General features: G+C 36.0%; 1 protein-coding gene across 1 annotated transcript; it reads left to right on the top strand.

The window, feature by feature from the left end:
- The first annotated feature begins 78,101 nt into the window (after positions 1-78,101).
- On the top strand, positions 78,102-262,167 carry CCDC102B (coiled-coil domain containing 102B). Its single transcript, XM_032603340.1, has 7 exons — positions 78,102-78,707; positions 88,371-88,591; positions 96,969-97,077; positions 121,533-121,649; positions 149,503-149,712; positions 235,642-235,812; positions 262,060-262,167. Exons 1-7 carry the CDS (start codon positions 78,102-78,104, stop codon positions 262,165-262,167), a joined length of 1,542 nt encoding a protein of 513 aa, XP_032459231.1.
- Positions 262,168-288,358: the final 26,191 nt, after the last annotated feature.

Raw genomic sequence — 288,358 nt, 5'->3', positions numbered from 1 at the left:
CTGTTCGATTCTTGCTTCTGTGCGTTTGACTATTTTAGATACCTCGTATAGGTAGAAATACGGAGTATCTGTCTTTCTATAACTGGCTTATTTTCCTTAGCATAATGTCCTTCTGGTTCATCCATGTCATTTTGAACATTTTACTTAAATTTTGTGTATTATTATATTCTAAAAAATTCTTCTTGAATTGTATTGTCTTTCATAAGGAAGGCTAGATTTCCCCCCAATCACAGTCAGTTCTGCACTGTGACATTATTGTTACCTGTCAAGAGCCAGCAGGTAATTTGACAAGAGTTTAAAGGGAATATTTGCAAAGGTTTTGGTAAGGCATAATGAACCTAACAAGAGCTAACACATGATCCTGGAACTAGACACAGTGGAGTGGCTTTACCATTCGTACTTCAGATGTGGGGGGCAGGCTGGGGGGGAAAGGAGGGGTATACAGAACCCAAAATAATAGCTGAATGGAGAGGAGTTCGTGAAGGGAGCTGTGGTCTTTGGTGGAAGGTCACATAGCTGACACGTGCTGACTCCACCAGGAGAAAACTGGGGAAGTCAACACCCTCCTGCTTCACATCCGTGACTCATGCTTCTCGCTGACCAAACCCAACAGGAAGCCAGAGAGCAGTGAGCTTGATGTCAGCCTCCTGGGCACAGAGCAGGTAGGGCAGAGAGTGCTTGTGGGAGCGGAGCAGGGAGAGGGGAAATACCCAAATGCCCTGATAGATAAATTCATTTTTCAACATTCCAGATTTTTACTTTATTCAGCCTTTTATTCAGCAAACATATATCGAGCGCCTAATACTCCATAAGATCGGGGGTGGGGCTGTAAGTCAGGAGAACAACTATATCATATGCTTTCAGGGATTCTGTAGTTTAGTGAGAGAGCTAGAAAAATTAAAATAGGAAGTTATAATACAGGGAAATAAACATCTCTGAAGAAGTAGGTATGAGGTGCCCAAGAGTAATTTGTAGGAGTAGAGGGAGTGTCAAGAAAGGCCTTCTGAAGGATGTACCTGTGATGGGTCTGGGAGGTAAAAGGGGGAATTATCCATGTGAAGAATGTGGAGAATGATATTCCAGGTGATTGAGAAACATATACAGATGCTCAGAAACCTTAAGTAGCATGGAGCTTCCCAGGAACACTGCAGCAGAGACAATTTTCTTCTACTTACTCACTAATGGAATTCCTTTTTGTTTTGAGTTGGCAGGGGAGACTAAAACTGGGGTCCTTGATATAAGTCAAGAGAATTAAAAAGAGCTTGCCTCCGAAAAATTGAGATAAGTCATGTATTCAGCAGTAACAAGAAAAAACAGATTTAACCATGCAGGAACTCTAGGTGTTGGAACTGTCAAATACAGAACGTGAGAAAAATGAGTGTAAAATATTTAAAGTAATAAAGGATACAGCTAAAATGTAGTTATACAGTAAGGAATTTGAACACATAAGTTTGAAAAAGAACACAAATGGAACTTTTAGAAATGAAAATTAAATCACTATTGAGATAAAAACTCAACGAACAGGTTGAAAAAAGAATTAGTGAACTCAGAGCTCAGAACCATGTATACATAATCCAAAGTGCAGCAAAGAGAATAAAAAGAGACACCTGAAGAGAGGGGAGGTGATATGGAGCATAGAATGTGAGTAACTGGAGTTCTAGAAGAGAAGAAGCGAGAAGAAAGAATTATTGAAAGAAACGATAATAACAATATTTACAGAAGAACTAACAAACATTAATCTACCATCCAAGGATCACAATATAATTTTTTATTGTGAGAAAATAAACATATCATTAAATTCACCAGTTTAGCCATTTTAAAGAATATAATTCAGTAGCATTGAGTACACTCACGATGTTGTATTAAAAGTTCATGGTAATGTTCTTAAAAGCTCATTCTTATCATTAGATATGATTTACAAAGAATAGTGTAATAATAATAGTTGTTTACAGTCATTTAAAATTTTTAACAAAAAAAGGCAAAATTAATGTTAAATATATTAAAGTTGATTCTTCCACAGAACACATTTTAGTAAGAGAAATTAAAATCATTTATGATAAAATATGTACAAGCAATTTAAAAATGTTTTTAGTCTCTAGTATATTGAATGAAGAATTAAATTTGAGGTTTCAAGTTATCATTATTGTACTTGTCTATACTTAAAGAATACACCAAAATAAAAATGGTGGTACTTAAATAAGCACTTATTTTTGGAGACTGACCTTTTTTCTGAATCTTTTTGTGGTTTACAGTCATCAATATGCAAGTTAAACTCTCAGGCTAATTTATTACAACTGGCAATCACCTTGATAGCATTACAAATCTAAATATATCTTAATGGGAGTCTACAAGGATTTATAATCCAAGTAGAAAGACTTTAAGGAGTGAAGTTATTGATCTTGCATTACATGATAGGGCAATGGATCCAATTTCCTGCTTCTAAAGACTATTCTTAAACCAGCAATGATGGGTTTTATTATCACAGGGACAGTAGTTGCTCCGCGGTGACAGCTTTTTCCAGGGTTTAATCACATATTCACTTAGACAATTCTCTTTTGATCTCATCAAATTCATGCTCTCCTTTTCAGATAGGAAAAGCAGCTAGTGAATATTACCCAAGATAACCTTTCTATGCCTAAACATATAGAGTCACATTATTCTTTGTCTCTTACCCAGAGTCAAGAAGCTGAGTGCCTCCTTGGCCTTATATCCTCTTATTTTGTGTTACTGACGACTTTCCTTTGGAATATTGCACATTTTTATAAATTATTTAGCATGTGATTACTAAATGGGAAGTGAAAGAACTTAGGTAACAAAAACCAAAAGCATGAAAGTTCAGAGGGGTCATTCAGTGTTTTTGTTAAATGCAAGGTAAATATATACAAACAATCTATTTTTCCTGCCTCAAAATTTCATGTAGTCTCTACTTCTAGATTCAATAAATAGAATTAGATATATTAACATTTTTGATTCATTTAATTAATGTTTATTGTATTAATATCTAATGAACATATGAGATAGAGTCTTATCCCCCTCAAGTAGTTTTCAAGCTAAAGAGAAAACACGCATAAAGAATTCAGTATGACACCATAGCATGCAGTAGGAGATATTGCAGAGGCATAATTTTAACTGAGATAAAGAGAAATAAGGTAACATGTAAAGATGGACTTTATAGATAAGTATGGTTTTTATAAGCACAGAAGAGGATGAAAACCATCACAAGGTAAGGGGAGAATAACCAAAGACAAAGGGTGTACAAGGTTTGATGTGTATTAATCCTGAAGTGGAGGATAACATATGTGAGACAAACTCTAAGTTAGAAATGAAGATGAGTCAAGGGTATGTTCACTGAGAAAAGGGTGTATTTGGAAAATTAGGTAATTAAGTGTCCACAGAGTGTAAGAAATAGGAAGAGTACAGTGGGAGCTGTTACTTTAATCAACTTTATGTTAAATACCAAGGAACTTAGACTTGATTTGATAAGTAATAGGGAATCATTGCAGGTTTTTAAGTATGAGAACAACCTGGTAGTCTTACAACTAGTTAACTAGTATGGAGTGGTATGTAAATGAATTTGTCAGGAGTAATACCAGAGTGAATTGAATACTCGTATGGGGAACAAAATGAAATTGGACTCCTACTTCACCTCTTTAGGAAATTTTGGGTAGATTACACACATGCATATAAAAAGCCAAACTAAAACACTTTTAGATCTAGATAGATAACATATCAGTATGGCAGGGTAGGATTTCTTAAACAAGACATGAAAATCTCCAACAAGAAAGAGAATATTTATAAATGTATTAGTATTAAAAACACCAAATTTTCAATAATTAAAAATTATCAGTCAGCTTAGGCTGCCATAACAAAATAGTACAGACTGGATGACTTAAGCAGCAAGAATTTATTTTTTCACAGTTCTGGAGGCTGGAAAGTCCAAAATGGAGGTGGCTGGCTGGTTCAATTCCCCAGTGAGTGCCCTCTTTCTGGCTTACAGGTGGCCCTTTTCTTGGCCGGCCGCATCCTCACTATGGTGGAGAGAGAAAGGAAGCAAGTTCCTTGGTATCTCTCCTTATAAGGTCACTAATCCCATCGTAAGGGCCCCCTGTCTTCTTGACCTCATCAGAATCTAATTACCTCCCAAAGACTCCATCTCCAGATACCATCATACTGGTGGTTAGGGCTTCAACACATGAATTTTGAAAGGGACACAACTGGCTCATAGCACACCCTATTTTCCATTTTCCACTTCTCGCTCTCTCTACTCCTACTCTTGCTGCTGGAATCATGCCCAGATAAACTAACTGCTTTCAAACTTTTGTCTCAAGTTCTGTTTTTGACAGGAATCCGGACTAAGGAGTTGACGCTGGAATTGAGGAACTCACTGGCCAACTGGCAAGAAGATTGTGGCTAGTGGTAAGTGAAGGCTGTGAGTCAAAAAGAGGCAAGTTCTGTTCAAGGAACTGACAGTAATTGTCCTGGCTGGACTGCACAGAGCACGGCTGAGCTCAAGAACCAAGGCTGGGCCGATTATGCTGATCCTTGTAGGACATGTTTCAGTTTGGTCTTTCTCCTAAAGCAAACAGGAAAGCATAGAAGGACCTTAAGCTGTGGAGCAACATGGTCATATTTGCATTGAACGTATTAGCATGAGGAACAGACTAGAAAGGGGTGGGTGGTGACAAGAGAGGACCCTGGGAGGTGGGTTTAGAGGCTATTGCATTAGTCCAGGGGAGAAAGGGTGGTAGCTTGGACCAGGAGGTCGGCGGGAAGCAGAGGCCATAGGGACCTTGCCTGGAATTTGAAAAAGAACAAACATTTCTGCATTTAATAGAAGATTTGACCAGTTGGCTGTAGTGGCTCCTCTGAATACCCTTTGAGAATGTCTGATTATTTCACTAAAAGGCAAGAAACCACTTAATAAAAATCCCGATTTCCTCAGTCTTCTTTTGCTTTTAAATCACTACTAGTTGATACAACACAAGGAAAACAACATCCATATTTCTCCATTCCAAACAGTATCGTTCAGCCGGCTTAACCAGCACCCCAGCATCTCCATAGCATACAACAGTAAGTGTTTATTGCTTGAGCATCTGTGGGTCAGCTGTGGGTCAGCTGATCTAGGAGAGGCACCGCTGTGGTTTCTCCTTCAAGGTGTGCGTCTGGCTGGGCTTGGAACCTGCTGGGGGTTGGGCTCAGGTGTGAGCCGTGAGTAACCAGCATCCTGAGGCCGGGGCTGCAGTCGCAGCAGCCACAGACACACAAGGAGGAGCTCATGCTTCCGAGGCCTACAAGTGGCAGAGTGCTGCTGCTTCCACTTTCCACCAGACAAAGCAAGTCGCAAGGTGAAGACCACTATCAGTGAGTTGGGGACATGTCCTCTGCCTCCAAGAGGCCGAGGCAGGCCTGTGGATGCAGATACCATTGTGGGGAGGATTGTGGCTGATACTCAGCCTATCACAGAAAAGAACACCAGGGCCTCCTCTGCCCCACAAAACCTGAAAGAATTTTGACAGTTCCTTTTACCTCAATTCTTTCCTAACGAGCCCAAAGTGGTTCTTTTCTGTGTACATTTTTCTTAAAAGGATGGTTGATAAATTCTTTCGCAGAGAAGTCTATGTAATTTTGTAAGGTGTTTCTCAAATTCGAAGTTGCAACGACATTTGTAAAGACAAATATATTTATTCATAAGAGCCAGGCTTTGTAGAAGTCAGAAAGGATTTTCTGTGATTTTCAAAAGCTAAGTTTTAAAAACTGAGAGCTAAGTCCAGAGTACCGAGCATAGGCTTTTACACACAATAGGAGTTGTTCTACCTTGAAAGAAAGAACAGTTGTCAGTAGGTTAGAAGAGACGGTTCCGAGGGTACCTAGACCGGTCTCAATGCTTGTAGGTTAAGAAGGTCTCTGAGCGAGACGGTGTCTGATTTGGGGGACTCATAGATGAGAGGTTTTGTGCCTGGCCTTCCAGACTGCAAGGAGAAAAATATAAAATCTGTTTAAATTATCAGCAGCTGAGGGACGGTGTTGAGGCAAAGGGACCTGGAGATGGCCTTGTAGAATGTGGCATAGCCCGGGGTGGTGTGGCTGAAGTAGCCAGGGAGTTCCCGAGCCCCATAAAGGGGAGAAGAAATCCTTAGAAGAGACCTTGCCTCCAAATGAGAAAGTGTAGAATTTATGACAAGTCAAGACGAGCAGCCTTAAGGGAGGAGTGACGCCCATGGTACCACTTCTAAATACCTAAAATCATCAGGGATATAGTATGTCAGGGCACAAGATAGCAATGACTAAAGGTGCTCTCCTCCATTCAGGAGAAAGGCAAATCACACCTCCTTTACTGGAGTGCCTCTCCTTACCTCTTGCTCCCTGGATTTCCGTAACTCCTAGAAAAAAGCATAGGAGAAGGACATTTGGAGAAACCTTGAATACATTGTTTTTAATGCTTGTGTTACACGGGGCCAGCTTGTAAAACGGGGCGATAGGACCACTGGCTCTGCAGAATGAGGAGGAGTGGTGTCAGGGGAGCGTGAGCCTTGGAGTCATGCAGACATGTGGCCGTGAATACATTTGGATATCTAGCAGCAGAATCTAAAGTTTCAACCTGGAAGTTACTGAGTTACCTTGAATTGGGAAAAATAAGAGCTTTCTGCCATTAGTGGAATTAGAGGTCAAAATTGAGGTCACCTGGAAACTGAGTTTATTCATACGAGGGAAAGTTAGATTTCTGCACATATGAGTTGTTACTATGAAATATAAACACACACATATCATTTGGAAATAAGAATTCCCAAGATGCTTAGTTCTTAAACGTCTGGTCAGAGTCTCTTAAGGTAAATAAGTCCCTCCTGTTTTGTAATACTTTAGGATTATTGTTTCACCATGCAGTTGTTTTGATTTTTATTGTTTCAGTTATACGCATTTCCAAGGTTAGAGATTAATGTAACAAAGTACATAGTCCAGTGTAACGAGGAGCAGAATCAAATTCTTCTCCCATGATATCAGCCAAAGATCCAAGAGTTCGCAACCCCAAATCTGAACACGCTGGCTCGGCTATCAAAGTAACAGCCATGTACACAATCTAGTACCATTCAACAGAATGAAGATTTGTTCACTCAAATGGATTTATTTTAGTAAAATCTTTTTTTTGTTGTTGCCAGCACAAGGTGAAATGGAACGTTGGAAATAAGCCTGAAAAGCTGGTCAGCATAAGTAGCCGAACCAGATAATTAGCACAAAGCCACACTCAGCACCATATTCTTAGAACCTGTAGAGTACAAATTATCTGCAGCTGTGAATAACTTCTAATAGTTAAGCATTGGGTAAACATTTTGCTTTTGACCCGAACTGTATAGCTTGGCTCTCTCCACAAGCATTATGGCCAACTTTCCATTTTGTTTTGTACTTTCTGGACTTGGGCAAAATCTGGACTGCTAAGAAACTGGATAATTTTGTTCTTAATTTTGTAAAATAAAGCTGAACTATTTAACAAGTCATTTATTATTCATTGAGATATACTGTCTCTTGATAAATGATTGAAATAATCCAAACATTAATTTTATGTTTATTTAGAAATTGAGATTTGGAAATAATTTGTCTAGTCCAAGGAAAGAAGGAATGTTAACACTGGAGCCAGATTTGTCTTGATCACTCTAAACAGACCAATTAAAAGGATAGGCTTAATATTTTCTTTGGGAGAGCTAGCTAGTACGTATTGCCAGAGCACTCAATAGTTTAACAGAAAAAAATTCTGGAAGAAAGAATATAAAAGAGATGAAAAATATATTTAAAAGAGAGAGAGAGAGAGAGAAAAAAAAGAAACACTGGCATGAGTCTGGAAAAGGGAGTTAAAACTCTCTGGTAAGCAGAAAAAGGGCAAATGAATGTTACAGAATTTTGATTCCTGGGACATAGACCGTGAAAGGTGGACCTTAAAAGAGAATTACCAAGTGAAGAAAAGGAATGAATCAGTATCAACATGCGCTCAAAGATGTATCATTAGCTATAAGAGCTTCTTCCAGAGTAATATAGTATGTTTTCATTCTTGGAAATAATCTCTTCATAACTAGAAAAAAAATGCCAAGACAATGGAATTGGATTGAGTATCTCCCTTAAATGTTAAACCTGGTCATTGTTTTCAGTGTAAGAGGATATCTACAGGATGTAAATAATTTGTAGGAAAGTGCTAAGAACAAGGCAGCGTGGAGGGGAGCCAGAGAGGAAGGGAAGGTTAATTGGATAGGTCCTGCAGCATCCAGGAAATTAGTTTACTGCATATGCAGTAAAAGCAGATCCAAATCTACCCAAAATAAATATCTTTAAAGTTAATCTTCTAGATCTTAATTTTTTCCCATAAAGTTTTAATTTAAATGGACCTATTGGAATTTGTAAAAACTTAAATGACTAAAACCCTTTGTTGCATAGCATCCTAATAATAAATTAATACTAAATTGTGATTGTTTTTAAGCAGCTTTCCTTAGAATAATTTTATTTCTTAAAATTGAATACAATTTCTCTAATAAAAATGTACTTTTCAAGTATATAAAAATATAAAGCATATTCTTTATTGGCTATCATTAAGGTGAAGATTTTGAGGGGTGTAAAACCACTCTTTCATTTTAAAGATAGTTGTCTGAAATATAAGCAGGTTTGATGTGACTGGTATAAAAATATTTGAGTGAAAAAACACTAAGATGTCCTAACTGATTTTCACATTAGCATATACTTAGTTTTGACTAAATATTCTCTTCTTCAAACATCCATTCCTTTCTTTGAACAATAAAAACAATAATAATACCACAGTCAGTGTAGTCAAATATTAAATTAATTCAGTACGAATTTTGCCCATGACTGAAATTTTGTTTGCGCTTAAGAGAGAAAACATGTTTGCAAAAATGTACACCTTTTCTTTAAATGGTACTTATTATTTGTTAAGGGGTAAAGTGACCATAATACTATTAGTTTTAAAATCTGATAAAAAAGGAAACACTAGAACACAACAAAATTTAAAATCAGGCAGGTGGTTCACTAGCGTTCTTCAATAGGCAACACTGAAGTTGTTATTTTTATTGATACTTAAATTGTTCTGGCTCCCTTGGATGGGAAATTGTATTTGAAGACCAATTTTTGCTGTTGGAGTAATCTTTGCTACCAGGGTTGCCATTATTCCTAGGCCTTTTTATTTAACAAAGCTAGGATAAAGCTATATAGTTTTATATGTATTTTTATATGTGTAGATAATAATTATATGTATTTATATAAAATACAGAATGGGGCTTCCCTGGTGGCACAGTGGTTGAGAGTCCGCCTGCCGATGCAGGGGACACGGGTTCGTGCCCCGGCCCGGGAAGATCCCACATGCCGCGGAGCGGCTGGGCCCGTGAGTCATGGCCGCTGAGCCTGCACGTCCGGAGCCTGTGCTCCGCTACGGGAGAGGCCACAACAGTGAGAGGCCCGCGTACCGCAAAAAAAAAAACACAGAATGAATTCTCACAAATACATCCATTAACAATCAGGACTTGGATTTATACTAACCCCTTTCATCTTCCATCTGTATCTCTCTTCTCCCATGTTACAAATCCTGGCATGATAACAAGCATATCACAGATAACATAATTTTTCATTGACTTTCTGCACAATATACACATAACAGTCTCCGAATAACAATACCAACACTACCACCAAAAATTTGACCACTGAAAACAGTTTAAAATGTTTGCAGTTTTTTGGGGGTCCAATTATCATGATTTAAATAACTTGGAATCATTCATCACTGTGTGGCTATGACACTAACTGGATATACATACTAATTCATTTATTTCATTTTAGTTTGGAGTTTTAGAGATTGATTACTTTTTCATTTATTTTTACGTGGTCCCAATGTTGAATCTACTAAGGAATATGCAAACAAGTTTAACGTCTGTTCTCATTATCCAAGAACTCCAATAATTGTCATTTAAAAAATATTATAGTTTACCATTTATTTTTAAATAATCGTATATAATATGTATTATCTATTAAAATTATATGTATATATTCATATCTTGTCTTTCCTAGGTAATTTAGAGCATACAATATTTTCTTTTCTAGTTTTTGTTTTGTTTTTTAAGCCCTATATTCTAGATATCACTTTATAGTCATGTGTGGAAATATCCCTCATTCCTTTTTATAGCTGGATAATTTGTTGTGTTAATATGCTACTACTTATTCATCCATTCTAATGTTGACACATATTTGTGCTATTTCCTATCTATACTTTTAAAATTATTCTTGCAATTAATGGTATTGTGTATATGTCTTTTTGTATTTTAACCAGTTTATCTTTGGTATATATTTGTAAAAGGGACATTGTTACTGCATGAAAAGATAAAAGGTATATTTAATTTATAGTGCCAAGTTCCTTTCATTAGATGTGATCTCATTTTTTTGTTGTTTCTCTAGAATTAGATCTAGATAAGATCGATATATTACATTGAGTTGATATATATTTTTTCTCTTTTAATCTGTATATCTCTTTCTTTTTCTCTTGAAATTTATTTATTGATGTAACCGTATGTAGAGCTTCATTTTCTTCTCTTTCCTGTGTTTCTTATAAACTCAGTCATTGATTTAAAGGTTTGATTTGATTTAGGTTATTTTTTTTGGCATGAAGTGCCAAAAACTTCTATACAAGAGGTGTTGGGTATTTCCACAAGGAGACATGTAACAACTGGACGGCTCTCTTTGTGTGATGTTGTGATGTTGATAGTCATTGATAACAATCTCCTGGATTCATTGTTAATTAGTGATTCACAGAATGATACTCTAATTCTATTGTAATGTATCTTTGATTATTTATATCCCCTGTTCTCTTTGTGTTCTCCTTCTGGAATTATGATTAGATGTATGTCCTATATCTCTTCATCATCCTACATGTTTTGTAACCTCTATTTCATATTTTCCATATCTTTTATTTCTGGGGTACGTCCTAGATTTTTTTTTTGATTCTATTTTCAAGTTCACTAATTGTCACCTTAGCTGAGTCTAATCTGCTGGTTAACCCTTCCAATGAATTTTTAAATATTCAATTATTTAGTTTTTACGTGTAGAATGTCTCTTTATTTTAAAACTACTTGGACAACTTTCATAGCTCTTGATTTTGCTTATATTTTTAAGACATTGTTACACTTCAGGCATACTTGTTTTGTATCTGTCTCAATAATTCTACTACAGAAGTCTTTATAATTTTTGTTACACTTCATTTTTTCTTCCTGGTTTTACTCATCACATCACATACACTCATGTGCTGCGCTCTCTATATGTGTGGTGTGTGTGTGTGTGTGTATATGTGTGTGTGTGTGTGTGTGTGTGTGTGTGGGCAGATCATTTTCCTTGGAACTTTGTCTGTGAGAGTTGTTTGAGGTCCTGGGAATATTTTCAAGTCAGAATCATTTTAAAATAAATTTGCTGAGAAATTTTGGACTAAGCAGGTCCACAGGAAGTCGAGCGGCACACTCATACAGGTCTGGCTCTGCTTCCAGATGTTCAGGGGATATTTCCACCTCTAATATTCAACACAAGTTCAAGACAGGCAGATGTTAATTGAACACTTACATGCTGCATAGCAGGCTAATTGATCGTTTACTTTTGTGCTGAAGTGGTAGCTGTTTGGAGTTCCAGTTCAATGTGAGGGTCTCTGCTATTAGATCCCCACCTTGACAGGTTCTAGGCTCAAGTTTACTGATCTTTGGAAAATAACCTCACAATGAAAACTGACTAGCATTCTATTCCTTGATTTCTAACTTTCACTTCACATTTGGCCTAATATTTCTTACTTTCTTTACATTTAGCAAAACATTGTTTCTTTTTATACCAGCTATTTAAAATTGTATCATTAGTAGAATCTTAAGGAGATATTTAGATCTCTGTGCTGCCAGAGAGAACTATTTCATGGCATACAGAATTTTAAAGTTGGTATATATGATAAGCTATTAAAACAAAGGACTCAGCATCCCATGCCTCAAATGAAGCAGATTAAAAAGTAACTCTATGAGTTTCTTGCCTGGAAGTAAAAAACCCACAAAAATTAAGAAGAGTTTCCTAAATACATCAAACACGGTTATTACGATTGTTGGATTCCCTAGGGACAGAAACAAGATTCAGGGTTGGCAAGCATATTGCAATAAATTCAATGGAAATTTTTCTTTACCGTTTTAAAGGAAAATTCTTATTACTAAGTTGTCATTTGCTAGCGTGTTAAAGGGACTAGATTAGAAACTAGTTTAGAAACGATAGGGCTTGTGTGAGGGTCTTAATTAAACCACTGATCCACAAGTTTAACAAGGGAGGCAGTGCTTTCTGGCAAGAAAGTGAGAGATATAACTCGAGATATTTGCACCTATAGTCTAAGAGTAGGAAACAACTTCATGATGGTTTGCTGTACTTGGGAATCTTGAGATAATCAACATGTTTCTTTCCCATATGTGTGACTGTCCTTTAATTAATGACAAAAGTTACTGGTTACTGGGTCCAAAATCTTTATTTGCCAGCAAAGTAATTTTCTTGATTAATATTCCAAATATAACATCATTTAGTTTTATCTAAGTTTTCTCATTTCCTTTTCATCAACTGATTTACTCTTTTTGAGTTCATATTGATTATCTACCATTTTTGTATGAATCAGAGGTCCAAGAATGCCTTCTTTTACCTCTGACAATCTTGTATTTGTAATTGAGTAGTTGCCACCATTTTGGGTGAGATGTACTCAGTTTTAGTTTGCTACCTCACCAAATGTCAGAGATAAACAGGATTTGGGGTATCAGCAAGCCAAATCCTTTTTTAAAAAGTAAGTACAAAAAAACAAACAAAAAATACAAAGTCACAGTGATTTGAGGAACTATTCCCATAGTCATTTAATTAATTAAATATCTTTATATTAAAAAAACTATCCAAATCCCTGATGCATAACTGATTGAGTAACTCATATGCATATTCAAAGTGTATTTATTGAAAATCTAGTACTTATCAAGCCAGTGTACTGGAAATTGGGTATAAAAGGTGAACAAGGCATGGGCACTGCTCTGAAGGAGCTCACAGATCAGAGGAGTATAACTATAAAGAAATAATTTTGACTCCCGGTCAAAATAATGTCTAGTTATAGCCTTCAAAGCCTCCTTTCCAAATTTATCATTACAAGGAAGAAAAAGGAGAAAACTCAAGGAAACACCAGAACAAAACAAAAACTGAGAAAACCTACTGCTGGAATTTTGAAGAATTGAAGATAATTATAAGGTAGATAAGGTGCGTATGTGAAAAACTAGACCTCAACATCTGACCCATCCTAAATTTTGATAGAGGTTATTCTGAATAAAAATATGGAGATGCTTTTCGTGTTCCTGTTTAAAGATGTATACCACCCCGAGAAATTGGCAGCCAGCCACTCTCAAGTATTTTTTTATGAGGGTGGCAGATGTTGTTTCCAAATACTTTGCTCTCACCCCCCAGTACCTTGGTAAATAAAGAATGCAAATGCCAACAGTTTACTCTGGTAGGAAATCTTTGTGCACAAACGTGTGTTTGTGTCTTTATAGAGATGTGTGAGCTGGCAGTGTAGCAAGAAATTATGAAAAGTATAGTCTTCATCACAAAATAATTATAAGGGGGTATGACAGCAGGAAACCTACCAGCAGTGCATCCTGGAAATTATATCTTTTCCACTTACTATGTGGGTGGATTGCTTAAGGCAACTGGAAAGTAGAAAGAGAGTAATAAACAGTTACTTACATTTCAAAATTTTATTTTTCTTAAATTTGTATTTTCATAGTAGTCATAATATACATCACATACTGGCACAGTGGTATAAATGCTGTATTTTATACATGAATTCATGTACTTGTATTATGGATTCACATTGAATATGACTTGCTGGTGACTGCATAATCAAAATGCTTGCAGATGACTAATGTAGACAAGCAGAAAATCATGCAGTGAGGGAAGGAAAAAAGCAGTAAAAAATATAGCTGACTATAGAGAAGAGTTATATCAGTAATTCTACGGAGCCTTGCTATTGATTATAAGGAGCTCTGATAATTTAGGCAGACATGCTGCCTTACACATGGGTTGATTTTTTTAAAATAAAACAGCTTTGTTGAGATATTATTCTATGCCATACATTTCACCCATTTAAAATGTATAATTTGATGGCTTTAGTAGATTCACAGAGTTGTGCAATCATTATCACAATCAGTTTTAGAACATTTTTATCACCCAAGATGAAAGAAAAGGAGGAAAGAAATCTGTGACCTTTAGCAGTTATCCTCCATTTCCCACCAACCACAACTATATGCAAACAATAGTCTACTTTGTTTCTATATATTTCCCAGTTCTGGACATTTCATATAAAGGAAATCACACAACATGTTGTCTTTTTCCGACTTCTTTAACTTGGTATAATATTTTCAGTTTTCCTCAATGTTATAGCATGTACCAGGACTTCATTCTTTTTTCACTGCTAAATAATATTCCACTGAATGTGTATACAACATTTTGTTTATATATTTATTAGTCATTGAGCTTTTTTTTCCTATTTTTTGGCTATTATAAACAATGCTGCTATAAACATTTGAGTACAAGTTTTTGTGTGGATGTAGGATTTTATTTCAATTGCATATATGCCTAATAGTAGAATCACTGGATCATATGGAAATTCTATGTTCAAAATTCTGAGGAACTGCCAGACTATTTTCCAAAGCAACTGGACCATTTTACATTTCTACCAGCAGCAGATGAGGATCCCATTTCTTCCACATCCTTGCCAATACTCGTTATATGTCTTTTTGATTATAGTTATCCCAGTGGATATAATATAGTGTCTCATTGTGGCTTTGATTTCCATTTCCTAATGACGAAGATGCTGAGCATCTTTCCATGTGCTTTTTATCTGTCTGTGTATCTTTTTTGAAGATATGTCTATTCAAGTTCTTTGAACACTTATTAATTGGGTTGTTTATCTCTTTGTTGTTGAGTTGTAAGAGTTATTTATATATCCTGGATGCTAGGCCATTATCACATATGTGATTTGCAAATATTTTCTCTCATACTCTGGGTTGTTTTTTTTCTTTTTCTACATAGTGTTCTTTCATGAACACAAAATTTTAAATTCTGATTAAGTTCAATTTATCTAATTTTTGTTGTTGCTATGTTTGGTGTCACATTAAAGACGCCACTGACAAAATCCATGGTAATGAAGATTTGACCTTATGCTTATTTCTAAGAGTTTTATAGTTTTAACTCTTAAATTTAGGTCTTTGATACATTAAAAAAATTTTTTTTATACAGCAGGTTCTTATTAGTTATCGAGCTTATGCATATTAGTGTATATATGTCAATCCTAATCTCCTAATTCAGCACACCACCACCACCACCCCCTGCCCTCACTTTGCCCCCTTTGTGTCCATACGTTTGTTCTCTACATCTGTGTCTCTATTTCTGCCTTGCAAACCAGTTCATGTGTACCATTTTTCTAGATTCCACATATATGCATTAATATATGATATTTGTTTTTCTCTTTCTGACTTACTTCACTCTGTATGACAGTCTCTAGATCCATCCATGTCTCAACAAATGACCCAATTTCATTCCTTTTTATGGCTGAGTAATATTCCATTGTATATATGTAACACATCTTCTTTATCCATTCATGTGTCGATGGGCATTTAGGTTGCTTCAATGACCTGGCTATTGTAAATAGTGCTGCAGTGAACATTGGGGTCCATGTGTCTTTCCGAATTACTGTTTTCTCTGGGAATATGCCCAGTAGTGGGATTGCTGGATCATATGGTAATTCCATTTTTTAGTTTTGTAAGGAACCTCCGTACTGTTCTCCATAGTGGCTGTATCAATTTACATTCCCACCAACAGTGCAAGAGGGTTCCCTTTTCTCCACACCCTCTCCAGCATTGGTTGTTTGTAGATTTTCTGATGAAGCTCATTCTAACTGGTGTGAGGTGATACCTCATTGTAGTTTTGATTTGCATTTCTCTAATAATTAGTGATGTTGAGCAGCTTTTCCTGTGCTTTTTGGCCATCTGTATGTCTTCTTTGGAGAAAAATCTATTTAGGTCTTCTGCCCATTTTTGGATTAGGTTGTTTGTTTTTTTAATATTGAGCTGCATGAGTTGTTTATATATTTTGGAGATTAGTCCTTTGTCCGTTGATTCATTTGAAAATATTTTCTCCCATTCTGAGGGGTGTCTTTTCATCTTGTTTATGGTTTCCTTTGCTGTGCAAAAGCTTTTAAGTTTCATTAGGTCCCATTCATTTATTTTTGTTTTTATTTCCATTACTCTAGGAGGTGGATCAAAAAATATCTTGCTGTTATTTATGTCAAAGAGTGTGCGTCCTATATTTTCCTCTAAGAGTTTTATAGTGTCTGGTCTTAAGTTTAGGTCTCTAATCCATTTTGAGTTTATTTTTGTGTATGGTGTTAGAGAATGTTCTAATTTCATTCTTTTACATGTAGCTGTCCAGTTTTCCAAGCACCACTTATTAAAGAGACTGTCTTTTCTCCATTGTATATCCTTGCCTCCTTTGTCATAGATTAGTTGACCATAGGTGTATGGGTTTATCTCTGGGCTTTCTGTCTTTTTCCACTGATCTATGTTTCTGTTTTTGTGCCAGTACCATATTGTCTTGATTACTGTAGCTTTATAGTATAGTCTGAAGTCAGGGAGTCTGATTCCTCCAGCTCGGTTTTTTTCCCTCAAGACTGCTTTGGCTCTTTGGGGTCTTTTGTGTCTCCATACAAATTTTAAGATTTTTTGTTCTAGTTCCATAAAAAATGCCATTGGTAATCTGGTAGGGATTGCACTGAATCTGTAGATTGCTTTGGGTAGTATAGTCATTTTCACAATCTTGATTCTTCCAATCCAAGAACATGGTTTATCTCTCCATCTGTTGGTATCATCTTTAATTTCTTTCATCAGTGTCTTATAGTTTTCTGCATACAGGTCTTTTGTCTCCCTAGGTAGGTTTATTCCTAGGTATTTTATTGTTTTTGCTGCAGTGGTAAATAGGAGTGTTTCCTTAATTTCTCTTTCAGATTTTTCATCATTAGTGTATAGGAATGCAAGAGATTTCTGTGCATTAATTTTGAATCGTGCAACTTTACCAAATTCATTGATTAGCTCTAGTAGTTTCCTCGTGGCATCTTTAGGATTCTCTATGTATAGTATCATGTCATCTGCAAACAGTGACAGTTTTACTTCTTCTTTACCAATTTGTATTCCTTTTATTTCTTTTTCTTCTCTGATTGCTGTGGCTAGGACTTCCGAAACTATGTTGAATAATAGTGGTGAGAGTGGACATCCTTGTCTTGTTCCTGATCTTAGAGGAAATTGCTTTCAGTTTTTCTCCATTGAGAATGATGTTTGCTGTGGGTTTGTCGTATATGGCCTTTATTATGTTGAGGTAGGTTCCCTCTATGCCCACTTTCTGGAGAGTATTTTTTTTTTATCATAAATGGGTGTTGAAATTTGTCAAAAGTTTTTTCTGCATCTATTGAGATGATCATATGGTTTTTATTCTTCAATTTGTTAGTATGGTGTATCACATTGATTGATTTGCATATATTGAAGAATCCTTTCATCCCTGGGATAAATCCCACTTGATCATGGTGTATGACCCTTTTAATGTGTTGTTGGATTCTGTTTGCTAGTATTTTGTTGAGGATGTTGCATCTGTATTCATCAGTGATATTGGTCTGTAATTTTCTTTTTTTTGTAGTATATTTGTCTGGTTTTGGTATCAGGGTGATGGTGGCCTCATAGAATGAGTTTGGGAGTGTTCCTTCCTCTGCAATTTTTTGGAAGAGTTTGAGAAGGATGGGTGATAGCTCTTCTCTAGACGTTTGATAGAATTCACCTGTGAAGCCATCTGGTCCTCGACTTTTGTTTGTTGGAAGATTTTTAATCTCAGTTTCAATTTCATTACTTGTGATTGGTCTGTTCATATTTTCTACTTCTTTCTGGTTCAGTCTTGGAAGGTTGTACCTTTCTAAGAATTTGTCCATTTCTTCCAGGTTGTCCATTTTATTGGTATAGAGTTGCTTGTAGTAGTCTCTTAGGATGCTTTGTATTTCTGCAGTGTCTGTTGTAACTTCTCCTTTCTTATTTCTAATTTTATTGATTTGAGTAATCTCCCTCTTTTTCTTGATGAGTGTGGCTAATGGTTTATCAATTTTGTTTTTTTTCTCAAAGAACCAGCTTTTAATTTTATTGATCTTTGCTATTGTTTCCTTTGTTTCTATTTCATTTATTTCTGCTCTGATCTTTATGATTTCTTTCCTTCTGCTAATTTTTGGTTTTGTTCTTCTTGCTCTAGTTCCTTTAGTTGTAAGGTTAGATTGTTTATTTGAGATTTTTCTTGTTTCTTGAGGTAGGCTTGTATAGCTATAAACTTCCTGCTTATAACTGCTTTGCTACATACCATAGGTTTTGGATTGTCGTGATTTCATTGTCATTTGTCTCTAGGTATTTTTTGATTTCCTCAGTGATCTCTTGGTTATTTAGTAACCTAGTGTTTAGCCTTCATGTGTTTTGTGTTTTTTACGTTTTTTCCCCCTGTAATTGATTTCTAATCTCATAGCATAGTTGTCAGAAAAGATGCTTGATATGATTTTAGTTTTCTTAAATTTACCAAGGCTTGATTTGTGATGCAACATGTGATGTATCCTGGAGAATGTTCCGTGTGCACTTGAGAAGAAATTGTAATCTGCTATTTTCGGGTGGAATGTCCTATGAATATCAATTAAGTCTATCTGGTCTTTTGTGTCATTTAAAGCTTGTGTTTTCTTATTAATTTTCTGTCTGAATGATCTGTCCATTGGTGTAAGTGAGGTGTTAAAAGTCCCCCACTATTATTGTGTTACTGTCGATTTCCTCTTTTATTGCTGTTAGCATTTGCCTTATGTATTGTGGTGCTCCCATGTTGGGTGCATATATATTTATAATTGTTATATCTTCTTCTTGGATTGATCCCTTTATCATTAGTTAGTGTCCTTTCTTGTCTCTTGTAACATTCTTTATTTTAAAGTCATTTTGTCTGATATGAGAACTGCTACTCCAACTTTCTTTTGATTTCCATTTGCATGAAGTATCTTTTTCCATCCCCTCACTTTCAGTCTATATGTGTCCCTAGGTCTGAAGTGGGTCTCTTGTAGACAGCATATATATGGGTCTTGTTTCTGTACCCATTCAGTGAGCCTGTGTCTGTGGTTGGAGCATTTAATCCATTCACATTTAAGGCAACTATCGATATGTATGTTCCTATCACCATTTTCTTAATTGTTTTGGGTTTGTTTTTGTAGGTCCTTTCCTTCTTTTGTGTTTCCCACTTAGAGAAGTTCCTTTTGCATTTGTTGTAGAGCTGGTTTGGTGGTGGTGAATTCTCTTAGCTTTTGCTTGTCTGCAAAGGGTTTAATTTCTCTGTCAAATTTGAATGAGATCCTTGCTGGTAGAGTAATCTTGGTTGTAGGTTTTTCCCTTTCATCACTTTAAATATATTGTCCACTCCCTTCTGGCTTGTAGAGTTCCTGCTGAGAAATCAGCTGTTAACCTTATGGGAGTTCCCTTGTATGTTATTTGTCATTTTTCCCTCATTGCTCTTAATAATTTTTCTTTGTCTTTAATTCTTTTCAGTTTGATTACTATGTGTCTTGGTGTGTTTCTCCTCGGTTTTATTCTGCCTGGGATTCTCTGCACTTCCTGGACTTTGATGGCTATTTCCTTTCCCTGTTAGGGAAGTTTTTGACTGTAATCTCTTCAGATATTTTCTTCGGTCCTCTCTCTCTCTCTTCTCCTTCTGGGACCCCTATAATGCGAATGTTGTCCCACAGGTTTGTTAGGCTGTCTTCATTTCTTTTCATTCTTCTTTCTTTATTCTGTTCCCCTGCAGTGAATTCCACCATTCTGTCTTCCAGCTCACTTATCCGTTCTTCTGCCTCAGTTATTCTGCTATTGATTCTGTATAGTGTATTTTTCATTTCAGTTATTGTATTGTTCATCTCTGCTTGGTTGTTCTTTAATTCTTCTAGGTGTTTTTCCTTTAATTCTTCTAGGTCTTTGTTAAACATTTCTTGCATCTTCTCGATCTTCGCCTCTGTTCTTTTTCCAAGGTCCTGGATCATCTTCACTATCATTATTCTGAATTCTTTTTCTGTAAGGTTGCCTATCTCCCTTTCATTTAATTGTTTTTTCTGGGGTTTTATCTTTTTCCTTCATCTGGTACATAGTCCTCTGCCTTTTCATTTTGTCTATCTTTCTGTGAATGTGGTTTTCATTCCACAGGCTGCAGGATTATAGTTCTTCTTGCTTCTGCTGTCTTCCCTTGGGTGAATGAAGCTATCTAAGAGGCTTGTGCAAGCTTCCTGCAGGGAGGGCCTGGTGATGGGTAGAGCTGGGTGTTGCTCTGGTAGGCAGAGCTCAGTAAAACTTTAATCCACTTGTCTGCTGAAGGGTGGGGCTGAGTTCCCTTCCTGTTGCTTGTTTGACCTGAGGTGACCCAGCAGTGGAGGATGCAGGCTCTTTGGTGGGGCTAATGGCAGACTCTGGGAGGGCTCACGCCAAGGAGTACTTCTGAGAACTTCTGCTGCCAATGTCCTTGTCCCCGCAGTGAGCCACAGCCACCCCCCACCTCTGCAGGAAACCCTCCAACACTAGCAGGTCGGTCTGGTCCAGCCTCCTATGGGGTCACTGCTCCTTCCACTGGGTCCCGAAGCGCACACTGCTTTGTGTGTGCCCTCCAAGAGTGGAGTCTCTGTTTCCCCCAGTCCTGTCGAAGTCCTGCAACCAAATCCCGCTAGCCTTCAAAGTCTGATTCTCTGGGAATTCCTCCTCCTGTTGCCGGACCCCCAGGTTAGGAAGCCTGAGATGGGGCTCAGAACCTTCACTCCGGTGGGTGGACTCCTATGGTATAATTGTTCTCCAGTTTGTGAGTCACCCATCCAGCTCTTATGGGATTTGATTTTATTGTGATTACGCCCCTCCTACCATCTCATTGCAGCTTCTCCTTTGTCTTTGTATGTGGGGTGTGTTTTTTGGTGAGTTCCAGTGTCTTCCTATTGATGATTGTTCAGCGGTTAGTTGGGATTCTGGTGCTCTCACAAGAGGGAGTGAGTGCACGTCCTTCTACTCCGCCATCTTGAACTAATCTCCTTTGATACATTTTGTTTTTTTTTAAATATGTTTGGTATGAGATAAAGGTACAGTTTCATTTCTTTGCATGTGGATACCCAGTCATCCCAGGCCTATTGGTTGAACAGATTACCCTTTTTCCATGAAATGATCTTACCACTCTTGATGAAAATCATTGGCCATAGATGTATAGCTTTATTTCTGGACTCTCAGTTCTATTTCATTGATCTATATGTTTATCTTTATAACAGCACCACACTGTTTTGATAAGGATAGCTTTGCAGTGAATTTTAAAATTGAGAAGTGTAAGTCTCCCAACTTTGTTTTTCTTTTTAAGATTATTTGGCTGTTTGGATACCTTGTAATTACATACGAATTTTAGGATTGTACTTTCCACTTGTGCAGAAAAAAGTCTGTTGTGATTTTGATAGTAACTGCTTTAAATCTTTAGATCACTTTGAGAAGTATTGCCACTTAACAATATTAAGTCTTCTCATTTTTGAGCATGAGATATCTTTCCATTTATTTATATATATTTTAATATCCGTCATCAGTGTTTCACAGTTTTTAGCTTACTATACTCGCACCTTCTTGTTTAAATTTATTATTAGGTATTTTATTCTTTTGGATGCTATTGTAAGTGGAATTGTTTTCTTAATATCCTTTCAGGTTGTTTGTTGCTATTGTATAGAAAAACAAGTGATCTTTGTGTTGATCTTGTAACCTGAAACTTTTCAGAATTTGTTTATGTGCTCTAACAGTTTTAATATGGGTTCTTTAGGATTTTCTGCATATGAGGTCATTTCAACTGTGAATAGGTATAGTTTATATACAATTTTGATACTTTTGAATTTATTTTTCTTGCCTAATTACTCTGGCTAGGACTTCCAGTACAATATTGAATAGAAGTGGTGAAAGTGGGCATCCTTTCTCATTATATTAGAGAAATAGTAGAGATAAAACTTTCAGTGTTTTTAAATTGAGTTTTATGTGAGGTATGTGTTTTTCATATATGCTTTCTTATCATGTTGAGGACAGTTCTTTCTATTCCAATTTTACTGAGTATTTCTCTCATAAAAGGCTGTTGGATTTTGCAAATTGCTTTTCTGGCATCTATTAACTTGATCATATGTGTTTTTTCCCTTCCTTCTATTATAGTGATGTATTACATTGATTGATTTCTGTATGTTGAAATACCCTTTTATTCCTAGGATATATCCCACTTGCTCATGGTGTACAATGCTTTTAATATGCATTAAATTCTATTTTTCAGAATTTTGTTCAAGAATTTTTTGCTCACGTTTATAAGGGACATTGTTCTGTATTTTACTGTGCTGTCATTGTTTGGCTTTGTTATTAGGGTAATGCTGGCTTCCTTGAATCAGTTAGGAAGTGTTACCTCTTCTATTTTTGGAAGCGTTTGAGAAGTGTTGGTATTAATTCTTCTTTCAGTGTTTTTTAGAATTCACCAATGAAGCCATCTTCTGGTCCTGGGCTTTACTCTGTTGGGATGTTTTTGATTATTCATTTTTCTTTACTTATTAAAGGTCTGTGAGACTTTCTGTTGCTTCCTGAGTCAGTTTTGGCAGTTTGTGAATTTATAGGAACCTGTCCATTTCATTTAAGTTATCTAATTTATTGGTGTATAATTCTTCATAGTGTTTTCTTACAGTCCTTTTTAAAATTTGTGTAAGGTTGGTAGAAATGTCCCCACTTTTATTTCTGTTCCATTACTATGATTCTTCTCTCTCTCTCTCTCTCTCTCTCATTAATCTAACTAAAGGTTTGTCAGTTATGTTGACCTTTTAAAGAACAAACTTTGGTTTTGTTTATGCTCTGTATGGTTTTTTATTCTCTATACTGTTTATCGCTGATCTAATCTTTCTTATTTTCTTTCTGCTAGCTTTAGGTTTAGTTTTCTTTTCTTTATATATGTCCTTAAGGAGTAAAGTTAGTTTACTGATTGGAGCTCCAAAGATCTCCTACTCTGTTTCAGTGAACTTTCTCCTGGTTAATTATTTGTTTGGTTGCTGTAATCCTTTGCCTATCTTCCAGTTTCAATAGGTGGATTCTGACAGTTGTAACAAGTTTTCAGTGTTTTTGAACTCCAGAGTTGCCTACTCTGCCATTTTTGCTGATGTTTTTAGGGTCAGAAAAATTTTGTATTCACTTGGAATGGACAGCCTTGTCACAGATCTCTGTTAACTCTTCTAATCTCTGTCATAATATGTTCTGAAGTGACCTGGACCAGTGTCAGAAAAATGACTTTATGCTAATCACACCAGATGAGGGATAAGTAGCTAGTTCATTGATGGTCTTGCTAAGACACCTGCCCTACCAAGAGTGGAGGAAGAAACCATACCACATCAGTAAGAGTTTTAGGTATACAGAACAACACATTCAGATTAGTATATCTTGTACCTCCCACCATGTTAAAGGAAGCACAAATTATCTGTTGGTCATCTGTAGTAATTAACTAACAATATCATGAATGGTACGTGACAAGATGTCTTCATTACTTATTTGATCATGGGAGTCATGGATAATAGTCTTATTCAGGCTTATTACTATTTTCTGATCTCCGTAAAAAGAAATATCCCTTAATTATGTAATAAATATTTTTGACAAAAACATATTTAAGTTCTCAAGAAATTAAGAGAAGAATGAGTGGGTGGACAAAAAATTTGGATGTGTAATTTTTCTTTGCTGAAGTCAAGATTCTTTATCTGTAAAATAATGACTTTATTATATTAGTTGTTTTCCAAAGTGCTCCTTAGAGTCTGGGGAGTCTATGGATGACCTCCAAAGACCATTGTCGGAGGAAATTAGATATGAGGAGAGTTTCCAAGTGGGCAGTTGTCCAAGCCTTTCTCCAAGCATTAATGGGAGAAGTTCCACTTTTGACATATAAGACTTCTGTGTAATATATACTGTATTTTTTCTTCTTAAAAGAAAGGGTGCCACTATGTTAAAAACTTTTTGAAAGCCAATGTGAAAAATAATTTCTTAGGTTAATTCTGATGATAAACTGTCAAAATATAATTGTTATTTTTTTTAATTACCTACAATGTCATCTGAGTTTGGCCTGTATAATGATTTGTGGAATAAATAGAAGACAAAAGTATTGGGTATGGGCATTTAAAAAATTTTTATAACAACACTTATTGCCGAGCCTTGTAAATTATTTCAGGTAAAGTGATAATATACATTAATTTTACTTTTTGACATCTAAGACATATTATAAATAGAATAGTCCTTGAGGTATTTTTGAGGGTTTCTAAAAATCAACAGATAAAAGAGACTGTAAATACACAAACTTCCATTATTATAGTTCTCTTTTGTTAATTTTCTATTGTTTAACTAGAACGGTAAATTTTCACCAGTCTGAACCACTAACAATGCATTTCCTGCCTGAAGAAACAATTATAGTCCTGTTCTTATACTATCCTACCAAATACGTTATCATCATTGAATTCTCTTGGAAAGATGTTTAATAATGTTTATAGGCCCAATTTTAGCATATTTTTCATTTTGAACTTCCAGGATTTGGATGAAACTATACATTTTCATTTGACTCATCACCAAATTGTTTCTATTTTTATTGATTTGGGACATTTTAACATTCATGAAAAAAATGAACATATACATCTCTATGTCATTATTGTATAGGAATATACTAAAATAAAATCGCCTTTCAAAAATATCAAAAAAATATGAACCTTGATTCCTTGTTTGTTTTCTCCCATAGTTTTTCAAACTTAGTAGAAGTTATGCCTGGGTAATGGAGATATGTATTGAAAATATTTGTGCCTTTTTAAAATTATCTAATGGTACTATATAGTTCATTTTTACTTAAGTTAAAACAATGTTTTTGTTTCTCTTTTGCTTTTGTGTTAGAGTTTGATATTCTCAGTCATGCTCGATCTTTATCAGAGGCGTATTGCCCTCTCACAGTTCAGAGATGCCACTGTAGTGCTCCAACTTACAATAGCTGGAAATAAAGATTTGAATTCTTTAATATTGATTCACCAGAATTAAATAAAATTCTGAGGAACATTTATTCCTTTTAAGTGCTTAGAATAAAAAGAATATCATTCACTTTTTTCATGTTTGCTATATAATTGAATCTATATGATGATGATGATGTTACTATTATTTTTATACCTACCGTTTGAGTGCATATGCTATATGCCAGACTCTGGTTGCTGTTCTGCAGGTTCAAAAGAATCCTTACAACAATGTGTTGCAGGTGAGGTGTCTGGTGCCAGTGGAGGTTGGTGTAGTGGGTATATTTGTTTACCCAGCTGATCTGGCCCCTGAAAGGACCCCCTGATGAGGGCTTTGTGAGCCTGTTTCCAGGAGGATTTTCCACTGTGGTGTGTGGGTGGAGAGCAGGAAAGCAAGCTCTAGATACCACAGTCATTTTTTTTTGTCTTTTATTTTTAAGTGGATTGCTTCAGTGTATTTCACTACCAGTGGGGTCTCTTTTCTTTATTCTTAAGGGTTTTGGATTTACATGAAGCTTTGTTGCACTTTGTTACACTTCCTCGCTGAATGTTGAGTTGTGCTCTTTCAAGAAAAAATGATAATTGGTATTATCAATTTAGATGTATCAATGAGAAGCTTTTTAGTTTTTGAATATGTGGTCATTCTGGAGTTGAAGTTACCAAGAAAAATTAATCATGATACTGTAAGACTGAATTAGAAGTGGCTTCCCTGTATTAGAAATGGGTTCTGTAATATTTTTGTTTACATTTCTTATGCATTTGATACCCTGACATACACAGACTGTGTGAGCGAGTCTGAAAGCTTTGAGTAGAGTGGTAGTGTGTGTGTGGGTGTGTGCATGTGTGTGTCTGTATGTACGTGTGTGTCTCTGTGTGTGCCTGTGTCTGTGTGCGGGGGGGGTACATATGTGTTGTGTCTGTGTGTGGGGTGTGTGTGGGGTGTGTGTATGGAGTGTGTGCATGTGTGTCTGCGTGTGTGCGTGTTTGTCTCTGTGTGTCTGTGTGTGTGCATCTGTGTCTGTGTGTGGAGGGGGTGTGCGTGTGTGTCTGTGTGTGTGTCTGTGAATCTGTGTGTGGCGGGTGTGCATATGTTTGTGTGTGTGTTTCTGTGTGTGTCTGAGTGTGTGTCTGTGCGTGTGTGTCTGAGTGTGTGTGTGTCTGTGTGTGAGAGAGAGGGAGAGGGAGAAGAGAGGCTAAGGTGCTTAATGTTTTGGTAAAACAAGCTTTTGAGAGTATCTAGTCTGATTTCCTGGGTGTATATGTGGGGAAGATAAGGCGTGGAATGATAGAGTCACTTTATGTACCACTGACAGCAGATTATTAGCAAAGCAAAGCCATGTCTTAGTCTCACCTTCCCACCACTCCATCACTCTAAACAATAAATCTCCACTGATAGAAATTTTGTGCCTCAGAGGACATTTGGCAATGTCTGGAAACATTTTTGGTTGTCACAGCTTGGGTGTTCTGCTGATAACTAGTGGGTAGAAGCCAGGGATGCTGCTGAACACGCTACAATGCACAAGACAGCCCCGCATAGAGTTATTTGGTCCAAATGTCAACAGTGCCGAGTCTGAGAAATCCTTTCAAAATGTGAAGTACATCACATCATGATTAACCAAGGAAAGAAGGCTTAACCATTAACCTCTGCTATGAATTTGATCAAAATCCAATGACTAAATATTTAATTCTAATTATGTAAAATATATCTGATTACTTAAAAAGAAAGTTTTTGCCTCTGGGCCATTGTCTCATTAGTAGGTGTTCCTAAGGACTGTTCAAAGTCTCACAAAGATAAACCTATTATAATTTCACAGAGTCTCACTAAGACAGGTTCATCATATGCTTACTACAAGCCCGACTAATACATCTAATTGTTTTCAGCAGGCCTAAGCGTTGGGAGCCAGAGCAAGCTTACAACCATGAAGCTACCACATAGAGACACAGCAAAATAAGTCCATCAAACTGGGCTGTGATTACACCTGCTTCATGTTAATATTTAGAATATAAAACTTTGCTTTAAAATATTTTGTAGACCTTGTACTTAAGTCAACATACTACTTTTTAAAATAATTAACACTAATGATAGCTTCAATTTATTTAATGTTGGGTCTGTTTTAAGCAGTTTATATCCATTATCTCTAAACCCTCAGCATGTGTCTGTTGGTCATAACATTCGTTTTATAAATGAAGGGACTGACAGGCTCTGAGATGTGACTCTGAGGTCTGCCTGAGATCAGGGCCTCTTCTTTTTAAAATATGTTCTACAGTATGTTTAAAATATGAATCAGATTTGTTTTTCTTACAGGTCTTTTTCTTAACTTTTCCCTCAACTGACAAAATAGAAATCAAGTTGGCTTTGTAGTACAACTTAGACATTTTCACAGAAAATATGCATTGTTCCTGTAAAGAAATTCTGGACATTGTGAAACAATAATTCCTATTTCTAAAATGGTGAGAGAAAAATGATATTTTCTCTAACACTGCAGTAAGACTCACACATTGACATTCAGATTTATGTGGCTGGCGTATGTGGGTAGGCATAAGTCAGTTTAATAAAAGATGTGGCTTCCCAGCTGGTCTCTTGATTGATGAAGGATATATTTGTAAAATCACAGTGTACTCCGTGATTTTGTACATACATGTTTCTAATCTGTGATTTCAAATCACCTAGTGCGTTTCAATCAAAACCAAAACTGGCTTCCTTGCAAAAATTTTTTAGTTACTGAGACAATTATATGTTGCTTTAGAATAACCTACAAATATTGTTAATGCCATTGAAATTGTAGCAATTAAAAGTTAACAGCTGAATTCAAATAGGTACTGAGGTCCACAGAAAAATCTTTTCCATTTATCTTGCTTTGTCTATATTTCTATTTTTCTTACTTTGTCAGTGAGAGGCATATACATGTAATGTTTGGCACTACTCTTTCAACTTATAAAAGTAGGAAAAAAACCAATATTAGAAGAAATTTTAAAATCACCAAACACTTATTCAATGTTTTAAAGTATATCTTTCTAATTTATTTTCTCTACAAGTCACCCAATCTTGAAATACTCTCATTCTTTTTGTTTTCTTCATTACTTTCATAGAACATCCATATATTTATTCATTTATCCATTTATACCTTCATTCATTTATTCATTAATTTATTTGCCTATTTGCAGAAGATTTGAAGACAAACACAACATTATCTCCTTAAGAAATTTACAGTTCTCTGAGGAAACAGACATGTAAATAAGTCATGAATATCGCCTTTGGCTGTAGCATTAACTCTTTCTGAGGGGACCAGGAGAGGTGGTTTCTCACAGAGATGGTGAGAAATAGCTTTAAAATTGGGTAAATATTGCTGCGGGAGTTTTCAATTTCATGGTTTTTTCAGGGCTCCTCAATTAAGTGATAAGGATCCAGAGTAAAATCAGTTCTGATTAGTATTTATTCCCAATGGTTTCTGCAGTTAGATGCTGTTACAATTTTTTATTGGCCTGTAGCTCCCACTGTAATAAATAAGGCCACAGGAGAAACCTGATGACAGTGGTTTAACCAGATAAGTTCTCTTTTCCTCCCATCACCCAAGTCTGCATGAGCCAGTCATAGTCCCAACTCCTTCTGCCCTTCTTAGTGTGGCTTCCATCTGAGTCTTGACCTCATGGCCTCACAATTAGTTAAAGAATGCTTCTCCATCTCAGGCCTCCTATCCTTGTTCAAGGAAGGAAGAAGAGGAAAGAAGTGAAATGGAGAGTCATCCACATCAGGAAGATGAAACTTTCCAAAAATGTTCTTCAGGCTTTCACTTATGTTTCACCAGCCAAACTGTACCATGTGGCTAAGTGTACTTGTACTGGGAGTCTTGGTAACATAAGGTGGGGTTTTTTTGTTTTGTTTTGTTTTGTTTTTTTAAACTGACCACTTTGTTGCCCCAAACAAAAATAAAAATTCTTTTTGTAAGGAGGGAGTAGAGAAATAATACTGGTGAGCAAATATCAGAATTCACAGGGAAGACCTAATATATAAAGTGAAATTGGAATAAACACACAAAAATTAACTTTCATTGATGTGTGCTGAGTACCTTAAGCTATTGTGAACTGGCCAACAAATTATGAAAACTCCAAGGCTGAATTTTCTCCTCTTTTTTTTTTACACGCCTCTTTTTTGCTTCTCACTGTTGTGGCCTCTCCGATTGCGGAGCACAGGCTCCGGACGCGCAGGCTCAGCGGCCATGGCTCACGGGCCCAGCCGCTCCGTGGCATGTGGGATCTTCCTGGACCGGGGCATGAACCCGTGTCCGCTGCATCGGCAGGCGGACTCTCAACCACTGCGCCACCAGGGAAGCCCACGGGACTTTCTTTTTATGGGATATGGAGTGTTAACATAAAGGTGTATGTAAGTCGTAGTGGCAATGTACCCTTTCAACTAAGGTGGAGATGAGGGATAGCTCTGTTTCTACGATTCTAGTAGGTACCACACTATCAATCTACAAAGCATTTGTGAGCCAGATTTTGTAATAAGGACAAAGCAGGATACCTACTCCACTTTCTGACCCCAAGGGAAGTGAAGTTGTGTGGAACAAAGGAGCCTTCACTTGACAAACTTCCAAGAGAGACAGTGCCCTCCATATATAGCCAGATTTTACTGATCAGTAATTTATAAACTTGCCAGTAAAAAACTGATGTGTTAAAACAAAATTCTGATTGGTATGGGTTCAAAAGAGCTGAGGGAGATGGAACTGGAGACAGACAAATAGTCAATTCTTTCAGCTTTTACTATAAAAGTGAGTTATTTGAAGGGTGAAGAGAAGTGAGGACTCAGGAATAGTAAAAATTTTCTGTCTCAAGAGACTGGATGATGGCTTCTCTATTTAAGAGTGATAATACAGGGAACAGTAGAGGTTTTGGAAGAAATATAACAGATTTGGTGTCTGGAGATTATCGAGGGATTTAAATGGTTCCTAGTGCCTATTTTTATTAGACTGTTAGAAGTGCAGATCTGAAACTGATAGACTGTTTTGGGCTGGCTATATATATTTGATAATTATTTGTATATTAGTATACCTGCTAGGGCTGTTTAACAAATCACCACAAACTTGGTGGCTTAAAACAATAGATATTTATTGTCTCACAGTTCTGGAGGCTAGAAGTCCAAAATCAAGATGTCAGCAAGGCCATACTCTCTCTCCAAAGGCTTTAGGGGAGGATCCTTTCTTGCCTCTTCCTAGATTCTTGTGGGTACCAAAAGTCCTTGGCTTGTAGATGTATCACTCCAATCTCTGCATCTGTCTTCTCATGGTGTTCTCCTCTGTGTTTCTGTATCTAAATTTCCTTCTTCTTAAAAGGACACTAGTCATTGGATTAGGACCCAGCCTAACATGATATAACCCCATCTTAACTTGATTACATCTGCAAAGACCCTATTTACAAATAAGGGCACATTCACAGGTACCGAGGGTTAAGTATTTAACATATCTTTCTGGAGGACATCATTCAGCCCACTGTAATATAGATGGTGAAAGAATCCACAAAAATGGATATGATTACTCTGACAGAGGATGTGGGGTGAGAATAGGACCAGTGACAGTCCCTTGGAGGGATTCCTCCTTGAAAGAGAACAAAGTAATAAAGGGGAGGATAAGGACATGCCATGGCTTACAAGACATAAAAAATAATCCAGAAAAGTTGCATGCTGGCAAATGCATTTTGAAGAATAGATGTGATAAGAGGGTTAAAAATCTTCAGAGCCTTCAAGAAGCATGAGTACTGGCAATAGGCCATTGTAACGCTTACTAAGGATTGCCTACTAAACAATTGTTACTAAACAAGCTTGGAGGCAGATAGATCATTTAGGAAGACACTGCAGTGACCTAGACAGATTATGACAGTTGCCTGAACCAGGATTGTTGCAGTGGGAAGAGAGAGGACTGGGCAGCTTATTGAAGTAAAATCAAAAGGAGGTGATGCTGCATTGAATATAGGAAAGAATTCAGGGATGACTTCCAGGATTTTTTTTGGCGAAGTGTAAGACTGGTTGGCATTATTTATTTATTTATTTATTTTGCAGTACTCAGGCCTCTCACCATTGTGGCCTCTCACGTTGCTGAGAACAGGCTCCGGACGTGCAGGCTCAGTGGCCATGGCTCACGGGCCCAGCCGCTCCACGGCATGTGGGATCTTCCCGGACTGGGGCACGAACCCGCATCCCCTGCATCGGCAGGCAGACTCTCAACCACTGCGCCACCAGGGAAGCCCATGGTTGGCATTATTGAGGTAAATAACACAGCAAGTCCATGGAGGAATGATGATTTCAGTTGTAAATATCTTGATGACATATTGTCGTATTTTCTAGAAGCAGAGTACAGTGTGCTGATGTATATAAGTGTTGGAGACTCAGAAAAGGATTGGATCTGAATATAAGTATTTGGTAAAGAAAGGTGATAATTGAAACTGTTAGAATGGGTGAAATTATCCAGCGTGGTAATAGATTTACATGAGGACATACCTGCAGTATATGTAGGGATGGGAGGGAAAAGAGGTGCCTCCAGAGGGCGGGGGGGAGGATGGTGAGTGCTCATGAGGAAGACCAGGAGGGTGTAGTGCTGAGATCTGAGAAGTCTTCATGTAGGTGGGGCTGTGAACAGTATCAAAGGCTGCATAGAGGACAAGTAGCACATGGGCTGAGAGGAATCTACAAACTTAAAAACACACAAAACGTGCATGTGTGTGAATGCACATGCATGTGTGTGTGGGAAAGTGTGTGTTTTCAGAGCGTCACTTTGGTGTACCAAAGGGAGTAGATGGTAGATTAAATGGGGTTCCTGGCTGGAAAGAGCGCTTTCAATCATCTGACCATGAAGCAGAAGACAATAGTACCTACAAGTGAAAATAACCAAACTGAAAGCGAGATTCATCGGCATAACTGAAACTGACTGAAGAGCTGGTGGTGTTTTAAATGTCATGAGGAAAAACCAGATGAAAGGGAGAGTTCAGGGAGAGAGAAGAGAGTATGGCGACTGAGCACATTTTCTGAAAAGACAGAACGAAAGGAAACCTCGGAGGGTTAGTTCACTTTTTATGCGAGAAAGGTCACCCCCTCCATTGCATCAGGAAGTAAGGAGGAAAGGATGCTGTTCAGTAGAAATAGATGACAAACAGGTTATTCAGCTAAGAATATTCTTCCAAATTAAGAGGGGAGGAAGAATAAAATAATTTGGAGACCTTAGCTTCCTAACTTTCAAATGCTGTTTTCATGCTATTTATAAGGATATAGTGATTGTGTTTCTTCTGCCCTCTCCTCTGAAAAGAAACTTTGGGCATTCTATGCTGTTAGTTCAACCAGAGAAGCTCTCTTTCATGTGGTCTGCCATCACCCATTTGTCAGAACACTTCCTGACAGCTGCATCATGCCACCAGAAAGTCACTCCTTTCTTTTCCCCAGAGAAAGGGGCTGGAGAGCTCTCACTGGGGGCCCTGGAGAGGGCAGCTCACAATTCCTGCCAACATGACTGAAATCAAAGGTTTTGACATACAGTTTTGTATCTTGATTTCTATACCCAAATAGTTTATTAAATTTTTTTTTCTTTTCTGGGGCAATCTAATAAAGATCAGCTTGGACCAGTGATGTTTCCTATTGTTCCCGTAATCTGCACTATAATCTTTCTTTAAGTCTTCTGCAGATAGACACGGTATTAGTTCTTGCTTTGCCATTTTATTTTTTCTATTACTATTGCAAGTTATACAGATTGTTATTAAACATTAAACACACTGGTGGACGAAGGGGTGGATGTTTCTCCCTTTTTCACTTACAGTACAGTTCAAATAGGTCGTGTAGAAAGTATTGGATAACGATACTGAGTTAGAGAACATTAAAATGATTTCATTTTGGATAGCTCACTTGTGATCCACAGAGAGTGTTGTGGTATTGGTTTTGATAAAACTTCACAACCAATGGGAATCTTTTTTGAGTTAGTGTGGAGTGGCCTTAATGCTGGAAATAATCCTGTTGGCCAAGACCCCAGAGCTATACAGATGAGAAAAAGATGCCGGAAATTCTGTTGTTTACATATGTGTCTGTAACACTGAGCCGCTAGAGCAGCCCAGCAAGCCCAGAGGGTAAGATGCTTAATAACCTTGTGGTTTTCTATTTAATTTTTATATTTTCCTGCTGGGGCAGAGCATGTGTTATTCTCAGAGCAAAGAAAAGACAGTTGCTTATAAGATGCAGAACTACTGTAGGTCTGGGAAACAGAGGGATTCGGTGTTTCTTCTTAAAGTGGACTTGATTTCTTCCCTCTCTCTTCCATTTTCCACATTGGTATTCTTTATCCTGACAGCTTGTTATACATTTCCTGTTTTGTAAAAAATAACGGTGTACTAACAAAACTCAGGTAAGATTTTCAACTCTAAATTTAGACAGTAATATATTATGTTGATAATAAAACCTTGTTTTGTAGTTCCAAATGAATATGAGTTAGTCAATGTGTTTGAAGTAATCTATATTCTTAGAGTAAAAATAAAGTAGAATTATTATGCAAATCCTCCTATTTATGCCTCATCCATCTAGAGTTATTTTCATTTTGCTGGTCCTCATGATAAATTCCTGTCACTGTTAGCAGAAAAGTATACTTCAAACTTAGCATTCATATTGATTTCTTTATATAAACTACCTGGGTAGTGTGGAGGAGAAGAGACATAGAATATAATAATAAAATCCTGACATAATAAAAGGAAATGGGTGTTTAGAGAAAGTAATTACAGAACTAAGGAAAAAGGATCTCTGAAAACTGTTGGGAAGTATTTGCTTATGTTTCCTGCAAAGATAAATTATAAAATAAATGTTAAATGGGTAAATCTGTTAAATAGAAATATAAAGGAGATATTCTTTTAAAAATACAATTATAAACATGTAAGTAATGTGGCACTGAAATACACAATTTCAGTGTATTTGAAATACACAATGAAGTTTCTTGATATTCTCATTTAAACTAGTTTTCCTTTTTTCTAAAATCATCTGAATACACTTTTGCTAATATTTTTGTGGGATAGGGTATTGTTACAACTTTTGATTAAATATTTTGTTAATCATTTTACTGTCATATATCCTATTGTCATATCCTTTAAAATATCCTTTAAATATTGTTAAATATCCTTTAAATATTGTCAAATATTTAAAGACATAAATGAGTCTTTAATTCGGACTTTTCTCCATATTTTTACATAAGCATTAGATTAGAAAGGAATCTTGACAAGTTAGTGATACAATATTTGTATGTTTTGTGTGATTTTGCAATATTGATTTAAAATATCAATGTCTATTTGAATATTTAGAAAAATGTTTAATATGAATTGTATTTTTTCCTAAAACTTTAAAAAAGTTTTCTTGTGAAATAACATCATTTAGTGGTCTCTCTTGCACTGTTCATATGTTTTCATTGGATTCAGTATTTGCTTGATCATTGGGACCTAGCTTCTTGGTGCCTCACTATGGGTGTAGCCTTGAAATTTATGAGGGTTTCATCTAATTATTAGAGCCACACATATAATGGCAGTAATTCTTTACAACTGAAAATGATCTCAGGCCACTTCTATTTGAAGAAGCATCATATCTCCTGCACTTGTATTGCAAGGTCAATTGAATTCTGCCATTATGTCAAAACCTTCAAAATTCCCTTTTTAGCAAGATTTTAGAGAAGCCTTGAAAGAAAAGTCTGGCTGCCTGAGCTGAGACTTAAAAAATCAGTGGAACTTGGATAGTTGTTGAAAAGCAAAAAGACTCTTCTGTTCAGAAGTAGTTGGAGCAAAGGGTTTTGAGGCATAAATTAATATAAAGCCAGGTAGGATAGGGATGAGTGATTCCCCTCACTGGAGGAGAAAAAAATACACCTTGTGAGTAGTAGACATTGTGCTCAATAGCTAGAGCAGGATGGAGTTGTGGAGCATCTTAAAATTCACACAGATTAATTTTGCCCGTATATATTATACAGTGGGGACAATTGCAAATTTCTGAAGACATGGAGTATTTCTTCTTCTCATCCTCTGCTTCCTCCTTCTTCTTCATCATCTTATTCTTCTTAACCATTATCTTCTTCGTTTTTATCATTGGCATACTTTCAACACATGATTGTGCTTCTGTGTTCAAGGTAACTTACATACCTATCTACAATTTTGATAGCTGTGCAATCAAATGAACTTTATTTTACATATTATCTTTATTTTACATGTGAAAAAATCTGATGTTCAAAAATGTTAAATGATTTTTTTAAAGCCACAACTATAGTAAGTGGAGCCAGGATTCCAGACAATGTCTTTCTGGCTCCAGAGCTATTCCACTGTGCTGCACTGGTATTTTAGGGATGTGAATCTGGCTGGAGTTATTAGCAGGATGGTTTGGAATGGGCATTGGGGTAACAGAACTCAGGGAGGAGCGGTGAGACAACAGGCAGATCAATTTCAGCATGTGTAAACCCAGCCAATCACAGTCCTGTCAGGTGGTCCACTCTTGGCATTGGGAATAGAAAGAAGAAATTGATCCTGAAAATAAGCAGGTTTTACATTTAAATTCTGTAATATGCTGTTCTCATATTCATCTCTTATGCTTTCCTCTCTCTTTTATTTTCTTGAATGTTGTAGTCATATTCAGAGAAGATATATTTTGATTTCTCAAAGGAAATTTCATCTCTGATTTTCATCTAATATTACTGATTCACAAATGAAATATGTGAAATGACTGGAAATGATACTGGGATTACGCTGACATTCCTTTGTTTCTTTTTGATTCATGATATGAATGAATGCCTAGTGACTACACCTTTGTAAAATTATGGAGAGATGCAATTATTACCAAAAAGAATTATCCTATAAGTTTTATTTCAATGGGTGAAGAGTAAATATAAAATTTATGTCGCTAATAGATAATTTTGAGAACAGTGTATGTATAGTAAAAAGAATAGAACCTATTTATCAACACTTTCCTGTTCAAATATCCAAACCTTAAATGTATTATTTTGCTTTTCCTTTAAATAGAATAAGACTAATCTCTGCAATAACATTCATTTTCTTCTCTTCTATTTTTCAATGTTTTTAACGAAATAAAATTAGAAAAGTACCTTATGTTATAATAATGAGTTTTGAATAATATATATAATTTCTATGATATCATTTTATTTATTTATTTTTTAAAATCTTTATTGGAGTATAATTGCTTTACAATGTTGTGTTAGTTTCTGCTTTATAACAAACTGAATCAGCTATACATATACATATATCCCCATATCTCTTCCCTCTTGCATCTCCCTCCCTCCCACCCTCCCTCTCCCACCCCTCTAGGTAGTCAAAAAGCACCAAGCTGAGCTGATCTCCCTGTGCTATGCGGCTGCTTCCCACTAGCTATCTATTTGACATTTGGTAGTGTATATATGTCCATGCCACTCTCTCACTTTGTCCCAGCTTACCCTTCCCCCTCCCCATATCCTCAATTCCATTCTCTAGTAGGTCTGTAACTTTATTCCCATCTTGCCCCTAGGTTCTTCATAACCATTTTTTTTTTTTAGATTCCATATATATGTGTTAGCATACGGTATTTGTTTTTCTCTTTCTGACTTACTTCATTCTGTATGACAGACTCTAAGTCCATCCACCTCACTACAAACAACTCAATTTCGTTTCTTTTTATGGCTGAGTAATATTTCATTGTATATATGTGCCACATCTTCTTTATCCATCCATCTGTTGATGAACACTTAGGTTGCTTCCATGTCCTGGCTATTATAAATAGAGCTGCAGTGAACATTCTGGTACATGCCTCTTTTTCAGTTATGGTTTTCTCAGGGTATATGCCCAGTAGTGGGATTGCTGGATCGTATGGTAGTTCTATTTGTAGTTTTTCAAGGAACCTCCATACTGTTCTCTATAGTGGCTGTATCAATTTACATTCCCACCGTCAGTGCAAGATTGTTCCCTTTTCTCCACACCCTCTCCAGCTTTTATTGTTTGTAGATTTTTTGATGACTGCCATTCTGACTGGTGTGAGATGATATCTCATTGTAGTTTTGATTTGCATTTCTTTCTTTTTTTTTTTTTTTAATAAATTTATTTATTCATTTATTTATTTTTGGCTGTGTTGGGTCTTCGTTTCTGTGCGAGGGCTTTCTCTAGTTGTGGCAAGCGGGGGCCACTCTTCATCGCGGTGCGCGGGCCTCTCACTGTCACGGCCTCTCTTGCTGCGGAGCACAGGCTCCAGACGCGCAGAGCTCAGTATTTGTAGCTCACGGGCCCAGCTGCTCCGTGGCACGCGGGATCCTCCCAGACCAGGGCTTGAACCCGTGTCCCCTGCATTGGCAGGCAGACTCTCAACCACTGCGCCACCAGGGAAGCCCTGATTTGCATTTCTTTAATGATTAATGATGTTGAGCATTCTTTCATGTGTTTGTTGGCAATCTGTATATCTTCTTTGGAGAAATGTCTGTTTAGGTCTTCTGTCCATTTTTGGATTGGGTTGTTTGTTTTTTTGTCATTGAGCTGCATGAGCTGCTTGTAAATTTTGGAGATTAATCCTTTGTCAGTTGCTTCATTTGCAAATATTTTCTCCCATTCTGAGGGTTGTCTTTTGGTCTTTTTTACTGTTTCCTTTGCTGTGCAGAATCTTTTAAGTTTCATTAGGTCCCATTTGTTTATTTTTGTTTTTATTTCCATTTCTCTAGGAGGTGGGTCAAAAGGATCTTGCTGTGATTTATGTCATAGAGCGTTCTGCCTATGTTTTCCTCTAAGAGTTTGATAGTGTGTGCCCTTACATTTAGGTCTTTAATCCATTTTGAGTTTATTTTTGTGTATGGTGTTAGTGAGTGTCCTAATCTCATACTTTTACATGTACCTGTCCAGTTTTCCCAGCACCACTTATTGAAGAGGCTGTCCTTTCTCCACTGTACATTCCTGCTTCCTTTATCAAAGATAAGGTGACCATAGGTGTGTGGGTTTATCTCTGGGCTTTCTATCCTGTTCCATTGATCTATATTTCTGTTTTTGCACCAGTACCATACTGTCTTGATTACTGTAGCTTCGTAGTATAGTCTGAAGTCAGGGAGCCTGATTCCTCCAGCTCCATTTTTCTTTCTCAAGATTGCTTTGGCTATTTGGGGTCTTTTGTGTTTCCATACAAGTTGTGAAATTTTTTGTTCTAGTTCTGTGAAAAATGCCAGTGGTAGTTTGATAGGGATTGCATTGAATCTGTAGGTTGCTTTGTGTAGTAGAGTCATTTTCACAATGTTGATTCTTCCAATCCAAGGACATGGTATATCTCTCCATCTATTTGAATGATCTTTAATTTCTTTCATCAGTGTCTTATAATTTTCTCTATACAGGTCTTTTGTCTCCTTAGGTAGGTTTATTCCTAGATATTTTATTTTTTTTGTTGCAGTGGTAAATGGGAGTATTTTCTTAATTTCACTTTCAGATTTTTCATCATTAGTTTATAAGAATGCCAGAGATTTCTGTGCATTAATTTTGTATCTTGCTACTTTACCAAATTCATTGATTAGCTCTAGTAGTTTTCTGGTAACATCTTTAGGAATCTCTATGTATAGTATATGCTATCATTTTTGAAATGTACTATGTACTATTTTAGGAGCTTGCTGTCACTTAAGTAGGTGGTATTGGAACAATACCTTTTGCCCGGCATCCAAACAGATAAAGATAGTTGAAATGTAAAGATTCATCTTTTAAATATTATCATTACTAAAAGAATAAGTACATTTGTTGTTTCAAATGCTTTGGTCACTGACTCTATGACATTTTATTTTAATTAAATAGGTCTAGGCTGAATTCCAAGATGGTTTTCCAAATAGGGAATTTTGTATACCCCAGTCCTCAGTGCCGTCACCAATTATAGATGTTCCGCTGTGATCAAGTGTGAATTGAGACTTTGGTTATAAGAAGGAAAACTGGATAGGTATTTTATTGGAGAAAATCAGCCCATCAAAGGGAAGATGGGTTGGGCTCACGGCCATTTCATTGAAATCAATAGCTTTGCAGAGGATTATTAATCTTATTATATGTTTAAATATTATCTTGGTGATTTATAGTCAATGGTATTTGCCAAGAATTGCTGTTACGTGTAACAAAGATATAAAGATATTTGATGTTAAAATTCTGATAGAAGCATCATTTTTGGTAGCTCAAGACAGAGATATCCTTAGTATTGGGTGGGAAACATGCTCGTTGCAGAACTTACAAATCATATTTTAACCCAATGCTTTCTTTTAGTTTGTGGAATTTAAGGTTAAAAAAAATAGAAGTGAGTCTTTCAGTCACTGACTCATGAACGTATGTTTCTAAGTTGTAGGAACTGTTTAGAAATGTAACATGAGGTAAAGTGACAATATTTAAATGAAGAAGAGCCTGAAGCAACTTTAGACTAGTTTTTACGGGAAGAGTTCTGAGGGTTTTTCATAGAGTCTTTCATTTCCTCCCTTAGTGAATTTAGGATTCTGAAGGCATTATGTCAAAAGTTGAATTTATGATGGATGCCAAAGATCAAATGGCTTTATTATTCAGCATATATTCATAGATTCCTTTCTTCTGTTTACTCATCATCTGAATGAGGTGAAAACATTACTCACAAATTATAAGTGCTCAGTGGAACGGTAACACTTTATAGCAAAGGAGGGAGGGGGAGGTGGAAGTGCCAGGCAATCCCTGGAGTTTAATGTAGTTCTGGAAACTTCTATTTGTAAGCCTTTCCTAGGTAGGAGCTCGAGTAATTGCAGGGGTTGTGTAAGGACTCAGGTGTTCCTCATTCCATGTTTAGTTCAGAATCTCCTGTAGGTTTACCTATGGCAGGACTGAGTCGGACCAAAGCCAGACAACTTAGAGTAGCTCTCATCCCATTCTCTGATGCTGCCCAGGTTTCTCTGTTCTTCTTATCATGACAGAGCTTAAGTTATAAAACTTATGACTGTGTGGATCAAAAACATTGATTGTGACAATTATGATAATAAATGGACTCTAAAAATGTTGATGCTGTATGAATCTACATGCTGGTTTCTGAACCTTGGATGTGGGACTGCAATAAGTTTGACCTACTAGTGCAGATTGATGGGAAAGACTCCAGTACTCACCGAGCCATAAGCAGGTCTGCTCTCTTAGAAGTGGGCTTCTCACAGAAGTCAGGGTCTAAGCTTAGCTGACACCAAAGCTTGACTCCTAGGTCTTATATTAATATATTCACTTGTCTATATCTACTCTGTGGCTGTAAGTGGTTATTGAGTATTTTGTCTATATAAATTAATGAAAATGACACATTCTAGTAACCTAGATGTTTATCAGAAACAATATCAGAAGTATAAATAATGCAAGAGGCAAACTCCCCCTCCCAACTTATTTTTTGGAAAGGGTACACATGCCTTTTTCTCTCAAGTCCCTCATCTACTTCCCACACTATTTCAAAAGTATTTGTGGCTGACTATGTATAAACATTTGTCTTTTGTAGACAAAGATATTCACTGTAATATATATATATATATATGTATATATATATATATATATATATATATATATATATATTTCAGATAATTCAAAGAATTAAGGTCCTGGTCATGATTAAAATGGAAGTTAACCTCACTGAAAACTTTTTCTATATTAATTATAAAAGTCTATCAGCATCCAGTTTTCCAAGGTCACCTTCTTTAGGGAGTCTGATTTATTTAGTAAAACTTGTAATACTTGTCTTTTGGGGGAAAAAAGAATAGTTTTAAGTCATTCTGTTTTCTTGCAGGTTTATTCACTTAGTGGTGAATATCTACTGTGTCTCCGACCTTGTTCTAGCAATAGAAATAGAAATGCAAACTAAACTAAAAATCCCCTGCTTTCATCAAGTGTAAATTTTAGCTAGTGAAGCAATAGAATCCACAAATTCTATAATTATATATTAAGTAATGATAAGTTCTTGATGAAAGAAGGGGCAGGCTAAGAGGGAATGGAGAATGTGTGTCCTTTTGACATAATCTGAGAACTGCCCTCCGTCAGGGTGAATGAAAGAAATCTACCATGAGGAATCTTAGGAGGAAAAGTTATAGGCAGATTAAAAAACACTAAAGTCTCTAGTCAGGAGAGTATTGTCTTTTGAAGGAATGGCCGGAAGGCCAGCAGCTGCAGAAAGTAAGCACAGCAGAGGCAAGTGTACCGTGAAACTAATCCAGCTAAATTTCAAGATAATCTTTTACATAAAAAAAAGGCCTCCTCACCCCATAATGGTATGAATCTCAGGTCCAGAAATCTCAGATCCTGGAGAATAGTTTGGAGAAGTAGCCTGTACCCAGATCATGAGACCCTCACAGGCCGCAGCAATAACTTCTTTTTTTATTGTGAGCCTGATGAGAAGTGATTTAAGTGTTTTGATCCTAAGTTAAGTTTTAAAAGGATCACTCCCGCTGTTGTGGAGAATACACTGGAGTAGGGAAAAGTTAGAGAGACTGGGTAAAATACAACAGTCCAGGCAAGAGGTAAGGCAGTTTGAAACAGATACTAGAAACAAAGTTGTTGAGATTATGGAAATACAGAATTTTCCAACTACGATGATGTGCAGTGTGAAAAAGGGAGGAATCAAAGATGATCTCTAAAAAAAAAAAAAAAACAGATGATCTCTTGGCTTGATCTGAGAAACTGGAATAATAAAATATCTGTTTGTTGACAGAAGGAGGCCAGTGGGAGTAGTTTAGATTGGGTGCTGGCGTTTAAGAATTTGGTTTTGGACATGTGAAATTTGAGATACCAGTTAAATATTGAAGTGGAGATGTCAGCTGGATTCATGAGTCGAGAACTAAAAGAAGATCTCAGATTACTCAAAATTACTCAAAAGATCTCAGAATACTCAAAAATTACTCAATTTTGGTAAACATCAGGAAATAAGTGGTTTTGAACGCAAAGGACTGGATGCATTCAGCTAGACATATTACCACTGGGGAAGAGAAAAGGTGCGAAGACTCAGCCCAGGAGCACTTCCACCTCAGAGGTGTGCGGTGAGACAGACCCACTGAAGCAGAATAAGAAGCAGCCACCAGCAAGGTAGAGAAGAACCATGAGAGAGGGGTCTTCTAGAAGCCAAGTAAATGAGTGATCTGGAAAGATGGAATGGCCAGTTATATAAATACTACTAATTGGTCAAGTAAGACAGGAATTTCAAGCCTGGAATTAAACATTAATTAGATTTAGCAATGTAGAAGTCATTGATTGTTTTTGTAGCGATCTAGGCTTGAATATTAACACAGTGGGTTCAGGAGAGAATTGGATGAGTGAAAATGTCTTTTAAAGATTTTTGTTTCAAAAAATTCCAGAGAAATAGGATGGCCCCTGGATGGGGATCAAGATGATTTTTTTTGTAAGGTTGACGGCATTACAGCCTCTGCCTATTGCCTGATGGGAGTGATCTAGAAGAGAAGCACAAACTGATTTAGTAGGAGAGAGGGGACTGTTTTCGGGGGACCCACATCCTTGAGTGTGTTAGAAGTGATTAGATGGAGCATACAATTGGGGAGTTTGGCCTTAAGGACCTGAATGATCCCTCCATAGAAACAAGCAGAGTATAATGGTATTAATGAGACTGATAGCTGTGGTAGAACCAGGGTATAGTGGTTGTCTTTGATAACTTTTCTTTTCTTAGTGAAATAGAAAAAACAAATTCATCAAGAGAGATGGAAGAGTTGAGAAAGACATGGGAAGTTTGAAGACAGAAAATGTGTGGCGTTGTTCAAGGGAATGGGAGAGTGAATTGATCGAGTTGTCTTGGTAGCACTAAGGGCTGGCTTGATGTTCAAGTCAAGAAGTTGAAGTGAGACCAGATGACAAGGGATGTGTTTTCTCCAAGTATGATCAGGTGCTGAGGTGCATCTATGGACCAGGCAGGTAGTTGGAATTAACCAGAATTAGAGTTTTCTTGGCAAGTAAGGTGGAGAGAATGCCATTCTAGCCAAAGGTAATTTGCTAATAATGGAGCACAGAATAGGGAGGGCAACGTTGATGTGAAGTAGATGAGAAATAGAAGGCAATAGAATCAATTTATAGGACGTCCAAGTTGGGTCAAAGAAGAGAGTTATGGGGTCAATAGGAGAAGGAAATCAGAAAGGTGCTTGACATTGAAATGGGAAAGAAATGCTAACTTGGTAATGGCATCTAGGGTATATAACCAGCCAGTGGGTGGGTGAGGTAAAATTATTGGAATTAATAGGAACTGAGAGATGAGAATATTGTAAGGATAACGTATATGAAAATACTTTGGATATTAAATGAAGTTTTTGTCCCTGAAAATATATTTCATCCCTCTACTACCTAATCAATTAACACAATTGGTTTTACTAGATAAGCTTTATTTTTTATTAATAAATATTTTTAAATTTACTTAAATGTAGAATACTTACCTCATAAAAATATATGGAAAAGCATAATGATATATATTTATATGTATATGTGTGTGTGTGTGTATATATATATATATATATGTATATATAGATAGTTAGATTTTATTATGGTAGAAACATAAATATTCACAGGTAGACAGTAATTTTAATACCCATCCCATACTGAGACACTAATTTTTTGTTTGTGAATTTATCCATTTACCTTCTTGCTATTTTTTATGATGTATTGATTGGTCTTACAGACTGTATTAGAGAACAATCTTCAGGCAGGGATAAGATCTAGACAGAATTTTCCACATCTAACAAATTGTAAGCCCATAATCTTTCTAGAGGTTTATTATTTTGCCAATGATTTAGATAAAAATAAAAATAATGTTTATTAATAATGTTATTTAGTGTTCTTGGGCTTAAGTTTATAACACAACCAATATTTTTAAAATTACATGTATTTTTTTTTTTTTTTCTTTTTTTTGCGGTAAGCGGCCCTCTCACTGTTGTGGCCTCTCCCGTTGCGGAGCACAGGCTCCGGACACGCAGGCCCAGCGGCCATGGCTCACGGGCCCAGCCGCTCCGCGGCATGTGGGATCTTCCCGGACCGGGGCACGAACCTGTGTCCACTGCATCGGCAGGTGGACTCTCAACCACTGTGCCACCAGGGAAGCCCAATTACATGTATTTTTAAATATAAGAAACATTTTTGTATTGTTATGAAGAAATGCTGTTACATTAAAAAATGTTTTACGATCAATTAAAAACAAAGAATCATTTCTGTCTAAAAACCCAAGCTGTCTAAACAGCTTCGAATACATTTTAATGGGCTTTCTTAAAGCCTAGATGAGAATGCTGACCAGACATATATCCGTTGTTTTGAATGATGTCAGTTGTACTCTGGTGCAACTAGTGCAGCATTACCTCTTCTGCATTATGTGACCATGTGGCAGAGAATGAAAATGTCCTGTTTATTTGCATTTAAATAACAGGCATTACTTTTGTCTGTATTTCCACTATCAACAGAATGCAGTTTCCAAGCATATATTTGTAAATACTGTTATTAGTAACCATGTTAACTTGAAGTATCGATTGAAAGCCTCTGTAAGATAGAGACAAAAATATTGCCAAAATGCATGGAACATATTTTTTAAAAATCAAAGCGTAATTTTCTATTTCTGTACAATCCTCTATGAAAAATAAACCCCCTTAGTTTTGTTTAGATAGTCTAGAGTAGAGATGTCCAATAGGAATATTGTTCAAACAACATACACAATTTAAAGTTACATTAAAAAGTTAAAATATTGCATAGCACAGGGAGATCAGCTTGGCGCTCTGTGACCACCTAGAGGGGTGGGATAAGGAGGGTGGGAGGGAGGTAGATGCAAGAGGGAGGAGATTTGAGGATATATGTATATGTATAACTGATTCACTGTGTTATACAGCAGAAACTAACACAACATTGTAAAGCAATTGTACTCCAATAAAGATGTTAAAAAAAAAGTTAAAACATAAGCATGAAATTAATTTTAGTAGTATATTTTACTTAACTCAATATATTAAAAATATCATTCTAAAATATAATCAATATAAAATTATGAATGAGATATTTTACATTTTTGTTTTCTATACTGTGCCTAATTTACATATACAGTACATCTCAGATCAGACTACCCTCATTTCCAGCTCCATCTGGCTAATGACTGCCATGTAGGACAGGCCCCAGAATATAAACAATTACAAAGTATTCTCACAGCAACCATAGATCATGGTTAGGAATTATATTTATCTCTGTGTTGTAAATGAAGATACGTGTTTGAGTGACCTTCTCAAGAAACAGATTTATCCCGGGTTTTCTGATTCTGAACCCAGTATTCTCTGGGTTTCAGTATACCATTCCGATGCTGTTATATTGATATATTTTTGTTATACTGATACTGAGAAGTATGTGACATATCATGACCCGTGGAAATAACTGGTGTTAGTATGTTTTTTCCTTGCTATGATTTAAGAAAACCTAATTGGTGTGAAAAGCAGGCAATGATGAAAACAACGAAACCCAGTTTCTAGGAATCCACACATTTCTTAGTTTTTTTTCCTTCTTCTTCTTTTTATGAATTAAATGAAAGATACTAATCTGGGAGAGCAGAGAGAGAAAAAAAGTAAAAATAGAGTTTTTGAGGAAGATTTAAAATTGTGGCATTATTGGGATTACTTGGGAAAGAGTTGAAAAATATTTATATGATTGAGAGGGTGAATATAAACAAAGCAAGTTTAAAAAAATGTCTGAGTTTAATCTGGTTTCAGCTCTTTCCTTGCACATGTCTTACATTTTCTATGTTAGAGACTGGAAAGCCAGATCTGTTGAGAAATATAAACACTGGCTATTAACTTCCTGTTATTTTGACATTTTTAATGCAATTCCTTACTTGTCTTTAGTAAAGAAATAAAAAAAAACAACTATGCCTACAATAAAAATAAATGCATGAAAACTGGTTCCAGATCAATTAACAATTGTGTTAAGAACTCTGTTTTATAGTTAAATTGCTTTTTTCTTTAGTGTTGTCTACTTTTATGCCAAAGGACAAAAACCAGAAACATCAGCTCTTAGAAAGATGATTGGAGAAGTTGAGAGACTCTATGTCTAAACAAATTACTAATACATTTTGGCTAAAAGGGAGAAAGTAAAGCCAGGGAAGAAGTTTTGCTAGCACATAAAGTAACTGATTTTCAAGTCAAAATCTAACATTTACATCTTTAAATATTTCATGTCTTCTCTTTCAAATGAAATTTTCCCAGTGAAATCAAGATTTTGGATATATTATTATAAGACGTAGCTTAAGTATTGCACAATCACCATATTTGTTTTTCTGAAAATGGATTACTTGTTTTATATTAATTAAAATGTAAAGAATTAGAACAAAACATTTGATTGATATTATTTTTATCTCAAAAGAGTCCATAAATCAATAGGCTATAAATCTAGTGCCAGTGACTGAGATAAGAAGTCAATGTTTCGTCTAAACATCAACATCTTATTAGCTGCTGTTCTGATAATTTGTAATGAAATATATGTATATATTAATATTTCTCCTTTTGTTACATAATATAAGAATGTCCAGTTTTGAATAATTTCATTGTTCTCCTTTGCTTTTTCTATATTATTTTATTTCAGTTTTTCTGAGAGTTAAAATGTTCCTTAGCAAGAAAAAACAATTGGTTTAACATCCTTGTACTACTATAAATAAATATAGTACTATAAATGCATAGTTTTAATTATATACAAAATCAATTTCACATGTTCCTTTTATATTTTTTCCATTCATTCGTAAGAGGAACAATATACCCTCTGAAACTTATGCTATTTCTATTCAGAGGTAGGTAGCCTTGTGATTTCAAAATAGATTAATCACGTGTTTTAAGGAAAAAACATAATTGTGAAACTTGGGTAGGTCCATATTCACTAATAATTTTATTTTCTCAGCGTCCTCTGTAATCATATCCACACGGGCATATAATTCAAGAACTAAATCTGACTTGTAGTAATTTGGAGTTGCCAAGGGCTTCACTGAACTCCTGCAGTTCTGCACCTTGAACATATTGCCGTGGGTGGGTATTGCGGCTGGTTTCCTGTTTAAAATATTTCGAGAACTTTTGAAAGTTCAGTTCGTTCTCTGCCCAGAGTTTCTTCATTTTCCATAAAGAAAGAAGAACTGAACATCTGTAAATATTTATATTTGGGAGATTAATCAGTAATATGTGATTAAACCCCGAAAATTGGGTTACTCTGTGTTGTAGTTTATGCAATTCTATTATTTACAGTTCTTTCAACATGTTCAAAGTAATTGGCTTTGTTTGGTTCATAACCTCATTTTTGTTATATTTAAAAATATGAACACATCTAGATCAGATGCTATGAGTGAATCTTTGGAAAAAAAAATATCCTTGAATTTGACTTGAATATCTGTGAGTCGTATTTCACAAGTAATCAGAATGTAAGCTCCATCAGGATGGACATTTAAATCTATTTATTTACTGATGCACCTTCAACCCCTGGAACAACGTGCCTGGCAGTTGGCAAAAATTAAACAATATTAGTTGAATGAATGCATATGAATATTCAAGGCTGAAAAGCTAAAAAATATTTACCCTTATTCTACACTAGCAACGTGCAGAAATAAGTAGACATTATTGTATAGGCATGTGTATGTTTTTAGTAAAACGATCATCAAAATGTATTGTTTTACATGCATTTACTTGTTTGTGTGTCTCATTTTGCCTTTGCTTCACATGAGTTGCAGAAATCATTTCAAAACCCTAAACTGAATGAAGATAAAAGTAAAGACAAATGGAAATAAGTATAGGTACTTTAAAAATCTTAAAAGTACTATTGTTAAATTAATTAAACAGGGAGCCTGTTAGATGGAGGGGTTCTAATGTCATGGTGGCCTGTGGAAGCAAAACAAAATCTAAGTCCATTAACACCTCAAGTTACTAAATTGAAACCTAAGGACAGCTAATCGCAAACAGCCAACTTGGGATTAAGTTATAGCTAATCAATAATTTCCTTCCTTTGTTTCCACCTTTTCTTTATAGAAGTCTCTCCTCAGCCCCTGTCAGTGGACTCTTCTGCTTTAGCACTATCTGATTGGAGTCGATTTTTGCTGAAATAACATTTTTAATATGCCTCAATTTATCTTTTAACACTATATACTTACCACTACTTGTTTTTAATTATGTGTATTTTAGTTTGTGTATGAATTTTCCAGTCTAATTTAGAGCCATGGGAAAGTGTTCATCTTGGAACAGGGCACATCATGTACAAGAGATGTTGGCTTGAAATAAGGCAAACAAACAAACAAAACCCTAATAGGACAAAAATTTGGAAACAGGTAGTGATCAGTGTTTTTCAGATGGTTTAGATTCTTATCTATCTGCCTTCTGCCTACCTTTTTTTTTAAACCAAGGAACTTATTTGTAAACTTCAGTGAAGGACTTTCATAAATGAACAGTCACTTGCATCAACGTACTCAGCAGGAGGTGAAGCCCTGTCCAGACATGGTTATGCATCACACGTATGGCTTCTATCTAACTAAAATGAAAATGTGACAGCAAAAAAGCCCATAGTTTTTTGTTTGTTTTTGCAATTCTACAATGTCATTAGGAGCAAAATTAAGGAGGAATTTACCCCAATCTGCCTTAATCTAGAAAATAAAATCTCTAGTGTTAGCGTGTTTTAGTCTGTATTAATTTTGGGTGCTTTCTGAGTGCAGGTTACTCTATGGGTGTTTATAAATTTAGTGATTTTTAGGGAGACGTTTTTTGAAGAATTTTCCTAACTAGGAAGACTAAGTATAAAACCATATAGCGCCCCACGGAAACATTCAAGGAAACAGTTTTCTTTTTGTGTCGATACAGTGCAAACTTTAAGAAAGGGGGAATTTTGAAAAAGATAGCCTAGGTGATTAAGTGATTGAAAGGTAGAAGGCTTTTGGGAGAGATGACAGGTGATGATCTTGGGATTTCATGAAGCATGAAGGACAGCAATCTGACTTTCACAGGTAGGGAGAGAAGCTGAATTAGATAATGAATATCTGAATCTGGAAGAGACAAATATTAGACTGAGTTTGACTTTGATGAACTGAGCATATTCACGTAAATGGGTAAATGATTTAGTCACCAAATGAAGGTACCTTTTAAATTGTCCACTTTGGAAATAAATATGATTCTCCTACTGACACTGAATGAAGTGAAACTCTCATGAGGGATAGGCAAAAATATACTTACAGTGTTAGATTTTCATCTTCACATGATGAGTGCTTCATCTTTTATTGTTAAACACTCTAGCGTTGAAAATAAAGGAGATTGCAAAAGCTTAAGTCATGGCAGATGTTTACGAAAAGGAAAATAAGCTTTTCATATTTCCATTAGGAATTTTCAGTATTTTAATGGGACAATATATTTGAATAATTTCATTTAAAATAGATTCAAAATCCACATTACGTTAACATGTCAAATAGTCTTTGTTCTACTTTATGAAAAGCATTATATTTTTAAATGTATGCTGTGACAAAAATTTAAATGTTAACCAAAGCATTTATTTCAGAAAAATTTTTCCTTTTAAGTTCACTGAGCTTTATAATCATTTAGAAATTATAGCTATATGTGATCACTGAACTATAGAAGTTGTAAAGCATCAGAAAACAACTTTCATGTGGTGGTTAAGATAATAGAAAAGCTTTTTAAAGAACATAATAGGGAATTGAAATAGTTTCTCTATAGGTTAGCATTACATATCTGTAGAATCTAACTTATGTCTTTCAGATCTTGAGTATTAATTGAATAGATTGATGTTTTGAATAAATCAGAAGGAGTAAAATACAAAAAGGAAGAAAAAATTAAGAGTGTAATGAAAATTCAAGCATTTTCTATTTTTTTGTTTGTTGCAGAATATTTGGGAAATGCATAAAAGCAAAAATAAAGCAAAAATTATGCATAATCCATGCATAATTTTCTGTTTTTTTCTATATAAAAATATGAAACATGCATATTTTAGTTCAAACTAGAACTTCTGCATTTCTCATAGAAAAAATATTCTTCCTGAAGAATTAACATATAGGGATAGAGTATTGACACCAGAGGAAGTTATTTTGATAATCCAAGACTAAAAGCTTGGCTAGAATGAGAAGTGAAATATCTAGGTATCCAAGCAGAGGAAATGCTGAAAAGGCAAGGAATAGAAAGGAGGCCAGTGGGTAAGACTGGTGCAGCTGTAATAAGGATTTTGAACTTAATCCTAAAGATAATGGGAAAGCAGTAACACAACATTGCAGATCAACTATACTTCAATAAAAAAAAATAATGGGAAAAGCAATTGAAAGAATTTCAGCAAAGATGAAATAATCAAATGAAAAATAGAAAAATCTCTCTCCAGTTATCGAGTGGTGAAGACTGGTGAAAGGGAGAACAGTTGGAAATCAGTTTCAGTAATCTAAGAGTGAGACAGCTGTACTTGGATTAAGTACATCTTCTCTGGGATGGAGAAAAGTGAACACAGATTACAAACTTCTTAGGAAGTAAAATGAGCAGGATTTGGTAATTGATTGGATACAGGGGATGATGAAGAATGAAGAGTAAGGAAAGTCTAAATTTGGGATTTACACAGCTCAAAGGATATTGGTGACTTTTATTAATATGAAAAATAATGGAGGAAAGCCAGAGTTAATCTTCTACAGAATAAGGAAAATAAAGAGTTTTCTCTAACCTCCTTGAAACAGCAAAATTCACACTTTCCATTTCCACATAAATACACACACACACACCAAATACACTTTTCATTTCCAACAAGCCTGAGGATTCCAGATTAATGAAATAAGATTAATTTGTTATGGCACAATGGACATACATAAACAATATTGCATGCATACGCATTTTGGCAGTTGTAAACTCTTTTCTAATTGAATGGTAGTTTTTGTCCCCTCTGGATTAATTAATTGAGTGTGTTCTGTGTTCTAGTCACTGCAGGACAAGAATAAATAAGATGCAAGCTCATAGACGATAGTAGAAACAGATATATTGAAATTATTCTGTGGTATCATAAATCCAGAATAAAGTAATTAACCAGAGCATGGGGCCATGGAAAAAGGAGGAATTGACTGACAAGGAAACATAGTGTAGATCTATCATTCTCATTATTAGCCAGCCTTCACCACAATTACACACACAAGAACAAATTGAACTCTGTCTTCTAAAACTCTGTTTTCTAACAGTTTCTGCTCTGACATCTTTTTATAGGCACAAGACCTGTCTTTTTATCTAGACTGCGTACCTCTTATAGTATAAGTATAAGCTAAGAGCTGATGACAGGGCTAGGGTAGACTCTTCTCTGTTTCTACGGTCTCTGTGAAATGTGCATCCTATTTGGGCAGGAACCAAGGAAAAAATCAGCTTGAGTTATTTACTTCCATTTATCATTTCATTGTTCCCATAGCTTTAGATAAGTTGGAAGTGGGATTGTTTACATGCCATATCTTGTTCCTTATTTGATCTTTAAGTGCTTTGCTTTCTAAATTTTAAAAATCTCATTTCCCTTGATTTCATTTTAGCAGATATTTTATTGCCCAAAGGAGGAATAGACAAGAGAGAGTTGAAACAGCTGATTCTCAGGATAATATCCCCTGGCTTCACTGAAGTTTTGGTACTAGTGGTTAGAAACGTGTGAACTTCGATTTTACATCATGTATTTTAATTTCAGCCACAAATTCATGATGTACAGAAAGGAAATTTTATGTAGTAAAAAAGAATCATAAAATAATAGCTACCACTTATTGAATGTCTACACTGTGCCTAGGTTTTTTTTTTTTTTTTTTTTTTTTTGCGGTACGTGGGCCTCTCACTGTTGTGGCCTCTCCCGTTGTGGAGCACAGGCTCCGGACTCGCAGACTCAGCGGCCATGGCTCACGGGCCCAGCTGCTCCGCGGCATGTGGGATCTTCTCAGACCGGGGCACGAACCCGTATCCCCTGCATTGGCAGGCGGACTCTCAACCACTGCGCCACCAGGGGAGCCTAGGACTTGTATGTATTTGATAGCATTACCTTCTCACAGCAAACTGATAAGGTATTATCACTCCAGGTTTATTGTTAAAACTGAATCTGAGAAAAATTAACTTCTCCAAAATTTTAACACCTGGTTGGAAGTTAAATCAAGTCCCTTTTCACTATACCTTTCTATTTTCTTCTCACTTTTTAGAGTAACAAAAGAAATTGCAGAAATTTTCTTTGAGAGCCAATAGTTATTTTAGAATCAGGAATAATGGCTAAAAGCAGTAGGAAATAGGAAAAAGAGGGTTTGTCTGACTTTAACGTATTACAAAATGAAAAGAAAATGTTTTTGTAGTCATGTTAACTTCTGTTATGATTAAAAGATGTGCTTGACTCCTCTGTTGTTTTACATCGTGGAAGGAGAAAAGCTGAGTTGTATTCAAGCCAGAACAGTTCCCAGGGTAATCAGAACACTTGCGGCTTTGCTGTTTACCAAAAAAAAAAAAAAAAAATCTGTTACCTTCAATTCAATTTATTTTACTAGTAGGGACAATCTGCTGTTATAAAATGTTACATGTGTTTTTCTATTTTCTGTTTCAATTTATTATTACTTTTATGAAATGCTTAATTGGCTTATATTTGTCTGAAAATTCTTTTGACTTGTAATAGTACAGATAATCTTAAAGTATAAAAGAAATTTGAATATGGGTTTGTTTTCTAGATTTTATGCAACAGAGCTCTGGGAGACATGGGACTCTGAGGTCAGATTTTTTATGCTGCCAAAGATTGTTAGAAATTTAAAAGTAGATCTGGCTGTCATAAACAAGATGAGTAAGTGGAACTTGAAGTTTGAATTTAGTCTTCTTCCAAAATATCAGTTACTTTCTTTTTCACATTTTCCACTTTGATTTTAGCATTTGAATAGCAAAATAATGATCTTGATTCTGTTTTTATGTGTCCCAAATGTTTGAAAATGGAAATATGTTCAAAGAAGTTGGAAGAAGTGGTTGAGTTTGTTTTTTTCTTTTTCCCTCAAGTCCAATTATCTTTGTGTTCTTAATTCTCATTATTTTGAAGCAGGCACAGAGAATTCTGTTGGTTTTCAATTTAAACATTTTGAAAATGCAAGAAAGATAACTGGGGAGATGTTATAAAGCAAATGATCATAGGGGCTCATGCGTGCATGTGTGTGTGTGTGTGTGTGTGTAGGGGCAAACAGGCCAATTGACTATTTTGTTATGAGACTTGTTAAGGGCTTTCCAGACCATGTGTTTGCTGAGAATCATGGCTTTATTTCCATTAAGTGAAGTATATTTGATAATGAAATTCTGATAATCTGAACATGATTGTTTTAATGAGACTTAGTTTCATAAGACAAGGAAACATCTGGAGGCCTTAATCTGAGTAGTTAGATAACTAAACCATGAATCAACTAGTGCATTATGGTCTGTTCCCTTGTATTAAAGAGACATGATTAGAGAAACAAAACAAGCTTTCATCTTAATTATATTCTGTAGGTACAAATTTCATCAAGCATTTTATTGGAACTAAACACAGTGACTTTACTGGACATTTTTGTATTTTATGCCCATTTAAATCTCCACACTAAATCGCTCTATTTCACTACAGCTAATTGGGAACCACTGAGCTCAAGCAAGATGTTGTGTTGTCTTTTCATGGAACACAATCTTCTTTCAAACAGAGCTGATTGAGCTACAGTTTGCCAAGGACTGTGAGCCACATGGACTGGTCCATGTTATCAGGTCCCCCCGTGGGACTGAAAATTTCTTACTCACACCATAATACTTCTTCCTCAGCCACCAAGCAGAGTGACATTTGCCCTCTCCTATGCTGTCCCTGTGCTCGGTACTCCCTTTAGAGCTCACGTTACTATGTTGTGATGTTAATATTCTCTTTATCATGTCTCTTCTGCTGCCTAGTCTGAAAGCTGCTTCTTGACAGCTAGAACTCTGGGTAGATGTAGTAAAGACAGCACCTGGCTACTGGCTTCTTTCTGATTATCTAAATGGTGGGGTTCAACCTTGATGGCTTCATGTGAAGTGAGCAAACTGTAAGCATAAGCCCCTCGATGAATTTTTAAAAAGGACACACCTGTGTAGCCACCATCCAGCTCAAATAAATAGTGAAACTTGTATGCGTTCTAGAAGCTTCCCTCATGCCTGCTCCCTGTCATTCCCACTCTATCCAAAAGTAAACACTATTTTGACCTCTGTCATGGTAGTAGCTTTGCCTCTTTTTGAATTTATTATAAATGGGATCATTCAGAATGTATCATTTTGTACCAGCTTCTTTCAGTTACCATTTGTGATATGCCTCTCTTTCTAGCACCGGTGTATCCATTTTTATTGCTATATAGCATTCTATCACATGACTATAGCAAAATTTATGTATGCATTTTTAGTTTACGGACAACAGACAAGTTCACTTTTGAGCTATTAGGAATAATGTATGATAATTTTTATGGATAGTGGTTTTACATTGTGGCTTTAAGTTGCATTTCCTTGATAACTAATGATGTAAGAACATTCCACATGTTTACTATGTGAATATCATCTTTCTTGAAGTACATTTTAAAATTTCTAGCATGTTTAAATAAAAATCATGTTGAGGGCTTCCCTGGTGGCGCAGTGGTTGAGAGTCCGCCTGCCGATGCAGGGGACACGGGTTCGTGCCCCGGTCTGGGAGGATCCCGCATGCCGCGGAGCGGCAGGGCCCGTGAGCCATGGCCGCTGGGCCTGCGCGTCCGGAGCCTGTGCTCCGCAACGGGAGAGGCCACAACAGTGAGAGGCCCGCGTAACGCATAAAAAAAAAAAAAAAAAAAAAAAAAAAAAAAAAAAAAAAAAAAAAAAAATCATGTTGAGTTCCCTGGTGGCCTAGTGGTTAGGATTCCAGGCTTTCACTGCTGTGGCCCAGGTTCAGTCCCTGGTCAGGGAACTGAGATCCTGCAAGCTGCATGGCATGGCTAAAAAATAAATTAATGAAATTTAAATTTAATTAAAATAAAAATTTTAAAAATCATGTAACTTTTTTCTTGGAATTTGTAAAATTCTTTATACAGTCTAGATATAAATCCTCAAGGGAGAATACATACAGCTAATACCTTCTCCAAAGCAATTGTTTGCATTTTCATTCTGTTGGCAATATCCTTGTTTGAATAGAAATTCTTAGTTTTAATAAAGTTCTATTTATAAATATTTACTTTACGGTCAATGTTTCCTGTCCTGATTGGAAATCTTTGCTTACTATAAGGTAGTGAGAGATTTTTCTTAGGTAACTTCTAGAGCTTTATTGTTTTCTCTTAAACTTATAGGTCAGTGCTCTATTGGAAGTGGTCTTTTATTTGGTGTGATGTAGCAATTAGTTCCAGGTGGCTATATGGTTGAGTTGGCACCTTTTTTTTTGAAAAAAAGGAGAAAAAGTTTCCATACTGAACTGTTATAAATCAGGCACCACAGGGATTTGGGTCTGTTTTTGGACTCTCTTCTCTTCCATTAGTCTGTCTTTCCTCCTGCTAATACCTTGTTGTCTTAATTACTGTAGCTTTATATTATTTTAATATCCAGTCATATAATTCCTCTAAGTTTGTTCTCCTTTAACATTTTCTTGGCTATTTTTGACTCTTGGTATTTCCAAATGAATGTTAGAATCAACTTTTCAATTTCCACAAAATAAACCTTCTGAGGTTTTTGACTGGAATTACACAGAATCTACAGGTCAATTTGTATAAATGTGCCAACTTTACAATTTTGAGCCTTCCAATTCACAAACATGATATATTCCTCCATTTATTTAGTCTTTAGTTTCTCCCAGTTACATATTGTAGTTTATAGAACACAAGTTTTCCCATCTTCTGTTATATCCCTAACTATTTTGATGTATTTCATGCTATTACAAAATAGTACTGGTTTTTAACATTTGTTATTTGATATGTAAGTATTAGTTTCTAGAACAGAGAAATACACATGATTGTGTATGTTGACTTTACATCCAGTAACCTTACTAACTTCACTTATTAGTTCTTATAGTTTGTGGATTGATTTGAATTTTCTACTTACACAATCATACTGTAGGAAAATGACAGTTTCATTTCTTCCTTTCTATTCCTATTTAATTTCCTTTTCACTTGTTAAGACCTCTCCTCTTGTATAATACTGACCAGTGTTAGTTTTAGAAGGTACCCCTTTCTTATTTATGACTTGTGGGGGAAAGCTTTCAATAATTCACCACTAAGGATTATTGCTTTAGGTTTTCTGCAGATAGCTGTTACCGTATCACATGTTTTTCCTTTTATTTTTAGTTTGTCAATTTTTTAAAAATGGTAAACTCATGCTCAATTTTTTCAAATTCACCTTATTTATCTATTGAGATTTTTCTTGTTTATTTTGTTAATATGGTTTATTATGTAAATTGCAATGATTGATAATCAAATGCTAAATCAGTTTCATATTCCTGGAATATATTCAACTCCTTTGTTTTATATTAATCTTTTTTTAATCAGATTTTTCTTGCTAACATTTCTGTTCACATTTCTGTTAGTGGGAGATATTTGTCATAAAGTTCTTATCAGGTCTTAGTATCTAGGCTGTTTTGACCTCATAAAATGAATTGGGATGTGTTCACTTATTTTCTTTTATCTGGAAAAGTTTGTGAAAAATTAGTACCATTTCCTGGTGTGAAAATATTTTCTTTATAAATTCTTCATAAATAATCGTTGCTGGATTTCAGAGACTCTTTTCTTTTAAATATCTCTCATTCATTCATTCATATAGTACATATTTACTTAATGTCCATTCTAACTCAGGCATTATGCTAGCCCCTGGGGATAGAATGGTGAGCAAAAACAAACATGGTCCTTACCCACGCTGAACTCACAGCTTAGTCAGTGGGGGAGATAGAGAGTGGTCAAATATTTTTAAAACGTGGACCACAGCTCTGTTGAGCACTGAAGAGTATCAGTGTTCAGACATCATGGCAGGGGGACCTGATCTGAGTCATGATTACGGAAGTTTCCTGAGGAAGCCAATAGTCAGAAATAGATCAATTAATTTCATTTGTCTCATTTGAACTGACATCTAATTCATATGGCTAGAATTCTGTAAATGAGAATAACTGACTATCCAATGTGGCTCATTTTCTGTGTTCTGTAGAGAATTTCCCAACCTAAAGGAGTTTCCATGATCAAATTCATGGCTTTCGCACTAAATGAGAATCTGGCACAAAAACTACATGTTTAAGTCAAAAAAGAAAGACTACAGGCAATAAACAAGCCTCATTGGGCCTTTAATAGCAACGATTAAAATAAATACTTGCTGCTTGTCTTAAATTCAGTATAGTAGTTTTTCTTATTTTCACTTGTTCACAAATATATTTAAGTCTGCATTTTCCAGGATGTTGTATTTTATAAAATTTTTTATTCATTAGTTTTATAAATATAAGATTTATATTTTATGTTAACTGTTGTTGGAATACACTATTATAATCACTTTCCTAACTCTTCTACTGAACTCAAATACAACACTTGAATACCCTAGAGAGAAAACAAACCTTGCTTCCTCAAAATTCTTCTCAATAATGACAAATGCTAAGTGTTGTTCTGTGTGGGAAGTGTAATATGAAACCATGCCAAATACAGGCAGCAGGATAATGTACACAATATGTTTCAAAGTCCTTTTGTATTTTCTAGGGAAAAAATCAGTAGTATTTAATTAATAAATTTAAAAAGCTATTTTAAATTTAAAAACATATACCATTTTGAGTAAGAATATAGACACTAATGTAGTTACAGGTAAAAATAAAAGAAGGTATCCAAAAATAATTTCAAAATTCCCTTAGGAGACAACTGTCAAAGAGTTTTAAACTTAAATTCTTCTTTTGGGACATAGTGAGTGTAGAGGTTTTACTAAATATGTTACGTCAAATATCACTTTAACTGAGAAACTTGTAAAACTATGAAATTGGAGGCCATTCTAAATATCGCAAAAACTGCTGTGAAGTTTTCCAATGATGGAATTTTTTTATTGTTTAAAACAGATTTTACAGATGCAAATGGATAAATGTTTAACATGTCAAATTGGTACTTTAGTTTGAAATAGCAAATTTTTAGCAAATGATTTTTGATCACATTCCTAAAGTCGATATTATTGGAAAAAATATACTCAGAGAAATGAAAATATTGAAATGTGTACAAGTCATCATTTGAATAATACAGAATAGCCAGACTAAGGTAGAATTATAAATATTTTAAAGTCTTTTCTGTTAGGCCAGAGGCTCTGTGAAATTACACCTTGTAAAAACAATTTACAATAATGAGAATGTGGGATATACTTTTGCTGAATTGAAGAATCTATTTGTCTATCATACATACATATACTCTCACACACTCACACATAGACTCAGAACAAATAGAAAACAGAGAGGCATAAAGACAGAAATACAATCAGATATGCCTCTTGGTTATGGTGAGAAGTAAAAAGGTTAATATATGTGAAATGCTTAGGAAGTTGCTTGACAGTTTCTCTTGCTTTTTCTCTCTTTTTCTCTGTCTCTAAATTTCAATTTAAGATGGCATACAGTTCAGTTTATCTATAATTTGATTTGCAGAAATTATTCTTATCTAAAGATAAATGTTATAAAATATGTTAGTTGATAAGCATTTAAAAAACGAATTATCCTCAAATCAAACTGGATTGATGAAATTACAAAACTTCATGATTTTAATGCCACCTTATGTGTTCAAAATTATCACTACTGAAATTTTAAAAAATGCTGTTTCAATAGAAGGCTTTTCTCGTATGGTTGTATTTCACATTCAAAAATGGGAAAGAAAAATTCTAAACAACTAGTAGGCATTCTTCATTTTTCCAAAAGCAAATCAATATCTTACTGTCAATTGTAAAAAATACTTTTCAATAAATTAATTTATCAGAATATTAAAATGTAAAAATGAGCATGCCCATTTTCACTTATCTCTAGAGAGGAAAATCATATGCATTGAATTAAATGTGCTAGAGCAACTTCAAGTCTTCTGTAATTGTAGACTGTCATGTGCTCTTGAGAAACATTTTAGGAAAGTGAATTGTACGCTGTCCTCATTTTCTAATTTTAAGTTGTTAAAGGCATTGTTGAATGTCAGTTTATATTTCCTCTTATTATTACCTCTTCAAAGAGCCAAAATATACTAATTAAAATCCAAAATATTTTTCCCTTATGGTTTTTGATTTACCAGATATCAACAGAGACTAAAAATGGATTTTTTGGACAATTCAATTTTTGCGTGTGTGGCGACTGCAGTCTTTTAGCTATTTCACAGTAATCTGTAAAGAAACTTTTCTGTGCTATCAAACTAACATCAAAACTTTAGAACAGTGATTAATAAACTGAAGCTGTTCAAATACTCTAAAGTATTTGAATTGCAATATAAGTACAATAGTCAAAGCAATAAGAGGTAATTTTGTTGATTTGTTGTGGTCGCTCTGATGACATATGTCATTTGCTTGGTTTGTGATGGTTTTCTTCATTTTTTGAATTGGTTTCATGATGTTTTTCCTGTAAATTAATTACATGGGTAGCTGTCTCTTATTGTGATGGCTCTCAAAAAGACCAGCCAGTTTTGCCTAATGTCAAGATATCTAATTTAAATAAGGTAATATTTATTACATTTATTCCCTTGAATACAATATATCCGTAGCGTCATGAACCCTTTACATTTTAACATTATCTGAAGGAACACCATAAAATTTATTTTCTCTTAATCCTGTGATTGGCATTTGGATTGATTTTTACTGCTTCCTTTTCCCTCATTTTATATCATTTAACTTTTGTATTGATACTGACTTTAATTGGTAATTGTTAAAATTTTATTTCTTAAGTACTTTCACTTTTGTGTGAGCTTAGACTAAATTGTGATGGATGGCCATGGTAAATGATAATTTGAGGAAGGGATTTAATGGTCATGGATTGTCTTTCTGTATTGCTGTATAACAAATTATACCACAATGTAGTGACTTAAAACAGCATTTATTGTCTCATAGTTTCTGTGGGTTAGGAATCAGGTATGGCTCAGTTGGGTCCTGTCTCTGAGTCCCTCAAAGGGCTTTAGTTAAAGTGTCTGCCTCGGCTACAGGGGTCTTTAGCTCTTCTTGGGGTGGATCTGCTTCCAAGCTCCCTCAAATTGTTGTAGGCAGGATTTAATTTCTCATAAACTGTTGACCAGGGTCGGCCCTCAGTTCCTTACCATGTGAGCCTCTCCACAGGAAAGCTTATGACATGGCTCTTGGCTTCATCAGAATGACCAAGAGAGGGGGTGATAGGCAGAGTGCTCGTAAGACAGAGGTGGTGTCCTTTCATAACCTAATTTCAGAAGTGACATCTCATCACTTTTGCAATATTATATTAATTAGAATCATGTCATTAGAACTAGCCCCCAGTGAGTGGGAGGGAATTACACAAGGTTATGACTATCAAACGGTGGGAATAACTGGGGGGACCTTTTAGAAATGTGCTTACTACACTTTCTTTTCATAATGATAATAATAAAGATATTATTCATGTGCATTGAAAGAAAAAATTTTGATCTGACTGTTTAAAAATCATTTTATCCAATTATCCTTAGGTTAAGGAAACATTTGAAACCATAGAACAAAACACAGGTTTGTGGCTTGAAGTCATAGCCAGTCTTGCTTTTTATTGGCATTTACTAACACCTGATTAATCACATTAATTGTTATATAACTACTATCTATATTTGATATTTTTAAATGAGTTAAAATGAAAGATTTTTATATGCCATAACATTTATGTTGCTAAATAACCAGTGCTGAATTCTTAATACAAAATGTCAACACTTGGAACACCAATTCGATTGTATTTTTTACCTGAAGTCATGGAAGCTACAAGTTGAAAGAAAATCAGTAACAAGCACAAATTTTACCTAGTGAAATTTCCTTTAGGAATGAAAGGGAAATAAATCAGACAAGAGAAAACTAAAAGATGTTGTCATTAGCAGACTTACCCTTAAAGATTGGCTATGGAAGTTCTTCAAGCAAAACAGAAATGATAAAAGAAGGAATCTTGGAGCATTGGAAAACAAGAAAGAAATCAAACAGCAAAAATAGGATTACATATAAAAGGATGTCTTTCTCCTCATAGGTTTTGTAAATCACATTTGATGATTGAAATGATAATTACAACACCATCTTATACTCAAGAAAGTGATGTTTAAGAACAGGGGAGGTAAAAGGACCAAACAGAAGTTTTCCTCACTTCACTTAACGTGGTGAAACATTAATTCCAGTAGACTATGATATCACATCTGTCTATTTTTATTCCCAGAGCAACCAGTATGAAAACTGTATGAAGTGAGTGTATGAACAGTCAAAAATTCTACAGATACATCAAGTAGATGGAATCCTAAGGAATGTTCAAATGGCCTATAGGAAAACAAAAAAGAGAAAGGAATGAAACAGAGGAAACAAACAGAAAACATAATAAAATTCCTTAGACTTAAGGTCCAACATATCAATAATTACCTCAAATGTAAATGGCTTAAATACAGCAATTAGACAGAGATTGGCAGGGTGGATAAGACAAGCAAACAAAACAAAGCAAAAAAACATGAGCACACTATATACTATAGTGTTTAACAAGAAATTTAACTAATTTAACAAAAAATTCATTTCAAATTCAGTGACATAAATAGCTTGAAAAATGAATGGAAAAAATACACCATCCAAACATTTTTTTTTTAAAGCTAGGGTAGTACATTAATGTCAGAGAAGGTATTTCATAGCAGAACAAAAGAAAACAAACAAACAAAAAACACCATAGACCTAGGCAAAGAGGGAAATTTATCAGTCCATTAGGAATACATCACAAGCCTAAATGAATGTACATCAAAACAACACAGTCTCCAAATATGTGAAGCAAAGCCTGATAGAGCTGAAAGGAGAAAGAGATAGATCAAAAATTGGGGACTTCTACAACCCCTCTAAGCAACTGATGAGTTAACTGATGGGTCTAGCAGATTACTAGATGGAGAACCAACAAAGATATAGAAGATCTAGATAATCAACCAAAATGATCTAATTATCATATGTAGAACATTCCACCCCCCAAATGCAGAATATACGTATTTTCAAGTGCCATGGAATGTTAACCAAGATAGACCAAATCCTAAGCCAAAAAAAAAAAATCTTCAACAAATTCAAAAAATTGAAATCATGCAGGTATGTTCTCTTACCATAGTGAAATCAACAATAGAAATATTTCTAAAGAAGTAGAAATTAAATAGTACATGTCTAAATAATCCATGGGTCAATGAGGATTTCTCAAAGGAAATAAAAATTATACAGAAGTGAATTAAATGAAGATATAACATCAAATATTTGTGGGGCAACTAAAGCAGTGCAGAGAAGGAAATTTGTAGAACTAAATTCTTACATTAGAAACAAGGAAGGGTCTCAAAACAGTAATGTAAGTTTCTACCTCAAGAAACTAGAAAAAGCAGAGCAAAATATACCCAAAAAAGAAGAAAGAAGGAAATAATAAAGGTATAAGCAGATATCAATGAAATTAAAAACAGGAAATTCTCAATGAAATTGATTTCATTGAAATCAGTCAATGAAATTAAAAAGAGGAAGTTCTGTATTTCTCAATAGAGAAAATCAATGAACTCAAAGCTGGTTCTTCAAAAAAATCAAGAGTGGGGCTTCCCTGGTGGTGCAGTGGTTGAGAGTCCGCCTGCCAATGCAGGGGACATGGGTTCGTGCCCTGGTCCGGGAGGATCCCACATGCTGCGGAGCGGCTGGGCGCGTGAGCCATGGCCGCTGAGCCTGCGCGTCCGGAGCCTGTGCTCCGCAACGGGAGAGGCCACAGCGGTGAGAGGTCCTCGTACAGCAAAAAGAAAAAAAAAAAGAATCAAGAGTATTTGATAAACATTTACCAATACTGACAAAAAGGAAAAGAGAGTAGACATAAATCACGAACATCAAGATTAAAATAGGGGACATCACTACACATCCTGCAGTCATTATGAGGAAAATAAGGGAATATTATTAAGCACCTTTATGTTCATAAATTGACAACCTAGAAGGTGTGGATCAATTCCTTAAAACCATAAAATATCAAAAGTCAACCAAGATGAAAGACAATAGTTGAAGTCTAACAAACATTAAAGAAATTTGAATTTATGACTAAAAATTTTCCAAAAATGAAATTGCCATGTCTAAATAGCTTCACTGGAGAATTCTTTTGTTCAGGCTACCATAACAAAATACCACAGAATGTGTAGCTTATAAACAACATAGACATTTATTTCTTACCGTTCTAGACTCTGGGAAGTCCAAGATCAAGGTGCCATAATGGTTGCATTTTGGTGAGGTCGTTTTCTGATTCATAGCTGGTGCTTTTTCACTGTGTCCTCACTTGTGGAAGGGCTAAGCAAGCTCTTGGGGTCTTTTTTATAAAGGTACTAATCCTATTCAGGAGGGCTCCTGACCTAAGTACCTTGCAAAGGCCCCTGCTCCTAATACCATCACACGGAGCACTAGGATTTTAACATAATTTTGGGGAGGACACAAACATTTGGACCATAGCACTACCAAATATTTAAAGTATCAATACCAATTTTACACATTTTCTTCCTAAATATAAAAGAGGGAATATTTTCCAACCTAATTTTTTAAAGCCATTATTACCCTAATCCTGAAACCAGACAAAGGCAGTACAAAAAAAGAAAACTGTAGTCTGATATCTTGCATGAACTTATGTAAAAATCTTCAACAACATCATACCATGACAAATTCAAAAATGTTACAAATAATTATACACAATGACCAAAAGGAATTTATTCCAGATATGCAAGACTTCCAACATTTGAAAATAAATCAGTGTAATTTCCTATACCAACAGGCTAAAGAATAAACATCATATAATTATATCAACTGATCCAGAAAAGCATTTGATACAATTCGACATTCATTTATGGTAGAACAAAGTCTCAGCGATCTAAGAATGGAGAGGAATGCCTCAACTTGGTAAAAAGCACCTGGAAAAAAACTTTACAACTATTATCACGCTTAACGCTGAAAGATTGAATGCTTTTCCCCTAAGATTGGGAACATGGAAAGAATGTCTGCTCTTTTATTTAACATAGCACTGGAAGTTCTAGCCACTGCAACAATGCAAGAAAAAGAAATAAAGGGCATTTAGATCAAAAAGGAAGTTATAAAACTGTTCCCATTTACAGATGGCATGACTGTCTATATAGAAAAATGCCAAGAAATTTGCAAAACCCAAAGCAAAACTGTTAGAATTGGTGAGTTCAGCAAGTTTGCAGTATACAAGAGCACCACACCAAAAATCAATTGCATTTCTATATACTAATATAAATGCATGAAAAAATAAACGAAAAACACAATATCATTTATAATCACTCCAAAGAAAATGCAACCTAAAACATATATAGGCCCTGTATATTGATAATTGCAAACTTCTGCTGAAAGAATCCAAAGATCTAAATAAATGGAGAGGCATGCTGTGTCCATAGGTTTGAAGACTCAGTGTAATAAAGATTTTACTTCTCCCCAAACTGATGTATTGGTTTAATGCAATTTTCATCAAAACCCAGTAAGTTTTTTTTGTATACATAGATGAGATTGTTTTAAAGTTTATAAAGAAATGCACAAGCTCTAGAATAGTATAGTATGTAAACACATAAAAATACATTTTTAGCTATCAGGGAAATGCAAATTAAAACCACACAGAGATATGCCTATCAGAATGGCTAAAATGAAAAAAATAGTGACAACGCTTATGCTGGAGAGGATGAAAATGTAAAATGGTATAGTCACTCTGGAAAACAGTTTGCCAGTTTCTTATAACACTAAACATGCAATTACTTTATTTCCCAACAGTTGAACTCATGGACATTTATACTACAGAAATGAAAATTTATGTTCATGCAAAACCATTATATCAATGTTTATAGCTGTTTTATTTCTAATAGCCAAAAACTGAAAACAGATCAGATGTCTTTCAATAGGTTAGCAGGTTAAACAAACTGTGGCATATACCTACCATGGGATACTCCTCAGCAATGAACACAAAAACTCCAAAGCAGAATATGTATACTTGCAACAACTTGGATGATTTCCAGAGTACTATGCAGAGTGAATGAGTGAAACAGCCAATCTGTAAAGATTGCATGATGCCTTATTAAACTTCCATAAGATTTTTGTGATGAGAAAATTTTAGAAATGAGAAAATTTAGAAATGGAGATAATTTAGTAGCTTCCAGGGATTAGTGACAGGGTGAGGGAACATGAAGACTGTGGGTTCTGTCTTGACTGGAGTGGTGGATACACAAACCCATACGTATGATAAAATTGTATAGAAAAAATATATAGACAAACCAAATGGATACAAGTTAAACTGAGAAAATCTGAATAAGTTCAGTGAACTGTATTCATCTCAATATCCTGACTGGGACATTGTACATAGTTTTGGAAGATGTCATCACTGGGAGAAACTGGCTAACATGTTCATGGATTTCTTGGTATTATTCCTACAACTGCATGTGAATTTACAGTTATCTCAATAAAAATTCAATGATAAAGTATGTACCTTTCTTATTTTGCATTTTCTCTTCATCTCTTAGTATTTCTGGCTCCAGAATGTAAAAACAAATAATAAATAAAAACCTCTCAACTAATATATATATTCATTAATATTTATTACAAGGCTACATAATAAGGATTGACATTTTAATTGTAGAGTACAGACATTTCAAAATAGTAGGAGAGAAGGTTCAGTTTACTCAATATTAGAGTAGAAATCTCTTCTGTCTTTGGAGTAGTTGAATCCCCTAACTTTTCAAGTGTTTTGTGTTATGGAAACCTCAAATATGTTTTTTTTTTAAATTCTTTACCCTTAAGGTTTAGACTCAAGAGTAGTTTAAAGGAAATTCCATCCATATGTTTATAATTTAATATGTTAGGCTGCTTTTTTTTTCTTTTTTATATTTGATGTCTGAGAACTCTCTTGAACTACTTCTTTCAGGGATCTTTTGGCAAGATTAGACTACGTCACAAACCAAAAATTTCAGTTTGGATTTCAGCATACAACAATAATGTGTAGATTCTGTACAATGCCAAGAAGTTTTCTCATTTTGAATCTAAATGCCATAAATACAGAGTTGAAGGTTAATCAGTGGCATTGAAAATAATTCTGGTTAATGTTAACTCAGAGTCAATAAATTATTTTATTCTTAAGGTGTACTTGATTTTGGAAATTTGTTAGTTTTCTTACTAATTCTTAAAAATATTTTTTTATCTTACCACTTACTATCTAACAGAAATGAATGTTCAGTGAACTATTTCAACTGCACATCTGCCTCTACTTGACCAGACCTATCAAATAATTTTTAAAAAGTCTAGTCTTTTAAAATAGGCCCTGCTCTTTTCTGTCATAGCATAAACCATGCTTAGTAAGCATGTATGATTTGGATGTAAAAATATAATCTTAGTGTATGTTAGTGATTATTAATTCATGGTCTACAATGAAATAAACATTTACTGAGAATGTGATAGTCTATGCAGATGATTTATATTTTTTGAATCTGAAAAAGACTTTATAAGTATGTTGCATGAACCTTGGAAACAATAATGAAACAGAAATTTATATCCAAAATACATTGAAAGTAACTATAATTTTCCCTTAAGTCTTTGCTGCTGTGTAATTGTAGCAAAAACAGAAGAGTATTTTGCCATGAAGGAATTATTTTTACCAAGTACTGTTGACATTCCTAAATACACACAAAAGTGTAGTTCAATCTGCTAAATAATACTATTAAAATCATACACAACCCAGTTAAAATGTGTATTTTCTATTTGTATAGATATGTATATGTACATTGTGTATATACACACATACACACACATGTATATACATACACACTCATGTATGTGGTATACATTTTTTGAGGTGGCTTGGGAAAGCACCTTCAGGGTACTGAGACCTAAATTCCTTAATTTTCTTCTTTTGAACAGGCAATTTAATGCTACGTTGATGCGGGAAAGCTGGGCTCCAAAAGAAAATCTTGCTCTGAGACTAAGGTTGTGAGAACAGGGCATGAAGTGTTCGTGCCACAACCTTCTTCTTCACCCAGTCTTCCTAGCATTTATTTTTTTATTTTTATTTAAAAAATTTTTTTTTTGCTGTACGCGGGCCTCTCATTGTTGTGGCCTCTCGCGTTGTGGAGCACAGGCTCCGGACGCGCAGGCTCAGCAGCCATGGCTCACGGGCCCGGCCGAGCCGCGGCATGTGGGATCTTCCCGGACAGGGACACGAACCCGTGTCCCCTGCGTGGACAGGCGGACTCTCAACCACTGCGCCACCAGGGACGCCCCTTCCCAGCATTTAGATCTTTCTTTTATAAGAAACAATTGGCTGATAAATTCTGTAGCCTTCTGGATGCTTTGATGGGTTGAAACTAAATTCTTCCCCCAAGCCCTCGCTTTCCTTAAATTAAGAGGCAATGAGACAACACGCTTTGCTGTGGTGTTTGGGTCAGGATGCTGATATTTATCCTGAACATTTGTGAAAGAAACAATTCGGTATAGTGACAATAGTGCTAAACTTTGAGATGAAAGATCTAAATTAAGTCCTGTCTCTGCCACTTCTCAGGTTTCTTGACATTGGTCCAGGCACCCATACCTACCAAACAGAACTTCCATAAGCATCATGTAAGATGTACATTAAAAGTGTTTCAAAAATTGTTTTATTATACACATTTTATTATACATTGGAAGGTTGATGCTTGAAATTCTACTGTTAGCATTTTACCCTCTTAGTTTGAACCTTCATTGCCTTTAAAATTTTAAATACTTAGAGCAGAACATATTGAAATCCAAGCATTGAGGGAAGAGCATTCAACTCACAGGTCCCAAGGCAGGAATGAGCACGGCCTCTTCAAAGAATAGGAAGAAAGTCAGCTTGACTGGAGCAAACAGGAAAGGTAGAGAAGCGCTGGCATGGTAGGAATTGAGGTCTGGAGGGAGGCTGGTGCTAGATCATTTGAAACTGAGACTGTGGTTAAAAGTTTTCATTTTATTCTGATTGTTATAGGGAGGCATTGGTAAGTTTTAATTAGAGAGTTATATATTTTTATTTAATTTTTTTAAAGGATTCTTTGGCTGATGCATACCAAATAGATAGAGAGAAGTGTTAATAGACATTTCAGTAGCAGTAATGTTGAGATGGGTGAGGATTGTTTCCACAAGACAGAGACAACGAAGGTGGATGGAAGTACATGGATCTAGCAAGTAACTTGAAGAAATGAGGCAATAGAACTTGCTGACTAAATGTGGGTCAGAGAGAAACTAGGTTTTTGACTTGAGCTGTTGGATGGATGGTGTTGCCATTTACTGTGATGTTAACAATGGGAAAAAACAAATTTGCAGAGGGCTGAGGATCAAGATTTCAATTTGGTCAATGTTAAGGTCGAGGTAGAGATTCCTATTAGACACCCAAGTGGAGATATAGAGAAAATACTACATTAATCTAGAACTCAGGAGCAATTGAGGGACTGGAGATATGAATTTGACAGTCAATGGCAAAGACATTCTCATTAGTGTCATCAAGCTTTGGACTCTCTAATATTTAGGGAGGAACAGTAGGGAGAAACAAAGGAGACCAAGAAGGAGGAGGTGATGGAATAATCAGAAGGGTGTGGTGATAAGGAAAACAAAAGACACATGTGTTTAAAAAGCAAGGAATTTTCAGCGGTTTTGAATATTACTGAAGTCAAGTGAGGCAAGGGAAAAAGATGAATATCTGATTTGAGGTCATTTGTGACCTTGACAAGTGGAATTTCTGTGGAATGGAGTGTGCAGATTTCCAGTTGAAATGGGTTGATGAGAAAATGGGATGTGAGGGGATGAAAGCAGAGGAACTAACACATTAGTTACATTGTCTCTTTTGTTATGGGTGCAGGGAAATGGGACATTTACTTGGTGAGGAAGGTGGTAATGATGCAATTGGTGTGCTAAAGAGAATGATCCAGTATTGAGGGAAAATTCATGTGACACTCTTGAAACAACTTATTACAAAACTATTAATGTCCCCATTTGATAGATGAAGAAGCTTTATCACAAAGGTTAATTAAGTTGCTAAGGTCACAAGGTGGTAAATGACAAAGCAAGAATTTGAACTCATATCTTTGTAGTTTCAAAGTTCAATCTCTTTTCACTATGTCACCTGTTGTTGGCTGACTAATGCCCCCCAGCCCAGGTGCCCACGTCCTAACCCCTAATGTCCAGAGAACCTGCAGTAAGTTACCTTATACAGTATGGTAAAAGAGACTCTGCAGGTGTGATTAACTTAAGCATTTTGAGATGGGGAGATTATTGTGGATTATCCAAGCAGGGCCAATATAATCACAAGGGTCCTTATAAAAGGAGAGAGGATCAGTGTTAGTAATAGATGTGATGATGGTAACAAAGGATTGGGGTGATGTGAGGAAGGGGCCACGAGCCAAGGGATGCAGTTGCCTTTAGATATGGATTCTCTCTTCAGATCCTCTAGAAGAAACCAACCCTACCAACACCTTGATTTTAGTCCAGAGAGATTCATTTGGGGTTTCTGAACTTCAGAAATGTAACATAATAAGTCTGTGTTGTTTTAAGCCATTAAGTTTGTGGTAATTTGCTACAGGGGAAAGAAGAAACTAATATACCACCTTTACTGTGTTGATTATTTGCAGAATTGTCTACTGCCCCTGAGCTCAACTTAAATGCGTTTTATCATGACACTGTCTAATGATTATACTGAATAAATAAATACTAACTTCTGTATTTAAAATGTTGCTTTACTTGACCATCAAGGCAAAGATGACAGTCTTACACAACTTCTTGTTGGGGGGTAGTAATTTTGAAACTTCTGAAGATTACTGTGGCAAATATTTTGGGTATGAGGCCCTCATTAGCTCTTACAAAGAGTAGCTGCAAACCCAAGGGCTGCCAAGTTACCTCTTGAACTCTGGGGGGTGTTGGTTCCTTAAATCTGGTCTTTCTCTTGTCCGGAATAAAACCTGTCTTGCCCCATCTTTTCTGTATGCTCTCTATAGCATATGATGAACCAATACTCTTGTGATTTGGGGTAACTGGGCTTTTTAAAGACTTTTTCTTTGATCTGATCATTCAAAAGGGTGAATTTTTATCTCTTCCACCAATTTTAAGCTCTTTACACTGATAATTAAATTCCAGGTCATGCATAAGAAGTAAAGCTTCACAAACAATATCATACATGCCTTTATGTGAATATTGCTTTGCTTTATTAAGAAGTAGTGTGAATGAAACAAAGTATTTGGAAATATTATTCATAGGTATAGCTCACAGATATCTAAATACATTAGAACGTTTCTACTTCTGATATCAATTTTTTTTCTCTTAGCTTTTTGATGTGGAATACATTTCAGTCAAATTTGTATTATTAATGTAAAGAATGTACTGTCAGGAAAATTGAACAGACTTTAAGAATAAATATTTTAATTAAAATCTTTTATAACTGCATTTCAAAAGTAAATATGACAGTCATTTGGGTTATATTCTCCAAACTTCATTATCAAGCCTGTGAAAACTTGCCAGTCAGCTGACGTAGAATAGCTTGGCAGCTACATACGTATTCCATCAAATGGGTGTGAGAAAACATTACTGAAACATACTGACATGAAAAGAACTTTCTCTTGTTCAGGACAAAGTGTAACCAGATCTATGAAGAATTTCTGACTTAGCTGCACACATTCTTTAAGAGCACGTGTGAATGGGGTGGATGGCTTAGGAATTTTGCTTAGGAAATGCATAGAAAAATTGGGATGGTTTGTGGTTTTGTTCACTGCAACCCTAAAATGGACATAAATATTGGAAAGTGTTGATGAATTCAATATTAAAGAAAATTTATAATGTTAACGAATACCTTTTCAACAAAGAACAAACAGAAAAAAGAATGGAAAGCATAGGTCCTCTCAGCACCATGTGGTTTGTCGTGAAACTGTGATAGGAGTTATTTCATAGGGTCATTCGTCTCACATTATGACTTAATAATTATAATTTTGAGTTGTTGGCTGTGTGCTCTTCTGGATTTTTATTTTCTAATATTTATGGACACAGTTTTGTCTTCTACATTATTTAATCTCTGTGAAATTACACAAAATGGTGTAAACACAGCAACGTAAATTCCAGCTTCAGGGCCACCTGCCCAGCTTTGGAAAGTGGTAGGGTCTTTGACATGACAATGTTTTTGCTGTTCTTTCTAATAAAATGTGCACCCTGACTGTTAGCCACCCGGAAATTGTAGCAAGATTATTCTTACATGAAAATAAGATTCGACTGGGCTTTATAGTTCTACCACATCTAATACTAATGTCAACTTTTGGCTTAAGGTCTCAATGGATATTTTGGCAAGATTAAGTTGGATTAGATTGCATGAGAAAACTGGGATAGTTTGTGGTTTTCTTCACTGAAACCTTGAAATTAACATAAATATTAAAAAATGCTAAGGAATTCAACAGGTGTCAGGCTCCCATACAAATAGGTAGTAAGTAGCACAGATTTTATATGAACTGTTAGAAGAAATATACTTAAGCTGTAAATGCAAATCTTAGATGAAATATCTTTCTGTCTTAAGATCTGTTCACTGGTGAAACACGTCAGGAATATTTTAAAACAGAACTTTCTTGAACCTGATTGACACCCCAAGTACCACACAAGACTAGTTAAATTATGTTATATCCTCCAAGAAATTCTAAATTATCTGAACCTAAGTTTGTGCTTGGCAGGCAAAGCACTATAAAAGCTTCAAGGTGATCAGCCTGCCAAAAAACAGAAATTTTATTTTTCCAAGGCTCATTACAAATGATACATTGGTACTTTATAACATGGATTGTGGATTTTGGATCTTTCTTTACTCCTTCGTTCATATTCTTGAAGAAGTAAGACTGATCACTTTTAACTATGACCTAGAAGGTTATTATTATTATTATTTTTTTGCGGTACGCGGGCCTCTCACTGCCGTGGCCTCACCCGCCGCGGAGCACAGGCTCTGGACGCGCAGGCCCAGCGGCCATTGCCCACAGGCCCAGCCGCTCCGCGAAACGCGGGATCCTCCCGGACCGGGGCACGAACCCGCGTCCCCTGCACTGGCAGGCGGACTCCCAACTACTGCGCCACCAGGGAAGCCCAAAAGGTTATTATTTTAATGTAGCAATTCGTTTCTTAGCCTCTAAAAGCATAGAAAACATTGCTATTGTCTGGAAATGTAGCGATAACATCAAGATGCTATGTGGAGAGATTATTCTGAAATAGTTTATTTTATAAGAAATGAGGTTAATTTTTTATTATTAAGCATTATCTAAGGAACATTATTTTTCCCAAATAATTTTCCTGGAAACCTAGACTAAAGAAAAGATATCGCATTAATTTAAAACAGTGATACATGGCTTCAATAATTCTAGGTAATGGTAAGAAGTTAAAAAGATAGGAAGCAATGAAGAGTCGGCTAAAAAAAGCCAGGGCTTATCACATGAATTCCAGTTCTTTAAAATGAAGATAATTTCTATCTGATCAGATAATGCAATTTAAATTCAATAATGACTCTTGGAAAACATAAATATACACGTTTTATTGACAAAACGTTTGCATTTGTGCTTATTTTATACTTTTAGAAAATAAAGTATCTAAACTTTAAATAAATGGCAACTTGCACAAGTTTTATATTGTTTAGTTGCCTTTTTTGTGCAAGTATTTCCTGCCTCTGCATGATTCCAGAATCTCACATTCACATCAGCAAATGTAGACTATAACTGTCTGTATAATTTGCCACCATGTGTGGATTTTTAAAATATAATATTTTTAAAATACTGTGGGCAAAGCTTGACCTATATCGATATGATGTCATATGGCCATTCATTGTAATTATTTCACTTACTATCACTGCTGCAGTCTTCACGTTTAATATTTAGTGTTCTCTTGCAAAACATTCCTAAAATATATTGTATTTTTCTGCATTGACCCATACAAAATGCATATGTTTTTATACTAATCACTTGTGCATGTTTGACAGGCCACATTTTAAAATACAATATGATGTTTTACTTTCCTGAATATTAAAAACTGATCCTTCTTTTTCTCTTTCTATCACAGTGTATGGTGTCATATCTATAGTAACTATTCCTTAGCATTATGTTTTTTAACTGTATTAATCTATTTTCTCCTTGCTATGGCTTTTATTAACATTATTGCATATGTATTAGAGGTCCTGTGTGTCTTAGAAAAAAACACTAAGAAGGGTTTCATATAAAATTCATTTCCTATAGGTTAATGGAAAGCAATACATAAAAACAATAAAACAAAAATCCCTTTGGACCCTATTTTGTTCTGCCCTGATATTGTAACTTATGCCAAAAATGCTTTTATTTCTGGTCCACCTCATGCTTCTGATAACACTTCAGAGAGACTTCTCTCAGTATATAGGTATGTGTTAAATCACAACACACTGGTTATTTCTTTCAAAGACAGTTAAAATTTGTGTTAGCTTGATTTATTGCTATTGGTAGTTAACAAGGTCCCAGGATGGCAGAAGCCATGTCTATTTTGTTCACTATCCAGAGGAGGCCAGAGGGAGGGCCTCAGATGTAGGGCCTCCAGGGGATGGAGGAGAGTCAAGCATAGGTCCCAGCAGCTGCTACCTGAAGGATGGGAAGCCAGGAGGAGCTGGGTGTGTGGAGAGAGGGGAGAGTGCACCTGCATAGCAATCAGATTGCACAAAGGAGATCACTGAGGTGAGGTTTGTACGAGGTACAGACACACCAGGGTGGCGGAAGCATGGAGGAATGGACAAGCCTAGACCTTGCAGGTCCTGTAAGCAATGAGGAGGAGATTGAATTGACTCAAAACGCAATGTCAGGATCAGTTGACTACTTGTAGTTTGATTTAATGGGAGATATCTGAACGTAAAAATATCCAGCATTAGACTCTGTCAAATGTATTTATGAAATAATCTAAAAGGTGATCTCACTATAGTGGAAATAGGTATTTTGAAGCTGGAGATTTTTGATATGGAGAGGCATTGGCCCTGGGTTCAAATTTCCTCAATTCCCAAACTGGATTGACCCCTTCTTTTTTCTTTATCCTTTCTTTTATTTAAAAAATTTTTTCTTAATAAAGTATAGTTGATTTACAATATTGAGTTAGTTTTAGGTATACAGAAAAGTATTCAGTTATATATATATAATTTTTTCAGATTATTTTCCATTATAAGTTATCATAAGGTATTTTATACAGTAAATCTTTGTTGCTTATCTGTGTTATGTATAGTGGTTTGTATCTGTTAATCCCATACTCCTAATATCCCTCCCCCACCTCCCTTTCCCCTTTGGTAACCATAAATTTGTTTTCTGTGGGTTGACCCCTTCTTAGTGTCTGACTTGGGCTGGCTACATTAGAACCCTAAGCCCTAGTTTCTTCGTATCTGGGATGGAGATAATAATAGTACTGAATAATATTAATATGATATAAAAATTGAGATTTTACCCTTATTACATGAAATTCAGAGCTTTCTTTTTTAGAAATCACATTTATCTGTTGCTATCCCTATTTTTTAAGCACAGCATTTCTCTTTCAAAAGAGAGGAATGATACTGAAAAAAATTAAATAGTACAATAGTCCAAGGTGACATACTAGTGACTTGTATAGCACTGAGAAGAATTGGCTAGCCGGTCTGTAGGCATTTTCCCACTTAATCGTCACAAGAACTCAGTGAGTTACATGATGATTCTGTTTTCCTTCACAAATAAGGATATGAGTCAAAGGCAATTTATGTGGTTTGTTTACTTTCAGCTACCTAGAAAGTGGCAGAGTCAGAACTTGGACCAATAGACTCTGGAGCCCAATGTCTCACACACTAAGCTCCTCTTTGGCAAGAAATAATACATTTAGTAATATAGTCTACATATTGTAGACCCATCAAATTTTATTAATATGGCTATATACTACATTCAAAAATACTTGCAGTAATCGTGGTAGCCTGGTTGTATGAACTTTTTAAAAACAGCTTTATTGAGGTGTAATTGGTATAAAATACTGCATGTATTTAATATATACAATTTGATGAGCTTGGACATATGTGTGCACCCATGAAACCATCACCATGCTCAAGATAATAAACATGTCCATCACCTCCAAGAGTTTCCTTGTGCTCCCCACTCCTTTTTTTTTGTGGTAAAAACAATCCAAAAATTAATGTAAGAAACCAGAGTCAATAACATTAAAATATTTTCCTATAACAAAGGCTTTGTGCTACAACCACTGAAAAATACTTTCATAGTCATCTGAAACAAAACGTGAAGATTAGGTACATATGTATAGAGAAAATGAATGCTTTAATAAATACACATGAGGATTAAATATCCCCATTACACTTGCTTGAGAAACACTTTAGAACAGGAAATACTATTGAAATTCAAGGACTGAATAATTAAACCCAACTCAATTTTGTTTAGTCAGATGTGAAAAAATACATAGTTAATTGGTAGGCAAGATCTCAATGTACCAGAGTCTAATTATAGAGTCTTCAAAACACTAGTGAAATAAAAGTTAGACATTTTAAAAGACATTACAATTTTATGATACTGATTTATTTTGAAAAATGTCAAGGTTAAATTTAAGTTTAATATGCTGAAATAAATTTTCTGTCTTCATTTTGGAATGTCTACCAAAAAATATTTCATTAAATAGTGAAATATATATAAATAAAAAAATATATACATATAAATATATATATACATATAATACTTGGTATGCTTCTAATTAAGAGTTCCTTTTGTTCTTTTTTTTTTTTCATATTGGTCTTGGTTTACTAATGGTCCAAGAAGTTTGGTCAGTTATATTATCATTGCTCTCTGAGTTACGGTAAATGAAAAGAACAGTTGCTCCAAGTCAGCACTAATTCAAATATGATTGGGCATATACTAATGCTAACAAAAATAATTACAACCACAAATCTATATTATTATAATAAGTGTTATAATAAGGAGTGAATTGGTTTGCCATCTCTACAGAACACTTTTTAAAATGTGTTTTTTTCTACAACTGCAAGTGATATGCATTTAATATTATATAGCCTTGTTTTCAGTGAATAGAAGTTTATTTTGTAACTTAATTGATATCATGAAACCCCTTCAGTTGATTAAATAGATCGTTCATAAAAAGACAGTTTATGATCTGTAACTATATAAGAGGAAATGAAAAAAAGGGAGTAGTTAATGTCATGAATACAAAATGTTATCTAAGCTTATTTACACCAGAAAATCTTATACAACCACAGAACTTTATTAATTTTATTTTATTTTATTATTATTATTTTTTTGCGGTACGTGGGCCTCTCACTGTTGTGGCCTCTCCCGTGCGGAGCACAGGCTCCGAACGCATAGGCTCAGCGGCCATGGCTCACGGGCCCAGCCGCTCCGCGGCATGTGGGATCCTCCCGGACCAGGGCACGAACCCGTGTCCCCTGCATCGGAAGGCGGACTCTCAACCACTGCGCCACCAGGGAAGCCCAGAACTTTATTAATTTCAGATTAACCTGCATGATTTGAGCATTTATTTTAAAGAAAATGTTCCACTTGCTAAATCCTCAATGTGGTTATGTTGCCATATTGAATAAAGTAATGGGTGTACACACTGATAACAAAGGTTTGCATTTACCAATTAATTTGTCTTTGCTACTTATATGGAAAGCTGTTTTTAATTCCTTTTTAAAGCTTTGAAATTACTGAGACTTTGTTCAGTGTTGTCTGTGAAGCCTCTTAATTTCTAGGAAACAGCTCATCACTTCTTTAGCAGTTCTCCCCAGAGTACCATGTACATATCCTAGGAAGCTAACATTGATTTGACACATAATACAATGCTAAAAAAATTTGATTAAATAAATGTATTTTTATAGGCATATTATGTATTTTAAATTTTATGTGCTTGTCTCATCTACTGGACTATAAAATCTTTAAGGATAAAGACCATGTCTTATTCATATTTTATTTTTTGAATTTATCATAATATTAACCATAGTAGGAAATTAATTCATGTATCAGTTAGATGTCATTTTGACTCCAAGTAACAGAAAACTCAACAATCATAGCTTAAATAAATATAACTAATCATTCTCACATAGCAAGGAAACCAGAGGTATGGATTCTTTGTTTCATGCTGCAGCTCCATTGTTACATCAAGCTCTTTTCATCCATCTGTTGCACCATTTTTAATGTTACAGGGTGGCTGTTAACACTTACCTTCTTCCAGAATCATGTCTTTGTTCAAGCAGGAAGAAAGCAGAGGAAAAAGGGTTTCTCATTTTGATGTTTTCACATTTTTCTAGATGGGAAACTTTTCTAGCAGACTTCCCCTCACATCTCATCAGCCAGAACCAGGTCATATGCTGCTTTAAAACCAGTGAATGGTGAATTAAATGGGGGTTATCATGGAAGATTTAGACCGCTCAGGATTTAGCCCCTGGGATTGGAATAGGGGCTTATCCTTCCAGAGATCAACAGCTCTGCCTTCCACCTGAACAAATTGTGCTTTAGTTAGCAGGGGAAAAGGGGACCATTGAACAGTTAATGGACAATATGTGTTACAATAAATATTACGTGAAAAGAATTGGATTTGTTAAAATCATGTCCTGTGCTATCCCCAGTTGCATCTTTATATATTTATTTGTATTCGTTTGGCAAAATTAAATGTGAATGATTTCTGTTTCTTTGAGGATAATTACAAACGCATAAAATCCTCTCTATTTTTACAGTGGGACGAAAAATATACAATGTTGAGAAGATGCATTGTTTTTATCACTTTCTGTTTTAAATGTCGGTCTTGCTCTTATAATTGCAGAGGAAATTCAAATGCAATTATGTTCTCTGTCTTTTTTTAGGCCTGAAAAGATAAATATGAATTTAGATTCCATTCATCGGTTAATTGAAGAAACACAAATCTTCCAGATGCAGCAGTCATCAGTTAAACCACCGTGTGACCTGGGGGCACCTGCCTCATCCCGCAGGGACACCTGTAGCTCCTGTTTGCCCCTTCATGCGCTGCAATCTCATGCCGCTCACAACTCCCATGCTCATTCCTGCAACATCAACGACTGGGGCATTTGTGAAGAACTTCGCCTGCGGGAACTGGAGGAGGTCAAGGCCAGAGCTGCTCAGATGGAGAAGACCATGCGATGGTGGTCAGACTGCACGGCCAACTGGAGAGAAAAGTGGAGTAAAGTTCGAGCTGAAAGGAACAGCGCCAGGGAGGAAGGAAGACAACTCAGAATAAAATTAGAGATGACCATGAAGGAATTGAGTGCCTTGAAAAAAAAGCAAAGTTTGTCACATCAAAAAGAGGCCTTGGAAGCTAGAGTCACCCAGGACCGGAAGCTTCCTAGTTTCATAGAAGTGTCCTATGCACAGAGAGACCCCTTTCAAATTGGTTCCAAAACGTGTGAGTCCATCAGAGAGTGCTTGGGAAAGAGAGAATATCCTACCAAGGAGAACATAAATAGGAAGGTCAGAAAAAAATCCAGAGGAATCTAGAGGTTATGTGCATATTTGAATGCTGTATATAGTAATGGGGAGGGAAGAGAAAATAGCAAAACCAGTGGTGACTGTATTTGTTTGTTTAGTCTGCCAGAACTAAGTACCCCAGACTGAGCGGCTTTAGTGACAGAAATTTATTTTCTCACCGTTCTGGAGGCTACAAGTCTGAGATCTAGGTGTCAGCAGGGCTGGTTTCTGCTGAGGCCTTCCTCCTTGGCTTATAGATGGCGGTCTTCTCCCTGTGTCTTCACATCACCTTTTCTCTGTGTGTGTCTGTGTCCAAATTTCCTCTTCTTCTTTTTTTTTAAAATTTATTTTATTGAGATATAGTTGATTTACAATGTTGTGTTAATTTCTACTGTATTGCAAAGTGATTCAGTTATACATATAAATATATTGTTTTTCATATTATTTTCTTTTTTTTTTTTTTTTTTTTTAAACATCTTTATTGGGGTATAATTGCTTTACAATGGTGTGTTAGTTTCTGCTTTATAACAAAGTGAATCAGCTATACATATACATATGTTCCCATATGTCTTCCCTCTTGCGTCTCCCTCCCTCCCACTCTCCCCATCCCACCCTTCCAGGCTGTCACAAAGCACCGAGCTAATATCCCTGTGCCTTGCGGCTGCTTCCCCCCAGCTATCTACCTTACTACGTTTGTTAGTGTGTATATGTCCATGACTCTCTCTCGCCCTGTCAAAACTCACCCCTCCCCCTCCCCATACCCTCAAGTCCGTTCTCCAGTAGGTCTGCGTCTTTATTCCTATCTTACCCCTAGGTTCTTCATGACATTTTTTTCCCTTAAATTCCATATATATGTGTTAGCATACGGTATTTGTCTTTTTCTTTCTGACTTACTTCACTCTGTATGACAGACTCTAGGTCTATCCATCTCATTACAAATAGCTCAATTTCATTTCTTTTTAAGGCTGAGTAATATTCCATTGTGTATATGTGCCACATCTTCTTTATCCATTCATCTGATGATGGGCGCTTAGGTTGTTTCCATGTCCTGGCTATTGTAAATAGAGCTGCAATGAACATTTTGGTACATGACTCTTCTTGAATTTTGGTTTTCTCAGGGTATATGCCAAGTAGTGGGATTGCTGGGTCATATGGTAATTCTATTTGTAGTTTTTTAAGGAACCTCCATACTGTTCTCCACAGTGGCTGAACCAATTCACATTCCCACCAGCAGTGCAAGAGTGTCCCCTTTTCTCCACACCCTCTCCAGCATTTATTGTTTCTAGATTTTTTGATGATGGCCATTCTGACTGGTGTGAGATGATATCTCATTGTAGTTTTGATTTGCATTTCTCTAATGATTAATGATGTTGAGCATTCTTTCATGTGTTTGTTGGCATTCTGTATATCTTCTTTGGAGAAATGTCTATTTAGGTCTTCTGCCCATTTTTGGATGGGGTTGTTTGTTTTTTTGTTATTGAGCTGCATGAGCTGCTTGTAAATTTTGGAGATTAATCCTTTGTCAGTTGCTTCATTTGCAAATGTTTTCTCCCATTCTGAGGGTTGTCTTTTGGTCTTGGTTATGGTTTCCTTTGCTGTGCAAAAGCTTTGAAGTTTCATTAGGTCCCATTTGTTTATTTTTGTTTTTATTTCCATTACTCTAGGAGGTGGGTCAGAAAGGATCTTGCTGTGATTTATGTCATAGAGTGTTCTTCCTATGTTTTCTTCTAAGAGTTTGATAGTTTCTGGCCTTACATTTAGGTCTTTAATCCATTTTGAGCTTATTTTTGTGTATGGTGTTAGGGAGTGATCTAATCTCATACTTTTACATGTACCTGTCCAGTTTTCCCAGCACCATTTATTGAAGAGGCTGTCCTTTCTCCACTGTACATTCCTGCCTCCTTTATCAAAGATAAGGTGTCCATATGTGCGTGGGTTTATCTCTGGGCTTTCTATCCTGTTCCACTGATCTATCTTTCTGTTTTTGTGCCAGTACCATACTGTCTTGATTACTGTTGCTTTGTAATATAGTCTGAAGTCAGGGAGCCTTATTCCTCCAGCTCCTTTTTTCGTTCTAAAGATTGCTTTGGCTATTCGGGGTCTTTTGTGTTTCCATACAAATTGCGAAATTTTTTGTTCTAGTTCTGTGAAAAATGCCAGTGGTAGTTTGATAGGGATTGCATTGAATCTGTAGATTGCTTTGGGTAGTAGAGTCATTTTCACAATGTTGATTCTTCCCATCCAAGAACATGGTATATCTCTCCATCTATTTGTATCATCTTTAATTTCTTTCATCAGTGTCTTATAATTTTCTGCATACAGGTCTTTCGTATCCTTAGGTAGGTTTATTCCTAGATATTTTATTCTTTTTGTTGCAATGGTAAATGGAAGTGTTTTCTTGATTTCACTTTCAGATTTTTCATCATTAGTATATAGGAATGCCAGAGATTTCTGTGCATTAATTTTGTATCCTGCTACTTTACCAAATTCATTGATTAGCTCTAGTAGTTTTCTGGTAGCATCTTTAGGATTCTCTATGTATAGTATCATGTCATCTGCAAACAGTGACAGCTTTACTTCTTCTTTTCCGATTTGGATTCCTTTTATGTCCTTTTCTTCTCTGATTGCTGTGGCTAAAACTTCCAAAACTATGTTGAATAAGAGTGGTGAGAGTGGGCAACCTTGTCTTGTTCCTGATCTTAGTGGAAATGCTTTCAGTTTTTCACCATTGAGGATGATGTTTGCTGTGGGCTTGTCATATATGGCCTTTATTATGTTTAGGAAAGTTCCCTCTATGCCTACTTTCTGGAGGGTTTTTATCATAAATGGGTGTTGAATTTTGTCGAAAGCTTTCTCTGCATCTATTGAGATGATCATATGGTTTTTCTCCTTCAATTTGTTAATATGGTTTATCACATTGATAGATTTGCGTATATTGAAGAATCCTTGCATTCCTGGAATAAACCCCACTTGATCATGGTGTATGATCCTTTTAATGTGCTGTTGGATTCTGTTTGCTAGTATTTTGTTGAGGATTTTTGCATCTATGTTCATCAGTGATATTGGCCTGTAGTTTTCTTTCTTTGTGACATCCTTGTCTGGTTTTGGTATCAAGGTGATGGTGGCTTCGTAGAAGGAATTTGGGAGTGTTCCTCCCTCTGCTATATTTTGGAAGAGTTTGAGAAGGATAGGTGTTAGCTCTTCTCTAAACGTTTGATAGAATTCACCTGTGAAGCCATCTGGTCCTGGGCTTTTGTTTGTTGGAAGGTTTTTAATCACAGTTTCAATTTCAGTGCTTGTGATTGGTCTGTTCATATTTTCTATTTCTTCCTGATTCAGTCTTGGCAGGTTGTGCATTTCTAAGAATTTGTCCATTTCTTCCAGATTGTCCATTTTATTGGCATAGAGTTGCTTGTAGTAATCTCTCATGATTTTTTTTATTTCTGCAGTGTCAGTTGTTACTTCTCCTTTTTCATTTCTAATTCTATTGATTTGAGTCTTCTCCCTTTTTTTCTTGATGAGTCTGGCTAGTGGTTTATCTATTTTGTTTATCTTCTCAAAGAACCAGCTTTTAGTTTTATTGATCTTTGCTATTGTTTCCTTCATTTCTTTTTCATTTATTTCTGATCTGATTTTTATGATTTCTTTCCTTCTGCTAGCTTTGGGGTTTTTTTGTTCTTCTTTCTCTAATTGCTTGAGGTGCAAGGTTAGGTTGTTTATTCGAGATGTTTCCTGCTTCTTAAGGTGGGCTTGTATTGCTATAAACTTCCCCCTTAGAACTGCTTTTGCTGCATCCCATAGGTTTTGGGTCGTTGTGTCTCCATTGTCATTTGTTTCTAGGTATTTTTTTATTTCCTCTTTGATTTCTTCAGTGATCACTTCATTATTAAGTAGTGTATTGTTTAGCCTCCATGTGTTTGTATTTTTTACAGATCTTTTCCTGTAATTGATATCTAGTCTCATGGCGTTGTGGTCGGAAAAGATACTTGATACAATTTCAGTTTTCTTAAATTTACCAAGGCTTGATTTGTGACCCAAGATATGATCTATCCTGGAGAATGTTCCATGAGCACTTGAGAAAAATGTGTATTCTGTTGTTTTTGGATGGAGTGTCCTATAAATATCAATTAAGTCCATCTTGTTTAATGTATCATTTAAAGCTTGTGTTTCCTTATTTATTTTCATTTTGGATGATCTGTCCATGGGTGAAAGTGGGGTGTTAAAGTCCCCTACTATGAATGTGTTACTGTTGATCTCCCCTTTTATGGTTGTTAGTATTTGCCTTATGTATTGAGGTGCTCCTATGTTGGGTGCATAAATATTTACAATTGTTATATCTTCTTCTTGGATCGATCCCTTGATCATTATGTAGTGTCCTTCTTTGTCCCTTTTAATAGTCCTTATTTTAAAGTCTATTTTGTCTGATATGAGAATTGCTACTCCAGCTTTCTTTTGGTTTCCATTTGCATGGAATATCTTTTTCCATCCCCTTACTTTCAGTCTGTATGTGTCTCTAGTTCTGAAGTGGGTCTCTTGTAGACAGCATATATAAGGGTCTTGTTTTTGTATCCATTCAGCCAATCTGTGTCTTTTGGTGGGAGCATTTAGTCCATTTACATTTAAGGTAATTATCGATATGTATGTTCCTATTTCCATTTTATATATTGTTTTGGGTTCGCTACTATAGGTCATTTCCTTCTCTTGTGTTTCGTGTCTAGAGAAGTTCCTTTAGCATTTGTTGTAAAGCTGGTTTGGTGGTGCTGAACTCTCTCAGCTTTTGCTTGTCTGTAAAGGTTTTAATTTCTCCATCAAATGTGAATGAGATCCTTGCTGGGTAGAGTAGTCTTGGTTGCAGGCTATTCTCCTTCATCACTTTCAGTATGTCCTGCCACTCCCTTCTGGCTTGTAGGGTTTCTGCTGAGAGATCAGCTGTTAACCTTATGGGGATTCCCTTGTGTGTTATTTGTTGTTTTTCCCTTGCTGCTTTTAATATGCTTTCTTTGTATTTAATTTTTGACAGTTTGATTAATATGTGTCTTGGCGTGTTTCTCCTTGTATTTATCCTGTATGGGACCCTCTGTGCTTCCTGGACTTGATTAACTATTTCCTTTCCCATATTAGGGAAGTTTTCAACTATAATCTCTTCAAATATTTTCTCAGTCCCTTTCTTTCTTTCTTCTTCTTCTGGAACCCCTATAATTCGAATGTTGGTGCGTTTCATGTTGTCCCAGAGGTCTCTGAGACTGTCCTCAGTTCTTTTCATTCTTTTTTCTTTATTCTGCTCTGCAGTAGTTATTTCCACTACTTTATCTTCCAGGTCACTTATCCGTTCTTCTGCCTCAGTTATTCTGCTATTGATCCTATCTAGAGTGATTTTAATTTCATTTATTGCATTGTTCATCGTTGCTTGTTTCGTCTTTAGTTCTTGTAGGTCCTTGTTAACTGTTTCTTGCATTTTGTCCATTCTACTTCCAAGATTTTGGATCATCCTTACTATCATTATTCTGAATTCTTTTTCAGGTAGATTGCCTATTTCCTCTTCATTTGTTAGGTCTGGTGGGTTTTTATCTTGCTCCTTCATCTGCTGTGTGTTTTTCTATCTTCTCATTTTGCTTATCTTACTGTGTTTGGGGTCTCCTTTTTGCAGGCTGCACTTTCGTAGTTCCCGTTGTTTTTGATGTCTGTCTCCAGTGGCTAAGGTTGTTTCAGTGGGTTGTGTAGGCTTCCTGGTGGAGGGGACTAGTGCCTGTGTTGTGCTGGATGAGGCTGGATCTTGTCTCTCTAGTGGGCAGGTTCACGTCTGGTGGTGTGTTTTGGGGTGTCTGTGGCCTTATTATGATTTTAGGCAGCCTCTCTGCTAATGGGTGGGGTTGTGTTCCTGTTTTGCTAGTTGTTTGGCATAGGTTGTCCAGTACTGTGGCTTGCTGGTCGTTGAGTGAAGCTGGGTGCTGGTGTTAAGATGGAGGTCTCTGGGATATTTCCACCGTTTAATATTATGTGGAGCTGGGAGGTCTCTTGTTGACCAGTGTCCTGAAGTTGGCTCTCCTACCTCAGAGGCAGAGCCCTGACTCCTGGCTGGAGCACCAAGAGCCTTTCATCCACACAGCTCAGAATAAAAGGGAGAAAAAGTAGGGAGAATTAGTAGAAGTATGAGTAAAGAAAGAAGAAAAGGAGGAAAGGAAGGAAGGAAGAAAGAAGCAAAGAAGGAAAGAAAGGAGGGAGGGAGGGAGGGAGGGAGGAAGGAAGGAAGGAGGGAAAGAAGGAAAAAAGACAGAAAGAAAGATGATACAGTAAAAATAAAATAAAGTATAATATAGTTATTGAATTAAAAAATATTTAGAAAAAAAAAAAAAAGGGACGGATAGAACCTTAGGACAAATGTTGGAAGCAAAGCTATACAGAGAAAATCTTACACAGAAGCATACACATACACCTTCACAAAAAGAGGTAAAGGGGAAAAAATCATAAATCCTGCTCCCTGAGACCACCTCCTCAATTTGGGGTGATTCGTTGTCTAAAGGAGGGAAGGAAGGAAGGAAAGAAAGAAAGAACGAAGGTAAAGTATAATAAAGTTATTACAATTAAACTTAATTATTAAGAAAAAGAATTTTTTAAAAAAAAGTCATGGACGGATAGAGCCCTAGGACAAATGGTGGAAGCAAGAGTATACAGACAGGATCTCACACAGAAGCATACACGTACACATTCACAAAAAGAGGAAAAGGGAAAAAAATCATAGATCTCGCTCCTAAATTCCACCTCTTCAATTTGGGATCATTCCTTGTCTATTCAGGTATTCCACAGATGCAGGGTATATCAAGTTGATTGTGGAGCTTTAATCCGCTGCTTCTGTGGCTGCTGGGAGAGATTTCCCTTTCTCTTCTTTGTTCTCACAGCTCACAGGAGCTCAGCTTTGGATTTGGCCCTGCCTCTGCGTGTAGGTCGCTGGAGGGCGTCTGTTTTTTCGCTCAGACAGGACGGGGTTAAAGGAGCCGCTGATTCGGGGCCTCCGGCTCACTCAGGCCGGGGGTTGGGGGATGGGGGAAGGAGGGGCACTGCGTGCGGGGCGGGCCTGCGGCTGCAGAGGCAGCGTGACGTTGCGGCAGAGGCCGGCGTGATGTTGCACCAGCCTGAGACCAGCCGTGCGTACTCCCGGGGAAGTTGTCCCTGGATCCCGGGAACCTGGCAGTGGCGGGCTGCACAGGCTCCGCGGAAGAGGGGTGTGGAGAGTGACCTGTGCTCGCACACAGGCCCCTTGGTGGCGGCAGCAGCAGCCTTAGCGTCTCCCGCCCGTCTCTGGGGTCCGCGGTTTTAGCCGCGGCTCGCGCCCGTCTCTGGGGTTTGCGCTTTCAGCCGCGGCTCGCGCCCGTCTCGGGGGCTCGCGCCCTCAGCCGCGGCTCGCGCCCGTCTCTGGGGTTCGCGCTTTTAGCCGCGGCTCGCGCCCGTCTCTGGAGTTCCTTTAAGCAGCGCTCTTAAACCCCTCTCCTCGCGCACCAGGAAACAAAGAGGGAGGAAAAAGTCTCTTGCCTCTTCGGCCGGTGCAGGCTTTTCCCCGAACTCCCTCCCGGCTAGTCGTGGTGCACTAACCCCTTCAGGCTATGTTCAAGCCGCCAACCCCAGTCCTCTCCCTGAGCTCCGTCCAAAACCAAAACCCGAGCCTCAGCTCGCAGCCCCGCCCGCCCCGGCGGGTGAGCAGACAAGCCTCTCGGGTTGGTGAGTGCCGGTCGGCACCGATCGTCTGTGCAGGAATCTCCCCGCTTTGCCCTCCGCACCCGTCGCTGTGCACTACTCCGCGGTCCCGAAACTCCCCCCTCTGCCTCCCGCAGTCTCCGCCCGCGGAGGGGCTTCCTAGTGTGTGGAAACTTCCTCCTTCACAGCTCCCTCCCACTGGTGCAGGTGCCGTCCTTATTCTTTTGTCTCTGTTTTTTCTTTTGCCCTACCCAGTTACGTGGGGAGTTTCTTGCCTTTTGGGAGGTCTGAGGTCTTCTGCCAGCCTTCAGTAGGAGTTCTGTAGGAGTTGTTCCACGTGTGGATGTATTTCTGGTGTATCCATGGGGAGGAAGGCGATCTCCGCGTCTTACTCTTCCGCCATCTTCAAGGTTGAGTACCTCCCATATGACCTGGCCTGTTCTTGGTCCTGAGGATACTACAGTGAATAAAACAGACCAAAATCCATGACTTCGAGCTCACCAATTGTGGGTCTATGGGATCTGTGATTTTCTGACAATTCTGAAAGATGAGATTGCAGGGCATTGGTGTATTAGCATGCAGCTTTAGCAGATTTCTCCTTGACAGGGCACTCAGCTCCACATCAATGTCTCCTGCATCTGAAATCTCTATGTGCTCAAAGGAAATAGATGGATTCCCTTTCTTCTTCGCCTTGGCGCTTCGTCTAGTTTCACTTGCTCACAGGGAGCCACGGGCAGAGGCCTCACACCAGCCCTTCGGCCCAAAGTTCCTGGTGCAGAACCGCCCTGGCGACACCTCGGCTCGGAACAGCGTGCATAAGTGCCGAACACGGAACGATGCGACTCAAGATCCATATTATTTTCTATTACAGGATATTGAATATAGTTCCCTGTGCTGTACAGTAGGACCTTGTTGTTTATCCATCCTATATAAATATGAGTTTGCATCTCCTCTTCTTATAAGGATACCATCACTAGGCCCACCCTGATGATCCTCATTTTAACTTAATTGCCTTTTTAAAGACCCTGTCTCCAAATATAGTCACATTCTGAGGTACTGGGGGTTGGGGGGTGCAGACTTCAACATATGGGTTTTAGGGAAGACACGATTCAGTCCATATTACTGATATTACTGGTATTTTTAGCAAAAGAAAAACCCCAGCATTTTTTTATGTTAAAAGAAGATATTTAGAGAGATTTCTCTCCATTTACCCTAATAAGTGACTCTTAAATTATCCATGCAGTAGTTTAAAACATTTTCCCAAGGTTTGGGACTCTGGCCTCACAATTAATTCCTGTAAAATGGGTACCATAGGGAAATACCTTTAGGGAATACTTCACACTACCCACTTTTGGAATTTCTTGGTATATTTGGAATCTTGAAATTTCTGAGCATTCTGCACGTAACAAAAGTTTGTAAACTTTAATCTAGCCGTGCATACACTTATCTGTTGATGAACCACCCCCCATATATATTTTTAAATCTGACAAATATTATTAACAACTCATGGAACATACTTTGGGAAACTTTAGGAATTCATGTTATCTCTTTAAATAGTTTGTATTATTTACCCTTTATATTATTACCCCTTTCTATTTAGTTCCATCTCTAAAAACATAAAATCAATTAATATCTTGCTTTTCTATAATTCCATCTAAAATGTTAAGCTTTTCATGATGTATGGAGTGTATGTTAGATATAACATATTCCACTGTAAATGGAAAATTTTAAGAGACCGCAGGGAAATTTATTTTATTAGAATATGGTAGAACATTGAAAGGAAAAAAAAGCCTAAAAATATATAAGTTAAAGTTTGTCCATATAACACTATTAGAGAATGATAAATAAATGAAAATATGAATTTGATGCTGAATCGTAACATTTTATTTCCTTTCAAAAATGTTTTCTTCATGATTTTTCTACATTGGATTTTAAAATTCAACAATAATAATTGTTTTGTATTTTTTTTTCTTTCAGGAAGAAGGTTTGATTATTGACCCATTAAAATTAAATGAAGAGGTGAAACTCAATCTCGATTGTCCTGATTTATTCAAGAATGGTGGTTCTGAAAACCGTACAGTGAGACCTGGATTAAGACTGCAGGCAATAAATCTGCCTCTGGAGAATGGAGTTCCTGAAATTTCAGCTTTGCAGGTGAATTTGGATGAGTTCCAAAAAATCTTATGGAAAGAAAGAGAGTAAGTACTAATTATTGTCTTCCTTAACCAAGTCTGTTTTTCAAACTTCTTAAAATTGTTAAGTCTCTTAAACTAGCCATCTGCTAATGTATTTTACCTATGACTAGTCATTAAGTACTAATATTTGAAAAATGAGTTTGAATTTTATATTCATTTTTTGAATTTTGAAAAATAAGTTATAACAGGTTCATTTTTATCATTTTTTTATCATAACCTTGTTCTCATCTTCTCTGGTAGATCACCCTCATTATATTTGAATTATTCATGTTTATGATTAAAATAACCTGTGTATTATCTAACTTTTACAGCATTCATAGATTTCAGTGAGTCAATAAAAATGAATAGATATGTTAATATTCATAAGGGAAAACTCACAGTTTTGTGAGGTACTGATTACAGAAAAAGATGCTTTATTCATTGACCATTTATAGTAGAGAGGAAGGAGAACTAGACTTGATTAAATCACCTGGACATTCACCTTGCTTCTGACATACACTAGCTATACGATATTGGGTTAGTAAAGGGTGTGCTATTGTCAACTTTGTAAAAATATGGATAGTGATACCTGTGTTCCAATGATCTATTGTTTTATAACAAGTTCGCAAATGATGATTATTATTGAGACAACAATCACCACGTATTCTGTTCATGAATCTTGAGCATGGATTTATATGGACAGCTCATCTGTTGCTACATGTGACCTCAGCTGGGATGGCTCCAAGGCCGAGGGTGACTTTAGGTGTGGGGGGCAGTGTAGAATTATCTGAAATCTCACTTACTCCCATATCTGGCAGCTGATCTTTTTTCTCATCTGGGATCTCAGTTGGAACATCTGTATATAGCCTATCTGTGTGGCCACTTGGCTAGCACACGGCATAATGGCTTGGTTGAAAGTGAACATCTGTCAAGCACAGAGAGAAATAAATGGTATTTTAATGACCTGGCTTTAAAAGTCACATAGCATCACTTCTTCCCTCTTCACTGGATTCTTATGAGGATCAAACACAATGTCTGGGAAAGTGGCCACTAATATGAATTACTCAACATGGGTTTTTTTGTTGTTGTTCCCTCATGATCACCCTAGAAACTAATAAGTGGAATATTTGATGTACTTTAAAATGTGTTCCCCAAATCTGAAAATAATTATTTTTCCATCTCTTTAGTTATAAGACTCTGAATGGGTAGAATAAAGAAGAAAACTGGGAGTGATGTATATTATCACTAAGTATGAATATAATTATATATTATATAATGGTTTTAATTTCCCTGGTTTACATGGATTGAAACAGTGATAAATATGCACACAAACCTTTCACCAGTACTATAAGCTCTTTATCTGCCGATCCTTTTCTGTCAGCCACAAGTCCTCTGAAATTTATTCCTACCACTAATTCCCTTTTTCAGATTCTTTGCCTACCTCACCACATGCACAGATTGTGATAATACACATATCTGTGTAGAGAATAAATATTTATTATTCTACCATCAATTGTAAATTCCTAACAGAGGCAATCAACCTTAGTAGAAAAGAGAATAAAATTGAACGCCTGCACCCATATTAACAATTAATTTTCTCTGGAACTCCAGGTCTCAGTCAAGTTCTAAGCTCTGGGCTTCATTCCTTGAAGGATTTAACTTTTTAGTGGTTATAGACTTCTCTCCAATGCTACTTCACCTACATAACATAATAGGAGCAATGTGAAAATGCTGTTTCCTGCATGTAAACTCCCCAAAGTACCAGTTTTAATGATACACATGTGTGTCTTTACACTCTCACTTGTGCACATGTACATGTACATATATATCTGACTTCCTTGGAATAAATGAACAATCCCCGTAGTATTAAGTAAGTCCCCCAGTTCTCAGCAAATTCAGCATATAAACAAAAGACAGGCTGAAGAATAAGGGGGAAACGGGACCTTTGATTCCATTTTGCTTTCTCACTCTCCTCTTTAAGAAGCAGTCCCACGGGTATGATACGTCCATGAATTAACATTAGCCTGCAATCCACGTGAGGCCATGGCAAAGCTTTTTTTTCTATCACAAGAGAATGTTTCCCAAGGATACAGTATATGCTTTTACTATAAATCTGTCTGATCTTTTAAATCCTTCCTCCTGGAATCTCAGTGAGTGGGTGGCTGGAGTTGAGAAGATGTGAATGTAATTTTTTCTATGTTCCCAGCTAGTGGGAAACTTCTGTTGACTAGAGCACAGGAATCAACCTAGAGAACTCAGGGAATCATTTCCGCCATTGACTGACTAGAACCCCCTCATCTAAAACACTAAAGTTTATCTATTATTTGTATTATTCATACTGTTCAGTTTGATGAATGATTACCCAGTATCTGGAAGCTGCTCATGTACTGAGAATTTGTATATTTCTGATCTCTTAAAAAAACCGACCTTCCCAGGTAGGAAATTTGAGATGAGGGCAGGAAGACTGATCCTCCTACAGAGCTAGGTGTACCTAAGCATTTAGGAAGAGGAACTTTGGCAATATTACGTCTTAAGTAAGAGAGATGATGAGGTAAAATATTTTGATGTGCTGTTTTAGCCTTTAGAATTAGTTCTAAAGTTAAACTGCAGATGGCACCTGCATCCCTTACAAAATGTTAGCTTTCTGTCAATGTGAGCTTTAATCGCCCTTTCAATTTTATTTTCTTAATTTGTTTTCTATATAAGAAGAGCAGTATGCTTCAATTATTTTTCTTTGCTTCATTAAATGTTATGTTTTTTTTCTCAATAAAATGAGATTTTAAATCTTGGTGAGATAGTACAGCCAACTGAAAATGCTCCGATGATTAGCATGAGAAAGAAATCTATATATCTGGTTGTGAATATTCCTCAAGACAATGAAAAAATTGCATGCAAGTCTGGTTAATATTATTTAATGTAATATTGTTAAAGAATAGAAAGTCAGATCTACTTTACTTATTTATTCACTGTTACTAATGGGCTATGCAGTAAGCTTATAACTGACAAAATTTGTATATATTTAAGGTATACAACATGATGTTTTGATGCATATACATACTTGGAAATGATTACCGTAATCAAGCTAATTAACACACCCATCACTTCACATAGTTATTATTTTTGTGTGTGGTAAGAACGCTTATGATCCACTCTCTTAGCAAATGTCAAGTATACGGTACCATGTTGTTCACTATAGTCATCATGCCGTACATTCATCTTTTTTTTTTTTTTTTTTTTTGCTACTGAGTTGTATGAGTTCCTTTTATATATTTTGGATATTAACCCCAGTATGGTGTGCAAATAATTCCTCCATTCCATAGGTTATCTTTTCATCTTGTTAATTGTTTCTTTTGCTGTGCAGAAGCTTTCTAGTTTGCTATAGTCCCACTTATTTATTTTTGTGTTTCTGGTACCTGTGCTTTTGATGTAGAATCAAAATAATCTCTGCCATTACTAATATTCAGGAGCTTTCCCCTTATGTTTTCTTCCAGGTGTTTTACATTTCAGGTCTTAAATTAAGGTCTTTAATCCATTTCAAGTTAATTTTTGTGTATTTTTACAATTTCTTTTTTACTCTAAAGTATGTTTGTGTTTGGGCAGTCCTGTACCTAATGAGAGAGTCTATCTCTCTGTGTAGACTAGTAAGCACTAGTAATTCTCTACCTCAGTCTCCGTTGCAGTTAGGGTGCAGACGGTTGACATAGGAACAGCTATTCAAATGTAGCCACCTAGTTGTTTTAGCATAAATTAACCCTCCGAGGAGATGAGGGCACCAGCATCCATCCTGGTGAGGGGAGAAGGCAGTGGCGGTAGCTACATCTTGTTTTCAGAGGCAGCGGCAGCCTCAAGTCTCTGGTGACATCATCCCAAGACTCGAGTTGAGGGGATGTTGAGGTCATGCTGTGATGTCTGTACCTAAATGGTGGCCCCAAGAAAGTGCTGATGGGAGGATTTCTATGGCTTTATCTTTGGTATTTCTGACTGCCGGTTCCCAATTTGCTTCACTGGCTCTCCCAGAGAGTCTTTGTGCTATTAATGTCTTCTATTTAAATTAGCTATTTTGAGTATATTTGTTTGTTGGACACATAATTGATATCAGGAGAGTGTACAGGCAACAGGCAGTGGGGTCTTCATTGGGCCGGTTCTGTGACATGAGACGGGTCTTGTTCCTGGCTGCATAGCCTTGTCCAAGCCTTGGCCTCTGGTTCTCCTGGGTGTCTCTGAGATTAACAGTATTCTTTAAAGTCATCTCTTTTCTAATTAAATTAACTATATATGGCTTTGGCTATTTGCTGAAAATGCTGAAAGGTGATGAAAATGAAAAATATTGAAACATGTTACAGTTGAAATATGTAGTTATAAATAGTGAAATCATGAAATGATAAATAGGTTGCTTATTAAAAGTATACTTGTAAAAATTTTGTTATTCATCATTTAATACTAACTCTAAATTTTAGACTAATGAAAAAATGGATATCTAGATGTTATTACAAATTAATTATTTTTGTCTGGCAAAAAAATTTGACATTAATAGACCTCTAAGAAAATACTGACTAGATATTTTACAATGAAATTTCACACAGTTCAAAAATGATTAATATTTATTACCAGAAAGTAATGTTTAGGAATTTTTATCTCTGAAAAAAATTTTGATTAATCTTCCTGTCTAGATGTTTAAAATTTATGCCCATTTATTATGGGATCATTACGGGATGATTAACAAAGTATCAAAAGATTGCATAGAAATATAATCATATCTTTTCATAAAAATCATTTTGGTTCATACACTACTTTTTAGATCCTGCAAATATTATACATTTTAGCAATCTGATTTTTAAAAGTTTATATCATCATATTAAAATACTATATTTTTTCTGAGCTTTGTCTTAGTAATTTTTTTTAAAGAATCTGTGCATAAAATATGCAATATCCTTTAGAGTAAATTAGGTGGTTTTTTTTTGCCTTCTTGTAGTTCAAACAATATGATAGTTTAAATTTCGATTATAAATGTAAGTATAATTAATCAATTTTGAAAATCTCTCTAAAATGGAGAATAAATTGAATAGGCCAGAAAATTAAGGATTTAAAGAGTGCCCTCTGCTGCATAAATTTAAGTGTGCACAGTCCTTATGTCCTAATGCTTGAAACAAATAGTCACAATTTTTTTTTATAAAGCTATGCTGAAAAACACCCAAGCATCACATTGCTATTAAATAAATTTTTATGAATTGCCTGTTCTCTCACTTCTCTAAATTGTACCATTTTACAGAATGAAATACATAATTTTCTTTCACTAAACTAATAAATATCAGTTATTTTATTTAAGATGCATACTTAAAGAGAGAAATAATGCTATATTTTAAATGTGACTAATCTGCCTTAAATAAAGAATACAAATGGTTAACTATTCATGTTAATATGCTTTTCAAAATTATTTTCATTTCATGAACTGGCCTTGAATACTTAGTCTAGATGTAATCTACATATAATTATATCTTTAGACTATATCTATACTTATATGTAACTAAAAGTTTAATATAATTTGCAATGTTCTTTTTGAACTTCTTATAAAACCCCTGAGGGCATAGTTGCCACAGTAATTCTGATGACAATTTCGAGGATCAACATTTATTCTACAGTAATTATAAATCATTTTTATGTTAATATGAGCTTTTTTGCTAACATTATCATTTGATTTATTAGAGTGTAATGTTAAAAGCTGGCACTGATGTCTCAACATGTATAATTTTGAATTTGTAAATTTAAAAATGTAGACTTTTCTCAAATTTTCAAGTATAATTTTTAAATTAATCTATTTATAAATAATTCTCAAAATTAATTTTGAGAAAATGTTCTCAATGTATGCTTCATTACACAAATGTATTTGATCAATATCCTTTAATAAAATTATTTTATTAATTTAAGATAGTCCTTTCACTGATGAAAACATTGTCATGTTCTACTCATGTAATTCTAATAAATTAAAATTATAAATATGGTGATTCTTAAGTATTTCAATGAAGTCACAAACAATACAATTTTATTATATTTTTCAACTTAAATTTACAGGTTAAAGTCAATACTCAATTTCTTTTAAATATTCAAAAATACCTTATCATCTAAAACTTTAAAACCTGAATGCCAAATACATAACATATTTTAATATACAATGGCTTTTATGTATTTTTTCTATATTTAACACAAAATGTTACTATTTGGCAATTTGTTCCCAATTTCTATATTTAATCCTATTCTTAAAATCTCAAACACAGTCACTAAGAGCAAAAATCGTATCATGGTAAGCAATTGGGGTGTCATCAGCTGGCTAAATTTACTTATCTATCAGAATTTTTGGCTGCGGTTGTTAATCTGGACCTGTGGATATCCGTAGGAGTGTTCTGAAGAACCTATTCAGCCTTTTTCTTTGTTCATTGTAATATACGTACTGTGTTAATAAGGGATTCCAAATTAGAGTCCTATAAATAGTGCTGGTGTCTTTTGCAACTTAAGTCTTTTGAGGTGAAGTTAAGCTGTAACAAATTCTTTTATTATCCTCTTTCAACTTTATGGCTTGATTCATACAAATATTATTATGTAGCCCCTTAATGGGCTGCTTATGCAACGATTGGATTAAACGAATATATTTATGGCCTAATTCTATTTCGAATTCTTTGCATACTATTGCTACCTAGAAGATTCATATTTCTTATAAATAAGGAAATGGCATTCAATTTTGATTCTGGACGCATCTTCTAGCTCTGTGAATATGTCCCAAGATCTTTCTAGCAGCGTTATCACTGAAATAGATCTGTGTGTGTATTAGCTAATTATAAATACAGTAAGACTGTAACTAACAACTACAGAATCTTAGAGGCATGTAACAATCAGAAGTTATTTAGTTGGAGTCTGTGAGCCACTGGAGGTTGGTTAATCTGGACAGGGCTCTGCAGGGAAAACTCAGCTGTGATTCATGGCTTTTATCTTCCCCTGGGAGCAGTGGGCCTGCACAGGTATGTATTTCGCATAGTCATAGCCAAAATGTAAGTGAGTAAGCCCAGTTACATAAACACTTTTTAAGTCTTTGGGCACATCGTGCCTAATAGCATCCCATTGGTAATGTCAGGCACATTTTCTATGTCCAAGGCACAGCAAGTGACAATTTCATCTTGTGTTTCACCACTAAATAACATGTATCACTATTTTTCTGGCTTGTTATGTTTTCTTTCCAGCCCCTGTCCACCATATGACCCCTAAATTAGGTCTACATATTTTTCATTTTTGTTGTTGCAGCATCCCCTTTTAAGTATCATTTCCTGTATCAGCTATCTTTTGCTGCATAAAATAATAATAATAATTCAGTAGCTTAAGACAACAAAGTATTTTGCCTGGCTGGATGCAAGGTCAGCTGACCTCCACTGGACCAGCTGGGCTTGTCTCCTTGGTAAGGTTGAGCTCAGATCTGCTTCATATGTTTATTTGGGGACAGCAGTTCCCGCGGGGGGGTAGGGGGAGACTCTTTTCACAGTGACGGCTGAGGGATAAAAGAAGGCTAATCACACAAATTCTTTTCAGATTTCTGTGATCTGTCACATCAGATAATATCCCATTGGCAAAGCCTAGAATCCAGGGATGGGGAAAGCAACTCTGTCCATGGAAGGAGAGGAAAGAGAATGAGTATTTTTAACAATAATCTACCACAGAGATGAGGACTGACCATTTGCAAAGGTGGATATATGCTAGTTACCACCAGAAATAAACAATTATTTTCAGCGACTCACTCTAATAGATGTGTGGGCATGGAAAAAATAAATCAGTGATGAGATATTAAAGGATTAAAGATTTTCATCCAAGTTCTGTCACTTATTCTACAAATAGAGAAATTAATTTCAATTATTTTAAATAGAGATCCCAGTGAAACTGCTTTATTAAAACAGAATTGCAGATATTTAAAAAGTATTTTTATATCTCCAATAAATGACTGATTTCTTAAATGGTTATGTGGGCTCCTTGGTATTCTCTGTCATATCAAAGAATTCTTCATTCATATACAGGCACGATATGAAGTTGGATAAAAACCATGTTAAAATTAGAAACATATATATATCCTCCCATGTAAGGAAACAATATGAATAAGAAGCATTGAAAGAAATGAATGAATAATTCAGGAGACAGCAGGCAGAAAGTCAATTATTTTAATACTGGCAAAGCCGAATTACATGTGTTTAAACTACTGTAAACCAACTTTTATTCAATATTTTTGATAAGCTGAAAAAAGTTTTCTGTCATGACAATGATCATATACAAATATAAAAAATTAGGAAAATAGAAAATCTAAAATTGAATGCATTCCTAAAATTATTTTAAAATTGTAAGTCTATTTTGCTTTTAATTCTCTATTTAGAATGCGCTTATCTTTGGAAAAAGAAATAGAACGGCTGGAGTCAGCTTTGTCTGTGTGGAAATGGAAGTATGAAGAACTGAAAGAATCAAAGGCAAAAAGTCTGAAAGAGGTAGGGAGACGCGTGATGGAAAGGAAGCAACTGACTGTTTTCTCTGTTCCGATGTGTAACCTGGTGGGCAGAAGACTGAGTAGACAAGAGGAAAGGAGGTTAAAAGATTGAATTCCCTCTATAAAAGGAATATTTGAACTCACATATTAATAGTGGACTCAGTCAAACTCAAGCCATAAGAAATCTTTTTCTAAATAACACATATTTTTAATGATCAACCACATGACACAATTAACTATCCATTCCAGGCACATGTGAGGGGATGGACAGCCTAAGATGCCATCATATCATAACATCTATAATAAACAACTTTATCTTACTCTTTTATAAAGCATTCTGAAAATATTAATTTATCTTAAGTGTATTTAGGTTCTTTTCACATTGGCATTATAGTTACTCAGAATCAGCCATTAGCCTTTATACATTTCCTTTGCACTTTCATCAATAAAATGCTGTCATGAACACTTTCCATGATTTATTAATATTCATTATTTAAATAATATTAATTGTGTGTATTTTGTGTACTAAAGCACTATGCTAGGTAAGTATGTGGGATAGAATAATGAGCAAAGCAAATCAAAGAAAAATACTGAGCAAAAATAATGACAAGCTAAATGCTCTCCAATGAGTTAGCATTTAGTTCGTCTGTGTGCTATATACATACATATATATATACACACATACAAACTGTACCTGTGTTGACAGCTGTCGAAAGAAGCTGCATATCGAAATCAGTTATGTAATCATGCCTTAGTCTAAAGCACTCCTCCATCAGTTGTTTAAAAAGTGGGAAGCAGTATTCCTCTTTGTCTATGAAATTCCATACGAATGTTGTTTCAGCTTTGTTTCCAGCAAGTGATAAAGTGTAGAGTCATTGACTCAAGTTTGCAGAAATCCCATGAGGGAATATTCAAGAACCTTAGTTGCCAGCACTTGCCTTATTTATGGGTCACATGCAGACATCCTGATGTTCATAGAGCTTAGTAATCATCATGCAGATGTTCAGAACTAGTCGACGATGTCAACCCTGCAGACCACTGAGATTTGAAAAGAGGGAGGGACTTCCCTGGTGGTCCAGTGGTTAAGACTCTATGCTTCCATTGCAGGAGACACGGGTTGGATCCCTGGTTGAAGAACTAAGATCCTGCATGCCGTGTGGCACAGCCAAAAAAATAAATAAATAAAATAAAAATAAAAGAATGTTTTCCAAGAAAAGGGGTGGGGGGAACTTCCCTGGCAGTCCAGTGGTTAAGACTCCGTGCTTATACTGCAGGGACACAGGTTTGATCCCTGGTCGGGGAACTAAGATCCTGCATGGCCCACAGCACAGGCCAAAAAATAAGAAGCTGTTCCTCAGCTTTAGGAAACGGTTGAGTATTGCTCAAAGGGAGCTGCTTCCCCTCTCCTTTCACCTTATATTCTCTCCATTCCATAGCTAGAATTGAAAAATGACATCTACATTGAAAACATACAAGAAACAAAGTCAGTAAATGAAAAGAGGGAGAGAGTTTCCTAATACCCTTAAACAAATATCTCCTGCCTAAAAATCATTTATTAACAGAAGGTAATTTCAGTGAGAACCACAGAAGGTTAGTTTGGGAATATTTTTCAATGAGGGGTAATTTAAACAAAGCTAATAAGCTAGATAAAGTTTATTTCTGCTTTATAAGTTCATGTTATATTGTCAGAGTGTTTTTGTTTCCAGCTTACACTGTGGGCATGTATGTAGTGTATGTGTGAACACACACATGCATTTGTGATGGATTCATCATATTTATATTCACAGGTACCTAACTGAACGTGGTCTCTGGGTGTGAACACTGACAGTAAATTAATGTTCTACAGGAACGATATCTCACAACACAAAAACCGTGTTATGCTTACAGTGTAGGTGTGTTTGTCTTATAACGAGTTTTAAATTTGATTGAGAAAACTAATATTTAAGATAGAACTGGTCTTCAATTTAATTAAAATCATGCATTTACAATCTCTTGCCACTAACGGGCAGTGCAGACTTGATAACATCAATTTAACATTTCCAAAGCAGCTGTTTTTGAAAAAAGTCATGGTTTTCAGTTGGTTTACAAAACGATATGTATATTTTAAAATGTTTAATTCTATTCAAAGATGATATTTTGGAGTATCAAATTGGAAAATGTCTACTTTAACTTGCTTAAGAAAGCTTTATAGACGAGAAAAAATAAAATCAACATAGCATTTTACAGTGTAAATTGGGTCTATATTTTGACACCCATGCAAAAGTATATATTAATACATATGTGACCCTTCTACTAGATAAAATGATAGGGCTTTTAGGGGCTTCCCTGGTGGCGCAGTGGTTGAGAGTCCGCCTGCCGATTCAGGTGACACGGGTTCGTGCCCCTGTCGGGGAAGATCCCACATGCTGCAGAGCGGCTGGGCCCGTGAGCCATGGCCGCTGAGCCTGCGCATCCTGAGCCTGCGTGTCCAGAGCCTGTGCTCCTCAACGGGAGAGGCCACAACAGTGAGAGGCCCGCGTACCACACACACACACACACAAAAATAATAATAATAATAAATAGGGCTTTTGGAACAAAGGAAACTTCAAGACTGTTACGGAAAATTTATTTAAATATTTAAACTTTTGAATGTATGTTTCAGTTAGATGAACTACAACTTTGAACTTTGAAGAAAAGTGACAATGAATGAAAGAAAGAGTTTTTATTGTAGATGATGGAAAGTTAATTTAACAGAGATTTTAAAAATATTGTTTGAATTATTTATATGGGATTATTTTAAAAAAATATTTCTTTCCACTTCCTAAAGGGGGTTTATGATATTCATAGAGTCTTTGGAAGTCATGTGGCATAAACATATATTTAAGTTATTTTTATAAAACATTATGGAATGTTTAAAAAATATTTTAGACAATAAATAAAAATACTTAGTCCCATGTAATTTTTATATATTCTTTGTTTAATTGTTTTATAATAGATTATAAGAGAACAATAATCTTACAGTACATTTAGAAAGGTCATTGTACAGTAATTAAAGTGTAAAATATTTTAAATTCCCATAAGTTGACTGACAATCAGAAAAAGTTATTATGATACATCCTCTGGACCTTCACATGAATTCTCCTTTCTTATTCCACTTCTCAACAATTCTGATAAATGACCTTTTCTTTCACTGCAGCTCTTCATCTATGAAAATTTTTGAATACCGTGTAATTCTTTTTTAGATGCATGAAACTTACAAACAAATACATGCCTGGCTAAAAACTGGCTGCTGGAAAATTTAGCAATTTTTAGAGCTGGAAACAGATGTGTTTAATAGACCAGAATTTTTAAAAATGTATTTGGAAGTCTGGTGTGCTTTAGAGGGAGATCTTTCTTAAATTACTGACATTTAGAGAAGAGTAAATATGAGAATTTAATTGTAAAATTCAATAGGTATTTAAAATGCAACCAAGATGATGAGTGGCAGAGATGGTTATATTCAAAATGCTGTTCCCATGCTGAATCTAATACTTAGTCAGCTTTTCTTCTGCACGTCTGTAAATATTGATTTGGAATTAGATTATGAATTCCAAGAGTGCTGTTATGACAAGTTTTATGAAATCTCATGATCTAGAGAATCAAATATTCAGATAAGTAACATTGATTACAAATAAGTATGGTACCTTGCTTTAACAATAAATGACTGATTCTTTTCATAATGGAAGATTATTTTTACCATATGTGAAGAAAACTGCTAGCATTTTAAAATTGGTCTCAAGCTAAAAAAATGAAATTGTAACTTTTTAATCTTCCTTTGAAAATTTTGTATTTTTACCTAGTATCTTTTTAAGGATTTTATTTAGAAATCTTTTACCTTTTTGTGATAATAGTGACATTTCTAGTAGTTTATAATTTACAGTGTTCCTTTACGAATTTTTTTTTTTTTTTTTTTTTTTTTGCGGTACGCGGGCCTCTCACTGTCCAGAGCACAGGCTCTGGACGTGCAGGCTCAGCAGCCGTGGCTCACGGGCCCAGCTGCTCTGCGGCATGTGGGATCTTCCCGGACCGGGGCACGAACCTGTGTCCCCTGCATCGGCAGGCGGACTCTCAACCACTGCGCCACCAGGGAAGCCCACGAATATTTTATAAATATTTTATAAATATTTGTATGAAGTACTTAGGGAGACACAGGCTTCATGGGGCCTCTTTATGGTACTAATAGCTGACATTGAAGCCTTATCTGAAACACCTTAAAACACCTTTCTAATTTGAGGGAAATGGAAGGTTAGAATTATGAGTTATCTGTAGCTAAAATTCTATACTGATACCTTCACTTTAAAAAAGGTTGTGTCAAGTGGGAGCTACTCTGCCCACATAAAGAGAGGATCCTTGAAGATACTTAATTGAAATAGGTATATGGTAGAGTATGGGTACAGTTGTTAGCTCGAAGCTAATTTCAAAGCTGTCTCATATTGCTATTTTTGTGACTTAAAGGAACTACTCCCTAGAAATGACCCAGAACATTAATGTAGGTTGTCAATTCTAACTCCTCCCCTCCCCTCACCCAGGCAGAGCCATCCTGTCTCCTCCTCTTGCCCTCTCTTCTAGGTCCCTTGCCCAGCACTGTTGACCTATTCACTTGTCCACCCAGCAAGCAGGGTGACAGCTCTCAAAATGTAAACTGGATCATAAAAACACTTCAGTGACTTCCCGCTATCCAGGTCCAGCTGGCTAAGCCACCTGATGTCGACAGTTCAGTGGATGCCCGGTAATAATACCCCTCTTTCCACCCCAACTGCTCTAAAAGGCAATGCCCCAAATTCCAGCAGACAGTACCCAGCAGTGAACTATTTTTGATGCATATACATTCCCTACCTGTGTTTGGAGTCCAGCCTTCTCCTTCTGTCACTGACTCCGCTGTGCCCTGAGCTCTCAGAGGTCATTTAGCTGGACAGTCTGCATCAGACCAGAGATTAGACACAGGAGAGAATGGGGGTGGGGGTCACATGAGGACAGTTTGTATGGACCCGCCCAGGAGTGCTGTACATTGTTTCACTTATTCACAAGCGAGTACCCATTGCCTTATATGTGTGTGTGTGTGTGTTTATGTTTATATTTTCTGTTTCAGGCTGTTTTTTTTCCATCGAAACAGTCACACAACAACCCTTTCACCTCCCATCCACCAGTCACATCTTGCCATTAACTTCAGTTTACATGTCACTTTATAAAAGGGAATGGTTCTATTCCCGAAAAAACTTCCTTTACTATTTTCCCTCGGAGAAATGTACAAGATTTTTAAAAGACCTTATCAACTGCAATTATTTTTTGGTTTACTTTCTATTTGCCTTTCCCACTGAACTCTGAATTTCGTGATAATATACGTCACGTCTGCTTTATTCATTTGCCTCTATGCAGTGCTGATCAAACGTGGTTATGATTTGTGAAGACCAAAGCTTTTTTATCTAGCTCTATATGCTTGTATTCCTGAATGGTGGCTATGGCTATAGTGTAAGGAGAGTAGTTGAGATCCTAGTTTTTCTTTTTTTGTTTTGTTTTGCTAGTTATTTCTTTTAAGTTTTTTTTCATGGAAAGGCATTTTATTTTAAATAAAGCAGTGTGTGCATGTCAAGCCTTTTATTACCTGATGAGGCTACTGCTCTACATCCCTGAAGATTTTAGATTTTCCAGGGCACTGGAGTGAACCTTCGCCCCTAACATCCTATCCATCATGAAAATCTGTTTAGCTTGTTCTTTGCCAGATATAAATTAGCTTATCAGGACAAAGAGTGAGGCTGATAAAATACCATATTAGAATTCTATAAATGTATAAGAACAATGAAGCCTATGGGACACCACTTTGCTCATACAAGTGCCCTCAAGACCTTTTTAAACAAACGTAATTAAGAATAATGTAAGCACTAAATTACATAAGTCAGAATTAATTGAACTACTAGTGGATAATTCATAGACATCACCAAGGTAACCCTCAGAACACCGAGATGACTTCCTTAACTCTAAGGCTATTGTAAGTATTATGAAAGAAAATTAGGCTCTTCAGAATCTACTTTACTTGTAGAAACATAAAATGATGAAAAGATAGGTTGAAATCAGATGTTTTAGCATCTGTTTAAGTTAACCAACACTATTTTAAAATTTAAAATACAGTACAAAGGAGTCAGCTGATATTTAATTAATCTATACAAATTAATAGTTTGAGAATGATGTTAAAAGTAGGTTGAAAAGAAGTAAAATATAAGGTCCCTAAAGGAGTGACACAGTGACAATGGCCTCACATCGAGAGGAACATTCAGTCTGCAAAACATCTTTATTTTCTATTCCAGCTGACAGGACACTTTCCAGCGATGCATACCTCATACATCCAAAGATTCTGGTTTTATCTTTTCCTATAAGAAATCCCTATGCAGGGATATTCAGTTAAGACCATTCTGAAGATAAGGATCTTCCTTTTAGTAAGTAGCATGAGGATTTTTACCTGCAGGAGCAGTTTTCATGTTGAAAAGGAGATTGAATCAAGGCACTCTGCTCATCTTAGCCCTGCCGTGTACTGACACCAAAGGTGTTGATTGTATACACCTGAGTGAAAGAATCAGCTATAAAACATAGCATGCCATTTAAAAATTCTCTATGGTATAAAAGATCTGGAACAATAAATTAAAAGTTGTTCATTCTTTTCATATACATTATGTATCATTTTGTAACTCTATAAACGTCCCTTTTTGTTTTTTTAAATATATAGTTTAAAGACAAGGACACTGGAATTAGGAGTACATGACTGCGGGGGATTTAGAGGGTGACTTTTTTTTTTTGGTGGTGGGGCGTTCCAACTGTTTCTAATGATTTTGTTTAGCTTTACTGAGGTATAAATGATATACAAAAAATTGAGCACAGTGTATGCATTTTGATGAGTTTGGACATATATATGCATACATCCATGGTACCACCATCACACCGAGGCACTAAATATATACATCACCTCCAGCATTTTTCTTGTGTTCTTATGTGTATGTGTGTGTGTGTGTGTGCTTGTTTGTGGTAAGAACACTTCACATGAGATCTATCCTTTTAATATTTTGGGTTGGCTGAAAAACTCATTCGTTTCTTTTTTTTTTCATAAGATGGCTCTAGTAGTGCTTTTTGTCTTTAACTTCATTCGAAACAATTTTGTTAGATTGTATTGAGACAGCTGTCATATCAGCGTGCATTAAAAAAAAGCTAATCAAAAAAACCCAAACAAACAAACAAAAACTAATCAAAGATGGTGAATTTTTGTGTAGCCATTTTAATATTGAAGATGGAAGAAAACAGCAATATTTTCGGCATATTATGCTTTATTATTTCAAGAAAGTTAAAAACACAACTGAAACGCAAAAAAGGATTTGTGCAGTGTATGGAGAAGGTGCTGTGATCGAATGTGTCAAAAGTGGTTTTTGAAGTTTCATACTGGAGATTTCTCACTGGATGATGCTCCGCGGTCCGGTAGACGAGTTGAAGTTGATGGTGATCAAATCGAGACATTAATTGAGAACAGTCAACGTTATACCACGTGGAGATAGCCAACATACTCAAAATATCCAAGTCAAGTTTTGAAAACCATTTGCACCAGCTATTGGTGCAAATGGTTATTTTAATTGCTTTGATGTTTGGGTTCTACATAAGTTAAGTGAAAAAAACCTTCTTGACCGTATTTCCGCATGCAATCCTCTACCAAAATGTAATGAAAAAGTTCTGTTTTTAAAACAAATTGTGATGGGCAATGAAAAGTGGATACTGTACAATAATGTGGAATGGAAGAGATTGTGGGGCAAGTGAAAGGAACCACCACCAACCACACCAAAGGCCGGTCTTCATCCAAAGAAGGTGATGTTGTGTATGTGGTGGAATTGGAAGGGAGTCCTCTATTATGAGCTCCTCCCGGAAAATCAAAGGATTAATTCCAACAAGTACTGCTGGCAGTTAGACCAACTGAAAGCAGCACTCGATGAAAAGTGTCCAGAATTAGTCAACAGAAAATGCATAATCTTCCATCAGAATAATGCAAGACTGCGTGTTTCTTTGATGACCAGGCAAAAACTGTTACAGTTTGGCTGGGAAGTTCTGATTCATCCACCGTATTCACCACACAGTGCACCTTTGGATTTCCATTTATTTCGGTCTTTACAAAATTCTCTTAATAGAAAACATTTCAGTTCCCTGGAAGACTGTAAAAGGCACCTGGGACAGTTCCTTGCTCAAAAAGATAAAAAGTTTTGGGAAGATGGAATTATGAAGTTGCCTGAAAAATGGCAGAAGGTAGTGGAAGAAAAGGGTGAAAAGGGTTGTTCAATAAAGTTCTTGGTGAAAATGAAAAATATGTCTTTTATGTTTACTTAAAAACCAAAGGAATTTTTGGCCAACCCAATATTTTAAAGGACACAATACTATATTGTTAACTAAAGTACTATGTTGTACAACAGATCTCTAAAACTTATTCATCTCACACAACAGAAACTTTGTATTCATTTAAAAACAACTCCCCATTTTGCCCTCCCCCAACCCCAACCCCTGGTAACCACCATTCTATTCTCTGCTTGTGTAAATTTAACTATTTTAGAAATACCTCACATCAGTGGCATCATGCTACGTTTGTCTTTTTGTTACTGATTTATTTTATTAGCATAATTTCCTCTAGGTTCATCCGTGTTGTTGCAAACGGCAGGATTTCCTTACTTTTAAGGCTGAATGATATCCCATTGTACGTATATACCTCATTTTCTGTATTCATTTATCTGTCAGTTTGGGTTGTTTCCGTATCTTGGCTGTTGTGAATAATGACGCAGTAAATGTGAGGTTGCACGTATCTCTTAGAGATCCTGATTTCAATTATTTTGGTTATATACCCAGAAGTGGGATTGCTGGATCACATGGTACTTATATTTTTAATTTTTGGAGGAAACTCTATACTGCTCTCCGAAGTGGAGATTTCCCGTATACCTCCTGTCCCTACACATACAAGCCTCTCCAGTTGTCAACATCACTCAACAGAATGGTACATTTTTTACCAAGGATGAACCTATGCTGACACATCATAAACACCCAAAGTCCACCATTTACCTTAGGGTTCACTCGGTGTGAATGTACCTTAGGGTACATTCTGTGGGTTTAGACAAATGTATGATGATATATTTCCACCATTATGGTATCATACATAGTGTTTTTACTGTCCCCCCAATCCTCTGTGTTCCACATATTCATTCTTCCTTGCCCCACCTCCTTCAACACCTGGCAACCACTGATATTTTCTTGTCTCCATAGATTTGCCTTTTCAGAATGTCATATAGTTGGAATCATACAGTATGTAACTTCTTAAGACTGGCTTCTTTCACTTAGTGATATGCTTTCCTCCATGTCTTTTCACAGCTTGATAGCTCCTTTCTTTTTAGGGCTAAGTAATATTCCACTGAGTGGATGTATCACAGTTTATCCAGCTACCTGCTGAGGGACATCTTGGTTGCTTTCAAGTTTTAGCAGTTATGGGTAAGGCTGCTGTGAACTTCTGTGTGCAGGGCTTTATGTGGTTTTCAGTCTCTTTTCATTTAATTATTATCCCCTGGTGAAATGAGTTCCTGTCTTAGATTATTTTCTGGGTCACTGACCACCTTCTAGACAGCAGCATTTGAGTGAGGCATCCTCGGGATTGTGCCCAGGATCACATCTCAAAGTATGGCAAGTTATGTGGGAGGAACTGAGTGTAGCTGCTCTGTTGAGAAAGGGTTATGGATGTGGTGGAGACTCAGGGCATCACTGTCTCCTCTTTAGGGCCGTGGTGCATCCTAATTAGTACCAGAAGTTTTAAAGAGAGTTAAGAAATCATAAAGACAGAAGGCTCCTTTAGCTGGTATTTTTAGAGGTATCATATGGGAGAACTGAAAAGGCACAGGTGACACACAAGAACAAAGAGTATTCTTTGAAATGCACTTTAGAATGTATAATTATCACTTGAGGAAATTTTCCTTTGTAATATAGTTCTGAGGTTACGATCAAAGTTGGTCGAAGATATAATTCTATATTCACATTAAACATCTTCTGATATATACAAAATGAGTTGCTGATGAAATCTCATGAGAGTTCTCACATGGATAATCTGGATATTATAAAAAATGGTAAATAATCTTTTAATGCAATTGTACTGAATTAGCAGAATCCATTAGATTCAACTGAAAATAATTTTTAAAAATATATCTGTCCAGCTGTCTCTTGAAAGATTTTGATTTATTTGGTTAGGAGTACCGATTACATGTCTGTGCTTTTAGAAGCTCGTTATCCTGGTGTGCACCTTTAATTGATATCTGCTGCTCTAAAACATCACCTGGGGAGGGGAGTGGGGACTGTGGAAATCCCCAAAACCAGTTGTGACCATTTTATGTTAAAGATCAACTTGACTTGGCCACCACCAAGTGCCCAGATATCTGGTCAAACGTTATTCTGGGTGTGTCTGTGAGGGTGTTTTGGCATGAGATTAGCATTTGAGTGAGTAGACTGAGTAAAGCACATTGCCCTTCCTAATGTGGGTGGGCCTCATCTAATCAACTGAAGGCCTGAATAAACAAAAAGTCCAACTCTTGTGCAGGTAAGAGGGAATTCCTTCTGCCCAACTGTCTCTGACCTGGGGCATCGGTTTTGCCCTGGTTTTGGACTTGAACTGAAACATCAGCTTTCCCTGGATCTGGAACATGTTGACTCAGGTGGGAGCTCTACCATGAGCCCTTCTGGTTCTCAGGTCTTTTAACTTGGACTGGAGCTTTCACCACTGGCTTTCCTTGGTCTTCAGCTTGCCGACTGTAGATCTTGGGAATATGTGTGTGTGTATATATATATATGTGTGTGTGTGTGTGTGTCTTAGTCTGTTTCTCTAAAGAACCTTAATACACCAACTTTACTGAAAAAGTCATAACTTGACCATATCTGCTTGCTGCAAGTCCTGGTTTATTTCCACTCAATGATTTTTCTCTCTTTTGCCAGTTGTGCAATTGGCATTGGAAGCACTGCATGTACTCCTAGTTAGTAACATCAATTATAAAGTGAAATATATACTTTATATATTTTATGATTTCTTTGGCCTATTTTCCATTGTTCTGACTTTTTTTTCACTATTTAGATGGCTTTAGCTCTTTAGCTGATTCTAGACATTGCATTGTTTACACAAAAAAGCATAAAATCCCAAAGAAGAAAAGTGATTTTATCAACTATTTGGTTGTGGGAAAGATTTGTACAGGTCAGGCTCCAGTCTCCAATGATTTCAAAACGCCATATGTTAGGGGAGAGTAAGAATGTATTAACAAATTTCAAGTCACCAAATTAGTGAAAAATCATGTAAAAGGGAATGTTTCCAAGAGTAACTTAATTACATTACCAACAGCATCATATGCATAAGTTCAAGTGCCATTTTAATATTGACAGAGAGAGTTTAAGTGTGAAATGTTCGAATTCATTTTGAATTACATTCTCAATGTTTAATTATGAAATACACAGAGAAGTGGGTGATGAGGCTTTTTGATTCTTCATAAAATAGGGGTGCCAATGAGACAAATTAAGAGATGAGAACTCGTGTTTCATACTTAATTTGATTAAGTATGCTTCTAACAGAAGCTCTTTGTGATTTTAAAATTAAATTAGAAGGCGTAATTGCTATAAATCTTTTGACTAAAATAATCTTTGCTTTTTACATATTTTAATAGATTTATTGAGATATAATTCACATACCGTACAACTCATTGTAAAGCATATAATTTGATGTTTTTAAAATATATTCACAAAGTTGTGCAACTGTCACCATAATCAACTTTAGAACATTTCATCAGTCCAGAAAGAAACCCTAGATCCATTAGCAGTGACTCCTTATTTCCCGCCAATCCCCACAGCTTTAGTTAATTACTAATCTAATGTAATACTGTAGATTTACCTATGCTGGGCATTTCATATAAATGGAAATTTATGACTGGCTTCTTTCAACTTACATAGGTTTTTGAATAGAGTTTCTGTAATCTGACTTTCTACCAATTCTTCCTGTTACAACTCAAGAACATAAACATGTTGAATTTTTTTATGGCAACCTCATTTAGAAAAAACTATTAGGAGGCATAAGTTTCTGTTTCCCATAAGAAAATATATTAACATTTAGCTGTTTTATTCATGTCTGAAGCAAGATGTAAACATTTTAAAATTATATTACTTTTCTTAAATGAAAATTTTGATTTTGACAGAAGTACAGGTCATCAAGAGACCAAGACTAAGTAGGAAAACAAAGAAAACAAAGAAAAACATTTCAATTTCTAAAGCTTTGTAGAAATGTAAGATATTTTTTCATTATTACCAAAGTTGGCACTCTTTTTTCACTTGGTGAAGTTAAATCATATACTTTAGCTCTAAAAAAAATATATTCAAACATGAATATTTGATTTTCCTAGTTTTATACTATGGTAATTTTGTGCAGCTTCAGGCAATATTTAATTAAGAATTAAACCATGCTAATCCTTTAAAAACCCTATTTTTCTAAAAGTAAAAATCTGAAACATGTTTTTCCTCCCCAAGAACTATGATATTCTATAATTTCATGTTCTTTGTGAGCTAAAGGACTTGGAGCTCTGTGTGTGTGTGTGTGTGTGTGTGTGTGTGTGTGTGTGTGTGTGTGTGTACTTGGAGAACAATACTCTGTGTTTAAAAGCCTTAACAGCAACAATTAAAATGGTATCACATTCAAAAATATATCTTGAAGATGCTTCTATTCATGGATAGGAAGACTCAATTCTGTCAAGATGCTGGTTCTTCCCAACTCAATCTATGGATTCAATGCAGTCCCAATCAAAATCCTAGCAAGTTGTTTTATGGATATTGAAAAACTGGTTCTAAGGATAATAGGGAGAGGTAAAAGACCCAGAAGAGCTGGTACAATATTGAAGAACAAGAACAAGTTGAAGGATTGATGCTGCCTGACTTTAAGACTTACTATAAAGCTACAGTAATCAACACAGTGTGGCACTGACAAAAGAATAGACAAATAGACCAATGGAACAGAATAGAGAATCCAGAAATAGACCCACATAAATATAGTTAACAAATCTTTGACAAAGGAGCAAAAGCAATACAATGGAGCAAAGATAGTCTTTTCAACAAATTGTGCTGAAACAACTGGACATCCACATGCCAAAAAAAAAAAAAAACAGAATCTAAACACAGGCCTTACACTTTTCCCCAAAATTAGCTTAAAACAGATCATAGATCTAAATGTGAAACACAAAATTATCAAATTTCTAGAAGATAACATAGGAGAAAACTGGATGACCTTGGGTATAGTGATGACATTTTGGATAGAGCAAAAGTGTGATCCATGAGTGAAATAATTGATAAACCAGACTTCACTAAAATCAAAAACTTTTGCTCAGCTAAAGACAATGTCAAGAGAATGAAAGGACAAGCCAAGGACTGGGAGAAAACATTTGACACATCTGATAAAGGACCGTTATCCAAAGTATACAGAGAACTCTTAAAGCTCAACAATAAGAAGATAAGCAATTGGATTAAAAAATGGGCCAAAGACTTGAACAGACACTTCACCAAAGATGTGCAGATGGAGAATAAACATATCAAAAGATGCTCACACATCCTATGTCATCAGGAAAATGCAAATTAAAACAACAGTGAAATACCACTACATACCTATGAGAGTGTCCAAAATCCAGAACACTTGACACCAAATGCTGGCTAGGATGTGGAGCAACAGGAATTCTCATTCATTGCTGGTGAGAATGCAAAATGATACAGCCACTTTGGAAGACAGTGTGATGACTGTAGTTAATAATATTGTATTGAGTTACTACATAGTAACTCAAAAGTTACTGTGAGAGTAGAGCTTTAATATTTTCGCCATAACAGCAACAACAAAATGGTAATTATGTGAAGTGAAGGATGTGTTAACTAACCTTATTATTGTAAACATTTCACAATATGTAGGTGTATCAAATCATCACATTGTACACCTTCAACTTACACAATGTTACATGTCAATTATGTCTCAGTAAACTGGAAAAATATACAAAAAATATTTTAAGGCACATTTGGTAGTTATAAATGATGGAAAAAAAGAACACTTTCTTCATTGCTGGCTTTGAGCAATTTGATTTTAATGTGTGTTGCTGTGATCTCTGCATATATCTTTGTTCTTGGGGGTGTGTTGAATTTCTTGGATCTGTGTGTTCATACTTTTTATTAAACTTGGAAAATTTCTCATCATTATGTTTTTTAAATATTTGTCTTCATCCCTTTGTCAGGGACACCAATTATAAGTACATTAAGACTCTTGAAGTTGTCCCACTGTTTGCTAATTGGCACCCAGTGTAATCCTACTGAGGTGAGTGAATGGTGAGTACTGGGTGGCTTGGAAGGGGAAGTTTGGTCAGTGGCAATATACCAAGCACCTTGGTTGTTCCTGAGTTTTCAAATGTTCTTCGCTATGATTAGGTTATCACTGTTTGCTAACTGCCTTCCCATAGAGACTGGGCAATAGAGGTGCTAACTCCTTCAATGTTTACATTTCAAAGAGATAGTTCCCAGGTCCTAGAGAAGGAACTCCCTGGGTTATAAAGCTGGCAAAAGGCTGGCAGATTTATGCCTCAAAGGGGCAGGGAAAGAATTTACAATTACAAGTTGTTGTTGTTGTTTTCAAAATAAACACTCTAAGACAATGAAAGCCAAGGACCTGTAGTCACAAATAAACCCCTCTAATTTTAGTCAGGCTGAGGGAAACATTAAGCCCTCTTGGTCACTTCTAATTCTATCATCTTTGTTCTTTCTGGGCCAGTTTCAATTGATGAATTTTTCTCCTCATTATGGGTCATGCATTCCTATTTGTTTGCATAACACGCAATTTTTGACTGGACTTCTGTCATTAGCAATTTTTTCTTGTTGGGTGGCACTGAATATTTTCATTTTTTAAAATTATTTTTGAGCTTTGTTCAGAGATGTAGTTTTATTACTTGGAAATAATTTAATCTTTTTTGTCTTAAAGCCTTTAAACCTTGTTAGATAAGACCAGAGCAGCATTTAGTCTAAGGCTATATTTCCTACTGACTATGGAGGCAAAACCATTCTGAGTCCTTTTTGTAATGGAAATGTGAATTATGAGGTCTTCTATTTTGGCAGCTGGCAATAGGAATTATTACTGGCCTTATGTGAGGCCTAGGCAGTGTTTCTTTTAATTCTCTTGGGAGTTAGTTTTCTTACAAGTATGCTCAGATCACCACCCTGGTGAGTACTCTGCAGACCTCCAGGGTTCCCCTCTACTCCGTTCTCTCCACTCTGGTACCTTTGCCTCAGCTACCCCTCATCCCATCGCTCCCAGCTTCACCCAAACTCGGGGGTACCACCAGCTTCTTCCTTGCTTCCCCTCCCTACCCTGTGAACTGAAACTCCTTCCAGGTAATAAACTGGCTATTTTTAGGGCTCTTTTTGTTTTCTCAGGGATTGCCTGATAATCAATGTCTTTACAACAATTGTTTCTTCCATTTTTCTTGCTTTTTAGTGGTTTCAGTTTGGCAAATTTAGCTTCTGTGACTCCATCTTGTTTAGCAGTCAGTATCATTTTGATTATGTATTAGAAGTATGTGTTTTTTTAATCTTGTTTCCCTTTAAATATTATTTTTTGAAAAAGCAGTCAATTTTTATACAGAATATGGGTTTATATATGTTTTGATAAGTCATGATAACCTGTTTTAAAATAACTCATATTTTTATTCAAGATATTTTATTTTTTACTGAATTAAAAGAACAAAGGTCATTACCCTTTTTTGTGTAACATTTTATTTTTTACATGGTTTCTAAGCTGTTAATCACCCTTTCTTTTACTAATTTATCAAGAGATAAATAATTCACATGAAGCTCAGACATTTTAATTGGATATATCTTATTAAGTGTGTTTTAATATGTAGGTTTTTTTTATATTTCTTTTTCCTTTTTTCCTTCTTATAATTTATTTAAAAAGCCAAGTCATTTGTCCTGAAGTTTTATTTTGGATTTTAGAGATTGCACCTTAAGGTACGATTTGCTACATTTCTCTGTTCTCTATGTTTCTTATAAAATGGTAGCTGGATCAATAGGTTTGATGTAATTCTCTTTCAGGATGTTCTCCTAGGTGGGGTATTCTTCCCTTAAGAAGCACATGGTATTTGGGTGTCCCTGAGGTGCTAGCAGACCGATGCTCATTGCCTAGAACCATCGATTAATTCGGAGCTGCAAAATTGTGATATTCTCTTATTTCTCCTTAAGCTATTAGTTGGAATATTTAAATGAAGAGAACTTCTCACATAATACTTTATGCATTTAGATATAGTCAGGAAACATGAGAGATTATTTTCCCTTTCTTTACCAATTTACAAAATAATAAATTAGTTCACTAGCATTCCCCAGTGTTAATCAAACTAGTATTTTTAGTATCATTATGAATTCATGAATTTAAACTTATTGAGTGTGCGTTAACATACTGCAATTATTATCCCTACTGATGTTCAAAAATTCCCATATTTAGAGAGCAGAAACTTCTTAATATTGGCTACTGAGAACATTTGATGCAATCCTAGAAAACTCTTACAGTTTCCTTACTCTGTGGTATGACAAAATATACTAGATATACCAAAATATCTTTGTTTTAGATCTGAAATAAGCCATTTCTTCAGAGTCCTGGATTCTCAGTGAGGAATAGCTCAAGACCACAATCTGTGTGTAGAAATGTGCTGAGATGGTCATTATTTCCAGGCCATTTCAGTGGAAAGAACTGGTAAATTTATAAATATGTTGAATCTTCTTTATCATTCTCCTCTGTTCATCACAGTTTGTTCATTACTTTTGGTTATTTAGCATCTTATTTCTTTTTACCTTGTCTCTTAAGGCAGCATCTGTTGCACTTTTTTGCTCTTGTGTTCCTTTTAGATTATTCAGAAGTGATTTTTATTTCTAATTCTTTCCTGAATATTATTATATTTCTGAATATTTAAATTCTTGGTTGCATTGCTCTTTCATGTTATTTATAATTTTATTGATGTTGTTTTGGTCACATTGAAAAATTTGATTCTTCTTTTTCTCTAGTGGGCATGTATGTCTAGAATGTTCTCACTATTTATATCATATTCTCATTGTATTTAAGATTATTCTTTTTCTCATTCTTTTGTCCTTATATAACACTACATATGATTCAACTATGACCCTCTTTTGTTGCTCATTCTTAAATGGATTTAGGTGTTTTTGGTACATAGGAGGGAAAGTGGGTGAATAAAGAAATGTTTGCTAGCTTCGCTGCTTTAGAGCTCATTACTCTTAATATTTGTGCAGTGTGCCCCAGATTATGGCCTTGTCCTCTCCAAAACCTCCTGGCCCTGTTCTCCAGCAGACTTCTACATGGATCCCTTCTCTGCCTTTATTGCCACTGTTCCTCTCAATGTGGATCCTGTTCTCAGCATTATCCTCTGAGGGGAGGGGGTATTTTTAAAAGAAGTCTTATCTGCTTTTTTTTTTTTTTTTTTTGCGGTACATGGGCCTCTCACTGTTGTGGCCTCTCCCGTTGCAAAGCACAGGCTCCGGACGTGCAGGCTCAGCGACCATGGCTCACGGGCCCAGCCGCTCCACGGCATGTGGGATCTTCCCGGACCGGGGCACGAACCTGTGTCCCCTGCGTCAGCAGGCGGACTCTCAACCACTGCGCCACCAGGGAAGCCCCCTGTCTGCTTTTTTAAAGAGTATATAGGGTAGAGACTGCTCCAGTTCTTCAGACTTTACAATGGCCCTCTCGCATAAGCTCCCCAGTTAGAAATTGTGAAACTCCCCTAGTTTCATCTACTGTTTTCATGTTGACTTGACACACTCCCAGGTATTGTATATTGTCAGTTTGGGGTTCTCCTGTTCTCAGATCACGATGATTCCATTTAGTTTTCTCAAGCAGCTGTTGATCTCCTGCAACTCTTGAAGCTGTGAGTGGGTTGTCTTAACCCACTTGTATCTTGGGGTCCATAGGGACAACTTGTCACCTAATTTTGCTGTAGGTATCCATAGGTTTTTTAGTTTGTTGTTCTCATTGCTCTGTTTTCATGGAAAGATCTGAAGTCATTAAAATAATTACCACCACCAGACCACTGCCTTCTTTTCACAGTTCCCCACGGGGATAGTAATTTGGTTTTCAACCCCAGATTTCCAACTTCCACATGGGGCCTTCAAAAATTGATCTGCCTAAGGAAGTACTTTGCAAGCGAGTTATCTTAGCCCACATTACCCTCCACCCACTTCGCAAATGAAAGGCATATTTATCTTTCTGATCCCTTGATCCCCAGTATTATTTTAGAACATTTTGCCAGACTGAGAAAAACTAAAGAGTGCCAGACACAGAGACATTTTAAAGTATTGGTATTAATAAGCCAACTAACGAATGAGTCACAAAACCTTTGGCATGTCAGGTGGTTCCTACTTTTCCTTTTCATAAAAATACTGGAATAGGACCTAATGGATTGGTCAGTTTATAGATAATAAAAAATAAATTTTGATATAAAATCAAAATGTAACTTTGCCGTATATTTAGTAGGATATTAAAAAATAACACAAACAATGGCTGGTATAACAAAATATCTTCCATTTCTGTCAGCATGTGTTATCAACTTTCTCAGTGCTCCTATTTTGAAAAGAATAAATAAAACTGATGATAATTCTTATTTTATTCTATTCAATAAGTAATTTCATCCATTGATTAACAAACTAATTGAAAAAATGTGTCTATCTGTCTCATAAAGAGGTACATTTCCAGTAAATGATTAGTTTATATTTAGTAATTATTTATCGCAATATGTGCTATCCCATCTTATTTTTAAGCCACCACGTACCTGTAATAATCCTTAAGGTAATTCAATCCAAAAGAAACTTTTTAACATTTGGAACCTTACAGTTGTAATATATATAATACACACATATTTTATATACATAATTGTATTGCATGTTGTAGAGTAAAAACATTTTCAAGTATAAACGTATGTTACAGTAAGATGATGTGGAGGAGGTGGAATAGAAATAAAAGTTTAAGAAATAAAATTAACAATATAATTTTTTTGAACAGGTGACAGTGAATATCACATTTCTATGGATTTTAGATATTGCATGAAGTGTGATGCAACCATTTTATTTAAAGTGTCAATATTTAAAATTCACCAGAAATTTTACTTTTTGAATCTAAATAAATATAATATTTTAAGACAAACTTTAAAAAGGTAGAGGATACATTAACATGAGAGAAAAAGAGTTTAAAGACCACTAAAATCAGTTATTTAGTGTTTTTATTTTGACTTGAAGGATACAATAAAATTTGCATTAATCATACTTAAACATTCCTTAGTGTCTTTACTACCATTCTTTAAGGTTGAGGGAGGGATTTAGGTAAAGTTTACTTAAAAGAATTTTTGGCTAAGTTTTGGAGCTATGATATAAGTGATGACATTTTGGAGGCTTCTCTGTACACTTACAGTTGATTCAAGTTACTTGAATGAACTGAACCTCATTGTTAGCTGTCCCTAGGTCCACTGCATTTTGGGTAGCCTTCTATTGGGGCACATTTCCTTCTTACATTCCTCACCTTTCATGAGAATATGGTATCCCTACCAGAACCTGCCTAACTGTTAAACATTTGGTCTTATATTCTGAACTAGTTGATAGTCAATACTTATCCCAAAAGCCAAATTATAAATGTGTGTATCAACATGAAGGCAATGGGAAGAGCTGTTAAAGTGTGTTGACCAGGGTCAATCTGATTACAATAAAACAAATAACTCAAACTTCAGTGTGAAGAAGAGATTTGGGGGCATGGGTGATCATGAAACTGTTGTGAGTCTAACATGGTAATCCGGAAAGAAATAATCAGATGCCCTAAGCTTGATGGGGGATGTGGAGAGATGTGGAGAGTTGAGAAATATACAATTGAAAGAAATCATGATGCTTGGTGATTAATTGAATGTTGAATGTATTTTCCTTCTCCTATATTATATGATTAAATAAGAAAATATTTTTATTTATATTACACAATAGTTTTATTTTCTAGACATTTTCTCCTGAAAGATTTTTCCACTCTATGCTAAATCTAAATGTATTAGAGTAAATATTTATGCATAATGTTGCTAATTTTCCAGAAGCAAATTATGGCAGATATTTCTCAAGTCAGAGATATGATAAGTTGCCTGGTTTAACCTTTCACAAATACTGCAGTATGAAAAGAGGAATTTTAATGAGGAATTTTGGAATTATACTGTAATGCAATTTCAAAAAAAAAAAAAACTATTGCAAGAGACTATACTTGACTGAATTTTAAATAAAGGGACATGAACTTGGAAAATGCTTTCTAATTCTGACTCATTCCCTTCATCAGATACCTTCTATTTCTGTCATTTTCAATTTAACTAATGTAATATATCATTTGTGGATGACATTCATAATTCTGCTAAATTAATAATCCTTACCATCTCCCCATCCGTGGCTTTCAATTTTTCATTTGCTAAATAGATTTTTAGTTACAACTCCATTAATCTAAACCTAAAGTTGAAGAGGCAAGTGGCAAAATTAAGGTCATTTTGAGTTCAAAAATAATTTTTAAATGATCAAAATAACTCAGATTTTTAATAGGAGGGAGTATAGTTGTTTCATTAATTTGTTAATCAACTTTTTTCTGTTATATTGTTTTAATTGCTTTGGCCGTTCAATATTTCATTTACTGTTTTTATTTTCTTTTTTGCTCTTGCCTGTCTGGAGTGTATAGGAACTGTGAGGTTAGAGGGACTGGCTTAGAATAAGGGATAAGAATAAGAGATCAGGACTGAGGGTTATAGGACCAAGCAGCTGGTAAGGACTTTGACTTATCCTCTGAATGGATTGGGAAGCCTCTGGAAAGATCTGAGCAGTGGAGTTGCATGATTTGATTTACTTTTTAAAAAGTTTTTTTTTAATTTTATAAATTTATTTATTTACATTTGGCTGCTTTGTGTCTTCGTTGCTGCACACGGGCTTTCTCTAGTTGCAGCGAGCGGGGGTTACTCTTCGTTGAGGTGCACGGGCTTCTCATTGCGGTGGCTTCTATTATTGTGGAACACGGGCTCTAGGCACATGGGCTTCAGTAGTTGTGGCTCGTGGGCTCTAGAGCACAGGCTCAGTAGTTGTGGCGCACAAGCTTAGTTGCTCCACGGATTTTAGATATTGCATGAAGGGATGTGGGATCTTCCCGGACCAGGGCTTGAACCCGTGTCCCTTGCATTGGCAGGTGGATGCTTAACCACTGTGCCACCAGGAAAGTCCCTAAAAAGCTTATTTTGATGGCTGTTTTGAGAAAGGGAATATAGATCCATGAGGAGAAGCAGAGAGTGTGGCAGTTATTAAAATAACTGAGATTTTGGTGGTTGATCAAGGCAGTAGTGGTGAAGGTAGAAAGTGGATGGATTTATTAAATAATTGAAGGCTAAGTTCAATTGATTTGTTTTTAGTCTGAATGTGGCATATCAAAGAAATAAAAAAGTTAATCATAAGTCCAATATTTTTGGCCTGATCAAAGGGGTGGATGGAGGTGATATTTGTTGAGACGGCAAAGACTAGAAGAGAAACATTTGAAGGAGAAGTACTTAGTCTTTTCAAAGTGTTAAGCTTTGGAAGCCTATAGAAGTGATAAGTAGCAAGTTGGGTGTGTGGGTCAGAAGTTGAGGGGAGACCTTCAGGATGGAATGAGGCATTTGAAGGTTGTCAGCATTTTGACTGGTATGCAGTGCCATGGGTGCACATGAGCTGTCCAAAGGAGCAAATGCGTCAAGAGAACGGGTACATTCCAACATTCAACTCTGTCTTCTAACTTTTCTAGTAAATTTTTTCTGAAGGAAGGATGGCTAGACACATTTTTAAAATATCCTATTATTGTTCTTTAAATTTTTGAAATTGCTTTGTCCTTAATTTATGAATGCAATATATATTTATTTTTTTCCTGAAGATAGTGATTAGATTTTTTAAAAAAATCATTCTCTTTTATATCTTAAATTGTACCATTTTTCTGTTTTGTTTATTTTCTATCAGACATTCTGTTTCTTAATCTTGGTCATATTTTTTCATAGCCTTGGGGTTCTTCCTATGTCCAGAGATCCTTGATTTTCTGCTCACAGTGATGAATGAAAATGGAATTATTTTAGGTAATTGATGTGGATTCCCTCTACTGTTGCATATGAAAGTGTATTTTCCTGCTTCTTCTCTCCTTTGAGTGGTTCATTGAAAGTTCTGTTGACAATGGGGAGGGGGGTTTATGATTGATTTAGTTCCCTGAGAAGTAATGACCAAGATTTCAGAAGTTAAGCTAGGGGCACTCAATTACCACAATGAGTTAATTTTTTTTTTTTTTTGGTGGACACAACCGAAAACCTGTGGCTTGCAATTTGTTATTCTTTTTTTTAGCAAAGTGACTTTTCTTTTCTTTTGGCCAGAGATTAATGCCACACTCTCTATTTAACTGACATGAAAGTGGAGTGAAACATGCATAGACAACCTTCCGATGGACTTTGTGGCATAATGTCCTGTTTCACTCTTGACTTTCGTGGTGCGTTTTCCATATTACCAATTCTGAACGTGAAGCCTCTGTGCAGTTGGCAAATCAGCCCCTCCCTCCACCATGGTCCATTTGTAGTATGTTGGCATGATAGTATCTTCTGTTATGCTCCCTCTATTATTTATTTCTGTAAGCTTATTGCCTTTCAGAAAATTATGACATTTAGCTTTACAACTATAAATGCAGTATTGGTTTATGCATTGGTTTAAGAACTCAGGTAATGAATTTGGTAAGAATGTTCTCAAATTTGCTTCCCCCAGTTATTAGCTTTGTGAATTTGGGAATGTTACTTAAGCCTAGTAAAAATATGTTTTATTTTTCTTTAGGGTAGGGGGTAATAATAATAATACCTAACACAGAGGATTACTGTTAGCATTAAGTAAGGAAATATATATCAAGTCCAGTTCCTAGAGACTAGTACATGCTTAATATTACTATTAACAATAATAACATGAGTAAGATTATTTAAAAATTTTAAATAAGTGGTATAATGATAGCTTTTATATTCTAATTTATTGTCAGATTACATACAAATTATGTAATTTTAATTCTGGAAACCTACATAGTGTAGGAAAAACATGTTAATAAAACAAAATAGCCTATGTGTATATATCTACATATTATATATATATCAAATTTCATGATTCTGCTGAAAACTTCTAATTATAAGGACAGCTATGGGGAAAAATCATTGTTTGTATTTCTAGGATTTTTCTCATTCCTATGTTTCTTTTTATAGACTTAGGTTTTAGGTTCACTGCAAAATTGAATGGAAGGTACATAGATCTCCCATATACAGCCCCACCCCCCCACTCATAGGTAGCTTCCCCCATTACCAAGGTCCTTCACCACAGTGGTACATTTACTACAATTGATAAACCTACAGGATACATTATAATCACCCAAAGTCCATAGTTTACCTAAGGTTCACTCTTGGTGTTGTACATTACTGGTTTAGACAAATGTATAAGGACATGCATCCATCATTAGAGTTTCATACTGAGTAATTTCACTGCCTTAAAAACCTCTGTGCTCCACCAAGTCACCCCTTCCTCCTCCAAGCCCTGGAAACCACTGATCTTTTCATTGACGACATAGTTTTGCCTTTTCTAGAATGTCATATAGTTGGAATCATACAGTATGGAGCCTTTTCAGATTGGCTTCTTTCACTTAAAAATATGCCTTGATGTTTCCTCCATGTCTTTTCATGGTTTAATAGCGCTTTTGTTTGTTTGTTTGTTTGTTTGTTTAGTGCTGAACCATGTTCCATTGTCTGGATGTGCCAGAGTTTATTTATACTGTTTTCCTGCTGTAGTTTTCTATAGAAATTTATTGGCATCTTTTATAGATGTTCTACATACATTTTACCAGCTTGAGCATTATACAGTTGTATTTTTTCCATTGCCCAAATTTGTCTCTGTTACAATCTATACACTTTTTATACTTCATCGAAAATATACGTAAGTAGGATTTCAAAGAGTACTATGGGACTAATATTCAAGACTGAAAGATCAGAATTAACTGGATTAGTTTAGAATCCACTTAGTCAATTATTAAGAATCTGTGGAGGTAAATAAGCTTTGTCCAATTTTCTACTTGTGAATTTAGATTAATGGAGACTTGCTGATTTGTTTTCCAACAACATAGGACTTTTCAACTACAAGTGTAAAGAAATACATGGTTCAACTACAATATTTATAATAGCAACAACAAAACCTACCAGGTTATACATAGAAAAAAAAACTGAAAGCAAAATGAAAGACTAATGTGAATTATCCTGGAACCAGCCTTTGTAATATCATGTGATTATGACTTTAAGTTTCTTTTTTCAGTTTGACATTCTTCATGGTCAACATAAAAATAAAATGGAAGAAATATCAGGAGATATAAAGGAAGGATCGAAATCTAAAAATAGCAGTGACAGAGTGATCTATGAGTTAAGAGCAGAGGTAAGATACTGGGTAAAGAGTAATATACTAAAACATATCTGAAGGTTATTAAATGATATAATGTCCTAAGAAGTATAACTGAGGAGTCTTTGGTTATTTTATGAAAAAGAATGCTGCTGAACATCAAAAATAAAGTATCAGTGTACATGTGATCTAAAATGCTGTGAAATGATATTGGCCCAACACTATATCTGAATTGTCTGAATGTTATAAAGACAAATTGACTAAAAACCACCTGGGCACACCCCTACCCTCACCCCGTATAAGGAACAAATTCGCCCCCCACTGAGGAAGCGAGCAAGAAAGAGAACCTGTTTGTTCTTGTTCTCCCCTGCTGCAGCAGGGGCCCCAATGAAGACTTGCCTGAAAAAAAAAAAAAAACCTACCTTATAGCTGATACATCTTACTGTAAATAAATACTTATTAAAAGTTTGATCAGCTGCTGGATCTCATGTGTTAAGATATTATCAGGAACAATGACATTCAAAATTTGTTACATGTAGTTCCTGGTTGAATTCACATGGCTGTTGGCAATTAGCAGTAGGCAGAATTACCTCACTTTGGTTATAGTTAATTCATTTCTTAGGTGTGCCGAGTAAAATGGTGGAAACAGCTAGTTTCCGCTCCCACCACCACCACCAATGACAAATTAATTTTCACAGATTGTACATTCTGTTTTCTTTGTCTTGTTGGTAAAGGAGGAATTATCATCCTTAGAGATAGGAGGGGAGATTGAATTATTTGTACTTTATAGAACATTGTGTTAGTGCATTAAAAGTGGGAAATCATAAATTATGTATTATGTAACGGGTAATTCTGGAAGATGTCTTAGATACAAATGTGTAAGAACAATTCAGGAAATGGAATTAAGTTAGTGAAAAATATAGGTTGGGAGGAAAGTAATTTGTACTAGAAGGTTTCTTCCTTATAAAATTCTGTAAAGGCTGAATTCACACCTCAGTATGTTTTATATCAGATGAACATAGTGCAATGGAAAATGCATAGATTTCAGAACAAAAGTGGCTCCATCACTTACCGATTACTTTATTCTGGTCAACTCCTTAAGCCTCTCTAAATATCAGTTTACAAATTGTCATAAGGGAAGTAAGAGTAATACTAGTTATCACACAGGATTTTTGAAAAGATTACGTATTGCAGGGGAAAAATTGTCAGAGGCAGAGTGCTTTACTGTTGGGAATTAGCTAAGATATTCAGGAGAATTTGCCCTTCCTGAGATTAGCTCTTCCCTTGTCACCTCTTCTATGAGTCATGTAAGGGATGTTGGGGTGAGGGAGGATATATAGAGACATCCGTGATGAGAAAGACTGAACTGTTGAAAACATCGCTTCCTAACAGTGAAGTCAAAGGGGAAAGAAATGATGGCTCGTATATCTTTTGTTTTCTAAGAGGAACCAAACCAGCAGGATACATACCAGTTTTCCTTGGCCCTGAGATCTGAGAGGTATCTTTGATTAAGGATCGCACACTATGTCATGTACAAGCTTATTTAGGAGTTAGAGACAAATGCAGAGGAAGGCACATATGGTTGTTAATACTCTCCTCAAAAGCTGATGGCATTGTCTTAGATCATCATTTTCGGGATACATTGGGAGACATAGCAATATAGGAGCTCTGATATACAACTGTTTTAGTTTGGTGTAATAGAAAGTTCTGAGACTCATTTGAGTAAGCTATTTCACATCTATAGAGCTCAATTATGTATCTTAAATTAGGATACAAACATTTTGCCCACCTAAAGGCACTTTTCCATAAGATATTCAAGCACTATGATATATAATTTTTGCTATTTTGAAATTCTTAATGAAGCACTTAATGCTGAAAGCAAATGTAGACATGAATTGCCTATGTCTTTTACTCTGTGCACTTGAATGTTATATTCGAATGAATTAAATTTCAGAAAGAAGGCTTTGTTCAAAAGAAAACAAATATTGGGACAAATTCTTATAGAAGCAGTGAGCTTGTGTGTGTGTGTTGTATATATGAGTCTACGTGTTCATTTAAACTTTAAATTAGGATAGAAGCTACCTCCTTTCTTTGGAAAAGAAGATATAACCACTCTGTTGTCATTGTTTTGTTTTTTATACTGGTTATGTTTAGGTCTTTAAATCTTTTTATGTTTGCCTAAAAGTCATTGGGTGATTATACCATAATTTAATTAAAATATAATCTATTTTTAAAAATCTGTTTAGTTTTAGTGTTACATATATAATCAATATTGCAGTAAACATGCATGTCCACATGCATCTTTAAACATTAAAAAATGGCTTAGGGTAAATTCCTAGAAATGGTATGGCTTTTTCAAGAGAATGTTTATTTTTTCAGTATTTTATACACACTGCCAGATTGTCCATTAGAAAAATTATATCAATTTACATTCTCACTCACCTGCAATGTATAAACATGCTCATTCTATAGCCAACAGTATATATTATTGTTTTTAAAATTTTCCTAGCTGATAGGCCAAAAAGATCATTTTAATTTGTATTTTATTGATCTAAACATACACTTCTGGTTGTTTGCTCATTTTTATTAGTATAAGGTTTATTATAATAGCTACCATTTACTGAGAACTTACTGTGTACATCACACATATATTGCTGAGCCATTGAAATATAAAATCTTATTTAATATTTTAATACTCTTATGATCTGTGTATTCTTAGCTACTTTCAATGGAAAGAATCTTAGAGGACTTACCTTGATCAAGGACACAACAAACGTTATGCTCAAGGATACATCAAATGTTATATAGATAATCTTTTACCTATGTTCTTATTTAGTTCCAGTTTCTCAGAGGCACACACTCAGGTCAGATTGTTCAGCAAGTTAGGATCTTACCAAAGGCCACCAGCCCATGAGTTAAATCCTGAAGCCACATGTTACCAGCAGTCAGTATCTGACATTGCTACCCTGGTCTGTCCTCATTCTGTGGGTTTACTGAAGCAACAACTCTGGAAATACAATAGATTTTGATTGTTGGAATTTAAAAATAGTATCTTCATATCAAACATCACGATTTTCTAACCATTGATGATCCCCATATGTCATGGGCACCTTTTAAAAACTGTTACTAGGGCTTCCCTGGTGATGCAGTGGTTGAGAGTCTGCCTGCTGATGCAGGGGACATGGGTTCGTGCCCCGGTCCAGGAGGAGCTCACATGCCGTGGAGCGGCTGGGCCCGTGAGCCATGGCCGCTGAGCCTGCACGTCTGGAGCCTGTGCTCCTCAACGGGAGAGGCCACAACAGTGAGAGGCCCGCGTACCGCAAAAAACAAAAACAAGACAAAACAAAACTGTTACTAACACCCACCAATTTGATAATAGTATTGTTTGCACTTGAGGAGTGTGTTTTACTTATCTCTTAATCTGCCCAGTCTCTTTCAGAAATAGTTTGATGATGATCTTCCCATTTTGGAAATCTGATTGGTCAAAGAAATTCAAAATGCAGTCTTGATAAAAAGGCCCCAGAGTATTTAAATAATTGACTTCTGGACAATGTGTAATGAGGTGAATTCTCTGAGCAGGAAGTCACTTGGTAAATGAATATATCTTAACATATGCATATATGCATATGCGTAACGGATGCATTTGATCTTTTCTCCACATTTAAGATCAAGACCCCTTGAACTAGAAATGAGAGTTTATTTAGAATGGAAATGAACTGGCATTCTGAGTGAAGAAATTGTTACCTTTTTCTACAACCTGGCTGCTTCTTGACAGCAAACTCATAATCAGGAAACACTCACATTACATTTTTTAGGCCAAACTTTTTGGGATAAACATTTTCCAAGGGAAAATAATTAGTTTATCTTGTATTATTCCAAAAATATATCACTTACATTTCAGTTTCAAATTTTGGGGAATTTTGATTTCATATTTCTTTTCTGTGGTTTGTTCTTTTCTCACCTATTCACACATTTATATCCTATTCCTATTCCACTTTGGAAAGATTAAGTAGACATACTTTTCCCTACTTAATTCAATAAATCAAATAAAAACTCTGAACATTATACATAAAGTAAACATAAAAGACTCAAAGTTGAAGAGAAAAGGCATTCAGCTAGGTATCTTGGGACCTAAGAAATTACATGGAGGAGTTTCCTGGGTTTTCTTTTCTCTGCATATATGCCAGAATTGGAGCTGAAGAAGCTAGCAGCCTGGAAATAACAACAGGCACAGATAAAAACAAAACCAAAAACAAAATGCAACTGAAGTCTTCTTGCTCTAGTTAAAGGACTAGGGAATGGTCAGCTTAGCAAGACAGGAAACCACTAGACAATAATTGTTCTAATCCACCAAATATTACAGAAAACAGTGGTGCCCCCCTCAGCTCCTGTTAGTAAATCTGAATGGGGAGCCTACATTTCCACTCTCACAAGACAGTAGAAAGTTGCCCAGTCCTTCCTTTTGGAGTGTTGGCATAGAAGGCTGAGCTGGGACCAGGGTTTCATCCCTGCTGGGCAGCAGTGAGACCCCCCAGAGCTTGTGGTGTCAGTGAAAACCACGTAGGGGGCCTGTACTTTCACCTCCACCCTCTCCCAGCTACAGAGGTCTAGTGGATAGCTGGAGCACCCATCCCCATCCAGCAGTAACTAGGAGCATCCCCAGTCAGGTACCAAAGGAGGTTTGGTGGGACCTGGACTTCTACCTTCACCTGGGAGTAATGAGTCCATGCTGCTGCTTTACCTTCCAGAATGGTACATCAGAGGAACCTGTCTAACACAGAATGTTTAGATGAGAACCAGAGTCTCATAAAATAATACCCAAAATGTCCAGGACACAGTTGAATATTACTCATCATATCAAGAACCAAAATATCTCAGAATGAATGAAAGAAGACAATCAACAAATGCCAACACTGCAAAGACAGAGATGTTTCCATTTCTTGGTGAGAATTTTAAGGTGGCCATCCTAAAAATGCTTTAATCAGCAATCATGACCATGCTTGAAACAAATGAAAAAAATAGAAATCCTCAGTAAAGAAACAGAAAGTCTCAGCAGAGAAATAGAAAATACAAAGAAGAAACAAATGGAAAAGTTAGAAGGGAAAAATACAATAACCAAAATTTTTTAAAATTATGAATGGAAGGAAGAGAAGAAAGAATCAGTGAAATTGAAGACAGAGCAATAGAAATTACCCAGTCCGAATGACAAAAAGAAAATAGTCTGAAAGAAAACAAAGCCTTTGCTAACAGGGATTGAGGTAGGGGCCTGTGGGATGCTAACAAAGATCACTTATGTCACTGGAGGCCAGTTTGAGAGGAGAAATTATGAGGGGCCGAATATTACTCAAAGAAATAGAGTGAAAAATTTCCAAATTTAGGAAAAGGGTCAAATCTATAGTCAAGATGCTTAGTAAACCCCAATCAGCATAACCTCAAGTATATCCACATCCAGATACTTAGTCAAACTTACGGAGAACTAAGAAATAATGATCTTGACAACACCAAGAAGGAAATTACACCTGACCTACAGGGAAAAAATAATCCAAATGACAGTGAAAATTTCATCAGAAACCATGGAGGCCAGAAAGAAGTGGCACACTTTTCTCCAAGTTCTAAAAGAATTGTCAACTCAAAATGCTATATCCAGTGAAAATATCTTTTAGGACATTCTCAGATGAAAGAAAACCAAGATAATTTGTCTCCAGTAAATAAGCACATGAAAAGGTGTCAACACATTAGTCATCAAGGAAGTACAAATTAAAACCACAGTGAGATAAAACTACACATTTATCAGAATGGTTAAAATAAAAATTAGTGACAACAGGAATGCTGGTGAGAATGCAGAGCTACTGGATCACCCAACTCACTACAGGAGATGTAAATGATAACAATCACATTGGGAAACAGTTTGGTGAGTTCCCAAATAACAACTATCATGTGACCAGGAAATTGTACACCTGCGCATTTCTCTCAAAGAAATGAAAACTTATATCCACACAAAACTTATACATGAATCTTTAAAGTGGTTTTGTTTATAAATGCCAAAACTTGGATACAACAATGATACCTTCAATGGGTAAATAATTAAAAGCCATTACAGCTATACCTTGGGATAAACTCCTCAGCAATAAAACGGAATGAATTCTTGATCTATGCAGCAATCTGGCTGCATCTGCGGAGAAGCATGTTGAATGAAAAATATCAATCTCAAAAGACAGTATAGCCCATGATTCCATTTATATTACAGTATTGAAATGACAAAACTTTAGAAATGGAGAGAAGATTAGTGGTTGCCGGGAAAGAAGGCATGATGGGGGGGGAGTGTGTGTGGCTATTAAATGGCAACATAATGCATCCTTGTGATGGAAATGGTCTGTATTTTGACTATGTTATTGTTGACATCTAGTTATTATACTGTACTATAGAGTTACAAGATGTTATCATTAGGAAAAACCAGATAAAGTACACATGGGATTTATTTTGATCATTTCTTACAACTGCTTAAGAATGTACAATTATCTCAAAATAAAAATTCAGTTAAAAAATCCCAATCTTCTCTCAATATGTATGACAAGTTCCACCCTTTCTACATACTCCTCTGAAAATATGTATCCCTCATTTTATTTCCATTTTTGGGATCCGAGAGACCTGGGTCCAAGCAAGTTCTTAACCTGGCACTGACTTGCTGTCTGACTTCCTACTAACTACATGGATTTTCTAAGTCTGTTTGATTATCTGAAAAATAGTATTTAAGTAACAACTCGTCTAAAGGATTAATTCATCCATATATGTAAAGTGCTAAAGATTTTACATTATGTGTATGTAGTAGGTATGCAAGAAATACATGTTTTCTCCCTTGTCATTCAAATTTCATTTAGTACATCCTATATTGGAATGACAATCCAGAGTTTTAGATATTAGTAACATTGTAGATAATTCTGTGATATCCCATAGAAAACTTCAGAATACTTCTATATGTGTGTGTTCTTCCTCTCCTCAACTGTAAGCTTTTTGGAGTTTAAGGGTACTGTCTTACAGCAACGGCACTGAGCACAGTTTCTGGTGCCAAATAGGTTTCCAATAAATGTTTGACAGGGGGAAATGCATCTTTTAACGTGAATAATCTAGCTCCAAAATTAGTCTGTAAATCTTCCAAAGGAGTAGAATACATTTTCCCATTCCTGAATCACCAAGTGTCTTGCACATATCTCTTCACGCTTTGACAGTTAAGGCAAGTCTTTAATGATTATATGGACAAAGACCATGAAAGTCTTGAGCAGGAAAGAACCTAAAAGGTACAGTCTAGTCCTTCATTTCACAGATTCCCTTTCTCACATTAGCGAATTACCCACAATGGGCTCTTCCGGCTCTAGATGTGTCCCTATCCCCATGCCGTTGACACACATTGTCTTTGATACTTCATTAGGATTAAAATCTTTCCACATAATATGAGAGAATACTCTTTAAATGATTTCTTTTTCTTCCTAAACTGCAATATGATATAAGTTGAAGGAACAAAGTATATTCATTTTTTTCTCTCTTTCAGAATGTCTCTATTTATTTACTTTTAAAATGTTGCTTCCCAAGTAAGGAAAAAAGACCCAGATGGGTAACATGTTGAATTTAACTTGTGATTATATAAGTAGTCCTCTTTATTTTGCTTATGCAAGATAAAACATAAACATTTTGTAACAAAATTTTTTCACACCCAGAAATCGTATCATTGTTGAGGTTTAAGGGAACTTTCCTCCACATGTGTACCAACTGGATTCTCTCTGCATAGGCAAAATGATAGTGAAGTGAAAAACAAAGCAAGGCAACAAAATAAGTAATTTGTATGCTCATTCATTCATTGTCAATCATCTATTCAACAAACACTTATCAACCATCTACAGTGTCCTTGGTACTGGAATTAAGCACTGAGGAGTTGATGGAGTGATAGCCACAGTGGAAAACAAACAAAGAAACCCAGCAGTTAAACAGTGTGTTATGTACTTTGATGGGTAATGTATAGTGATCTATGTGAGCTCATAGAAAAGATGTCGAGGATGAGATGTGAATGATGAACAGCATCTAACCCACGTAAAGGGGAAAGGTAGAGGTAAGGACTGTAAATGATAAAGGGAGTAGCAGGTGAGAAAGCTAGAGACCACAGTATTGCCAGGAAATAAATGTAATAAAAAGAATGTTCTGACCTGTAAAAGATTTAGAGCATTTCTGTTGAGTAGGAGACTATATTGAGAAGTATTTTTTAAATACTGGGATATTGACAGTAAAGCAAAAATTCCTTCTTTCGCTCTTATGCAACTATAGAATTATGCTCATTTGGGGGGAATATTTTGATCACTAGAAGAGTAACAGTCTAGCGGAGAGCAATTCATTACCGGGTTTTTTATTTCAGGTAAGGTGGGGGAAAATACAGAGGGCAGAAAAATGTTTTGTTCTCTGTTTAAAAAGAGAAAATATTTTCAACGTGTTTTCTTAAATTACAAATTCAATTTTTAGTCCTGCAAATATTTTATAGTATCTACTGTGCTAGGATCTAGTAATTCAGTGGTGTCCAAAGTAGAAATGGGCCTGTCCTCAGAGAACTGCCTCAATGAGAGACACAGGATTCATCAAAAATCGTACAGTTAATTGCATGTTTTCAGCTCTACGGGAGCTACATAACAGATGTGCATGACGGCGGGGGAGCTGACCTAGTTAGGAACTTTAGATTTAAAATTTTAAATACCTGAGATTTATTTACTAACATAGTTAAATAGAATCTTCTTTATGAGAAGGCTGTTGTATAACTAGAAATCCGGTGCCGTAATAATTTAATTTTCTGAGATTGCCACAATAGGTGTTGATTTGAATTGATTTAAATCTCTTGTATCTCATACCTCTTATTGACTTTACATGTTCCAGCAAAGAGAGTTAGGTTACTGATAATACTATGAATGTATCTGAAATGGTTATATAATTTTGAAAGAGGATATTGATGTTTGCAAGTAGGTTAACTTAGAAGTCTGTTAATGGTATGGATTTAAGCATTCTGGCACACTGTGAGTTCATATTGACGAAACTCAGGAAACAGAATCTATAAAAAGATATTTGATATGAGTAAACCATTAGAGAAAAATAATATTCTGGTAAAAGTGAAAATCAAACTGTTACACATGGATATGCATTCTGGTCATTTAGACAAATATAAGTCTAAATGGTCTAATTATCCAAGACGAAAACTGTCACTTGTCCTGGAGTTACAGAAAACTGATAAACACGAAATCAAATAATGGATGAAAGCTTGTGATCACTTTCCCAGGAAGTATTAAGTGCCTTGAGTAACAGGCTTTTATTTTTTCAAAAAGGGTTTTAAATTATGTGGAGTAGAATAAAGTATTTAAACATCTTTGCTCGGGTATCTCAACAGCAGTAGCTTTTCCCTGGTAACTAGGTCTTTGGAAAAGTTTTCTAGCTGAGTTAGATTGATGATTTAATTACAATCTGAGATTTCGTTTCTTTAACTGTACATTTCTTACTAACTTCTGTTGGATAGAAAACATTCTACCAAAGATTGGAATGTGGGCGGTTCTTCTAATAGAGGAAACTGTTAATCAAAACTCTTAAATGTTGGTTTGTCTCAGAATCAGCCCATGTCTTCAGAAATCGCTGCATGTTTTGGTGCCAACCTAAAACTAACCAACCTCAAGGCGCCTAGTGTTTCCTCAGTGTCCGCAGGTAACCTAAGGTCTCCACTGTGATGCTCTCTATGTCTCGTCCTCTTTGGGTCACACACACGCTTTTGGGACTTTTCCTGGTCCTTTGGCCCATAAGCTCTGAACAATTCTTTCAAGATCCTGTTTACTGCTTTCCATGGTGGCAACAAGTGAACTTAGCAAATTCATATTAATACGCTATTTACATTTTCATGGCATCATATCAATTATTCCTCTCAATGCTTCAAATTCAAAACTGCTTTGCTAAAAGTGTTACAGTATAGTTGCACTGAATCAGGATTCAAATCTCCAGTAAAGAGAAATATTGTTTTATGCTAGAGGCATTTGATTTAGAACTTTCCTATTGCCATCCTTAAAAATGCTTCCCTTAGAAAACATGTTTCCATATGAACAGAGACCTTCTGGGAACATGTGCTTTAAACTAAATGAGCAGTCACACTCTCTTCTTCCACCAAAACCCCAGGTTCATATGAACATGGCATAAAAGGTGAAGCAGAGGCCTGTCAGTTTAGATGGTGGAGATCTTAACCTCCTCCTGCATTAGGGCTTGGTTCATGGTAGTTGCCCTCAACATGGCTGTTGGTTGAATGGATGAGGAGAAGGTAAGGTACATATCAAAAAGATGAGAGCCTTCTGTTTCAACCGTCTGTGAGGTTGAAAAAAAAAAAAATCAGGGCTTCCCTAGTGGCGCAGTGGTTGAGAGTCCGCCTGCCGATGCAGGGGACGTGGGTTCGTGCCCCGGTCTGGGAAAATCCCACATGCCACGGAGTGGCTGGGCCCCTGAACCATGGCCGCTGAGCCTGCGTGTCCGGAGCCTGTGCTCCGCAACGGGAGAGTCCGCAAGAGTGAAAGGCCCGCGTACCGGAAAAAAAAAAAAAATCAAAGTGGGAAGAAGGTATAACTGAGCATAACATACTCATTTGGAAAATGGTTTGATGTGTTTTATATTTGACTACATTTGATGTGTTCAAAATACACTGGTTTCCTATGTGCCTATTAATACTGCTTGGTGGATATAACATTTGTTTTTAAGATTTAGTTATTATTTAATTATTTTTGGCTGTGTCCAGTCTTAGTTGCAGCACGCGGGATCTTTCGTTGTGGCACTCGGGCTCTTCATTGTGGCGCATGGGCTTCTCTCTAGTTGTGGCGCATGGGCTTCTCTCTAGTCGTGACGTGTGGGTTTTCTCCTCTCTAGTTGTAGGACGCAGGCTCCAGGGCACGTGGGCTCTGTAGTTTGCGGCACACGGGCTCTAGTTGTGGCACCCAGGCTTTAATTGCCCCACAGCATGTGGGATCTTAGTTCCCTGACCAGGGATCAAATCTGCATCCTCTGCATTGCAAGGTGGATTCTTTACCACTGGACCACCAGGGAAGTCCCGAGTATAACGTTTTTAAGGGCCAAAAATATCCAGAAACTAGTGACTAGTTCTGTTCCTCCAGGTCTCAAATCTGTTGTTAATACTTCCCTTTGTAGGTTATGTGACTCCCCTTACAGGGAGTCCACCCTGATTGGTGATCTCTCTTCTGCACAATTCCCATCTGACTCTATGCCCACATGGTCTCCGGAGAATGCTCTGCTGCTCTTGGATATTCATTAACCCTCTTGCATGTGAATCAAAGTTTCTATTACACTGTCTCAATTATATTTATGGAATAGATGATTTTATTTCTTTCCATTTTTGAGTTTTGGAGGCTGTGTTGAGAAAGAGAGATTTAGTCTGTGGTCGTGTTCTAAACTGTGATCCCCAAAGGATACTATTTTTTGATCACAGGTGGGCATTTATTATAGCATTGATTACAGAAGATAACTTTAAGAAACTCATTTATTTGGATATTGGAAAACAGACATCTAAGTAATATAGGTTAAAGAAAGAAATTTAATGAAATTTCAGACTGAAGGACAAAAACGCTGAAATCTTGAGGGGTGCTGCGAAACGCAGGGGTACTTATAACGTCAATGACTATATTAGGAAACAGTTATGTCTGCCGTGGGATAATGCTTCTCAGATCTCAATTACAGGGAGTGTAATTAACCCAGAACCCCAGCTGCTGTACTCTGAAACCCAGGCAATGACACTGCACTTGCCATAGACTACTCCCAGCCAAAGACAGGCTTCCTTGTTTTGGGAGATGCAACCCTTCCAACTAGCGACTTTGACTCAAAAGCTCCTCTGTGGTCTCACCTACCTTTCCCTGGAAGGCCCTGATGTCTGAGATGATTGGACCCAACCTTCCTTATTTCCCTGTCTCTCCGTTACTCAGAGTCAATCCTGACCAGAATCTGACTGTTTTCTGCCTTTCCTGACTCCCCTGACCTGCATTATCTCTCATATGCATTCCCCATAATAAATTCATTACATTTAAAATGCCAATTGTAAGAGTTGCTTCTTCAAGTACCCAGAATAACCCAATAACAAAGACAAAAGGTTAGCAAGCTAAATTCTAGCAGAAAAAAAAGAAACAATGGATGTAGAAAGAGGGAAAGTCAATATTAGGAGTTAATAATAAAATATATATATATATATATATAATAGAGTTAGCAAAGATAGAAGTTGGTTCTTTGAAGAAAAAATGAAATTCAGGCAGAATTAATTAAGAGCTATAATTAGAAAGCACTAGTGATAAACAAGGGACACAGCTTTAGATAGAGCAAGGATGCTAATAAAAATAAAATCTTACATGAGATGAATTATTGGCCAGAAAATATAACTTACCCAGTATGACTCTTGTAAAAATAGAATGTCTGAATTGATTTATAACATTAAATAAAGTAAATTTAAAATTAATGAATTAAAACTCTTTTTGTAATAAAACTCCAGCATCAGAATGCTTTATGGTTAAGTTCTACCATTCAAAGTAGATAATTCCAGTTTTATAGAACATCTTCTAGAAAAGAGGAAAAACTTCCCAATTCTTCCCACTGTGTTAGTTTAATCCTTATACTGCATCTAGGCAAGGATCATATAAGCAAGGAAAGTTATAATCAATTTCACACATAAGTATAATGGCAAAAATACTAACCAAATACGAGTAGTCTTAATCTTATGGTTAATAAAAAATTTGATTTGTCACAGGAATGCAAGGTATACTATAACATTAGATCACTTATTATATAAGTCAGCACATTAAACAGAGTACAAGAAAAAATCAATTATGTGGTTATCTACAAGTTCGCTTTCAGTTGCTTCAATTCATGATTATAGGGAAAAACATTTCAGCACACAAAGAATCAAAGTGAATTTTTAAACCTGATAGAGTAACAAAATTTTAGAGAACAATATTTTATTTAATGATGAACTATTAGAAGCATGGTATCACTTTTTATTGAACATTCCATTTCAGATGCTAGGCAGTTCAACAAAAGAAGAAAAAGTTACAAGAATTGGAAAGATACAAAACTGTAATGATCACAGATGGTGCAATTACCTATTTAGAAAACACCAAATAATCTAAAAATTATAATTCATAAAAGTTTAGAGATACCACTGGATATAAGAGCAATTAATATGTATATACCAGCAAAAATTATATCTATAAATATATATGTATTATAAATAGAGTAGCATTTGTGTAATGATTGGTAAACCAAAGAAACAACAGAATAAGAGCCCAAACACAGAGCCACCCACATATGGACAGTTGATCTATCAACAGAGTTGTCTTTGGAAGCCAGTGATAAATAGTGTAGCCAGTAAAAAACATTGACTTTAGATTAAAGATGAATGGCAGGAATTAACTTGCATTATAATATTCATCTTTTTAATGAACAATCTCAGTTTAATGCTTTAAAAGACTGTGTGATTCTGGCTTAATCAACAAGACAGAACTAATTTTTTATTCTTCACTATGTTTTTGAAAGAATTCATCAATATATCTCTTTTGTCAGATTTCCCCCCAAACATACTAAAAAAGCAACATTAAAACATAAAATTGTTACACTAAGGCATTTTTGATGTAAAGTGGTGATTTAGGGGGTTCTCATTAATACTTTTGGCACTATTTCATTTTTATCATCATCCTCTAGATTTAATTCACTCTACCATCTCCTTTTCTACTATTTCCCCCCTGTAAATCATGTACTGTGTGCTTTTTTCTTCTTTACAGCTCAGTGTTAGTAATGAAAGTTAACTTTCTATTGTACCTGAACCATCAGAGTACAATTAGTCAAAATAACTTCTAATTAAAATGGTTGTTAATCCTTTAGAAAAAATAAATACATGGATTAACATGAATCATAATCTCAGTCGAGTGGAAAACCTTGCTTTAGGTTGTATCAGCAGTTTCATGTTATTTAGACACTGAGAGCTATAAGAATCTCTGAGAAGACCATCCCTGGGGCCAAGATAGTTTGTCTACTTTTTTTTTTTTTTCATACGCGGGCCTCTCACCGCTGCGGCCCCTCCCGCTGTGGAGCACAGGCTCCGGACGCGCAGGCTCAGCAGCCATGGCTCACGGGCCTAGCTGCTCCGCGGCACTTGGGATCCTCCCGGACTAGGGCACGAACCCGCGTCCCCTGCACCGGCAAGCAGACTCCCAACCACTGCGCCACCAGGGAAGCGCCCAGTTTGTCTACTTTTAAGATTACTTTTAAGAGAGATTCTGGAAATAAAGAGGGTCTACCCTTTATGGTTTGCTTAATTTCCTGATGCAGATCTTATTAAGCATTTTACATTTACATAGTTTTTCCTAGTAGTAGAACACACTTGAGGTTGTAGTTAGTGAGTGGCAAAATTAATTCCTATTATATATATAATATATAAACCTCTGGTTCCTATTATCTCTGCAACAAGATCCACATTTTAAAACCTCTGTTGTGCTTCACTTCTAAAATTCTCTAAGTACTACTTTTGTAAAGGTTCACACCTTACTAAGTTTATAAGAAATCCACTGTAGCGTATAGAAGTTTGGCAGGAGAGTTGCAGGAAAGCATATTTCACTGTTCTCGTTTTATGTTAAAGCTTTTCTCTGACTGTTTTGGACACACTCATAAAACAGTTAAAATCATTTCGGATAATAACAATGTGTTCATTCATATTTTTTATCTTAATAGTTACCAGGCAATATATAGATGATTATTAACTTCTACATGAAATGAGGAAAATATTTGCTTATGAAACTTTGTAACACCACTACGAATTTTTGAGACTGCCTGGCTGTTGCAAAATCAGGGGTCCAAAATAACCATTTAGAGGTTTACTTGTGAAATTTGTAAGTGTTCTCTACCAGGGCATCAGTAAAGCCTTTATGAATACATTTCTCTTGTCATTCTCTTGCTATAACATATACTGACTCATTTAGACATAGATGCATTGTCCTTTTTAAATTCGCATTGCTTTTGATTCATGTTCAATCTGAGATACAAGTTTTGGCCTCCTTTTTTATTAAAAAAAGTTAATTTGGACTTTATTAAAATTTACAACTTTTACTATGTGAAATATACTGCTAAGATAACTAAAACATAAGCCAAAAACTAGGAGGAAATATTTGCAAAACATATATCTGAGAAAAGATGAGTATCCAAAATATAAATAGTTTATCTTTAAATTTTTTAAAATAAATTTATTTATTTTATTCTATTTTTGGCTGCACTGGGTCTTCGTTGCTGTGCGCGGGCTTTCTCTAGTTGTGGCGAGCAGGGGCTATTCTTTGTTGCGGTGCGCGGGCTTCTCATTGCAGTGGCTTCTCTTGTTGCGGAGCACAGGCTCTAGGAGCATGGGCTTCAGTAGCTGTGGCACACAAGCTTAGCAGTTGTGGCTCATAGGCTCTAGAGCTCAGGCTCAGTAGTTGTGGCCCATGAGCTTAGTTGCTCCGTGGTATGTGGGATCTTCCCAGACCAGGGTTCAAACCTGTGTCCCCTGCATTGGCAGGCGGATTCTTAACCACTGCACCACCAGGGAAGCCCTCTCTTTAAATTTTTTAAAAACTTTATTTTTTAAAGAAGTTTTAGGTTTACCACAAAATTGAGGAGAAGATACAGAGATTTCCCATATGCCCTCCACCATAGAAGCTCCCATTTTCAACATCCCCTACAGAGTGGTACATTTGTTACAAATGATGAACCTACATTGACACAACATTAATACCCAAAGTCCATAGTTTACATTAAGGTTCAATATTGGTGCTGTACATTATATGGATTTGGACAAACGTATAATGATATGTATCTATCACTATAGTATCATACAGAGTATTTTCACTGCCCTAAAAATCCTCTGTGCTCCAACTATATATCCTTCCCTGCTCTCACCTTTCCACTTTCCTCCTTGCAACTTCTGGCAACCTCTAATATTTTTAATGTCTCTCTAACTTTGCCTTTTCCAGGACGTTATATAGTTAGAATCATACAGAGTATAGCCTTTTCAGATGGCTTATTTCACTTAGTAATATGCATTTAAGCTTCTTCCATATCTTTTCATGGCTTGATAGTTAATTTCCTTTTAGTGCTGAACAATATTCCATTGTGTGGACATACCACATTGTATCCATTCATCTACTGGAGGACATCTTGGTTGCTTCAAGTTTGGGCAATTATAAACAAAGCTGCCATAAACATCCGTGTGCAGGTGTTTATGTGGACATACGTTTTCGACTTCTTTGGGTAAATAGCCAGGAGCTCGATTACTAGACAGCATAGTAAGAATATGCTTAGTTTTGTAAAAAGCCACCAAACTGTTTCAACATAGCTGTGCTACTTTGCCTTCCCACCAGCAATGACTGAGAGTTCCTGCTGCTCCACGTCTTCACCAGCATTTGGTGTTGTCAGTGTTCTGTATTTCGGCCGTTCTAACAGCTGTGTAGTTGTATCTCATTGTTTTATTTGTTTATTTTTAAGTTTTTGCAGGAAATATTTAGGTTTTTTTTTTAATTTTTAATACATTTTTATTGGAGTATAATTGCTTCACAATACTATGTTAGTTTCTGTTGCACAACAAAGCGAATCAGGCATATGCATACACAGGTCTCCATATCCCCTCCCGCTTGAGCGTCCCTCAATCCTCCCTATCCCAGCCCTCTATGTCACTGCAAAGCCGTGACCGAGCCGATCTTCCTGTGCTACGCTGCTGCTTCCCACCAGCCAACTATTTTCCATTTGGTAGTGGATATATGTCGATGCTACTCTCACTTTGCCCCAGCTCTGCCCTCCTACCCATGTCCTCAAGTCCATTCTCTATGTCTACCTCTTTATTCCTGCCCTGAAACTAGGTTCATCAGTACCTTTTTTTTTTTTTTTTTTTAGATTCCATATATACGCATTAGCATACGGTATTTGTTTTTCTCTTTCTGCCTTACTTCACTCTGTATAACAGACTCTATGTCCATCCACCTCACTACAAATAACTCAATTTTGTTTCTTTTTAGGGCTGAGTAATATTCCATTGTATATAAGTACCACATCTTCTTTATCCATTCATCTGTCGATGGACATTTAGGTTGGTTCCATGTCCTGGCTATTGTAAATAGTGCTGCAATGAACATTGTGGTATGTGTCTCTTTTTAAATTATGCTTTTCTCAGGGTATACGCCCTGCAGTGGGAATGCTGGGTCATATGGTAATTCTATTTTTATTTTTTTAAGGAACCTCCATACTGTTTTCCATAGTAGTTGTATCAATTTACATTACCACCAACAGTGCAGGAGGGTTCCTCTTTCACCACACCCTTTCCAGCATTTATTGTTTCTGGATTTTTTGATAATGGCCATTCTGACTGGCGTGAGGTGATACCTCATTGTAGTTTTGATTTCCATTTCTCTAATAATTAGTGATGTTGAGCATCTTTTCATGTGCCTCTTGGCCACCTGTATTTCTTCCATGGTAAAATGTCTATTTAGGCCTTCAGCCCAATTTTTAGCTGCATTGTTTGCTTTTTCGATATTGAGCTCCATGAGCTGTTTGTATATTCCGGAGATTAATCCTTTGTCTGTTGTTTCATTTGCAAATATTTTCTCCCATTCGGAGTGTTGTCTTTTTGTCTTGTTTCTGGTTTCCTTTGCTGTGCAAAAGCTTTTAAGTTTAATTAAGTCCCATTAAGTTTATTTTTGTTCTTATTTCTGTTACTCTAGGAGGTGGGTCAAAAATGATCTTGCTGTGGTTTATGTCAAAGAGTGTTTTTCCTATGTCTTCCTCAAAGAGTTTTATAATGTCTTGTCTTACATTTAAGTCTTTAATCCATTTGGGGTTTATTTTTATGTATGGTGTTAGGTAGTGTTCTAATTTCATTATTTTACATGTAGCTGTCCAGTTTTCCCAGCACCACTTATTGAAGAGGCTGTCTTTTCTCCACTGTCTATCCTTGCCTCCTTTGTTGTAAATTAGGTGCCCATATGTGCGTGGGTTTATCTCTGGGCATTCTATTCTGTACCATTGATCTATATTTCTGTTTTTGTGCCAGTACCATACTGTCTTGATTACTGTAGCTTTGTAGTATAGTCTGAAATCAGGGAGCCTAATTCTTCCAGCTCCATTTTTCTTTCTCAAGATTGCTTTGGTTATTCGGGGTCTTTTGTGTTTCCATATGAATTATAAAATTTTTTATTCTAATTCAGTGAAGAATGCCATTGGTATTTTGATAGAGATTGCATTAAATCTGTAGATTGCTTTGGGTAGTATAGTCATTTTCACAATACTGATGCTTCCAATACAAGAACATGGTATATTTCTCCATCTGTTTATGTCATCTTTGATTTCTTTCATCAGTGTTTTATAGTTTTCTAAGTACAAGTCTTTCACCTCCTTAGGCAGGTTTATTCCTAGGTATTTTATTCTTTTTGTTGCAGTGGTAAATGGGAGTGTTTCCTTAATTTCTCTTTCTGATTTTTCATTGTTGGTGTATAGGAATGACAGAGATTTCTGTGCATTAATTTTGTATCCTGCAACATTCCTAAATTCATTGATTAGTTCTAGTAGTTTTCTGGTGGCATCTTTAGGATTTTCTATGTATAGGATAGAAATGTATCCTATACATTTTCTATGTATAGGATTTTCTATGTCATCTGCAAACAGTGACAGTTTTACTTCTTTTCCAATTTGTATTTCTTTTATTTCTTTTTCTTCTCTGATTGCTGTGACTAGGACTTCCAAAACTATGTTGAATAAGAGTGGCAAGAGTGGACATCCTTGTCTTGTTCCTGATCTTAGTGGAAATGCTTACAGTTTTTCACCATTGACTATGTTGCTTGCTGTGGGTTTGTCATATATGGCCTTTATTATGTTGAAGTAAGTTCCCTCTATGCCCACTTTCTGGAGAGTTTTTATTATAAATGGGTGCTGAATTTTGTCAAAACCTTTTTCTGTGTCTATTGAGATGATCATATGGTTTGTTGGTTTGTTTGTTTGTTTTGTGGTATGCGGGCCTCTCACTGTTGTGGCCACTCCCGTTGCGGAGCACAGGCTCCGGACACGCAGGCTCAGCGGCCATGGCTCACGGACCTAGCTGCTCCGCGGCATGTGGGATCTTCCCGGAGCGAGGCACGAACCCATGTCCCCTGCATCAGCAGGCGGACTCTCAACCACTGCGCCACCAGGGAAGCCCGATCATATGGTTTTTATTCCTTAATTTGTTAATGTGGTGTATCCTATTGATTGATTTGAGTGTTGAAGAATCCTTGCATCCCTAGGATAAATCCCACTTGATCATGGTGTATTGTCCTTTTAATGTGCTGTTGGATTCTGTTTGTTAGTATTTTGTTCAGGATTTTTGCATCTATGTTCATCAGTGATATAGGTCTGTAATTTTCTATTCTTGTGATATCTTTTTCTGGTTTTGGTATCAGGGTGATTGTGGCTTCATAGAATGAATTTGGGAGTGTTTCTCCCTCTGCAATATTTTGGAAGAGTTTGAAAAGGATGCTTGTTAGCTCTTCTCTAAATGTTTGGTAGAATTCACCTGTGAAGCCATCTGTTCCTGGACTTTGGTTTGTTGGCAGATTTTAAATTACGGTTTCAATTTCATTACTTGTGATAGATCTGTTTATATTTTCTAATTCTTCCTGGTTCAGTCTTGGAAAATTGTACCTTTCCTAAAATTTGTCCATTTCTTCATGGTTGTCCATTTCATTGGCATATAGTTGTTTTTAGAAGTCTCTTATAATCCTTTGTATTTCTGCAGTGTCAATTGTGATTTCTCGTTTTTCATTTCTAATTCCATTGATTTGAGTTTTCTCCCGTTTTTTCTTGATGAGTCTGGCTAAGGGTTTATCAATTTTGTTTAATTTCTCAAAGAACCAGCTTTTAGTTTTATTGATCTTTGTTATTGTTTTCTTCATTTCTATTTCATTTATTTCTGCTGTGATCTTTATGATTTCTTTCCTTCTACTGACTTTGGGTTTTCTTTGTTCTTCTTTCTCTGCTTGTTTTAAGTGTAGATTTAGGTTGTTTATTTGAGATTTTTCTTGTTTCTTGAGGTGAGATTGAATTGCTATAAAGTTCCCTCTTAGAACTGCTTTTGCTGCATCCCATAGGTTTTGGGTCATTGTGTTTTCATTGTCATTTGTTTTTATGTATTTTTAATTCCTTCTTTGATTTCTTCAGTGATCTCTTGGTTATTTAGTAGTGCACTGTTTAACCTCCATATATTTGTGTTTTTTAGTTTTTTTCTGTAACTGGTTTCCAATCTCATAGCATTGTGGTCAGAAAAGATGCTTTATATGATTTCAATTTTCTTAAGTTTTCTGAGGCTTGATTTGTGACCCAAGATGTGATCTATACTGGAGAATGTTCTGTGTGCACTTGAGAGGAAAGTGTATTCTGTCACTTTTGGGTAGAATGTTCTATAAATATCAATTAGATCTATCTGGTCTATTGTGTCATTTAAAGCTTGTGTTTACTTATTTATTTTCTGTTTGTATGATCTGTCCATTGGTGTAAGTGGGGTGTTAAAGTCCCTTACTATTAATGTGTTACTGTTGGTTTCTCCTTTCATGGTTGTTAGCATTTGCCTTATGTATTGAGGTGTCCCTATGTTGGGTGCATAAACATTTATAATTGTTATGTCTTCTTCTTGGATTGATCCTTTGATTATTATGTAGTGTCCCTCCTTATCTCTTGTAACTGTCTTTATTTTATTGTAACAGTCTTTATTTTAAAGTCTATTTTATCTGATATGAGTATTGCTACTCCAGCTTTCTTTTTATTTCCATTTGCTTGGAATATCTTTTCCATCCCTTCACTTTCAGTCTGTATGTGTCCCTAGGTCTGAATTGGGTCTCTTGTAGATTGCCTATATATGGGTCTTGTTTTTGTATCCATTCAGCCAGTCTGTGTCTTTTGGTTGGGGCATTTAATCCATTTACATTCAAGGTTATTATCCATATGTATGTTCCTATTACCATTTTCTTAATTGTTCTGGGTTTGTTTTTGTGGGTCTTTTTCTTCTCTTGTGTTTCCCACTTAGATAAGTTTCTTTGGCATTTGTTTTAAAGCTGGTTTGGTGGTGCTGAATTCTCTTAGCTTTTGCTTGTCTGAAAACTTGATTTCTGCATCAAATCTGAATGAGATCCTTGCTGGGTAGAGTAATCTTGGTTGTAGGTTTTTCTCTTTCATCACTTTAAGTATATCCTGCCACTCCCTTCTGGCTCCTAGAGTTTCTGCTGAAAAATCAGCTGATAACTTTATGGTGATTACATTGTATATTATTTTTTGTTTTTCCCTTGCCTCTTTTAATATTCTTTCTTTGACTAATTTTTCTTAGTTGGATTAATATGTGTCTTGGAGTGTTTTTCCTAGGGTTTATCCTGTATGGGACTCTCTGTGCTTCCTGGACTTGGGTAACTATTTCCTTTCCCATGTTAGGGAAGGTTTCAACTATAATCTCTTCAAATATTTTCTCAGACCCTTTCTTTTTCTCTTCTCTGGGACCCCTATAATTCAAATGTTAGTGCGTTTAGTGTTGTCCCAGAGGTCTCTGAGACTGTCTTCAATTCTTTTCATTCTTTTTACTTTATTCTGTTCCTCGTCAGTTATTTCCACCATTTTGTCTTCCAGCACAGTTATTCGTTCTTCTGCCTCAGTTATTCTGTTATTGATTCCTTCTTGTGTATTTTTCATTTCAGTTATTGTGATGCTCATCTTTGTTTGTTCTTTAGTTCCTCTAGATCTTTGTTAAACATTTCTTGTATTTTCTCAGTCGGTGCCTCCATTCTATTTCTGAGAGTCTGGATCATCTTTACTATCATTATCCTGCATTCTTTTTCAGGTAGATTGCCTATTTCCTCTCCATTTATTTGGTCTTATAGGTTTTACCTTGCTCCTTCATCTGTGACATTTTTTTTTGCCATCTCATATTTTTTTTCTTTGTTTTATGAGTGGGATTTTGTGCTTGTCTTACAGGTTGTTTGGCTTGAGACTTCCAACACTGAAGTTTGTAAGCTATTGGGTAGAGCTGGGTCTTGATGCTGAGATGAGGAACTCCGTGAGACCTCACTCTGATGAATATCCCCTGGGGTCTGAGATTCTCTGCTAGTCCAGTGGTTTGGACTCAGAGCTCCCACCACAGGAGCTTTGGCCCGACTCTGGGCTCGTGAACCATGATCCCACAGGCCACGTGGGCAGCAAAAAAAAAAAAGAACAATAATAAAGTAAAAAATAAAATTAGACTAGGAAGCTAACAGATATGGTAAAAAGAATATAAAAATAAAAATATAGATGAATCAACAACCGGAAGGTACATAAGTACCACAATAGTAAAGAAGAGGAGGAGGGAAAAGAAAAAAAAAGTGGGGGGGGAAATGCCTTGGCTGTGGAGGGGGGAGCCTAAGCAAGGAGGAGGTTTGGGTGGTGGGCAGAGCCAATGCTTGGGACCCCCAGGGCTGGAAAAGGCCCTGGGAGCTGTGGGGGGGTTGGGGCTTAGGCTCAAGTAACAGAAGGGGCCCAGGCGTGCCCCCCACCCCTGGTCTCAGAGGGCAGCGGACCTAACCTGGGAGCCCAGCAGGCTTCCTGGGCTTGAATGGGTGGGGCAAACACCCTCCTCTCCTCTCCTGCTCCTCCAGTCTGGGAGGGCCCCTCCCGCCTGCCTCTCCTAATCTCTCTGGCCTCAGGGACGCCAATCCTGTCTGGCTTCCATCTCTCCTCCCCCCTCAGTCCCCCTACGTCCTACCAGTTCACTTTGGGGTCCCTCCCGTCTCCTTGGGCATCAGAGTCACCCACCAGCAGCCAGCAGGCACCCTAGTTGTGGGAAGATGTTAACTCCGCATCTTCCCACACCACCATCTTGACTCCACCCTTCTCATTGTTTTAATTTGCACTTTCCTGATGACATATGATGTGGAACATCTTTTCATATGCTTATTTGATATCTGTATACCTTCTTTGGTGAGATGTCTGTTATCCATAAGTCTTGGGCCCATTTTTAGTTGGGTTGTTTGTTTTCTTATTGTTGAATTTACATAGTTACTGGTATATTTTGGATAACAGTTCTTTATTAGATATATTTTGCAAATATATTTTGTCTGTGGCTTGTTTTCTCTTTCTCTTGACATTGTCTTTCTAGAGCAGTTTTTAATTTTAATGAAGTCTAGCTTATTAGTTATTTCGTTCATGGATCATGCCTTTGGTGATGTATCTAAAGAGTCATCACCAAACCGAAGGTCATCTAGATTTTCTCCTAGGCTATCTATCTTCTATGAGTTTTATAGTTTTGTACTTTACATTCAGGTCTGTGATCCATTTTGGGTTAATTTCTGTTCAGGTTTAGTGTCTAGAGTAATTGTTTCTGCATGTGGATCCCTCTCCCTGTATTTAAGTTTGACATACATTTAGTTTCAAATTAGTTCTAGGACTCCTTACTTTTAGAAATTCTCCAAGGATTTTAAATGAAATTAAAGCAACTAAAATACACATGACATTACCTATTGCTAAAATTAGTCATGGCTCTGTTGACTTTTGGTAAAAGAGGGAGTGAGCTATCACTGAGCTATAGTTAACTGTGGACAGGAGAGAAGTAGAGTGATTTAGGAAGAGGTGTCCCCACTTCTTATTTGTGATTCCATGACATGCTTAGAGGATGAGTGTTAAAAGATCCAGGGGAGGGGGAGGGGTGGCATCAGCAATATGCACACTGCATTTAGGTTTCAGTTTCCAGACTTTTGAATGTGAGTCTACAGAATCACTTCTCCTGAGTTAATTTGCAACGAAGCAAGGATCAAAATCCCCAAAATATATCAAAACAAAAGAAAAACATCAACAAAATCTTTGCTGCAGTGTAGTACAATGGATTCAGAGTGTGTTGGTTGCTATGGCAAGGGGATATGCATACATCAGTGGCTATCTGTTAGCGTGGTGCGGGTGGAGTGACCTCACGACTGGAATCAGAGAAACACCTTAGGTGAACCATGGCTTGGACTCTTTGCCCACCTTGAGAGTTACTTCTAATCTTAGAACTCCAGTTTCCTCCTGTGTAGCACATACAAATTTACAGGATTATTGTAAGGATAGGAAATAACCTATATAGCTGTTTACCAGGAATGTATTAGGTCTTCAGTAAAAGGGTAATCATCTCCTACTGCTAGGAAATAACAAGATTCCTACTTTTTACCTCTTACTTCCAAAATCACAGTGCTTGTAATGAGGTTTTATAGCTGACTTGTCTGAAATGAAAATTCTGAATATTTGCAATTAATTACTGGAACATGCACATTGTTTTTAGGTGGCACTTCACTGGCCTGCAGAACACCATATTGTGCATTCTGTTGGGGTTTTTCTCCGTTGAAAAGGTCCATTTACAAGATGCCATTTTGATAAAACATGATGAAAAATAATACACTATTTCACCTGTCATTACTTGAATTGGCTGTTGGTATGTTTTGTTCTTTAGAAAACAAATTTATGACAGGAAATATTTGTGTTGAGTTTGAAAGTTTAATAACTATTTTCCCTAAATAATTACTGCCTCATAACACTAAGCTGTAGGAAAATTTTCCATATTTTATAAATGAAAAATAGAGGCTCTCAGGATAAAAAGAATTGAGACTCAATTCTAGGTCATTTTACTGAAAATCCTCTCTATACCTCGCTGTATTTACCTATCACAAAATGCAATGCAGCCATGACAGCATTAATAAGAGTTAAGAGTAAATGTACTGAGAAATTCTATTGGCATTAAGTAATGCTGAGTAAATAACTGGCTCTTCTAGGATGCTACCTTAATTTCACTTTGTGCACAATTGTTGTAATTGAAATACAGAGGAGCTTTTTCCTCTCAACAGGTCCTTATGAAGCACTGACACAGCACATGTCAGGTGCCAGGCTGATGAGCAAAATGACATGGTTCTGGTTTCATAAAACTTACGTTCTAGTTATCGAGTTCACTGCAGTCTATTATTGATGTCCTTTCAGCAGTATCAAGCAATGACAATTCATGAAGATCGAGCTTATAGATGAATATGTTTAGAAATGACTGAATCGTTACACTGCACACCTTAAATGTGTACAGTGCTGTATGTCAATCATATCTCAGTAAAACTGGAAGGAAGGAAGCTAGCAAACACATAAACATATACATATATACATATATACCTATATAAATAAAATAAATGACCCAATATTTCATCCTTGGGAATAATCACAATATTACATTTTTTCACAAGAAACTCAAACGATTCTTAAATTCACCCTTACTTTTAAGCATCAGTGACTACTTGTTTTCATACTTATTCTCCTGAACTCCTAATACTTCATGATTGGACTCTTGGATCTTATAATGTTCAAACCTATTTCCTATTTCCCTTTATTGAGATACTCTTAGCTTGATTCTGCCTCTCTGCCTTCTTAAACTTCAGGTTTCAGCTTAAGTATTGTTTCTTCAAATAACCTCCTCTGATTACTTAATTTACTGCAGGTCTTTCCCATAGCATCCAGGGTTTATTCTCCTTTACAAGATGTTGCCCAATTTATACTTATATATATACTTGTATTTTGACAATAGTATATCCAGTGCCTGAAAGATGCTCAATAAATATTTGTTAAACAGCTGAACAGTTGGATATTTATATATTTTCTCAATGTTTAATATTCATAAAATTGGAGGTCATTAAATCAACAAATATTTTAGTGTTTACTCTGGCTAGAATATACTTCTACATTAAAAGTTTTTAGAAAATATTTTTCAATAATTCCTTTATTACCTGAAATTCATTTAAGAGTAGTACCCACTATCAGTTAAAATTCATAGCATATTAGAGTTAGAATTAAAATGTTCTAGAATGTTTCTCTTGATCATTGGAAGCAAATCAATGGAATTCCATTTCAGTTTGATCAGTTATTAGAATTGCTTACAAAAAAACATGAAAGTTTAAAATATTACCTGATCTTTCCTTCATCATTTTAACTTGCATTTAATTGAATGGCTTTTAAGGTGGTAGATTTTCGTATGATTTTTAGAAAAGAATAATCTTACAAGAAAGAATTTTGAAAAATGAAATCAAAAATAAAACTGCTAATAATATTTATGATCCAATTTTCACAAAACCTTTACTTTTCTTGATATGTGTTATATACCTAAATTTATCAGATAATTGGCATGTCACTAAAAATCTTCAAATAGTAAATAATCACACATCATTATTTAAGCTTTGTTGTCATTACTGTTAATATAATTCCTTTCTTCAATTATTTTTTTTTTATTTAGAGTTTACTCATTCAAACCATCTATTACTTATTTAAAATCCTATTTGTACCTCTTATCTGTTATTAGGTATAAAACTGACTTCAGCAATTTCTTTTAAATGCCTAAAATTTTACAAAGACTTGACATAGCATTGTATTTGTCCTTGACCAAGAGTACATTTATTCTCCTAAAATTAATTTTTCATCACTAAGTTGGTGACTTTTATTACAACTTTATTATTTTCATTCTGATAAGTGATGTGATGTTAGTCAAAAAGTTTAAGCATTAATCTTAATAATTAAAGACATGTCATGTTCTAAATTGCATTTTGAAATACTGTTTTCACCTCATATCCCAAACAGGCATCCCAAATGTCAAATCACGTCATCTAAAATTTGATCCCTTAGTCTATTATATTTAATTGATAAACAAGGTCTAGTGCCAAGAATGTTATTTTAATTTCTTGTTTTTAAGAAGCTAAAGCCTCACTTAGATTTGGGAACAGAACATTTTTGACAATAATGGCACAATTATATGTGTATGAAAAAGCAGTTTTTAGACTTTTTTAATCAGAATTAATTTCCAAAGTTATTATTGAAGTCTAACAGTTTCTTAATGTTGACTTCTCTTTTAGAATTTAAAATGTCATGAGAACTACTTTAAAATAGTATAATACTGTTCAATACTTTGCCATCAAGCCATTTAAAACTAAGTGTAAAAATAAGTAATTTTCAATCTTTATCCATACCAAATAGTTTAAAAATACCTCATATTTTAATCATGTTGCCAATCTCTATTCCCTGAAAATCAAATTGGCCATTCACTCAGGTGAGTTTGATTATATTGTATAGTACTTTTTTTTTTTTTTTTTTTTTTTTTGGGTACGCGGGCCTCTCACCGTTGTGGCCTCTCTCGTTGCGGAGCACAGGCTCCGGACGCACAGGCTCAGCTGCCATGGCTCACGGGCCCAGCCGCTCCGCGGCACGTGGGATCTTCCCGGACCAGAGCACGAACCCATGTCCCCTGCATCGACAGGCGGACTCTCAACCACTGCGCCACCAGGGAAGCCCAATTGTATAGTACTTTAATCACGGCATTTATGATGTTTTATTACATTCACTTGTCTTTATTTGCAGTGCCTACAAGTTGAAAGCTATAGTAAATAACTGAATGAATGAGTAAATGAATACATGAACTATATCCATCCAACCAGAATTGCCCAAGAAATGATTTTGTGCCTTCTAAACTGATAAACGTTCATCAATTGAGTGGAGATTATTGACAAAATATTATCAGTTTTCCACTTAACGTATTTATTTGACAATATGGTCTGGTTGGTTATAGAAATAGTGCCATAACCAAGAAGGCAGGTATATTTATTTAGGGCATGGGTCTTAGGACTTTTGTGTTGTCCTCAACTTTTCAGACAAATAGAGTTTTCTTTTTAAAAATTGTATAAATGGACATATCCATAAACCTTTCTTAGTGGACGCCTGTTTGATGGGTGCCTGGCCTTTTGGCAATTACAAATGCTACACGTTGCTTTTCTGTGTTTTCTGTGTTTAGCTAGAGAGATTGCAGGCTGAAAATACATCCGAGTGGGACAAGAGGGAGATACTTGAAACAGAAAAACTAGGACTGGAAAGAGAAAATAGAAGGCTAAAGTTCCAAGTGAAAGACATGGAAGAGCTCCTGGATAGGAAAAATAGATTAATTGCAAACTCTCAAGGTCCTGATTTCAAGAAATCACAAATTGAACTACAGGAAAAAAACAAGGTATGGGTACTCTTTGGAAGCAGATGTTCTCACTTTCTGTATATTCCTGCCCTGATGTCTAGTAGATGCTGCTTTAACTTTCACATACCTCAAATCTGAATATTTTCTTTTGTACTATCTCATATCTGATAGTTTGATTTTTTCCCATTGTAATATAAAAAATATATAAAATGTTCATGATAGGAAAAGAGAGTGTGACAAATTTTGTATGAAGATGTTAAAATATGACAAATCTGAGAGTTTCAAGCTTTTCCAAAAGGAAGAAAAACATGAAGTAAGGGATGAACCTTTGTGTGTTTGGTTTCCTGTTACAGCTTTGTCTCAGTTTTCCACGCAACTGATCTTATTTTCAATGAGTATATTTCTCCATTAGTTTGGGCAACTATGTAATAAGCATTTGTCAATAGCTATGGTAAGTATCTGCATAAACATTTAAATGTAGCTGGTTCACTCCTATTTGGTTTCTTTTTAGTTAGTCTCAGAAAAATTATTTTTGAGTCAATTAAACACATCGTGTTACAAATAGCCTTTATAGGCTATGACATAAATGTTAAAACCAGAATTAAATTCAAATTTTGACTTTGGGAAATTTAGGTTGTTTTGGAATTGTTTTGTCCTAAAGCCAACAGACATATTTACTGCTATGGATGGGAAATTTTTTTTTTTTTTTTTTGCGGTACGCGGGCCTCTCACTGTTGTGGCCTCTCCCGTTGCTGAGCACAGGCTCCGGACGCGCAGGCTCAGCGGCCATGGCTCACGGGCCCAGCCGCTCCGCGGCATGTGGGATCTTCCCGGACCGGGGCACGAACCCGTGTACCCCGCATCGGCAGGCAGACTCTCAACCACTGCGCCACCAGGGAAGCCCTGGATGGGAATTTTTGATAAATGGCTTTTAGATTTTTAAAATATTCTCTTAGTGGCAGTTGTAATTTATGTGTTTTAGTGTCAACATGCCACAAAACATATACAGCTTGTTTCTATTTCTTCCATGAAAGTGTCTATAGTACCTTAATGCACAATTGTATTTTTTTCACTCAATTCCTTTGAGTTAAAAGTGAGTTTGAAAAGTTCATATTTTTGAGTTATGTAAGTAGTTCATACTCATATGAGCTCTAATAGCTAAATGGGCAGAAAAATTGAATTCTATATTACTTATTCTTTGTGATGTTAGGGATTTATTGCAAATGCAAGATTAAATTGGATTAGTGTTTCATGACTTGGCAATGCAAATAACTGAAGTTAACTGTTATGGTCAGTGATCATAATTTTCTATTATACGGATTCATAAACCATCCGTAACGGTGTATGGTTCTGACATGTACACAACTGATAAATCTGTAGAGAAATTTTTGCAGATTGCCATTGTGAAAGCACAATTGTTTCGATTATGGAACAAGTTTTGGTCATCAAAATATCTGTTTCCCTTTGGTTCACTTGAACAGAACAAGCATTTATTTATATTATACTCTGTGTCAGTCACTGCTCTAGATGCTGGTGATGTGAAGATGAATGCATTTAATTTTTCATTTATTTTTGGCCGCGTTGGGTCTTCATTGCTGCACGCGGGCTTTTCTCTAGTTGCGGCGAGCGGGGGCTACTCTTCGTTGCGGTGCGCGGCGGTGGCTTCTCTTGTTGCAGAGCATGGGCTCTAGGCGCGTGGGCTTCAGTAGTTGTGGCACGCAGGCTCAGTAGTTGTGGCTCGTGGGCTCTAGAGCGCAGGCTCAGTAGTTGTGGTTCACAGGCTTAGTTGCTCCGCAGCATGTGGGATCTTCCCAGACTAGGGTTCGAACCTGTGTCCCCTGCATTGGCAGGCAGATTCTTAGCCACTGTGACACCAGGGAAGTCCCAAGATGAATGAATCTTTATCTTGCCTAGCATGGGCTTAGAGTCTGTCTGGGGAGATATACACAATATATCTATGTGTAACAATATACACATAAATTGTTATCAGTATTACATTGTGATGATTGCTAAGAGTAAAGTGGAACGAGAACTCAGATAAAGAAGTAATTCACTCTATTCCACTTTGATGCCTTTCTAGTTATATCAAACTGTTATAGCATAAAGTGTGTCATTTAGGAAATATGAGGGCTGGTTGGGGTCTGTTTGGACCTAGTATATATGCCAATTTCTTGTCCTGTTAACAGGCCACCCTAACTTTAGACCTGGGCTCTTTGGGACCAATGTAGTTCTTTGGCCTAGAACTGAACAGACCTTGGAAACTGGGAAGATTCTGGAAGGTCTGAACAACTCAGTGGGTGTGCTCATCAATCAGAAGACTATTCCCTAAGTGTACATCATTTTGATGGCTGGGAGGAGGTGTTAGCAATATTTTACAATCTTCATTAAGAATTCAGACTCACCACTTAAACCAAAATAATTACTTGTCGTGGAGCAGCTGTTGGTCAAAATCCTTGGTGCCACAGAGATCCCCATAGGTCAAAATATCAAGATTCAGATGTCCCCAAATGTCAAATGAATCAAAGCTGCATATGGAACATGCCAAAGGCCAGGGAATAGTATAGATGTCATTATAACACAAAGCTAAATTGTGGTTTTAACATTTCAATGAAAACTAATCTATATGTATAAAATTATGTGCATAAGTACCATAAAGGAGAAACACGTATATGTATGTATATAAGTACCCTATTGAATTACCAGATATCTAAATGCATAAAAGTACTATATATGAGTGAGATGGGCAAATAGGTGCTGGCATATACGAGACACAACTGTAAACATCACTCATCATCGGCCTCTAAAAGAGATGTAAGGTATCTTACCACATTATATTTACATCTAATCACATTTAACAAATATCTGTGGCAGATACAATTCTACTTGCTGCTCATAGAAATCTCCATATCAATAAATTTTGTTAATTTCTTGAGTTTTAACAATCTCATTATTCAATGAAATTTTTATAAATCCTACTTATTTGGGAGGGGAGGACTTTTACATAGTGTTTTTGGCTTTAGTATTATAAGGAATGCATTTTTAAAGAAAATGGCTTTCAATTTTAAATCGTACTATTAATTTAAAGACAAAGATTCTTCCTCACACAAGTGATTTCATCACATAAATCTCCATCTGGTAGTTGCTTTTATAGCTTATGTTTAAGGTTATGTGTGTATCATTTTTTTACAATTAATAAAAAGCAGTATACCTGAATTTTTAATGGCTAGATTGGAAAATTATTACTCTAGTAGTAGCAAATTATTTTTAAAGCATAAACCACTGCCACAGACTTTTCTAGAACAGCTTCAGCATGTGGATCTTTTGGTTTGTCATTGCTTTGGGTAATAGTTGCACTGTTCCATGGCTTTAGTATAATCGACAGAGCAACTGATATCTGATAATGGACCTTCTGCAGCAGTATTGAGGATACTCTTATCAGAATGAAGCTGCATTTTAAATGATGGCAAAGATGCTTGAGAATAGCTTTGGAAAACAGCTAAGAGAATAGCTTTGGAAAAGGAATCAAAGTGTGTGGTTTAAGAGGAGAACCATGGAGCTACACTTGAAACTCTGACTCCACGGCCAATAGGTAAGTGTGCTAGCGATGCCTGATCATTAGTCTGTGTATCTCCATACAACATTAAAAAAAAAATCCACTTATGAATATACAGAAACACATACATTGGGATCATTAATATTTCATATTTTTAAAAACGTATTCCAGGCAGTCAGCAAATTTGAATTCAGTTACCTGAAATATTTGTTAAAAAATGTTCTTCATTTTCTTTCACAAGATCAATGTCACTAAAAATTTGAAGTGTATTAAAAATTATGGTGATATCTAAAGTAGGGTGTTCATGTCATACTGTAATGTGGAAAGAAATTACTAATACTTTTTTTAGCTCCTACTTTTTGAGTTTCCATGTTATGAAGAATAATAAAATAAAATATTTTAAATTAGTAAAATAGCATCTCCAAATAACATAATCAGATTAACATATTATTCAATTAATAATCATTAAATATAATCATTTAAAAATGCTAAATTCATAAATCTCATATAGGCATAAAATGAACACATGTGAAAGGTTTTATTTAATCCATTCATTCCTGAAGAAACCAGTAAGATGTTATAGCCAGTTGAGAGAAGTATCTAAGTATCAGACAAGGGACAACCAGGAATGCTGAAATGAATTTGGTTAATAGATGCAAAACTGATTTTTTCCGTGAGGGGTAAGGACATAAATTGCACTGCCACCAGGCAAAATTAATCTGCAGCTCTATGGATGAGAATAATATGCATTGCTGTGGGTTATCTAGAAATTACAGAGTTGTGTGTAAAATACCTTAAAGACACTGAAAGTTGCTCGTCCCTTTAGAGTGAGAAAACCCTACCTGGAGGACTGTGTTAGAAAGGACCATCTTCTCCAGGGCTTGGTGAAAAGAAAAAAATAAAAATAAACAGCTGTATGTACTTTGCTAATTCTAATCCCTGTCTGAGCTCTTACTTGTCCCGTTTCTCCCTTTGTTCACTTCTTTGAACTTCAGGACAGAGGATAAGAAAAGATGAATGAGAGAAAAGGAAATGAAAAGTGGGGTTTGTGACCACCATAAAGTGATAAAACCTAACAAAACAACCAAAGAGGAAACAGACACATATAACCTAATGTTTATCAAAATATGTCATCATTTTGCTGTAATGGAGAAAAGTAGAACTGCAATTCCCAATGATTTTTTAAAAAATCATGATGCCTATCCTATAAAGGCTGATTTGCTTTCTTCAATGTATGGCACAGATTCTTGTGCTTGTGAAGCCTTAATTCTGTTGATGTGCGGTATATGTATTTCCCATTGCAAACAATACTTTTTCGAGTGAAATGTTATTGGAAAAAGTGGTCAGTATTCGACTGAGCAAAGCCCCATGGACTAGTCGACATGCCTCTCATGAAGAGCTTTGGAAGCTTTTTTTCTTAAATCATTCTGGCAACTGATTCCCTTCATTCAGGTCACATAATGGGTCATTCTCAGAAAGTTAATGTGACAGAGTGGTAATTGATGTGTCTCAGGAAAATGATGAATTAATCTGAAAGTGGAAAGGCATTCAAAGTCAATTCCTAATGAATTTACTGAGAGTGTCCATTCCTACAACAAGGAATGGCATTATATTTATTTTGCTTGGCAACTTTGTCTTCAGAAATATTTTGTTTCCATTCAGTGGTGTAGCAGTCACACCTATGGATCTGTTAATTTTTCCCCATTCATTATTGTTCTTCCAAAGCCTGCTTCTACTCATAGAATTATTGAACAATTTAAGAATAAACAATAATTTTATCTATTCTTTTACTGTTGTGAAGTAGTAATAATTTAAATATAGAACATTACAATTTGATATTATTAGATAGTATCACTTTGTCTTCCTTTAGCTGTTCTTAGCCAGCTTTGTTCTCTGAAATACATTAGAAATTTCAACTTTTAATATAGTTTTTAATATAAACTTTTATTACTGTAGAGACTTTTAGATATATGGAAAATTTTAACCCTTTTGTATGTGAAGTTTGTTATATTTTGTTTATAAAAAATGAAAATAATTTATTTTGAGGAATGACGTGTATATCAAAACACTAGGCTACACACAAGACATTCTTCAAAATAAATTATTTCATGAAATTTAGAAACACACCCGTGATTTCGTACACATTTTAACAAAGGTGAATGGGATTGTGTGGTTTGGGCAGAGCAATGTCCTTTTGCCCAAGAATTTCTGAAGTTAGCAGAGAGAAAAATGCTTAAGTACCATTTACTAATGTCATAAGGAAGGTATCTACTGAAAGTGCCCCACTGAACTGAAATAAATCAATATACTGCAAAATAGGGTGGCATTTACTTGAATATGATTGCTTTCACCCCTTCTCAAATACACACACACGTGCAGGCACATACACATACACGCACACACACATGCAATGAATTGATTTCTACAAGATTAATTCTAAAATAGGAGTATTAGTTTTCTTCCTGTTTTGTCATTCTCTACTGGAGCAAAGGTACACACATAAGATTTTGTATGTGTGAAGCATTATTTCTAGGAATAAATTATTGCTGGGTGGAGTTTCACTTTCTCTTACTAAAACACCAAATCTTGTCATGTCTTGTTAAATTAAAATTATGAATATTAAATCTCAGTCCACAGAGGTTGGTACGTTCTCATAAATGTGTGGCAGATTAATAAATAAATGTATGTGTTTATACTTTGATTTTCATTATTTAAATTTTATTGTGTATTTTGATTTATCTTTAATTCTTGTAGTCTCCCTTTTATTCTATTACAGGGCAAATGTTAGACGACAACAAAGTCTGTAGGGTTAACGGAAGCTTTTATCATCTTTTAAAACCTCCTTCTTGTGTATCAAATAAATTACATTTTGTCCCATAACCAGTTAAAATGAAGATGTAAATTTTGATACTTCAGGTCACTTATATTTTACAGAATTAGAACTTCATGAAATTTTATAAGTTGTGATATTCAAGTATGAAATTATATCTCATTTTGTATTTGATATGACTAGCATACTACTAATAATCCACTATTTTATTATAAAATGACTGGCAGTTCCCATAGCTGCTATCAGTTGATTTATATTAGCTTGATTTAAAGCAGTGATAAAAAAATAATATTTAGCTTCTTATTTAAAATGACAAAACACTATGGTTATAATATTTCTTTAAAATTAAAGCTAAAATTAAAAATAAAACTATAAGATTAATGGAAACTCAGATAACTTTAATAGGTCTGAAACATTCACTATTTTTTTCTTTATTTTTCTTTATCTTAAAGTGAAATCACATTACATGAAATTAACCATTTTAAAGTGAATAACTTAGTGGCATTTAATATATTGACAGTGTACAATCACCTCTAACTGATTCCAAAACATTTTCATCATCCCCAAAGGAAATCCTCTAAGCATTATACAGTAACTCTCCCAAGTCCCCAGCAACCACAAATCTGCTTTCCATCTCCATGAATTTACCTATTCTGGCTATTGCATATGAATGGAATCATACACGTAACCTTTTGTGTCTGGCTTCTTTAACATAACGTAAGGTTTTCGAGGTTCATGTCCTTTGCAGCAAGCATCAGTACTTTATTCCTTTATTGGCTGTATAGTATTTGATTGTATGGATATACCACAATTTGTTCATCCATTCATGAGCTAATGGACACGGGTTGTTTCCATCTTTTGGTTCTTTTGAACAGAGGTATTATGAACATGCATGTACATGTGTTAATTTGGATACAAGTTTTCAATTTTTTTCAGTATATATCTAGGAGTAGAATTTCTGGGTCATATGGTAATTCTATATACAACTTTTGGAAAGACCAACAAAAATTTTTTTTTTTTTAACGACACAATGTATGAGAATTCCTATTACTCCAGATCCTCAGCAACACTTGTTCTTTTTTGGTTTTGTCTTTTTAAAATTATACCCACCCTAGTGGGTGTGAAGTGATATATCATGTTGTGGTTTTGATTTGCATTTCCCTTGTGACTAACAGTGTTGAAAATCTTTCTATGTGCTTCTTGGCTACTTGTGTATCTTCTTCAGAGAAATGTCTGTTCAAGCCCTTAGCCCATTTTTAAATAGGGTTGTTTGCCTTTTTGTTGAGTTGTGAGAGTTCTTTGTATATTTTGAATACTAAACTCTTCTCAGATATATGATTGGCAAACATTTTCTACCACTCTTTAGGTTATCTTTTCACTTGCTTGATAATGTCTTCTGATGCATGCAGTTTTGTTTTGTTTTGGTTTTTTTTTTGCATGCAGCTTTTAATTTTAATGAATTCCAATTTATTTTTTTTTCTCTTGTTGTTCATGCTTTTAAAGTGTCATTTCTAAGAATCCATTGCTAAATCCAAGGTTATGATGATTTACTCCTAAGACTTTTATAATTTTACCTGTTAACGTTTAGATCATTGATCCAATTTGAGTTAAATTTTGTAGTTGGTTGTAAGATAGGGGTCCAACTTCATTATTTTACATATGGATTTCCAGTTGCCCCAGCACCACTTGTTGAAAAGACTACTTTTTTCCCTATTGAATGGTCTTGGCATCTTTGTTGAAAATCAGTTGTTAATAGATGTATGGGTTTATTTTCTGGATTCTCAGTTCTATTCCATTGGTCTACATGTTTACTATTATGCCAGAGAATTCACCTACCTTTGTAGTAAGTTTCAAAATCAGAAAATGGGAGTCCTCCAACTTTGTTCTTCTTTTTCAATATCATTTTGGATATTCAGGGCCAATTGAAATTCCTTATCAATATGAGGATGAGCTTTTCCATTTCTGCAAAAAATGCCATAAGGAGTTTGATATGGACTCCTTTGGATCTGTAAATGACTTCTGGGAGTATTGAGATCTGCTGAATATTTGTGTTTCTCCAAAATTCAAAGGTTAAAACCTAATCTCTAATGTGATGGTATTTGGAGGTGGGGCCCTTGGGAAGTGATTAGGTCTGAGGGCAGAGCCCTCATGAATGGAATTAGTGCCTTTATAAAAGAGGCTCCAGAGAGCATGCCACATTATTATTCAATGAAAGTGGTAACTGCTAAATGTGTGATTCAACTCATATATAACAGGAAAATAGGACCAGAGGTTAAAGAATGAAAGAATAAAACTCTTATCCTGGGTCCATGCTCAAAATTTGAGTAATTTTGGTGAAGTAATACTCTTTGTGCTTTAGTTTTTTAATTTTTAAAAGAAGAGTTTGGAATAAATACCTGAGACTCTTCCATTACCCAAATTCATGATCCTATTATGTTTTCCAAAATTTAGCTACTGATTTAAATAAAGACACTCATTCAGGTTCATGAGGACAACGTAATATTTCTTTGGAATTTCAGTTTATTTTCACTAAAATAGCTGTTGGCTCCTGGTACAGCTTAGTGTACTCTTTCTACTTGCTGAATCTATTTCTTTTTAATTCACACAGTTAAATTTAATATGGTTGTTGACATAATTGAGAGATTTTTCATTTCATATTTCTCTGCTACTGGCCATCACTTTCTGTTTCCCTATCAATTTATTATGCTTAATTTAATAGTATTTAAATCTCCACAGCATTTGGCAGCCTTTCTAATTCACTCTAAATTCTAGGAAAATCGAGGAGAGGATGCATCAACACATCAGTAACTAACAAGAATCATCTCTTTGCTTTTTAACCAATTTCTATTTAATTTTCTATTACATAGTTTCTTTTTTTTTTCTTTTGTGAGTGTGGCTCTATTTTAGTGCAAAATGTATAGGAAATCAATCAAAAATAATAATTACATATAACACTCATATTTCACACTCTATTTTCTATTACTCTGAAAGCATGTTACTTCATGTACATTTGGTAGAATTTACATGGTGAAGAGAAGGAATTTAAAAAGAGGTTAGATGTTCTGATCTCCTAGAGTAGATGTTTCTTAATATCGCATCCTGATCCTATCTGTCCCAGATTGGGTGCTGTCTGAAAATAAAAATTCTGAATTAGTAGGCATGTGACTTGGGAACTAGAAATGTATCTATTTTAAAACAAATAGCTAGGTGACTTCTTTGTGCTCTAAGACTTGGAAAACCACCAGTTAACATCAACGTTCTCAAAATATTTTATAATACCCTTTGTGATAACTGTCATGACTTCAGGTTGGTTCTCATTTGGCATTACTGAAGTTTGTGTGTGTGCGTGTGTGTGTGTGTATGTGTGTGTAACTTTAGGGAGGATGATGATTGGGGTAAATATCATCTGTTAATGGTAATTTTTAATTATTTATTTTCAAGGATGTTTTATACACTTTAGAGTGAATTTAAATAAATATCACAAATGAAATTTATTTTCCAATCTGCTACACCAGTGCTTGAAAATCTGGTTCTCTTTGCACTGGAGGCATGTTGGTGGCTGTTTTAGTGGCATGTCCTTGACAGTGTGGAGGACAAGCAGTGAAATGTGAGAGGTCTGCCATGCCAGGGTGAGGCAGGTTTAGGGGAGCAGTAACGTATGGAGAAATAATTAGCTGGCTGAGTCTGTATTACAAGACTAATTTTACCTTTAGCCAGTTGAAATTAATTATCCTACCTTAAGCCAGATAGAATTAATTCAGTTTCTCCCAAAGAAACTGTGTATTTGGCATGATTGGGGGCTGGGGTGTAGCTGGAGTATTTTTTACCCGTATTAACGAGCATCTTATAATTAGTACTATGTCCTTTGGCTCTATGTACAATACAGGAAAAAAGAAAAAAAATTCAGATCTACAAATTTTTAAAACCCAAATGTGTCCTTCTCTCCAGATAATTATCTGAGTTTTAATGTTTTCTAGTCTATATTTGAATGAGTCACTGCTTATTAGCCTAACCTGTACTGTATAAGAAATGTCCCTCTTAATATTTCTTCTTGTTAGATTTGTCTTATCTACTTTTTGCTTATTAGCAGGTAATCCATTTTAAGAAAGAAAACATCAATTTCAGTCTGCTTTTAGTTTTAATAGCTGTATAAGAAGTATAAATGAAGAATTATTTTTCAAAATGAGTTAAAAGGATTTTAAGGTTTTTTCCTGTAATGTAGGGAACACGAGCTTTCAAATGTTGTAATCCATCTCACTACTTATTTCACATGTTTGTAACATATAATTTACAAAGAATAAAAAGATAACATTAAGACATGATTTTATAAAAGGTTCAAATTATCTCATCCTATCTAGTGTAGGTATAAGAAATTTCATTTAAAGCCAGGTAGCACCTACTTTCATTAGTCTGTTGATTTAATCCACAAACATTTACTGAATTCTGTATCACTCAGAGTTCGGGTGTAGGGATCAGAAAATAGCTAAATAACAAAAGTGTACAATGCAAGGAATCAGATGATTTCAAAGGATCGGGGGAGCAGACTCTGCTTTAGATGTACAAGAAAGACTCCTGGTAGACCACCATGGAATGAGCCTAACTAGAGAATGGGTTCCCCCAGGAATTTATCAGGAGGACATGGGGCTCGGATGTCCCTGTTTCATCCATACCTCCATGATCACTCCACCTTAGCTACAAGCTGGGGGTAAGGAAGTCACCCATAGCATTGGGCCTGCTAGCTCTGTAACTTCTTGTTGACTCTCTTCCCACTGAAATCAGCTCTAAATCCAAGCCTCGCTTGAGAGCATCTCTTTTCCAGCATCTAAATCTTAATCTGAAACTCTAGCTACAAGAGACTCAGGAAAACACAAATGTTTAGCATTACAAAAGGGGGAACTAGAAGGAGTCTGGAAAAATGTTGATATAGTCAATCTATTGTATGTTTCAGACAGACACAGTGTAGATAGGGGATATAAGGGTGGCAAGACACACGCTATTACAGCTGTCCTCCTGAAAACTACAGTCAAATCAAATCATCAGCGTAGAGATCTACCATGGTGACTCTGTTAAATGCTGCATATTAGTAGATTCATGTCATTGCTTCTTCCTGGGAAATGATGATTCAGATTGCGATCAGAAAGATGGAAGGAAATAGTTACCTGGAAGAGTGATATAAGAGCATTCCACACCAAGTGAAGAAGGGCAAGAGCTCATTTGCTACTGGTGAAGTTTGTTTTTTAGGGGAAATTAAGTTCCTTGAAAACCACTAATTTTCTTTTCTTTTCTTTTCTTTCCTTTTCTTTTCTGAGATTATTTTAAGTGTCTCATGGCTTTGGGGAGAGATACTTGGAAGAAAGCTGAGGTTCTGAGACTCTGCAGTCTATGTCTACTGTCTCCCAAGTCCCTGGGCTGGTGATAGAATTTCAAGGAATGCTGGTGAGTCTAGGGAGGAGACTTGCTCAGCCAGAGTTCGTGTGCCGTGGAAATGGTAGGGCAAGCACAAAGAGAGGGTCATGGGATCTCCTAAATTAACCTCCTAACTAGCCCCCTGGAAGAATCTGGCAGTTATACTTAGTTGGTGCAGCTAAAGGAATTGTTATGTTATGATCTTTTCAAGTTGCTTTATCCTTAGATCCTGTTGTTCTCTGTCCAAATGTATCAGCACTGAAATTAAAGTACCTTTGTATATTGTTTTAGGGACTTCCTCCATGAATTCAGATTATTCTTGGTGTATGCTAATGACACAGTTTAGTTTCTTTAATTATCAAGCCTGTGTCAAATGGTTAGTTTCGACGTTTTCTGTTACCATCCTCAGCAAAATACTTGTTGATTACTTATTTACCTAAGAATGGCAATGTTTTGCTCTGAATCTTTATCTCTTTTTATTCCAAAAGCCGGAAGTACAAGCAGTGTTTGCCTCACCATAGAAATACAGAGTTATTTTTATTGGTATACAACCTGAAAATAAATCTCAAGTAGAAAATGGACAGGGTGACACTGTCACTCCTGACATAAGAATATGCCCACTCCTTTTGTTTGCCATATGCATACTATAGAAACACATATTACATTTTCCCCTCTTTATACACACAGACATGCAGAGCTACATATACACAAGACATTGTCACATATACATATGACGATGTGGTAGGCCAAATAGTGATAAATCCAATATAATAAAGACAAGTAAGAAGTTCCTAATTTTTTTTTTTTAGAATAATGACATGGTCACCTGAGATCAGAAGATATAAAATCTACACATAAATCTCTATTTTATCAAAGCAAAACTTAGAAAATTAAATACTTTTGGAGATTCAACACTCATTTTGTCTTCTAAAGCCTCGTGGATGGTTGTTGTTTACAGGCCCCTAACCTCTATTCACCTGGCTTCTACTTAACATGCATTGGTTTCCCTCTAGGTTCAACTCCATCCCCAAATTTCAGGCCCCATCTTGTGGGTAGGGCTGACACCCCCTCTACCTCTAGTTTGGGTAAGTGATTCATCTTTAGCTAATCAAAATATTTAAGTTTTCTGGGCACACACACTAGTATGGGCAAGTAACCATATCAGAGACAATTTAGTGTAATGATGCTTAGACTTTTCAGAGACACATTTTCTTGTCTGTTAAAATTAAACCTGAAAAAATATAGCTTTAGAGCTGTAAAAGCCATCTTCCCATCACATGGAGCCACCTGGAAAAGTGAGAGCAGAAGCCTCGAGAGGGACCTGACCAGGAGACACACTGAGCCTCTGCCTTCAACATGGCCTGGATTAAGATGCCCCTGGGATTATCAGTTATTTGTGTCAAGGAATTTTCTTCTTCATTTAAGAAAATTTGAAATGAGTTCCCAATAAATTCCAATAAATCAAAATTTATTTTCTAATAAATTAAAACCATTGCAGTATTAAAAGCAAATATATTCTTTATAATAAACAGTTTTTAAAGGAAAATAGAGTTTAAGTAGGTTAAAATAACTCTTCTATTTCAAGAGAAATCAGGGAATTAGGATATGCAAGTGGTATTTGGCTTCTAGCTATCAAGTATGTGTTATATATAAAAAGAAAAGGGAAAGGCATGATCACAATCACATACACAGGCGTGCTTAATAATACATGTGAAATATGGATAGATTTTTTTCATATGTGTGCTGGAGAAAACTACTCCCTGATGTAGTTTATATTTTTATATCTATTTGGAGAGGTGTATTCCATTATATAGATAATATTTTTATTACTTATAAATGGCATAACATTAAATAATTTCCCCAACTGCTAGTTACCAACACAATATATTTAAAGTGACAATGAAACTAGGTTATTCAGTATCTATGTAAATATCTGGACAGTAGTAGAGGGATTGAAAAACTTATATTGACCATATTCTTATGAGCAGAAATCTAGGCTTCTCTATGGCAAAACCTGAGAGAGATAAGTATAAATTTCTTACCTATGTTGAGCTGAAAAACATTGGCTTCCTCATAAACTCTACCAGGCATATTTCAGCAATTAAATTTGGACATTCAGAAGCAGCATTTCAGTGTCTGGAAAAACTATTCCTCTTGTTAAGGTAGTGATCATACTGGAATATGAGGAGATTTAACGTACAGAACTGTGTTTCCCTGAAAGTCTTTTTATTCTTCTAGGGGTACACAATGCGAAGTTGAACTCTGCTGCAAATTTAGAGCCAAACAAAATTTTCTCTTCCTATTTAAGTCCTGAATTCGTTATGGAAATCCTCTTAGTATTTGTAAATGTGAGGGTGAGGTAGTTATAGTTTCTCCAGTCAAAATTGTGTTGAGGTATTAGAGTTTATTCAGATGTGTGGTTCCAAGATTTGTGCAAAAATAACGTCAGTGCTTTTTGTGGTGAATTTTTCATGTGTTCTTGCATTCTTGTTTTATAACAAGGACTTAATTACCAAGATGCTATGCTATTTCAAAAGTGTAGTTGAATTTTGGCAAGAATCTGAATGATGCTGTATCCTGAGGGACCATATTATTAAACATAAAAAAAAAAAAAGCCACCAGGTCCTCTTGTAGGTACTGTGGGAAGACAAACAAACAGATAATAATAATAATGATAAAAGTCCCTGCCCCCGGGAATGCTGCATTATAGCATGTGATACAGATAACAGTGTACAATACATAATTCAGTGCATATTCTTTATGAGGAAGAGCCCCAACTTCATGAAGAGTAGCCAGAAGTAACAGGATTCCAAAGGAGATGACTGTATTCATTTTCTAGGATTGTCATAACAAATCATCACAAACCTGGTTGCTTAAACATCAGAAATTTATTCTCTCATAATTCTGGAGGCTAGAAGTTCAAAGTGGAAGTTTTAGCCAAGTAAGACCCATGTCAGACTTCTTTTTTTTTTTTTGACTGCTCCAAACTAATTTATTCAAAGAAAAATTTACAGAAATATATAAAATTTCAGACAAACTCCTGCTCTTCAAAAGACCATGATCTGATAATATTAAAACAAGTACTAGGAAGTTAGTATCAATGAAACCCTTCAGCAGTGTAACAAACAGAATTTTTACTTCAATCTAACTAGTTGCTCAAATTCAATTAATATAGACTAAGAATCCATTCGCCCTTGAAGAGGCTTCATAAAAGTATCAAAACACTAAATACACAAGTTAACCCAAATCCCAAATTATCTTTTTTTTTTTTTAACATCTTTATCGGGGTATAATTGCTTTACAATGGTGTGTTAGTTTCTGCTTTATAACAAAGTGAATCAGTTATACATACACATATGTTTCCATATCGCTTCCCTCTTGCATCTCCCTCCCTCCCACCCTCCCTATCCCACCCCTCCAGGCTGTCACAAAGCACAGAGCCAATATCCCTGTGCCATGCGGCTGCTTCCCACTAGCTATCTACCTTACATTTGTTAGTGTGTACATGTCCATGACTCTCTCTCGCCCTGTCACAGCTCACCCTTCCCCCTCCCCATAACCTCAAGTCCGTTCTCCAGTAGGTCTGTGTCTTTATTCCTGTCTTACCCCTAGGTTCTTCATGACATTTTTTTCTTCTTAAATTCCATATATATGTGTTAGCATACGGTATTTGTGTTTTTCTTTCTGACTTACTTCACTCTGTATGACAGACTCTAGGTCTATCCACCTCATTACAAATAGCTCAATTTCGTTTCTTTTTATGGCTGAGTAATATTCCATTGTATATATGTGCCACATCTTCTTTATCCATTCATCCGATGATGGGCACTTAGGTTGTTTCCATGACAGACTTCTGACCTCTAGAATTCTAAGATAATATATTTGCGTTGTTTAAACCTCTAAGTGCATTATAATTTGTTACAGCAACAATTGGGAACTACACCGTGCTACTACACTGCACTTGGATCTGATGTTCTGACAGGGGCTGGGATACATACTTACATCTCTGTATAAAATACTTCTGCAAACTATACAAAGTGTACATGATGCTAACATAATATACAGAAAACAGCTTCCACAAATTGAGCACAAAGTATGTACCATGCCTTGAGCTAGGTATGCTGCAAACATGGCATCATATAAAAGTTGCCGATAGGTATTTTTTTTTATCATGCCCCTTCTATAACTGAGAAACCTGACATCCTGTGAGGTTAAGTAACACAGCCAACAAATAGAGGAACCTGTATTCGAATGCAGGTTTCCACTGAATGATGAAAAAAAAATATTTGAGTCATGCAGCCTTCCTCTGAACTAGAATTTAAAGAGCTAGAAGCAACCTTAGTAACAAAATCACATTAAGCTTGCTGTCTTTATACCACCTGGAAAATAATATCACACATGAGTAGACACCAACACAGAGTACATGGCATCCTGGGACATGATTCGCCTGCATTTGCTGTGGGTGGATTCATAAAATGAATATATGGATCCCAGGGGAGTGCTTTTAATTTACTATGACAGGCGCTCATCAGCAAAACTTGCCGTTTGTACAGAGCTCTCATGAAGTGCTTGTTTTGTCCCACGTTTACTGCCGTAGGGCATCATAACCAACCAGGGAACTCTCCTATGAGTGAAATGATTGAACTTCCTAGTTTACTAAAATTAGTCTTATAACTTCTGATATAGTCTCTGCCCCTCTCTCCCTCCTTCCCTCCGACACTTAGCAGATCTATTTCTACTGACGCATGCCTCACCTCTTCCTTAATGCAGCAGATTTGGTTGGAAATATCAACAATATTACAACATCAAAACATGCTGGATCCACAGCATTTCAAATTGGAAAGAATATTTCCATGTGCAAGGAAGCAAGTAGATTCACTGACTCTTTATCTGCCAGGGCCCTCACTTTGGTCGCTGATGGTTTTTTTTTGGCGGGGGGGATATAGTTGCTTTACAATGTTGAAGTGAATCAGCTACACGTATACATACATCCCCTCTTTTTTGGATCTCCTTCCCATTTAGGTCACCACAGAGTCCCACTGACATTACCTGTTAGCTCATGCTGGGCTTCATCGACTTGTGAACTCTGGTCAAGCCCTGAAGAAATGAATTCTTCTCTTGACCCCGCCTTAGCCTAGCTGAGTTGTATCAACCTCTTACTTTCTGCCAGTAATTCTCAAGTTTTAGCGTATTTCCAGAAACACCCAGACGGCATGTTAAAACACAGATTACTAGTCTCCATCCCCAGGTTTGCTGATTGGGAAGGCCTGTGGTAGGGCTTGAGTATTTACATCTTTAACAAGCTCCCAGGTGATGCTTATGCTGCTGGTCTGAAGACCACACATTAAGAACCACTGCTACAGCTGAAGCACTCAGAAAGGAAGCATGGAAAAAGCAGGAAGAACAAATGTTCCCCCAAATGACAGTTCTCTGATCCTGCTACGGATAAGCACCCTGTTAAGTCCTCCCATCTTCCATGCATCCACAGCCTCTCCGAGAGAACAGTCTTGCAACCCGTTGGTTCTCAGCCCTAGCTTCGTATTAGACTCACTTGGGGGAAGTTATTAAGAAGTACTCAGATACCACTCCCCAGGTAGTCATGAAGTCAATCCGGCCTGTTGAGGTGATAGCATTTTTTTTAAAGCACCCCACTTCCACCAAGTGATTTTATGTGCAGCCAGGATGTAGACCCAAAAAGGGAGGCCTGAGTTTACAGACAGGCGTCCAGCAACCAGCCCTCCCATTCCTTTATCCTGGATGCACTTTCATGGTCTCCTCCCATCACAATGGCCCAAAGATTCAAGGTTTCCCTAAGCTGAGGTCCTCTTCACTTATTTCTTTACTCTCTACCTAGAGAGGCTCCTTTCCTAAAGGCTGACACAATGAATGACTTCAAAAGGAGACTCTGCCCCTCTGCTCGGTGCAAAGCTCATCTGAGAAGGTGTGAGCACATATCAGGTCAGACGTTGGGCCACAGCAGAAGAAAACCAGTGCACCACCAAGGTAGCCATTAGTAAAAGCTTATTGTGTGTGCACCAAAGAGACAGTTCACGAACCAGGAGCCCTCAAACCAAATATGGAAGGAGGCTCAGGGGTGTATTGAGATAAAGCAGCTTATATAGTGAGGAGGCAGTGACTGTTTATCCTTCACAGAAGTTGGTTATGATATTAGAGTTTGCTTAAATGATAGGGATTGGTTAGTGGTTACCTCGTATCAATTTTGGGAAACAGTTTAAGTTTTGGCTTATGGTTTCCAGACACATAAGCAAGAAAGGCCCCAGGTAATGCTAATCTGGCAAAATAATCTGCATTAAACTTGTTTGTGTGACTAAATTGGTTTTGTCTGCTCAGGGAATTTTCGAGGCTGGTCTCCATTTGTTTTGGGTTTTCACAATCACCACACCACGCCCAATCACCTTGGAAGGGACGGGAGGGAGGGAGTTGAAAAGAATCCAGGACGCGGCTCTCTCCGTTTTCGACCTCCCTCCAGCCCTCTTCTGAGGTGAGCTCCTCCAGACGCTATTTCTCTTCGGGATTACTTTTCTCTCCTAGTCGCACCCTCCACCGGGGGATGGGGGTGTCATCAAATCAGACAATGAAATGGAGCTCCAAATAGTCCATTTCCTGATTTCAGCTTCTCTTCACGATGTTGTTGACTACAAAGCCTCCTCCCTTACGTATTGTGAGTAACGTCTCTCTGTTCTTGTTTCATGAGTATCTACAATGTGTCAGTGCTTTCCCAGGCTGTGACATCAATTATTTCATCTTGTATTTATATTTGGTTACTAATGTTGCCAAAATTCGGCCTCTGTACACCAGTGCTGGATTAAATCTCGACAGAGTTTTGGGTGAAGTAGAAAGAAAGGGCTTTATTGCTTTGCCTGGCAAAGGGGGGCACAGCGGGCTCATGCCCTCAAGACTGTGTGTCCTGCCCTGGAGGGGGTCGTGAGAAGTCTTGTGTTCAAGGAGCGGGGCATGGTCAGCTCGTGGACATTGTTCTGACCGGTCGGTCGTGAGGTCATGGGGAGTCAGCATCATCAACCTTCTGGTTCCAACTGGTCTGGAGTCTATATGCTTGTGGGCAGCATGCAGTTAACATCTTCCACCTGGTGAGGGTTTCAGTATCTGCAAAACAGCTCAAAGGATGTGGTTCAGATTATTATCTATAGTCCTTGAGGAAGAACTAAAGGTCCTTGACTTTGTTTAATGGCTAAAGTATTATTTTGTCTTGCTTGATGGTTTTCCTTTCTTTCTGCATTTTCTCACTTCTCTAAGTTTATTCTTTGACTAAAATTTTTCTACAGACAAAAGGAAGGCAGAGGACATGGGTGAGGGGTCTGTTCAGGGAAGGCCTCATAGGGTCCTGCTTGGTTACACCAATTCAGATGAGCAGCGCTGATGTTTAAAAAGTGGCAGGAAGATGTCACTCTGAGCAAGTGTTTATTCGGAAGATCTCACACCGGTCTATAAATGTACCTACCGATGATCATTCCCCTACCACAAAGCCCACTGCCAAACGGTTAAACTGGGGAGCACCGTTACAGTGGACACACGTTTGTTCTAATAATTCAGTTATTTTGGTAGCACACTAGCTATACAAAAGCTATGAGACATATTTTAAAGACTGAATTAATAAAACACCAACGTCTTAACACATTGCTTTTTATGAACAAACTACTTAAAACTCAAATATTCTGATTGATGTTACATTTATAAATTAAGAGTTTCTTCTGATGGGAATAATAAATTAGCCAAATATTGTTAAAACTGGATGAAAAATGAGGGTGAAAAGAAAGAAAGCCAACGTGGACATATTATGGCTTTTGCTAACATTTCGTGAGAAATGTAGTGCAGGACTATTTTATTAGATTTTCTTAAATATTTACATTATAACAATAGTGGTAGTAATACAGATTATTTTTAAATATGTAAGGGCTAGAAAAGTTTCACACTCTAACCTAGAAAGGTAACTAGGAGAAAATGTAAAAATTTTTTTTCTGTTTAAATGTGGTCCCCAGATTTACAACTTTATATTAATCAGTGCTTCTGCCTATTAAAATGTCTATTATTTCTTTGCACCAGCAATAATGAATCAGATTATGAGATCAAATATGTATACTTATCAATAAACACACATTAGGGAAAAATAGATTTTAAACTCTTTATCTTTGACTTGCTCTTGGTATCTATCAATATAAATTAAAAAACAGTATAATATTCCAGGAGACAGGAGCTAATGAGAATATAATTCTGCTTTAGAACAACTACAATAGACATAGTTGTTCAATTGATTGAAAGTAAATGTCTGTTATTTTCACACACATTAAAAGTCATAAATACCTGAGCTACTGTGAAAATAGTTCCATAATGACAATGATTGCCCTCGTTTCCATGAGTAACTTTTGTTATTATTAAACCCCCTTATGTAATGAATATCTTCGTGGCACTACCTTCTTTCCATATCTACTTCAAGCTGCATTTCACTTTTGAAATGCTTTTTCCTTCCGAGGTTTATTCAAGTTTGATTTGTGTTCATCATTCTTTATGGAGTATATTTATAATTAAAGTGCAGTATGGATACCTGTTTCTAAATTAAAAATTTCAACTTATTATCTGAAGCAAAATTTGGAAGATCAAGAATAAATGCATCAAGAAAACACTAAATTTTAAGTCATTCTTTAAGATTTTTACAGGTCAAACAATATTCTCCTGCCAACGGCTTATACGAAGTTCAGACAATAAACAAGCCAAAGATTAGAGTTTGTTTGAAACTTCATGTGTTTCTACTACCTGGAAATACTTGAGTCTAAAATAAATGGAGTCAGCATATAGAATGGGAAAGCAGTGAGGTGCACAAGAAAGTGTGGACATCAGAATCAGACATGCATTTGTTCCGAAATCTATCATTGGATAGGTTTTTAAACCTCATCAAGTCTTAGATTCCTGATTAAAAATCCTCATAGAAATATTGTGAACATTAAATAAGATTATGTCTATTACACCCTGTTAATGCTTGACACATGAACGTTGTTTCATTCAGTTATGTAAGCATGTATTCATTTATTCCATAGCGTGAGCACCTATAATGCAAGACCACTCTGGCAGGCATGAAAGGCCCTGTGTTAATAAGAAACTTAGCTTCTGCTAATAGCATTTATTTGTTAATGCTCAATGGTTTTTTACCTCCCCTATTCCCTCTCCTCATGTAAGTGGTCTATTTTATCTAGTACATGATATATTGAATCGAAATTTTCCTAACTGAGAAGTGGCCTCATAGCTGTCGAAATGACAAGAGGTTTGTAGTTCTAAATTTCTATAATTACACATGATATGAAATCAATAGTAAATACAGTTAGTCCATCGGTTAGAGTTTCTTTTTTTTTTTAAAGTCAAATAATTATAAATATTTTCCCTTCCTCTGGGGATACAATAGTGACCAAGACAGAAAATGCCCTAATGGTTTGTAAAGGCTGCTAGACAAGCAGGGTCTTATATAATTGCAGATAATTTAAGGATTAGAAGTATGTCATCAAGAACAGGACATGCGATGGATTTTTCTTAGGGAATGGGAGAGGGGAACCAAGGCAGTCACCAGATCTCTCTCAGGTGTGTTTAGTTTGGAGCACTACAGACATCTCATTTGCAGGCAATAAGTGGGCAGTTAGGTAATGTTAACAAACTCAAACTTGGGACGCTGTTGAATTCTGATTTCTCCACCTGCTAACTGTGTGACCTGAGCACCTCTTTGATCTGAGACTGTTTTCTCATTTATAAAGTGGTGGTGATAATAAACATTTACCTTAAAGAGCATGCGTGAGTATTAAATAAGATACTTCAGAGAGCTTATCCTCATGGTCAGAGCAGAATAAGGGCTCAAAACATTTCAGTTATGAAGTTACGATTGTATTATACGGGCTTAGATATCAGAGGTGCTACCTGGATTATAAGTATGAATTTCAGAATTTTGGACTCACAGGTGATGATTGAGTCTGTTGGGATGATGAAAAGGTTAATAACTGTCAGTGGAGGAAGCAAAACTAAGACACTGGTATTGATCCCATAGAAATCATATATGATAAGTAGTTAGAGAAGGTGGCGTTGGCCAAGTAGGCTGTGAAAGAGCATCAGAAGAAGGAAAAGTTGAAGGTGGTGTTGCTTGAAAAACACTGACTCCAGGAAAAGGAAGCGGTCACCTCTGTCAAGTGCTGCTGAGAGCACACAGGGACTAAATGACATCCTTTGCATTTAGGACATGGGAGTCCATGGTGATCTTGGTCAGAGCTTTTCAGAGATGTAATGGGGCAGAAGCCATTGGAATGGAATAGGAATAGATTGGAGTGAAAGGGGAAGAAATGGAAGAAGCTACTATAGACCACTATTTTAAGTTGTCTGATTGTGAAATTTTTGAAAAAGAGAAATAGAATAATAATTATATTAGGTAGTGGAGTAATTTTTCTTTTATTAGAGACATGAGCCTTTTTATTGCTGGTGAGTGGAGAGGGAGGGTTTGAAATTATGAGGCAGAAAGGAGATAACCAGTAATTAAAATTTTCTGAACATAGATGGATGCATTGGCTACAATGGGATGCTGTCACCTCTTTTATTTTGGTAAATCGGGAGGAAGACCAGATGTATGCTGATGCAGGGACCTTTTTCTGTCAAGAGTATGACTGATGCCTTTTTGGGCAGGTGGAATAGAGGGGAACAACACTTATTGTAGGTCAAGAAAGTAGTTGAAATGATGGCTCTTGGTACCTAAGCTTAATAATGTAAGTGGTGGAGAAATTACAGGGTGATGGGCTGGAGGTCATGATGAAATGGCAGAATAGGTGTGTGCTCAGGTGGTGGTGATGAGAGCAATAAAGCAGATCAGCTAGAAGATTAGGAATTGGTGCTCAATGAGTTGTTTAGGAGTTTAATCAAATGTATTGTAAATCATCACAAGTAAAGATGGGTATGTTTAAAGTTATGTATTTTTCAAACCTATAAAGGACATTGAAAACTCGATGTCAGTTATATTGGATTGGAGCAGAAGTCTTAATTTGAGCAGAAAACATGGCCTACCAGAGGGCTTTTCTCTCTCAGAAATTCCACACAGCAGGGGTATCAAAGCTAGTAAAGCCTTGATTTCACCCTTCAGTGTCTCATAAGACTAAAAACTTCAATTTTGACCAAATGGATAGAAAGGCTGTGTAAAGCGTTTTCTACCCGAAATGGAACCATTTAACCTGCTAAGTTTTCCACTTTATAAAAGCTTTGGTTTTCCATCAGACTGCCTTTGCATTGGCCTTACTGAGGCAAGCATGTGGCTTTTATGGAAGCCCCTGCTGGTGGACTCTACAAAGCTTCAGTTCCTGCCTCAGCAAGGCAGAAACACCAGGAGACCTGAGTATTTTAAGCATTAAAAACAGTGCAAAATTTAAGTTGGTATTTCAACTTAAATTCTTCTTTCTGTCTTGTTTGAAATTTTCTGGGAGTTAATGGGTCAAGTACATCGACTTAATTTGATTTTAAATTTCTAACCATGAACCATCTCAGTAGTTTCTAAATATTTCAGAGAATGAGTTTCTGATAATTCGATAAAACTTTCTTGGGTCCTACCTTTCTTAGGTCAAGTAGGGATGGAGTGTATGGGCACAAAGTGAAGAAATTTTGTGTGTGTATAGTATAACTAGAATCACCAAATCTACCTGGTCTTTAATATTTTGTGACAAAATGTATTACTATAGTTGCACACAATTCTGAAAATCAAGAGAGTAATTGTGTTGCCTGCTATGCCAGCATTAGTGTTTTACTTGTTTGGTTTATGGTTTTCATTTTGCTCCTCTTTAATTTCTCTAACATCAGAAGTTTCCTAGGACTGAATTGTGATAACCACACTGACCTTGCTGGAAAGATCTACAAGTAAACATAGGGCAATGCAAGCCATAAAGGACCCAGATATTTTGATTCATATTTACATGACATTTAAGTATGCAAGACGTAGATTCATATTTTTACAGGCTGTTTTTATTACAGGTGTTCTCAAGACACTAATAAAGGCAAATCTCACTGACTGACTGCCCTAATAGTGACTGTTACCGATTTATCATATACTAAACTATTCCGAGGAAAATAATTCAGTGAGTGCCACTGTTGTAGAAGGGTGATGATGAGTGACATGCAGTCAGGTCTGCTGTGTCTCTGTGCTGACTGGATCCTGTGGAAGGTCACCTGGAACAGAGTGAAGGGGCTGAAACTAAGAATGTGCCACGTTCCTCAAATCATGGGCTCTGGGCTTCTGCTCTGTGTCTGCTGGGGAATAACTTTTATAATCTATTGGAAAGCAGCATGTCAGCTACCCGCCCATAACTGTCAAATTGTATAAATATAAGGGTCAAAATATTTTAGTAGTGACTAAGTGATTTCCTTTGAAAATTGTCAGAAAGCGGCATTTTGATGGTTAACTTACCTTTCCATATCCCCAAAATGGCTCTTTGGTTACATTTAGGTATACTGTATTAGTAAAGCCTAGTTAAAAAGTGAATATTGATTATGTACAATGTTAAGATATCTATAGAAAACACAAATCACTGTAGCAATTGTATGCACGCATACACACAGACTTTTTTCTCAAACGTGATGTATTTGAAAAGCCTATTTTATTTCACCTGCTAGAGCACCCTCCAATTACTCTGATTTTGCTTCACATCACACATCTCACTTAGAAGCATGATCAATCACTTTAGTTTTTTACATTCCGATAGTTCAGACATCTACAATTTAAGGTAGGTTTTACAATTTGTTTTTGAGATTATCAGTTTTCTTGGTCATAATGCAAATTCTTGGTAGAGATTTTTCTTACACTTATTCTAATCTGACACCACTTTTTTATACTTGGGAAATCAAAGGATCACTTTTTATTCAATAAATTTAGTCCCTTAAGTGACACATGCTATTAAGCTGAATGTTTTTTTTTCACACTCATGAAGCCATAATAGATGAGTTGGGAAATCTGCCACCCCTCTCTTCCAATTAAAAAAAATGACATAAATTATCATTAGTTGATAGAATTTCAGCTGAACCTTCAGTTGCCTGTATATTTAAAAAATTAAAATGATTGGAAGAAAATAACAGAAATTTAACTGTCAAAGTAATAAGAATTAGAATATTTCATTACCTAATTAAATATATCAGAGGACAATTTGTATTCAGGAAGCATTCACTGTGCTTATATCATACAATTTAATTTAAATTTTTAAAATAATAAGTTATCTTGCATTTATGTACTCTACATGTTGCATTTATTTTATATTCCAGAACTAATGTAAATGTGAACTTAAAGGATTCTAAGTTTATTTCATTTTGATAAGCTTCTATATTTTTGTGGAAACACAAAAGGGAACTATTTGGACTGCAGAATGTTTTTACTACTATGTTTACTATGTGTTTAAAGTGAGAAATATTGGGTTTGGGGATATTCTAAGAAATGATGATTAGTTTTCTATAGAGACAGCTCTGAGGGCAGTGCGATTAGATTACTGGGTTGTAATTAGGCCCTTCATTGCCCCACCCTCTACCCCAACCCACCTTCTCCTTATGTTTGTTTTGAAGGGAGTTCTGTGTTTGAAGGGATAAACTAGCAGCCTGATCACATTGTGGTCAGACTTTATCTTTTAAAGGGAAATATGATCTGTAAGTCTCTACTGTCTAGAGAAATTATTTTGTGTTTTGTGTATAGGCACTTTACAGTTGGTTGTTTTTGGCCAACTGTTGGATTGAATAGCTAAACAGGCAAGGAATATTATTGCATTTTATATAAATACATTTTAAAGACACTTGTACTAGCCTACTTAGGATAGCCTAAACTGCTATAACATATGGGCCTAAAAAGTATAATGCCTCAACATACTGGAATGTATTTCATGCTCATATAGCCATCTAACTTGGACCCTGACACCTTCCATTTTGTGGTTTCATGATCCCCTAAGGTATGCATTCTCAACATGGTGAAAATTGTTTTTCGGGGGGTGAGGATGAAATATTTTAGATATTACAATAGTTTGTGGCCTTCTAAAGAGACACAGTATGTTAACAGATATACAATATGTCCATAGTATTAAAATTTCATGAGGAGGGAGGATTAAGGAAAAAAGATGTCTGAAGAGCCTCCTTGGGGAAAGTAATAATGGGAAGGGGTGTTTGACAAACAGTCTGCTGGGGCTTTGCTCTTGTTTGCTTGGGTTTTGTTTTGTTTTTCCCCACCTGATAGAAGATAGTAGAGAGCAGAAGAGTATGTGTAGAAGGGCTTTATGACCAAGCATGCAAGTGGCCTGGAACACTCCCAGCTGTAACCACTGGCTAGAATGGAGTGACTGTAGCTAACTGCAAGGGAAGCTAGGAAACATAGTCTGGCTGTGTGTCCAGGACAAGACAAAAACAGATTTTGGCGAGTAGCTAGTGGTCATTAAATTCCAACTCATCGACACATACCTATCACAGGGTGGATGTTCAGTGAATGTTTCCTGAACTGTTTGCTGAGCTGACGTACACATCTCTGTCAGCTTCTCTCAGATTCCAGCTCTGTAGATCTTGTCAATGGGTTTTTGACCAACTATGGATAATTGAGCCCATTTTACCTTTTTTTGGGTTCTTTCTTACTCAGTGTTGACACTACATAATCTATTAGTATTTCTGTGAGTTTAGTCCAGGTTTTTGCTGTGTCTCTTATTTTTGAATGATATTATTTTGATATTTAAATATGAATTTATCTTATATAAAGTGCCTCTTATTGCTAATCTAGAAACATCTTATTCTTTCTTAAAAATACTTTTTGAACAATTCATTGTGTAGATATAGGGTAAACCATTTTGAATGCAGAAGCAGTCCTTTTCTTTACAATAACCAGATGATAAAAATTTCTATACCACGTTGTAGTTGTAGATTGCTTATATTGGAGAGGATTGTAGATAAAGACACCTATATGCCTTAAACTGCAAACTGGAGCATACGATTACTTCCAGCATATTCCTTGGATTAATATTTCTTTCTCCTTTATTCCATTTTATGTAACAATCTTCTGAAAAAAAAATTGAGACAAATTCTATCCATTTCAAAAAAAAATGTTTAGCTCAGGATTAGATTTGAGGTAATGGGGTTTGGGGAGAAAAATAAATAACACTGTTATGAGAAGCAAGAAACCTTGGTTCTAGACCTGCCTTCACCATGAAACATACAGATCATTAAATCACTCTGTGTCTTAATTTCCTCAAGTAAATGGAGGGCCTTCCTCAGGTGAACTGTATAATCTCTTCTGCTTTATAGACAGGTGATACAGAAAGGCCCCTCTCTTTCTGAATCTCCTTTCTTCTCTTGGATGATAACACAAATAAATTTAATGCCCGCTAGGCATCTTGAGAGCACACACTTCGTCTTATTTGTTCAGCTAGGTATTCATTTCAGTAGTTGCAGCCGAAAATGTAGGGCACATTCTTTTTTATTTTGTATTTCTGCCAGTGTATATGTTGAGTGACTACAATTTCCTCAGCTCTATATTAAGAACTTAAAAAATATTATTTACTCCTCACAAAATCTTATGAAGAGGTTGTTCTCTGAGCATCATAATATTACAAAGGAGAAAAGTGAGGAGGTGGCAGGAAGACCCAAAGCTTGTGAGGGGAGAGCGAGGTTTGGATCCAGAGCTGGGTGACTGCAAAGGCCACTCCACACAGAACTCTGAAGTGCTCCTCCATAACCTTTCCATAATCATTTAAAGGAAACTCTCATGTTTCTTTTTGCTAATTTGTTCCCAATTTAAAGTTGAATTTTAAGGAGATAAATTCATTTTTACCCAGGGTTTTTGGAAACCAAATATTCTTAATTTTAAACATAATAATGTATACTGTATACTTTTTATTTTTTAAGAAATTTCTAGATCTCTTAATATTTTAACTGGTAACATTTGACTTTCTTGGGAAAGTAGATAATTTTGAATGGGGTATGTAGCCAAATCCACAGGGCCTTAAGGTTGGGGCAGTCATTCATGAATCTGAAATGTGTCCTCATCCTTTTTTTTTTTAAACATTTCCTTTTCAACAGATTAAAACTGTAAAGAAATTAACCCAGGGCACTCAACATGCAGACTCTTAATATTCTATGATTAAGTGGCAATGTTGGATAATTCACTCCATTAGTGTACATAAACCCATGAGTAATAATGAATCATTTGAACATTTGGGCATGCCAATTCTGATGTCTACTTTTGCCTACCACAAAATGTATCTATTCAGTGATTATATTGATAACATTATCTGTGACATAATCTGATAAATTTGGTTTCTGTTTTTTCCAGGTCAAAGTTCAAACACCATTTTTTCAATATTCTATCTTTTAGATATTATGATCTTTCTGGAGAATAAAGAAATAAAGGTTAGATGATACTAAGTAAGGGGATTTAGAAATATTGAAAAAAGTGAAAAGAATTCTGCAAAGAGTAATAATGTTTTCTTAAATACCTTTAATCGTGATTTATTAAATATCTGCTTGGCATATAAAATATGTAGTTTTAGATATTAAGCCTTTATTATCATAAATATTTTCCCTTGAAATATGTTTGTGAAATGCTTGAATTTTCAAATGTATTGCAAGTAAAGCAGAGAACAATATTTGTCATACTTGTTTCTTTTCTCTCTTTTCTGTCTTTTTTTTAATCGGCCAAAAGTATCCACAGATGAGTCTATCTTTCTGCACAGGCTGTTTCTTTGCATTGATGAATCACACTGCACACAGGGAAAGTCATCTTATAGGAGCTAACATTACAGTATTTCATGGTCCATTACAGGAAATGCTTACTAACTCTTTGTTTATATATAAATTTGCTCTGGAAAATCTCAAAAGAAGCTTGTGATATACAAGTTAATGAATTCTCATTAGGAGTTGATCATTCCTCATTACATAAGAATTACATTAGATAAGAATTACATTACATAAGAATTATCTTTGCTTTTATAAACTTGGAGGAAAGCTTCATTTAAGTATTTGAAAAGGATATGCACAGAACTTTATAATGACAAAAATATATATAAGGGACTTAAAAAATAGAAGGCTGGAATCAAAGTACACAATTTAATTTTATTACACTTATTATAAATTGGGAAATTTCTTTGGCATATAGTAGGTAATGAAGTATTAATACCTTTACAGAAAATAGAAAGCACACGTGACTGAATCAACAGGAGTAAACTAGAGGTCAGTATATTTCCCCAGGATGAACCTTATTTTTAAGGGATTAATGATTCACCCAGGTTGGATCAACTACTAAAAAAGTCAGAACTCCTGACAAGAGAGCATTATAATCATATTAAATTTAACAAGAAAATTCTGAAACTTGGAGGAAATATCTGTTGCATCAAATTGTAGCATAAGTCACAGTGGCCTATACTTAGCATTGACTTTATGCATATTTATATATAATTTTTAATATAAAAAAATAGACATGGGTCTATTAACTAACCTCTATTTAGGAAAGCATATGACATTTAAAGCCAGTGGTAGAGAGGTGAGCAAAACAAGGAAATTCATTTATAACCATGGTGAGCCAAAGAGTCAACTCAGAAATTTTAAGTCATTGTTTTTAATTTTAAGTCAAATAATTAAAAATTCTTTTGGCAGGTAAATCATGGCATAATATTTAGTAAGTAATTAAATTAGAATTTATCTTATTAAAGATGTGAACCAAAGGTTAAATAGAGTACGTGGTAAAAGCTAAATCCAAATTCATTTTTTCCAAACATTTCTGTATAGTAAAGTATGACAAATAATGTGTAAAATGTATGTGTTACCTCTAATGCAGTCAGTTCTGCTTCTACTGCTTGTTTCTTGCATGATTCCCAAGGTAGCAAAACTCCTTGGTACCCATAGTACTTGACAGTGAATGAGGACCTGTTGGATATTTCAGAAATCACTTTTTTTTTTTTTTTTTGCGGTACGCGGGCCTCTCACTGTTGTGGCCTCTCCCGTTGCGGAGCACAGGCTCCGGACGTGCAGGCTCAGCGGCCATAGCTCACTGGCCCAGCCGTTCCGCGGCATGTGGGATCTTCCCGGACCAGGGCACGAACCCGTGTCCGCTGCATCGGCAGGTGGACTCTCAACCACTGAGCCACCAGGGAAGCCCAGAAGTCACTCTTTTGAGTTAGTTTTAATTTAGATAGATGCTCACTATTGACATATTTACTTGTTGATTACTCAGTAGAAAGCATAAATATTGGGTTGGCCAAAATGTGCTTTTGGTTTGTAAGTAAAAGTAAAAGACACATTTTTCTTTTCTTTTTTTAAACATCTTTATTGAAGTATAATTGCTTTACAATGGTGTGTTAGTTTCTGCTTTATAACAAACTGAATCAGCTATACATATACATATATTCCCAAATCTCTTCCCTCTTGCGTCTCCCTCCCTCCCACCCTCCCTATCCCACCCCTCTAGGTGGTAACAAAGCACTGAGCTGGTCTCCCTGTGCTATGCGGCTGCTTCCTACAAAATATTTGACATTTGGTAGAGTATATATGTCCATGCCACTCTCTCACTTTGTCCCAGCTTACCTTTCCCCTTCACTGTATCCTCAAGTCCATACTTTAGTAGGTCTGCGTCTTTATTCCTGTCTTGCCCCTAGGTTTTTCATGACCATTTTTTTTTCTTTTTTTTTTAGATTCCATATATATGTGCTGGCATACGGTGTTTGTTTTTCTCTTTCTAAATTACTTCACTCTGTATGACAGACTCTAGGTCCATCCACTTCACTACAAATAACTCAATTTCGTTTCTTTTTATGGCTGAGTAATATTCCATTGTATATATGTGCCACATCTTCTTTATCATCCATCATATGGTAGTTCTATTTGTAGTTTTTTTTTTCTTCTTTTTTTAACATCTTTATTGGGGTATAATTGCTTTACAATGTTGTGTTAGTTTCTGCTTTATAACAAAGTGAATCAGTTATACATATACATATATTCCCATATGTCTTCCCTCTTACGTCTCCCTCCCTCCCACCCTCCCTATCCCACCCCTCCAGGCTGTCACAAAGCACCGAGCCAATATCCCTGTGCCATGCGGCTGCTTCCCACTAGCTATCTACTTCACGTTTGTTAGTGTGTACATGTCCATGACTCTCTCTTGCCCTGTCACAGCTCACCCTTCCCCCTCCCCATATCCTCAAGTCTGTTCTCCAGTAGGTCTGCGTCTTTATTCCTGTCTTACCCCTAGGTTCTTCATGACTTTTTTTTTTCTTAAATTCCATATATATGAGTTAGCATACGGTATTTGTGTTTTTCTTTCTGACTTACTTCACTCTGTATGACAGACTCTAGGTCTATCCACCTCATTACAAATAGCTCAATTTCGTTTCTTTTTATGGCTGAGTAATATTCCATTGTATATATGTGCCACATCTTCTTTATCCATTCATCCGATGATGGGCACTTAGGTTGTTTCCATCTCCGGGCTATTGTAAATAGAGCTGCAATGAACATTTTGGTACATGACTGTTTTTGAATTTTCGTTTTCTCAGGGTATATGCCCAGTAGTGGGATTGCTGGGTCATATGGTAGTTCTATTTGTAGTTTTTTAAGGAACCTCCATATTGTTCTCCATAGTGGCTGAACCAACTCACATTCCCACAGTCAGTGCAAGAGTGTTCCCTTTTCTCCACACCCTCTCCAGCATTTATTGTTTCTAGATTTTTTGATGATAGCCATTCTGACTGGTGTGAGATGATACCTCATTGTAGTTTTGATTTGCATTTCTCTAATGATTAATGATGTTGAGCATTCTTTCATATGTTGTTGGCAGTCTGTATATCTTCTTTGGAGAAATGTCTATTTAGGTCTTCTGGCCATTTTTGGATTGGGTTGTTTTTTTTTTTGAAATTGAGCTGCATGTGTTGCTTGTATGTTTTGGAGATTAATCCTTTGTCAGTTGCTTCATTTGCAAATATTTTCTCCCATTCTGAGGGTTGTCTTTTCGTCTTGTTTTTGGTTTCCTCTGCTTTGCAAAAGCTTTTATTAGGTCCCATTTGTTTATTTTTGTTTTTATTTCCATTTCTCTAGGAGGTGGGTCAAAAAGGATCTTGCTGTGATTTATGTCTTAAGAGGGTTCTGCCTATGTTTTTCTGTAAGAGTTTGACAGTGTCTGACCTTACATATAGGTCTTTCATCCATTTTGAGTTTATTTTTGTTTCCGGTGTTAGGGAGTGTTCTAATTTCATTCTTTTACATGTAGCTGTCCAGTTTTCCCAGCACCACTTATTGAAGAGGCTGTCTTTTCTCTATTGTATATTCTTGCCTCCTTTATCAAAGATAAGGTGACCATATGTGTGTGGGTTTATCTCTGGGCTTTCTATCCTGTTCCACTGATCTATCTTTCTGTATTTGTGCCAGTACCATACTGTCTTGATTACTGTAGGTTTGTAGTATAGTCTGAAGTCAGGGAGCCTGATTCCCCCAGCTCCGTTTTTCTTTCTCAAGATCGCTTTGGCTATTCGGGGTCTTTTGTGTTTCCCTACAAATTGTGAAATTTTTTGTTCTAGTTTTGTGAAAAATGCACGTGATAATTTGATAGGGATTGCATTGAATCTGTAGATTGCTTTGGGTAGTAGAGTCATTTTCACAATGTTGATTCTTCCAATGCAAGAACATGGTATATCTCTCCATCTATTTGTATCATCTTTAATTTCTTTCATTAGTGTCTTAAATTTTCTGCATACAAGGCTTTAGTCTCCTTAGATAGGTTTATTCCTAGGTATTTTATTCTTTTTATTGCAATGGTAAATGGGAGTGTTTCCTTAATTTCACTTTCAGATTTTTCATCATTACTATATAGGAATGCAAGAGATTTCTGTGCATTAATTTTGTATCCTGCTACTTTACCAAATTCATTGATTGGCTCTGCTAGTTTTCTGGTAGTGTCTTTAGGATTCTCTATGTATAGTATCATGTCATCTGCAAACAGTTACACCTTTACTTCTTCTTTTCCAATTTGGATTCCTTTTATTTCTTTTTCTTCTGATTGCTGTTGCTAAACCTTCCAAAACTATGTTGAATAATAGTGGTGAGAATGGGCAACCTTATCTTGTTCCTTATCTTAGTGGAAATGGTTTCAATTTTTCACTATTGAGGACAGTGTTGGCTGTGGGTTTGTCATATGTGGCCTTTATTATATTGAGGTAATTTCCCTCTGTGCCTACTTTCTGGATGGCTTTATCATAAATGGGTGTTGAATTTTGTCAAAAGCTTTCTCTGCATCTATTGAAATGATCATATGGTTTTTCTCCTTCAGTTTGTTAGTATGGTGTATCACATTTATTGATTTGCGTATATTGAAGAATCCTTGCATTCCTGGGATAAACCCCAGTTGATCGTGGTATATGATCCTTTTAATGTGCTGTTGGATTCTGTTTGCTAGTATTTTGTTGAGGATTTTTGCCTCTACGTTCTTCAGTGATATTGGCCTGTAGTTTTCTTTCTTTGTGACAACTTTGCCTGGTTTTGGTGTTAGGGTGGTAGTGGCTTTGTAGAATGAGTTGGGGAGTGTTCCTCTCTCTACTATATTTTGGAAGAGTTTGAGAAGTATAGGTGTTAGCTCTTCCCTAAATGTTCGATAGAATTCTTTTGTGAAGCCACCTGGTCCTGGGCTTTTGTTTGTTGGAAGATTTTAAATCACAGTTTCATTACTTGTGATTGGTCTGTTCATGTTTTCTATTTCTTCCTGGTTCAGTCTCCAAAGGTTACACCTTTCTAAGAATTTATCCATTTCTTCCAGGTTGTCCATTTTATTGGCATATAGTTGCTTACAGTAATCTCTCATGATCCTTTGTATTTCTGCAGTCAGTTGTTATTTCTCCTTTTTCATTTCTAATTCTATTGATTTGAGTCTTCTCCCTTTTTTTTCATGATGAGTCTGGCTAATGATTTATCAATTTTGTTTATCTTCTCAAAGAACCAGCTTTTCATTTTATTGATCTTTGCTATGGTTTCCTTCATTTCTTTTTCATTTATTTCTGATCTGATCTTTATGATTTTTTTCCTTCTGCTAACTTTGGTGGTTTTTTTTTGTTCTTCTTTCTCTAATTGTTTTAAGTGTAAGTTTAGGTTGTTTATTTGAGATGTTTCTTGTTTCTTAATGTAGGATTCTATTGCTATAAACTTCCATCTTAGAACTGCTTTTGCTGCATCCCATAGGTTTTGGATCGTCATGTTTTCATTGTCATTTGCTTCTAGGTAATTTTTTATTTCCTCTTTGATTTGTTCAGTGATCTCTTGGTTATTAAGTAGTGTATTGTTTAGCCTCCATATGTTTGTATTTTTTACGGATTTTTTCCTGTAATGATATCTAGTCTCATAGTGTTGTGGTCAGAAAAGATACTTGATATGATTTCAGTTTTCTTAAATTTACCAAGGCTTGATTTGTGACCCAAATATGATCTATCCTGGAGAATGTTCCATGAGCACTTGAGAAAAATGTGTATTCTGTTGTTTTTGGATGGAATGTCCTATAAATATTGATCAAGTCCATCTTGTTTAATATATCATTTAAAGCTTGTGTTTCCTTTCTTATTTTCATTTTGCATGATCTGTTCATTGGTGAAAGTGGGGTGTTAGAGTCCCGTATTATGATTGTGTCACTGTCGTTTTCCCCTTTTATGGCTGTTAGTATTTGCCTTATATATTGAGGTGCTCCTATGTTGGATGCCTAAATATTTACAATTGTTACATCTTCTTCTTGGATTGATCCCTTGATCATTATGTAGTGTCCTTCTTTGTCTCTTCTAATAGTCTTTGTTTTAAAGTCTATTTTGTCTGATATGAGAATTGCTATTCCAGTTTTCTTTTGATTTCCATTTGCATGGAATATCTTTTTCTATCCTCTCACTTTCAGTATGTATGTGTCCCTAGGTCTGAAGTGGGTCTCCTGTAGACAGCATATATATGAATCTTGTTTTTGTTTCCGTTCAGCCAGTGTATGTCTTTTGGTTGGAGCATTTAATCCATTTACATTTAAGGTAATTATCGATATGTATGTTCCTATTACAATTTTCTTAATGGTTTTGGGTGTGTTACTGTAGGTCTTTTCCTTATCTTGTGTTTCCTGCCTAGAGAAATTCCTTTAGCATTTGTTGCAAAGCTGGTTTGGTGGTGCTGAATTCTCTTAGCTTTTGCTTGTCTGTAAAGGTTTTAATTTCTACATCAAATCTGAATGAGATCCTTGTTGGGTGGAGTAATCTTGGTTTTAGGTTTTTCCCTTTCATCACTTGAAATATGTCCTGCCACTCCCTTCTGGCTTGCACAGTTTCTGCTGAAAGATCAGCTGTTAACCTTATGGAGATTCCCTTTTATGTTATTTGTTGTTTTTCCCTTGCTGCTTTTAATATTTTTTCTTTGTATTTAATTTTTGATAGTTTGATTATATGTGTCTTGGTGAGTTTCTCCTTGGAATTATCCTGTATGGGACTCTGTGTGCTTCCTGGACTTGATTAACTATTTCCTTTCCCATATTTGGGGATTTTTCAACTATAATCTCTTCAAATATTTTCTCAGTCCCTTTCTTTTCCTCTTCTTCTTCTGGGACCCCTATAATTCAAATGTTGGTGCATTTATTGTTGTCCCAGAGGTGTCTGAGACTGTCCTCAATTCTTTTCATTCTTTTTTCTTCTGCTCTTCAATTGTTATTTCCACTATTTTATCTTCCAGGTCACTTATCCGTTCTTCTGCCTCTGTTATTATGCTATTGATTCCTTCTAGAGAATTTTAATTTCATTTATTGTGTTGTTCATCATTGTTTGTTTGCTCTTTAGTTCTTCTAGATCCTTGTTAAACGTTTCTTGTATTTTCTCCATTCTATTTCCAAGATTTTAGATCGTTACTACCATTATTCTGAATTCTTTTTCAGGTAGACTGCCTATTTCCCTTCATTTGTTAGGTCTCGTTGGTTTTTACGTTGCTCCTTCATCTGCTGTGTGTTTCTCTGTCTTCTCATTTTGCTTAACTTACTGTGTTTGGGATCTCCTTTACGCAGGCTGCAGATTCATAGTTCCTGGTTTTTTTTTCCTCCTTCACAGCTCCTTCACCTTTCCTCCTTCACAGAGCCCTCCCAGAGGTGCAGGTCCCATCCCTATTCTTTTGTCTGTTTTTTCTATTTTCTTTTGCACTCCCCAGGTACATGGGGAGTTTATTGCCTTTTGGGGGTTCTGAGGTCTTCTGCCAGCGTTCAGTAGGTGTTCTGTAGCAGTTGTTCCACATTTAGATGTATTTCTGATGTATTTGTGGGGAGGAAGGTGATCTCCACGTGTTACTCTACCACCATCTTTAAGCTCCCCCACAGTTTTCGTTTCCACAAGGACCTTTATTGAACAACATATTCACCCTTTGCTTCCACTACCTTCTGCTATTTTTCAGGCAACTTCATAATTCCATCTTCCAAAACTTTTTATCTTTTTGAGCAAAGAACTGTTCTTTGTGCCTTTTACAGTCTTCCAGGGAATTGAAATTTTTTCCATTAAGAGAATTTTGTAAAGACTGAAATAAATGGAAATCCGAAGGTGCAGTATCTGGTGAATACGGCGGATGAATCAGAATTTCCCAGCCAAGCTGTAGCAGTTTTTTCCTCGTCATTGAAGAAACATGCGGTCTTGTGTTATCGTGATGGAAGATTATGCTTTCTCTGTTGACTAATTCTGATGCTTTTCATCAAGTGCTGCTTTCAGTTGGTCTAATTGGGAGCGATACTTGTTGCAATTAATTGTTTGGTTTTCCAGAAGGAGCTCATAATAGAGGACTCCCTTCCAATCCCATCATATACACATCACCTTCTTTGGATGAACACGGGCCTTTGGTGTGGTTGGTGGTGGTTCATTTCACTTGCCCCACCATCTCTTCCATTCCACATTATTGTACAGTATTCACTTTTCATTGCCTGTCATAATTTGTTTTAAAAATGGAATGTTTTCATTATGTTTAAGTTGGGAATCGCTTATGGAAATAGGGTCAAAAAGGTTTTATTCACTTATGTGGAACCCAAACATCAAAGGAATTAAAATAACTAAGCTTCTACATATGATTTTCAGCACTTGATATGGATATTTTAAGTATGTCAGCTATCTCCCATGTGGTATAACATTGATCTCAATTAATGTCTTGATTTTATCGCTATCAACTTCAACTGGTCTACCTGACCGTGGAGTATTGTCCAGTGAGAAATCTCCAGCACGAAACTTCACAAATCACTTTTGACACACTCGGTCAGTCACAGTACCTCCATACACTGCAGAAATCTTTCTGTGCATTTGAGTTGCGTTTTTACCTTTCTTAAAATATATAAAGGATAATATGCTGAAAATGTTGCTTTTTTCTTCCATCTTCAGTATTAAAATGGCTACACAAAAATTCACCAATTTTGATTTTTTTAAAGGCACGCTGATATGACAGCTGTCACGTACAGTCTAAGAAAATTGTTTTGAATGAATTAAAGACAGCTAAGTGCTACTAGAGCTGTCTTACGAAAAAAGCGAATGAAACTTTTGGCCCACTCAATATTTCTGAGGAATCATAGATTAGATACAAAAAACATCAAAATGCAATGTAATGTTATTATAAGTGTGAAATACAGAGGAACAGCCTCATTTTCTCAGAATGCAGTATAACCAACATAACGGTAGTTTATCCTCAAGAGGGTGATTCACGAAAGGAAAAAAATCATATTTCCTTTATGGAACATGTCTTGATTTTACCTATAGTAGACATTAAGCAGTTTGTATATTTTCTTCCTTCGCAATGGTGTATGGGCTACTTAATGCAAGGATAATGTCTTATTAATTTTTCTGCCTTTTACCATAAAAGAAAACCCCTAACCGTACCAGCTTATACTGGAAAAAGTGACTGAAAAACTCACTTACTATTTGTTAAAATAACTATATGGTCATAGTGGAGTGAACTATGTAGGCATGAAATGGTTTTGTAGACATAAAGTTTAAATGCCAGAAAGCAATTTCAGTTTCCAGTGGAGATGTCTTGATTTTGTAGAGACATATTTTTTAAACCAAGTAATATGACTAACTAGTATTTCAACTTTAAGGGCCCATGTACTTCTTAATGACTTATAAAGTTTCTGATAGAATCAAAATACATATATTATAAAGTTGATTTTCGAGCGTCCTGTTATATTACTGGGTAGATATTACCCATATCTTTGTGCAAACAATTCTGTTGTCACTTCTTAAACTTTTATTGAATGTTTATTATGGCACTTTACTAGGCTCTAGGCTATTTCTACAGTGTCAGGGCACATTTTCCTGCTTACCTTATAGCTATTCATAAATAATTAAAAATTGGGGGGTAAATGTGTCTTTTATAATGTGACACAGATTTATTTAAAAATTTGAACAAAACAGACATTTTGAGTCATGTACAAAAATGAAAGCTGCCATACATCCAACTGTTTACTGAGCACAGCCATTGAATTAGTGCATTATATAGATCCAATCATCTAAAGTTAATCATTAATAACAGATCAGTATTAGTATCACATTTCACAGATGTGAAATTGAGTTACCATGGGAAAAGTGTGATAAAATCACTTTATTTTTGATAAAAAAATTTCTGAGTAGTCTGCATTGTAAGCTTTAGTTTAAGTTAAATCTAATAATCAATATAAATAATAAAACACAAATTGCAAAATTAATACTTTCAAGGTCATGTATGTAGTTGGCTTATCATGAGCAAATTAAAATTTAAAAGCCATGTTCATTTAACCACCCACATCTATGGATGTAGAACAAATCATTTCTTCTGACAATTTTAATTCCACAATTAACAAGTAGTCATATAAAAGTTAGCCACCTAGTTTATTTGACCTGACTTTGTTTTGCTGCTTGGTAGAGTATTTTATAGTTTGTTGACTCTGAGTAGATAATAGATTGAAACTGTTTTTAATAGTGTTGGTTACTGAAGCGTGCAGTTACAATGTAACCTCAAGGTATCCCTAATAAATGTTGTGGAAAATCTCTTGTAGAATAGTAGTAAAGCAATTTGTCCTTGTTTATTCCCCAGAGAACACATTCATACACTTTGTTCCTATGATAGGATCCTTTCAGAATTGTCCGTTTTAATGTTGATATTGTAATTGGGGCCTGTTATTGCTGATACCACTACATTTTCTGATCTAATTTATAGATATTAAAACGATTGACCTTGCGTACTACTGCCTTGGACAAAAGGAATTTTTATTTATTTTATTTATTTATTTATTTTGCGGTACGCGGGCCTCTCACTGTTGTGGCCTCTCCCGTTGTGGAGCACAGTCTCCGGACGCGCAGGCTCAGCGGCCATGGCTCACGGGCCCAGCCGCTCCGCGGCATGTAAGATCTTCCCGGACTGGGGCACGAACCCGTGTGCCCTGCATCGGCAGGCGGACTCTCAACCACTGCGCCACCAGGGAAGCCCCAAAAGGCATTTTTAAATACAAGCTTCCCTAAAATGATCACTTTATTTTTTGCTTCTCTTACATATATTGTGTGTATTCATTTTCCTATTTTTTTTCCAGTACATTTTATTGAATTTTTGGTTTAGTGGCTTAGTTGTTCTTAAATATCTTTGGTTGCTAAGCACTTTGTAGCTTTTCTGTGGCTTTATTACTTTTCATATTCCAAAATTATATCAAAGGAAAAGTCAGAATATATTGAAGCAAAACTGGAACTCATCCACAATTCTACCATCTAGACCAAACCACCATTAAACTTGTTATATATGCCATTAGGACTTTTTCTGTGTTTATGTGTACAAATTATCTCTCATGTACATCATATGCACATACTCAAAGAGAACTGTAGAGCTAAGCCACTGATTTCCACTTAGCAACATATATTCCTGTAACCATGATTCATGTACTTGCTTTATACACACACATATAGATATATATACACATATAAGCATAAATTGATCTTCCATCTTAATACTGTTTAAAGTAACTTTTTATCATCTCAATTTATAAATTACAGATAGTTTAAGCACTTTAGAAGAATTTCTGAAATTTTCATATAATTGATCAAGACCAGATATTACTGATTATTTGAAGTGTGGCAGGGTTACATTTTGGGTATCCCAGTGGTAAGATGTTCCCATCTGGTAAATTGTTATTTAGCCAAACGTTAAGAGCTCTGGAGGTGAAATAGTTGTTGAATTATATTTCAATACGGCTTCTTAAAACTAAAAATTTAACTACTAAGATAAAGATTTTCATTCCAAATTGGACCACCCAGTCATACATGATTTACTTGTAAATTGCATTATTCTGTGACTGGAGTCATGCTTCAGTAATTTTGTGTCATATACGTAATTATTACAGTAATAATCCCCAATGGATACACCATAGACCAGTGAAGTTCTTATAACATACAGGATGTAATATTTTTAGGGGGAATGAAGAATTGGATACATAATGTGTGTTGCAGGACAAAAAAAAAAAATCACAGTATTATGTAACAATGTATGAACAATGCCTTAGCATGGACGTTCGAAACAATTTGAGAAAAGGAGTGAGTATGGGTGTGGTATTTTTATGTGGAGTAAAGCCTTTATTTCTCTATGACCTTAGGGTAATCTGGTTTTGCATCCTTCTAGAGAAAGAGGGGCATCAGTGACCTACGATTTCTGAAACAGCCATCTCATCTAATGTTACCTATCATTTACATACAGTCATTGTTATAGGTGATCAAGTCATAGAATAATTGGAATAAGTAAACAGATTTAAGGTTAGAGACTTTGAATGGAATTTGAAGCTCCTGTTAACAATAATACCCAGTGCTTACTTATAGGGCCCTAAATATAATGGCTGCACGTGCGTTATAGGTACCTTAGGGAGCTTAAAAGTAAGGAAAAGGCGAGAGATGGTCACGTCTCTTTAGTTTATGGTGGATCCAGAAGTTTCTTTGCTCTGTTTATTCCACAGTTACCTATTGTTCATCTGAAGTTCAGGAAATTAAGTGTGATATATTCACGTAAGTGGTTTCCTCTTAATAGATAACCATTTTTCAGCCTTTCCTCTGCAAGCTCCCCCGCCCACCACCCGTAACTCCACACATATTTATTTTTCTCATTCTGCAAGAAGAGGAACTTGGCATGTTTTAAGTTATTTTTGATTAATTAGAACATGTGTGTGTGTCTGTGTGTTTAAACTAATTAGAACTTTATGGCTTCTGAACTGTCACATGACAATATGAATGAAGTTAGCACATTTGTTTTCATGGTAGCAATACTGAAAATAAATTGGAATTACAATAAAATCTCACTGTTGATGTACAAGGTAATTGTTTTGCACCTGTTTACTTTTTTTTCCCTCCTTAAACCCGGGATACAAGTCTCCTTCTTCTATCATAACTAAAATGCATAACTTCTTTTAAGGCACTACTTAAATTCTACCCACTCTAAGCTTTATTGTTCAGTGATAATACCTTTTTCTTTTATTTGCTATCTAACATACGCTATCCCGTATTATCATTTTTATGTTATTCAATTTCTGGCCTTATCCATGCTGAGCCAAATAAATGAGGAATATCTGGAGAAATTTATGAAACATGGAAGATGGTACTGCCATCAGTGCATGATCACTGCATCACCAGGAGCCTCAGATGGGTCCTCAAATTGCCTGGAAAACTGACCTTGGATCTCTTGCTTTTACGCTCCCTGCACGCCTTCCCATTTCAAACCTTTTCAGCTCTTCTGAAACTTCTGATAGGTCTACTCTCTCTTCCCTCCTCTCTGTATCCTCTCTACCACTAGCAGAATATTTATCGAGCACCAGCTGGCCAGGCACTGGTGGTTCTCGGTGCTGAGTATACCTGTGACCCAAAGGTGCGGAGTTCATTTTCTCATACAGATTATGGTCCATAAGTAAAGAAGTATTCATTCATATGCTAGATGGTGATCAGTCAGGGGAGATGAAGACAAGTCATGGGAGATAGAAAATGACGATCAGGCATTTTGGATAGGAGGATTAGAGAAAGCATCTGTCACTTGATCAATTCATGCTATACCCAGGTCTGGATGGTTTCATATGGAAGAAGTAGCAAATACTGATACTGTGAAGTGGGAGCATGCTTGGTTTATCCAAGCAACAAGCAGAATATGTTGCTTTATATTTCTGTATTTCACAGAGAAAACAGAATCCCTTAGGTGAGTATTTAATCATCTCTCCATCTCCCAAGTTCATGGTGGATGCCATCCAGTCTCTCCTCTTTACCTCCTGCTATGATGACAGAAGAACCCTTCTATCAGAAGCCAATCCCTCCATCAGGAATACTATCTCTTTTTTACTAAGAGGTCTCACCCACAAGCAATTAATTCTCTCTGTCTTATATATTCTATCCTCTTCCTCTACTTTATATTTCTTATTAACACGCTGCTGTCCTAAAAATAAAATAAAACAAAGTGTTAAAAAGCTTATACCCCCTTCTCACTATTGCACTTCTGAGAAAGCATCCATTATGAAATTTTGTCTAATAAATCATTTGACTAACTGTATATGTTTCGCATTCAGCACTAACTCCAAGTGCCAGTTGAAGTAGAGGAAGGATTTCTAGTGTCAAAATCTAAGAGAAATGCCCTTAACCGGGATACTGGTTTTGTCATTGCTAAAATATTTTGATTCTTCTATCCATTTGTAATGATATGAATATATAAGAAGCTGACAACCTACAGATAGTTACATTAATTAAAGTACTTGATTTCTATGCAAGAGATACGACATAAAATCCTACAGTGCTTCCTTTCAGGGGTTGAATGTAACTAGAACTTGCTGAATGCTCTTGGCAGTGTTTTTATTCCAAAATATTTTTATCCAATGTAGATATAAGGAAGTTTTACAAACTCTAGAAGTACTTCAGAATGTACGCATCTAAATGTGCAGAGGTGTTAATAGGTGAGAAGTAGTAAATTTCTTTTTTTCTGGTCCTTGTCCTTTTTCACTTTTTAATTATTTATTTATTTATTAGTATTACTTTTTACAGTAGGTCTTTGGTTTTCTATTTTAAATGTAGCAGTGTGTACATGTCAATCCCAAACTCCCTAACTATCCCTCCCCCCACCCTTCCCCCTAGTAACAATAAATTCATTCTCTAAGTCTGTGAGTCTGTTTTGTGAATATGTTCATTTGTATATATATATTTTAGATTCTGCATATAAGGTATATCATATGATTGTCTTTCTTGTCTGACTTACTTCACTTAGTTTGATAATCTCCAGATCCATCCATGTTGCTGCAAGTGGCATTATTTCATTCTTTTTAATGACTGCGTAATATTCCATTGTTATATACGTACCATACCTTCTTTATTCATTCATCTGTTGATGGACATTTAGGTTGCTTCTGTGTCTTGGCTCTTGTAAACATTGCTGCAATGAACATCGGGGTGCTTGTATCTCTTCAAACCATGTTTTCTCTGGATATATGCCCAGGAGTGGGATTGCTGGATCATATGGTAGCTCTATTTTTAGTTTTTTAAGGAGCCTCCATACTGTTCTCCATAGTGGCTCTACCAATTTACATTCCCACCAACAGTGCAAGAGGGTTCCCTTTTCTCCACACCCTCTCCAGCATTTATTATTTGCATATTTTTTGAGGATGGCCATTCTGACTGGTGTGAGGTGATATCTCATTGTAGTTTTGATTTGCATTTCTCTAATAATTAGAAATGTTGAGCATCTTTTCATGTGCCTCTTGGCCATCTGTATGTCTTCTTTGGAGAAATGTCCATTTCGGTATTCTGCCCATTTTTTGACTGGGCAGTTTGTTTTTTGGATATTGAGCCACATGAGCTGTTTGTAAATTTTGGAGACTAATCCCTTGACAGTCGCATCATTTGTGAATATTTTCTCCCATTCTGTGGGTTGTCTTCTTATTTTATTTGTGGTTTCCTTTGCTGTGCAAAAGCTTTTGAGTTTAATTAGGTCCCATTTTTTTTTTTTTAATATCCATTACTCTGTGAGACAGATCGAAAAAGATACTGCTGTGATTTGTGTCAAAGAGTGTTCTGCTTATGTTTTCCTCTAAGAGTTTTAGAGTATCCAGTCCACAGGCTTTTATATATGGGTTTCTGTATGTTTTCACAGCATTTGAACTTCTTTCTACATTATACTTGAGGAATTAAGTTTTAGTAATATAACTTATATAAGTATTAAAAATGAAAATAAGCTGAAGAAAGTATAATATCATGTATACTATTAGGTAGATGCCAGATTTTTTTTAAAATGTATTTGAGCTATATAACTTTTTAAAATGTTTGCTTTTTAATTTTCTGGAATTTCTGTTATATTTCTATATAATGGCATTTTTACTATTCTAAATCAGTTTCCTATTTGATTCATTAGATTATGAGGACATTCATGATAATTTAAAATTTTTTTAATTGAAGTATAGTTGATTTACAATATTGTGTTTGTTTAAGGTGTACAGCAAAATGATTCCATATTTTTATATATATAATTTTTAGATTATCTTCCATTATAGGTTAGAGTGTTTGTGAATATATATATATATATTCTTTAGAAGATATGTGTGGGAGAAGTAAAAGAAGAAATATCCCCCTTGCAGCCTGTTCACTTATAAAAAAAATTATGCATAAACCTCATATGTTTATAAAGATAGCAACAGGTTTTAGGTTGATTTATTATAGAAGTGATGTGTTAATCACCCAAAAGAACAAACTCATTTTTTAACTAGTATGTTTTTGTGTGAAAATTAAACATGCTAATGATAAATTATGGACATAAGGGATAAGCTAATTCAAGTTATTTATGTATTTTCACATAATATAGATAAACATCATCATCAACTACTGAAAGATACTCTTAGTATTGGAAATTAAATATATGTGTGGCAGGGTTGAAAATTCCCAAGAATGATTAGTCAGATGGAGAGAGATTGACAGTGCCGAGTTTAGACATGGTGGGAGGAATGGGCACACAGCTGCAAGATTTTGTTGAGGAGGCCATTTTAGCTTTGCCTGGGGGATGGATAGAACTTAAATAAACACAGATGATGGGAAGAGGGTCCCAGAAGAAAAATGATAAGCAGAAATGAGAAATTCAGACAAGGTGTTTGGGAAGCAGTCAACTGAGGATTTGGTCCTAGTTGAGAATTCAGAGTCCACCTTGGGAAGTGAAATTTGAGTGGTAAGCAGACCTCGGATTTCAATTTATCCACTTAATGAATACAGCACTTGAAAGCACTCAAAATGTTTCACTTGTAAAATATTTCAAAACAAGGACGACTTTAAGTGTTCTGACACCCTATTTGGAAAAGATTAAATGGTTCTAAAATGAAATAGCTAATGTTTCTTTCCTAACTGGAAATTAATCAAGTTTAATAAGAAAAAGAGGACATCACTGTTTTTTCACTTAACAACAATTTGTTTCATCCGAATTCATCTTCGAACTACGTTTATCAACATACAAACAAAACACTGATCTTTTTCATAACTTGACTCCATTATTAAGAAATGTCAAACCACCATATAGATTAAAACAATTTTTTTTCAGAGTAATTTCTTAGTGGTTTTCGTGTGTGTGTGTGTGTATGTATTTCTCTTTTCACAACTCTTTGGTGGAGTTTAAGATTTTATATAAACTTAAAGTCTTTAAGTATATATAAAATCTTATATAAACTTATAAGATTTATATAAAGTGCTTAAAGCACTTTATCTAATATATTAGTTACCAGTTAAAACATCAGCAAGAATGAGCAGAAATATAGGAGTAGACATCTGTCTGGGATAGATGAATCAGGGAGGAAGAAAAAATGTTCTTAGAATGAGTTGTTGTTGGGGGTGGAAGTCACGTTATTATCTGCCACCTTCGTGATTCAGCGCTTGGTCAAATTTGGCGACAAGCCAAAGTTTAGGGGCCTGTGGTGAGGAGAGAAGCTAGACTGAAATTTGCTCAAGCTGAAGTTCAGTGGGTAAAAAATGGGCCATTGTAATTCCCTGGTCAACCCCAGAGACACACAGTATTATTGCTACTTGGCCAAAATTATAAAGCTTGATAATGCCAAGTGCCATCAAGGATTTATATCATCAAAAACTTTTATACATTGTTGTTGGGAAACTAAAATGGTACAACCACTTTGGAAGAAATTTTGCATTATCTTGTCTGAGTTTGCATTACTCATGAATCAACAATTTTAGCATTAGACATCAAGCCATACCAGTATCCTTGTACATGGAGACCAAATACGTGGAAGTACTACATAAAGTAGCAAAACACAGAAACAACCCAAATGCTTATCAAAAATACAGTGGAAAAATAGTGATACAGACACACAATAGGATATTTTAAAAGAATGAGAACAAGAAAGCTAAAGCTTCATGCAGCAACATGGATGAATCTTAGAAACATAATAATATTGAGTGAGAAAACAAGTCTCAGAATACTACATCCAGGATAAATATAGTTTTATAAATATCAAAGACAAAAACCAAAACAGTATGTATTGTTGGTAACATATAATAGATACATGAGATAAACTGTTTAAAAACCTTAAGGATGATAAACATAAAATTGAATATCATGTTTACTTTGGGGAGAAGGCAGACAGATAAGATATGGGACAGACATGCAGGTAGAAACATAACAGTATTGGTAATGTTCCAGTTCTTAAGTCTGTGGTTGGGTTCATGGGTATTCATTTCATCATATGCTTCATGTTTCATATAATTTGAAAGAATTGAATATCACCTTAAAAAGTTTAGATGAAAAATAACATGAATTTCATGACCACAATAAATGTCATGAAAGAGACTGTTTTATTTATGTATCATTATATATGGGAGAAAGGGAATTTCATTTACTGGGTAATTGTCTTTACTAAAGGGGAGTCATGTTTAAATTTAGGAATTGATTTTTGTTTAAATGACCAATTTTCATGTCCTAGGAAAGAAATAGAATGAAATAAGTAATTAAAAACCTTGTTCTGGGATCTATTACATGCTTTGCTTAGACCAATTGGATTCATTATTTTTGTCTACAAAAATCTTGTTTTGTATTCCTTTATTTGCTGTTGTGGAATTAGTTACATGAACATAAAAATGCTTCCTCAGGAGAACAATTTTGATATGCGAAGGGGAAGAATACCAGGTGACACCTGAAGAAATCTTACTTTCCTGTAAATATCTCCCACCATTAATACTGGTGATTTCATGAAGCTCTAAAGAGCAAACTGACTTTTAGGATAATTTCATAACTTCTGGAGCATTATTTGAACCTATTTACATGACACTAAAATGCTTGAGTGATTTTCATTGAATTGCCTCTTCCTTTAATGTCTGACTTATGACTGCATCACCTCATCACTGGCATTCTTTACTCGAATATTTGCAGGGATACTTACGTACTTTTTCAGTATGAAAACACCCTAACCCTGGAGTACACTTTCATCAGGGACACAGGGTTGACATGAAGTGCCACTTTACAGCAATGGCACAGCATCCGCACGAAATGCTGATCTAGGGAAATACCCTGCCAGCTCTTCTAACAAAGAATAGAACTATTCTCATAGCTTTATTTCACTTTTCTTTTCATTTGTCTGAAAACTATCTAATGAAAAATTACTGGACAATATCTACAGCACTGAACATCAGATATGACGACTTTCAAATGTATGCATTTATATTTAGCTTAAAAGTTATTAAAATATTAACCTTACTTTATTGCTTTGGTAGACATGAGGACTATAGCAAAGTTAAATTTACCTTTCGATAATACAAAATAGTATTTACATGGAAGAAGGGGAAAAAATTAAAAGACATTTTCAGACATCCATTGTCTTCTGTATTTTGTGCTAGGCATTTTGCATATATTATATGATTTAATATTTATGAATCTACAATAACCTTGTAGAACTATTAACAGTCTGATTTACAGAAGGAAAACTTGAGATTTAGAGACGCTAATGACCTATGCCAACAGCACTCACACAGTGGAAAAAGAATACTTGGAATGAAATCTTTCCTGTTAGAGCCAATTAGGATTCTGCTCACCACACCACTAAGGGAGAGATCCTCCCAGCACAGATAACAATCTGGGCCATTTCCACGAGCATGATATGTAAGTTGCATGTGCAAGTTGTAAGTTGCATATGTAAGTTACATGATACGCAACTTCTGATTAAGGAATTCAGAAACTTAAATTTCTTCAACTTTTTTTTTTAATGCTTTAGTTACCATCTGCCCTACCATGGTAACCGTTTATTAAAAGTTCAGCATTTCCAAATGCTGATAAAAGAAAGACTTTATCATTTATATATGAAGATTTCAATATTGGTGACCAAACTTTGTATATCTTCTTTTTGAACATTGTAAGGATATCTTTGCTGCATAGAATAATTTTCCAGAATCTCTACTTGAGATTAGTTTATATTTACGTAAGACAAGATGACTCCTGCAAAGACAAATAAACTTAAATGCCTCGAATAGCTTTCTCCTTGTGTTCATCAGAAAAGCAATGCCAATAGTATAGGGCTTTGAATTGAGAGTTGGAAAAGTCACCTGTTTGTAAAGCAAATATTGATTTATAAACATTCTTAAAGTGCATGTTGCTTCTGTATTAATTGTTTAAAATCAACATTATTTCTAAATGATTTTACTTACTAGATGTACTCCAGCTAGATGGTCACACAGAGGTACCTGTCAATTTAGGAAAACACATTACTTAAAAATACATTCAGAAGATTGCCTAGGGTGGCAGAGAAGTGATTATTTTCCATTTTAAAGCACATGTAGGAAAGTGGATGGAGTGTGTTTCAGTAAACTGGAGAACTTAAAATACATTCATTTTTTTCCTCGTGGTGAAGTGTATTTCTTTTTTTCCCCCTCCTCATCTCTATTAGTTGTTTTCTCCATTTATTCTGCTCCACCCTACCCTGTCTATGCTGGGAGCAGCAGTATAAATTTTCTTTCTCTTATGTTTTATGTGACTAAAAATGTCGATGCGTGGCCCCTCAGAGACTTTGTGCTGAAGGTAAACCATTAGCTTCCATGCAGAGGGAGGACTATTTATCTTGCTGCTGAATATCTTAATACATCTGTAACCCTGAGTCTCAGAAATCTACTTCCTCTGAACTTGTCGCCTTTAACCACCTCATACCTTCCTTCCATTGGCATGTTGGAACTATTGTCTCTTATTTGAAAACAAGAAAATTATTTCTTTGGAGAAACAATCCTCAGTAAATTTGAGCTATTATATAATGGAGTTAAATGCATTTAACATTTTCCATACTGTCATAGATTCCAGAAGAGTGTGAATTCTGTATCTGTAATGCTTTCATGACTACTTGAGAAGCTGTCAAGAACAGCGGAGAAAAATGTGTCTAAACTCAATGCGAAATATGAAATATTCTTAAGGTTTGGACTCAGTCACCTATTTATATTACTAAACTTAAAAAAACTTGGGGCACTTTGTGCATTTGTATTACATATTGTCAGCTACTAATTTATTTTATACAATAGGTTGTACATATAAGTTTCGTGCAGAGAACATGTGGATTCCAGTTGGCTACCTATGCAGGAAATTAATTCCTTCTTTCATGTCTCTACCCATAACATTCTATGTTTGAATATAATAAATAATAGAAATTTAATCATTTAGGAGTTTGGGGGGTAATTTTTACATTTTTATTTAGGTGAAAAATGTTCTTGTGAATTTCACTGAACACTTGAAACATCTTTGGAGTGAAATGTTAATTAAGTTGCTTGGTCCTTTAGTGATGAATATTGCGACTGCCCTGGATCTTGGTAGAAATGCCTGACTTTGGATTTTCTTGTCAATACTGACCCTCACCTGCCTCTCATCACAGAAGCACAAGACCATATTTTCCATTAGTGGAGGAAAACATGATGACACATCATTTTCCTTTTTTGAACTTCACCTCACTGAACTAAGCCCCAAAACAGATATTCCATTGCCTTTTAAGATGTAAAAATTTTAATTTAAGTTTGAAATATTAGAAAACAAATGAATTACTACCTTATTGATATTATAAAACAAATGGATTTTAATGTTAACTCAAAAGGAATGTGTTAAATGCATTGCCACACATAGACATAAATGCAAATTTGGATTTTCTCAGAAGAGCTTTTAAAATATGAGAGGATTATCTTTCGTACTGAATTGTTTTGTGTAGCAAATACTTCACAGTAACATGGAAACAATGGTGAGCTTATATTTTCAAACAAAATTAGATATGGGATTATGAGAAAATTTCCATAGATATTACCAAATGTTCACACTTTGGTAATAAGACAAACATTACATTTTTAAAAAGGAATTTACAATAATTCTTTTACATAGTTCTTTCTTAGTATATGATTAAGTTTATAGGAATTTTTAGGATAGCATTTATTGTAAAAAGTTAGAATGTACCTATAAAATAATCAAGCTATTCTGCCAAGAAAATTGAAATGAGTTCTTGAAATGAAAAAGAATCTTTGAAATTCATCTTATACTTTCTCATTCTACAAATTGTATTGTAGCTTTTTTTCACGTTGAATGTTTTATGCCTATGGTATTATGTATATGCACATATAAAAATCGCATTTTTGAAGAAATACTATGGTAATTTAAGTTCTCCAAAAGGGTATAATTTGATACAGCTAACATACCTCTTTATAGATTTTAGTAGAATTCTGCTTGCTTTTATATATCTATCCTCTGTGGGACTCTATACATTTATTTTTAAGTTTCATAAGATATAGGATCTCTGAAAGTCTTACTGCAAACGTTTTTCTATATTGAGTATATGTCTTACAAACATTTCTTTCACTAGATGTTTTTGCTAATGTATCCTGGAGAATTGGTTCTTGCTTTTCCAAAGAGCAGCCAAATTATTATTTAGAAATGTCATCCTAAGAATTGTCGTATTTTCTAATGTATTCCAGAATATATCCCATCCTTAGATTTGTTTTACTTTAGTTTCTTTTAATTACTTTGAGGTAATGTTTCCTTAGTTTTGTGGTGTAGTTCTGAAAAGCACATAAAGTTTTGTTCCATTTACTCTGTGGAGTCTCCTGAGATTTAGCTCATGGGCAACTTGTAAATGCACGTCTTTGGTCTGGTTCTCTCATGCTCAGTTCAACCCTTTACCTCCAGCTATCCAAGAAGTGAATGCCTTGGGTGACTCACTAACACCTCAGTAGAACATCTACTCTTTATTTCTATTTCCAGACAAAACATGCTTTTCAATGACAGTAATACTTTCCTTTATTCCACTCAAAATATTTTAGTTATTATTATACCATAATTTTATATCATTGCCTATCTACAGAAATTGATTGAATTTTTATTATTATTTTGTCCATCTTCCAGTCAATCTATCCATTCTTCCAGTCAGTGTTCAGTAATTATATATATTGACCACTTATGTTTAGGTCTTGGGCTAGGCCTGGTATATACAATAAAGTCAAATCCAACAAAGTCATTGCCTTCATGGAGCTTGGAGTCAAATAGGGAAATGCAGTTCATATCCTGTTGATGTTTTCCTTATGAATGTGTCAGGTATCCTCACCTAAATTTTCATTATTTTCCCATCAGTAATTGAAGTCCATCTATGGTGGCAAGCTCTAGACTTGCTTCCAGTGATTCCTACACACTGGCCAAAGCAGTTGTTTTATTGTTTTTCCTCTAATCAAAGACATTTTATGACTCTATTTCCTACCATGCCAAAGGATCTAAACTGTGTTTCCTATTTTTAAAGGCATTGTTTCATTGATTCACTCCTTTATAAGTGCCCTTATATTGATTTGTTACTTTTTTTTCTAGCACTTATACATGTATCAGGCACTACACTTTAGCAACATGGGGACTGGCAGCATCTTCTCAGGGCGTCTGCAGTTTAACAGGGGAAAAGACTTGTAAACCCATAGTCCCAATCTAGTGAGAGATTGGCTGTGTTTGTAAGATCCGAAGAGAGTGCTATGACTTAAACAAGTCAGGAGGTTATAGAGAGCTTCCAGGAGGCAAGCAGTTGTAAATATAGAGAAAATAGGTGTTAGTCTTACATACTAGAGTGGTTTAGAGGGAGAATGAGCTGGGGCACAGGAGGGGGGGTGATAGAGAGAGACTCCGACTTAATCTCATGTTACATGTAATCAAGCAAGTCAAATATCAACACTTTAAGAAATTCAAAGAATACAGACTAAACAAAAGTTACCCTTGATAATACCCTTCATTCTATTCTCATTTTCAGAAGACTGACCACTATTTTGTTCTGCATCTTTTCAGACCTTTTCTCTATGTGAATAAAAGTCGCATCTCATTGTTTTACTTAGGTTTTTCTGACGACTAGTAAATTTGAGTTCTCTTCTCTGACTGCTAGTAAATTTGGGTTTCTGCAGGTATGCGTGAACCCTTCTTGTTTGTCACTTCCTTGAAAATTACCTTTGTCATATACTGTGGTACTGGCACATGACTGGAGAAAAGGACCAATGAAGAGAGAGACAGGTCATGTGTATGTGGAAACTTAATACATTATAAAAATGATAATTCAATTCATGTGAGGCAAGAAAGGATTCTTTAGTAGATGGCTTGGAGAAAAATAAGTCATACAATATGTAAAGATAAATATCCAGGTTTATTGTGGACCTGATTATGAATAGCAGAACCATAATGTTATAAAAATCTAGGTGAATATGTTCATGACATTGTCACGAGGAGGAAATTCTTAAAACTCCAAAGCAAAAATCAAAAGCAAAACATGGTCTATTTGTATGAATAAAAATGAAAGATTTCTGTTGGATGAAGCACACTTCAGTGAGACTGAAAACACAATCCATAGAATGGGACAAGGTATTTGCAATTTTAAAGTCAGTAAGAAAAAAGTCTATCTACAGATTATATAGAGAATTCCTATAAAGTAACTAGATAAAAAGATAGGAATAGAATAGATTTTTTAAAAATAGGCCAAAAAAATCCTATATATATTATATAAGTGATCACCTTTAAATATTAAAAGGTATATTTTTATTACCCCAAGGTAATTAATATGTATATTCCCTGCCCACCAAGACAACTTTCACATCTGCCCATTTCCTCTCTCCATCTGTTCTGTGCTGCTTTCCATAATCAGTCATCTGGGATTCTACTTAGAGAATTTTTTATAATAAAAAATAGCAAATGTTGCATTAACATCTAACAACTATATTTGGAGATACACACAGACTCACACACACACCTATTTTGGTAAATCTTCTACTGCTTTTTCTAGATAAACTTCATAGATGGTATCATCCCAGGTGATACAAAGCTCTTCCTTTTTCAACCTGAGAAGTGAATGACAGCTCCAAGAACTTTCAGGTATTGCTGATGACACTCACACACTGAAGACCAGATATGTTGTGGTGGATATGTCAAATCAGGAACTTGGAAGGCCAAAAAAGAGATGATGTTTGTCTTAAGTTGCAGAAAGTTTCCATGCCTCTTGCTTCACATTATATAACCACAGATGTTTCTTCTTTTGGAAATTCAGTTAGGTAGATATTTAAAGTTCTTGATATGCTCTCTGTTTCTTTTCAGTTTTATCTCATGCTTTCTACAAGTTGTCATTTGCAGTACTTTCTAGAGTAGTTTCTTGACTTGATTTTTGAGCTAACAAATGCACTCTTCAGCTGCACCTTTTTGTTATTCAGCTCACATACTATATCATTTTCATCTCCATGACCAAATCCTAATTTCCAAAATCTCAGGTTAACTTTTTATTGATACAAAATTCTCTTGTATCTCTCTGAGGTTATTAATAATATCTAAATTTTTCTGCTTTTAACTGTTTCTTTGAAGGGAATACATTGTGTTTAATATGGTGCTTCTTTTATGATTTGGCTTTTCTTGATTGATTATCGATTCTTGCTTGTGAATTTAGTTTTTGTTTAAGATTTCTGGTTACATCATTGTATTAACCAGCTCAGGCTGCCATAACAAAATACCACAGACTGGGTGGCTCAAACAGTAGAAATTTGTTTCTCATAGTCCTGGAGGCTGGAAGTCTGAGACAAGGGTGCCAACATGATTGGGTTCTGGTGGGGACTCTTTTTCTGGCTTGCAGATAGCTGCCTTCCTTGTCCTCATGTGGCCTTTCCTCTATGCTTGGGGTAGGGGTAGGTGGGGAGATCTTCCTCTTCTTATAAGGCCACTGATCACATCATGAGGCCTCACTCTGATGACCTAATTTAAGCCTAATTATCTCCCAAAGGCCTCATCTCCAACTACTCACATTAAGGGTTAATGTGTCAACATATGAATTTGGGAAGGTGGGGCACAGAAATATTCAGTTCATAACTATCTTATTTGGTTGAAATTCATATAGCTAACCCCAGTTTTCTTCTGCTCATGTTTTTCATGGCATTCTTTCTCCATCCTCTTTTTCCTTTTTATAACCAGCTGTGTCTTGGGACATGGTTTTGTGACCAATTTAACAGTATTCCCCTTTTAACTGATAAGTTTAGACCATTTACCATGCCTGTTCTTTTCTTAGTGATAGCACCAGTTCAGGGTTCCTTCATTTTCTTCAAGATCATTAATCATATGTTGTACTATAATTTGCACAGGATTAAAATAATCCATTAACCAACAGGATCATGGAACCTTAAAGAAGCATTAGTTTCATCAGGAAATATGTGATGTGCTGTGAATGCCAGTGTGAGGTACAGGGGCCTGGTGTTCAGGAATACAAGAACTTTATGAAAATTCTTAATGATCCCAAACTTATTTTTCAGATCCTAGAGCTACCAGTGCATTCATAGCACCCAGACAATAAATACACTTCCACCATATATTAGGAAGTGGGATGATTCAACAGTCATCCGCATGAGGAGAAACTATAACCAATCAACACATGAAAAGATGCCTAAATTTATGGTCACCCGGGATGTGCACCTTAAAATGATTAAACAATATATTTTTCACACTTATTAGACTAGCAAAAATTAAAAGTCTAACAGTACAAGTATGAGAATGTAAAGAAATGGGAACTATTATACCTCATTTAGAAAACAATTTGGTGCTATCAAATAGTAAAACCACACGTATACATAACAGAGTCTACTGGTGTCACCATTAAACCAATCCAGTTGGTATAGAAACCCACCTTTACTTCCCCGGGTTGTCATCTATTTATAACAGAACTATCTAAATATTTTCTCTATGACGCTTGAGAACCTCATTGGACAGTGTTATAATTTGTGCCTAAACTATCAAACATAATTTAGAAAACTCAGGAGAAGGAAAGTCTATGATACCCACATTTCCCCCCTTTCTTTGCTTCCTTCTTTCTTCATGTTCTAAGATTTATTTTTTAAAATTATTTTCTTTTTAGAGAACTTTTGTTAGCCTTCTTTTAGCATAGGTCTACTGCTGACAAAATCTCTTAGTTTTCTTTTATCTCAGAATGTCTTCACTTTCGCATCATTCTTGAAGGATAATTTTGCTTGAGATAGAATTCTAGACAAATCATGTTTTTCCCCCAGCACTTGAAAAATGTTGAGCCATGTCCTATCAGTTTAATGGTTTCTTCTGAGAAATCTGTCTTTTCCCCCATAGGTAAAGCATTATTTACCGTGACTACTTCTAAGATTTTCTCTGTCTTCTGTTTTCAGAAGTTTCACTATGATGTATCTTGGCGTGAATTGCTTTGAGTTTATCTTGTTTGGTGTTTGCTTACCTCCTTGAATCTGTAAGATCATAACTGTTGCCATTATTCCTTCTAGTGCCTTTTCAGCCTTCATCTCTTTCTCCTCTTATCTAGGACTCCAGTGACACACATGTTGGACCTTCCATGCTCATCTCACAAGTCCCAGAGGCTCTGTTCATTTCTTTCCACCTATTTTCTTTCCGTTGTTCATTGGGTAGTTTCTATTGTTCTATCTCCAAGTGCAATGATTTTCCCCCCTCTGTCCCCTATATTCTGCCATCAAGCCCATGCACTGATTTTTTAAAAAAATGTTTACGTATTGTTCTTTTCACTTCTACAATTCTGTTACATTATTTTGCATATATTTTCTTTCTTTATTGAGATTTTCTGTTTCTTATTGAGAATTTCTATTTTTGCCATTTGTTTCAAGTGTTTGTAATTGCTTGTAGAAATATTTTTATGATGGTATCTTTAAAATCCTTGTCAGATAATTCCAACATGTTTGTCATCTTAGTACTAATGTCTGTTAATGATTTTTTTCTCATTCAAGTTGAGATTTTCCAGGTTCTTGGTATGATGGATGATTTTTTTTAACTGAAATTTGAACATCTGAGGCATTATGTTATAAGACTCTGGATCTCATTTAAAACTTTTGTTTTATCTGGCTGTCTCTGACACTACCTCAGGAGATGGAGGGGTATAACACCTCGGTACTTCCCAGTTTTGGTGAAAGTTTCCAGTTTCCCTGCTCAGCGTCTGTTATCACCCATAGGTGAGAGATTTCTCATTACCGCTGGGCAGGGGTGTAAATTCAGGCTCCCCACGAGGCCTCTTCTGTTACCATCCCACTGACAGGTGGAGGGCTTCATTGTTACTACATACCCCATAGTTTCCATTGACACTTTGGTGTGGCTTTACACTGTTTGATACTTTCCTGCAGCCCTTGGATACTATTTTTCCACTTTTCTTTAATCTTACTGTTTCAGTTCAATTAGTTTCTAATGATCTGTCTCCAATTTCATGATTCTTTCCATAGCTGTGCAGTCTACTAGTGATCCCTGTCTGATAGTCCCAACAAATCTGTCATACTCAGCTGTCTCATTCTGATGATTGCTTTATCTCTCCAGACTGTGTTTTCTTGCCATTTAAGCCATTCTATATAAGTAATAATCTTTCGTTGAATGCTGGACAAGTTGAATAACACAATAAGTACATACGTTTTTGTTTATGCCTGGAGATGAGCAAGACTTTCCTTTGGTTAGCTCTATAGAGTGTGAGTTATGTTAATCTAATCTGATTTGGGGTGTTTTGGATTCTGGTTAATATGTCAGAGGGTTCATCTCAATATCTGATCAACTCTTTACTTTGGTTTATCCCTCTACACTGCTCTCCAGAGAACATCTCTGTCTTTCAGCTCTCCCTGCTACGTTTGACTGTTATTTTGTTATGTGTGATATTGAGGGGATGGGAGAGTGAAATACCTCCTGAGGTTCTGACTGAACCTCAGTCTCAGGCAGGCACTGTGAACTCAGTATCAGGGAAGTGGCCTTTTCAAGTGTTCTTGCCCTTTCTCCAGATACAATGCTGAACGTAACGTGTATTCCTGCCTCTCCCATAGGAGTAGAGTTTTTGTCTTGTGTTGTTTTTCCTGATGCCCTATCAGCAACCGTAAGCTCTATAAGGTCGATTCCTATATTTTCTTCATAACTACACAGGGCCTAGTACACAGTAGCTACCTAAATATTTGTTAACCCAGTAAATAAGCAGTATATGTTAATTACCATACTATACACAGTGATAAAATATGTGCCACAAAATTCACTTTTTTTCTTTTTTTTGATGTTATTTTTCAGGGTCTTATTTTTTTTTCCAACATATAGATTGACAAAAAATTTAATACTTTAAACTATAATTTTTCTTTTGTATTAATTTGTATAACAAGATTTTTTTGATGAATGATCTTTTTCATTTATCAATGTGAGAGGTATATAATCAAAAATATTAGCACCCTCATATCAATGGGGGTATAAAAATTATTTAATTCAACAAGAGTAAAGATATTTTGTAACTTACATATACATATTCATTCTGGAAAGAGCAAATTATATAGCCTTGAAATACGATTTCATTACTTTTTAGCAAATTTTTGATCATGTAAATCTATCAGCCCTGGCTATTTCCCTTATTGAATTTGAGAATGAGAAATTTAGGTTCCTTTTAAGCTGTCAGAATGAGAGACTTCCATAAAATATATTAGCAAATGAGAAATATTTAGCATATTTATTGCTATGGTAATCATAGACTGTATTTCAACAGCAAACAGAGATACAGTATTGGTAGTAAATCTTTAAAGAGCACTTATTTCTTTATCTTTCAAGATTTTTGGATATCACATTTCTTACGAGAAGAATATAGCTAGGAGTTTATTTTTAGATTAAATAAATCAAAACATAAAGAACAAGAACTTCTACTATAAATTAGAAGTAGCATAAATATTCATGATTTTTTTTATCTAACATAATTTTTCTTTTAAAAATGTTTTTCCATACCTTGTAAGAAAAACAACTGATGCTTCTGTTTGACACCAAACTTGGGGAAATGATGTGCTGAGATTCTTATATGTTATTCTTTAAAAATATGCACATTTAGACTTTATCATTTAAATTGTATTATTTAGTGTTTTATTTTTTCTGCTGTTTTCTAATCCCATCTTTCCCGTATACTTGCCGTGTGCCCTTGGGAATGTTTAACTTGTTTTTACCTCGGTTTCTTTTGTTTTGTAAATGGCCTTTATTATGTGGAGATATATTCTCTCTATACCCACTTTGATGAGAGTTTTTATTATGAATGGATGTTGAATTTGTCAAATGCCTTTTTTGCAACTATTGAGATGACCATGGTTTTTGTCTTTTCTTTCGTTGATGTGCTGCATCACATTGATTGATCTGCATATGTTGAGCCATCCTTGCAACCCTGGAATGAATTGAACTTGACAATGGATCCCTTTTATGTATTGTTGAATTCAGTTTGCTAACATTTTGTCGAGTATTTTTGCATCCATATTCATCAAAGACACTGGCCTGTAATTTTCTTTTTTTGTAGTATCTTTGTCTGGTTTTAATATCAGGGTGATGGTGGCCTCGTAGAATGAATTTGGGCGAGTTCCCTCCTTTTCAGTTTTCTGGAATAGTTTGAGAAGGATAGGTATAAGTTCTTTATATGTTTGGTAGTATTCCCCAGTGAAGCTGTCCAGTTCTGGACTTTTGTTTGCAGGGAATTTTAATCCCTGTTTTCCCAGTTGTTTTTGTAGTTCTTTGTTCATTTCTTTTTGTTTGTTTGTTTTTCCTTTTGTGGTTTGATGATTTTCTTTTGTAGTAGGTTTGAGTTCCTTTCGTTCTGGTTTGTGTGAATCTGTTGTATGTTTTTGATTTGTGGTTACCATGGGGTTAAGTATGTTGACACATAACTAAATCTACATGCTTAAAACTGATAGTCATGGGTTTCCCTGGTGGCGCAGTGTTTGAGAGTCTGCCTGCCGATGCAGGAGACACAGGTTCGAGCCCTGGTCTGGGAAGATCCCACATGCCGTGGAGCAACTGGGCCCGTGAGCCACAATTACTGAGCCTGCGTGTCTGGAGCCTGTGCTCCTCAACAAGAGAGGCTGCGATAGTGAGAGGCCCGTGCACTGCAATGAAGAGTGACCCCTGCTTGCCACAACTAGAGAAAGCCCTCACACAGAAACGAAGACCCACCACAGCCATAAATAAATAAATAAATGAAATTTAAAACCTGATAGTCTTTCAAGTTCAAACACATTCTAAAAGATCTACATTTTTATACTCCCCTTACCCACATTTTGTGATTTTGATGTCCTATTTTACATCTTCATACTGATCCTTTTACTGTTTATTGTATTTTTTTAATGTTTATTTATCTATTTATTTTCTTATTAGTCATACATTTTATACACATCAGTGTATGCAATGTCAATCCCAATCTCACAATTCATCACACCACCACCACCACCACCACCCCCACCGCTTTCCCCCCTTGGTGTCCATACGTTCTTTTTTTGTTGTTTTTTTTGAGTATTTTTTGTCAATAGATGTGAGATTTGCCTTTAGGAAAGGAGTATTACTACCTTTGTAGTAACTTTTTAGGGTAATGCATCAGCTTTGAGAAGCTTATGCATTACCCTAAAAAGTTGTTAAGATGAGTGAAAATTTTTATTATTCTTTCCTTTTGAATATCAAAATTTAAATTTCCTTGGTAGAAGGTTGAATTATTAGCCCTTCAATGTGTAGATGTGGAGGAAGAGGGAAAAGGAAGAGCCTAAAATAATTTTCAGGGTTTTTTGTTTCCCATTCACCAAGTTAGCTAGTGCAAGTTCACTAGGCTGTCAGATAAACATGTGAGTTTTCAGGGCCTGGGGATATTTAGGTAGAGAAACACCCCACGAAATGGAGTTCAGAAGGCCGTCTATGCTAGAAATAAAGATTTGAGAGTTGTCATTACTGGCAATTATTGAAGAGTTACATGAGAGTAAGAAGAGGAGAGGCTCAAAGTCAGGGAGTCCTGAAGAATATTATCTTTTAAGAGGAGGATAGAGGAATAAGAGTCAGGAGTTTGAATGGGAGGAGAGCCAGGAGTGAGTGGTTGCCTCAAAGTAGAGGGATGTCAAATTCAACATAGCTTTGAAGAAAAGCATTATGCAGTGTGTATTGGATTCCACAGTTAAGAAATTATTGGTGGCTATAGCAAACTAGTTCTAAAAAGAATGGGGAAGAAAGATGTTAAAAATACAAGTCCCCATTTTATTTTTAAATTGAATTCAGGGCTTCCCTGGTGGTGCAGTGGTTGAGAGTCCGCCTGCCGATGCAGGGTACACGGGTTCGTTCCGGGAAGAACCCACATGCCGCGGAGCGGCTGGGCCCATGAGCTATGGCCGCTGGGCCTGCGTGTCCAGGGCCTGTGCTCCGCAATGGAAGAGGCCACAAAGGTGAGAGGCCTGCGTACCGCAAAAAAAAAAAAAAAAAAAAAAATTGAATTCAACAGACTTAAAATCACTGACAAACTGCTATTAAAATATTTACTCTTCGTTTTTGTACTTACCTGGCCAAGGACCTTTCAAACTTATTCTTAACTATATCTAAGGAATATCAGCATTTTCTCTCTCTTTTTTTTTTTTTACATTTCACTATTTTTTATTTTATTTTTCATTTAATTATTTTTTACATCTTAATTGGAGTATAATTGCTCTACAATGATGTGTTAGTTTCTGCTTTATAACAAAGCGAATCAGTTATACATATATCCCCATATCTCTTCATTTTACATCTCCAACCCTCCTTATCCCAACCCTCTAGGTGGTTACAAAGCACTGAACTGATCTCCCTGTGCTATGCAGCTGCTTCCAACTACCTATCAGTTTTACATTTGGTACTGTATATATGTCCATGCCACTCTCTCACTTTGTCCCAGCTCACCCTTCCCCCTCCCCGTGTCCTCAAGTCCATTCCCTAGTAGGTCTGCGTCTTTATTCCTGTCTTGCCCCTAGGTTCTTCATGATCTTTTTTTCTCATAGATTCCATATACATGTGTTAGCATACAGTTTTTTTTTTCTCTTTCTGACTTACTTCACTCTGTATGACAGACTCTAGGTCTATCCACCTCATTACAAATAACTCAATTTCGTTTCTTTTTATGGCAGAGTAATATTCCATTGTATATTTGTGCTGCATCTTCTTTATCCATTCATCTGATGATGGACACTTAGGTTGCTTCCATGTCCTGACTATTGTAAATAGAGCTGCAATGAACATTGTGGTATATGACTCCTTTTGAATTATGGTTTTCTCAGGGTATATGCCCAGTAGTGGGATTGCTGGATCATATGGTAGTTCTATTTTTAGTTTTTTAAGGAACGTCCATAATGTTCTCCATAGTGGCTGTATCAAATTACATTCCCACCAAGAGTGCAAGAGGCTTCCCTTTTCTCCACACCCTCTCCCGCATTTATTGTTTGCAGAATTTTTGATGATGGCCATTCTGACTGGTGTGAGATGATATCTCACTGTAGTTTTGATTTAAATTTCTCTAATGATTAATGATGTTGAGCATTCTTTCATGTCTCCTTTATCAAAGATAAGGTGACCATATGTGCGTGGGTTTATCTCTGGGCTTTCTATCCTGTTCCATTGATCTATCTTTCTGTTTTTGTGCCAGTACTGTACTGTCTTGATTACTCTAGCTTTGTAGTATAGTCTGAAGTCAGGGAGCCCGATTCCTCCAGCTCCGTTTTTCTTTCTCAAGGTTGCTTTTGGTATTCAGGGTCTTCTGTGTTTCCATTATAAATTGTGAAATTTTTTGTTCTAGTTCTGTGAAAAATGTCATTGGTAATTTGATAGGGATTGCATTGAATCTGTAGATTGCTTTGGGTAGTAGAGTCATTTTCACAATGTTGATTCTTCCAATGCAAGAACATGGTATATCTCTCCATCTGTTTGTATCATCTTTAATTTCTTTCATCAGTGTCTTATAATTTTCTGCATACAAGTCTTTTGTCTCCTTAGGTAGGTTAATTCGTAGGTATTTTATTCCTTTTGTTGCAATGGTAAATGGGAGTGTTTTCTTAAGTTCACTTTCAGATTTTCATCATTAGTGTATAGGAATGCAAGAGATTTCTGTGCATTAATTTTATCCTGCTACTTTACCAAATTCATTGATTAGCTCTACTGGTTTTCTGATAGCATCTTTAGGATTCTCTACGTATAGTATCATGTCATCTGCAAACAGTGACAGCTTTACTTCTTCTTTCCCGATTTAGATTCCTTTTATTTGTTTTTCGTCTCCAATTGCTGTGGCTAAGACTTCCAAAACTGTTGAGTAATAGTGGTGAGAGTGGGCAACCTTGTCTTGTTCCTGATCTTAGTGGAAATGGTTTCAGTTTTTTTTCTTTTTTTGTGCGGTATGCGGGCCTCTCACTGTTTTGGCCTCTCTCATTGCGGAGCACAGGCTCCGGACGTGCAGGCTCAGTGGCCATGGCTCACGGGCCTAGCTGCTTCACAGCATGTGGGATCTTCCCAGACTGGGGCACAAACCCATGTTCCCTGCATCGGCAGGTGGACTCTCAACCACTGCGCCACCAGGGAAGCCCCTCCTCTAAGAGTTTTATAGTGTCCAGTCTTACATTTAGGTCTCTAATTCATTTTGAGTTTATTTTTGTGTATGGTGTTAGGGAGTGTTCTATTTTCATTCTTTCACGTGTAGCTGTCCAATTTTCCCGGCACCACTTATTGAAGAGACTGTCTTTTCTCCATTGTATATCCTTGCCTCCTTTGTTATAGAGTAGTTGACCATAGGTGTGTGGGTTTATCTCTGGGCTTTCTATCCTGTTGCATTGATCCATATTTCTGTTTTTGTGCCAATACCGTATTGTCTTGATTACTGTAGCTTTGTAGTATAGTCTGAAGTCAGGGAATCTGTTTCCTCCAGCTCTGTTTTTTCCTCTCAAAACTGCTTTGACCATTCAGGGTCTTTTGTGTCTCCATACAAATTTTCAGATTTTTGTTCTAATTCTATAAAAAAAGCCATTGATAATTTAATAGGGATTGCATTGAATTTGTAGATTGCTTTAGGTAGCATAGTCATTTTCCCAGTATTGATTCTTCCAATCCAAAACGTGGTATATCTCTCCATCTGTTGGTATCGTCTTTAATTTCTTTCATCCATGTCTTAGAGTTTTCTGCATACAGGTCTTTTATCTCCCTAGGTAGATTTATTCCTAGGTATTTTATTCTTTTTGTTGCAGTGGTAAATGGGAGTGTTTCCTTAATTTCTCATTCAGATTTTTCATCATTAATATATAGGAATGCAAGAGATTTCTGTGCATTAATTTTGTATTCTGCTACTTTACCAAATTCATTCATTAACTCTAGTAGTTTTCTGGTGGCATCTTTAGGATTCTCTATGTATAGTATCATGTCATATGCAAACAGTGACAGTTTTACTTCTTCTTTTCCAATTTGTGTTCCTTTTATTTCTTTTTCTTCTCTGATTGCCATGGCTAGGACTTGGAAAACTATGTTGAATAATAGTAGTGAGAGTGGACATCCTTGTCTTGTTCCTGATCTTAGAGCAAATGCTTTCAGTTTTTCCTCATTGAGAATGATGTTTGTTGTGGGTTTGTCATATATGACCTTTATTATGTTGAAGTAGGTTCCCTCTATGCCCACTTTCTTGAGAGTTTTTATCATAAATTGGTGTTGAATTTTTTCAAAAGCTTTTTTTGCATCTATTGAGATGATCATATGGTTTTTCTCCTTCAATTTGTTAATATGGTGTATCACATTGATTGATTTGTGTATATTGAAGAATCCTTGCATCCCTGGGATAAATCCCACTTGATCATGGTGTATGATCCTTTTAATTTGTTGTTGGATTCTGTTTGCTAGTATTTTGTTGAGGATTTTTGCATCTGTATTCATCTATGTTATTTCAGTTTCTTCATCTGTAAAATTTTGATATAATAGTGCCATGAGTTTTTTTGAGAATTAGATTATTTCACATTTGTAATTAGCATAGAATAGTCCCTAGCACATAGTAATTAATAATATATTGATGTTAGTATTTTCTGAATGCAATATACCGTATTTTTAAAATAAAATTGCCTAACATGAAACACTTCAATTAGTTACATACAACATGTGTGGAATTTGTAATAATTTCTGTAGTAGGTACCTAGGGTAATCCTTGCATCCTAGATTAAAGGTGCAATATGAAGAATGTTTTGTTATGTACATGTGTTTCATAATTTGACTCAAGGGGTAAATAAACTAAATGTGATTTTAGTGTGCAGTAAAGTATGTATATAAGTCTGAAGACAAATATTTCGTTACAGTCAAGGTAGCAGTATTCAAGAAAAACAATGTGAAATAAGTATATGGGATATAAAAACATTACTTTCTGAGAGAACACTGTCTGTAGTTTTAGTAATTAATCATTATAAAATATTTTTTATCAAATTTTTCTCAGTGAGCTTTTAATCAAATTCATTTTGATTAGCTCCAATTTTTCCATACTTCTTTTTGTTACTGGTATGTGGACCTTAATGTGTGCTTGCAAAAGTATTTTCAAATTGTATGTAATTAGAATCACTTCTTCATCTGACCATTGCTTTAGCTAACTGGTTATCACTTATTGTTGCTTCTCAGGTTTACATTCCGTCTTACTTCCTTACAGTTTCTCTTTCACATATTCATCCATTTGTCTCCCTGACCCTCAGCAAATGTATATTTGTGTATATTTTCCTTTTATTTTTGCATAAGTAGGGTATTTTTTCACAAAGAACATTTTTTTTTTCAGAAAAAGCAACCTTCAAAATCATGGCAGATATGCTTATTGTTTAGGAACTAGGTTTTTAAGTGCTGACTAATTTTTTTTCTAACACAAAATAGTCATAGATTTGCTTTGTTTTGCAAATTCCACAAACATTGAATTCATTGCATCTTTAAGTTCTGCAGCACCAATCTTTGCAAGGCCTGAGCCACTCTATATAAATTATATAAAAAATAGGCTGATAAAAAGGAATTAACTATGAGTCATTGCTGATTTTACAAATTTTATCAGCATTTTATTGGCAATTTGATTTATATTTAACCATTTTATTAATATAATTTAGAATAAAATTAAACTACTAAATACCTCTTTTTTATTTAAGAAAAATATTGCAGTTGTTGACCTGAAATAAACAGACTGTCAGATATTTTTCCAGAGATCATTATTAAAAGTAAAATTTACCAGAAATAATTTAAAACATTTAGATATGTTTTTTTAATAGGCAAAAATATAATCTGTCAAAATGATCTCCTTCAGCCTCACACTATGTTGAAAAACACTGTTAAAAGCTGTGAGAAATTTAAAGATTCCTAAGACATCGCAATCCCTCAAGGGGCATACAAAGTAGTTGAGAATTTAAAACATGTCACATGGAAAGATTACAAGAAGCAATGCCCAAAGTCAAATAGGCATCTACCCAAGGCACCAATGCCAACTCTATCTATACTTTTATACTGTGAGATTAATTTTTCATGATTAATTATTCTGGGAATTTTGCCTGCCCCTGTCTTCTTATGGCTAAAATTTCTAATCACTGTTTTCTCATGAGCATCCCATAGGTTAAGGGAAAGCAGAAGTTTGCTTATTAAATATTTCACTTATTATTTTTGTCTTAAGGAAACAGTAAGGAGATTATAGAGCAATTCATTATATAGCGGGACTCTCACCAAATACTGGAGTAGGGAAGCTGATACCTACTGTGCAGTCTACGATAATGTTTGAGAATTCTCTGTGAATTTATTTTTCTAATTTAACCTCTAACAGTTGTTATAGATATTGTCAAACTGATTCTGAGTCTTTTGAAGTGTATCATTTGAATATTTTGGATATTTTTGTCTCATTGAGAGGATACTAACATGATAAATTAAGGCTATGAACTCCAGGTCTGTTTCCAAGTTGATATATGTGGTTTGAGAATTTTTCTGAGGTTGACAGGCTTTCTGTGTACTATCATTGTTACCTAATAATATGATATCGTAAGCAATTGCCTAGAAATTTTGCACTCTTTTGGGCCATTCTACAAGTGATTTCTTTCATTCAGTGATTCACAACCCCCGTCCCTGTTGTGTGCAGAGGAAAAGCACATCCCATCTCCTACAGTGGCTCATTAAAAAAAAAATTTCCCTCCATGAATCTGTGTAGACCAACCCAATGGGACCTCAGTTCTTCAGACTTTCTCATAATCAATAATTTTTGCTTTTCTTCCCTGGGATATTTAACAATAATTGTAGTTTTATGCCCATAGGATTCAATAGAAATCCACATACCTTTCAGAGAAGTTTGCTCCGAGAAGAAACTGCCCACAGAAAATTCCCTATTCTCAGTTAAATGACATTTCCTCTTTATTGCTAAAATTATACCAAATTTTATAAAGTATAAAATATTTTCTCTTAGGTTTGGTTTAGGTTTCAAGTAATTGATACTTAGATTCCTATTTATTTGTACATAATCCATACAAAAATAGCCAACTATTTGATTAATGAAACTCAAAGTTGCACTAAAAATCTAACACATTTTCACAAATCTTAAGTGTCAATGTTAAAAAAAATTAGCTAATTATGCTTAGAGCAGTAATTATTTTAAAACAACTCTTAAATTGTCTTATTTTGGTAACAAAAATAATGTGAATTCATGTAGAAATTTTGGAAAATACAGAAAATATCACAAACGTTAAAAGGAATGTTTTATAAAATCATTACATTTTCTTCTGAAAATGATTTTAATGGATGCATTATAATGCATCAAGAGTAATGCATTTAACTGAAGCCCAATAAGTGATATTTAGGTTATCTTTAGCACATACCTGATTATTACTTTTGCAATCACTGAGTCAAAAGTTGGGCCCATTTTCATTATTAGCATTGCCAAGTTGTCTCTAAAAAAGTATTATCAATTTACTTTCATTAGCAATGGACAACTCACATAAATCCTGACTATCTAGACATAATTCTGGGTTTCTCCCTTTAAACTCATCTGTTTGTCTATTTGTGTCATAATACCACCTGGTTTTAATATTGTGCCTTTACTGTATTTTAACTCATAGAGGATTGCAGAGTATTTCTTTTCCAGGTCTTCTTGGTTCTTTTATCACACTCATATTGGCAGCTAACTTTTCATATTATTGTTCTGTGTTTCTAAAGAAAATCCCATTATGATCCCCTTGATGTGGGTGACATTAAATTTGTGAATTAATTTAGAGATTGGCCGTATACATCATTGATAACTGTTCACACTATTCAGGTCTTTTTTCTCCTTTAAAGAAGTTTCTTTATTTTCTTCATAAACTTCCTATGAATTTCCTATTCAGTCTGTTCTTAGATATTTTATATCTTTTTGGGCTATATTTTGGAAATTATAGTTCCTCTCAGGTCAATTCTGGACTATAAGAGATGCTATGGTTTGTAGATATTTATTTTCTAACATATAATCAGATTGGTCCTAATATGTTTTCATGTTATTCAGTTTATAATCTTGTGGTTCACTTGTTTATAATCTTATGCAAAGAATAGTGATTTTTGTCCCCATATTTTTAATATTTATAACTTTTAAGTATGTTAAAATATTTACTTGGCCAAATTTTAAACGGCTTGACTAAAAACTAGGGTTGAAAATGGGCATCCTAGGTTTTCCCCTGATCTTATAGGCAAAGTGTAATGTTTTAACAAACATGATAATGATGATGATGGTGATATGATGATTGATTATGGAGACTTTGAGTCTGAATATCCTGCTCTTTCTAATTTACTGAATTTTTATTTTTTGGAATACATTTAAAACATTTAATCAAATGTTGTTGGGTTTATATTAATACAGTTTAGGATTTTTTCCTCACATTTTATATTTGGCAGAATAAATTAGATAAATAACCTTATAGTAATAACATTTCTGCCATTCTAGAGTAAGCAATTCTTTGTCATGTTTTATTATTCATTTTAATTTACCAATGAATTCAATTCGCTACTATTTTAGTTTGGATTTATCAATTTATACTTTGTTTGCTTCCATATACAGTTGAAAAAGCTCATTTTTATTTGAAGATTTGTTGAATAGCTTAGAAAATGTACTTTATCATCACGTTAACAGTCAGATTTACACACAATGTGACAGTACATAAGATGCTATTTATAGCAACCCTTTAATGTACTTGATGACTTTTGTTTTAATTAATTAATTTATTTATTTTTGGCTGCTTTGGGTCTTTGTTGCTGCGCAAGGACTTTCTCTGGTTGCCGCGAGTGGGGGCTACTCTTCGTTGCGGTGCGCGGGCTTCTCATTGTTGTGGCTTCCCTTGTTGCGGAGCACGGGCTCTAGGTGCACAGGCTTCAGTAGTTGTAGAACACGGGCTCAGTAGTTGTGGCTCGTGGGCTCTAGAGCGCAGGCTCAGTAGTCGTGGCACACGGGCTTGGTTGCTCCGCGGCATGAGGGATCTTCCCGGACCAGGGCTCGAACCCATGTTCCCTGCATTGGCAGGTGGATTCTGAACCACTCTGCCACCAGGGAAGCCCCCTTGATTACTCTTTGAGAAGGAGAGTTATGATTTGATTTTATATAAATTAACAAATTAATGTGACATGATTTTCTTTAGGCTCTTATAATTAGCTCTTGGAACTTTTTTTCGGCCTTTGGAGCTTATAATTGCTTTGGATGGAAATACAGGTACAGTTAAAGTCTTTAAAATAATGTAAAATTCAACATGGACATTGAGGGAGGGAGGGGAAAGGAAGAGATGAAAGGAATGAACGAAGTTTATAATAACAGTAAAGTGCAATTACCACAAAACTTATCCATTTATATGGTAATGCTAAACTCTGTGCTGGTAAATAATAATAATAACCACAACCAACTTAGAATCTCAGAGAGTAACCAAAACAAAAGATTATTTCTTGTTCACTCCACGCTCAGTGTGGAGGTCAAGTCTTTTTCCCATATTCACTGAGGGACCCTCTGAGAAGGAGCCATCTCAATATATTCTTCAGCGCTCCCTGCAGCAGACACCTGCCCCTGAACCATGCTGACAGAGCATTAGACCAGGACAGTCAGGTGCCCAGACTAACTGCAAGGCACGGTGGGAAATTTAGTGAGCATTGCAACTTTTATCTTAGGTAGAGAAAGAATAAAGAGAAAATAAGGAAGAGACATGGAGAACAGAGGAAAACAAGGCTGCCCCAGAAGTCAAAGGGAAGAGACCCTTTAAGAAGGACCAAGGCCATCATCAAGTTCTGCTACATGGGTTAGAACACGGATAGATAACTACCCAGGGTCTTGGCTATCTGTAACATTTTAGTGATCTGAATGAGACTTGTTTTGATGGAGACAGTAAACCCTGATTAATGTTGATTGATAATAGAAATAGAGGTAAGACAATGGTAGCAGTGAATATATATTTTCTAGGAGTTTTGTTGTAATATGGATGGGAAAACCAGGATGATGCTTGGAAGGGCATTTTGATACTTTAACATATTTAATGATATAAAGATCTTAGTATAATTAAATGTATCAAATATATTTATGTATCCTTGAATATTTAAAGATGTTAAAGATATTATATATGTCAAGGGGATTCATCTACTGAGATATGAAAAAAATGATGTTGCAGGTGAGAAGAGGGTTGTGGTGAGAAATGAAGTCCTTGGAAAGACCCTAAGGAGTAGGTGGAGAGGTTGGTCTTAAATAGCAAAGTACATGTTTCTTCCTTTGTCACAGGAGAGAAGACAGAAGGTGAAGATGTAGGTAGAGGTTGGATTTGGATGCAGAAAGATGAGATACTTCTTGTCTGTTTCTGTTCTTCTGTGATGTTTCCAGTAAGGTGATTAGTGAGATTGAGGCTGAAGGAAAGTGGAGATTTCACGAGAAAATGTCTTAGAAATTGGGGAAGTGAATTTACCAGTAATGTGCAGCGTTCATTACGGTTGATTTGACATTTGGCCCAACAAATGGTGAGAAAGACTCAGGAAAAGAATCTTGTTTACAAGGGAGAAGTTTTATTGAACTGATTTGCACTTTTGCTGGTTAAGAATTGATATGAAGGCAGCAGGGAAGTAAAGAAAAACGTATAGATTATTGACAAATGGTTTGGAGGTCTTGATACAGCCAGAGAGCTGCTGACACAGAAATACTGGAATAGTTGAACTCAACAGTTAGGACCTGTTGACCAGAGAGATTTGAAATCAAGATTTATTATGACTAAGCCATTAACTCATTAAGAAAACAAGCATCTTTTAGTGCCTATAATAACTATTTCTGTGTTATGTGAAAGAACTTTGCAACAAAAGAACTAGACAGTGAAAGAACACATGAGAACCTTGGCCTCATGAAACTTGTTGTTTCATTAGTGTATTAAGAAACCAATACAAAGACTTCTGAGATTATATCATAACCTATTCCTCCTGACCAGGAGATGAGAAAGTGACATTTAAGCTGGAGCTCTAGAAGAAGTAGGATCTAGAATCATTTAGAAAAATTAGTGGGGATATCAGAACTTTTCAAACAGAAAGGAGATTCCTTTGAGGACGAAAAACAAAGTCAGTGAGCTAGAGGTAATGTGGTGTGAGATATCACCATTATCTGTTGGTAAGATTATAACCTATTCTAGAGAAAACTTCTTGCAAAATTTTCTCTGGTTGAAACATATGATGCTTAATTGCTATAGTCCAATATCTCAAAAATGTAGTCCTCGTTCATCGCCAACAGTGTAAGAAAACATTAAGTCCAGTATATGGGTAATTTAATTTATGATGTATCAGAATTAGTACGTGTGTGTGTGTGTATGTATATGGTAACTTGAAGAATTACACACATAATACACGTGTATGTATCTAAACGCATTAGTCGTGATGTTTTCTTCTTTCTACTATAACCAGACACATTCCCTTGGACTGTGTATTCCTCTTAAAAGACAACAAATGTATCTAAGTCTCTTCTCCATCTGCATCTCAATGAAATTTTTATTTTCTAGTACACTTAAACATTTTTACTTTTAGTAAAAGCTAGGTAGTTATATTTTAATTTTATATGGATAGGACTGGCAAATAGGTTCCCTTTTTTTTGGTTACAGGGCCAATTTGCTTTCCTTGTATTTTAGTCATTAGAATATGTTATCTTTCCTTCTAGATTACAATTTCTTTCCGTAAGAAATAGACAGTGTCTTGAGAATAGTACCAATGAATAACATTTTTTAAATGACTAAGAACCTAGTGAAAAATCACAGTAATGTATCTTATATATGTCTATTTTCTTTCAAAATTGTACATAACTATTCTATAGAAAGTTTAGAATGTATTCATGTCTTTTCTAGTTAGCATCACAAACCACAAAGATTTGTACCATAAATAAAATATAGTTTTTAAAATAAGTGCTTTTATCATCTGTTTGTGTCTAGATTATTCAATTTCCATTTTTAGTATTTTTTCCTTATAATTGGAAGTATTCATTAATTTGAGAGGAACTCTAAAGGGTGATTGTTATTTTTGAGTATAATTTAATTAGGGTGAATATATAAATTCTTTCAGACACTTAGTAAATCATTCTGTCACTCCCATAGTCTTTATCTATGTGCCAAAGTGAAGTGGGCATTTGGCAAGTGACCAGTTAATTTGATCAATGCAGATGCCAAACAGTATTATGCAGGGGAAAATGTCATTTGGCAGCTAAAGTCAAGTCTTAATGGACCAAATGGTTTGATGCAACTGCAGGGATAGTTTATCCCTAACCTTAGATGAACTGACCCTATAAAATTCACAGAAAATGGGGGTAGCTGGACATTTGAACACAAGCGTTTTCAACTTTTCTTATTTTACAAGCCTGTGACCAGATGGACTGGATCCATCTCAACTACATATGCAACAATATGCATATTTTTCTCAACTATGCATGAAACGTATAATAACCAGGTCCTCTTCTTTCATGATTTGAAGTGAAAAGTCTGAAAAAAAATTTTTATTATGATGTATCACCTTACATACTCAATTACCAGATGTTTACTAGAAGCTAACATTTATTATTGATAAGAGGAAACTTGTTCACTGGTTTTTTTAGGCTTAAAATAAGCATGATTTCATATTTACAAGTTGAAGTTAATTTAACAAAATGCTAGATAATTAGTCGTCTGATTTTTGGATGATACGAAACTGATCTTGTACAATTATTAACTGGGGAATAATTACAGCTGTATTTTTGAAGGAGGGAAAATTATTCTGAATAATAACAAAGTCATAATCAAATCAAAATGAATTCCAATTATATTGATTTTATAGCATTTCAAGAAAATTTTCCACATAAAGGAATTTAGAAGAAAATTGCCTTCTTGTATAACAGAATTGCATTTTTCATTGCCTTACTTTTGCATCTGTAAGTGCATTTGTGCCTTTGGAAGAAATATACCATTTTCATGGTGGAAGAAACTCTTTCTTGCAATTGTGTTAGACCGTGTTAGTATCTGTGTAACACTTGGGCTCATACAGACTGAAATAACCACTAATATATTTCACTTATTTAAAAATTATGAACAGAATTCCATTGAAATTATAAATATTGAGTCTATTGACAATATAGGTAGTTGACAAAGTATTTTCAGAGCATGTATATTTAAGATATGCCATATAAACAAAGCAGATGAAGCAGTATCTAGAGCCCAGAATGCTTTGTATAATGTTTAGTATAGGACCTTTTAACCCTGTTCAATTTTGTATGTAAAGGGTTATATTTAAATTTGTTACAGAAGCTTTGCATGAGTGATTTTTATTGAATAGCTATAGCATGAAAATATAAAAAAAGAGTATACAAACAATGTCTGTGGCCTAATTTTCAATTATGAACTTGGGAGGATACTTAAAGTTGCAAAAAAAAGAATCAAAAAAATATTTGTAGAATCACTTTTTCCCTCCTGAGACTTAGGCCTGTTCATAAGATGAAAAGAACATGTACAAATAAAGGACATTTATCAGGTAGGGATGGCAGATGTTAAAGTCTCTTGAATTCCTGTTTTTAGCATCAAAATTTTAAAAGAGCAAATGAGATGATAGCAACTACCAGTGACACAAGTAAATTTAACATGAATAACAGGAGTTAGAATAAGTTCTCCGTGTAGGAAAGTCACTCGGATTTTCTCCAACTGTGTTTATAGCAACTATTCCCAGCCGCGACACAGCACTCACCGTATTCTATTTTCATGTATTTTAACTCATCTCATTTTTCCAGTAGAACGTGAGCTCCCTTGGCCAGGAATGTGTTACACATGTAACATAGGGCTCACTACATTTTCAAAAGTTATCAACTGGCTCTCTGTGAGCCACCCAAACGTTCCAGGTTCTGGGCAACTGGCACTTACTATTTGTGTCGACAGGCAGCATCCAGGTTCCAATTGCAGACACCGCTAAGTAGAGCAGGAGGAAGGGCTGTCCCTTGACTGGAGGACACATCCAAACAGTGTTTCTAGCTCTGGATGTTTTCCTTGACGTGTGGGACCCATGCCTTTTTTTCTGTTGTGAATCCAACCTTTCCAACTCGCTGTTTCCCCGAGAAACTCCATTCCTTAACCCACGCAATACCACATTGTTGAATTCATGATTCATGACGGCAACCACAAAGGGGACCCACTTTGTACAAGAGGCAACCCATGGAAATTAGGTATGGGGATACTTACTTTTAGTTTTAGATGAACTAACTTATTTGTTTTCCTAATTTGATTTTATTGTTTTACCTAACTTTGGCTTCTAATGCTTCTCTTTTGTAAACACCAACACAATGAGAGGAGAGAAGCAATTCAGTTATTCCACACTGAAGGATTCATTTGTGTGCCTTAACTTATCACTCATTAAACTGGTTTATATTTCCAGACTCCCTATGAGTTCACCTTAATGTGCCAATTAACGTTAACCTATAGGGTAGTTTTGATAATTTCATATAGGTAACAGATAATGATTTCTGGATATAGAGGCGATCTGGAGGATTAAATGTTAATAAATGCTATGAATAGGTGTTTAATTCCTGAGTTCTGAGACAATCTGAGGTTGTGAATAAAATATGCTCGATCTTTCTCAGATCAAATTGGAAAACTGAGTTAGCTTTGGGGTTCTAGATCTAAGTTTGGTTATTTCAACAGAAAGTAAAAGGCACACTCAATCTGTACACCTGTGATCTCTCATCTTGTTCCCAAAGCAAATACTCTGTCAAAAATCATGGTCCACTTGTATTCCAGGAAAGAGTAACATTTTAGAGGTTAATATTCATTTAATAACAAGTTATACAATATTTTTAGGAATGCAATAGCAAAAAAACCCTTTTTAATCTTTTCTACATCAACAGTTCGTCTTTCAACTTGATATACTCCTTTTGAAACATCATCCACATGTAATATTATACATTGCAGGCGCTGAAAAAGATACAGAAATGAGTTAAGAGGAAACCACTTCCTTCTTACAACATGCACTTTGTATCTCTGAGGGCGTGTCCAGTAGATGGAAAACGCTCTGTTAAATCCCCTCCGTTTGTAGACCTCAGGGTCGAAGCTTCTGCGTTTCCGCAGTTTGGCATCAGGCCAGGCGGCGGGCAGTGAGGATGGGATCTTCTGCTCCCTCCTCCCTACGTTGCTTTCCCCACCACCACCCCCGCCCCGACTAGATAGGCTTCCTTCTACTTCTCAGGGCTGGAAGAGAGGACAGAGGAGGGAGCAGTCCTATGAACTGGAGTGGTTTCAGGCACGGTGCTCCAGGCCAGCCCCTTCTGCCGCAGTGCCTCTTCAGTCAGCCCCTGACCTACCATCACCCTGAGCTCTCCCACAGTCCACTCCATGCGGGATTCTTCTGTTGGTGTCATCTTGCCCACCCGACTGGTCCTTTAAAGTGGGGGACTTTTTTTTAAATGATGCAAATCCAGCTCCTCTCTGCAGGGGCCACTCAGACTCACCCCCAAACATTTATGCCTTCCTGTTCCAAGAAATTCTGAAAGTGCAGGCAATTGCGAGGGAAGCACCACCTCCCTGCTCTATAGCAACAGGCTGCTTATACTTTTTCTAGTATGAATGAGGAATCAGTCTGTCCCCCAAACACCAGGGGACACTTTTAAGATTTTTCTCTGGAAAAATTGATGTGTCTTCATGTGGGGCAGGTAACTCCATTCCAGTTCCCAGGACAGAGGAGAGAAACTGCCCCCGGGCTCAGGTAACAGGCCTTCCCAGGGTCTCCCTGTCCACCTATGATCCGCCCATTACACACCCTCCAGGTGGGCAGGGCCTAGTAGGTACAGGACCAGGTTTCTACCACACTTTTATTTTTCTTGTCATTTGTTTTAGAAGGAGAGGAGCTCAGTGTTGAGGCCTTACGTAAAACTGGACAAAAGTAAAAACCCTATTTCATGTATGTCTTGTTACTGTGTGTTTGTGTGGTGCATACATACGTGCATACATAATTGGAGTCATGTACATAAAATTGTGCCTGTGCTTTGTTATTCCACATTATATAGCCTCAGTATTGTTGCATCATCAAAATTCTTCGCACATAATTTAAGGGCTTATAATATTACCGTATAAGGATTAATTATAATGTATTCAGTAAGGGACCGATCATATAGGTTACTTTTTAACATATTGTTAGATATAATGCAGAGTGACTATTTTAGAACATAAAACTTTCATTCATATGTATATTCATATATATATATACACATATATGTATACATATATATAGTATTTTCCTAGAATAATTTTCTTGTTATAAACTCTAGGACAGAGTTAAGAACTGATGATGTATTTTCATAAATTATCTTAATGTCATGAAAATTTACATTTTCCTTCAGCAGCATATGAGAGTGTATTTCTTACCATTTCTATATAGATATCCTTATTAATATTTTTTTCATTTCTTGGATTATTGTATTTCCTCTTAGAATTTTTTCTATCTTTATCTTAATCTCTGGATTATTTCCTATTAATTTTTATGAACACTCACTGTGGTTTTATTTCTACTGGCCTTTCTGATCACTTCCTTTTTCTCGCCTTTATTGACCCTTCTGCTCTTTCTTTTCCACGAATGGAAGTAGGAATTGTTTGGCTATTGGGTCTGTCAAACTCAACACACAAGTCTATGTATATTATTTAAATTTTCCCTAGAATTATGAGCAAAGGCAATACCCTTATCTGTCAGGAGAGTTTGCTGTATACAGAGCCACTTTCACGTAAAAGGGCTGCACGGAGGACCTGGAGAAACCCTGATTTATCAAATGAGATGAAATATTTTCCACAGAAAAGTATTTTCTCTGAACATTTGTAGCTTTGTACAATTACAGGGCTCTTCTCAGTGTGGGTAGAGAGAAGGTTGGAAAGTTTGGTTATAAAGCATTACTTAACTAAGTGTGCATGGCTTTAAGAAAAAATTGTGTGGGAGTGATGCATTCCCCACTGAGTGTGAGTCAGTGCTCTCTCTCTCTCTGTTCCCCCCATGGGAGCCTGGAAAATAGAAAAAGAACTTCTGATTCCATCTACAATTTTGGTGACTAACAATTCAGGGTTTAACTTAAGATTTGTATGTTCTCTGGAGACAAAGGATGCTGTATGAGTACTAAATTGTACTTGCAACTTATGGTTTAGCCGTAGGGTTAATAGCCGTATTTGCAATTCTTTAGAAATCTTTAAATATCACACAGAGTCAGGATATGTATTATAAAAACTGTTTGAATGTATTGCCAACTATTACAAAACTTTATTATGTGTAGATTGAATTGGTGATGAATGCTTGCTGTTAAAGGGAAATGAGTGTAAAGAGACTCTTCCTTTTCCTGTGCACAGTACAATCCAGCCTGCATACAATCTAGAATCATAAACACATTTTGTTGTTTGCTTCACCAATCAGTAAGACATATTGTAAGTATATTCATTTATTCATACATTCATCTATCATTTGTTGAGCACCTTCAGTGTCCAGGCACTATTTAACACACTACAGATAATTGATGAACTATACAGTTAAAAGAAAAAGACCCAAAAAAGCTCTGTCCCTGTGACCCTGGTGGTGTATCTGAGAGACAGACATCTTTTTGTAAAATGAGTCAGTTTAAAAATGACTAAGAGCCTAGTAACCTTTGTTATGCACTGAAACTGCCAGTGAATTAGTCAATCAAAATGTTTTTAAGCATGTCAATTGGTGTAACCTAATATTATTGTGCTAGACTATTAGTAAGGATAAAGCGCTACAACAAACTCCGGATCTCTGCAGCTGATACAAGTTTATTTTTTGCTCATTTCTTAATCCAGTGAAGCCAGGAGGCTCTCCTTGGTGTTTCTTCTCCATGTGGTGACTCAGGGATCTGTAACTGTCAGCTTTTAGCTTCATCATCTTGTAGCCCTTCAGTTCTAGGTACTTAGGTAAGGAAGTGGGACATCATGGAAGTTCCCATGGGATATCTCCTTGCTAGAGCTAGAAGAGCTATAAACCAGTTCCTTCCACATTCCATCAGGCAGACTTTAGTCTCAGTGTCCCATTGAAAGGCAAGCTTAACAAAACTACTCCTATTTTATTAATCTGATATAAATACCAATTCATTTCCAATTTTGTATATTTTCAAGGTGTTCTTTATAAATTTTCTTTAGGCTGGCTCAGTTTTTCTATACTATTCTGCTTGTTTACCAATAGACCAATTCTTCATCAATTCATCTTTTTGTACTTGATAGATTATTTTTATCCTTAATAATTCATTCCTTCAATTTTCCTCAGATAATATTGGTATGCTTTATCCAACAGTTTGAATTGATTGCTTGCCATACACCAAGATATATATATCTTTATATATATCTTTTTGTAGTTAAATTGAGATCGTATCTTTTCTGCTAGCAACAGCTTTATCTCTCTAAAGTTTGCATTGTATATTCATTATTTCCAAAATTTTACAATTAGAGCTCCAGTTTTCTATGGACCTGACAACTAATTAATTTTCACATTTCCACATAACTCTTAATTGTTTCTACTCTACAGATATAGGTGCATTCAATATATATTGACTAGTAGGATAAAGCAATCTTAAGTAAACGCACAAAGAGGTATAAATTTCAACATGCAATAAAGACTATAAAGGAAATGAACAGGTATCTGAATGATTAAAAATAATACTGTGAATCATTATTCACATTTGAGTAATCAAGAAAGCATCTCACAGGAAATCCTATTTAAACTGGGACCTGAATGTAAATTAGGAGCCACATGAGTGTAGAGTTGCAAAAGCTCTTTGCAGGCGAAAGGAAAAGCATGTCCGAATACTTTGAGACAGGAAAGGATTTGATGAATTCAAAGAACTGTAGAAAGATAACTTCCTAGAGAACATCCTGAGTTCTTTCATCAAGAATATGTGGATGGAAAATCCTGCCTCTGCCTAAAACTAAAATTGCTTTTGGGGCTTCCCTGGTGGCGCAGTGGTTGAGAGTCCGCCTGCCGATGCAGGGGACACAGGTTCGTGCCCCGGTCCGGGAAGATCCCACATGCCGCGGAGCGGCTGGGCCCGTGAGCCATGGCCGCTGAGCCTGCACTCCCGGAGCCTGTGCTCTGCAACGGGAGAGGCCATAACAGTGAGAGGCCCGCGTACCGGAAAAAAAAAAAAAATTGATTTTGCCCTGCCTCTCGCATATTAGTTTAGCTGGGCTTAGAATTCTAGGTTACTCAGCAACTGAAGACATTACTGTATTTAATAAGGCTTCTTGTTGTTGCTGATTATGAGTTTACTATTAGTTCCTCTCTTTATACGTTTTTATTTCCCACAATCCGTCTGTGCTGTAATAATATCCCTTGGCCTTTGTTGTTTCTCAGTTTGTTTATAACATGTCTGATTGTTACTATATATTTTTATTCTGCTCAAAATTTTGTGCAATTTTTTTGCATTTTTTTTCCCGAAAACATAACATTGAGAGGTTGCCTTATCAACACAAAGGCAAAGTTTCACTTGGAGAAAACCACTTTTATCCTTGCTCATTCCCTTCCTACTTCCTTCCCAGCAAGATTCAGCAGATATTTGGGGATTATAATACATCAAGCTTAAGGACAAAGACCACGTATGAGCTAAGGGTGACAAAGCAGAAAGATAAAAAGAACCCAGTCCGTGGTGGCATTTGCTGAGATGCTCTATCTACTCTGGATTACTGACACTTCACCTTATTATTGCATTTGATAACTAACTAAACTATCCTAGCCAGTTTTTCTACCTATTCTGTTATGTTTAATTAATGTATCACAAATGACTTACACATATTTTGTCTTTTGAAGGTTACAATTCTATGAAATTGCTATTGTATGCATTTTACAGATGAGGAAAGTAGGACTTAATTTAAAGTTAATGAAGCTTTTTTATATTTTCTAAAAAACTTGAATATTATTGGGAATATTGACATAACTGATTATATGAGAGATTAGTAGATGCTCAACAAACTTTTTTTTTGGTCAATTGCTTATGTATCTATGGTACTGAATAAGCACAGATGGCATTGAATAAACACGAACTCCAATGTGTGATATTCAGTCTATGGGCCTCACACACACATACACACACACACACAATATAAGTGCCACAATGTAGCCACAGTATTGTGGCTTTGCACCCTTTTTGCACATTTCTTTCTTAGTAAAGTTTCCATCATCTATTTTCCATCCATGGTGTTTGTACTATGATATTTAATTCTATAGGATAGATCTCCCCAGGTGACAGCCATGGGACATGATGTTGGCGTTTGTGCTACGTGGGTAGCATATTCTGAGACAGATATCAAAATGTAGGAAGTTTATTAGGGAGTACAACACCCATGGGGAAAGAGGCCAGAGAGCAAAGGGCAGAGGGAGAAGTAGGACTGGGGAGAAGTGATAATAGTAATACCTCTGGATACCTCTGAGGCTGGCATAGATCTTTGCAGCTGTCCCAAATTGAGGTGAGAAGAGCAGTTCCTTCATACTTCTAAAATGACCAGGCTGTCCCAGGAAGGGGGTGTGGAGTTTTTTGTTTTTTTAAAATATTTATTTGGTCATGCAGGGTCTTAGTTGCAGCAGGTGGGCTCCTTAGTTGTGGCATGCGAACTCTTAGTTGCAGCATACGTGTGGGATCTAGTTCCCTGACTAGGGATCAAACCCGGGCCCTCTGCATTGGGAGTGCGGAGTCTTATCCACTGCACCACCAGGGAAGTCCCAGGAAGGAGGCTCCTTATAGCCAAGGGGAAATGGCTGTGATCAGACATTTCCAGCAACCAGTGAAATACATCCTCTCATCCTGCAGGAGAACCTGGAGGGCACAGGACAGCATCCCCTCACAATATGTCCTCCCTGCTTATCATCCACCTTTCATAAACAGTTCCCTATCTTATTAGCTCATTGGTTTATCTCTTAGTATTTGTCACAGTGGGAAAATTTTCTTGTTTAATTGTCTTTATTACCTCTACTAGGTTTTAAGTCTGTGAGGTTAAAAATTGTGTCTGCCTTGTTTGCTTTTATAAAAAGAATGCAGAAGCCAGTCTACATGGCACGTGGTAGACACTCAGTAAACGCTCCTTGAATCACTGATAATGTGTCAAGTCTACAACGAGCACTAAAATCACTCTATACTTAACATATAAGATATTAAATGAACCCTCTGAAGTTGCCACTTAAGACCACAAAAATGTTCTCATTTTAAAGCTATTATCTGACACCAAGTATCATAAATGTTTATGAATAACACTGAATTCTGTAGAAATATACGTTCCTTTGATTTCTGTATTTCTTGAGGTCAGAATTGAAGATATAGAGACTGACATTTATCCTTATAAGTAGGTGGTACAAGATATTTTTCGAATGCACTTAATTTGGATGAGCTTGTGAATTCTTTATTCAAGTAGATGGATTTGATTGTAATAACCACCCAATGTGCCTGAGTCAACTTTTGAGCAGAGAAAATCTGCCCTTGTTGATAGCATTATTACTCATAGCTGGAGTCTAACAAGGCTATCAACAGACCATGAGCTAGTTATTTCCAATTTTATGTGTTTCTCTTTATTAAATATAGTTGACTCATATTATACTGAGAATTTCAGGTTCTCTACATAACAGTACAGTATTGTTATGCATTTTTGAAATTACAGATGCCAAAATTTCTAATTTTCTATGGATTTTTTTAAAAATTGAACAAATAACGTATATAATAACAACTTTAATACTTTAAAATTTTCTGTATGTCATTTTGTTTTTCCTTCAAATTGATGCATATAAACTTATTTGATTCATTTTTAACCAGCGTTTCATTATGTCATTTAAAATTATAAGAAAATGTATTTTTGTTCTGGCAGCTTGGCACAATCAAAATCAGTTAAGCTTCAGTTAAGCATCGTGTATCGGCTACAATATTAATTCTAGGTAGAAAGCAATATTCTTACTTACAAGAGCATAAACTAATGCATGATTTCATAAGCCATATACAGAATTTAAAACCTGCTATCAAATTCTTCACATCACTAGAAACAGAGTCAATCTATCTGAGGAACTAATGTTATTCTATCAGAAATATCCATATACAAACACATTGTATATGCTTATTTTCTATATCGATTCAACATTATTATTCATATCAACTTATAAAAGGATTGTGAATTATATTTACTGTTCAGTTTTATAGCTTTGGGTTTATAGAGGATTACATACTGACAAATACTCTCTAGTACTGTATATTTTTATATGTTTAATTTCTATTCAGATTTTTCTCTGCCAAAATAAAATATATCACATCATGGTTTTATGCATTTCTACCATTAAAAATATATTAGAATAAGCTCGCTCTAAAAATCCATATGGATCTTTATTATTGACTTATTCTCTTTTTATATGCAAATTATTAACTCTTTAAATGAACATCTATTTGGATGCCTTCCAACTGGAGGTCTGTAAGTAAGCTACAGGGGAAATTGAGATTTCAGATAAAAGCATCAAACAAAACATATACAGGGGATTATGGTTTGTGATCCTAAGTGCCTTTACTCTAACGTGCATTCAAAGAAAGAACTGGGGGTGGGGGGAATCTCATCACAAGAATAACCGAAAAAATGAGCCTGTAGTAGCAAATGTCATAGCTTTGAGAATTAAGGAAGAAATCCATCTCTCTCCTGAAAGTAAAATTGGGGTGTTGATGAACTAATGGATTAAAATGTCAAAGAACCTGTGAAGTCTTAGAAGATAAGGCCTGCTAACAAAGTTAAAGCCAGCCGGGATATTGTTTTGAAACAATGAAAAAAGGAGGAGTAATTTACAGCTTGTTTGGACATAAGCAATGTGTATAGCCTCTCAGAGACTGAATGGGGAAAATAGAAAAGACAAGAGAGAGAAGGTATGTGAAGAGTTCAGTGATAGTAGGTGCTTGGCTAATACTAATCTCTTTCACCCTAAACTGATTTTTTAAAAAATATCCTTACTAATGAAATAATTTTTTTTCTCCTATGTTGAAATCTAGTTTTCATCTTTTTAGAATAGAAAGTAAAAGGTATCCTATGAACATAATTAAAATACATGTGGCTATAGATACAGTTTGATATATTTTCTCGTAACGAAATGTGCCCGAGGCCAGGCCAGGTCTGCGGACCTCAGTTGGAAGCATGATTCCCCTATTGGCCCAGACTGTTGTGTCAGTACCTCCAGGCACACATCTTCCTTAAAAATCCTAGATCACCTCCTCCCACCCAAGGAGACGTCTCATATTTTATTGCTCCGTTAGGTTCCATCTACCTTCCTAAAACATTTACTGCCAAGAGTAAAGTTGACTACAGTTGGCATATACTAGTGGTCCTCAGACTTTATGTTGAATTATAAACATCTGGAGGGCTTGTTAAACCCAAGGTTGCAGGGCCTCAACTCCTGAGCTTCTGATTCAGTAGTTCTTGGATGGAGTTCTCAGGGTATGCTGATGCTGCAGGCTTGGGGACCACTCACAGAGAACAGACGTTGGCTAACATATATCCACCTCCCGGGCCTGAGAATAAGGTGGCCTTCCCTGAGCAAATGGCCATGCAGTAGAGCATGAATGCTAGAGGTCTGCCTACAAGGATGACACATGCTTGGGGTGGAATTGGTACTGACAAACAGCAATGAATTTCCTTCCCTCCTCCCTCCCTCCCTCCCTTCTCTCCTCCCTTCTCTCCTCCCTTCTCTCCTCCCTTCTCTCCCTCCCTTCTTTCCTCCCTCCCTCCCTCCCTTCCTATATGCACATCTCAAAGGTTCTTTTTGTTTACTTAGCTCCATTTAAACAAATCTAAGTGAATTGTACAAGCCTGAAGTCAAAGCATTGACTATCTGAGAAATAATTTTACTAAATCACAAAGGGTTTTTTTTTTTTAGCGGTATGTGGGCCTCTCACTGTTGTGGCCTCTCCCGTTGCGGGGCACAGGCTCCGGACGCGCAGGCTCAGCGGCCATGGCTCACGGGCCCAGCCGGTCTGCGGCATGTGGGATCTGCCCGGACCAGGGCACGAACCCATGTCCCCTGCATCAGCAGGCGGACTCTCAACCACTGCGCCACCAGGGAAGCCCCACAAAGGTCTTTTAGGTAGTTGCATAATTCCTGAGGAAAAGCCATCATTTTACAGATTTGCTATTCCTCTTCCATTAAGCTCTGCATTACTTTTGTGGCAAATTCTTTGTTTGCCAGATCAAGAAATTCTTTCATTAAATGCTCCATTGTCATTCCAAATAAGAGAATTGTGTTTCCCTACTGCATATCTTTCTGTGAAAGCATAAGGTATATAATTTGGCATTGGAAAATTGTACTCTGAAGAAAGGAGAAATCTGTTTGCATTTTAAATGTGGTTTGTGACGTAATTTGATAAAACACTGCCGTGAAGCCATAAACTGCACTGTTACTGTGAGGCAAGGGAAGGGACCATGAGCCTGTCCCATCAGCAGGGGTCTAGCTGCCTGTCCAAGTTTGCCTGTTCCCAGCTGCCCTTCGGCACTGCTCAGGTTTAAATACCAATGGTTGTGATTCTGACTCTTATAGGGGCCAGGGTTTTCAGAACAGCAGCAAGATTCCAGGAATCTCTCGGTTATTTGATAGATTGCCATGGAGGCGTGGTGGGTGGTTGGCGGGCGTGGGAGCCCTCCTCTGCCTTTTCCTCCTCCTGGCTTCCTGAGAGTGGTCAGCAATTTCTCCCAGGTCCTGCGCTCTAGTCCACACCCTCTTCTCACATCTGCAGAACATTTACCTGTTTGGTTGGAGTTCTGTGTTTCATATAGACCAGGAGGCTATCAGTAATCAATGGTGTCATATCAAAATTCACTTTAGGGCTTCCCTGGTGGCGCAGTAGTTAAGAATCCGCCTGTCAATGCGGGAGACAAGGGTTCGATCCCCGGTCCGGGAAGATCCCACATGCCGTGGAGCAACTAATCCTGTGCGCCACAACTACTGAGCCTGTGCCCTAGAGCCTTCGAGCCACAGCTACTGAAGCCCACACACCTAGAGCCCGTGCTCCGCAACAACAGAAGCCACTGCAATGAGAAGCCGCGCAGAGCAACAAAGACCCAACGCAGTCATAAATAAATAAATAAATTTATTAAAAAAAAAAAAATTCAGCTTTTTTTTTTTTGGCTTCACACTGTTTTGCATTTTGCTTTACTTAATAGAATATTGAGAGATAGCATTATACAAAAGGCTGCCATATTATATTTTAAGCATTAAAAAGCTTAATGGCGGGCTTCCCTGGTGGCGCAGTGGTTGGGAGTCCGCCTGCCGATGCAGGGGACATGGGTTCGTGCCCCGGTCCGGGAGGATCCCACATGCCGCGGAGCGGCTGGGCCCGTGAGCCATGGCCGCTGAGCCTGCGCGTCCGGAGCCTGTGCTCTGCAACGGGAGAGGCCACAGCAGCAAGAGGCCCACGTACCGCAAAAAAAAAAAAAAAAAAAAAAAAAAAGCTTAATGGCTTTATTTAATCAGCTCCATATGATGACATTATGACGATGATCTTCATTTCCAGTCATTCACTATTAACATAAAAATAACGCTGTGCTACACATCCACATGCATACAGCATTTCACACAACTGTGTGTGTGTCTGTAGGACACAGTCCTGGAAGTAGAATGGCTGGGCTGGAGTTTGAATGCATTTTTCATGTTAAATAGTTTTGTCAACATTTTTCCATGAATGAATCTCAGTTTCTTCACATTTTAACCAACAGATTATTTTATCACACATAATCTTGCCAGTCTGAAGACATGAGGAGTAGCATCTTGATGTGTTTCTTTTCATTATACTTTTATTTTGGATAATTGTAGATTTATATGCAGCTGTAAGAAATCTGAGGCGAATTAATGTAACCTGTCAATTCATGTCTGTAGAATGTTGATTATGACAAGATTGACTGGAGATCCAGTCACTTCATGGGATTCACTCTGGATTTTCCCCAGGGTCAGCCCCTTCAGGTCTCTGAGCCAGATTCATGTGGTTTCAGGAGGGTGCCATTCACGGCATGAGTACAGCAGCACAAAACCTTTTTGTTTTTAAGAAAAATAATTAAAAGCAGATAGTCTGCTTACTTTTAATACTTAGGCTGATTTAGCAGATGAAAACAGTTCTTCTTGTACTTATTTTTATTATATTTTATTCATTTATGGAGATGAGATTCCTCTTTTGGAAAGCATAAAAACTAAATTTGCACAACATGAAAAATGGGTCATTCCCTCAAGCACGTAAAGAGTTGCACGTATTTTAGCCACACAGAAATACACCTTCCACCTATAGTTATATGCGAATCATAATATGTAATCGCAGAAATGTAGAGCTCCAGACACCTGATCTGAATTCTTCCTAAAGTGCTTTTCTATTTTTTCCAAACAAGTTGCCATTCTTCTGACTGTATCAGAGTAAACTATAAGTAATGGAATCCCTGTTTTCTTTTAAAAGGAACTGTTGGACCTTCAACATGCCTACCATAAACTAAGCAGGCAGCACCAGGCAAAGACGGCAGAAATGACCCACGTCAGCAACCTCATGGATCGAAATGAGGCCGAAGTGAAGAAACTGAGATTTCAAGTAGAAGAACTAAAATGGGGACTCAACCAAAAGGAAAATAAGGTATCTTATAAGTGGAACATATGTCACATAGATTCAAAATTGCATTTCATAGCATAGAAAAAGCACTTTCTTTATTAGCATATGGCATTGCTTGAGGTAAAAACTTCACATTTTTAAACATTAAAATCAAAAAAGTGTAAGTGGAAGGAGAGGAAACTATTATTGTAAACAACATGCTCATTTTTGTAGTGTTAGTAGTGCATTGTTTACGTGTGCCCTATCGCTTCAGGTATGTTTTAGCTTGGTCGTGTGGGGAGGCATGGTACCATAGGTATCATTAAAACTTGGTGTTGGGCTTCCCTGGTGGCACAGTGGTTGAGAGTCCGCCTGCCGGTACAGGGGACAGGGATTCGTGCCCGGTCCGGGAAGATCCCACATGCCGCGGAGCGGCTGGGCCCGTGAGCCATGGCCGCTGAGCCTGCGCGTCCGGAGCCTGTGCTCCGCAACGGGAGAGGCCACAGCGGTGAGAGGCCCGCATACCTCAAAAAAAAAAAACAACAAACAAAAAAAAAACAAACAACAACTTGGTGTTTTAAGTTTTAAGCTTTAATTCTATATATTATAGAAACATGATGTATGTTGTGATTACATGTTATGATATATACATTCTCCCCAGCGCTCTCTGATGTTTAAAGAATGTAGGCATCTTGTTTTGTCGTGAAAGGTCAACTTGCTAATGGTTTATGGCATGTTTAAGAATGGGATACCTTGACAGTACACCTGCAACAGGGAGGTGTGATTTCAGCTGCAGTTACAGACAAGAAAGAAGCGGTCTCCACTGTCAGTGTGATAGCGTCCGCCACCCCATGGTGGCAAGTACTTCAGATGGGGTTCCAGGCACGGCATCTGCTTCTAGCGGACAACTTTTGAGGCAAAAATAATTACTTCCCTGGTCAGAGAGACTGTTTGCAGATAATGCCAAACAGTTGGAAATTTAAAAAAGAAAACGGAATTGTTTTTCCAAGGGGTAATTCAGTAACAGAACACAGTCCACATTTTAAGATTTAATTTTTCATCAAAACTACTCCAGTCAAGCACACCAGATTTTCTAATCTAATAACATCACATGAAAATAGAATGAGTGGACCAGTGAGGCTCATACATCATCCCCGATCTTACTAGGGCTGACTTGTCCGTGGGCATTTCATCCTTGATGTCTCTTTTTATGAAGACATATATGTAGTTTTTAATGGTGTGCGTGGGTAGTGAGGCTGGACTGTGGAAGAGTAATTCAGGAGTGGAATGTAGAGTGGTTTTGGGTTTTTATTTTCATCATAGCCATTATTCTTGTGAATAGTTTTGATATAAAAGCATTTGTTGCAAGTGGTGGTAAATAACCTTTGTGTTTGCCAATATAGGCTTTAAGAAATTGCTTGGGGCTGAGTCATCAGCAAGGAAATTGTGATAATACACAGTTTTCCAGGGCTAATGAAGTACTAGTTCCCAAAAATCTGATACAGCCATCTAATCATGTAATTTTAAAAACGGCTGTGGTTTTAAGAAGGATTCTGTTCGTTGCCCCTCCCTGTAGGAGAATCATTCTTCTCACATCATCAACATCAGGCTTGGCGCATGTGACATTTGCTTTGCCTGACGAGCAGAAGCTCCGTGTGCCACTTACCATCAGGGGCTTTATGAGCCCAAACAGGGCTCTGCCGTGCCTCTTTTCCCATGTGTCTTTTCTGCCTTGTCTCGTGTCATGAGGCCAGCAGGTGCAAAGTAGACATCATCCTCTCAGCGCGAATTCTGAAGTGGAAAGGATATGGAGCACAGCTTTGCTGACCAAATGGATCCACATGGGTAAAAAAAAAATCAATATTTGTTGTGATAAGCCACTGACATTTTGGATTTGTTTGTTGCTATAGGAAAACTTAGCTAAAGCTGACTGGTATGGTCAGCTTATATTACATTGACTCCAGTGCCAGAAGTAGGTGGTGAGAAAACTTATTGGAGGTTAGAATGATGGCAACGCATTTTATGGAGTCTTGAAAGGTTTGGTACATTATATCCTATAATACCTTGGAAAGCTGATGATGGACAGAATGAGCTGTGGTTTTTAGATGAATAGGTATGTAGCTAGTATTTCTTGCTTGCTATTGGTGTGTTTGACAAGTGCCTAAAAGAGAGATGAACTCAGAAAAGACTTGTCGAATTTTCAAAAAGATATGTAAGATAATACAGAAATTTAAGTAGTTCTGTGACTGCCAGGGTCTGATTTTCATTTGCAAATGGTAATACATAAAACTGAGGATGGCTTGGAACAACGAACATCAATTAAGGTTAAGCTTAGGCAAGAACCAATTCAACAGTGTGGCCTTCAAGCCTGTTGCTAAAAGCTCTTAATTAATGTCATTTTGTATAAATCCTTGAAGCTGAACAAAATGGCACAGGGAGAAGAGAATGAGATTGTGCTTCTCTCAGAACATCCCACAGATTCAAGGCAACTGCAGGTAGCTCAGAGACAATAGAATGTCTCCCAGAGAACTGCAGATGGGACAACTGACCTGTGGTATTTGCTGGAATCAAAAGAAAAAAGGACTTGTTTTTGTGAAAGATACACTGGCAAATGAGCTTCCAGCCTGGGATAAAATAGACTGATTTATCAGGATTTGAAAGAACTCTTCATTCCTCCAAACTTCTCGGACAAGGAGCTGGCTGGGCATGCTGTCCACACCTGAGAAGGAGTAACGTCCAGAGCCTTATTCAAATAAGGACATGGTGAATAATGCAAAAGAACCACCTAGAGAACAAAGACCATGGAGAACTACAGACTAGGCAGCTATTATCAGGGAGGAGAACGCAGGCCGGATAAAGGAGCATTCCCCATGAGCAGAACAGGAGCTCCTTGAAACATCTGCAAAGTTAGATTTCATAAATATTTTCGATTTTCTTTTCTACATGGAAGTTTTTATTGCAGTTTTCCTGTCCTAGTTTCACTATAGTATATTGGGTGGGTGAGGGAGGAGAGTATAGATTACTTTTGAGTACGTAGATTCTGGAGCAAGAGAAGGTGTATTGAGATCTGACATAGATATGAGATCTTTGACTTTGAGATCAAGGTTGTGATTGGAAGGTTGCTTGGGTAATTTCTCTTGGAGAAAGGGTGAAAATTTTTGAATGCTGAAGGAAGGAAAACAAACATTTGTGACCAGGAAGATGGGCTGTGTTGTATTGTATGTGAGAGCAGGAATGAGTGAAAGGGTATGTGTGTGTATTTTAGTATTTGTTGCCCCATCTGTGGGAGGAATATAGTTCCCAAGCATAAATGGTGGGCATGGTCCTGTGAGGTCTTTGGCGAATGGAATTTGTGCAGATTTGAAATAGAACCTTTTGGAACTATAATTCCATATGGATAAGTATTTGGACATATTTCATATCTGAAGCTTAAAAATAGATGCATTGAAATATATGTTCAAAACATAAAATAGTTCAGTGTTCTGCACCTCTCCATCCAATCAGTTGATCACCGGAGAGGACTGATCCAAAGCACGGTCAACTCATATGGGTATTGTAATCTGGATTATTTAATTGCAGTTGTCAGTCTTCAGTTTTTCTTTGATTAAAGGTCATATGCTTTCTGGTGGCTGGGAATGAAAATATTTCTCATGGAAATAAGATTTTGCATTAGATAGCAGTCAGCATTACTATAATTTGACTTATCATAGAGAAGCAAAGGAAATTCTGTCAGTTTCACTGCTGAGTTTTTTAATTTCATAGTAACACATTCTTCAAATTGCAATTAGTTGAAATTAATGTTTAATTGGAACTGTCAAATACAAAGTTCCCAACTCCCACAAGTCAACAAATTTTAAATAAATGAAAATGAGATATTAATCCTCTATACTGAAAAGAGAAATAGACACTTGGGGGCCCTTAAGAGAAAACCCAGGGTCTGATTAAAGAAATGAGAAAATTAAAAAATTCATTTTGGATGAGTTGCTTTTCTTTAAACAAACTTACTAAAAAAAAAAAATTCTAAATTGATGTGTATGTGTTAGAAGTCAAACATTCTTTTCTCATCATTTCATTGAAGCCATTATGTGATGGCAAATTTTAATTGAGAGTTCATTATTGAATTGCAGAACTAATTACATATATATCCACATTAAGATACCAAAATAACTTACCACTTTAATAAATATGGTGGGAAAAACAGTCTAATGAATAATATAATGATGCAATAACCAAAGTTGGTAGAGACAGGACAGATAGTACCTAAGAAGCAAGGAGTATAATATAAACAATTACTAAGACACATGGGTGCTCCACACCGTACTAGTATCAAGAAGACGGAAGGACTGAATGAGATAAGGCTTGCCAAGGAATATTTTAAATTTTGTAAAACAATATCATATCATATAAAGAAGGAAAAATTTTTTAAAAATCAACTATCCTAACACCATCGTATCATATTACTTCAGTGTATATTAACTTCTAATGCCTAGGCAATTTTATGCAGAATTGGAGTCATCATTTGAAATAATATACTCTGCTTTACCAGTTACCATAATCAGTTTTCCTGCTGCTATGTAGTTTCCATACTTGGTATTTCAAGGGGTGGGATAATACTTATTTCCTTGGATATAAATTTATTTAATCAACCAAGCCTCCTTTACTGAAGGTTGTTTGGATTTTTTTTCTCAACATAACTGTACCATGACTACTTTCATGTACAGTTGACCCTTGAACAACATAGGTTTGAACTCTGTGGGTCCACTGAATAAGAAGATTTTTTGATAGTAAATACTACTTTTAAAACCCAGTTCGTGGTTGGTTGAATCCACACACATGTAGGGCCAACTCTAAGTTATAGGATGATTAACTTCTAAGCTGTTCAAATTCAACTGTACAGACCTTTTTTCCCCATTGGAAAAAAAAGTTTTCTAAGTGGAATTATTGGGCTTAAAGGATATGAATATAATATGACTCTTGATATATTCAGAATTACTAATTTTCTTTGCTTCTCAGCGATAGGTCAAATTGTGGAAACGTTGGCTATTATGCAAAATCTTAGCTGCATCGTAACTGATGCAAAAGTAAGTTAAATCTCAAATTATTTGTTTATAAAGCTAAGAGTTTAATCACTCAGTTTGCTGAGTTGTTAATTGGATTTACTCTCAATTTCAGTTTCTTCTTTTTGTTAAATTCTTTTCCCTTACTGTAGCTCAATACTTACTCTTATTTTCTCTATTTATATTTTAGTAATAGATTCTAATAGTAAGAGGACTTTAAAAATACTTAGTGACTATGTTGTGTTAAAAAAGATGTAAATCAGGGCTCAAGTAGTTCTTAGCCCCTAGATGCCTACAATTCACAAACCAAGCAGCAGAGGGCGAGAGTTAGCCTATAGTAATCGACAAATAAAAGTCCTATGGTGAGGGAAGAAGAATCACCTAACTTTTTTTTTTTTTTTTTTTTTTAATTTTTATTTATTTATTTGGTTGCACCAGGTCTTAGTTGCGGCTGGCGAGCTCCTTAGTTATGGCTCCCCGTCTCCTTAGTTGTGGCACGCATGTGGGATCTAGTTCCCTGGCAAGGGATTGAACCCGGGCCCCCTGCATTGGGAGCTTGGAGTCTTAACCACCGCGCCACCAGGGAAGTCCCTCACCTAACTTTTAGATGACATTCCTGCTTTCAGAAATTCGTGGATTTTTTTCATAAAACAAATTTGATATAAGTGCTCAGCACAATTGTAAGTCAAATATAGCTATAGATAAAATATATTTCCAGTGTAAAGATCAAAGTCTAATATGATTTTCTAATCTGTGCAATAAATACCTTTTGGAGTATTTTTTTTTTTTAGATATTAAAAAAAAAATTTTATTTTATATTGGAGTATAGTTGAATAACAATGTTGTGTTAGTTTCCAGTGTACAGCAAAGTGATCCAGTTATACATATACATGTATCTATTCTTTTTCAAATTCTTTTCCCATTTAGGTTGTTACATAATATTGAACAGAGTTCCCTATGAGAAACAGTAGGTCCTTGTTGGTTATCTATTTTAAATACAGTGGTGTGTATATGTCAATCCCAAACCCCCAATTTATCCCTCCCCCCAACCTTTCCCCTTTGGTAACCATAAGTTTGTTTTCTGAGGCTGTGAATCTGTTTCTGTTTTGTAAATAAGTTCATTTGCATACTTTTTTTAGATTCTGCATATATTTGTCTTTGTCGGTCTGACTTCACTTAGTATGATAATTTCTAGGTCCATACATGTTGCTGCCAATGGCATTATTTCATTCATTTTAATGGCTGAGTAATATTCCAGTGTATAAATATACCACATCTTCTTTATCCATTCATCTGTCAATGGACATTTAGGTCTTCCGTGTCTTGGCTATTGTAAATAGCACTGCAGTAAACATTGGGGTGCATGTATTCTTTTGAACAATGTTTTTTCTCTGGATATATGCCCAGGAGTGGGATTGCTGGATCATATGGTAGCTCTAGTCTTAGTTTTTTAAGGAACCTCCATACTGTTCTCCATAGTGGTTGTACCAATTTACATTCCCACCAACTGTGTAGGAGGGTTCCCTTTTCTCCACACCCTCTCCAGCACTTATTGTTTATAGACTTTGATGATGGCCATTCTGACTGGTGTGAGGTGATATCTCATTGTAGTTTTGATTAGCATTTCTCTAATAATTAGTAATGTTGAGGATCTTTTCATGTGTCTTTTGGCCATCTCTATGTCTTTGGAGAAATGTCTATTTAGATCTTCTGAGCATCTTTTGATTGAGTTGTAAAAATACTAATACTCAAGCCTCATCTCCACTAGCCGAGTCAATTTTTATGGGTGGAGCCTGTGTATGAGTATTTTTTAAAAGCTTCTCAAATGATTCTAATGTCTAGTGAAATATCAGAACCACTGGTCTAATGAGAAAAGACTGCCACCATTGAGACTCAAATTCATAACTTTGGTCCCCACTGAACACATGTGTTTACTGTAACAGATTTTACTAGTAGGGCATAAATGAAATGGCTTGCTACGGAAGTGAGGCTTAGTCCATTGTAGTCTACCTGTAGCATTGTAATTTGCAAAACAAATTGATGTCTTCTAGTTTTGAAATTCAAAAGATAAAAAATCACTTAAACAGACGGAAAGAATAGGTACTATTGAGCACTGTAAGTTCACTCTCAAAGTGCTGGTGTTTTTCTAAATGCATTGTCTGTGTGGCTTCACACTTAGCAATTATCACCTCATTACTGCTTAGCTAATTCTGGCCTCGCATGTTAATGCTTCTGGTGTCAAAAAGGTGAATCTTTTCAAAAGTCTGATATCATCAGCAATGATGAATGTGAGAGACACTGTTTAAACCTACAGAACATTAATTATTTAAATTAACAGCTGATTTTTTTAAGCAAGCCTTTATTTGGAAGGACACAGGAATTCTTTCCCAGCCCGAAATATATTTTGGTGAAATCTCATTAATTTACACCCTGCTAATTTTAAGATTGTGAGAATAGCGATAGACTGAAATTCACATTTATCTAAGGAAAAGATCTGGTAAGTGTTTCAGGTTAAGATTAAAAAAAATAATAATAAAGAGGCCGGCTTCAGGTTCACATGGGGACACAAGCGGTAACCACAGACCCAGGATCTGAACTGAACTGTAAAAAACCAGCCCAGTTCATTTAATATTAATTACTTCCTAACCTCTGTGTTAGATGTTAGCATATACTTGAGTGAGTTCTTCCTAAGAAGAGGTTTACAGTGTGGCTGGGGATAGTCCAACGTAAATGTCTGAAGTTATATATAGCAAAATAAATGTCAAAATGGTGGTTTTTACAGGATGCAGCGGAAACAGGGGGCCATGTTTCTTTTCCTTCCAGTGCTTAAGGGCTATTTGTAATTATGCGTTTAATTATTTGTTGTCTGACACCCCAACCGGAATATATGGGCAAGGACCAGCACAGTCTGTGCCTCTAACTGGGCCAGCATCAGTAGAGTGGTCTCAGGTGCCCCTAAAGTCAAGACATCATAGCACTACAACACGAACAGAGGTCTTGCATCCTTGTACATGTATGCAGCTAATTTAAATCCTTCTAATAATTTTGCTCCACTTTCTGTGGATAATTTGAAGTGTACCATTTCCTGCAATCATTCTTCATGATCTTGCTCTTCCTTCACTTTACCAACCACCTAAATTGTCTCTGATGGAGTTCAAAACAGGCCACCCTAGAATGTGCCACTCTGGCATGTGGATTATTTTGAGCTGAAAATAATCAAGGCCCATAAGACTCAGGAAGAACCTTTGAACTCCACTTACTGTCTGAAAGAATTTGCTGTCTAGGGCTTCCCTGGTGGTGCAGTGGTTGGGAGTCCGCCTGCCGATGCAGGGGACACGGGTTCGTGCCCCGGTCCGGAAAGATCCCACTATGCCGCGGAGTGGCTGGGCCCGTGAGCCATGGCCGCTGAGCCTGCGCGTCCGGAGCCTGTGCTCCGCAATGGGAGAGGCCACAACAGTAAGAGGCCCGCGTACCGCAAAAAAAAAAAAAAAAAAAAGATTAGTGTTTTAAGTTTCTGGTGGGTCATTCCAAAGAGAATATTCAGGGACAAGTATTTTTTTTCTGCTCTAATTGGAATATTCTTTTCATGAAAAAAACCATAATTGAGCTTAATGGTAAAGCATTTCAAATAATGTTCCAGTAAGATAAAAATAAAACAAGGGACATTTTATTGTGTCAAAGGAAATAAAAATCTTTCTCAAAATTTTCTTATATGGAATATATAATGAGAAAGAGTGACATATTTAGGGTATTAATATTGTGTTGTAAAAATAATGTCAAGAGTGGAATTATACTTTTAGGTTTACATGCTTTTTAACTTTCTAAAATAATAATCATGATATTTGAACTTCCGTCTTTTTTAAAGATTTGTCAGGTAGGTCATTTATTACAAGACATTTCAGTTACCTAACTAATATGAAAACTTAAATTTTTCTTAGTGTTGCTCAACTGGAATTATTAAAAAAGGTATGACTACTTGTATTTAAACACTCAGAACTCTAAGGCTATGAATTTCTTATGAGTCATTTTCCCTTCATGCTATAATAAATTAAGAACTTTTGATGTTTAAAAAGATATATATGCAAGATCTATAACTATTCATTTGTGTGGTTCTGCTGGAGTTGGAAAATCAGATGACAAAATAGAAGCTGCACACAATTAGACATATTTAAATTTGTAATTTGATGAATTTCACACTCAATGAGTATAAATGCAAGACTAAAATTTATGTTGGCACAAATTATGAAGAAATATTCAACAAACGGTTATAGTCATCTAAAGGTTTAAGATTTATGTTCTTACTATATCTTCACATATTATTGCTTTAATTAGCAGAAAATGTTTTACTTTTGGTTAAAGTTATAGATTAAAAAAACCCACCAGCTTCTGGTGGGCTTTTTTGTGTTGTTGTTGTTGTTTGTTTCAAGTATTTACCTGATTCGTTTAAGAAAGCGAAAAGTATAGTTGTGTCACTTCTCGGTAATTGCACATTTGATTGGAAGCAATCACTTTTTGAGAGTTAAATTAGTGCATTGAATGACTGAGTTGTATGTTCCAGAGGTGATAATCGTATTTCAGAATACAATGGGACAGGACTCCATTAACAGTAGAAGGGTAGAGCAGAGTAAGGGAGTTGAGATCCAGAACTTGCTCTAGAGGCTGGGATGCAGGGAAGCCAGAGCCAGGATGTCAACTCTAGATTGAAACCCTTTTGGTAGAGAGTCTACATCAGAGAAATCCAAAATGGGTGTTGTAGGCATGATTCTGAAGAAGCCAGGGGTAGTCTTTGAAGGTGGTGTATTGTACGGTCATCAGCATCCCTCATAAAATGCACTTGCAGTCATTCGGATGCAGTTCTAAGGAAGAACTCTTGTTCTGAAGGAGAAGACTGTAGTGATTCAATCAGGGTCCCAGGTGACAGGATCTTGGTGCTGCCCCAGCCTGGGGGAGGGGCAATGCAGTCAGTGTGTAGCCGTTCCTCTCACCTTCCCCCTCAGTCTGTCTTGGTCTCTGGGGTGCAGGCGACTGCCTCAGCCTCCTTCCTGTGTTCTAGGATCCTCCCAGTGATGCCTTGTCCATGAGTAGTTGCTAGTTGTTCTTCCTGTGATGGGGAGTGAAGTCAAAAACAACCTCTGTCACCATCTTGGCAATGTCACTCCTCTATTCTTTTGGACTCTATTACTGAGTACAGTATCCCAAATGAAAACTTTCAGCACTTTGCACTCTCAGTTCCTCAAATTCTTCTTTTCCAATTATCTTGTCCTTCACTCGACTTTACCAACCTACTCCCAAGGTCACATTGCAGATATTATCTTCACCAATTACTAGACTTTCTTCAGGGTCTCGAACTCTCCAAACATACTCTTATCTTTCCAGTTTACTTTCTTCAGTACCAAGTACTACAAAACTTCAACCCCCTGGGGCATATAATCTATTGATGATACTGCTTTTTCACTGTCACTTATCCACTTCCGTTTCTGATTTCACTCCTTGTCCATAAATGTGATGTCTCTACATTATAATCCCTTCACTGCATATACCTTAATTTCCTTGCCCCCATATCCTTTGTAGACATTCACTTGCAAAGCTCAAGCTCTGCTTCATCATTAAATGCAAGCTTCTGCTTCATCCGCTGTGCATGTGGCACTAAAGAACCTAGTGCTGTGGTAACAGGTCTTGGTTTATATTCATGATCACTAGTCTCAAGTAGCATCTTAGCATTCCAGCATTAACTTTTCTAAATGACTGTTTCACTTCCTATCTCTATTCTAATCCCTCCTCACTCCTCCATACTCTCAGATGATAATCTTTCTTCTGAATTTACTGAGAAACAAAAAGAAACAGGAATGTGGAATACAGAATATTTACACACTTCTCACCATCACATCTACCAAATTAGCTATATCAGTTGGAACCATTATATTCTGCTTACATATCTGATCCTATGGATGAAATTTCTCAGTTCCTATCTGTGGTCAGCCTGTATATATAAAACATACACGAGGGGCTTCCCTGGTGGCGCAGTGGTTGCGTGTCCGCCTGCCGATGCAGGGGACATGGGTTCGTGCCCTGGTCTGGGAAGATCCCACATGCCGCGGAGCGGCTGGGCCCGTGAGCCATGGCCGCTGAGCCTGCGCATCCGGAGCCTGTGCTCTGCAACGAGAGAGGCCACAGCAGTGAGAGGCCCGAGTACAGCAAAAACAAACAAACAAAAAAACATACACAAGTATATATATATATATTCATGTGTATATACACATACATGTATATTTAAATATTTTATATATAAAGTATTGTAAATGAACTGACTTCATTTAAGTACACGTTCCATTTTTGCTATTATTAAACTCTCTTTACAGTAAAAAAAAAAAAAAAAAACCTGAAAGAAATATATTAACTTCTTATCTTCACAACCTTCATTCTGTTTCTAATCACAGCAGTGATACTTCTGACCACTGCCTCTTTACCAATGGAAAAGTCCTCAAGGCCACAAATGTGCTCCATACTTTTAAAGCCAGTGCTCCATTCTTGGGCTTCATCTTTCTCAAACTGTCATAATAATTTGACACAGTCAGTCCCATTCTTAAAGTAACGTACTCTCTGGGCGTCTAGAAAAATCAGTGTTTTTTGGGGGTTTCACCTTCTTCTGCCCTTCTTGATCTCAATCTTGATTTCTCTTCATGTCTTCAGTTCTATATGTGTGAGTGTCTTATCCTTTCATTTATTCTGTGCCTACCTACACTCGCTCCAAAGGTGATATCTTCAGGGCTTCCCTGGTGGTGCAGCGGTTGAGCGTCCGCCTGTTGGTGCAGGGATTGCGGGTTCGTGCCCCGGTCTGGGAAGATCCTACATGCGGTGGAGCAGCTGGGCCCGTGAGTCATGGCCGCTGAGCCTGCGCATCCGAAAGGTGATATCTTCAAACCTCGTGGCTTTAGATGCCATCTATATGCTGACAACTCTCAACTTTATATCTTTAAACCCACTTCTCTAGCTGTTCCATTACTCAGGCAAAACAATTAATCATTTTTAATTCCTCTCTTTCTCACTTATTCCATATTAAATCAGTCCTCACATTCTTTAAGTCCTGTATTCCTAACATATCACAAAATGACCACCTATCACCACCCTCATGACTGCCAGCCTTGCTCAAGATGACATTATCTTTTGTCTGTTCGACACTAATGCAAGATGTTAATAACGGGAAACCGGGGTGGGGATGTGTGTGGGGCAGGCATAGGGACTACATGAGGACTCTTTACTTTCCTCTCAATTTTTATGTAAATCTAAAACTGCTCTAGAAAATAAAGTCTATTAAAATCCCTAAAAATCTTACATGCTAAAAGTCTATTAAGTCTGCAGTCAGTTAAACGTTTCTAGTGGTATAACATTTACCTTCAGTATCTATACTACTGAACAAACTGCATTTCCTTTTAATTACTAAGTAAACAAAATTAAATACTTCATAGCATATTGTCCATTAGCAGAATATGGTCTTCTTTGGAAAAAACCCTCAGTTTAAATACAGTGTCTTCAAAAGGAGAAATATAATTGCCTTCCTAAATTTAGGAGAAGGGCTGTCTTTTATGCAAGTGCAGTAATTATAGTGGTGTCCTACAGTGATGTCAATTTTTCACAAAATTCCCTGAATAACTAAAAGTAAACAAATAGCCCAGGACATTCTGAATTGTAGTCTTTAGCTAATGCAACATTTCTTTGATGTTTACAGTTTATTTTTAAAACTAGAGGTCTCTATTACATAAAATATCTATTGTCATTTTAATGTAGGTATTAATAGCTAAATCAGTTTATGTTTATCCAAACTGAGGAAAAATTGGAAGTCCAAGGAGTTGCGTGATCTTTATTTCACGAAGTAGCTGTAGAAAGTCTTACGTTGGCCTATCTACATGAGATGTATTCACGTGATGACCTAGGTATGACGGGCAAAATTGACGTGTTGAGGGAAAAAAAAAGGCAGTAAATACCTTGTTGGATGACCAATAGCATTCCGGAATTTTTCCAGTACATTTCCCACTTCATTAATTTATATGCATTCAGGGCATGTCGGTTTGCTTTCATTTACCTGCTTACCTCATAGTTCTTTATCAGGAGGCTAAACGTGCTAGAACTTGCACACTATTAGTGGAAGCAATCTCCATTATTTACACATATTCTTAGATGAACTGGACAGCAGCATTCCAGGCTGGTAACTTTAAAAGCATGTGTTGCTGTGTGCTATTCTAAATATGAGAAGCCGCCATTCTCCATCAGGTTGGATAATGTGCTTCCTCATTTATATATATATAACCTATACACAAGGAGGTTTGAGTCAGATATTTGAGAATATTTTTCATACTGTTTCTAGAAACTTCTAGCCAAATGCAAAGTAAACCAATCACGGTTGAACTCATCCAACTTAGAAAGTAGTTCATTGGGAAAACGTGCTTTAAACCAGCAGTTCTCAACTCTGAAGGTCCTAGACAATTTTTCTGGAGGTCTGTGAGGTCAAAACTGCTTTCATAATAACTTAAAGATGTGTTTCACCCTTTTTACTATATTGACTTTGTTTTGATAGTACAAAATAAATGGCAGGTAAATCTCTTTACAGTTGGTTCTAGTGACTCAGATGGTGGGCAGTGATTATGTTCAAAGAAAGGTGCAAGGAAATATTTTGAAATTTTGGAATCTGAACGTTACTCTAGTGAAAGAATGCTTACTACCGTCTCATTGGTTTTCATATGTACAGAATTAAAATTCTGTTTTAAGATATGTGCTCTACATATCTGTTTTCCATCTTTATTCCATCAGCACTAAGTCTCCTTTGACTTTAGTAATATTACTAAGGCTATGATGGCAGTGATGCATTGCAATTAAAGTGTGCCAGCTTTATTCTACTTACTGTTTAGGGGAAGAAATATTTTCTTCATATTTCAATACTGTATAAATTTTGTAAATCATGACTACATTTCCATTTACTTATTCCTTGCTGTTATTTAAAAGAGTTTTCCCTATCACTCTTAAGCTAAGTTGATCATAAACATTTTCTACTAGGAAATATGTAAAACAAAATACTTAAATATTTTTCTGTATTTTAAAACACTTATCCTACTGTGTCATTAACTTTTTTCTTATATTAAGCTATCCAGCTACTGCTATAACCGTAGATTATTTTAGATAACAGTCATCAAAATTATTCAGAGGAAATTAATCAAAGTTTCTTGGTGAAGAGATTTCTGGAATGATACGGCTGTTGGTTCAGTTACAAAATAACCAAGGTTATAATAGACAGTTGCAGAAGTTTGGAACTCAGAAGCTTAAATATAATTCAACAAATAATGAGGTGTCCATTTCTGTTTCAGAAACATTTTTAGAAACATTGCACTTTTGGAATCTCTTGTAGTTCTTTGAAACTTCCATTAGAAGTGGCCGATAACCACGTTTATAGATTATGTATGCAGAAGTTCATTCCCAAGTCAGTTTGCATCTTCTCTTTAAAGGAAGAGTATAATATTTTAATTATAAAGTTTTCTATTTGAATCTTATTCAGTTAAAGAAGGATTTTGTTCCGTCTTAACTTTCCACCCCAGGAAAGCAACCCATATAAATGCAGTTAGGTGCCTATAAGTGAAAACAGTTTCATTCATGGAGAAGTTGCAGGGTAAGTAACTTCCACTCCATATGTTCTGTCATTTTGGAAAATTGTAATCTGGAAAGATATTTGTATGATAGAGGAAAACATTTCTTCCTTTTATCATTATAATTATCCCTTTTATCATTATAGTCCTTTTCAAACACTTAAAGGTTCTCTTCTGAATAAAAGCTGACTATTAGACTATGATGTCTTCCCTATCCTCTGTGGGAAATTAAGCACTAGTCCTTTGATTTATCAATCAAAAAATATCACTTGTTTCCCTTTCTCTTAACATACATATCTTACGTATTTTTGTAGTCTGCTTATTTATGAAACATATTTTTGAAGACTTTCTTTTCTAGTTATTCCTTTCATGAATTTTATTTTGAAATAACATTGTATCTCTTTCTAATTTTGGCTATCTAATTCTTGTTTTAATAAGAGCTTGAGCCTTAGCTGTAATCAATTAAGAGTAATTACTGGTTTTTAAATATTCTATTAGTTTCTAACTTGTTTTTCTTTGTGGTTTTTTAGATACAAGTCATGTGGCTTTTAGTAAGATTTCCGTTTTCTATGTTTTATAAAGGTTTCACCACATATTTGTAGAAACAGGTCTTTCTGACTCACTAGCAGGTTGTCACCTGTGTAGATGGCCTATAGGGTGCCAGGCACTGTCTTCATACCTAGGCTGAATTGCTAGAGTACAGAGCCATGAGGAAGAGTTTCCAAACCCTGTTATAATAAGTAAAATTGAGTAGTTTCGTACTGAATATTCTTGTTCTTAATGTTTACATTCCTCTAAGAGTTTTACAATTCTAATCACATTTCATCTTTGCATTTCTGTAACTGATGTGTCTGCAATTTCCTTTTCTTTTGGTTAAAATAACGAGGAGTAACAGTATTTTTATACCCATGTTCAACATTAGTTGGAGATTAAGCCTGGTGATTCAAGACCTGTGATACAAGATTAAAACTTGGGACAAAAATGGCAATTTCATTTCTTTCATTAAGTTTCATGATGCTGGAATTCACTCCAGTATCCAAAGGCAAAGAGGCACATAGCCCAGTGCTCTTACAAAGCTTCCTTCTGAAAGCAGACATCTGTTGTGTGTTAATTGAGTAAAATAAAACAGGGAAGGAAGGATTGTTTTTTCCCTGGGTACGTTATTAGTGTTCTCTACTATTCAGATTCTCAAAGAGGAAAGTGGGAAATATATACATCATGGTGCTGATCAAATACAAGTGCTGTTGTCACGAAAATTAATATTATTTGACAATGTTTTGTCTTCCTTTGATGTTAGACAAGATATTATTATTCTCTGCGCAAACACTTTAGCATATTGGTTAGGTGAATGCAACTTGAAGTCCGTTTTAATAAAGATCAATATCAAAACCTTTGTGAGATACCAGTTACAAATTAAATACACTTAGTGTTTTCTCACACATCTTGATGAGACTTTTCTACTCTATGGAAATAGATGCCCTATAGTTGTCTGTAATTTGGATAAAATTAACACCAATTAAGTGTCCCTTATCAAGAAACCACACCATAAACACTTGTAATATTGCTGCCCCAGGTGATCCAATGGAATCCTGAAGTGTTCTCTCAACTACAGATTTGTCACATAATATCATAGCTTTGATTCTACAGTTGCTATGGTACCCTGAACAAATACTCAGTATTAGTCTCTCAGGACATAAATTAAGAATCATCAGTATTGTAGGATGTCAGGAGCTTAGCTCCCACTGACCATGATGCTGGTTTAATTTATTGAAAAGAAAAGAAAATAGCTCTGAGCTGAAATAAACTGTTTAATAGAATGCTTTGTATATAAATAAATAGTCACATAAGATTATCTAGTCACATAAGATTATCTAGGTCAATACATGTTAAAGCAATGCCAATAATTGTTAGACTTATTAAGGCATCAAGTCCATCCAATTCTTGAATATTTCAAAAGTTCATTATATAAAGATAAAGCAATGAAATATTCTAGATTCAAGTGATACTATTATTTAAGATAACATTCTTAAGAGCTCTGGAATCCTTGGATATATTCAATTGGCTTAATTCTATTGTAGATACCGTAGAATTAATTTTGATTTGGCTTAATATATAAATATTATAGCAACTGAAATGTATGCCATATTTACTCTTATTGTTTATTTTAACGTCTTTATTGAGATCTAATTCATATACACTTTTAGAAGTGTTCAATTCATTGGTTTCTAGTAAAATAGAGTTGTCCCACAGTTACTACAATCTAAGTTTAAAACATTTTCGTTATCTCAAAAAGGAAAACACAAACCCATTATCAGTCATTCTCCATTCTCCCTATACCCCCAGCCCTTGGCAATCACTAGCCTACTTTCTATCACTGTGGAGTTACCTATTTTAGAATAGGTAACTCCTATTCTATATTCTATAGAATCTATAGAATCTATGGCCTTTTGTGACTGGCTTCTTTCACTTAGTATAGTGTCTTCAAGGTTCATCCATATTGTAGCATGGATCAATACTTCATTCTTTATATGGCCGAATAATAGTGCATTGCATGGATATAGCACATTTTTCCTTCATTTTTCAGTTGATGACTATTTGGGTTATTGGGTTGTTACACTCCTTGTCTACTATGAATAATGCTGTTATGAACATTCATTTACAAGCTTTGTGTAGATGTTTTTATTTCCCTTGGATTGCTGGATCATATGGTAACTCTGTTAACATTTTTTTTTTTTTCGGGTATTGTTGTTTTACAATGTTGTGTAAGTTTCTATTGTACGGTGAAGTGGAGTTCCCTGTGCTATATAGCAGGTTCTCATTAGTTATCTATTTTATACATATTGGTATATATATATCAATCCCAATCTCCCAATTCATCCCACGCCCCCCTTCTCCCCTTGGTGTTCAAATGTTTGTTGTCTGTGTGTCTATTTCTGCCTTGCACCAAACTCTTTTCCACAGTGGCTGTACCATTTTACACTCTCACAAGCAATGTCTGAGGGTTCCAATTTCTCTGCATTCTCACCACCACTTGTCAGAGTTCATCTTTTTTAATACAGCCAACCTCGTGGAGGTGAAGTGGTACCTTATTGTGGTTTTGATTTGAATACTTAATGACTGATAATGCTAATCCTGTTTTCATGTACTAGTTGGCTATTTGTATATTTTCTTGGGAACAACTTATTCAGCTTCTTTGTCCATTTTTTAAAAAAATATTGTGTTTTTTGTATATTCTGGATATAAATCCCTACTCAAATACATGATTTGCAAATATTTTCTCTCATTACATAAATTGTCTTTTCAACCTGATAGTTTCATTCGAAGCATAAAACTTTTAGAGATAATTTTAATCAAGTCCAATTTATTTTTTCTTTTGTTGCTTGTGCTCTGCTGTTTTGTGCAAAAAACATTGACTATTTCAATGTCATGAAGATTTACTCCCATGTTTTCTTAGAGTTTTATAGTTTTAGATATATTTAGGTCTATGATTCATTTTGAGTTAATTTTTATAAATGAGGTGAGCATAATTCAGAATTATGCTTGTGGATATCTAATTGTCCTGGAACTACTTGTTGAAAAGATAATTCTTTGCCTCACTGAAGTATCTTGACACCCATATCAAAATCCAGCTGACCCTGGACTCTTGATAGACATTTAGGTCAATGGAATAAAAGTGTATCCTTCTGCCAGTAAAGCATTGTCTTGATGACTACAGTTTTAGTTAAGTATTGAAATCAGGAAGTGTCCGTTCTCCAGATTTATTCTTCTCTTGTAATTCTTCTGTTCCTGTTTTCATACTTTTGTTGTTGCTAAGAATGTTGAGCTTCATCACAGATTTAACCACATGTGTTCCCAAAGAGAAGGAAATACTGGCACTAAAGTACAGCTACTTGGAAAATTATTCTGGATTGTTTTTGTTTTTTGGTCACTAAGATGACAATAAAACCTTTGGGGAAATAATTGATTCACATCGCTGGGAATGTAATTTTTATCATTCATTCACTGTAAGGTCCACTTAGAGAAAACTGTCTTCAGGTTTCCCAGAATAGTTTCCTTAAAATGGGAATCTCTCAAATCTGAACCATGTGTCATTCTTTATTGAATTACTCAGTTGAACCATTCACTTAAAAGCAAACTTATTCCTTTTGCTCTGAAGAATTTAATTCTGTCATTCAGCTGAGATATAGTACTTTCGTTAACCCTATATAATAATTGCACTGTTACCTTAGCTCATTAGAAAATTTATAGTTTAGTAAATTATTTCAGCAATTACATTTATGCCCTTTCATGAAAGGCCTGTGAAATTCAGTGACATATGTATTTAAAAAGAAGGCCAGTAAGGAAACTGATAAATAATTCTGGCAAATCACACCTATTATCATGGATTACAAGACTACAGAACATTTAGTATTCTGTTAAAGTGAGATCACATTTTAATTTTGAATACCTTAGTAAGAATTAGCTGGAGTCACTGAATATAAATCATCCAATAATTTCCATATAGGTAGCAATAAGATATTATATTTAATAGCTTGAAGTTAATTCTTACATTGAAATATATGTATACTCATGTAACACATGCTATATACTTAGCAAACTTCTCAAAAGGCAACCACTTTCCATCAGAGATCACCAGGAAGTTTTAGTAAAATGTTCCTGTTGATTTTAATGATTTTTTCTTTTTTAGGTGAAGAGCATATTGTGGTATAATCCTTAATGGAATGGTTCAGAATATTTCAGTTCCAATTAAAAATTAGTCTGTACTAATTATTTAAAGTCAGCAAGTTGTCATGCCCACTTATTCCTTACAAAGTTGGGTTTAGGGAATTTGTGAACAGGACACTTATCTGAATTTGTGCCATCTTTCCTCATTACCTTAATCAAATTCCAAACTGCAGAGATTATAAAGACACCCCACTGTGGATGCCCTAGAGCAGAGTTGGAGCAGGTTGGCCAGAAAGAGTTGCCAGAATACCCAATGCTAAACATGTCACTTCAATTTCTGTGACATGGGTCCCACTCAATTGCTAATGGAAAGATGTATCAAAACTGATTATCAATGGTTTCCAGCTAGATTTAGGTAAGGATGTATGTAATAAAAATAAAAATGGGTTTATGTGCTATTGTCTGCATCACCTAACAGGCTTTCCTTTTCTAGGCTTTCCTTTGTCATTTTATTTTCCTTTCTTTTCAATGATGGAGATTAACATATTCCAGGAATTGCAAGTCCTTTTTAGCTGAAGTCATTGTCTCCATACTACCAAGTCTTAGTCGATAGCTGGACCTTATTATACTGCCAGTTTGATCAGATTGTAATATATGGTGTAAACATTTTTCCTGAATCATGAATTTTTGGGAATCTACCCAGATGTCAGCCAGACTGGCCAGGGCCTTACCAGATTGGCAATGGGATCAAAGCAATTATTCTGTGCTCGACGGTAAGTACTGAACTGAATTTATCTGGCATATGAATGTTTTAGGATACTATGGATATAGAATTTGCAAATTATGGTCTTCTTTCTTGGCATATTTAACAAAAGTGGAAGGGCATCTGTTGCTTTAGCCTACCCAACATTAATTTATTCTTTTTTTTTAAACATGCAAAGACTATTCTAAGCACTTGAAATCTATACATGAATAAAATGAATATCCCTTCTGCATGGAATTTGCATTCCAGTGGAGAGAGATGGAGACAATTTATATATAAATCATATGACTGCTGGAAAAAAACAGGTGTTCTTGCTTTGGATGCAGGTTGCAATGTTAAATATGGTGTCTGGCCTCAGATTTGAATAAATACATGGAAAATGTTAATGAAAGTTAATCATGCAGATAACTGTTGAAAGAAGGTTCCAGGCAGAAGGAACAGTCAGTGCAAAGCCCCTGATGGGAAGGATCAAGTAGAGAAAGAAACAGGAAGATATATGAGAGCACCGTGTATTTTTTTTTTTAATTTATTTATTTTTGGCTGTGTTGGGTCTTTGTTGCTGCGCGTGGGCTCTTCACTAATTGCAGTGAGCGGGGGCTTCTCGTTGCGGTGGCTTCTCTCGTTGCGGAGCATGTGCTCTAGGCGTGCGGGCTTCAGTAGTTGTGGCTCGTGGGCTCTAGAGCGCAGGCTCAGTAGTTGTGGCACATGGGCTTAGTTGCTCCACGGCATGTGGGATCTTCCTGGACCAGGGCTCGAACCTGTGTCCTCTGCATTAGCAGGTGGATTCTAACCACTGCGCCGCCAGGGAAGTCCCAGCACCGTGTATTGATGAAACTGTGTGTGTCCTTGAGTAGGTGAACGAGCGTGGGATCTGGTGCACAAGTGGGAACAGGGAAAGTTAAAGTGTGTGTGTATGTATCTGCAGCACTTTCAAGAACCTCACAGCCTGTGAGAGAGAGACGATGACTATTATAATTTAGTTTGATAAGTTTAAGATCAAGGGTAAAGGTAAACAACAGACATAGCAGAGTATTTGTTATTAATGTGAAGAGGCTTTTATTTGCTTTTCACAATCTAAATGCCTAAGAATACACTAAATGTCACAAGACCTTCATCAACAGTTCATTCCTTACTTAATATCAGAATTTATAACTGTGAATGAGGAAAATAAATAAGTTTTTATTTGGTAGATTTTGGTTTCTTAAAAACATTTTTTTTACTTTTAAAAAATTTTATATTGGAGTATATTTGACTTACATGCTTCTGGTGTACAGCAGTGATTCAGTTATGCATATACATATATCTATTCTTTCTCAGATTCTTTTCCCATATAGGTTATTACAGAGTACTGAGTAGAGTTCCTTGCGCTATACAGTAGGTCCTTGTTGATTACCTATTTTATATATAATAGTATGTATATGTTAATTCCAACCTCCTAATTTATCCCTCCTTCTGATGTTAGACCCCCAGACTGGGGAGCCTGACGTGGGGCTCAGAACTCTCACTCCTGTGGGAGAATCTGTGTGATATAATTATTTTCCAGTTTGTGGGTCACCTCCCCGGAGGGTACGGGATTTGTTTGTATCATGAATGCACGCCTCCTGCCGTCTCATTGTGGCTTCTTCTCTGCCTTTAGAAGTAGAGTATCTCTTCTGGCAGGTTCCAGTCCTTTGTTGTCAATGGTTATTCAGCAGTTAGTTGTGATATTGGCGTTTTTGTGAGAGGAAGTGAGCTCAGGTCCTTCTACTCCACCGTTTTGTCTGGGGATTGGAAAATAAAAACTTACTTTGTTCCAGATCAACCTTGACAAGTGCATGTGGCCTTGGGTCCCTCTTAGGGAAGGATGGACCTTTGCCTTTACTCCAGTCCTATTTGTTCTTAAAGGTTGTAAGGAAAGAGAGGCACTTTTGAAGGCACTGGATCAACACCAATCCAAACAGCACAGACCTCTAAGAGAGGATCCAGATTCTCTTGGTCCCTTTCCTATTTGTCCAGATTAATGCTAGAGTGGGTGGAGTATCGTCCCACCAGTAGTAAAGGGTCACTCTCCCGATGCCCTTCTTCTCCACAGGCCTCGCTGCAGGTAGGGCCTGCAGATTCCTCTCCTTCAGCTGCCTCAGAATCTGTTCTATCTTCCCCTCCACCTGCCAGGACCTTCCGACTCCATGACTCTGTGGCTGCATCCACTGCAGCCCGGCCTAAGCTCCACAGCAGAGAATTTAAGAAAAGCTACATCATTTGGGCCAGGGTAATTGTACTGACCTCTACTCAGTGTGTTCCAAGGGCCAGCAGCATCAGTATCACCTGGCAGCTTGAGAAGTGGAAAAATCATGAACCCTGCTTGACACCCACTGAGTCATTATTAACATTTTAACAAGATCCTAAGGTGATTCATAGAATGTTAAAGTTTAAGAAGCCTGTTTTAAAGGATTTTTTTTTGGCGGTGCGCGGGCCTCTCACTGTTGTGGCCTCTCCCGTTGCGGAGCACAGACTCCGGGCGCGCAGGCTCAGCAGCCATGGCTCACGGGCCCAGCCGCTCCGCGGCATGTGGGATCTTCCCGGACCGGGACACGAACCCGCGTCCCCTGCATCGGCAGGCGGACTCTCAACCACTGCACCACCAGGGAAGCCCTTAAAGGATTTTAGGAGTAGAGTCGTAGTCCATTGCATAGAGAAGAGAGAATGTGAGCAAAGATATTGGGGAAAGAAAGAAAATGAGCATGACTGCCACCCAACCCACCCTGTTGTGGGCTAAAAATACAAAAAGCTCAGGGCTGCTGGAGAACAAAAGAAAACCTGGGATTACCCTGGTAGGTAATATGAGAGAGAAAATGGGAGGAGGGTTTATGTGCTCATCTGGGCACTGTGAGCTCTTGAGGGGTTCGTCAAGTGGGGAGATAAGATCAGAATTGGATGTTAGCCAAATCTCCAAGGTGAGGTCTGAATTACACCTTGGGTATTTTCCATTGCATTTTCAGCATCCTTAACGCAAATTGAGAAAATATAACACTTCCACCAGTATCTTGTATCATTTTGGGTTTTTCTTTGTATGTTATTTTACATAAGAAATGTCATGCATCACTCACAATATTGTGAGCCTTTTTTCCAAAGTTAAATATCATAAAATAGCTTTATGAATTCTAATTAAACATCTTAATGTCTGCAGAATGTTCTGTCAGAGTGACGGAGTATAATTAAACATAAAACTTTCAGTAATCATTCAGGTCAGTTTGACTTTTTCATGAACATAATGAAAGAGTTTTTATGTGTCTGATATTATTTTTCAGACATTTCAATACAAGAATTTTTAAAAATATGAATGTTAAAACTTGGCATACATTTCCAAAATGCATTACAAAATTTATTTACTCCAGTTATTCCAATTTCAAATATAATAAATAACTTAAGTATCAACTTAAACTGAGTTGTACCAAAATATTCCTTAAAATACCTGTCTGTAATTAAGCTTTCCAAGTAGTTACCATATATCCCATATTGGTATTCCTATATTAAAATCCCAAGTGATAGAAAAGCTGAAAATTTATAAATTGAAGAAAAAGTACAAAAAGATAACATTTCTCATTTGTTAAGTAAATGATTTGGGAACTGCCCTTGGTAATGCCAAATAGGTGGGTTGTTTCCAAGTAGATATTTGAAAGAAAATGAAAATGTGAAATAATCCGACATTCCAGAATAATAAGTCAATCATTATTAGCCTATTACCTTATTCTTCTAATTTTTATCCTGATAGAAAATTAATCTTTAATGAGGCATGAACGTTGAGCATCCCAATTCCTCCCCAAATAATGAAATTGGATGCAAGACTGTATCTGAAGAAGCAAAATTAGTCTGGATGCCTGGCCTACTTGAATTTTATCAGAGCTTTTAAGTAATATATATACAGACATGTTTGTACTTTAATAACTATTTTTGTAACATTTATCTAGCAAAATATGCAACACTTGATTTGAATACGATGTAAAATATAATGATTAAATCCATATAATGATTAAATCCAACATGAGCCTAATATATTAACAAATACATGTTACATTAACTGCAGAAACATTGGAACTAGAGACATGTAGAATATCTGTAAAAAAATTTCTGGTTCAACATTTATCTATATAAAGCAGAAGCTAGGAAAAGTGAGGTCCACAAAAACCTGCACAAGGTTAGATAAGGGAGAACTTTGATGGTAAGAAAGTAAACTTGGATTATGTATATAAAAGTAATTCTGTTAGGTGTATATATAAACTTAAGAATTGTGGATGTCAAAAAAAGTGTGTAATACTAAAAATGTCTGAATGAGAGTTAATTTTGATACACCTTAACAAAGTTTACTTCATGGGCACAAGTAATTGCTGAAGGGTTTATAGAATGGTGAGGGTATGAAGAGAAATAGCTTTTTTCTCCTGGAAAATAATAATGCCAACTCAACTCTATTTAATTCTTTCCAATGTTTAAAATGATTTAACTTGAATAACACTGACCAAGAGATCAGAGAATTGGGATTCATTTTCATATTTAGCAGTAAGTTGACTTTGCACAAGGTGAGGAAGATTTGATTATCCTTACAGTTTTATTAAATACGGAAATTATTAACCTTATTTTACTATAGTGCCATAGCTCAGCAGTCTGTTTGGAGAGGCAAGATTTTTGTCTTGAAGCTGCATATGCATGGTAATTTCCACAAGATTTTGAAATATTCAATTGGAGGAATATGGTTTATTCAATTGGAGGAATATGGTTGCTAGATATTGTTGTGAGGGAGAGAAGACACTAACTATCTAAACCCACCCCATGGAACTTCCACTCAGGCTAAACAACTTGGCAACTTAATTAAACACCTATTGAAATGTTTATATATAGAAAAAATAAAATTGGAGATCTACCTCACATCATGTACAAAAATTAACTCCATCTTGATCTAGGATTTAAATGACAAATACAAAACTTTAACAAATTTTAGTTGAAAATACAGATTAATACTTCTCTAAGCTTTGCATAGGGAAGTACTTTTTAGCATCATTAAATACATCCTAACTGTAAAAATAATTGATAAATTTTGCTTAATAAAATGACTATTATTCATCCAAAGAGCTCTTAAATAAGATGGAAAAAATAAGTTATAAACTTGGAACACTTATAACAAAGGGTTAGTATCGAGATTATAACATAAATATGTACAGATAAAAAAGAAAAGAAAGAGCTCCAAATAGAGTAATGAGCAGAAGACCTGAATAGGAACAAAAGAAGAAGATCATTGAGCCAATAAAAATATAAAGAGGTATCAACCATAATCTATTGATCAAGGATTGGCAAAAGTTTTAATATCTCACACCACCAAGTGTTGGCGAAGATATGCTCAAACAGGATCCCATCTAACTGCCTTTGGGAGGTAACTTAGTAAATCATTTTTGGGAGACATTTTAGCATTATCTTGAAAAATTAAACATTAAAAAATATAACTTGGCAATTCTCCTCCTACGTATGTCTCCAGAGACTACTTTGCACAAATGCATCAGGAGATCTACACAAGAGTGTTCAGAGCAGCTCAAGCCTGCAAACAGTCTAATACTTATGGACAGGAGGGTGGTGTACTGTCATGGCACCATCATGCAGTACGATCTGGTAAACCAGAACAAAGAGGCTACAGTGAGTCACCAATACGGATGAGTCTTAGCAGTTGAATTAAAAAAGAAAGTATTGGAAGATTACATAGAGCATGATACCCATTTTTTTAATGTTTAAGTTAAAAACAACTAAAAGAATACATTTTAAAGAATATTTCTATTTGTACCATTATGTTTGTGTGTCTATATAAGTGTACATATATACACTTAGCATATGTATATGCACACATATATGCTATACTTAAATACACACATGCAAATATGTAAAACTATTTTCAAAATCTTGAGAATAATAAGGTAGGGGAGCTCAGGTTAGAAACAGGGGAGGAGTGCCTAGATAAGATTTTGTCAAATTCTAAGTTCCATGTAGATGTTTATTTTATTATTGACTATATGAACTAATTCTATAATTAAAAATAAGTATTCCTACACATTCATGTATATATACAAAAAAGAATGTGTCATGCAAAAAACTTGCTTTTAAAAGGATTTTCTTATTTCAATCATCTTACCTGAGGCATTTTCTATTTTGCTTTCAGCTTGATGATTTCCTGAATCAGATCCATAAGCTCCAGAGATCTTTGGATGAACAGAAAGAAAGAAATGAAAACTTGGAACTTAAACTCAGGCACTTACAAAACTGGTAATTATTTCACAAAATATGTCAAATTCAAGATCGAGATCTTAGATAGGGAAATCTTGATGTCCTTTTTCCCTCATTTTCTTAACAAAAATAATGTTATAGATATTTAACTAGAAATATTAAAAGAAACTTACAGGCACTCAGTACTTAAATTTATGGGCTTCTTGGCTCTTATTGTTTTTTCCCCCAATAAATGTTACATGTTATGATAAAGACAATTTAAATATCATTTAAAAGCAACTCTAGTTCTAAAGGTGTAAAATTTCTGAAAGGCAAAAGGAGCTTTCAGAATACATTTCACAAACTGAAAGGGTTATAATACCTGCAAGAAAACAGAAGTTGTAAACCATACAGTTTGCTGGGTAGTTGATAAGAGAATCACTGTACCTAAGAAAAAGTAATGGTTTAAGTAATTGATAGACATTAAACACATCTTCCCAATCTATGTGGTAAGGGTGGCATGTTGTGTGAAAAATGTTTTTACCCCAGATTTGGTATAATTCTTCATACAAGGCACAAGTGGACAGAGGTGTCAAACACTATGATTTGCATTAGAAAGAGACTGAAGGAGCAAAGCTAAGATTTGCACTCCAATTGATATGAATACTCTCAAAGTAATAGATCACCTGTGACTGAAGTTAAGGAAAAGCAACAAGCACCTCAGAAACTAAGGGCTTTTGACTTTTAACTGGATAGACATTTTGCAGGAAAGTCGTAGAAAAGCCCTCCAGCACTGGCAAGTACAATAGTATCTAGAAATAAATCAGGTGGAAATAAAGCTATGATTTCCTTTGAGTTGGATGAAACAAAAGCAAAGTATAAAATTGTACATAGAGGAATATTTGAGACCTTTTTATATAGTATAGTTTACTGCTTCATATTTACGTTTAGATAAAGAAATTTACCTTAAGAAGAGACCCTATATAATCCTACTTGTAAAATTTAACTCAGTCAATAATATACCTGGTCTTCCTCCTTTCGCATTAGTGCAAATGAAAATTTACTAATTGATTTGTAAGTAAAGCTTCCTCTCATCTGATCATCCAGCTTGTCTCTTTGTAAAAGGCTTCACCATTCACCCAGCCTTCCCTTCCGTGCCTGTGTCTTTCTCTAACATGGGGGAAGGTCTGACTGGTGGGAACTCTAAGGCCCGGGGAGACAAAGAGGCCCGCCAGTGGCCTTCCACTGACCATTGCATATGCACTGGTGAAGAGTGTGGGCCCCAGGATGGGCTTTCGTCTCAGCACACCCTTCAAACTTCTATTAAGCCCTGTCTTAAGTCTTGCTTAGTTCTTAAAAGCAAATTGGCCATAACACTTCTTGTTATCTTTACCTGGAGACAGTTTCTTACTTTGAGACTGCCTTCTCTATTTCTTCTAAAATCTGCTTGAAAAATGAATAATTAATTTCTTTCACTTATTTTTCTTTTAAGACCACTTAAAAGAAGCCATTTCTCACTTTCACATTCTGCCTGGGAATCTTGTTTTTTTGACCCACAGCTTTATTACATGGTTGTTCTAGGTTCCATGTTCTCACAGGTGACACTAATGCTAATTGTTGCACCAACGCATAAATGTCTCCCCTTCTCCAGCCTCCAGTGACCATCGCTTCACTGCTTTTACACCAGCCCTAACAACTTCCTCACCATCTTTCCATTCTCTACTTGTTGATGTCCCTAAACCAATGCCACCTATTTTGTTATGGCAGCCCCTCACTTCCAGATACCAGTGTCTGAGATCTCTATTGCTGCAAAATGAATTACCCAAATACTGAATTGCCTAAAACATTTATTGTTTATCACAGTCCTGTGGGTTTTTCTGGGTGGTTCTTCTCCTTCACATAGAGGTGGCAGGGTTAACTCTTGCATCTGCATTCCACAGAGAGCTCCCTGGGGCTAGAATGTCCAAAATGACCTCACTCCTATATCTGATACTTCAGCTGGAGTGAGAAATGGCTGTTGCTTCTTGAGCTTCTCCCTTGCCCTGAAGATCACCTTGGGGAGTCACACAGTGCCCCTTCCTTCAGATTCTATTGGTCAGAGTCTATGGCAGGTCACTAGGCCATCCCAGGTTCAGGAGTTGAGGAAATTGACCCCATGGCTTTATGGAAAGAACCATATGTGCACATAGGGACATCCTAGACATTGCTGCCATCATCTTTGCAGACAAAGCACGTACCACAAATGCAGCAACTTTTGATTAGACTTCACTCCTACCTATATTCCTCAGGCTAAATCAGAACATAAGCTTTGCTATTTATTATTTCTGTGACCTTGAGCAAGTTACTTATAGAACTATATAACACCCCCTTAAAGACTGAATAAAATGTCATGTGCTGTGTCAGATGTTTCTTATGAAACAAATATTAGTTTATTCATCTCACTCTACTGTTTTTTTTTTTTTTTTTGCGGTATGCGGGCCTCTCACTGTTGTGACCTCTTGCATTGCGGAGCACAGGCTCCGGACGCGCAGGCTCAGTGGCCATGGCTTACGGGCCCAGCTGCTCCGCAGCATGTGGAATCTTCCCGGACTGGGGCACGAACCCACGTCCCCTGCATCGGCAGGCAGACTCTCAACCACTGCGCCACCAGGGAAGCCCCACTCTACTTTTTAAGAGGCAATTTCCTTCAGGGAAAATATTTAGAAAGAAATTTTTTGTGCAAAAAAGAAAATATATTTTAAAGAAATCTTGGAAATGCCTCCTAGAAAAATTTTAAAAAGTAATACTACTTGCCCTTGACTTCAACTACATAAACCTATAACCTCCTATTGGGTATGTTTTCTTACCTGTTTTGAAATCGCTTTGTAAGATTATTCACATTTTACTAAACAGCGTTTTATAATAATCCTGACATTACACACCTTAAACTCCTGTATGTTAGACTAAAAAATGTCAGGAACACAATATTGTGATATAAAAAGGTAGGCACTAACCAGTGAAACGTCAGAAATTTTTCCCTTTAAACATTGTTATCTGTCATTTTAAGGAAAATATTGTAAATATTAGAAAACTAATAAAAGAATTGAAATCTAAATATTTTCATAAATTAGAATACTCATAACCACATTAATGAAGATACCCCAATGCTGTTTTAAAAATACCCCTTTGCACTAATTGTAAAATCAACCAGTTTCAAATATAAACATTTTAAAATAGAACTATAGTAACTTAAGCATAGTTTATATTGAACACCCTAAGGAAATGATATCACAATGCGGAATGTTTAGTATTATACTGCAAAGTGCCACCTATTTATGCCAAATATGAAATGATATATACAGAAAATATAATTCCTATCTTATGACACTGCTCTTACAGAGGTTTATAAAAAATGCATGGAAGAAATGAGCTGTCAGCTGATTTTAAATCAAACTAATGAAGATATGGTATTGTCTACATATCCCAAGAGGAGCTGTTACACAGACTTCAAAGATTAGTGTCGACCTAACATATACATTGTGCATGTTTCCCTCCCAAATGCAAAGACCTTCTGTGTGCCCCTCTGGCCCTCACTTACTCCTACGAATAAAACTGTAATCTTTGATTGGTGTGGGGAATTAAATGACCTCCAAAGCATTCTCACCTTGGTAGGCATATTGCTGTCTTCACTGTGACTGAACTTTGGGTACATCATACCCAATGCAGTGGAAAGCATGAGAATGGTTATTTTTAATCTTAATATATTTTCATCTTGTTGGCATGATCCATTTCTAAAGAAGTACACATAATATTTTTCTCCCTTTTATATATTGTTGTGAAGACAGTAATATTTTCTGAAATCACCTCCAAGTATCTGCTTTCTGTATCTTCAGATGAAGGTTAAAATTTATACTCATCTGGGAACATAACTAATGAAGGAACATTTGAAAATTTCTACTCTCATTGAGGATGATTCTGCTGGCTGGAAAAGAGTAATTTTTAGAGATGTGTTCATACATCTATATGCACTGTATCCACCAAAGAAACTAAAACACTACAAAGACTTATTCAAAAGCAAACTAACAGACTGATACAATTTTTTCCACAATAACAGCTTGAGCAAGTTTAACTAGGAAGACAGTTTGTATACTGAATGTAATATTGTTCTCATTTGAACATATCTCATCTTTGAATGTATTCTATTGGGAAAAAATACTCCTGAGTCCATCTTCAACCATAATTATTAGAGTGAGGTATCAATCTTTGGCAACAAGTAATGTGAAAGAGATTTGTCCTATTCAGTAGCCACATTGATGCCTCAGATAAAGAAACAGAGAAACAGCAAATATGAAATTCTACATTATTTTCTGTTAGTAGAAATAAACACTTGTTCTAAAGAGAATGTAACCAGGAAAAATTTTAAAGAATAAGTCACATAATAAAACATAGTGATATAAGAAAGGGCTGCTGGGAATGGCCATCATCAAAAAATCTAGAAACAATAAATGCTGGAGAGGGTGTGGAGAAAAGGGAACCCTCTTGCATTCCCTCTTGGTGGGAATGGAAATTGATACAGCCACTATGGAGAAGAGTATGGAGGTTCCTTAAACAACTAAAAATAGAACTATCATATGACTCAGCAATCCCACTACTGGGCATATACCCTGAGAAAACCATAATTCAAAAAGAGTCATGTACCACAGTGTTCATTGCAGCTCTATTTACAATAGCCAGGACATGGAAGCAACCTAAGTGTCCATCGACAGATGAATGGATAAAGAAGATGTGGCACATATATACAATGGAATATTACTCAGCCATAAAAAGAAACGAAACTGAGTTATTTGTAGTGAGGTGGATGGACCTAGAGTCTGTCATACAGAGTGAAGTAAGTCAGAAAGAGAAAAACAAATACCATATGCTAACAGGTACATATGGAATCTAAAAAACAAAGGTCCTGAAGAACCTAGGGCAGGACAGGAACAAAGACACAGACTCAGAGAATGGACTTGAGGACACGGGGAGGGGGAAAGGTAAGCTGGGACAAAGTGAGAGAGTAGCATTGACATATATACACTACCAAATAGATAGTTAGTGGGAAGCAGCTGCATGGCATAGGGAGATCAGCTAGGTGCTTTGTGACTACCTAGAGGGGTGGGATAAGGAGGCTGGGAGGGAGACACAAGAGGGAGGGGATATGGAGATATGAATAGCTGATTCACTTTGTTATACAGCAGAAACTAACACAACACTGTAAAGCAATTATACTCCAATAAAGTTGTTAAAAAAATCAGTAATGAACGTAAAAATTTCAAAGAAAAAAAAAACGGCTGCTGGAACACAAATGTAATATTAACATTGGATTTCATTTTTTTGGCCTATAGGCACTATCTTACCTGCTTTATGAGATAGAAATTAGAATCTCCACTTCACAGGTGAGAAACAGTGACTTCAATGAATACATGACTTACTTAAGTGTCATATGCAAGTCTGTGGATTGGAAAAGACCTTTCACTTTAGACCTGCCAGAATTACAGAGGAGAGGGTTGGAAACTGTCAGACATGCATAAGACATTTAAGCAATTCATTTGATCCTTTGACGTGTTTGTTTTCTAATCTGTAAAGTGGAGTTAACAATGCCTGTTTAACCTAACCTACCACTTAAAAGAATTAGAAAAAGAACAAACAAAACCTAAAGTCAGCAGAATGAAGGAAATAATAAAGATCAGAAAGGAAATAAGAGATTTAAAAGTAGGAAAAAAAATTAATAAAACCAAGGGCTGCTTCTTTGAAAGGAGGAACAAGGTTGATAAACCTCTGGCCAGACTCACCAAGGAGAAAAGAGAGAGAGAACCCAAATAAAATAAGAAATAAAAAAGGAGACATAATTGATACTGCAGAAATACAAAAGAACATAAGGGAATACTATGAACAAAATTCAACAACCTAGAAGAAATGGACAAGTTTGTAGAAACATAGAGCCCACCAAAACTGAATCAAGAAGAAATAGGTAATTTGAACAGACCAGTCACTGAAAATAAAAGAGAATCTGTAATTTAAAAACTCCCTACAAACAAAAGTCCAGGACCAGACTTCACAGGTGAATTCATAGGTGAATTCTACCAGACATACAAAGAACTTATACCGATCCTTCTCAAACTCTTCCAAAAAACTGAAGAGGAAGGAACATTACTAAAGACATTCTACGAAGCCATCATCATCCTGATACCAAAACCAAAGACATCACCAAAAAAGAAAATTTCAGGGCAATATCTTTGATGAATATAGATGCAAAAATTCTCAACAAAATATTAGCAAACTGAATCAACAACACATAAAGATCATACACCATGACCAAGTGGGATTCATCTCAAGTTCACAAGGATGGTTCAACATAGGCAAGTTAATCAATATGATACACCACATAAACAAAAGACAAGACAAAAACCACATGATCATCAATAGAGGCAGAAAAAGCATTTGACAAAATTCAACATCCATTCATGATAAAAACCCTTACCAAAGTGGGTAGAGAGGGAGCATATCTCAAGATAATAAAAGCTATTTACAACAAACCCACAGCCAATATAATAATGGTGACAAGCTGAAAGCCTTCCCACTAAAATCTGTAACAAGACAAGGATGCCCCTCTCACCTCTTCTATTCCACACAGTATTGGAGGTCCTAGTCACAGCAATCCAACAACAAAAAAAAATAAAACGTATCCAAATTGGAAGGGAAGAGGTAAAATTGTCATTATATACAGATGATATGATACTATATATAGAAAACCCACACAAAAACTACTAGAACTGATAAAGGAATTCAGCAAGGTAGCTGGATACAAGATTAACATACAGAAATCAGTTGCATTTCTTTATACCAACAATGAAATATCAGAAAGGAAATGTAAAAAAAAAAAAACCTTTTAAAATCACACCCCCAAAAATAAAATACTTAAGAATAAACCTGACCAAGGAGATAAAAGACTTACATACTGAGAACTGTAAAACATTAATAAAGAAATGGAAAGATATTCCGTGCTCTTGGATTGGAAGAATTAATAGTTAAAATGGCCACACTACCCAAAGCAATATATGGATTTAATGTGATCCCTATCAAATTACCCCTGACATTTTTCACAGAACAGAACAATCCTTAAGTTCATGTGGAACCATAAAAGACTCAATTGCCAAAGAAATCCTGAAGAAAAAGAACAAAGCAGGAGGCATAACCCTCCCAGACTTCAAATAATATTACAAAGCTAAATTAATCAAAACAGCATGGTATTAGCACAAAAAGACATATGGATCAATGGAACAGAATGCAGAGCACAGAAATAAACCCACACACATATGGTCAATTAATCTTCAACAAAGGAGGTAAGAATATACAATGGGAAAAAGTCCCTTCAGCAAGTGATGTTGGGAAAGTTGGACAGCCACATGTAAATCAATAAAGTTGGAATACACTCTTTCACCATATGCAAAAAAAAAACTCAAAATGGCTTAAAGACTTAAACATAAGACATGACACCATAAAACTCCTAGAAGAGAACATAGGCAAAACATTCTCTGACATAAATCATACCAGTGTTTTCTTTGGTCAGTCTCCCAAGGCCATAGCAATAAAAACAAAAATAAACAAATGGGACCTAATCAAACTTACAAGCTTTTGCACAACAAAGGAAACCATAAACAAAATGAAAATACAACCCACAGAATGGGAGAAAATATTTTCAAATGATGTGACCAACAGAGGCTTAATTTCCAAAATATAAAAACAGCTCATACAACTCAGCAACAACAAAAAAACCCTATCCAAAAATGGGCAGAAGACCTAAATAGACATCTCTCCAAAGACGACATACAGATGGTCAATAGGCACATGAGAAGATGCTCAACATTGCTAATTATTAAGGAAAGGAAAATCAAAATGACAATGGGGTATCATCTCACACCAGTCAGAATGGCTATCATCAAAAAGTCTACAAATAATAAATACTGGAGAGGGTGTGGAGAAAAGGGAACCCTGCTACACTGTTGGTGGGAATGTAAGTTGGTGCATCCATTGTGGAAAAACAGTATGGAGGTTCTTCAGAAAACTAAAAATAGAATTACCATATGATCCAGCAATCCCATTCCCGGGCATATATCCAGACAAAACTCTAATCCAAAAAGATACATGCACCCCCTATGTTCATAGCATCACTATTCACAATAGCCAAGACATGGAAGCAACCTGAATGTCCATCAACAGGTGAATGGATAAAGATGTTGTACATATATACAATGAAATACTACTCAGCTATAAAAAAGAATGAAATGATGCCATTTGCAGCAACATGGATACAACTGGAGATTATCATACTAAGTGAAGTCAGAAAAAGAAGGGCAAATACCATATGATATCACTTATATGTGGACTCTAAAATATGACACAAATGAACCTACCTATGAAACAGAAACAGAATCACGGACATAGAGAACAGACTGGTGGTTGCCAAGCGGGAGGGGGTTGGGGGAGGGATGGAGTAGGAGATTGGGATTAGCAGATGTAAGCTTTTATATGTAGATTGGATAAACAAGGTCCTACTGTATAGCACAGGCAACTATATTCAGTATCCTATAATAAACCATAATGGAAAAGAATATGTTAAAAATGTATGTGAATCACTTTGCTGTACAGCAGTAATTAATACAACATTGTAAATCAGTTATACTTCAATTAAAAAAAAGTTGTGAAAAAAATACATTAAAAAAGTCATGTGAAATTCCAATAAATACCCTCCCAAACAAAACCCCAACAATGCCTATCTATGAGTTTGCAACCATAATTTAGTGTATGCTAACTGTGCCATTTCAAAGAAGGCCAAGATGTTTAATGATTATTTTATGGGGCTTAAAGATAGATTAAGATGAGAACTACACCAATAAAATGTTTCTCATTGGCCAGGATTTCACTAATAATTTTTTAATCTACTCATTTAATACATTTTTCTTTAATATTTAAATCTGACCATACTTTTCAGTCCTAGTCACCACAAATAAATTTAAGAGGATCTTGGGAAGAATGGCAAGGATGAGTAGGTTTCAGAATATTTCCCATAAAGGGATAGTAGAAGGAATTAAGTTTCTGTTACTTTTGACAGTTGCTCCAATTTGACTGTTACCATCAAACAAATTAAATTTTTTTCAGAGAAGGATGCTGGGCAATCCTCTGTAGCAAGAGATGACTAAATAGAAAAATGTGAACTTTAAAAAGACATTTTAACATTAAGCTATAATTTAGGATAAAGAGATAATAGTATTCAGATCTGTAAATTAGAATTTTGTGAATGAACATTTTACTGAACCCTTAGAGGTATGATTAACTCAGTTATGTAAAATCACATTATATAAGTTCTCTTTAGCTTGCTTTTAGATCTATTTATTCTCTGTGAATGATTAGGTAATAACTCAGAATATTATGGTTGAATGGAAATACTGCTTTTATACAAAATCTTTAACTTAATTTCTCTAAGTATGAAATATATTTTGGAACTAAATTCTCTGATATTAAATGTGACATCTAAGAAGTGACTCTTTCAGTTTAACTGTTGAATAGAATTTAGTACTTTTATATCTTATTTTAGTGGAGATTCCTGCAGTGGTATGATAGGATTAAGTTTTCCAGAATCTGACCCATTATTTAGAAAATGAAAAAAATAATATTTATTTGGAGCCTACAAAATACTCACAGGCATTCACACGTCACAATCCCCCTACTTTGAACCTATACATGGTGCAGATGTTAGTAAGAAAAAATGATGTAATTTTTGAAAATGTAAGAATGCCAATACAATTGACCCTTGTACAACTCTGGGGTTAATCCATGTTCAGAAGCAGCAGTAGCTTCAACCACCCACTGACCCTGTCGTTCTATAGTATTTACTACTGAAAAATATCTTTGTACAAGTGGACCCACAGAGTTCAAACCTGAGTTGTTCAAGGATCAGTTGTACTTATTCCACATCAAAAGTAGGAATGAGGATAATATCTGGGGCTCTGATAACTCAGTGATTCCAATCATAAGCTGGTGTTTTATCTTAGTAAAACCACCAAAAGGGGCAATAGTTACTACAAGTATTTGGGAACTGGGAGATAGGGAGATAGGTCAACAAACGTTGACGACTGCCAGGTAACTTGGTGTTTTTTCATTCCAGAAATTCATCAGAACCGTAAAATAAGTGTAATGTAATACTTAGCAGGAATTTCAGAATTGAAAAGCATGAATGCTTTCATAACAGCAGTCTGCATTCCCTGTTGCCAAGACTCACCAACGATAGGACTGTTCTTAGTACACCTGTGCTGAGATTATCAATGGCTGTGACCTGATAGCTTGGCAATGCTGGCAGTGCCCCAATCTCAGAGACTGGAGGAGATCTAGAGGGAAACTATGAATAACACAGCTTTCAGTAAGATTATATTATTCTACTGACACGTGACCAATGTGAGAAACTTTTATAGTAATCCACTGAAAACTATAGTTAGCCTCTGACGAAGGATTACTAATTCCTCTTGTATGAAATTCCCTTTATGTTTTAAAAATTCAAAGTCTATAATAACTACAAAAAGTAGAAAAGTAATATGCCTTAATTTGACTAAATTCTATTAGGGGATGACAGTGGCATTTGTGATATGTAAGACACCTATAAAATAATGTTGAAAACATTACAAAATAAATTTTATATTTTTTCCTCATTACAACATAGTGGAGTTATGATTTTGAACAGAGAAAATGAGTCCATTAGCCCTCTACCTAAGTTTATTTAAATTAGTAACATTAAAAATAAATCTGAAAGTAGATACAGAGTTAGATAAAAGTTTTTTTTTAAAGCATCCATAACAAACCATATAAAATTAAGCTTACAAGTAGATTTTAAAGAGAGAACAAAAGTAAACGGTGAAAGTGTTATAAGAAAATGAGAGATTGTTAACATTTGGGGGAATGCCTTTTAAAGCAAACGCATATCTCAGAAGTTATAAATTATGACGTATTTGATTTCATGAAATTTTAAAATTTATTTTAATCAAAGGTTCATTCCCCAGACCAACTACTTTTAAGTATCTTAGGTGCTTTTCCTGTTACTTATCCTCATGTATCTATATTATATGTTTTTCCTACTATTCTTTTCATATTATCTCTTGAGAACTCATTATTGGATCAAAACTAAACTCTTACATCACCACAACTTCAACCACTCTTCACGTATCTCATCATGCCAAATTTTGCATCAAATAGAGATACATTTTTCAGGAGAATGTTAAGATTGTTTACTGCAGAGCCCAGTGGTGTACTATATCAAAGTGTTCTGTCTGAACCTGTCCCTTTTTCTTAAATATTTAATCATTGCCTAGTTTTATTTACTTGTGTAATTTTCAATGTACCCATCTTTAATTTTTTTCCTGCAGACTACCTTTGTTATTACTCAATAAGTTAATTTCAAGTGAACAGTGATATCTGATAAACTAATAGGGAGTGATGGCTATTTAAGCACAGCTGTGTCATCTTGGAATTTCCATTTCCCAACATTCTTAAATTCCCTGTCTATATCTTTTGTGCTTTATCACACATTTATTATAGTATATTACTCATAATTTAATAAAAAGGCATCAAGGTAAAATATTTAACCCTTTAAGCTTTTTCTTATTCTCTTTTGTTAAATATCATCTTTGTTTTATGGATGCATTGTCCTTTTGGACCTTTCTGAAGATAATAGGTAAATACTTACTTTTATTTTATTCTCTTTTTCTTTTTTCCTCCTAATTACAGTTTTCTTGCTTGTTGGTTTCAACCTTTGCTATTCGGAAGTTTCTATCTTCACCCGGGACTGGTAGGTGCCCCCGGGTGAATCTCTGCTTTCTCTGAGGCTCTCATCGCCTGCTTGCTGTATTTCCAGGCCCTTTTCTTTAGTGGAATGTAAGAGACTTTTTTCCAGAAACTTTTGGCTTAATTTGTTAGCCTCCCAAACAGCCTCAGAATTCACAAATGTCTAGAGAAAGCTGGCCTTCAACTCCTGGATTCATCATTCCAGCCACTTGTGGCCCCTAGAAGCATTGTTTGTTTCCTCCCCCATCACAGTCCCCCCAGCAGCCGTTCTCTGCCTGAACTAAGCCATCAGAACTGGCATGCTCTCCCGGGAAATAAAATAATAAAAAACAGCCAGGGGTCATCAGCTCACATCCAAATATTTCTCGCCTCTCTGAAGTTTTTAGTCCATCTAGTTCTGTTGTCTACACATTTCAGATGACTTTAAAATTATGATTTTTGAAATCTGGCCATTTTCTTTTTAATTGTTGGCAGTGGGATTGGCCTGGGGTGATCTATTATCTGTTATTTTAAAGCAGAGGTCCCATCAATTAAATTAAAAATTATAACATTGTGTGACTTTTTTTGGTTACAAAATGTAGTTTTTATAGTCTGATTTCATCCCCATGGGATTATTCTGTCTACTGGTCAAAGTACTATTCTAGATCATCATTTTGGATTTAATTTTTCTGTCTCTCAGTAGCTATACATTTGAGGATGTTAGAGTCCCTCAGCTGGAGCACATCCCATGGACGTGGAATGCCCCACAGTTTGCACTCTTACTGTGACAGGGAGATACTGGAGGACTCACACTGGTGAGTGGCAGGAGAAAGCTCTTCTGCTCTCAGGCCCCTATGCTATGAGATGCTCACATGCATCTCACTCCCAACCCAGAGACTTTGAGACCATTCTCCAATGCCGTTCTCCAAAAATTCACCAGACCCTCTGGATCAGATTAGAAGGGCCCTTTAGGAATAAGCCACAGTAAGGCACACAGTTTCCACTAAGGGATTCCTAGGGGCTGAGCTAGGACCTTCAGGGACCGAAAACCCCTCAGGAAGGCAAGGCTACATTTGTTTTCCAACTGCATCTACCCAGTTCCGTCAACCATGTGATCCCACACAGCTGTTCACTCCCATGATTCTAGTAGAAATCAAAACATAAGAAGCATCCTCTAGGGGCTGCACATCTGGGTCCACAATTCTGTATTTTTACAGAGAGCAGTGAGGGGGGGGTCTGGAGAAGAAAAGCAGGTGCAGGTCAGGCACAAGGACCAACACTGGGTCTGTGCTCAAATTGCCATCTTTCGTCTTCCCAGATTCACTCTTGTGCCTCTTTTATACAGAATATAAGTGGGTGTTACTTTAAGTCAATGTTTCATCATGTGTAAAAGGGTTTAAAATATTAACAAAAATGTCATAAATTAAAAATTAGCATGTTTTCTTTATTGCTTTTGCATGCCTGAGATTGTCTATGCATTCTGTATTTTCCTACAGGAATTATGCTGTGCAGTACTGCTTTTATGTTTTCTTCTCTGTACTTGGTTTGGGAGTTAAATATCTTGATTTCGTTTCTATGAAAAGTCATTTAAGTTTATTGTTAAAATCTTGAACCTCTTGATTACATCTCTGTAATTAAAGTGAATAATAAAATTACATTTTAAATATTCCCTATATAAAGAATTGTTTATCTTAATATTTGCCTTTGTTCTTCCTGTCCTTCTAGAAATTACATGAGTAAAAATACATAAACTGGAGCTATAAATTTATAGTTTTATTAAATAAGTTTTATTTACCCTGATTTTCCGTTTGTAACTGTTATGCTTTAGATTTAAATCCATGACTCATCATGTTTTACGTTTGTAGTCAACCTACACCGCACTTTCCATATTGCTGAATCCCTAAATTTATGTCACTTTTCAGGTGATTGAGGTCTGTTTCTGTGCGGGGGACAGTTCCTTGGGTACTTTATCTTTTCCGTCCAGCCAAACAAAGTCATAACTTCATATGTTGATACATTTAAACTTACAATAAAGGTCATGCTCCCAATTCATATTTATTAGCTTATTTAGCATGGATTAGACTCAGATTCATATTTTCTTTGTTGACCATACTTCTAAGATTTTTTGGTATTTGCATTTTTTTAAATGAAACCATATTTAAGTATTTTTATTTGTACTCTTGCTTAGTTATGAAGTTTGACATTTTGATCTAGTTCTTGCTATTACTGACCTCTTTATTTTGGTTCCTCACTCAGTAATCCGGGATATACATTTCAGTAATTTTGTCCCAGAACAATAAGCAGCTCCTGTTGCTTTCACACATGAAGAACAACTTGGATTGCTTATAATTCTAGATTCACAAAATATTGCCATCAACAGACACTGTTTTACTATATTGGTGTTATAGAAGAGATATCTGTCATCAATTTAATGCTTGCCTCTTGAAAGTATACTATTTTTCCTACAAAAGTACTAAAATTAGTCTTATTCTTTCATTTTGAATGTGAACAGACACTATTCCAAAGTAAATACATAGTTAATAATTAGATGTAATTGTTTTTATTGAAGTATAGTCGATTTAAGTTAGATGTAAGTGTGAAGAGTACATTTAATCTATATGTTCACGTCTTTAAATTTCAGTTAAGAGTTTAGATGCAATATTATTTCTTAGGTGTTATTTTTCTGTTTTCTTTCCACCTCAGGATCATCAATTATTCCTTCAGCAATGTCAATAGATGTTTGCTTTGCCTTTTTTTTTTTACTGTATCAATTACATTCTCTCTGTGCATTTTAAACTCTTAGGTATTTTCTCCCTCTGAATTCTGAGAGGGATTCTCAAATTTGTTAAATTTTCATTGCTGCTAGTACTCTGCATCCAAGACAATTTTAAGATCTGCTTTATGGGTCTCCTTTTGTCTTTCTCTTATGTTAGACAGCTCTTTTTTCATGGTAGTCATTAACTAAGCATAGCTTCTCTCTATGTCTCATGCTTCCATCATAAAGGCCAGTTCTGATTACATCTTGTAGGAGATGCCCAACAGAATTAAACACACACACAATTTCAAATTTAAGGTGTCTTTGAATGTTTCCTTTATTTTGACTTCTAACAATACTATTTCCTTTCCTTTTTTAATATAATGTTTTTTCTTGGATAAAATGTCCTGGCTGTTCACTTTTTTTCTTTTAAGTGTTTTGTATACTTAATTTTTCTTATATGAGGAGATACTTATTCAGGTCAAAGCACCTACATTATTATCAATTCATTTTCTAAAAGCTTTGTAGCATTCATAATATGTGGATAGAGAAAACATCACCAGCTCAAACTTATCACAGAATGACAGTTACCTTGACAATGTAGACAGTGAGTCATAGGGACTAAGGCTAAGAATAAAATTTGTTCCAGCTGTTGGTTTTTAAGCAATAAGATCTATAGCAATTTGGTAGTACCGTGTTAGTCATAGTTGAAATGCTCTGACACCTTACTTTTAAAATACCTATTAAACATTGCAAAATCTTAACCATTTCAGCAGCACTGGAAAAGAGTATACTGTAACTTTTTGGCACGGAGAGAAAATAGGGTTTATGTCGAGAAGTGGCAGGACCCGAGTGCCCAACCCAAGCACCATCTAGATCTTTGGTTTCCTTCTCTGTTTTTCTGTCTCACACACGTCCCTGCTTACGCTGACTGCTTTCTGTCCTAATTTTAATTTTTCTTCACTCTTTGTAACAGAAGAGCGTGCCTCATTTAGCTTGACAGCTCTTCTGTCGCCACATGAATGCCTTCCACTCCTCACCCTACTCTCTATCCTTTTCTGCCAGAATAATTCTCTCCTCCTGTTTTGACAGGAACTCTTGGCAGGGAAGCAAAAGACTATGAATGACTTCAGGATATATGGCATAATTAGTTGATTCAGTCCCTATGTGTTTAAGGTTTTCTACTTGGCTGTCATTGTGGTATGCTTTATACCACAACAGCTATACTATCGTATCATAATCCCAGTTGGTACTTGAAGTCTCTTGCAGTCATAATGTCTAATGTTATTCAAAAGAGTCAACTGCTGACATGTTTTTTTCAATGGCTTATGGTCTACTATTGCACTGGGATTGCTGTCGGTCAATTAAATGTTACTTGGGATTTAAGGCAGTGCATTGTCGATACCAAATAATTCACAGTAAAACAGCGTACTAAATTACCTTAATAACAGATACAGCAAATTGTTTAATGTACAGCATAAGCTCTTATTTCTAGGACTTTCCCTGTGGCATCCACAGTGGATTAGATCAGCAGATTAGCATTCCTAAAGAATATTAAGTTTTCTGAAAAGGAGCTGACCAGAAAAATACATATTTTCTCTTCTCATTTTCAGTATTAAACATTAATGTTTCAGGTGGCACTGTGCCACAGAAATACAATGTGAGCCAGATACGAGCCACATTTAGAAAAGGAAAAAGGAGTTTCTGAAATTAACTATAATACTATGTTTTAGTTATAGCCTAACATATCCAGCCTATCACCATTATCAATGTACAATAAATATAAAAATGAGATATACAAATGGAAAGATATTCCATAATCATGGATTAGAAGAGTTAAAATATCCATACTACTCAAAGCAATCTAGTCAATGCAATCTCTATCAAAATTCCAGTGACATTTTCCACAGAAATACACCCTGAAAAACTAAAATTTGTATGGAACTACAAAAGACCTTGAATAGCCAAACTAATCTTGAGAAAGAAGAACCAAGCTGGAGGCATCACACTCTCTGATTTCAAATTGTATTATAAAGTTATAGTAAGCAAATCGTTACGGTTTTGACATAAAAACAGACACATAGGTCAATGGAACTGAATACAGAGCCCAGAAATAGACCTACACATATATGGTCAATTAATTTACAACAGAAAAGCCAAGAATATATGCTGGGAAAAGAACAGTCCCTTCAGTAGATGGTGTTGGGAAAACTGGAAAGTCACATGCAAAAGAATGAAACTGGACCACTGTCTTACACCATACACAAAAAATTAACTCAAAATGGATGAAAGACTTGAATGTAAGATCTGAAACCATAAAACTCTTAGAAGAAAACATAGGCAGTAAGTTCCTTGACATTGCTCTTGGTGACGATTTTTTGGATCTGACACCAAAAGCAAAGGTAACAAAAACTTCTGCACGGCAAAGGAAACCATCAACAAAATATCAATAAAAAGGCAACCTCCGAATGGGAGAAAATATTAGCAAATTATTAATCTGTTAAGGGGTGGTAACCAAAACATATAAGTAACTCGTAAAACTCTATAGCAAAAAATCGAACAATCCAATTAAAAAATGGGCAGAGGATCTGAACAGACATTTTTTCCAAAGAAGACATACAGATGGCCAACAGGTACATGAAAAAATATTCCATATAGCTAAGCATCAGGGAAATGCAAATCAAAACCACAGTGAGGTATCACCTCAAACCTGTTAGAGCAGCTATGATCAAAAAGACAAGAAACATCAAATGCCAGGAAGGATGTGGAGAAAAGGGAACCCTGTGCTCTGTTGGTAGGATGTAAATTGGTGCAGCCACTATGGAAAACAGTATGGGGTTCCTCAAAAAATTAAAAACAGAACTACCATATGATCCAGCAATCCACTACTAGTTATTTATCTAAAGAAAATGAAGATAGTAACAAGAAAATGTCTGTACCCCCATGTTTATTGCAACATTATTTTCAATAGCCAAGACATGGATACAGCCTAAGTGTCCATCAATGGATAAATGAATAAAGAAAATGTGGTATATATAAATATACACCGGAATATTATTTAGCCATAAAAAATGATCTTGCCATTTTGGACCTTGCCGTATTGGACCTTGCGCTCAAGGTCCAATACAGATGGACCTTAAAGGCATTATGCCACATAAATCAGAGAATGACAAAAACCATATAATCTTACTTAAATGTGGATCTAAACAAACAAATGAAGCTCACAGATACTGAGGACAGATTGGTGGTTGCCAGATGCAAAGGGTGAGAGCAGGCGGTCAAATGGGTTAAGGGGGTCAAAAGGTACAAACTTCCAGTTATAAAATAAGTCATGGGGATGTAGTGTGCAGCATGGTGACTACAGTTAATAACACTGTATGGAATTTTTTTTTTTTGACCATGCCACACGGCATGCGGGATCTCAGTTCCCAACCAGGGATCAAACCTGTGGCCCCTGCAGTGGAAGCATGGAGTACAAACTCCTGGACCGCCAGGGAAGTCCTGTACTGAATATTTAAAGTTGCTAAGAGAGTTTTCATCAAAAGAAAAAAATGATAACTATATGTGGTAATGGATGTTAACTAAACTTACTGTGGTGATCACTTTATAATATACACAAATATTGAATCATTCTGCTCTACACATGAAACTAATATGTCAATTATAGCTTAATAAAAAAAGTATTTGCAAGTTTTTTATATTTATTTTATACTTAGAGCAACACATCTCTATTTGTACTACCGCATTACTTTTGCTTGATAGCCAAATGGGGTTAGTGGCTACCACTTTGGAAAGTGCAGAAGCAAGCTGTGAGGCAGAGTATTTGAATTCTTTGTTTCTAGAGGTCATAATAAATATTTGAGAAAAAGCAAAATTTATTTTTATACTAATTCTATATATTCCAAATAAGGTTATTTAAACATTACAATTTAAAAGAGAGAAAAGCAAAAAGCAGTATCTATCCTAGATAAACTAAATTAACTAAATGATTTTCTGAATTACTATAGTACTTCTAAGCATTTGTAATAGGAAAACACACATTTTAAAATCTCATATAGATGTAATTAATTCTCATTATAATTGAGGAAGTAATAGCTACCACTTACTGGCCACTCTGTATTGAGCCAGTGAACCAGTGTCTTTACATGAATAATAATCTTTACATGTTAATAATCTTTGGAACATCTTAAAAATAATTCCTTGTTTAATGAATGCATTTATGAATAATATTGTGTATGCTTCCTTCTTTTATGTTTTAATTATGTGGAATAGAAGTCTCTGGGTCAATAATTATTGAACGTAATTGAAATATGTTTTTGGATATCATGTTATTATAGGTTTTTCCCTTATTTTCTGTTGACAATGTATTTTCACCAATACTAAATGGATGTCATCAAGACAAAGTGAAAATATATTTTCTGTGTTCAACTGTTGTGATTTAACTGAACTTTGCCTCATTTAAGGACTGAAGGAGGGAGAGATGAAGACCCACAATCTCACTTTCTGATCCTTCATGGCTGGGACTACCTTTTTAAATTTTATGTTCCTTAATTATTATTATTTTTGCCTTCCATCTGGACAACTTACAATGGTCGTTTTCTACCCCAAGCCACAAGTTACAAACATCTGCCATTGTTTTGCCCGTTCATCTGTAGTGACTTTCCTCCAAAATGTGGGCATATAAATAAATTTTTAGAGCTTACTTATATTTCTATTGAAAATATCAGTCCTAACACTGTTCTAATTGTTTGATTGTGACCAGTGAATTTCTGGAATGTCTGTTTTCTGAAAAACAGAAATACATTGTGTGGAAAAGGAAGTTATGCACGTCAATAGCATTTTACAGTACATTGCTTGCAAATACTTATTTAAATGCAGAATTATCATTTAAATTATGAGTTACTAAAATTTAAGTGTATTTTCCATTTCATCATTTTATTACATACCCCTCCAATACTGTAAGAACACTGTATAATGTTCATACAGTATAAGCTATCTCGGTAAGTTTGTTGTTTGTAAGCTACCCGGTCCATGGTATTTTGTTATGGCAGCTTCAACAGACTAAGACACTGCTGGTGCTTGCTGTTAATTCATTTTACCACAGGTGTATTATAACTTATACCCACATCAGAGCAGAGCTCTTACTACTAAGGCATGTAGGGAATAGTGTTTCTGGTGTCTCAACTGCAAAGCTTATGGGTATATCAAGTTTTCTCCATTACAACTGGGAAGGAACCTCAAAACTCCCCCAGTATTGTGAGACCTCTAAAGCTCCTAGCTTCTCAAGTATCTGTTCTCCGCTGGACCTTCTGGAATCGTGTCTTGCACATGGTCAGCTTGGGACCTGTCAAAGGACCTAGGACATATTCTATGCAGATGTTTGGAATGCTTCTCTCTCCTTTTCTCCTGATTTATTACCATCTAAATCCCATCCACTTCCAGAGCCCTAGACTCTGATCTCTGTCTCCTCCATTCACTGAGACCAGTGCTCTCTATCTGCCTCTATTTTTCGGTGCAACATTTTAAAAAATGTCCCCAGTGAGAAATGCAGTTTTAATGTGGATCCCACTTCATATGCTTCCCTTCTATTAACGTTCATAGTGTAGTCTATTGCTTTCAAACGTGTTTTATACATTTTGCACCATTTTTATAATTGTTTACAGCAGTTGAATAAGTTTGATACCAGCTATTTTGTCCTGCTCAGAAACTAATTAGTTCTTCATATCTACTTCAGCCACTCCCTAAAAATCAGAAAATTTGATTAAATTTTTTTAACATCTTTCTTGGAGTATAATTGCTTTACAATAGAGTGTTAGTTTCTACTGTATAACAGTGAATCAGTTATACATATACATATATTCCCATATCTTTTCTCTCTTGCATCTCCCCCCTCCCACCCTCCATATCCCACCGCTTTAGGTGGTCACAAAGCACCGAGCTGATCTCCCTGTACTATGCAGCTGCTTCCCACTAGCTACCTGTTTTATATTTGGTAGTATATATATGTCCATGCCACTCTCTCACTTCATCCCAGCTTACCCTTCCCCCTCCCCGTGTCCTCAAGTCCATTCTCTATATCTTTATTCCTGTCCTGCCCCTAGGTTCTTCAGAACGATTTTTTTTTCCTTTTAGATTCCATATATATGTGTTAGCATGCAGTATTTATTTTCCTCTTTCTGACTTACCTTCACTCTGTATGACAGACTCTAGGTCCATCCACCTCACTACAAATAACTCAATTTCGTTTCTTTTTATTGCTGAGTAATATTCCACTGTATATATGTGTCACACCTTCTTTATCCATTCATCTGTCGATGGACACAGGTTGCTTCCATGTCCTGGTTATTGTAAATAGAGCTGCAATGAACACTGTGATATATGACTCATTTTGAATTACGGTTTTCTCAAGGTATATGCCCGGTAGTGGGATTGCTGGGTCATATGGTAATTTTATTTTATTTTATTATTTTTTTTTTTTTTTTGCGGTACACAGCCCTCTCACTGTTGTGGCCTCTCCCGCTTGCGGAGCACAGGCTCCGGACGCGCAGGCTCAGCGGCCATGGCTCACGGGCCCAGCCGCTCCGCGGCACGTGGGATCCTCCCAGACCGGGGCACGAACCCGAGTCCCCTGCATCGGCAGGCGGACTCTCAACCACTGCGCCACCAGGGAAGCCCGGTAATTTTATTTTTAGTTTTTTAAGGAACCTCCATACTGTTCTCCATAGTGGCTGTATAAATTTATATTCCCACCAACAGTGCAAGAGGGTTTCCTTTTCTCCACACCCTCTCCAGCATTTATTGTTTCTAGATTTTTTGATGATGGCCATTCTGACTGGTGTGAAGTGATACCTCATTGTAGTTTTGATTTGCATTTCTCTAATGATTAGTGATGTTGAGCATCCTTTCATATGTTTGTTGGCAATCTGTATGTCTTCTTTAGAGAAATGTCTGTTTAGGTTTTCTGCCCATTTTTGGATTGGGTTCTTTGTTTTTTTGATATCGAGCTGCATGAGCTGCTTGTATATTTTGCAGATTAATCCTTTGTCAGTTGCTTCGTTTGCAAATATTTTCTCCCATTCTGAGAGTTGTCCTTTTGTGTTTTTTATGGTTTCCTTGGCTGTGCAAAAGATTTTAAGTTTCATTACGTCCCATTTGTTTTTGTTTTTTTTTTTAATTTCCATTTCTCTAGGAGGTGGGTCAAAAAGGATCTTGCTGTGATTTATGTCAGAGATTGATCTGCCTATGTTTTCCTCTAAGAGTTTCATAGTGTCTGGCCTTACGTTTAGATCTTTAATCCATTTTTTATTTTTGTGTATGGTATTAGGGGGTGTTCTAATTTCAATCTTTTACATGTAGCTGTCCAGTTTTCCCAGCACCACTTATTGAAGAGGCTGTCTTTTCTCCATTGTATATTCTTGCCTCCTTTTTCAAAGATAAAACCCATGCACCAATGGGTATCTTATCTCTGTGCTTTCTATGTGTTCCATTGAACTATATTTGTTTTTGTGCCAGTACCATACTGTCTTGATTACTGTAGCTTTGTAGTATAGTCTGAAGTCAGGGAGCCTGATTCTTCCAACTCCATTTTTCTTTCTCAAGATTGCTTTGGCTATTAGGAGTCTTTTGTGTTTCCATACAAATTGTGAAATTTTCTGTACTCATTCTGTGAAAAAAGCCAGTGATAGTTTGATAGGGATTGCACTGAATATGTAAACTGCTTTGGGTAGTATAGTCATTTTCACAATTATGATTCTTCTAATCCAAGAACATGGTATGTCTCTCCATCTGTTTGTATCATCTTCAGTTTCTTTCATCAGTGTCTTATAGTTTTCTGCATACAGGTCTTTTGTCTCTTTAGGTAGGTTTATTCCTAGGTATTTTATTCCTTTGGTTGCAATGGTGAATAGGAGTGTTTTCTTAATTTCACTTTCAGATTTTCATCAGTTGTGTATAGGAATGCAAGAGATTTCTGTGCGTTAATTTTGTATCTTGCTATTTTACCAAATTCATTCATTAGCTCTAGTACTTTTCTGGTAGCATCTTTAGGATTCTGTATGTATAGTATCATGTCATCTGCAAACAGTGACAGTTTTAATTCTTTTCCTATTTGGATTCCTTTTATTTCCTTTTCTTCTGATTGCTGTGGTTAAAACTTCCAAAACTATGTTGAATAATAGTGGTGAGAGTGGGCAACCCTGTCTTGTTCCTGATCTTAGTGGAAATGGTTTCCATTTTTCACCATGGAGGACAATGTTGGCTGTGGTTTGTCATATATGGCTTTTATTATGTGGAGGTAAGTTTCCTCTATGCCTACTTTCTGGAGGGTTTTTATCATAAGTATGTGTTGAATTTGTTGATAGCTTTTTCTGCATCTACTGAGATGATCATATGGTTTTTCTCCTTCAATTTGTTAATATGGTTTATCACATTGATTGATTTGCGTATATTGAAGAATCCTTGCATTCCTGGCATAAACCCCACTTGATCATGGTGTATGACCCTTTAATGTGCTGCTGGATTCTATTTGCTAGTATTGTGTTGAGGATTTTTTCATCTATGTTCATCCGTGATATTGGCCTGTAGTTTTCTTTCTTTGTGACAACTTTGTCTGGTTTTGGTATCAGGGAGATGGTGGCCTTGTAGCATGAGTTTGGGAGTGTTCCTCCCTCTGCTATATTTTGGAGGAGTTTGAGAAGGATAGGTGTTACATCTTCTCTAAATGTTTGATAAAATTTGCCTGTGAAGCCATCTGGTCCTGGGCTTTTGTTTGTTGGAAGATTTTTAATCACGGTTTCAATTTCAGTACTTGTGATTGGTCTGTTTATATTTTCTGTTGGTCCTGGTTCAGTCTCGGAAGATTGTGCTTTTCTAAGAATTTGTCCATTTCTTCCAGGTTGTCCATGTTATTTACATAGAGTTTCTTTGAGTAATCTCTAATGATCTTTTGTATTTCTTCAGTGTCAGTTGTTACTTCTCCTTTCTCATTTTATTGATTTGAGTCTTCTCGCTTTTTTTCCTGATGAGTCTGGCTAATGGTTTATCAATTTTGTTTATCTTCTCAATGAACCAGCTATTACATTTATTGATCTTTGCTATTGTTTCCTCATTTATTTTTCATTTATTTCTGATTTGATCTTTATGATTGCTTTCCTTCTGCTAACTTTTGGGTTTTCTTGTTCTTCTTTCTCTAATTGCTTTAGGTGTAAGCTTAGGTTGTTTATTTGAGATGTTTCTTGTTTCTTAAGGTAGGATTGTATTGCTATAAACGTCCCTCTTACAACTTCTTTTGTTGCATCCCATAGGTTTTTGGTCATCGTGTTTTCACTGTCATTTGTTTCTAAGTACTTTAAAAATTTTTTTCTTTGATTTCGTCAGTGATTTCTTGGTTATTTAGTAGTGTATGGTTTAGCCTCCATGTGTTTTTATTTTTACAGATTTTTTTCTGTAATTGATATCTAGTCTCATAGTGTTGTGGTCAGAAAAGATACTTTATACAATTCCAATTTTCTTAAGTTTACCAAGGCTTGATTTGTGACCCAAGATTTGATCTATCCTGGAGAATGTTCCGTGAGCACTTGAGAAGGAAGTGTATTCTGTTGTTTTTGGATGGAATGTCCTATAAATATCAATTAAGTCCATCTTGTTTAATGGATCATTTAAAGCTTGTGTTTCCTTATTTATTTTCTGTTTGTATGATCTGTCCATTGGTGAAAGTGGGGTGTTAAAGTCCCCTACTATGATTGTGTTACTGTCAATTTCCCCTTTTATAGTTGTTAGCATTTGCCTTAGGTATTGAGGTGCTCCTATGTTGGGTGCCTAAATATTTACAATTTTTATATCTTCTTCTTGTATTGATCCCTTGATCATTATGTAGTGTCCTTCTTTGTCTCTTGTAATAGTCTTTATTTTAAAGTCTTTTTCTGATATGAGAATTGCTACTCCGGCTTTCTTTTGATTTCCATTTGCATGGAATATCATTTTCCATCCCCTCACTTTCAGTCTGTATGTGTTCCTAGGTCTGAAGTGGGTCTCTTGTAGACAGCATATGTACGGGTCTTCTTTTTGTATCCATTCAACTAGTCTATATCTTTTGGTTGGAGCACTGAATCCACTTACATTTAAGGTAATTATCGATATTATTTTCCTATTACCATTTTCTTCATGGTTTTGGGTTTGTTATTGTAGGTCTTTTCCTTCTCTTGTGTTTCTTGCCTAGAGAACTTCCTTTAGCATTTGTTGTAGAGCTTGTTTGGTGGTGCTGCATTCTCCTAGCTTTTGCTTGTCTGTAAAGGTTTTAGTTTCTCCATCAAATCTGAATGAGATCCTTGCTGGGTAGCGTAATCTTGCTTGTAGGTTTTCCCCTTTCTTCCCTTTAAATATGTCCTGCCACTCCTTCTGGCTTGCAGAGTTTCTGCTAGAAGATCAGCTTTTAACATTATGGGGAGTCCTTTGTCTTTTATTTGTTGCTCTTCCTTTGCTTCTTTTAATATTTTTTCTTTCTATTTAATTTTTAATAGTTTAATTACTATGTGTCTTGGTGTATTTCTCCTTGGATTTATCCTGTATGGGGGTCTCTGCCCTTCCTGGTCTTGACTATTCCCCTTCTCATATTAGGGAACTTTTCAACTGTAATCTCTTCAAATTTTCTCAGTACCTTTTTTGTCTTCTTCTGGGACCCCTATAATTTGAATGTTGGTGCACTGAATGTTGTCCCAGAGGTCTCTGAGACTGTTTTCAATTCTTTACATTTTTTCCCCTTTATTCTGCTCTGCAGTAGTTATTTCCACTCTTTTATCTTCCAGGTCACTTTTCTGCTCTTCTGCCTCAGTTATTCTGCTATTGAGTCCTTCTAGAGAATTTTTAATTTCATTTATTGTATTGTTCATCATAGTTTGTTTGCTCTTTAGTTCTTCTATGTCCTTGTTAAACGTTTCTTGTGTTTTCTCCTTTCTATTTCCAAGATTTTGGATCATCTTTACTATCATTACTCTGAATTCTTTTTCTGGTAGACTGCACATTTCCTCTTCATTTGTTTGGTCTGGTGGGTTTTTACGTTGCTCCTTCATCTGTGTATTTCTCTATCTTCCTATTTTGCTTAACTTACTGTGTTTGGGGGTCTCCGTTTCACAGGCTGAATATCCATAGTTCCTGTTGTTTTTGGTGTCTGCCCCCAGTGAGTAAGGTTGGTTCAGTGGGTTGTGTAGGCTTCCTGGTGGAGGGGACTGCTGCCTGTGTTCTGGTGGATGAGGCTGGATCTTGTCTTTCTGGTGGGCAGAGCCTCATCTGGTGGTGGTTTTTGTGCATCTGTGAACTTATTATGATTCTAGGCAGCCTCTCTGTTAATGGATAGGGTTATGTTCCTGTCTTGCTAGTTGTTTGGCATAGGGTGTCCAGCACTGTAGCTTGCTGGTCATTGAGTGGAGCTGGGTCTTAGCATTGAGATAGAGATCTCTGGGAGAGCTTTTGCCATTTGATATTATGTGGGGCCAGGAGGTCTCTGGTGGACTAATGTCCTGAACTTGGCTCTCCCACTTAGAGGCTCAAGTCTGACACCCAGCCGGAGCACCACAACCCTGTCAGCCACATGACCCTGTCAGCCACATGGCTTAGTTCTGTGATCTTGGACCAGGCAGTTAACTTCTCCGTGCCTCAGATTTCCTGCCGTGCCGCA

The sequence above is a fragment of the Phocoena sinus genome, chromosome 14 (assembly GCF_008692025.1).
Source record: "Phocoena sinus isolate mPhoSin1 chromosome 14, mPhoSin1.pri, whole genome shotgun sequence".
NCBI lineage: Eukaryota > Metazoa > Chordata > Mammalia > Artiodactyla > Phocoenidae > Phocoena > Phocoena sinus.
The sequence above is the reverse complement of the archived record's forward strand: the minus strand, read 5'-3'. Positions and strand labels throughout refer to the sequence as shown.

What these genes read in the sequence shown, in the direction of transcription:
- CCDC102B (XM_032603340.1), top strand. Translation starts at nt 78,102, where the DNA reads ATGAATTTAGATTCCATTCATCGGTTAATTGAAGAAACACAAATCTTC. An exon ending in TCTATGAGTTAAGAGCAGAG is followed by an intron (nt 121,650 to 149,502) that starts GTAAGATACTGG and finishes TTCTGTGTTTAG; the next exon opens with CTAGAGAGATTGCAGGCTGA. An exon ending in TCAACCAAAAGGAAAATAAG is followed by an intron (nt 235,813 to 262,059) that starts GTATCTTATAAG and finishes TTTTGCTTTCAG; the next exon opens with CTTGATGATTTCCTGAATCA.